The following is a 220,687-nucleotide window of genomic DNA, read 5'->3' as shown; positions in this document are numbered from 1 at the left end:
TTTTGGTATTTCTCTTAGAAAAGTTATTCTTATAGCTTGTACTTTTTTGTGTAGGTTCATTTATTCAGATTAGTAGTGAATAACGAGGATTGTAAGCATATAAACTGTTTTCCACGCAAGAATTTTGAAAATATTGGCTTTGTTACATAGATGGCGGGCCGGCAGCCGTGAACTCATATCGCTCAAGGTCGCTGGCATTTAGTGTCGCCTTAAAAACTATATTTTGGAGTATCACACAACATCCTGGTGGTGGAGAAGATATTTCAGTTTCTTAAGCTCTTCGGATCACTCCCCATAGTTAATGTGGAACTTGGTAGATGATCCCTTATAGTAAAACTAAAATGGTGGCGGCGACGTGGAACGGGTCGTTCCTGAACGGGCTCTACTTGTGGTGGTTGGATGATCTTGTTACCCTCCCGTTAGGCCTCCCGCCTGCATCATGATTTTTTTATTTCTCTTATTTGATTATTTTAAAATTAAAACTATTATATATTTTATTTAATAATATGCTCACATAATGCCTTTATTTATTTACGGTATGTGTAGATTGATGCATCTACTGTACTCAATAACTCTTGTATTTATGATTATTAATTTTCTTTTTTTTACTCGTGTAAGCAATATAGTTTTTGAAGTTTGAGTATATTTTTGCATCACTTTGCATAGGTATATTGTAATTGAAATAATTTGTAAATTATTTCAATTTCAATTACAAATTAAGATTAAAAAATCTTAATTTGTAAATTACAAAATAAGAACCTGTAATATAATAATAAAAAAAGCAATCTCAGAGTTTCATGCTCATTCTTCTCAAATGAAATGAGCTGTACGAAAAAAATGACATAACTATTTCATGTGTAATATGATTTACCTATGAAATAAAAATATTTTTTAATTATGATTTAAAAAAATATAATTAATATATAGCTTTTTCCATAGATGTAAATAATGCTTTGGCAACATAATAAGTATCAATGGCGCAATAGTTTTATCCGTTGACCTCACCTCGGAGCTCCCAGTTCGATCCTCACCCGCCACGTGTATTTTTTCCAATTCCTGTGATTCCTCTGGTGTTATAATAACGTATTGGCCGCGGTGAACACCTACCATCAAATTCAAATTTAAATAGTTTTATTCAAAATAAATTTAAAATCACTTATTGAACGTCAAAAACTACCACCCATTCAAAAGAGACTGCCTCAGACCTGAGAAGAATGGGCGCAAGAAACTCAGCGGGCTTTTTTTTTTTAATATAAAATATGGATTACAATGTAATATCGAACAATTAACATTTATAATTAAAGAGCCTGAGGGTGTTCGCTTTATTCCCAGTCCGTGGTGTCATTAAGAAAATCGTTTATGCTATAATAACCTTTCCCATACAAACGATTTTTAACAATTCTTTTAAATTTCGTAACACATTTGTTTAGTACATTTTCTGGGATCATATTGTAGAAGCACATACATCGCCCGACAAAAGACTAATTACTAACTCGACCCAACCGAGTAGTAGGCATAAATTATGTTTGTTCCCCGTGTTAACATTATGAATGTCACAGTTTCTAGAAAATTCCTCAATGTGCTTATGAACATACAGAGCATCGATCGGTATGCTCGTTTCTCGTTCAATAAAAAAAGTATTTCAGCCGTAGTAGGTTCATTCGGAACCATAATATAGTAATTTAATAATTAAATACATTCGTTTATCCGTAGATATATTGTAAGACCCACATGTTGCTGAGATTCTCGGAAAGGTTGAAGATCGAATATTTGCCATCTGTTTTATTGTGAATAGCTTAAGGAAAATGATAAGCGCGCATCCGGTGATAATTAATTGATATTTTTTTTATTAATTTGATAATGTCTCTGTCATGTTGGGTTATAACTTATATTTGTGATTTTTTAATTTATATTATCGTTTTCGAAATATTATTGATTAAGTTGAGGTAAGATTCTTATTATTGATTAAGTTGAGTAAGATCGAGTTAAGTTGAGGTAAGAAAATATTTTTAGTTTCTAAAAGAAGAATGTTTTGGTGGCAATAGTATCTAGTATTTATTTACTACTTCAACTTGTTATTTTTTTTATCTGGGATTGCTTATACAAATTAAATTTGTAACCGAAATTTATGAACGATGTAGGACTCGAACCCGTGACCTCTTGGGTTCTCTCGTTCTGCTTCTCCTCGTATGGTCATTGGTAATTTAATTAATTACTTATTTACCTTACCTTTATATCCAAGAATTATCTTAAAACAACAGGTAGACTTGAGAGGATCGGTAGACTGTTGCATTTATTTGCATTGTAATTGAATTTATTCACATTACTTTCCGTACTTCAATATATATGTTTGTGATGCAATTTACCAAAATAAATAATTTAATTAAAATAATGGTTTGTGAAATTGATGACGAAGATAATCTTTAAAATTATTACTACTTATTTCACGGTTGGCTAGTGCTAACCCTAACTGATGACTATAGGTACTAACATAAATACATTTTTTCGTAACATGAAAATTTTTTTTAAGAAACGAGAACCATTTATCTGTTGATACGTCTTTCACAACCATCTTGGGCTCTTCTGACTTCGTAAAGAAGTTTGAGGCCCGTGTATTATGCAATTTATTATTGATACATTTTGACCCAGATTAGATAAGATAGTGGAGTTTGAAAATTAAGAAACATTAAAAGATTAGTCAAATAATTAATTAGTACTTTTATACAGTTATCACTAGAGGTTGCCTCTTTTTCTATCTCGTAACTCTTGTGACGACGTTAGGGTTGTCTTCTATTCGATAATAATTTAATAATTACCAGTTGGGTATGTGCCTATCTTTGTGAAGAAATGACGTTTTAAATAGGTTTAGGCTAGATCTTAGTAGTAGATCATCATCATCATCACCAGCCGGAAGACGTCCACTGCTGGACAAAGGCCTCCCCCAAAGATTTCCACGACGGTCTTTCCTGCGTTGCCCTCATCCAATGTATTCCGATGATCTTGACGAGATCGTCACTTCGGTCCATCTTGTGGGGGGCCTACCAACACTGCGTCTTCCGGTACGTGGCCACCATTCGAGTTTACTATGTGCCCTGCCCACTGCCACTTCAGTTTTGCAATCATTTGGACTATTTCGGTAACTTTGGTTCTTCTACGGATCTCCTCATTTCTGATTCGATCTCGCAGGGAAACTCAAAGCATAGCCTTCTCCATTGCCCTCTGAGCAACCATGAGCTTTCTCATTAAACCAATAGTTAGCGATCACGTCTGCGTTAAGTAAGTCATCACTGGCAACACAAACTGGTTGAAAACCTTCGTCTTCAGACACTGTGGTATTTGGGACGAGAAGATTTTACGGTGCTACGGAGCAACTACGGAGTAGTAGCTACAATATTATATATTCTGTAAGTAGGCCAGAAAACTATTTTATTTTTACAAGTCAGCATGTGTGGGTAAGCCTAAAGCCCATTCATAGTTCTCAACACGCCTACTGTAGAGGTAGGTCTACAGAAACGGCCCTTCTACAACTTCTGGATAGAGTCGAGAAGGCGTTACAAGACAAACAGATTGCACTCTGTGCGTTTCTAGACATTGAGGGCGCCTTTGACAATACCCCGACAGACACGCTAGTGAAGGGACTAATTAACAAAAATGTAGACTCCACCACTGTCAAATGGGTAAGGTCAATGCTCTCAAATCGCAAAGCTCTAATCTCCCTCCAAGGGACATCACTGGAGCTATACACTACGCGAGGTTGCCCACAAGGTGGCGTTCTTTCGCCACTTCTATGGACACTAGCAGTAGACGAACTACTTAGTAAGCTGGCAGAACTCAGGATTGATGCACTAGGGTACGCAGACGACCTAGTTATTATCGTCAGATGTTTCTGCCAAAGCCTACTAAGCTCTATATTGCAAAAGGCGTTAAACACCATCTGTCAGTCAACGCAGGAAAGACTGTTATTGTGCCATTCACGAGGAAACGGACACTTAACAAACTGAAGTCACCCACCTTGAACGGCTCTACTTTAGAATTCTCAGCTGAGGTTAAGTATCTGGAAGTCACATTCGACCAGAAACTCACATGGAATTCTCACATCGACAAAGCCGTGACAAAGGCTGAAACAACCTTGGGTGTATGTCGACGTCTGGTAGGGAGACATTGGGGAATGCGCCCCAAGATCCTCCTATGGCTATTCACAGCAATTGTGAGACCAATAATCACATACACCTCCATTGTGTGGTGGAACAAAGCCAGCCAGAAAACAACTGCAGACAGACTAAATAGCCTGCAGAGGCTTGCCTGTATGTTGGTAAACGGGGTCATGACGTCTACTCCTGGTGTGGCCATTGAAGCAATGCTAAACCTACCGCCTCTTCCACTGTTCATACAGCAAGAGGCGAAGGCAAGCATGCTGAGGGCAATCGCCCAGGGGGGTTCATGTAACTGGATGTCGCAAACGCTTAGGACTTTAGAGGACTCAGTTCTGCGAGACCACATATTAGGCATGTTACCTGATCAGATGATTCCACAATTAATCTCTGTTAAACACTATATCGTGGAACTACCTTCCAGGGACGACTGGATGAACAACAAAGTCACGTGGAAGGACGGGAGCCTCATGTGGTTCACCGATGGGTCCAAAATGGAAAATGAAGTCGGCTGTGGGGTCTATGGAGAACGCCCCAGGTTTAAATCCAGCACAAACCTGGGAAGCTTTACCTCCATATTTCAAGCAGTACGCCATCCTGGAATGCGCTGAAACCAATATCCAAAAAGGCTACTTCAATCATAACATATACATTCACTCTGATAGTCAGGCAGCATTGTTGGCTTTAGACGCTTACTTGACGTCGTCTAAGTCAGTCAATAATTGCGTTGAATGCCTGAATTCATTAGGCATGAAAAACAGAGTGATTATCAGATGGGTCCCAGGGCATGCTGGAATCATAGGCAATGAAATGGCCGATGAGCTCACAAGAGCTGGGGCTAAAGCAGTCCGATATGGTCCGGAACCCATTTGTGGACTGCCCAAGAGCGCCATCCGACACACCCTGAGTAACCAATGTAAACAAGAAGCACTTAAACGCTGGAACAACTCTTCAGGTTTAAACCACTCTAAAGCACTGATAAGGGCAATCAACAGTAGCTATGCGAATGAAGCCCTATCATTGAACAAGAAAAATCTATGCATACTCACTAGGATGCTAACCGGGCACTGTCGCCTAAACAAGCACCTCAGTGTGGTCGGCATCAAAAGCGACAAAGCTTGCAGGTTCTGCCTTGAGGATGATGAAACACCTATTCATCTACTCTGCGACTGCGGCCCACTAATGCATAAGCGTAACACAATCTTTGGTGACTACTTCGTGCCACCAGATAGTGTTTGCAACACTCGCGTCAAGGAACTACTGCGGTTCGTAAAGGCGGCAGGGCTTGACGATGAGCTTTAGTTTGAGTGGCGAACACAATAGTCCAATTCTGGACGCGGTGTTACTAGGAATCTTTTAGGACCAGGAAATAGCCACCCTCTTCAAATAATAATAATGGGTGGGTAGGTACTCATAACGAAGCAGATTTTTAATCTCAAGCATCAGAAATTCCTTTAATTCCAATATATTCGTGTAAGAATAGTACGCCAATCTAGTATGCAGGACCTAGGTATTATACCGACTTAGTACCTATATCTGTATCTATCATGAATGATAATATCATAATAACCATAACACTTCAGAGAAGATTTTTCGTTTGCACAAACATGTTGTTGTGTGTGTAAAACAATTATCAATGTATTGTCTTACGGCCGTTTTCAATAACCTATCTATCCTTACTTTAACTTACTAGAGGTAACACAAATCTATCCTTTTACGCTTACTTACATTTCAATAACCTATCGACTTAAATCATTGGAATACAACTATGTTAGACATAATTATGGATAGATATGATCTTTTCATTAAACGGTGACAAAAATGTATCCGTAAGTTAAACTAAGGATAGATAGGTTATTGAAAACGGCCGTAAACGGCGACAGCAATGAATCCGTAACTAGATATACCTTATTGAAAACGGTCGTAAGTACACCGTTGCTGCGGGCTGAGTGAACTAATCTAAAATGATTTTTATTACTGCATCGCTAAAGTAGCTATTTCTTTAAAAGGTATTAACTAACTGAAACTTCTAAATTTTCTTTATTCTATGCCCACGTGCTCCCAGAGAGATACTGATTGATGTAAGACTATTAGTAATATTAGTGATGTTGATAGCATTTCTAATAAAACAAGTTCATAAGAAAAGAAAGTACAAATTTATTTAATGTAATTTTCAACTTATGTCTAGCGTGATTTTATCACTTAAAGCTCTGATAGCTTAACTTACAATAAATACAATACATTATGTAATAAAGGAAGGACTTAACAATGAGATTCACGCCTTTGGCACTAACATTAACATTACGCTATAACTTAGGACACACTAAGGGACTACGCGCACTTATTCAGCTCCATTCGCGTTTCGCTGAACGATTTTGGTCACACTTATACAGCTCTGCTTCTATCAGCCGCGTACGGAACTTTAAATCACGTCTGCACTCTTCAATCTTTGCGTGCATAATGATTACGTCAAATCAATGCAGGAAATACAGGTCGCAACTTGTCGACAAGGAGTCGCGAACCATCCCTGTAAAGAGCTGTTCCGCCGCATTCGACGGCGAACAGCGCTGTACGCGGCGGAACAGCGCCGAATGCTCTCTATAGCATTCGCATAATAAAAACACATTTATTCTGATTTTATGCTGGTTTGCCGCGAAAGCAGAATGGACGCGGAAAGCTGATTCGACGCGTACACGTCTCCATACAAAATTGTTGTGTTCTACGGACAAAAGCTGAAAAGAGCTGAATAAGTGCGCGTAGTCCCTAAGACTAACACAATACACCCAACCTAAATAGCATCAGATTATAAACATTTAAAACATATTGCTTAAAAAGAGAGCCATTAATTATTTATTACCTTAATATTAAAATAAATTATTCAACCTTCTAATTGACTAGGCGATTATAATTCATAATTATCTATTAAATCTACATTAACTTAATGCCTTATAATAATTCCTAAGGAACTTTAATATCACATTTTAGGAATTGCGTTTACAAAACGCCCGAACATAATACTGCTAAGGCATGTCATTCAATAATAATAATACTAAATAAATCGATACTTCATTAAAGTTATATACTTCAGTAACATGTGCCTTACACTTCACAATTAATGAAATAAAAATTGATCTAATAATTTAAAATTTATTCAAGTAGGCGTTACTTTGCCGAAATCCGTAATTATCCAAATCATTTGAGTTTTCTTTAGTGTTAATTCCGTCAATATTTGTTTTTAAACAATTCGACACGTGTTTCGCTTCTACACGAGGCATCCTCAAATATTGGCAGAATTAACACTAAAGAAAACTCAAATCATTTGGCTAAAAATTGAAGCTGATTTTATGTAGTGCAAGGATTTCAGAACTGTCTAATTTTATACAATTTACACATACACCGTGTGCTTCATTAACGTTAAGAAGCGTTTGTGATAACGTAAATAAAATAGCCTAGAATTACGTCATATTTGGTGTAATATTACCAAATTTTCGGATCATACCGGAACACTGTGATTTCTGAATTCACGTCATTCATTCATCAGATTAACAATGCGTTGAAATTTTTCTGTATTTAACATACTGACGCGTTCTAATACAATACCTAAATTGATTTCCAATTATATCTATTTATCCGACGAACAATCATTGTGAATACTGCGAGATACTAAATAATAAACGAAATAAGTACAAAAAAAAGGAAAAAAGCGACTAATAGTTTTAAATAATTCACAATGAATACGGTTAACTCTTATATACTATTAAGTACTTACATTACGATGTCACAGCACCAGTTTGGTCCCATGTTTTTAAAATTTTACTATAACTAATACTGTCAATTGCTTCAATACTTATTTATCTACAACACTTATCAGTCACGTTAATGTTTGAGTAGCGGCTATTGTCTCTCCGAAACAATAATAACTTATTCCAAACTTAAGCAATAATACTGGGATCTTCTTAAAATCACACACAATATCTATGTACCGTCTCCGCGGGATCATATTGTGCGTTCTTTCTCCTCGTCTCAATCTGTCACAGCTGATTAAACAAATGTAAATATTGTTATAATCACTGGCTTTCTTCACCATAACGTTCTCCTTTTAGGCTCACAAGAACATTTAGACCGATTCCACCTCATATTCGAATTGCGCTGCAACAAAAAAACAACATTGAAATCCTTCACATATAAAGCTTAAAAATGCAAAACGACAGGAATCTAGAATGACCATTGCTGCACATTGATCAAAATAAGAACAAGGGACAATGAATTCTCTTCTCTTTCGCTGTCATAAAACCAGCTTTAGTAATAAATTATTCTAAAATAAACATAACAAAACACATAACATATAAAGCTTGAGTAAGACAACGGATGTCAGCATAAACGGCAGATGAAATGTCGCTCCGTATTTACCAAACCGTGCAACACGTTAAGGCAAAATAAAATAAAACATCGATAAGCAAAATGTTAAGACTCAAATGCATGCGTGCCGTTCCACACCAACGTTAGTCGGACATCCATCATCTTACTAACCTTTTTGAGACAGTTTCGTCTCTCTTCCAGGTTTGGACATTGGCAGGTGCACTTACGAGGGTTGAACACTTTCGGGGATGGACAGTTCTGAGTGCAGCAACCGCATGCTTCGTGTTCCTCTACGTCGATGGTCGAGCAAGACTCCTTGTTGGTCTTCAGATTAAAAATCCGAACCTGAGCAGAAGAAAGAACAGCTTTTAGTATTAAATATATATATATAGTAGTAAAAAAGTAAAGAACTCCAGTATAAGACTGTCAATATAGAGGTATTTTATTAGATACTAGCTGACCCAGCAAACGTTGTATTGCCGATATTAAAATCGCGATAAAAAAAGTAACTGTTCAGCGTAGGTGGGTGAATTTTTTTTAATGCTGACTCATAATCAAACAAATTTAAAATAAAATGTCAAAATAATTTAAAAAAAAACAATTGGCGTGGACCACCCATAACATTTAGGGGGATGAAAAATAGATGTTATCCGATTCTCAGACCTACCCAAAATGCACTCAAAATTTCATGAGAATCGGTCAAGCCGTTTCAAAGAAGTTTAACTAAAAACACCGCGACATGAGAATTTTATATATTAGATTTTCAGATTGCTACTTTATTATAGATAGACCGACAACGTTGATTAATTAAGTTTAAAAGAGGACATTTTTTGTTTATACAATTACAGTCGGAACCACGGCTGATCGAAACTAAATTACGTCCGTGAAACGTAATTAGTCCTGTCTATTTCTAATTGTATCTAAGGTTAGTTTTGTTATGTCAGCATTATCACGAAAAACAATCGTTTACGCAAGCGGTTTACTGAGTAACTTGACAAGTGTGTCAAGGATAAATCAAGTTGGTTCTGTGATATGTTGTGTCCTCAAATGTGGTGATCGCTAACAGCCGTTCGCAATATTCAGTCTATCTGTGGTTGTGGCCTATTTGAGATAAATATCGTAACTATCGTTGACTTATCGGTCCCAATAAACTTATCGACGGTAACTCACCTTATCCGTACACGCTGTCTGTCAATGGGAGGACGTATAGCTTACCAGCGATAGAAGTTTGTATGGAAATTGCAAATCACGCGTCCCAATATAAGGCGATAAGAATAACTTTTTGGGTATATCGGGACAGCTTCTGATTATTGACAGCTAATTACTGACAGTAGGAGGTAGTAATTTATGTCTATCTGTAGATAGTATATTGGGAACGGCCGTAAATCAGAGGCTTCAGTTTAAAACACGAATAAGTATGGTTGTTATTATGATAAGCCAGTATTTTTTAATTGCATTAGAACATCTAAGTACTGTCCAAGGAAAGAAATAACTAATTAAATCGCTTTTTATGAGGATGCAAGTTACCAGCGCAGGCACACTTTATGATAAGATGGTAATATAAAGATTGATATTTTATCATTATTGCTGTCATTTTAGCTGATTACTTTCTATGGTCACGATGATTGTTGGGTTTCCCCGAGCAAGAGTATTTCAGGCTGGAATGAGTCAGTAACCAAAAGAATTTCCGAATATTATCTGCCAGGAATAAGGTCGGAATTGACGGTAGATAAAAAAGTTTTCTTAATTCACGTTCACAGAGCAACAAAACTATTAGATAGATTTCTAGATTTAATATATTCTGTAGAATGAACTTCCTAGTGCAGTGTTTCCGGGACGAGACCATATGGGTATATTCTGAAAAAGCGCGTACTCTTTCTTAAAGGCTCCAGTGATTCCTCTGGTATTGCAAGAGAATTTTAGTTTTTCAAGAACAAGGATTTATTTAGTTTAGTTAGTTAGTTAAACCATCTTTTCGTCATTCCATAGTCAAATTTCCCGACTGTGCCCGTGAAAGCGAATTCAATTACATTAATTTTAAACGCTTCAATCTTAGATAATTTATACGTCTAGATAGACTATGACAGCTATTAACGCGTCGAAAACAATAGCGGCGAGCAGTTAACCTCTATTTTCAGCAACGTGACATACGTATCGCGAGTGTAAGACGTAGCTTGTCATGTACATGACCTGTTTTCATGCCTTACCTAACAGCAAGAGAGTCTATCTAGATGTATACATTAATTAAGGCTTCATTCTTATATGGGATTAAGTAACTCACCGGTATTGGTTTAGTGGAGTTCCTGATGGCCACACACTGGGAGCCTGGCCCGTCGTAGTCACACAGTCCCACACAGCGCTTCACCCATACAGAGCTTGGCATCACCTGGGTAATCACAATAACGTCATCAGCTCACAGGACCGAATTTTCTCACGCATTAATGACCACACGCGGATGTTCGTACGTTTGAACCGTGGCGATGGTCAATTTATTCATATCATATTCTTATTTATTGTAATTTTTCGCGCTGGGGAAGTCCGCTTCATATTTTAATAAGTATTTTATAACACAAAAAAGACAATAAAAGTATATTGCTGGCATTTTTATGGATTACAAGCTACTGGTGTTGTGTTATTGTTACGATATTTTATAATTTTATCATAACTTTTCCCCATTCCATTCCAAACTTAAAAATGTTCAAAAGAAAAAGTTTTGTATTAAGTAAACATAGGCTACATCACGTGGCATTTTACTGAATAACTATTTGGCTAATGTTGCTAGAATATCGATTAGAGTATCGATAAATATAGGAAATGGGGACTTCCCTAGTTTTGTGCAACGAATTTTATACGATAAGAATATATTGTTAACCGAGCTCAATAATGATCGTTTACAATATAAATTTCTAGATAGTTGGAATAGTTTAGCTCACGACTGTTATATTTATATACTATACTAAGCTATAAGTGAACAGATGAGTTTGACATAGACTGCGGAAAATTCAATGAATGAAAAGGCAACTGAAATACGGTAGAGCTAATAATTATATTATACTAGCTGACCCGACAGACGTTGTTCTGTAGATAATAAAAAAAATACTGTTTTTTATGAATTTGTCAACAATCTTTCAAAAAATCAAGAATTATTCCGTATAACATGCTCCTGTTGTTATAATGAAATTGTTTCACAGTGGAACTGTCAAACCGTGCGTTACTCAATTCTCTCATAGAAAATATGTCCATACAAAACAAACATTGAAAATAAATAATTATGGGACCCAAATCGAAATAAAAACTATCCTATCTCTCAAGTTGGACTAAACTGCACTCCATGAACTAATCCCTATTTAAATCCGTTCATTAGTTTAGGAGCCCATCGCGGCCAAACAACGTGTCACGTAATTTATATATATTAAGATTTAAGCTTTTTTTGATAATATAAAACTAAATAGTCCTCTTTCATAATTAAATATCAACAATGAGTTGGCAATTGCTGATGATAAGGACATATTTGTGGAATGTTCCTTAGCTCTATCACGATATTTAAATTAATCATTACAAAATCTGTTATCAATTGAAGAAATGATAACATGTGAGGATGCGTGGAAAAAAATTTAAACTTAACAAAAGTGATTATTGATTAATTAATTATTCTTGCTTTACTTTCATTTTTATTGAGTGTCAAAATTATTAAAATTTGCTTTTTAGTTAGTGTTAGTTATTTACCTGTAGATAGGATCCTGGCAGTTTCAGCTCTACAAAAACTTCCTTAGGTTCTCCACACCTGGACTTCTCAATGATCTCGTTCCTCAGTCGGTCGTGGGAGCTGTTGCAGGCCACTGCAATAAGACACATAACGTTATCACTCACAATCACTTAACTATGTCACATGTTGCATCAGCATTTGCATTTCGCACTTTTCTAAACTCAAAAATATTCACCTTTCTTATAAGGCTGTTCGGTTTCTTCAGAAGCAACTAACTTTGGAAACTTTGGGTGATGCTTGTGTCCGTTCACGATCACCAAAACAAACATTAAGAACAATATTCTAGCCATAGTTGTGTTCGCGCAGTTCCAGTCAAGTCGAGACACTTTCTTCAAGTGGTTCAGTGAGACGTGTTGCTCGTCGGCCGGTCTGTGGTCTTGTGGTGGTTACGGCGCCGGTTCTCTATTATAAAGCTTGAGTCAGCGGTGCTAGGTGGGCTCGTGCCTGGCTGCGGCCTGCGGCTTACGTCACGACCACGGCGCCGCCTCTCGTCGCTGTTAGCACAGCTGATACGTTCACTACGTCACCGTTGCGAGGATCAACGTATCAGGGTCTTTCCTCGGCTGCATTCTCCATCCGGTTCCGCCCGGGATTACCAGTTGCACGGTCTACGCCGGCCGGAGACAATCGATCCGATCTCGTCATCAATCTCCGTTTTCACATCGACTATCCAAAGCCAATTTAATTACACAGTTGATATTGATGTTTGATTTTTATACTGATATGGATCAAATCGCACAACTCGGTCGGAAATTGGGGAATTCCAAAGCGTTTATTTCACCTGATGGCAAACGTCACAGATCGATGCCTTATCGCGCGGCATTATCGCAAGATTTAGTTTGACGCCATATAATATTAAAATTTTGAGTTTAGATAAACGTATTACAAGAAACATGATAACTTACGCTTTGATTGTTTATTATGATTGCTTAAATGTACAAATATTAATTATGCGATTATTCATTTAATGTAGAATGTATACGAAAAACTTAAATTACAATTAAAAAATTCACAAGCAATACACTTAAAACTTGTACTACTTAACAAGTTACGAAGTATCGACTTAACTGCACAGAAATTATCTGTGAAGTTGTGCGTCTGATTGTCAATCGTGAAACATACTGTCTGCAATGGTTATTACAAGCTTAAATTGATAACATAATATTACTTTGACCCTATGGCCTTATGCCATGACTAACGGCCCAATGTTCCCAAAATTCAGTTTATCTCTTACTTGAGATAAAAATCGTAACTATCGTTGACTTTTCTGTCCCTATAAACTTATCGACGGTAACTCACCTTATACGCTGTCTGTCAATGGGACGACGTATAGCTTACCAGCGATAGAAGTTTGTATGGAAATTGCAATTCAAGCTACCCAATATAAGGCGATAAGACGGCGAGATGACTTATCGGGTATATTGGGACAACTTCAGATTATTGACAGCTAACTACTGACAGTAGAAGGTAGTAATTTATCTCTATCTGTAGATAGTATATTGGGAACTACCGATTTACGGCCGATCATTTAGATCCAAGTGTTAAAGGTGTGTTTGATTTGCATAGGTACCATTCAACATTGGCATCTCATCAATGGAATCTCCACCGATAAATCTTGAGTAATTCTAAGTTGTACATATTTCGTAACATTATGACACTCATACGCGTGTAGCACACAATTTGTGATGTGATTCATACACTCTATGAGCTAAAAATATTTCGTTTATCTGTCAGTGATATGCTTATATATGTTTTGTGACCGGCGGGTCTTGTGTTATTCAACTTGATATGATAACTTGCGGTGCGCTGAGCACTGAATGAGACTGAGCCGTGATGTTCGATTATACAACGCTCGTTTAGATAAAGTCGATTAAGGGTGAGTCGCTTGGGGATCATAGTGTTTTTTTTATAATATTATATTCATTGTTAAAAGACTTTTATATCGTAAATACTTCCTTAATGATATCCACAGATTTGAGCGACCACCGTGAGGATATTTTTATTATAGTTTTGATTGAATTGAAATTTATTAAAAAAAATAAGAAGCAAGAAGAGTCTCTTGCGCCCGTTCTTCTCAGGTCTGTGGTATTAATTTTCGAATGGGTGGTAGTTTTTGACGTTTAATAAGTGATTTTATATTCTATTTTAAAAAAAACTATTTGAATTTGAATTTCATATCACATATTTTTTCATCGCAAAGGGTGCATGCACATGTTTAAAGTGGGAACATTGTATAATATAAAATTTAATATAATTACCTACTTGGAGAAAACTTGTACCTTATGGCTCGTGTGTCAAGGATCAGTCAATAAAACTTGGTGATTCATTTGGAGGTCAAATTTGTAGTCGCGAGATAAAACAGGAGGCTTTACTTTATCACCTTTTTTTTTATTCGTTCTCGCATCGCATTTCGCTTTCTCCCTTAGCATTATAAGAATAATGATGTAGTCGGGAATACAAATGCAATTGATCATAATTTTAACAATGTGTCAATTGGAAATTGTAAAAATTGTCCAATGCTCGACAAGAAGAGCTGTTTTAAGCACTGACCTCTACTATTTACCACTGGAATGGCGACTGTCAAAGTATTTTTATGCCTGTTAGTTATCCGCCATTTTGGCGCTGTTGGCCATGTAGCGAGAGTCTGCGGAACTAAAACTAGTGATGAATGACGCAGCCAAACAAATATCAATAGGAAAACTATTTACAAAAAAGTTGTGTACTTTATTACATTGATTCCTGAAGTATAAATAGCACGGAAATCGAACGAAATTAATTCAAAATGCAAAAATAATTCAGAGTATTGAACGTTCCTTCGCAGCCATTTGTATTATACGTCATAATTAGTTCTCTGGACGCTCGCGAGTGTCGCTTCAAAGAGGCACAAAAAATTTTGCTGTCAAACATATGGAACAGCCTGTCCAGTGGTATTTATATTTTTCAAAACGTTTAAGGTGTAATAGAATAAGGCATAGTTCATATGTTAATTTGTAACATTCAAACAAGAAAAATTAATAAGTCTTTATAAACGGATTCATATACAATTTTCAAGCCAGTTGTAACATACATACGAAAGCACTTTAACAATACACCAGCTACATACTTAGGAACAATTAATGGGCTCTTATGTCACGGACGAGAAAAAAAGAAGGACTCCGCGCCGTGATATTAACAAGTGAAGCACCTTTATGCTAGTGTGTGTGCGGTTACGGGGGATACTAGTTACACAATTTCTTCTCCCTTAAATAATCATATATGGCCACAAATACTTTTATAGTATTGTTTTTACACTTTTTCACAACGCAAGACGGCATTTTCAAAATATTTTATTGCGACGCAAACTGATGATGGCGGATCGGCTTGTATTAGTGTAAGTGTGTGCGTGGGGCTATGTATTTACACGTCTACCGGCTTGTTTTGGTGCTTCATTGTTATGTAAGGTGACACGGAGTCCTTTTTTTTACTCGTCCGTGTCCTATGTCTGTCTATCAAAAGCAAACAATGAAATAAATTATGACGAGTTGGTATTTTGAAATGACTAACTATTTACACATTGGTTAGGACTTGATGTAGGTTGATTCCAAACAAATCTGTCAGCCTTATAATAAAGGTTACGTTAACATTAACAAAATGCTTAGAGCTGATGCAACTTGAGACATGTTTAAGTAATACGTGACTGAGAGAACTAACGCCCATTATCACGAACAACTCTAAGCGCCGGTGAAAGGCGTGATGAGGGATAAGTGGAACTTTTTTTTTATAGAATAGGAGGACAAACAAGCGTACGGGTTACCTGGTGTTAAGTGATCACCGCCGCCCACATTCTCTTGCAACACCAGAGGAATCACAAGAGCGTTGCCGGCAAGGTGTACGCGTTTTTTTTGAAAATACCCATGTCGTATCGTCAAAGGAAACATCGCACAAGGAAGCTCATTCCACAGCTTTGTAGTACGTGGAAGTAAGCTTTTTGAAAACCGCACTGTGGAGGACCGCCACACATCCAGATGGTGGGGATGATATCCTAACTTATGGCGTGTCGTGCGAAGGTGGAATTCGGAGGCAGGAATCAGGTTGAACAGCTCAAATATTATTTTATCAACATTGCCGTAAATTATTTAAAAACAAATATAAAGACTAAAAAATACATTTTGCACTGTGATTTACAATATATTATTAAAATTGAGTCATGACCCACTTTGCTGATAATTCTTTTAAAATCATAAAATCAGGCTTAGATTAAGGATTTGTCTCCGCTGCGCTGCAACTAGATACTGTACTCCCTAAGAACAATAGCTTTTTTATTATGACAACTATTAGATGCTTGTGTGCGTGGCATCTTGACACTCAATTATGTAACATACGCTTCGTGTCCTTTTACATTGAAAGTATTTAATTACAAAATACTTACCTACTGTTGATATGTGATCCAAGTTACTTTCTTACTTCTTGTACTATAAATTATTATTTTTACAAAGTTTTTCCAACCTTAATTTTAGTTTCAATCATTAGCATAGTTTAACAGAACACGTGATGCGTCAACGTCACACATTGTTCGAGACTAGCTCGAGTACGCCCGAGTACGCACTTTTCTATTACGCCAGCGGTATCTAGTTAGAGCGTAGCGGAGACCAATCCTTAATCTAAGAAAACAGGTTTATTTTTGCACGAAAAAGATTTTTATGACTATTGGCGGACTGACTGTTACCAAAGAGCAATATTTATACTTACAGTTACTCAGGAAATGTATGTTAAAGCTAATTTCTTTATATTCTCCTCCCGTTCCTCCGTCACCCTCTCAAATTCGAACAGTTGCGTCAGTACGGTTTGCAGTTTCATTACCGTACCGTTTCATCATGTACATAAACATGTCGTGATATTTTCGTGCTGTCACTGCTTTGTTTTTAACGGTAACATTGTTTCGTTTTGACTTTTGTTCTTAATAATTCTGTAGTTTCTGTTGTTGGTACATCTTGATTTTTTTTAATTTTTATTATTATGACAAGAATTTTTATTTAGTTTCACCTGTCCCGTTGTCTGTCTGTAATCAAATCTTGCAAGTTAAATTTTACTCACTTCCCGTTTGCTTTTATTAAAAATAATTTTATCAAAAAAAAAATACCGCATATATAAAATAAATAAATAATTATAATTGCATAAGTTGATAAAAAATGCTAAGCAATAGCTTTACCGTGGCAGTCCCCGAGTGCCACACGTCTTTTTTTTTAAAATAATTATCACCGTAACAAAGTAACAACCGTAATAAAAAAAACATGTAACCGGATAGTAAGGAATTATAACGCGGTACTTTCCGACAGTTCGCAAATTAACTGTGTTAATTCGTACGTAGTCCATATAAATCTAAATATGAAGGTAATATAGATGTTTTGTAAAGAGCAACCTTAGAGTTTCTTGCTCCTTCTTCCGTGTGGAAATCTGCCTTCCGAATGAGCTGTATGAAGAAAATTACATATTTCAATGTTCATCGCTGCGTAAGCTTGCAACGCTCTACATATTGAGGGACGTGTGCCGCAATGGTGTGCGTAACGACGGTACTACGAATAAATTTAGGATTTCAATGTTGATCACCATTTATTTTATTTAAAACTCTCAATGTACCCTAAATTACATGTTGCAAGGGATTTCTTGCCTCGCACAGCCTCTGTACTGGCTGCACATTTCCCGAACCAATACGACTTCCTTCAAGTTTAAAGCATATCCCATAACTGACAACCCCCTGTGCAGGGCCTGCATGGTGGCAGACGAAACTGCTGCACATGTACTTCTGCATTGTCCAGGTGTAGCAACTTACCGGGCTCAACATCTTGGTACACCAAACACACTCCCAGAAGTCTTTACGAGGGAGAAGAGGTTGCTAAGGTTTCTGGAAGAATTGGGGTGGCAGGAATAACAAATATATTCCCACACACGCAAAATAGGCGCACAGTCGTCGAGTTGCGAAAATTAGCCCGATTATCCAAACACACACAAACACACACACACATACACCCTCAAATACACTACACACAACCTTACATACACGCACACACACTCCTGTAACCTTATTTTGTAATGCTTATTTTCTAAGTAGCTTATTATAGTAATTGTTAATATTTTGTTATCTTATTCTGGCTTGCTTAAATCATAAAATGTTACTTCTTTTGTTTAATACCTATATACTGTAATCTGTTTTCGCCTTATTTTTCTACTTTATAATGTAATTATCTATATATATAAAAATGAATTGCTGTTCGTTAGTCTCGCTAAAACTCGAGAACGGCTGGACCGATTTGGCTAATTTTGATCTTGAATTATTTGTGGAAACCCAGAGAAGGTTTAAAAGGTGAATAAATAGTAAAATGCTGCAAAATTATATAAAAACAACAAATTTGTTTTTCCTTTGATGTGTCCATACATAATTTCTATGAGAGACTTTATTGACGCACGGTTTGACAGTTCTGCTGTGAAACAATTTCATTAACACGGCAGGGTGCATATTTTACGAAGTAATTTTTGATGCGATGATATATTATTGACAAATTCATATAAAACATTACTTTATTTATTAGAACAACGTCTGTCGGGTCAGCTAGTATTGTATATAAAATGTGATGCTGTAGATTACATGAAAATAAATAAATACCATATCGTACCATACCAAGCATACTCCCCATCTCATAACCGGCAACTGTCAATTTCTTGACCCCTGGTGTAGCGGATGTCCATGGGCGGCTGCCTCACAACTTCCCATGACTTGAGACTCTTGCCCGTTTGCCCCCTCTTATATAAAAAAAAGTCAGCAGTAATAAGATCATATTCGGAAATATCACCTCTAAGTGGACAAAGTAAGAACACAATTCGTATGGGGATCCATTATTTTGATGCACAAAATTTGGTAAGAAATAAATACATGTTAAATATATGGGAGTACTTGATAACAAAATTTTAGATACTTTTGGTTTGATGAAGAAGTTATTAATGCCATTTAAATGATTAGGTAAAGCACTTTCGATATCAGTTAAAAGTTTTTTATGGACAAGTTGCTTAAAATTTAAAGCATAGCTTACGCAGATCATTCATTTATGTTTTCACGTTTTAAAATTATCTTGTTTATACAGGGTAGTATTTTTACCTAACCTTACCTTAACTGGTTTGAACTAGTAGTAGATAACACTACAATAACCTAGCATTCATGCCATGTTTCGTAACGGGCGATCAAAGGGTTCATTAACCAGATGAATAACAGCAAAATTGAGAAGATTCAGTGGTGCAGCTCTTTTGATTCCTCTGGTGTTACAGACATAGCAAGAAACTTGGCTCAGTTAGTAAGAGCGCTCAGACGGTACCCAAGAGGTCTCGAGTTCGAGTCCCGCATCATTCATAAATTTGGATATTAAATTTAATTTGAATAATCCTCTGGTGTTACAAAGAAATTTGGGTCACGGTGATTACATACCAACAGTTGACCGTTTATCCTTCTCTTCTGTAAAAAATGTGGGTAAATAAAAATGATTTTCACTGAACTTTCAAATCATCAATCTTATTATTATATATTGTTACTTACGTGGATGGACAAAAGTTCTCGGTATAAGTAAAAAACTAATTAATATCTTCACTGTTCCACAGCTAGTTACCTCCTACAGGAAGTAGTGAACCTAATGCAGTTGCCGCTCAGTGATGTCCCGATGCAATTAAAAGGGATCCTAAAGGCTAAATTATTTAGATTGCCTTTTGAGTCAAAATCGACTAACATTTAGAAAAAACAATAGGTTAAAGAAACACATTATTGTAGTCTAATCGAAAGTTTAATTTTCTATCAATTCCTACTACCGGAAAACTACTAAATTAACCAGAATCAACAAGAAATAAAACCTTTTAAATACTAGCTTACAACAGGTATGTTATAATTATGTTAAAACACTATTTCAGACTAAAATGTCCTCATGTTTCTGTTAAATTTCAGCATTGCGTGTTGCATTGCAATTATGACTAACACGAAAAGTTTTTGAAAAGTGTTTCAATGAATTTTCTCGGAAACGTCACGGTTGACGTCATAGTCCTGATTGTCGGAACTGGCGGAAGCTCAGAGGGACGTCACGAGTGTACATGCTTGTTGGCGTGGATTTAGCACCTTGTTGCTATTTTGTGTGGTACAATTGACGCGATTATAGCGGTCAAGGACACTTGGCTTGCCCGGTACAAGTATATCGGACATGCTTCTGTTTTGTCATAAGTATGACAATTTACAGCACTGTTTTCGTATGCTATTTTTATTATTATCTCTGTCGACGCCAGATTTCCTATCGTCGACTGGATTAAATTTAATTTTATTATTATATCGAGTCATACACCTAAACCTATCAAACAATTACTCTAATATTACTCCATTTACCTACTCTGTCAATCATACTTCATCCTTCATCTATCTGTCTAATACAACATTCATTCATTCACTCTTCTACTTCAACTACTCGCACACGACACCTCAACTACACAAGAACTATTTTATCTAATCCTGTTAAGACAGACGAAATATAAATCTTTAAGAAGATATCAATCATTTCTTTGTTCATCGCGAACAATCTCCAATAGTGAAGCCACAACCAATGGTCGTTCAGCAGATCAAGGTTTGAAGGAAGCGATGGCTGGTCCATGCGACATACTCATGAACCAGTGCATCTTGTGGTTGCTGGATGATTTTGTTATCGAGAACCCTGCATCTATTGTTAAATTTAAAGCTATATTTGCCCTAACAAACTCAAATGTTTCAAATGCTCAAATACCTTTATTTATTTACAGTACGTGTAAATTGATGCATCCACTGCACTCAATAACTTTTGACGTTATTTTTAAATTTTTCTTACGAAATGTATTTAAAATAAGCAATGCATTTTTACCACATTTTCTCATTAAAGTTCAACTCATCTGAAGTGGTGGTAAATATATAATTTCACAATATGTTTAATTTTTTGACCCAAAATGCATTTGAGTATGAGATTTTAGCTGTAATTATCTATCGACAACCTTAAACATAAATAATATTATTATCATAATCGCTTAAGCTTATGACATAGAACGAGATGAGCCCAGTGCCAACACGAAGTATGACGTAGTTTGTACAAAGGGACCGCTACGGAGTGCCGGCCGAGCTCTAACTTTCACGTGCTAATAAGCGCTTTTTATCAGTTAGTAGTAGCATTTATGCTATCTTGTTAAAACATTATAACTATGTAAGTGTCTTTAAAGGCATAAAAGGTATTTATCTTCTCAAAACTGATTCCTTTAGAATTCTTTATTTACTAGATACTACTACCGCTTCGGAAACAAATGGTGCTCTGAAAGGGAAGAAGCGGCGCAAGAAACTCTCCCAGCATTCTTTTTTTTGCTTTGGTAGAAAATTTTGTTCTTTTGGTCTAGCACCCAGTGCTAGTGACAACTGGGGTTAACTTTAAAGAAATATACATGAAACCACAGAAAAGACGCATTTTAATTTATTTTATTATAATCATATTCCTCTCTTCAAGGAGATCATTTTGCCAGTAATCACAGTTTACATGTCGTCATATTGTCCACAATATGTTAATCAAACCAATATGTCGGTTGTGTATTTTGACTCACATTTCAACTTTTAGCGTATCACCGTTACGAGCTACATACCTGACGCAATAGTGCGAAAGTCTCACGCAGTCAATATTAGATTCCGGAATAGTTAGTAAAAACAATTAATGGAACAGACACAAGCTTAACCCGGAATAGGAAATTTAAAGAAAAGACGAACACACTCCTGGAACGTGGGGGAAAGAATATTAATTTCTTAACGAAAACAGCAAGCCATAACCTGAGAGTTGAAAAAAGCATACAAGATTTTATGAAGATACATCACTCGAACAGTTAACTCAGTTGGAAGAGCACTGGCACGGAACGCCAGAGGTCGTGGGTTCGAGCCCCGCATCGTTCATAAAATTTTGTTTTCAAATTTTATTTGTGTATTAATCCTAGAAGTTAGAGTTATCACTTTAAAAACATAACAAATTGCTTAGATTTACAATAGCGACATCTCAGGTCAATTTCCTAATATGCAAATATTGGGGTTGAGCAGATTAGCAACTGTAAAGTAGATCCTGTAGATGAAGCCACAACCTGAGAGTTGAAAAAAGCATACAAGATTTTATGATGAGACGTCTCTCGAACGGTTAGCTCAGTTGGGAGAGCACTGGCACGGAACGCCAGAGGTCGTGGGTTCGAGCCCCGCATCGTTCATAAAATTTTGTTTTCAAATTTTATTTGTGTATTAATCCTAGAAGTTAGGGTTATCACTTTAAAAACATAACAAATTGCTTAGATTTACAAGAGCGACATCTCAAGTCAATTTCCTAATATACAAATATTGGGGTTGAGCAGATTAGCAACTGTAAAGTAGATCCTGTAGATGAAGCCACAACCTGAGAGTTGAAAAAAGCATACAAGATTTTATGATGAGACGTCTCTCGAACGGTTAGCTCAGTTGGGAGAGCACTGGCACGGAACGCCAGAGGTCGTGGGTTCGAGCCCCGCATCGTTCATAAACTTTGTTTTCAAATTTTATTTGTGGAAACAACTAGGTTTTTTCGGCCGTCGTACTCCATATTTTTTTAGAGGGGCCAACGTTAAAATATAGAGTAGGTAAAAACAATGCTTTTATATTTTTATGTATTTTGTACCTAAAATAAATTGCAACTCATCATTGAGTTTAGTTAATTCAGCGGAATACAGGATATATTTTTAAAACCTAGAAATATCTATGCGGTATAAGTAACGACGGATGGGTAATATATATTTAAAAAAATCAATCGTTTCGGTTGATTTCTCAATAATGAAGAAATCTCTCATTCATACAAATAAATCATTTCATTTCATTTCTGTTTCAGCTTGTATTATATATTCTTCTATTATATATTCTTTGGTATCAGATGGAATCAATATTATATTCAAATCCAAATATTTTTATTCAAAATAGGATGTGACATCACTTATTGAAAATAAAAAAAAACTACCACCTATTCTAAAATGAATGCCTCAGGCCTGAGAAGAATGGGCGCAACAAACTCAGCGGGCTTTTTTTTCATCAAAAATCCGCTCCATTCCCAATCTGTGATATCATTAAGAAAGTCATTTATGTTATAGTAACCTTTACCACACAAACAATTTTTAACAATTTTTCTGAATAACGTAATACTTTTGTTTTGCAAATTTTCTGGGATCTTCTTGTAAAAGCATATACATCGCCCCACAAAAGACTGACTAACTCGACTTTGCCGAGTAGTAGGCATTATAAGCTATTATTTGATTACGCACCTGATTTCTTTAACATCTTAACGTTGAACGTAAAGTTAAGTTCATTTATTAAAAGTGATCACCGCCGCCCACATTCTCTTGCAACACCAGGGGAAACACAGGAGCGTTGCGTTGCCGGCCTAGTTAGTGTTTAAGTGTCCCACATTGTGGTAACAATGCCTTAAAGGCTGCAGATTTATTATTCCTAGTATTAAAATACTAGGTCAAATTCTGTTAGTTGAAAAAATTTGGCAAAAACAAGTTAACAAAGCTAAAATTAATATAATTACTTCGAATAGAACAAAAATTGTACATTTCCTTAATGGCCGTGTTTAATATGTAACTAGATAGGTACCGTTAGTGTTCAGTAGGTAGACGATCTCCCATCCATTTTTACCTCTTCTCTTTTATTTTACTTGAGTATCTTTTTTTTTATGGAATAGGAGGACAAACGAGCGTACGGGTCTCCTGGTGTTAAGTGATCACCGCCGCCCACATTCTCTTGCAACACCAGAGGAATAATAAGAGCGTTGCCGGCCTTTAAGGAAGGTGTACGCGCTTTATCTTGTCAATTCTTCTCAGTAATCAGTCATTTCATGTGAGACTATTTACTATTTACTAACGGCCGTTCCCAATATTCAGTCTATCTCTTACTTGAGATAAAAAACGTAATTATCGTTGACTTTTCTGTCCTAATAAGCTTCTCGACGGTAACTCACCTTATCCGTACACGCTGTCTGTAAATAGGATGTCGTATAGCTTACCAGCGATAGAAGTTTGTATGGAAAATTCAAAACACGCGTGCCAATATAAGGCGATAAGAATGACTTATCGGGTATATTGGGACAGCTTCAGATTATTGACAGCTAATTACTGACAGTAGAAGGTAGTCATTTATCTGTAGAAAGTATATAGGGAACGGCCGTAAGAGAACCATGAAAGTACTTACTAGTAAAAGGCTCACAAAATAATTCGATTAAGACAGTAATAATAGATTTGAATTGCGCAGGCGCATATATCGGAGAAAACCTGAATATAAATACCTTATAATGTCGTGTAAGTACTGGAATACGTGTTGCATAAGAATAATCTAGTGGGATTTATGTAAGCTCTATTGTAGTGACGGAATTTGTCATAATATTTGCGATATCAAATTGAAACAGCTATTCATAATGTGAAAATAGACCGAGGTTTGTTTTGAGTTATATTTATCTAACATGAATGGAATGTCTATATTTATAGATCTGAGTGACGGCGAGCGCTTCTGTCATTGATATGTCTGTATAATACCAATATTATAAGCCAGAGGCTAGCCTAAAACCAAACTTGTGTTTAACTTTTTTTACTTGCCGCCCGTCCCTCACCTCCTCCCCTCTCGGAGGTGTCGCTTGCTGTCGTTAAGTCAACACCTCAACGTAACTATTCTGCTGCCATCTGCCAGCAACCCAGAAAGCAGACAGTGCTGCGGACAGAGAGTGGAAGCGGGCACGCCCGCAAGGAACCCGCTTGTAAAACTGTGTCGAAGGGTCTGACCGACAAGGATGGCTTCATTAAGGTGGAAGAAGAGGAGACCTCGGGATATTGGAGACACAACCAATGTGGCACAGCACCGACAGGACAGAACCAGCTCCTGCGTCCCGTAATCCCAGCGACGTATATCTACGTCTCTCGCTTTCACCACACCACCAAGGCCTCCGACATTGTTCAGTACTTGGTGGAGAAGACAAGGTTCCGGTTGGGGGTCGAAAAGTTGTTGACGCGTCACGCAGTAGACTTCAACTCTTTTGTTGTTCGCGTCCCGACAGAACATATATCGACATTTCTGGACGTGCAGCTGTGGCCGAAGGGGGTCGTGTTCCGCAAGTATCGCGGACGTCGCCGATCACCGGAAGCTACAGAACGGTTCGGTCCGAACCCGCGCCTCACATCGCCGCGAAAATGTGACGTAGATTTGAGTTATATATCATATATAGACTATAAGGTATTTATTTTATGGGCCTTGTAGCCTGAAATAAAGGAATTATTATTATTATTAACACCAAGTGACAAAAGCGTTACATAGCGTGACGGCTCAGTTTTTTTTATCGAAGAAGAGGACAAATGAGAATACGGGTAACCTGATGTTAGTGATCACAGCCTTCATTCTCTTGCAACACCAGAGGAATCACAGGAGCTTTGCTGGCCTTTAAGGAAGGTACCCATGTCGTATCGTCCCGGAAACATCGCACAAGGAAGCTCATTCCACAGATTGGTTATACGTGGAAGGAAATTCCTGTTTTTTTTTTTAGGAAATTCCTTGAAAACCGCTCTGTGGAGGAATGCAACACAACCATCTGGTGGGGATGTCATTCTAATTTGTGGCGTGTGGCGGCGGAGGTGGAATTTTGCGGCAGTAAAGTCTCATTTTATCAAAGTCACCGACATAGCCCAAATGATTGCGAAACTGAAGTGGCAGTGGCTAGGGCACATAGTTCGACGAACAGATGGCCGTTGTGGCAGTAAAGTCCTGGAGTGGCGACCACGTATCGGAAGACACAGTGTTGGTAGGCCCCCAACAAGATGGACCGATCATCGTGGAGATCTTTGGGGGAGGCCTATATCCAGCAGTGGACGTCTTCCGGCTGATGATGATGATAGTGATGATGAAGGTCTCGTTTAATAACCATAAAAAAGTGCTCAGCGCGCTGAAAAACGTCTTCACTTCAAATAGAACAAAACAGAAAATTTTCAGATGTCAAACAATCAAACGCAATGCAAAATGCCCTGTTACTGATAAGTTGGGTCCAATATTTACTGTATCTTTTATATAATTTTCACTATAACACTTAAGCATGTTTGACGGTTTCTTTTATTGCGATTCCGAACCTCTTATTGGCGGAAACTCAAGCAGTTGGTATATCCTTCTTAAGTGAACAATCCGTGTGCTTCTTTCAAAATCCAAGCAAATTCGACACCCTGACGTTAGCTGCTGGTCTACTATCTCTCTATAACAACCATTATACTTCAGCTACCGAACCCCTTGTAACTCACTGAACTGAACTAACTAATAAATAAACAAAAACTAAATATATAATTAAAATATATAATCTCCTTATATAAACAAAGTCTAGAATAAAAACATAATTTCCCTTTTATATTATTAACTAGCATCATCATATAGGGATCAACCCGCGACTTCGTCTGCGTACACACATGATTAAGCTCGTAGTACTTGTAAAAAATCTTTATTCCTTATGACAAAACTTAAGATTCATCGTTCATAAAATATTTGATTTTTAAATTTTATTTGAGCAAAAATTAAGTTTATATTTTACCTCCTGAGAAAGATGGAAAGATATAAAAATTCTAATTAGTTATTCATTTATACAAACTATTCTTTCAATTTGATTTCTCAACGACGCGGACGGGGGACCCATCATAGGAAAAACGAAATTGTTGTTTTTTATTTCATTCTCAGCATTTTCATATTTATTCACATTTTTAAACCTTCTCTAGACTTCCTCAAATAATTCAAGACCAAAATTAGCCAAATTGGTCTCGCCGTTCTCGAGTTTTAGCGAGACTAACGAACAGCAATTCTTTTTTATATATAAAAATATAATTTAATTACACGTTATTTAACTAAATTAGCGGTATAATAATATTTTCATTGTTTCTATTTTATATTTATGTTGTAAAATAGCTCGAGGAATATTTTTTTAAGGCATTTTTGTTTATTACGCCAAAGAAGAATAACTTTTTGCGTGCGTATTTAAGTAATACACGTTTACGTTTAGTTTTAGTCTATAACCAGATGAATCTAGATAGCGTCTTCGCCCTATACGAATTATAAAATCGTAGGTAAAAAGTATTTGTATAACTTGGCTTTGAAACTATTTACCGTGTGTGGGTTTTAACTTCATTAATGTGTGAACCTATTAGACGTCATACTAATGTAGATAATAATTTTTACACAAATACAGATTACACATATTATCTACGTAATTTGGGCGATGTGTTAGCTACACCTACACCAGGTCACAGAAATAATTCGGCTATTAAATGTGTGTGTCGATATATTATGAGTAGTATATGTATTTCAAGTTTATATTTATTCCTGGTATTAGTATTATAATAGTCAAAATTTCTTTAATATTCGCTTAAATTCCTGTGTACATACATTTAAAGAATGCTTTATTCAGAAACAACAAGAAACTTTTCTTTAAATTTTTATCAAATTAACAGCGCAAATAGCTCTTTTTTGGAAAAGGAGGACAAACGAGCTTAGGGCCACCTGATATTGATATTTATATATGTGGTAGGTATATTGTCAAAGCCGTGATATTATAATTTCACTAATGATAACTAACCGGTAGATTGTCAATCGACTTCGAGAGACGTAGAGAGCGTTCTGATTGGTCAATTTTTTTTCATACGAAATTTGCAAATAATAATAGTAGACATTGGAGCTTGTCTGCAGTTTTTCATCAAAAATAATTGTTGAAATAGTAATTGGATCTGGTACTAACCGGCCGCTGCCGCGGCACGCTACGCTCGGCTCGTGCGTTGTGATTAACAGTGTTTTTTTTGTTTTTGGCACCTACTATCGAGCAAGGCACGACAAGACGCTCGATGGACTCACTCTCGCGCCGGGAGACATGTCCGAAGATCTTAAGTATGCGACTCTATACTTACAGCGAAAGGCGTTGATTTATGCCAAGTTCATGGAGGATGGAGACGTTGTTGCGAAACTCAGTCCACGAAACTCCCAGCGTTCTCCTCCAGCTCCACATCTCCAGAGCATCAATTTTCTTTTTCTCGACTTGTCGCAAAGTTTACGTCTCTGCAGCATACAAAAATATGAGAAAAACAAGTTTTTAGATGAGCCGAAGTTCTTCCATATTTTCTTCAATTTGTCCATCGCAGTTCTTGCTATCATCATGCGGCGCTTTACTTCATCTACGCATCGTGTGGTAAAGGTTACCATAACACAAATGTCTTTTTTTTTTTCTTTAAAAAAGTTGTTTATTATTCAAACACAACAAATCTTATAACTATATTTACAATACTATGACTACATAAAATTAAACTATCATTACGTGGAAGCGTTGGATTTGCTGATCCGTTGACCGAAATAGCTGCCAGCGCTTGGATTTCCAGTAGCCTTATTGAGGCGCGAAGATATTTGCGACGCTTGCTGTCTTCGGCAGTCGAAGCAGCAGCCCCAGCACCATATGACGTAACTTGGACATGAGAAGGAGCCAGAGTGTCGACGCAAGTAGCGTCCCACACCAGCGTTCTTCCCCGTGCCCAAGCCACCAGCGTCATTCCATTAGGACGCTTGCCATCGCGGCGGCTAATACCATTTGGCTCTAAAACAGCTGGTATATTAAGAGCAGCAAATGCCCTGTGGATGACTTCATTAATGACGTGACGAATGATATGGCCTGCCGATTTTAGGTAGGATAACCCGTGACGCCCAAGAGCATCTACTTGAACGCCATGATGCCATGAAATGGCTTCCTTAATGATTCTTAACACAGATTGGGAAAGGATTGATCGCCTTTTTTATAAAAAAAGAAGCCCGCTGAGTTTGTTGCGCCCAGTCTGAGGTATACTTTTCGGAATGGGTGGTAGTCCTATTGTGAATAAAAATATTTGAATTTTGAATTTGTACTCTATGATCGAAATTATTTATGCTTTAGATTAACTTGCATCGATCATAAACCAGTCATCCATTTCACCATGACTCAGAACTTTCCTGAAAACTGTATAGCAACAAAACGGTGAGTCATTAATTAGAAAAGTTTCAGGCTTTCAGGAAATAAATCTGGGTCACAGTAGCTTTTGTTAGTGATATAGCATTGTTGAGGCATGACCTCATCACCATGTCATTCTTTATCAGAATTTCATTACATTACGTAATTATTACGTGCGAAGCATTTAATATATTGTGTGGAGTGTGTACATCATCATGTTGATATGTAATATATAATATATATATTTTTTTAAATATTTTATACATTATATGTATGTAGTAACAATGTATAAGTTTGTCCTTATTATTGCAGTAAATTTATGAAACCACTAAAAATAAGTTTATGCAAAATGGCTGTGTTTTATTGTAGCACAGACTCCTGGGCAAATTTTTTGATATTTGGTTGAGTTTCCGCACCAACGTTCGTCATTTGAGGCTTTATCTATTTTATTTTTGTTTATTTATTATATACAGACACTTTATCACATAATATTACATAATATTTGGTCCCTACACATGGCGTACCCTGTCCTATTGGCAACCAATTTACATTCTATGGTTAACAATATGAACCGAAAGGACAAAAAGTGCACTCTGTATGTGTGTGTGTGTGCGTGGCTGTGAGTGTGGGTGAGTATGAGTATCTGATTAATCATGTTACAAAGTATTAACATTATATGAATGCTAAGCTATCACTTTAAGAATATCTTCCATGTCTGCATAAGTGAGTGTATGCAACCATCTCTGTATTTTAAATTTGACCTGATGGACCGAGCAATTTTTAATAGAACATTTTAAATTTACCTTGTTGTATATATATGTGTGTAAGAATGGGCTAAATCTACTTGCAAATGTTGTATTTATTTGGTATGGGAATCTTGTACGAAGTGCTATCTAGTAGGTTTTTATAATTAGGAAAATTCAAGACCTCTTTATGCATGCTTGTTCTTCCATAGTTTCTTCAATTTGGTGGTGATAGCAAGAATTTTTGAATATATTTCTTAACACAGATTGGGAATGGATTGATCGCCTTTTTTATAAATAAAGAAGCCCGCTGGAAGCCCGGTCTGAGGTATACTTTTTGAAATGGGTGGTAGTCCTATTTTCAACAAAAATATTCGAATTTTGAATTTGATGATGATAGAAATTATTGTGAGTATTTTGGATAAATATATAGGCAAGATATAAGGACAGAAATAAGTACTAGGTATGTATGGCTAGACGCTACGTTCCTTAAATTATGGTGAGGGTAGTGATTAACATTATAATTACGGTTAGCAAATGTTACAAACTTATAGGAGAATGGCGAGTTTGTATGTATTTTGGGACCCACTGATAGATTAGCAATTGCAAAACATATTGCGGTATTTCTTATAAATAAAACTAATACAGGTATTATATTAGAGGTATGAAATTGCCAAATTGGAGACTTATACCTATGTAACATCATAATAATATTGTAAGCAACATCTGTTTGTAATAACTACTTTTCTTTCTTGTTATCTAACACTTATATAGTAACCCGTGGACATTGTCGTTGGTTATGCACTTAGTACTACTTATGTTATTTCTTCCTCTAATGTAATCATCTAGTGTGTAATTGTTTTGTGTCCCAAATAAAATAAAGTACTGAAAAACTGATAATCGTTTTTTTTTTACATATTTATCTAATCAAAATAATAACCATTATTATCTATACTTTGCTGCCATCTAATAGGAATTCTTGGTAAGGTTATTTATGAATTTGCTATATAAGTGTAGTGATTTAGATTTAACAAACTGTGTGAAAGCTTTTTGTACTGCCTCCTGAGAGGAAAACTTTTTATCACGTAGAAAATTGTCCAAATTAAGAAAAAAATGGTAGACCGTTGGAGCAAGGTCTGGCGAATACGGACGGTGACGAATGGTTTCTAATTGCAGTTCCAGTACAGTTAAAAAGGTTTTTCGCTGTATGAGGTCTCGCCTTATCATGGAGGAATAATGGTGAAGATCGATTCATGAGTCGGGGCTGTTTCACTGCTCGTTTTGCTATCATTGTTCGCAGTTCAGCACAGTAGACATCTGCCGTTATTGCTTGACCAGATAGAAGAAAAATATTGTGAACAACGCCATGCTCAGACCACCAAGTTCCTTGTGCGGGGTTTCCGGGACGATACGACATGGGTACCTTCAAAAAAGCGCGTACACCTTCCTTAAAGGCCCGCAACGCTCCTGTGATTCCTCTGGTGTTGCAAGAGATTGTGGGCGGCGGTGATCACTTAACAACAGGTGAACCGTACGCTCGTTTGTCCTCCTATTCCATAAAAAAAAACCAAATAGTTACCATTACATATTTATTGGTAAGCTTTGCTTTAGTACACTGATGCGGCGTTTGACCTGGGGTCAGCCATTGCATTTTTCGCTTACGGTTATCGGAAAGAATCTACTTTTCATCGCATGTCACAATTCGATCCAATAACCCTTCATAGCTGTATCGATTCAAAAAGACATCGCATCACACATCAAGAGGCACCCATTTTTCATATTTTTTATTTTGTTGATTTGACGGAAATGACTCAATATTGTTAGTAAAGTAATGTTAAACAATGCTAAATCCTGAGTAGTTTGGCTCGGATCGGCTTCCACCATCCCTTTCAATTCATTGTTATTCACCGGTCATCGACGTTGTTCTTCAAATCAAAGTTCCATCACGAAAGCGTTTAAGCCAAAATCGCACCGTGCGTTCATTAGCAGTCCCCTCTCAAAACGATACATTGATATTGCGAGCTGTTTCTCCCGGGTTGGAATTCGTATTCAAAAATTACTAAAATTTTCGAAGTATTCATCTTTCTTGTCTATGCTGGATAAAAAATACAACTGAAAGTCGATAGTCGAATGTTACACTTTTTAAAAAGAAGATCTATGTAGGAACCATGTGAAAACAGTTTCACTAAAAAATCAAAAACATTACAAACGGCAATTTCATTTTTTAACCCATTTTGCTTTAACCCCTATTAATATCCCACTAACATAAAGATGATCATGAAGTTTGATTCCACTCTATTCATTAATATACTTATTAAGCATAAACTAGGTCATACTATTTGCGGCTTGCCGTGGTGAGACCATTATTAACTCGCTCTCAATGAATTTTGTTTACATATTCCGATCTGGTTCTGTGCTCACTGTTTGTCTGTTAGTCTAAACTCGTAACTATATCAGGGCCAAACGCAAAGGTTCACGTGAATTAAACTATGTTTACTAAATTAAAAAATGTAAAAGTAATAAATGTAATTTGCAATAAAAAAAAATTTTTTGGTTCCAGTATTTATGTCAACACTAGGTACAATGATATATGAAAGAAGAATGGACGGGAAAGACTGCCTGAAAGCCTGAAATAGCGTTACTTCGGCCACCTAAATTGGGATATGAAATTAAGACTATATCGGACTAACGTTAGTCTGACTGCTAGGTGTATGTGTCTTTATCGGAGCAACGGGTTGTGCAATCGATCCTCGCTGGGAATATTGTAATTGATAAGTTCCGATGGGACATCGCACCATTTCTTCCAAATGTTCCTATTTTGAACTTAGATTGAGAAGGCCTTCAGAATAACTTACGACCTCATGATATTCAAAATACAAATATTTTTATCCAAAATACGATATTATATATAATATTAAAGAATTATATATTGTAAGTATATAATTCTGTCCCTTACTGCCAGAGGACGGCCAGAGGTTTTTCTGTCACAAACAGAGGAGGTCTCATTGTACCTATAGCCCGGTACACAAACATTTTACTAATACTAAGAGTATTAAGAGTTTTAAAAATTGCATTTGACTCCATACCTACTTTGTGTAATGCAATCACTGTGATTCGGTTCTCTTTATCACCCCACTCCAAACTTCTTTTAGTAGGTACCTACCCATTTACGGAGATTATTTGAAAGACTTGAAAATGATTTTGTCTTATTCATCTACTTCTTCTTTTTAGTAAAAGAAGAGTTTAAAGAATTTGCACGAAAATGTATTATTAATCAAAAGAAATAATTTTTCAGTATTTTTTTGGGGATTTTTTAAGCTACCCATGTCGTATCGCCCTGAAAACACTGTGCAAGAAAGCTCTTTCCATAATTTGATTGTATGTTTCAATGATGATAGTTGAAAAGCGCTCTGTAGAGAAAGACCAAACACCTAGCTGATGAGAATGATATTTTAGTTGAGTTAGGTAACAGTAATCATGCCAACAGCGCTTCGGAATACTCCTCGTGCGGTAAAAGACAAAAAAAAAGCGGTATGATAGCCTAAGCACGTGGTAGGATTTGGGACGACCGGACCATAGAACGGTCCCTAGAGCGTGGGTGCACTCCTCCCACCAATTGGTCCGCTGTGATATACCATCGAATATGGTCCGGTACCAGACCGCGTCCGATAGTTCGGCCGGACCAAATCCGATCATGTGTTTAGGCTATAAAACAAACAAGAAAGCGATGTCTGTACGCAACGGCAAGCGACCGAACCTATTCCTAATTTGGCTTTGCCTTCCAGTTTACGGGGAAATCGGCAATGGCATGATATTTCGAGGTTAAGGTGAGACGACAGGAATTGTTGTCAAACATCGATGTTAAAATCACATGTTTAAAATTCACAGATTTTACAGAGAAGATCTCCGTCAAATTTAGTATTTTATGTCAAAAGCATCTCAAAATATAACTGATTGCAGAGCCATTAATTAGCTGGCTAATTATTAGCTAGCCTTATCTCAGCGTCTAATAAACTTTGTCAGTCATTTGATCTACGCACTTTACTATAAATCGTACGCGGCGACCTCGTAGCCTGCATGAATGAAATACCACAAACAGCTCAACCATATAACGTCCTTAACACCAATCCACTGCACGCTATTTTAAGTTTTATGTCTTTTTAGAAAGCATTAAAATTTCTTATCAAATGGCGCCCTCGCCCTTCTATGGTAATAGCGTTCTTATCAAGTTGTAATAGAGTAGGATTTAGTTTGAGATAGCAGTTGTTAGAGGCGCTAATATTTATTGGCTCGAGCACGTGGTCGGGAAGTGCCATTGACACGCGTCGTTACAATACTCTTTGGCTAAGTATTATAGCACAGGAGATGGCGAACAAAAATATTACTTTACATGACATATAATAAGAGTATCTATTGAACCTAGGCCAAATCGTATCTAATGACATTCCGGTATACATTACATGTAGTTATTATAAGTATTTAAAATATTTTCAATCTAGGCTTCAAAAAATAATATAACAACAACATAATCTTAAAATGCTGCTTAAAAAAATTCGGCTGCGTTACAATATAATCTCAGATTTGTGAAGTTCAGAATAGTCTTCGTCTAAAAAATATTTTATAACCACCGGAAGTGGACTGAAATTAAAATAGGTAAGTATTGTATTCGTATTCCATTTCAACTGCTTACATTTAATATGATATGTGGTATCTTACTAATGTACAACTCATATTAATAAATTATTTATAAAAAGATGAATACGTTGATGAATTTTACATTTATTTTAATGAGCTGGACGCTTTGCGACCTTTCCAGTCTACATGGTCAGTGTCGCTCGCGACTCATATCACATTGTCAATATTTTAGTTATCTCCTAGTCTACGTAACAAGTCAATGAAATGATAAACACCTTGCTGTGATAGCGTCAGCTAGCCCCGCTCGCGATTCTGGTGAAAGTGGATGATTCACGTTAGAACAAGAGTTGTAACGTGGTTGTGACTGCCAAAATCACGATTCTTGTGGATGAAATTTTTCTATAAACCAAGCCAGCTGAACGGGCTTTTTAATATATTTCTTTTAGTGACCTACTGCTCATACGAAACAATACCAAAGTCTCTGAAAAGTAAATTGTACAACACCAGCATCCTTATGGTTGTCAAACCTGGCCTGCTAGTCTTTACTTAGTCTTTCAACGCAATAAGGAACGAAGTATGTTAAACATAAGGCTAAGGCATCGGTGGACAACGTGTGAGCATCGGTGAGCGATGTATTAGAGAAAATAAGAAAACTCAAATGGAATCGGACTGGACATATAAGAAGGTCGGACAAAGGACAAAGTGGTACTCTAGATGTGGGAAAAGACAAAGAGGACGTCAAATTAGAAGATGGGAGGACGATTTACTAACAGGATGAAGAAGGTTAGCTCGAGATAGAGACAAGAGGAAGAAATTGGTGGAGGCCTATGTCGAAAGACAACCTGACCAAAAAGTGGTTGCTTTTTTGATTAGTATAATTTAAAATACATGTTTGGTCAGTGAAAATGTATGGTCAGTGAATAAAGGTTTTTATTATTATTATTTTTATTATAATGTCAATTAGTTACAGAGGTTCTAATAGTTGGGACTGGGCATGCTCTTTCAAATCTTCTTCCGTCACATTTATCTTTATCGTATGAGAGTTTGGTGTGTTAATTACAAAGAACGTTCAAGATTTCACATTCTTTACAAAGCAAGTCAGTAGAATGTCTGAATTGCTTACACCTCGTTTCCTTAACAGATATATAATATGATACATTACTAACTAGGGCACCATTTACAGTTGCACAATCTTATACTTGTAGCTCTACCTTCCAGTCACTATATAATATTTGTATATCAGTGTAACGTAAATGAATATAACATATATATATTTATATATAGTTTTACCTACTATTCGGGTAAATTCGAGATGTATAAACTACAGCGATATGCCAAAAATATGTATAAAAAAAACATGAATTGCGTAATTGGTTTCAGGGTACCTTATAAGACATTCTTCACCCAATGTGAACACACGTTTTTGTTCGTTTAACTTTTAAATGATGGGAAAATTTAGATTTGACAGCCTCATATTTAATAATATTTATATATATATAGCATATTTTAAACTTGTACCTACTACTAACAATATAATATTACTTGAGAAATAGATGTAATTTATGTACATAGATAAATTTTTAAACTTTATTCATTGCATTCAATTTATTTTTAAATTACATTTTAAATTCTTAAGTGGCATTGATAGTGTTTGCTGTATTTCAACACTATCATATTGACAAATGGTGTTTCACAAATGGAAAACCCGTAAGATGACGCATAGCTGTATTTCATGAACCAATTACAAATTTGGCAACTTGAAACCGGTAAATTGTCTCTTAAGCAAACTGCAATGTGATATTACTGGTAGCTATTAATGTAAAATAACAGATTTGAAAAGGAGAGATTCTCAGTGAGGTTTTGAATTCATAGACCGAGTAGTAGGCACATGTGAAAGTGTTATAAAATAGTAGGCTGATCGAGAGAACGAATACCGATGGGGTATATAGCCCACACTGTTCTGGATTTCCCAACGAAGAAGAGAATGTCCCACGTGGAGTAATAAAAATGATGTGCGGGCCAATGATATTATAGTAATAAAAGAGGTAGATATGTCACTAGGGCGCCGAAAATAAATCCCCTTAATGGAGTCAATTGGTTCCTTTGGTCGTAGTCGCTCTCTCGATACGAAAACGGTACACACGCGTTTGTTGTTGACAGAATTGCTTACAATTTGGTATAGGTACAACATTAAAAGGCCGTCTTGTGTTATGGGAAGATGCACTTATTACGAAAGTAAAAAAATCATAGAATTACATACCACAGTTAAGAAATCATGAATTATACAAACATTTTATTTGATTTCATTATTTATCTAACAAAATAAATATGTCGCCATGACAACGCCGATTGCCGCCAAGCCGATCATAGATTAACGTACAGAAATGACAAAATATTGATGCTGTCTGTTGCGGGATGATCGAGGTAGAATATTTTAGGAAATGATGTAAAAAAGTCGTTGTTGCAGTGAATGTAATACGAAATGTAATAATTTTTAATAAACAAGTGCGTATATAGGTAGCTGAACTATCAAACTACTAAAACAAGTTTTAGGGTAGGTAGCGCATGTAGACAGTGAGTGGTATTTGTTTACGTAGGAGTTTTTTCAGTAACACTGTCCCTTTCAGTGTATCCCTTGCTAACTGCAGAAGAATCAATGGATGATTTTCTTCTTCTCCCATTACCTTATTGTAATAAACCCTCAACAAAAAGACATTCATAAATAATATAAGATACAAAAAATAATAATTGTAATCTTAAAACTTATTTGGGAGCCGTCGTTGGTAAAGTTGTACAAAATGGGAAAATTACTGTAAATACCTTTCCGTTTTGTTTTGGTATCTGTATGTTTTTTATCATTTTATGTATAAATAATTGATATCATCAATGTGGCTATATATTATTATAAATATTAAATTATTTTTTTTATAAAATCAATGACACGTTATTTACTTAATTTCAATGCAGTTTTACTACTTTATAGCTTATACTATATGAACTCATAAATGAATCGTAATTTAGGCATAAATCACAGTGTACGGTAAAAATCATATCTGAAGAATCAACTGTACTTTTTCCATACAAATACGAAGCAATTAGCAAATTAGAGTTATCTCTTTTTCGCTTGCGATAATTGCATTTACTATCCTTCTTTGACGTGTAATCGTAATGTAGTGTGCTATTGAAATGTTAAATTATTCATGTGTGCGTTAGTGTATCATTTTTAAACACCGAATGTTGTCTACGTAACCTATCTATACTTTTAAATATCATTGGTGCGGGCCAGTTAGCGGGTGGGAGTGAAACTTAACATAAAACAACAAAAATTACATCAACTAATGTTGTCTTTACGATCTGGATGCAAAGTATTTATTAAAAATGTGTTTTTTTAAGATAAAGAGTGACAAGACGAACAAAAGGTTCACTTGATGGTAAGTGTACCCTTCTCGAGGAAGCATTGTTATAGTTAATCCAGTGATACTCAGGATTCTTGGAAACAAAATTGGTCTCCTTGAGACATAAGATGTTGAATTTCAGTACCAGTCATTCCCAATATTCAGTCTATCGCTTACTTGAGATAAAAATCGTAACTATCGTAAACTTATCGTACTTACTGTAACTCACCTTATCCGTACACGCTGTCTGTCAATTGGACGATGTATAGCTTACCAGCGATAGAAGTTTGTATGGAAATTGCAATTCACGCGTCCCAACATAAGGAGATAAAAATGACTTATCGGGTATATTGGGACAGCTTCAGATTATTGACAGTAGAAGGTAGTAACTTATCTCTATCTGTAGATAGTATATTGGGAACGGCCGTAGTCACCAATAGCGCTTTTCAAACCGAAACAAATAGTACTTGCTTGTTGGCAGAATAATACTCGCATGTATCTATATATATCTAGCCTGCAATCTGTGAAAATTTTCTCAAACACTCTCCGAAGCTATGAGACTGAGGAAAAATTCCCTGTGGTGGCGAATTCATGGCAATACTTCATTTAAGAGTTCGGTGACAGCACTGGTTGTTCAAATCCACAATACACATTCGAATATATATCTAAATCCTTGAAATGGAAATGGGTGGGAAATGTGGCACGTCTACGAGACCAAAGGTTGACCAAAAAGGTGACTGTATGGAAACGTTTTCTAGAAGTACGTAAAAGAGGCAGAACCTATGCTAGATAGAGAACGGAAGACGAAATTATTCAGTCGGCTGGTAGTAATTGGTTTCAGCTAGCACAAACCAGAGAAAACTGACAATCCTTGGAGAAGGCCTTCACCTGTAGAGGGGTTCTTGCAAATATAAACTCAATTATAAAAGAAAAATACTTTAAGTACTAACAATTAGTTTTATAAAAGTTAATAGCTCTAGAAATTAAAATTAGTAACTTCTTATTGCAAGAAATATAAGGATTTTTATTATATTTATTTATATATCTTAATTCAAATTTAAATTGAAATATTTTATTCAAAATAGGACATAAAATCACTTATTGAAAGTCAAAAACTAGGTACTTACTGCCTATTCGGTAATGAATGCCTCAGAACTGAGAAGAACGGGTGCAAAAGCCTCAGCGGGCTTCTTTTTTTATTATTAAAATTTCGATACCATCAAATTTATAATTTAATTAATCTGACGGCGGTCACTTCATTCCCAATCTGGGGTTTCTATAAGAAAGGCATTTATGTTATTAACCTTTACCAGACAAACGACTTTTAACAATTGTTTTGAACCGTCGTAATACATTTGTTATAGAACATTTTCTGGGATCTTGTTGTAGAATATACATCGCCCCACAAAAGACTTACTAACTCGACTTTGCCGAGCAGTAGGCATTATAAGTTTATGTCTGTTCCTGGTGTTAGCATTATGGTTATGACAGTTTCTAGAAAATTCACTTACATAATTCTATATATCTAAAATACTTAAAATATCATGTTTTCATAAGGTAAGCGCGTGTAACACATTCAGAATTTTTATATTTGATATCAACACCTACATTGTTGGTATCTCACGCCAACACAATTAATGAAGATTAATGATATTATTCAGCGATTACAGAAATATTTCAGATTCTTGGCCGGTGATTGTATGATATGTTCATTACAGCTGCTTTCATTGGCCGATTATTCGATACCTTATGTCACTGTTGATTACCACGGTGTAACAAATTATTAAATTTTCGTAGAATCTCGTGATCATATCGCTGTATTTACGTCATTTAGAGAAATTTGTTGTAATATGACATCATGAATATTTTTTTATATTATTTTATTTATTTGTTAATACAGCTTTACTCAATATTTATTGGTATCGATACCGACTAGTTTCAGACCATTCGGAGGTCCTTCATCAGGCCGTCCGCGCACTACGAGCACAAGTCCGCAGTAAGAGAGGGGACGTTATCGTGAAACCACCACACTCACCCTGATGAAGGACCTTTTTTTAGACGAGCAGGACATTCAGCTGATGGTAATTGATACGCCCTGCATACAATGCAGTGCCGCTCAGGATTCTTGATAAACCAAATTTTCTGTGCGGCGCTACGATTGCGCCCATCACCTTGAGTCATAAGATGTTAAGTCTCATTTTCTCAGTAATTTCACTAGCTACGGCGCCTTTCAGACCGAAACACAGTAATGTTCACACATTACTACTTCACGGCAGAACGGCCATAATCTAGCCGGCATCCTGTGCAAAGGAGCCTCCCACTGGTAAATTAAATGGTATGTAATGTTTTACATAATCTTTAAAATCTCAGATTGCAGTTCATTTAGTAGTCCTTAATATATTTATTTTTTTAAATCTCTCAGTAAACTAATTGCAGAGCATTAGGGCCTCAAACATGCTCATTTCACGACACCACGTGCCAAAAGAATGCTGAGCGTAACTGCTGTAATAGGTAGGGCGTACCACTTACCATCAGATGAATATCTTGCTTGCCTCGACCCTTTTTTTCATAATTTCTTTTGAAGGACCCGCCCCATGCCTCTGCCACAAGCAAAATGTTCACGAAATATGACTACAATAAAAGGTAAACATTTTTCTGTATGCTCTTACTTTATGACACTTCGAACACATGTTTTATTATAATTTATTCAAATTAAAATTACATTGTAATCGAAATTTTTACTAAGCTAGTACTCGTAAGTAAACAAGGAAATTGTCATATGTTAATAATATTATTAAGTACTTGTAATTTAATTAATTAATTGCATGACGAGTTAGCCCGTAAATGGGGTATACGATGTTAAATAATATAAGTAATTAATGTGTAAATATACCTTAAGGCAATAAATTGTCTACAACGTGGGCTTCTTATTAAATAAATTGTAAAATTGTAAGCTTTCGAGTGATATAAGCTTAACTTGTTAAAAGACATTTCCAAATAAAACACTTTTATAAATAATGTGTGTCAGTAGTAAATAAAAATTTAAGATGATTCCTACTTATAAAAGTCATCGCAAATTAAATAACAAATGATATTACACGTGTTCCTCGCGAGTCACGTATCTGCCCGTCATAAGGGCACGCTGGTGCCTGGTGATAAGATAGATGGAGACATGTCTCAACTTGATCCGACAGAACGGAAACTTTCAATTACATATCATGATGTAATATTTGATGACGGTTCAATGAACTCATCGACTGTTTAACTTACTCATGATGAAAATGAACATTACGGTAATATTACAAATAATTATTATGGGATGGGATATGTAACGGTATTCCATGTTCGAAAAAAAATTTATAGTCCTAACAATTTTAATAGGGAGGATGGTTTAAGGCTAGCGCAAACATGCAATCCCGTGGTCTCACTCTGCAGTACAAACGCAACAAAAAGATACTAAAGTATGGACTTCGTTAGTAGTGTGTGGCGCCAAGTGGACAGATTGATGTACTATTAGTGTCAAGTCCGCAATCCCTCCGCGACCAAAGAGAATTGAAACACTACGGCCGCGACCACGATTCATGAAATTGGATCGAAATATCGGCATCAATTCAATAAAATATATATCGTGAGTACCTGTAATAAAAATAACAAGGTGTAAAGTAATTTAGGTATATATTTAAATAAGGCCGATTTATTTTGTGATTTTCCAGAGCGCACCTCACATGTATTCGAGTAACTTCGGTGTGCGATAAGGAACTACTAACCTATATAACGATCACGAAGACACGCGTGGACTTGACCTCAGACAGCTAGCATGCACAGCATAGGTTCTTATCAGGGACCAGAGACCGTTGCCATGGCAACTGGCCTCGTTACGTAGCCTTGCTGTCAATGACTCATTATCACTGCTCTCGAGTTGCTATTTTTAGAAGATTTCATTCATTCTTGGAAGTTTTATCAAAGTTAAGATTGTTTTTTTAACATAATTATGAATAGATTATTATTAATAATAAAGTGATAATCGAGTACTTTATTAAATAAGATATATTAATTGCTCAAATATCTGATAATGGTAATTGCAATGGAATTATTTATTTCTAGAAAATATTCAAGTCATGCTACATTTCTAAAATAAAGTATTAGGTACTGTATAGAAATTGAGTGTATGTTTTTTTTTCTTTTCTAAATAAAAGGGGCACGTGCTGGGGAGTGGTAAGGCAGCCGCCCATGGACATCCGTACCAGTAGAGGCCAAGAGATGCGTTGGTGGCCTTTAGGGTGGGAGTAGGTATAATTTATTATAATTATACTTACTACCTTTCTGTATTTATAACACTGAATATATTATAGAGCAACATAGCCTTTCTTCTGAAAAAAACCGCGCAGAAAGGCTTCAAGTGGCGGAAAAATTCTGGTACTAATTTGATGATACGATATCTATCTAAGGGTCTTGGCTTGGCACAAAGAAGTACCCTGTTTCAGAAGCGACTTGATGGCGTCATGAATCATGAAAATCATGGGATCTACTTCTAATGATTGATGATTTAGGAAAAAATATCGTATCCTACGTGATCAAGATCAGGTCTAAAGCTGGTCAGTTAAGGACAAAGTAGGGATGGATACTTAAATGAATGACAGGTACAAATGCAATACCAAAAAAATGGAATCAGAAATCGATGACATTGTAAATTGTAATTAAAAAAAGTGTGTACTTATGTATGCACGCAAGAAGTTATACTTCTTTGGCCTAAAGAAGCAAAAATAAAATAAAAGATCAATTTTGTAAAATTTTGCAAAGATGGCTTTGACTTACTTGAATGAAACTTCAATTGAACTTGAATTAAATAATGAATACAGCTGTATGGGCTTGAACCCTTTGCCTGTCCTAATAATGGACGAAGAAAAAATAAACAATTTTGTAAAAATCTTGCAAAGATGGCTTTGACAATTGATTATTAAATAATGAATTCAGCTGTGTGGGCTTGAACCCTGTGCCTGTACTAATAATGGACGATTAAACCAAAAAAAAACAAATGACGCAAACGTCAGAAAATTTTAGGAGCCAGTGAAGCGCGAGCATCTTAAAATTTCACTCTCATCATTTTTCATAACGCGCCTAAAAGAAGTACAACTTCAAAAAATCGTAACAAACGGGGACACTGTAATATTTATGACTACCAAAAGTAAAGTCCCGAGGTTGAAAGGTGTCATAATTAAACTTTATCTACAACGTTTATTAGGATTAATAAATTATATTAAATAGATTAAGATACCTAGGTATTTATGTTGATAGCCGCTACATTCCAAGGTGTCAGTAAAATACAATTAATTATCTCGTTTATTGCGGTTCCGATAGGCAACTATCAAAGATATGGACTCTTTGGAAAATTCTTGAACTAAGTGTTAGTCTAGTGAAAACGAGTGATAGATACAACGCTTGCTGAATCTAAAGGAAAAGTTTTCAAAATAATCTGACTTTTTTTGACTAAGCATACTAAGATACGTAATAAATTAAATACTAATTATAACTTACAGTAATTTGAAAACGAACTTCGAGTTACTTGAGCAATAGGGATTTCATTTAGCTTTTGTCAGAAAATAAGTAAATCTGATTTGAGAACACCTATTTTTTCACCTAACATAGTTTCTAATGACGAATTTCTAACATTAACATTATTATCATACTTTAAATATCTCATGGTAAGGTGGTTGCTACGACACACATATTCATAATGATTTCACCGTAATAAGTTATGAGATCCTAGTGGAGCTTATTTCTACGTATAAGCCCTAATTCTATATCTTTTTGTAATTGGCGCACAACCTGTTTTCTCTGCGACTTTTGGCTTCATAAAAAGAAAATAGTGTCACCGGGCCCATATCCTCCCGCCCAGATTTAAACTAATCAGCTCATAGCAGGCATTTCGTTCAGCCAACGGAGGATTTGTCAGTGTAGGGATACTCAATACTATCTCATATATAGACTTGGCCTTTAATTCTTCCCAGTTTGCAACAATGACTAGACTATCTAGAGGTATACATGACGTTGTGATATTAAAACTTAAATACTCTTTAACATTTATACATAAGCAACTAGTTTAATATACCGTCGTCTTACACCCATAGCACAAGCTGAAGTGAAAACTTTTTTATTTAAAATAATTGCAAATTTGTGTACGATAGCGCAAAAAATCAAATTGTATTTCTCCACTTACATGATAGTACTTTCTACTGCTAAATAACACAATTCATGCGAAATTATTACAATTGCTTACGATCGAGGGCTACAGTTTGAATTGGTTATAAACAATTCATTACAAATCATAAACTACTTTAAGTTACTTAGTTTTAAGTTAGTTGCCCCGTATGTTATTTTTTACGAATTGTTAGTATATGCAATTAATGTCTTTGTTTAAATATGTTTATTTACCAAATTTGTTTGAATATGTCTAATAAGCCTCTGAATCACTGCAACACTATTAGGAACACATGTCAGAAACTTCCTCGTATGTTACCAAGGTATTATTACCTTACCTGATACTAGAAAGTACCGATACGGACACATTGACGGATCTATCGCACTATGACGAGCTGTGTTGCCTTGCAAAAATACCGACTCGCAACACGTCACCCGATTCCGTGGAACTCCTCAACACCTACCTCAGCTTGAGACCTTGACTGCGACTTAAGCCAAGATGTTAATTTCCAATCGGTAGTTGGCCAAATTTTAAATAACTGTTATTTATTTTAATCGATCCAATAATCACACGATAAATGATTCAGATTTCTTGATTGTATTAGAACGAGTTAAAAATTTGGTTATTAAGATAGAACTTGATTGCAGAATAACTGTCGATGCAAAATTTGACTGATTGGCGTCTAGTCCGGGACTTTAACAATTAGAGGATTTTCTTATCGCTCACCACATTCATATTGAATAACATTCCCAACCCGTGTTACCTACCTCTTTGTCTTCAATTGACCATATTTTTAAAACATAATTTTTTTTACCCAAATTCTGCCAGTAAGTTATAAAATATGGTACCGTTATGCGGTCACAAAGTGCCTACCCAAAAATATCAACGGGTCTGCGTTTCTATTTGGGACTGTATCCGGATAAAGGCATTTTCTACTGTTAAATGATAAATTAATGCAAATCAACGGAAAAATAATAAATTAAGTATAATAAGTTTAATGCATTTTTAAATAATTATCTTATGTCACATTTAAATTAAAACAATATTTGATTATCTACATAATTGGGATCTTTTATAAGTGTTTTTCTTATCCCTAAGATGCTGTTACAATACATTCATGGCAATACTTACCTGCTTACCTATATTATAAGAATTTTACATACGTATTTATCGTAATATTAGTTCAATGGTGTTGCAAAATGACAAAGTATGACGTGAATGAAACCCGTTAGCCGCTCGTGGAACATGATCCAAAATTAATTATCTATTAAAAGATCTTGCGGTTAGTGAATGTACGAGAATAGATGATTACAATGCGAGTGAATCACTTACTCGCTCAGACCGAAGTCTACACAGACAGAGTGTAACCCCCTTATTCATAAAAGTCCGCTAACTTAAAACAGCCGCTAAGGAGTGTTATTTCTCATTCTGACTTAGGTCAATAGAAGAAGACAGAGTGAGAATTAGCAATACTTTAAGTTAGCAGACTATTATGAATAAGGGGATAATTGTTTATACAGCCAGTACTTACCTTAAACTTTAAAGAAAATACTTTAAAAGCCGCTCCCAGTAAATATAAATAGTAGTTTTTAAATACTTTTGGGTCATTACCAATGGTAATAGGCCACGAAAGCACATACTTACCTACTGGTCAAAATTATACTATGAACTTCATTCATGTGCCTACATACATATGAATTTCTAGTTCACTTTAGATGTCATAATAGTCGACCTAGAAATGTTCTCTTTGATGACGAAATGCAGTCCTATCTAATCTTCAATAAACTTTGTTCAAAAGGTGTTTAAAAAGACTTTCGAGTAACCATTAATATTTTTTTCATTTCCAGCGGACCACGGTATGCAAGCACTGTTTGTGTCTAGAGCGACGTAGGTAATATGAGTTGTAAAGCTGGCATGCGCAATCGGGTTGCTGTTCTAAATTTTGATGTCATAAAATCCATAGCGTATAAAGTGCTTAAGGTCCTCCAGAGGTCAAGAGATCTGGAACTACGCCTGAAGAATAGTAGTGGGCAGTGCGTGTCACAGCCATTAGATGAACATCGTTCTTTTCTCTATGTATCCTTATCATAAAAAGCCTACAATACAATACATAAAAATATCTTTGAGACCACAATGCACTGAGGAATGCCGGCAGAACTGAAAACTTGAACATTAACGTTGTGCATTTTCGAATATTTTAGAATTGTTAGGGAATAATTTCACACGAATCGCTTTATTTATTAGAATAAAAGTACTAGCATAAAATATTTCACGGCTGTGATTCGATTCCTCGACCTCGCGGTGTTTCGGTTACGCAATCACAATGATTCAACCACGTGCACTGGTCCAATGACCGTATGATCAATAAGTTGAAATAGCCGAACTATAATTAGTTAGAATATAAATCTTTCGTCCATAATTTCAACGACTGCCTTACGAATTTTCGTTCAGGCCATGTGTCCTGACGCGAGTTTAACATTTTATACCCATCCCAAGAAAAGTGATAGATTTGAACCATACGTGGAAAGCTTAATTTCGCTGTCTATCATATTCGAAAGTCTGAGCATTCTAGTTACTAAAAGTCAACGTTTGCACGTCCCTGCATTCCTCAATATGAACTATGTTTCTAAGGAATTATAAAAATAACTGGAACAGACGAAATTAACAGCTTGATTCATCTGTGCTTGGAAGCATGTGTTTTGAATTAACAATGCTTTTAGTGTCTCCTACTAATATTGTAAAAGCAACCTAGAATGAGAAGTTTATGTATTGTAAACAAGTAGATCAAGGATTTCAACAGAAGTTGGAAACGGTATTGGGTAAAGCTGCATGAGATAAAAGTTCAATACCCTTTTATTTCATGTTTTATGAAATAACTAGACGCTTTCTAGTTTGAGACGTATTTTGATTGGATATAAGTTACGTTTGTACACAAATTATAGCACCTTTCATTTACGAATATTTTTCCTATTTTTTAAAATCATTCCATTTTTTTACGCAATCTTAATGTACTTCTGTAAAATACTTCTGTAATATTAGGAGTTAAAATTTGAAGTTGCTGATTTGTACTGAAAAATTGAATTTCTTTTTGTTTTTAATTTAACATTTTTAATCAATCGAAAAAGTTACCATTATTATCCATAGATTGCTGCCATCTAATACCAAGGTTATTTATGCCTTTACGATAGAACTGTGGTGATAGAGATTCGACAAACTGTGTGAAAGCATTTTGCCTCCTTAGAAGAAAACTTTTTATCACGTAGAAAATTTTTCCAAATTAAAAAAAGAAAATGGTAGTCCGTTGGAGCAAGGTCAGGCGAATACGGAGGGTGACGAATGGTCCCTGTAGAGTTAAAACGGTTTCTCGTGCTGTATGAGGTTATTGAGTCTCGTGTTATCATGGAGCAATAATGGTGAAGATCGATAATTCATGAGACGGGACTGCTTTAGGAGACTGTTGCGGCGTTGGACCTGGGGTCAGCCATTGCGTTTTTTGCTTACAGTTATCGTAAAGAATCCACTTTTCATCGCATTTCACAATTCGATCCAATATTCCTTCATTTCTGTATCGATTCAACAATGCAACACAAGTTTCAACACGCGTTTCTTTTTGCAGATCAGTCAAATCATGAGGCACATTTTTACATATTTTTTTATTTTATTGATTAGAGGCAAATGAGTCAATATTGTTGGTTACGTAACGTTAAATGCTGGTAATTCCTGGATAGTTTGGCTCGGATCGGCTTCCACCATCTCTTTCTATTCATTGTTATTCACCTTTCACATTCTTCAAATCAAAGTTTCCATCACGAAAGTGTTTTAACAAACGCAATTTTGGCAATCTTACATTACCAAAGTTGTTCAATACCGAGATAAGCCTTACTAAAGAAGTTAAATACCTGGGGGTCATACTGGACAGTAAACTGCTTTGGAATAAACACATAGACCACAATCTAGAAAAAGCATGTATCATATTTTGGCAGTATAGAAGACTCGCGGGGAGAACCTGGAGTCTTGCTCCAAAGATATGTAAATGGCTTTATGCAGCAGTTATTAGACCAATTATCACCTACGGAGCAATAGCATGGTGGCCCAGGACAGAGCTAACGACCGTACAAACCCAGCTGCAGCGTTTCCAACGGCTGGCCTGCACAGCCATAACTGGTTGCATGTGCACTACGGCAACGTCTGCCCTAGAAACTATTCTAGGGCTCCCACCGCTTGACATACACATTCAACATGAGGTGACAATGTCGGTTCTCCGCCTGAAGCTGATGGGTGTATGCAAGAATGAGGACTGCCTCATAGGAAACCTCTGTGGTAGGCACCCCGTGATAGAATACCCAAAACACATATCTTTCAAAAGAATTACCGCATTCAACTGTTTGAAGTGGTACCAGACCAGTCAGGAGTAAATGAACTTAGAATTTACACAGACGGTTCCAAAATGGCAGCCGGAACTGGAGCTGGCATCTTCTCACAGGAACTGAATATACACACTTCTATACCCTTAGGCACACACAGCTCCATATTCCTGCATATTAATGCATAGCCATCAAGGAAGCTGCAGACGCGATACTAAGAAGGAAAGTACATGGATATTATATCCGTATTCTATCCGATAGTATGGCAGTACTGACTGCGCTGGGGAGCAACACCTATAACTCAGCGCTGATATACGAGTGTCACCGATCCTTAGAACGAGCTCCCTCTAACGACTGGGTAACTCTGCAATGGATCAAAGGACACAGCGATTCGTTGGGGAACGATGCAGCGGATGAACTTGAAGGGGGGGGTCGGAGACCCAACCCGCTGGCGCAGGGCCAGTCCTGCCGCTACCCTTCAGCCAAATGCGGTCATGGATACGCTCTCTCACCAACAACCTACACAGAACCCGATGGACAAATGTCTCAGGCTGTAGACAGTCGAAAGAGGCGATTCCTGCACTATCGCCCAAACTGACACGGCGACTTATTAGCCTTAACAGACACGACATCTGAATCATAGTCGGCACCCTAACGGGTCACACATCACTGAACAAGCACCTATTTACAATCGGCGTTACGGACAGTCCTAGGTGCAGGGGCTGTCTAACCGAAGAAGAAACGGTCACTCATGTAATCCTGGAATGTGCTGGGGTGGCCAACCAACGGGCAAAAATCTAAGTAAATATAAGGTCGCTCCAGGAAGTCAGATATATATATATACTATAGTATATGGTATATACTAGACTAGGAATTGATAATAATGGGAATAAAACTTTTCTGGAGTAGGTACCATCCACCCACACTATGTTCATCACGATTAAGAACCGATATGACTTAGGAATCTGCAAGCATAATAAAGGCCGATAACACATCTGATTGCTGATATCCTAAATATCAATCTTCTCATTTTCCATCAGGTAATCATCTGTGGTTTGTTCCAAAATGTTGGATATCTCCCAAAATAGTTTTAATTATTACCGAATGTTCATGAACTCTTATACCTAATTATAATTTGGATAAAAATACATGCCGCGTGGTCGTCTACGGACTACGCAGCTGACATGATTAGTCATGTGACAGTGACGTTATCGTTTTTATGTGACGTCATCACCCCGCCTTCGTTACACATTGACATACAGGTGTCGCCAAATTGTTTCGGTGCTCTCGTTCACTTATTTACACTTCATGGTGGTAACTACGTAGGTTCGAAAAAAAGGCTATGTAGGTAACCACTCCTGACAAGACAAAGGAGGTAACGTATAAATGAGGTAGGTTACCTACCTACCAGCTGAGCAAGTATTAGCTCCCGTACCAAGGGTGATGCAATACGTCAAAATAGTATAGGTAGATATTCTTTTTTATGGCCGACAAAGCCAGTAAAAAGAGGTGAGAACTAGGTATAGGTATAAGTGTAATTTCAAGAACATGGATTTCGTTACTATTATAATATATTCTTTGATATCGTTTCCAATTCGGGATGTCACAAAAAGAAATTGGGATCAATTTTAAAATCCCACGTGGCTTCCGCATTAAATTACCACTGGAGAAATATACCTAGATAGGTACCTATCGTTTTGTAGGTTATCAGAGTGACAGAGGTGAGAGAACGTAAAAGTTAGTTCAAAGTTAACAAGTAGGTAGGTACCTAACGTACCGTCACTTTTAGTCAATGAATATATTTCTTCTAGTTTTAAGGCGTATCGTGAAATGATCATCTTTGAGGGCCTAATGCTCTGCAATGATTTAGCTGGGATAAAAAATATATTATGTCAGGAACTGATTTGTAATCTTTAATCCGAAAGTATAAAAATTTGTAAAACGTAAAATAACTTAACTTGATGAACTTTAAATTTGCTACTGCTTCTTAACTACCACTGATATTTTTATCGCTTTAGCAAGAGAGAATAGCTATTTTATTTCTCTAAAACATATAACTCTGGCATATGGGACTAAATACTACATTCACTTCAAACAGCTGTCCGCGGGTCCATGTGCGGGCGACGGGAGGCAGTGTGCCGCTGACATTCATACGAATTATATTTGTTTTTGATTGGTATGCACGCCTGAATTGAGATAGCTAGCTCCGCCCAAACGCTGAAGGTCGTTTACTTGATCCTGAGCCTTAAAAATCACTATTTAAGTAATTGTTCTTTTTTATGGATAGGTAAATGTATCTACCTACTCGGTAAAGAAGTATTTGGATGTTTTTACAGAACATGAGTAGTAGGTGATAATGATTCAAAATTTAACTGTTTCCATCCACTTCGCACTGTAACACTAGTAGTAAGATAAGTTTATAATGCTATATTTATAAAATTATAAGATGAAGGCATTTCAGTGGTTTTTTAGGTGGATTAGAAAACGCCATCTATTGTTTGTCTTGGTATCTACTTAACCAATTGTACTGTCATTGTTTAAGTTATATTTGAATAAAACATAAATGTGATTATTTTATAGTAAAAAGCTGTTTCAATTTATTTATTTAAAATGTTACTACAAATAATTAAATTTACCTAAGTTCCATTGCCTAGTAATAAGTCTGTGGATCATTGAAACACTGAAATTGACATTTGTCATCTGTAGATTTGACAACTGTGTAACACGTCAAATCACTGTTTCCTCTGTTTTGTGAATTCTTCTTGTAATGTTTTAACAAATGTGTTGTCTTAAAATAATATCTAATCTAAATGGTTAATTGCCAAATAAAATAGACTTTAATATCAACTGTGCAGACAACCGTAAATTGTGTTCCTGTGTGTTTAAACTAATGTTTTACTAGTCAAACTTGAGCACAACATGGGTAAATATTTTCAGGTTTATTACACTAAATACGGAATTTTACAACCGAACGGAATGTTAATCGTGCTTATCTCATTATAGGTGGTCTATTTAGTTACTTCAGAGGTTTGTTAGGGGCCCGTGAGATGAGGATATTGATCCTTGGTTTAGACGGCGCCGGGAAGACCACAATACTATATAAACTTCAGGTCGGTGAGGTAGTGACGACGATACCAACTATTGGTTTTAATGTGGAACAAGTGACTTACAAAAATCTGAAGTTTCAAGTATGGGACTTGGGTGGACAAACCAGTATAAGGTAATTTCCGTAACAAGCCGAAAAAATTCTTATTGCTTAAATTTTTATGTGCCAAGTGTATCACTTATTTTAATTCTTTATGTTCTTCTAAGACCTTTGTTGATTGCACCTTGTTTGTTTATGTACAATTGATAGTCTTACCAAATTGCTATGGATTTATCACCTACACAAATATTCATCAAATTCAATTTTCTTTGAAGATAAGTTGTTGTATAAGTACATTGTTGTTTTTCTTTCTGTTCTTGTTTAGATTAAATCCATTATTGTTTCCAGGCCTTACTGGCGATGTTACTATGGCAACACAGATGCAATAATATATGTAGTGGACTCTGCAGACAGAGATAGAATAGGAATATCTAAAGATGAGCTCGTGCATATGTTGAGAGTGAGTATATTTATCTCTCCGTAAAAATTTATCTACTCATGATTATAGAGAATAATATATATAGAGAATAGAATTAGAGATATAGAGAAAAAGTGGCCAAGTGTGAGTCCGACTCACCCATGAAGGGTTTTGTAGCAGCAAGTAACATGATATACCTAAAAGTTCTTTTATAATAATAATATTTGAGTTGATTCAATGAAAATTAAATTGCAGCTTATGATTTATGATTTTTTAAAAATACTACTTACTAGATAGATCTCGTTCAAACCAATTTTCGGTGAAAGTTTGTTCAGTTTACAAAAAAATGATTAGAAATCTCAATATCATTTTTGAAGACAAAAGAAGAAAATAAGGAATGAGACGAGCATTACATTCAGGTGATGGTAATTGATATGCCCTGCCCATTACAATGCAGTGCCGCTCAGGATTCTTCCGCCAAAAACTCTAAGTGGTATGACAATTGTGCTTGTCACACAATACACATTACTACCTATAATCTAGCCTGCATCCTGCGTAAGAGAGCCTCCCACTGGTACAATAGTGTGACCAGATTAGTTACATTTATATACACCTATTTATGTTGAAACTTTTTTTTTATTAGACGAAGAAGGCATGCAACAAATTAAAGAAAACCTATCAGTCTTAGCTGCACAATGATTGAGCTTATTTCCTTGATACATAACTTGTTAAGTCCCAATAGCTCTGTAGATTCACTAGCTATGGTGTGCCTGCCCTGCTATTGAAACGGAAATTACCACAGGTTACCAGTGGGAGTCTCTTTTTCACCGGATGCCGGCTAGATTATGGGTACCACAACGGCACCTATTTCTGCCGTGAAGCAGTATTGTGCGAGCATAACTGTGTTTCGGTCTGAAGGGTGCCGTAGCTAGTGAAATTACTGGGCAAATGAGACTTGACATGTTATGTCTCAAAGTGACGAGCGCAGTTGTAGTGCAGCTCAGAATTTTTGGGATTTTCAATCATCTAGAGCGGCGCTGCATTGTTACGGGCAAGGCATATCAATTGTCAACAGCTAAACGTACTGCTCGTCTCATCCCTTAGTTTAAAATAAAAGAAATTCTCTAGAATTTGCTGCTATCTAATAACTTGCATTCTTATTCATTAATTTATGTTGTGTATTTTTTGTAATTGACTCTTTTTACTATAGCAATGCAACTCACACTTATAAAATTTGAAAAACAAAATTTTATGATCAATGTGGGGCATCATAAAATTTTGTTTTTCAAATTTTATTGTGTATTAATCCTAGAATTGAGGGTTATCACTTTAAAAACATTACTAATTGTTTTGATTTACAAGATCGACATCTCAAGTCAATTTCCTAATATACAAATATTGGGGTTGAGAAGGTTATCAACTGTAAAGTAGATCCTGTAGAATGTAAATGAAGCAACAACCTGAGAGTTGAACAAAGCATACAAGATTTTATGACAAAACGTCGAACGGTTAGCTCAGTTGGGAGAGCACTGGCACGGAATGCCAGAGGTAGTGGGTTGTAGCCCTGTATTGCTTATAAAATTTAGTATTTCAAATTTTTTTAGTGTATTAATCCTAGAAGTTAGTAGACTAGACTAGAAGAAGTAGACTTTAAAAACATAACAAATTGTTCACCTTTTCTTGTATATTTTCCAAAGTCACATGAATGTTACTATGCACATTGCAGGAGGAAGAGCTAGCGAACGCCATTCTCGTGGTTCTAGCCAATAAGCAGGACATGGCAGGCTGCCTGACCGTGGCTGAGGTGCACCAGGCCCTGGGTCTGGACGCACTGCGCGACCGCACATTCCAGATTTTCAAGACATCAGCAGTTCGTGGAGAGGGTCTTGACCAGGCGATGGATTGGCTTTCTAATGCACTACAAGCTAGAAAATAACGTACAGGTTTGTTTTGTGGTCTGAACATGTGTTTTATAGCAGACAAAAATTTATATCAGGTTTCTGTACCATGATACAAGATGTAACACTTTACTAATAAATACTGTATTATTTGTCATTAATGTTAGCTCCATTTGTAATACACACTATTATTATTATTACAATTATGGTTTATGAGATACATTATTATTTAAAGCCGGCAACACTCTTGTGATTTGTCTGGTGTTGCAAGAGAATGTGGGCGGCGGTGATCACTTAACACCAGGTGACCCGTACGCTCGTTTGTCCTCCTATTCCATAAGAAAAAACATCCCACTGACAGATATATGAGTCTTTGATAATAGGGCTACCATTGGCTACCCATTGGTTTATGTGATGCATAATATATTATTATATTCAGATAAGATAAGATCATTTATTCGTAGTCATGGGTATACATAGATGTTACAAATCACAATAAAAGCTCCATTCCTTGCCCGCATGCTGTGGCATACAAATAGTAATTACGAACAAGTTCAGTGAATTATGAGATTACTATTTACTAGCTGTCTATTAGGTCCTTACATATGAAAATGGTGTTTTGTATGATCGGAACATAAAGTCGTTTTTTTTATATATATAATATATTTAATTAATCAAAAGTATGTAACATTGCTATCTATACACTTTTGGTTTTTTATAGTCTTTTTTTTTTTCATTGATACCTTTGCTAAAAAAAACATTTGGAGGGGAATCAATAAAAAGTTTGAAGGTGGTTTGCACTGCCCCATAGCAGTTGAAATTTTTTCCCTTGCAAGAAGGTATCTAAATTTCGGGAAAAATGGTAATCTGTTTGTTGCAAGGTCCGGGGAATATGGTGGATGTCTTTGACATTCCAATTGAAGCTCCTATAGTTTGGTAGCCGTCTGTTATGCAGTATGGTCTAGAGTGGTCCTTAAGCAGTGGTGGCCTAGAACGATTGACTAGCCACAACTAGCTTTTCCATCATGGTAGTTGTCTGGTCAGATTTATGAAAGCTGTAGTGAACGACATCAAATTCAAATTTAAAAAACACTTTATTCATGTAGGTCACGGAAATGACACTTATGAATTTCAAAAAAAAATAAAAATATTGTTTCTTATTGAATTTACCGCTACTTTGTAAAGGGTTGAGCTAATCATAAGATAATTAATGAGTAGCAAGAAACTCATTGTCACTCTTTTAAGTCAAGATTTACATTTTAATTGTTTTTCAAATAATTTCAATTATAATATATGCAAAGTGACGCAACAAAAATACTCAAATGTCAAAAACTGAAAGGCTTACACGAGTAAGAGAAAAAAAAAGTAAATTAATAGTTATAAACACAAGAGTTATTGATTATAGTAGATGCATCAATCCACACATACCGTAAATAAATAGAGGCACTATGTGAGCATTTCATAAAATCTATACTAATATTATAAAGCTGCAGTATTTGTTTGTTTGTTTGTTTGAACGCGCTAATCTCTGGTACTACTGGTCCGATTTGAATGATTCTTTCAGTGTTGGGTAGTCCATTTATCGAGGAAGGCTATAGACTATTATTATTAAGTTTTTTTTTCACAATTAGGGATCCGTTATAAAATTGCTATTTTGTAACTCAAGGTGTAAAATCGAAAACCTATTTTTGCGTGCGCTGCAAAAACTATTGACAATAGAACAAAATGATGTATAGGCTATAATATAGGCAATATTTTATTACTTATAAAACTATCGCGTGAATTATACTTTATATGGCAAAACAACGTTTGCCGGGTCAGCTAGTAAAATATATAATAACTTTAACTTTAAAGGAAATAATAATAATAAAAAATACATCAAGCAGACATCCCAGTAACAAGACATCACAGATCCCGGTAACAAGATTATCTAGCCACCACGAGTAGCAACCGTTCACGAGCATGACGCATGGACCAGCCATCGCCTCCCTCGACCATATTTTAGGGAAGGGAACGACCCGCCCCACGTCGCCGCCACCAGCAGAGGCATTAAAGCGAGCATGACGATGCCTGTCACGAGAAATCGGCATCATCGGCACTTGTCCACCAAACGCTCACAAGTAACTCTTTTTGAGTCAATTTTCGCTTGAGGCAGGATTTGGTTGGCTCGCCAGGGTTCAGCCATTGCGATGAGCGCTTCCTATTATTGTACATGATACAATTTTCATCACATGTAACGATTCGATTTAAAATTCCTTCATTGTTTTGCCGGTTGAGTAAAGTAACAAAGCAGTCTAAGCGCGTTTGTCGGTTTGCTTCACTCAATTCATGAGATACTCACATATCAAGCTTTTTTACCTTCCCAATTTGCTTTAAGTGGATTAAAACAGTTTTATCACTAACACAGCAGCCTGCAGCTAGCTCGGACGTGGATTGTGATGGATCCGCTTCCACAATAGCCTTCAATTCTTCATTATCAACTTTGGGCTCCAGCTGTCCAAGTGGCTTGTTCTGCAGGTCGAAATTTCCAGAACGAAAACGTTGGAATAAAAAACGCGCTGTGTTTTCTTTTGCGACACCGCAGCCATACACATCATTAACCCTTCGAGTCTTTTCTGCAGCACTGATGCCACGGTGGAACTGGTACTCGTTATTTAAAGTTTTCTATTTTGCAAACTGAGTGATGCAAAGATGAAATACAAGAGTGGAAATCACAAATCCAAAACGCAAATGCATGAGTAAATAGCTGTAAAAATTTGAATTTGGAATTGTTGACCAAAGAGGAAATATTTTGAGATCAAAGTGGCCAGCCAGTACGATAAAACGCCAATTTCATATGTAAGGACCTAATATTATGTCTAATAGAGGGAATGCATCAAAAATAAGATTTTTCAATTATTTCTATATTTATTATTATCGTTATTAATTGCACTGTGATTTTAAAATGATCAAAAAATTCTGTACTGCCTAAATAATCATTATTTTGATGAGGAAAAATCACAAGACCGATAAGATGTTCAACTGAGGGATACGCTCAACCCATTATAATGCAGTTTCATAAGAAGAGACATAAGATGTTCAGTCTCATAATACCTGTAATTTCACTCGCACCGGTTTACTTTACACTGACACAATAGTTCTTAAACATTACTGCATCAAAGCAGAAAAAGGCGCGAAACGGAAAAATAATGTAATTATTATAAAAACCAATAATACTTTTGAAGTAATTGCGATGCATATACATTGGAGAGACAGAGACAGAGAACCAGATAAAGAGGGATGACAATAGATTGGTGCTCTGTGGTTTGAGCTGCTCAGCCTAACTAAATATATACCCGACAAACTAGTCGTAGCAGCATGCAGTTTCCACCAAAGATGATCTAAATACTACGTAATAAGAAGCGGAACTGCCTATTTAAAAATTAAAGTTTAGTATGAAACGTCAAAGTCATTTGACATAAGTTTAAAATAGTAGTAATTACAATAAGGCTATTGGCGACAAAGTATAATTCGGATAAGTCTGAAAACGAACAGTTGCTTAACGGCCGTTCCCATTATTCAGTCTATCTTTTACTTGAGATAAAAATCGTAACTATCGTTGACTTTTCTGTCCCAATAAACTTATCGACGTTAACTCACCTTATCCGTGCACGCTGTCTGTCAGTAGACCAGACGCATAGCTTAACAGCGATAGAAGTTTGTATGGAAATTGCAATTCATGCGTCCCAATATAAGGCGATAATAATGACTTATCGGGTATATTGGGACAGCTTCAGATTATTGACAGCTAATTACTGACAGTAGAAGGTAGTAATCTATCTCTATCTGTAGATAGTATATTGGGAACGGCCGTAAAACGTAGTGGATTGCGGCTATCTCTGTTTTGACAAGATTATAACTGTCATCTGTCAATCCATCAATGACTGCACCTTTCATACAATCGAGTGAACCGCTTTTCTCTTAGAGAGTTTCCCCAGGCTGGTTTCCACCACATCAGCTGCTTGCACACTCTCGAATTAATCTGCATCATAATACTTTTATAAATTTAAAGCATGTATAATGGGTGAACAATTATTGTTTTTGATCCTTGTTATGAAAATAATGTTTAAGTAGGTATATTGTATTGAAATATTGTATAAAATTGACTAGTTGTGCTAACTTTGGCAATTATTTGTCGCAGAAGTGTATATGCATTCTTTTTGACAAACATATTTTTTTTTTAATTGAAATTTTTTTCATTACCTTTTACAAATATTCGCGCTCAAATTTCTCTCCCCTATATTGAACAGTTGCCTATTTCTTAAATTAAGAATTATATCTGCAAATTTGTAACTTACAAAAAATATTATGGATAGGGTGTAAAATTTAGAGGATTATTGAAAAAATCGAACTGTAATACAGCATTCATTTTTTTTTCTATTTTCCCTGGCTACTCATTGTATTGTCCATACACTGGTCCAAGTTTATCATTGGGCATATCACCATTAAGAGGCTCCTTTGCACAGGATGCTGGCTAGATTATGGATACCACAACGGCGCCTATTTCTACCGTGAAGCAATAATTCCCTCCTGTTGGTCTCGTCCCTTATTTTCATTTAAAAAAAAATTTGCTCAAATCGGCGGTGGTAATTTGTATTGCCAATTTAGATACCAGATGAATCACTAACTTTGATTGTATTTGTTGCAGCGTTAAGAATTACAGTGGAATAAACGCAGGAAGAGATCGCAGCGCGCAGTGATGTTGTATGTAACGCCATTAGGATAAGTACTTAGTGTTGCCGTTCCCCACATTATTGTAAAGGCCCCTCCACACCGGTGGCGGCTTTCCTATTTGTAAATATTGTAGCTAATCCATGTACCATTTGTGTAATAGGAAATGTTGACAATTCTATTGCAGTAAAAATAGTATGTTGTATTTACAGATCATTTAATGATACCAAGGCTAATATTCATATCATTATTTCTTAAAAACTTCACCTGCTTCATTATCTTTTATTTGGCCCATGGTCTTCATTTAACATGTCATGTTGTATGATGTCAGCCCGTTGACATATCATAATCAGAGTAGTGAATTTAAATGTCATGTCTTCATTCTCAATTAATAAAATTAATATACATTATATATTTAAAAATAGCATACAAATTTAAATATTAACAATGTTAACGTTCTCGTTAATAGCCAATTTTACAGCAGATTTCAGAGACTTAGCTCTAAATATTATTAGTCTACGTTCTTATTGATACAATCATTAACATAAAATTGAGGGTAGGATGATATTTTTCTATCACAGTATTATGTTGCCCATTTCATGGTTTTTAGTCCATAAATTAAACAAGGCATCAAAATCAAAATTGTCGTTGTTCGAAATTGTCAGTAAAATAATGTTTAATTCGATCTCAGCCAACACTAAAATCTTGAATACACATCCATATACCTACCTAAAGTTATGCTCGGCGGACATCTTGGATTTCATAAAATCATCGTAAAACCTTTCTCTATTTCCCCGAGAAACTTGGAAAGGATATATATCCCCGTATTGTTAAAATCTTATAATTTTGCGCAGCGAACCTTAGAAACTGTATCCATTTCGTTGCGATGATTTTTCGCGGCGGCCATCTTGGATTTTTAAAATGATCCCTTCCCTACATCCCCGAGATCCTTGGAAACAAAATCCATACTTTTGAATCATTATTTTGCGTGGCAACCATTTTGGATTTCAAAAATGTTCCCACGTTCGTTCTCTACTCCTACAACTGCTACCTTGGAAAGGAAATACATATTGCTATAATGATCATCTTGTATTTAGAAATAATTACAATGTCAATAACAGACAATATCGTTCCTTGCAACCCCGAGAATCTTGGAAACGATATACATAATGCTTGTAGGCAAACTCACATTCGCATGCATAATTAGTAAGGGTAGGCCGGGGCGCACACCAGACTAACTCTTACACCAGTGACACGCATGTCAACGCCAAAATAATTACGCCACAAATGTCTGGTGTGCGACCTAACTTATAAAGATTTCTCATCTATCATTACATTATTGTAACGGCATAGATATTTGTATGATTTTACCAAAATATTTAAAATGAATTTACCAAAATATTTAAAATGAATCACAAACAATAAAATTGTTAAAAGTTAACATAGCATGGAGAAGATTTAGTGGTTAGTTGTTGGAAGACATGCTGTATTATAGCAGTGTCATCTTAAAATTCTGGGTGATAAGTGCAGCTTAGCATCAGGTGGGCCATCATTGTACAGGAAGATATCATCATATGGCATCCCACGTTTTAAAGCTCGATATGTAACTACCCGGTTACATCATCTCTGGACTTGACGTCGATGACGTCACATCGTTGGTTTGTTACGGTGTGCAAAACAAGCAACACTAGGATATTATTATTACGAATAAATAAATAAAAAATATTTATTTTGTCAGTATTATAGATTGATGTAAAGGTGCTGTGTTGTGATGCTGATGATTATTATTATTATAATAATGAAAAATCTATCAAAGAATCGGGTTTGAGTAAAAAAAGATTTTATTTTTCTGGAATTATAGCGAAACAGAACAACAAAAACTACAAAACTCTTAACAATAAAAGTCAAAACGTAACAATGAAAACTTCAAAAACAAAGCAGTGACTACACGAAAATGTCAGTACATGTAACGGTGATGAAACTGCAAACCGTACGGAATAAAACAGGACGAGCGTGGGGGGGTGAAAGGGGAAGGGGAGGTTTCTTCACGTTCCAGCGAGGTCCAGAGATTATATGACCGTGTAGTAACAGTAACCATTATGTATGTAGCTGTGGGGCGGCGAACTGTCGACTAGTTAATTGAAGTGTGAATGTGTTTGGGTTCCGCAGGGCGCGATGTAACCAATCGATTCCATTAATTGTTGCTTGATGATGTCACGCAGACATTTGTAGCGCTCTCTGTGACGTCATATCTTGCGATCACGATGAACGGCCGTTTTCAATTACCTAGCTTAGTTTTACTTACTAGAGGTAGACAAATCTATCCTTTTACGCTTACTTACATTTCAATAATCTATCGACAGATAGCATTGTACTATAATAATATAACTATATTGGACATAACTATGGGTAGCTAGGATCTTGTCATTAAACGGTGACAGCCATCTATCAGAGATACGGTTTTGTAAACGGCCGTTAATATTTTATGACATCGGGCTATCTTGGGGAAGTATAATATTGGAATAGATAGAGATCAAAGTAACTAACAGCCAGCAACCAAGCTGTATTAACACGTATTTTCGGTTAAATCTATTTTGATATTAAGATAAACGATTGCCATCAACTCTCTCCGAGTATTTGACGGATATCCATTTAATCAATTATATCTCTTTTCTATTTACTACTAAATATATATTTATAATGGATATATTTATTTAATTAGTTCAATTCACAATTATTGATATACGGTATTATTTATATATTTATAGATTATGAAGTAGGTATTAAAAAGTTCATGATTATGTAATACTATCTCAATTCAGAGGCCCGCGAAACTGCTAGTTTCAAACCTACCCACATTGTGTTACATCGCTCTCTGTAGTGACCGGTGGTGCGACAAGTATTTTAAGTAATTTTATTACAATAATAATATATTGTGTATTTGTAACAGTTGTTGTACAAGTATATATTGTATAGGGTGGCCAGTGCAGGCGGATTGTTTCAAATACATTATTCCATATTTGCTGTTTTATTATTACGAGACTACTACCCGGTTACAGCTGACGTCGATGACGTCACATCGTCGGTTTTTTACGGTGTGCAAAACAAGCGTCACTAGGATAACTTGTGGTACTTATTTTTTTTGAAGATACGCATGTGGTATCATCCTGGAAACCCCGCAAGGGCAACAAGGGCTTCCTTGCAAGGCCTTCGTGCAACCAAGCTCACGAAAGAGCTTTCATTCCACAGCTTGGTTTCACAAGGAAAAGTTCCTTGAAAACTGCACTGTGGAGGAACGCCACACATCCAGATGGTGGCGATGATATCCTAATTTGTGGTGAGTTGTGCGAAGGGTTAATTTTCGGGCAGAAATCAGGTCAAGCAGCTCTTTGGAACACTCTCCATAATTAATGCGGTAGAATACACACACTGAAAGACGCTTCTACGCAACGCCAAGTGATCTAGCCGTTCACAGAGCTCTGAGCCCCCGATAATTCGAGCAGCACTGCGTTGCACGCGGTCAAATGGTTCGAGCCGATACTGGGATGAGCCAGACCAGATATGACAGCAATACTCCACTATCCAGTGGCAGGACCTGCGCTTTGCAGAGCGCTAGAATTTGGGCTAGCTTGCAGTATTTTCGTGCTTTATTTATGACGCCCAGCTTCTTCGAAGCCAATTTGGCTTTGACCTCCAGATGACCGCGGTATAAGTTAACTCGAGATTTCGAGACCCAGTATTCCAATACTAGGCGAGGCTTTAAGTGAGGTGTTGTCGAAGAGCGGTGATATGACTAATGGGGCTTAGTGATAAACGCGCAAACTTGAGTCTTCTAGGGGTTAAATTGGACTAGGTAAAATTTACCCCATTCCGCGACCTTCTCAAGAGAGGACTGATTATAGTTTCTTCAGGAACTGGTCGACGATTTCCCGAGAGAGACCTGCATGGCCCGTATATATGTCATCACCGGTACTGTGGTCTGTGGTAGCTATGCAACCACAACAAAAAAAAATATTCTATTACAAATAACATTTATTACTTTTACAGTGTGTTAGTTTAATACATAAATATAAAACAATTTAAAAGATAAAAAGCTTATTCTCAGTGGTCTCCATTGACTGCAATACAGTCCTTTAAACGTTGAGGCCAGTAATCAATAGAAGCACGGACTCTTTCCATGGAAAAATTATCTGCCAATCGTACGGATTGTTTTAGTGATTCCAAATTATCATGGCAGTTAGAGCAAGCCGTACCCTCTAAACCTGACATTAAATCATAATCCAGCGGATTAAGATCGGGATCAGACGTCAGCCAGTCTTCAGCTGTGATGAAGTCCGAAACGTTCGTTTCCAACCAAGACTGCGTAGACCTAGCTTTATGACCCGGCGCCGGGGCTTGATGAAAGGACCATTACGACCTAACTTATAAAGATTTCTCATCTATCATTACATTATTGTAACGGCATAGATATTTGTATGATTTTACCAAAATATTTAAAATGAATTTACCAAAATATTTAAAATGAATCACAAACAATAAAATTGTTAAAAGTTAACATAGCATGGAGAAGATTTAGTGGTTAGTTGTTGGAAGACATGCTGTATTATAGCAGTGTCATCTTAAAATTCTGGGTGATAAGTGCAGCTTAGCATCAGGTGGGCCATCATTGTACAGGAAGATATCATCATATGGCATCCCACGTTTTAAAGCTCGATATGTAACTACCCGGTTACATCATCTCTGGACTTGACGTCGATGACGTCACATCGTTGGTTTGTTACGGTGTGCAAAACAAGCAACACTAGGATATTATTATTACGAATAAATAAATAAAAAATATTTATTTTGTCAGTATTATAGATTGATGTAAAGGTGCTGTGTTGTGATGCTGATGATTATTATTATTATAATAATGAAAAATCTATCAAAGAATCGGGTTTGAGTAAAAAAAGATTTTATTTTTCTGGAATTATAGCGAAACAGAACAACAAAAACTACAAAACTCTTAACAATAAAAGTCAAAACGTAACAATGAAAACTTCAAAAACAAAGCAGTGACTACACGAAAATGTCAGTACATGTAACGGTGATGAAACTGCAAACCGTACGGAATAAAACAGGACGAGCGTGGGGGGGTGAAAGGGGAAGGGGAGGTTTCTTCACGTTCCAGCGAGGTCCAGAGATTATATGACCGTGTAGTAACAGTAACCATTATGTATGTAGCTGTGGGGCGGCGAACTGTCGACTAGTTAATTGAAGTGTGAATGTGTTTGGGTTCCGCAGGGCGCGATGTAACCAATCGATTCCATTAATTGTTGCTTGATGATGTCACGCAGACATTTGTAGCGCTCTCTGTGACGTCATATCTTGCGATCACGATGAACGGCCGTTTTCAATTACCTAGCTTAGTTTTACTTACTAGAGGTAGACAAATCTATCCTTTTACGCTTACTTACATTTCAATAATCTATCGACAGATAGCATTGTACTATAATAATATAACTATATTGGACATAACTATGGGTAGCTAGGATCTTGTCATTAAACGGTGACAGCCATCTATCAGAGATACGGTTTTGTAAACGGCCGTTAATATTTTATGACATCGGGCTATCTTGGGGAAGTATAATATTGGAATAGATAGAGATCAAAGTAACTAACAGCCAGCAACCAAGCTGTATTAACACGTATTTTCGGTTAAATCTATTTTGATATTAAGATAAACGATTGCCATCAACTCTCTCCGAGTATTTGACGGATATCCATTTAATCAATTATATCTCTTTTCTATTTACTACTAAATATATATTTATAATGGATATATTTATTTAATTAGTTCAATTCACAATTATTGATATACGGTATTATTTATATATTTATAGATTATGAAGTAGGTATTAAAAAGTTCATGATTATGTAATACTATCTCAATTCAGAGGCCCGCGAAACTGCTAGTTTCAAACCTACCCACATTGTGTTACATCGCTCTCTGTAGTGACCGGTGGTGCGACAAGTATTTTAAGTAATTTTATTACAATAATAATATATTGTGTATTTGTAACAGTTGTTGTACAAGTATATATTGTATAGGGTGGCCAGTGCAGGCGGATTGTTTCAAATACATTATTCCATATTTGCTGTTTTATTATTACGAGACTACTACCCGGTTACAGCTGACGTCGATGTCAATCGTACGGATTGTTTTAGTGATTCCAAATTATCATGGCAGTTAGAGCAAGCCGTACCCTCTAAACCTGACATTAAATCATAATCCAGCGGATTAAGATCGGGATCAGACGTCAGCCAGTCTTCAGCTGTGATGAAGTCCGAAACGTTCGTTTCCAACCAAGACTGCGTAGACCTAGCTTTATGACCCGGCGCCGGGGCTTGATGAAAGGACCATTCTTGGTTATTGAACATGGTGTTGTTAAGGGGCTTCACTACCTTATATCTTTATACATTTGTGCCGATGATTTTTTACAAAAGTATCGCTCAGTCCTTGGTGAGGTGATACTAGCTATGGCTAATACCCCACCAAACCATCACTGAAGTCAAATAGTACCCACGTTGCACTCTGTCGACTAATTGGGAAGCTTTCTTAGAGGTTTGAGCATAAATACGGTCATTTTGTTTATTAAAATGTTGCTCAATTATAAAAAAATCTCATTCGTAAACAAAAATTTTCTGTGACCTCCCTTTGCGTACCGCTTCAGTTATTTGTTTCGATTTTACCACCCTATTGTTTTTTAAATTATAAGATAAGAAATGACTAGTACGTCTCTTATAGGCTGCAAGTTCTAAGTCATCTTTTAAAATACGCGATATGGTTCTAGGTACTATCTTCATCTCCCGAGATAAATTATTTTGCTTTTGGACAGGATTTCTTCGAATTCTTTCACTTATTGCTATGACCACCTTTTTCGTTTCGTACGAACACTACGTGGATGGAAAGATCTTTTTCTTACACAAACAGAGAAGGTCTCATTGTACCTTTTAACACTCCATTTTAGTATTGCAAAATATTCTAGAATGTATTGGCGCCAAAATAAGAAAACAATTTTTTTTATGGAAGAGGAAGACAAACGAGCGTACGGCCACATTCTCTTGCAACACCAGAGGAATCACAGGAGCGTTGCCGGCCTTTAAGGAAGGTGTACGGGCTTTTTTGAAGGTACCCATGTCGTATCGTCCCGGAAACACCGCACAAGGAAGTTCATTCCACAACTTTGTAGTACATGGAAGAAGCTCATTGAAAACCGCACTGTGATGGACCGCCACACATCCAGATGATGAGGATGATATCCTAACTTGTGGCTTGTCGTGCGAAGGTGGAATTCGGCGGCACACTTGCATAAACTCTCGGGAAGCTCAAGTGGTGGAAGCTTCGTAGAAGCGCCTTGTGCTATACATGATCAAAGACCTTAGCTATATCCAGACTAACTGACAGGCATTCGATAGTTGATGATGAAAGAATGATTTTTATTTATTTTATAAGATGTACTAACAATAACTTAACATTAACAATTGATTTGCACTTACATACTAGTTAATTCTAATTAGGTACATTCAACATTTTAGAAAAGAAAGTTTAAGTAACTTGAATCTTAACTCTAACATGAAACTATACAATGTAAATAATTATAATGTGAAATTACAAAAATACAAGTAATAATTAATTAGTAATTAACAATCTAATACAAACTATTATCTATCGTGGTCGTGGTTTTTTCATCACGCGGAATCACATGAGCATTGCTGGTCAAGTGATTTTACGCGCTTTTCGACGTATTTGTAAGGTATTCGTGCCATATCGTCCTGAAAACACAGTGTAAGTTTGTTCTATTTATTTGGTGATGAATGAAACTTCCTAAAAAACGTATGCAGCACTAAAGTGAAATTGAGCAGTAGGGGGCAGGTCGAATCACTCTTCTGAACACTCCCACTCAAAACATGGTGACGTCACTACCCAGCGCCTAGTCATCAAGCTGTTCATAGAGTAGGTACTGGATGAGTGACCAGTAGCTCTGCGTTTAATGCGCCCATATATGGTTAGAGCGATTCTAGTGTGCCACAGTCCAGAGATGAGAGCTTATGCCATATGTGGCCGGACCTATACTTATAGAGTACCACTGAGGCATAAGATGCCAACTGCCAAGTCTCATATTTTGCTCAGTAAATTCACTAGCTACGGAGTCCTTCAGACCGAAACACAGTAATGTTTACACATTACTACTTCACGGCAGAAATAAATCGCCGTTGTTGTACCCATAATCTAGCCGGCATCCTGTGGAAAGAAGCCACTGCAGCAGTCAGTGTCAGCCAAGGTGGGTTTGTAACTACACATATAATTATAGGTGAGATGTGCTTGGGTCGCACGCGCGACGTGAGGAGGCGAGAGTCGAAAGCGGGGCGCGGGTAGGACACCGATTCCAAAAATAATATGTTTTAGAAGTCGGTTGTTTTTTGTTAAATTTTTTAGTCGTTCAATCATTACAATAAGTAATTACTTCGTTGTTCCTTGTTCTTGCAATAAAGCAATTTAATAATGTCACAGCAGAACTGTCAAACCGTGCGGCATAAATTTATCTCATAGAAATCTTCATACAAAAATAAAATTAGAAAAAAAAAATTATTAAGAGTTATGAATCGAAATAAAAACTATCCTATCTCTCAATTTGAATAAAACTGCACACACTATACAAAATTTTATTAATATGGGTTCAGTAACTTAGTAGTTCATCGCGGGCAAACAACGTGACATGGAATTTTTATATACTTACTAGCTGACCCGACAGACGTTGTTCTGTAAGTAATAAAAAAAACTATTTTTATAGGAATTTGCCAATAATATTTAAAAACATCAAGAATTATTTCGTAAAAAACGCTCCCTGTTGTTATAATGAAATTGTTTCACAGTGGAACTGTCAAACCGTACGCCACTAAATTCTCTCATAGAAAATATGTCCATACAAAACAAATATTGAAAATAAAAATAATTTTGGGTCCCAAATCGAAATAAAAACCATCCTATCTTTCAAGTTGGACTAAACTGCACTCCATGAAGTAATTCCCATTTACATCCGTGCATTACTTTAGGAGTCCATGGCAGACAAACAACGTGACACGTAATTTATAATATACAGGTTGTCCCAAAGTTATGGGACATGAAGGGAAAGTAAGTAACTACTTTGGCATCATAAGAGTAGGGGTGTTTTTTTTTACATTTTAGTCGGTTCGATTCCCAAACGAGGCAAGTAATTTTTAGAAAATCTTTGAATGCAGAAGTACTAACTTTTAAAAATTACTTAAAGTCTTCTTTCAGTAAAATAGCCTATCTTCGATATTTAAGGTACTTTCCCTTCATGTCCCATAACTTTGGGACACCCTGTATATTAAGATAAATAATGATAATAAACTTTTTATATTAACTATTTAGCATGTTGTTTTTCCCTATAACTGAGGCATCACTTGGCCCGTGGATGTTATTATGTCGATGCATATTAAGATTGTGCGACTTGCTGACGGAATTTATTAAATAAATATAAGTAAGATCTTACTTTTATATTAACTGTTTACAATCTTAAAGCTCTGAACATCAGAGCACGTGTTTCAGTGATCGATATAAGCGTATGTCTGTATCTTTGCAGCTCGGACCCCGCAATTGCGTTGCCCAGTAGCTAAGGTGCATTCCACAAACACGCAAGCCAAATTAGAAGCTGACAACACCTAATAAGGTCTAGATTTCGACTCGTGAATACAAATATGTTAAGAGCCCTGCATAGCATGTCCTAACTGGGAGTAAAAAGATCATTAATTTTATATTGGTCCACAGCAATTTGGTTGTTATTGTCTGTTGTTAGGGCGTATAATGGGGTGTGTTTAGTTATGCGGGTGTATGGGGGCGGCAGGGTGTCCGACTGGTTGCGAGCGACGACCGGAGGCTGCGCGCGCGCCGGTACAGTCGCGAACAACAGTGCTCCGACCACGTGGATATAATTTAATAAATTTAGCGTAACTTTACATTATAATATTATGCTTATCATGTCGTATCCAACGAGCTCCTAGGCGAGTCTATCTTAAGATATGTAGTTGCTGGTTTCTCGGTCCCATAAAAACATAGTTATTATTCTTTTTTTTTTGATGGGTAGTGTTGCGTAAATAAGCTAATATCTAATTAGCAGTGCGTAGGCATATAATATTATTACTCAAAGTAGGCTGGGGTGTTGAAGCAATGTAATTGCTATAGAGTTTTGTGAGTATGTTTATGAAAGGATGTGGGGAGTGGTCACCTATCAGGACATGTCTATAGTACATAGTAGCATTATATAGATATATAGTATACCTACTATCAGGATTAAAGTCATTTACATTAATGCAATTAACGACGTATGTTTAGACAAGTTGGTATTTCAGAAATGTATAAATTATTTACAAACTGTTTATTTAAAACTATACGACGCTTTGTAAATCAACAATTACTGCATTGTTATTGGACTTTTATATATCTAACTTATTAATAAATAAGTATCAATCAATAAGGGCCTTTGCCTTCCGTGGGCGACTGTCCAGGGCAAGCCGCTAACATGAGCTTGTAAAGAATTTATAGAAGTGATCGCGGGCGCACACAACACACGCGCGTTGTCGAGCCGCGCCCGTGCTGTCAGCCGTGCGAAACTCATCACAGTCGCGACCGTGCCGACATTGACCGTGCCAATACTTGCCGTACATCTGTCGAGTAGGTGTTGCCAAAATTTGTTTTGCTTTTTATCGGCTATTTCGTGCCAGTCCGTGTCCTCTTGGTCTAAGTTTTCGGCAAGTATCTGCCGCGTTTCTTCGCGAGCGTGATAGTGACTTGTGACCAGCAGTGACGGTGCACCTAGGTGTTCTGCGTGTGATTGGCAAGTGGGATGTATGGCTAGGTAATTATGAGTAGCATTTACAATCTACATACAATAAGAATGTGGTGGGGGCGTGGTAAAATGAATTGTTTGTTGTTTAATTTACAATAACGTGATTTGCACATACTAGACTGGAGGTAAAGAAGGGAGCTGCCTTTCATAATACTTTCTAACTCAAACTCGTTGTATTACAAGTTTCAACGTCCTAATGTCTTATAAATCCCGCTATTTATCAGATTGTTTTAAGGAGTTAACTTAAAAATAAAAATAAGTTACTTGTTAAATAAAACAGCAAAAAACAGCAGAAAAGAATAAATATGTTTTAACTTAATAATAATTTATTTTATAATCTATGTATGTTAGTTCGCAAATCCATTTAGTGACTATTTATTTAATTTATAGTTGACAGAAGGACAAACAAACAAATTTTTTGAGATTCGTGTATTTGAAAATTATCTGGGATTTTAAACTTACTCGACCTAGCCTAGTAGTAGGCATAATAAGTTTATGTTTGTTCCTGGTGCTAACATTATTCTAGAAAATTCCCTTATATTATGTGTAGACATATATCTACCTATTTACAGAGATCTCAAACTGCAAACCGATGAAACGTATTTAAAATATAAAACCAACGTATTCTATCATCATATTTAAATGTAAAAGTGAATTGTAAATTCAAATATAAAATTGGGTACTAAATATTTATTAATTCTGAAAGTTTAATATAAAAGTTCAATATTGATCAGTCTTCCATATAACAAAAACGTAAAGTCTTAATACTCATATCTAAATACTTCTACACGTTAAAAGAATATGACGTGTAAAAAAGGATAACTTTTGCCTTTTATTTATTATTTTCAAGTTAAAAATTACATATACTTACTCCCACCTCTTTTCAGCGGTAATTTTCTCAAAAGCGTCGAGAATAAATTTTTTAAGAGCCAATGATTTAAAAGTAGAGAACAATATTACGTAAATAAATAATAATTGTGTTCGAGTTAAAGTATTTTTAAAGAGGTCGGGGAGGTTTTTAAAATCCTTATGAAGGTTTTATGATTATTTACGGCGCCAATTTCTGTCGTGAAGCAGTAATGTGTAACTATTACTGTGTTTCAGTCTAAAGCGCGCCGTAGTGAAATTACTAGGCAAATGAGACTTAGCATCTTATGTCTTAAGATGACGATCGCAGTTGTAGTGCCACTAAGAATTTTTGGGTCTTTCAAGAATCTTGAGCAGCACTACATTGTAATATGCAGGGCATATGAATTAGCATCAGCTGAATGTCCTGCTCGTCTCGTCCCTTATTATCAAAAAAATATGAATGGACATGTGCACATTCTTCACCAACAAGTTGTAATTTTTCTTGACATTAGTTCGACGCAGATGTTCAAGTTATCTCTCTCGTATAATACTAATATACTTAAAAGCAATTTTGATCAATGTCTTCATTTATTTTTATATCTTTATCTTTCATCTGCTTGTCGTAAAATACTTAAAACTTCGCTTCCAATAATAACAAATGCATCTTCTTTTAAAAGATCTTATGGCAATCAGTACCTTATCACGCACATCGAAGGTACTAGAAAAAGAAATCGATGAACAGCTTTTCAAAAAATAAGCTACTTTTACATTAAAAATCTGGTTTTAGGAAACGCGGGAGCATTACTAGTGCATTATCTACTAGATGTAGTCGATAATGACACGAATGTATACCCTGTATGATCAGTATAGGGATTCCTTAGATATTTTCGCTTCCTCAAACTTTAAGAAAATTATTCTTGAAATACATATCTTTAATAATATTACCCAAACAGGTTCTTGAGTCTGGGCTTACTAATTTTGCTACTATTTTATGTATGCAATAAAACATAAGTGAATGTGTTGTTATCTTAATTAAGTAAAATTCTGTGCATGCTGTGATTTCCTGTAAGTGACACTTAGCATTAATTTAATTCTATTGTATTTATTGTTGTATTAGTGTACTTGTTGTTTGAAATCCTAATAAATAAATAAACAATGTTGTAGAAACCAAATATTATATGAAAGAGAAGGACAAACGAGCGTATGAGTGATATAATGTGGTCACCGCACCCTAAAATCTTTTGCGACACAAAAGACGCGCCACCGATAAAGCGAATTAAACTTTTTAGGAAGTTTTATTCACTTTGTTTGAAATAACATGCAAGAGGGCTCAATCCACAGTTCGGTACTGCGTGTCAGAGAGTTCCATTACAACCTGGGATGAAAACTATTCTTCCAGATGGTGAGAATGATCTCCAACTTTGTGGCCTACCGAGCGAATGCTGATTTTGTGGAAAATTCGGCGACGAAATCAGGTTAAATAGCTCCTCGGATTACACTCCGTGATATTCATGATTCAAATTCAAATATTTTTATTCAAAATAGGATTCAAAATCACTTATTGAACGTCAAAAACTACACACCTACCCATTCAAAATAGTCTGCCTCCGACCTGAGAAAAACGGGCACAAGAAACTCAGCGGGATTTTTTTATTATAAAAATATGGATAACAATGTAATACCGTACAAAAAACATTTATAATTAAAATTCCTGAGAGTGTTCGCTTCATTCCCAGTCTGTGTTATCATTAAGAAAATCGTTTATGCTATAGTTACCTTTCTCACACAAACGTTTTTAACAATTCTTTTAAATTTCGTAACACATTTGTTTTGTATATTTTCTGGGATCATATTGTAGGTGCATATACATCGCCCAATAAAAGACTTACTAACTCGACTTAACCGAGCAGTAGGCGTAGCAAGTTTATGTTTGTTTCTCGTATTAACATTATGGTTGTCATAGTTTCAAGCAAATTCCTTAATGTGCTTATGAACATATAAAACATTATCAAGAATATATTAGAAGCAACAGTCAAAATGTCTATTTCTTTAAATTTTTCTCTTAATGATTCTTGATAAAAGCAGTAATACACACATATTGAATCAATACCAAGTAATTGATGGAGTACTAGATTCCAACAATTTAAGCAGCTGTGCGTTGCACGTGTTGGAAGTATAAACTAAATGCTAACTGTCAATTATCAATATAGTCATTGTAGTCATTGGTTTAATGTGTCAATGTCAATGCTATTTAATCTAATCGTAGAGTTTTGCTCTCTCTGTTCTGAATATCTCTATCTTCTTCTCTATCATAATAATAGTCTTTTCTTTTCTGCCCTCACACAATAAGCGCTCCTTCAGACTCATCAAGCCTGAGGTGCACCAGATCAGGGAAGAGAACAGTACTCCATGCCTGACCGGAACTGGGCATTGTAGAGTCGTTGAATGTTGGCCGGCTTGAAGTATTGCCTTGCTCTATTAATGTCTCCCAATTTAATGTATTTATCGGCGTGCTCTATTACGAACTACCTCCAGGTTTTTCGAAGCTAATTTCGGTTTGCCTTCTAGATGCTCATGGAAAATGGATTAAGGGGAATGTTGTCGAAGTGGTACGACAAATGCGGTTATTTAGTGGGAACAGTGGGCAAAATTGTTTCTTATGGGGGTTAAAATCATCAAGGTTCATTCACGACCGCGACCATATTAAGAGTGGTTTCGATAGAAGATACAAGTTTCTTCCGATAGTTGTCGGCAAGTGCAGTAGATAGATATCAGTTTTGGGGAATTCCAGTGTTAAAGGGCTTTGCATTCGATCAACATCTATCAACAAACTCCTGTATCCTACTGGTGTTACACTTGCAAAAACTCGAGAGAAGCGCCGTGTGCCATACACCATGTAATGCTTTCACCATATCCAGATTAACTGCTGAGATTTCTCCTTTGTTTTTGATAGCCATTTTTGTGTTAGATATACCAACTACTGGTAGTTGATAATTAGCATATCATCTCTGTATACCATCTTGGTCTTATAAGACTTTTCCCGTGCTTACAACTCAACCTTCGCTCTACACTCATATGTGTTGAGGTGTTGTGCAACACTGTGTGTTACTTACTGCAAGATCATATCTATGACGGCTCCACATGTACATTTCTTTAATGTAGAAGATATTGATCATGCTCTCACAAAGTTTCATGAAGGCCTATTCTGGATCTCTTTATGGTGAAAAACAAGTCACGAACAACAAACTTATGTAGAAAATTCACCAAAGATGACCTTCGCTCATTAAGTAAGTATTAATTTGTAATTTCATCATCGTCAAATACCTTTAAAGTTCAAACTCATTAATTTAACTTTAACGCCTACTGCCCATCATTATAATATAATGATCATAAGTATTGTATGTATAAATTGTTGTAAACTATCTCATTAAAAGTATTATTTGCTCGTTATCTTATAAAAAGTATGCACCAGGCACCACCATATTTGTTTGGTTCTCAAATCTTAATTTGTCAGCTCGGCCCGTGAAGTCAATATTAATTCTTCAGTGATTGTGGCATTTTTATAATCATTTTATAGTTTTATGTCGCCTTCATTTTCGACCTCAGATTAAATATTTTTTTAAAGAACGTACGAAAGTAGCGATACAAACAAGACGTTTACCCGATCGTAAGTGATACACCCCGCTAAAGAGGATGTAGATACTACGCAATAAGGGGCGGGTCTACTTAAATAAAAATTGAAATATATTTTAGTATGGAATGTGATTTGACATAAGTTTGAAATAGTAGTTATACCAGTACGGCGATTGGCAACGACGTCTAAACCGCCTAAGTTTAAAAGCGAACAGTTGCTTATAACGTAGTGGATTTCGGCTATCTCCGTTTTTTACAAGATCATCTGTCGTCTATCAATCTAGCAATGACTGCACGTTTCATACAATCGAGTGAATGCTTTTTTCTTAAAGAGTTTCGCTAGGTTGCACCCAGCGCATCACAATGCACTGCAGATCAGTATTCATGATTGAACCTAAAATTCTGAGCGGAATTGCAATTGCTTTCATCACTTTGAGACATCAGATCTTAAGTCCCATTAGCTCAATAATTTTACTTGCTACGGTGTTCTTCAAACCTATCTATGTTCAAATGATAGATACGAGTGCCTTGTGAGAAAATTGATCGCGGCTTAAATTCTAGCTTAATTATTATGCGCCCTAAAGTACATTTTGGCCTCCGATACCTCCGCCTTGCAACTTAATTCCCGTCGTCGGCAACTTGATGAGCATTAAAAAATTGGACTTCGTAGGTCCTGCAATATCTTCCATGCCATTCCATTATATGCCGGCTAGAACAGCGTACCACAGCGGTACCACAACAGCGCCTATTTCTGCCGTGAAACAGTAATTTGTAAACATTACTCTATTTCGTTCTGAAGGGCGCCGTAGCTATTGAAATTACTGGGCAAATGAGACTTAACATATACATATAACTTATGTCTCAAGGTGACGAGCGCAATTGTAGTGCTGCTCAGAATTTTGGGTTTCTAAAGAATCCTAAGCGGCACTGTATTGTAATGGGCAGGGCATATATTGATATGATGGTAATTTTACCATCAGCTGAACGTCCTGCTCGTCTCGTCCCTTATTTTCATTAAAAAAAATATCTGACTTGACAATTTCTTGCAACACAAGGCTAAGATGCCTTAGAAGGAATAGCTCTTTTGACCGCAAGATCTGCTCGTATCCTTTCAAAATTGCCAAGCTTAATTTTGTTAATAGGATTCTATAGGAAGATTAACTGGTATTTCAAATAAATTTATCAGCTCATTGATCATAAATGAAGAATCAATTTTTATAGTTTGATTCTTAATCAGCAGTAGCTTACATAACAAATACTTTTATTGTTCATGTGTAACAGTTGTATTGACACAAATTGTTTCAATCAGCGACTGAACGGAAATGTTCATTATCAATATATGTGTCCCCTCCGCTGAGTGATTTGTGGCTAGTTGGTTACTGGTCATCTGTGCATCCGTGTCGGGTCACGAATCACGATACGCACCGCTCATCTCGCCAAGGGTAGGGTTGTCAATTCAGTGACCGTTGGGCCGATTACGAATATGAGTGGATGAGAAGGAGTTTGAAATTCATTTTATGATTAAATAGTATAGACTATCAAATATACCTGGATTACTCTGTCTGCTAATGGATAAATATAAGTATAAGGGTGTTTATTTATATCAAACTATCTATAGAATTAAATAGAGAGTCATTTTTTTCCTTCGGTTATACTGCGACAACTACTAAACCGATCAGAATAATACTTATGCCACAAGATGCAGCCTATTTCGGAGAAGGTTTTAGTATATAATATTTATGGTGTTTACTTATCCGGAGCCTTAGATTATGGATTTCTTCTCCAACTAGATACCGCAGGCGTAGTCGCAAAGTGCGGCAACTAATACTACGCCCAAGTGGACGTACTCGAGCGAGTCTCGAGCAATGTGTGACGTTGACGTGCCACATGTTCTGTTAAACTTTGCTAATAATTGAAACTTAAATGCCTGCTTGAGTAGTAAAACTTTGTAAAAGTAATACCACGAGAAATAAGAAAGACACTGGGATCACGTGTCATCTGTGAGTATTTTGTATTTTATTTATTTCAATGGAAAATAACATGAAGCGCATGTAACAAAATTTGAAAGATGCGACGCACACAAGCATCTAATAGTTACCGTCATAAATAAGCTATTGATCTTAGGTAGTGCGGTATCTAGTTGGAGCACAGCGGAGACCAACTCTTAATCTTAGTTCGGGACCTATATATTTGACTTAAGAATACCCAGATATCCAAAATACAAATAATTCAATCAATGACATTTCAAAACAAAATTGTTTCCTTTAGAATTCTTTTTGATGTAATTTTTTAATATACTAGATACTACTACCGCTTCGGAAACAAATGGCGCTCTGAGAGAGAAGAAGCGGAGCAAGAAACTCTCCCAGCATTATTTTTTTGCGCTCTTTTTTAATACTTAATTTATCTTTTTGGTATTTAATTTCTGTGGCAAAACAACGTTTGCCGGGTCATAAACTAGTGTTTTATATATGACTCATGCTCAAGATGTTAAAAAATTATAGTCATAATGCAATATTGTGAATAACTAACATAACTATAAACGTATACTATTAACCTTACTCAAGAATTCTTATAATGTGATAATTATTTTGACAACCTTTTTTAGCACTACTCGGACATTTGCCAGCAAAGTTGTATGGAATAAATTGCTGATAAGTTTGGCCTCTAGCTCATTAAAAAAAAGGTCCAAAGAATTAAGTAAGCAAAAGTTGAAGACACAAACGTGGCGCAGTGTTTTTTTGATATTTACCATTCTGTTTTGTTGACTATTAAAAAAAACATAAGAATAAATGTTCAAGTCACTTGATATCTCCGGACATTCAAAAGAAAGCGAAATTAGTACTTAATTGAAAATTTATTGCCACCAACGCAAAAGAAAAATACAAACTTGCCTACGAAAAGTATGCAAAATTGAACATCAACAGAAAGTTAAAGTTTTTATCGTGAAGAGGTACCGTTGCTGTTTTAGTTAGCTTTCGAAGAAGCTCTCATCTTTGTAATCGTTATGACGGGTACTCACGATATATATTTTATTAACTTGGTGCCGATATATTCTGTGGAATAAATACATACCACGTGCTTTAATGTCGATAATGAATTTAGATAAATGAAGGTTCTCTTAACAAATCATAACTCACTGTACTAAGTTGGTTTGAATAATGCTACTCGTATAAAGCTTGTAGATGTTAATAACACAGCCTTAATAAGCAATTCCTGCACTTAACAGTGTACTTGACAATGACAATGAGCTTTGACGCTCATACTTGACTTAAGTATAACTTAGCTGAGTATCATAAGACGCGAATTTGACTTTTGCATTGGGCTGTCTTTACTTAAGCTCATCATAATTTTAGCTGTTAAATAACTATAAAAACTAAAAGATTATGCTAAGCTTACTGGCAGCTAAGTTTTAAGTACTTAAGTAAAGTCTGAGCAAAGTCTAAGTACGCTATATTGATGTCATCTTTAGTGTCGAGCTTAGCTGTCGGCCTTCAGGCTTAGCTTTGTGATGGCCTTCACTTGCGCTATGCTCCGTTCGTTAATCATCGCTACCAAGTCATGAGAGACCGCAATGAATAATTTCTAAAATCCTTCTAGATTTAGACACAATATTTTTCACTCAATTTCTAGTAGTGGAATTTCTAGCATCGCATCTCATTTGCCCTGTGCTTCCCCGGGGCGTATAAAGAATAGGGGAGTTCCAGGCCTAAGCGTGCCGTGTGAGGCGACGAAGGGCTTTTTAGAAGTGGGAGAGTCACGCTGCCGTCTTATGACATCAGCACATCAGACTCGTCCGGGTTAATTACCACACTCCCATATAATACCGGTGTGAAGAAGCGGCCTATTGCCGCTATGTTTCGCATAGATTAGTGACGAGGACCAGAGGTTGTTCTTTGTAATTTCAACCAGCCGTCCCTGACGCCGTTGCACATAAGGAATGATACCATGGCACATACGGCAAAAGAGAAAGCCGATCTTTTGTACGCTCTTTTTGCCGCCACCTCGACTCTTGACGACAACATGATTTTCCACTGTAACATATTTATTTGTCCACTTAATTTCATAAAAATATGGGAAGGTTAGCAACCCTGCTAAACGTTCCGACGGCCAAAGCCCTGCCCCGCGTAGGACACGTGCCAGCTGCGGTAATGCACAACGTGCGCGTTTATCACAAAACTGTCATCGATTTTATGAATCCTGATTTAGCTTTTAAAATTTAGATATGAAAGACACGTTTGTGCTAACCTTTGCCATTAAAGCGCCTCTTATCTTTCGGGCGCCATCTTATTTTGAAATTTATGGTGAACCAGTAGCAAAACACACCATACGGTCTAAGTCTTTACTTATACTATACGAGATACGAGCATTGATAATTAAAAGTATAGATAGGTTACCTACCTGGACAATATTCGGTATTTGTAAATGATACACATGAATAATATAACATTGCAATAGCACACTACATTACGATTACACGTCAAAGTAGGATAGTAAATGCATTTATCACAAGCGAGAAAGAGATAAATCTAATTTGCTAATTGCTTCGTATTTGAATAGAAAAAAAAATCAGAATAATTCATCAGATATGATTTTTTTATGAACACTGTGATTTATGCCTAAAATACGATTCATTCACGAGTTCATGTAGTAAATATAACTTTTACTACGTTTTACTTTACTTTTTTAGTAGTAAAACTGCATTGAATTTAGGTAAATAAGATGTTATAATTCATGATTTCTTAACTGTGGTATGTAATTATATGATTTTTTTAACTTGCGTAATTAGTGCATCTTCCCATAACACAAGACGGCATTTTAATGCTGTACCTATATCAGATTGTAAACAATTCTGTCAACAAAAAACGCGTGCGTAACGTTTCGCATCCAGAGAGCGACTACGACCAAAAAGGGCCAATTGCCTCCAAGTAAGCGATTCATTTTCGGCACGCTAGTGACATATCTACCTCTTTTCATACTATATCATTGTATACGAGGACGAAATAAAGCGTCAAAGCTAGTGTTTTATGATTAAGCTATTATTTCTTGCAAATTAAAAGCTCAATGGTAAACAGACATATCACTAGACAAGTACAATTAAAACAACATTTTTTGTCACAAATAAGTCGCTCGTACGCAGGTTTCCTCTCTCGTAACTCGTACAGATGTTTGTCAACGAGCTAGCTGCTTAGACGACAAAAAGTTGTTCTCTGTCCTACAATAGTGAAAGTGCACGGCTCGACAGATCAGTGAAATCATTACGTTTCCAGTGCTTCTATAAATCATTGTCATTGATATTCTCGACATTTTTAAATGTTTATATGAACGGACAGACTCGCAATATAGATATAAGGAACTCATACGTAATAAAGGGTATAGCAGGCACTAAGGAGTAGAATCATTTTCTTTGCGATCGTCTCCATCCTTTATCGTTTCATAAAAAGGACCAACGTTTCTCCATGGTGCTTCTTCTACAGCATCTATCACGCCTATCTGTCTATCAGCATCTATCAAGCTTGTTATAAAAATTCAACCTAAATGTGAGTTATTTATTCTGAATTCACATATATTCGCACTCATCCAACACCTCGTCAACTCACTTTTTAACTCGATTGGTGACTTATATTAAACCGATTGAAATCAGGCAAGTCAACCAATATTTGATTTATCACTTGAGGACAAAAATAAATTTGAATTTTGCCTTTATGTAACTAGTGCACCTGGGAACGGTAAGTGTGCATTTTATCCTGGTGTAGTTATCAGGTGGTTTGTTTGTTTGTTAGTGATAATTAAGTCGGAAATAGCTACCGTAGAGTGAAGTAATAATTACTTGAATTATTCACATAATCTTATTCACTCAATATCTGCCACTAATATCTAGCATTGCATCTTTTTACATATTATTATGGCAGTAAAGTAGTTCCACTGTAGAGTGTCAAGCAATTTCAGTTTAATTTAGAACTTTGAAATATTAAAACTAATCTCAACGGCTGTCTTATTTTTCACAAATTTACCAATTTAGCATTATTTTGGTCCAATCAATACGAAAACAAGCACATTTTAGATTTCTAGGGTAGATCGAGTCCAATATTTTTTAGGAAGTTTTAATATTGAGATTTGAGATACTTCAGGCAAATTATTGCTATTATTTGTCAGTGAACGTATATAAAACATGCGTTCACTTTTATTCGTACATAAAAATAAATTACAAAATTCGAAATATTATGTCTGTCTTATCTAATCTTACATCCTATTCATATTAGTTATGAGAAAGTTTATGAGATTATTTGGATGTTTGTTACACCGTTATATAATCACACGAGGAGACGGTTCTGCAAATTTTAAAAACCATATTTTATGTGTGGAATATTTATATATTATATTTAAGGTTTTACGACTGCCACCATTAAATCCCTAATGAGGCCTCTTTTGAGAAAGTCTCGGAATGGGGTAAAACAAATCTTGTCAGTTTCATCATCATCGTCATCGGCCGGAAGACGTCCACTGCTGGACAAAGGCCTCCCCCAAAGATTTACAAGACGATCGGTCCTGCGCTGCCCTCATCCAACGTATTCCGGCGAAGTTAAAGCCAAATTCATTAAGACTATAAGCCTCTATTAATGACCCATAAGAACCAGATCCAGCTACTCATGGGGTACAGAACTTTTTGAATTTTATTCTTCTGATGTTTGGTCTTGTACACCCCAGTATCAGGTTGAAATATTTCACCGCTCTTATGTCGGTATCTACTCTGTTATCGCCTGGATAGCGATATCGTTTCACTGTGCTCCTTTTCGTGCATTTATAACGTGGACTATTCCGCAGTGCTATTTGGTTAGGTACCCACCGTGAATCTCACCATACTACAAACATAAATATCATCATCACCACAGGAATTTGAAGCTATTCTTTACAGTGTTGCTTCCAAAATATTTTTTCCTCTTTTTATTTGCTACCAAACTATGTAATAATGTTCTTTCTGCTAGCGATACCTACGTTACTACCTTAAAATACCGAAAACGCTCATGTGACTCCTCCGGTATTACAACAGAACATGGAGATGATCACTTATCCCTCATTTCTCCTATGGATTGTTAAAATTTCATGTATTTTAATTTCATTACGTTAATAGTAAATACGATGGATATTCGATCCGATCTTATCAGTTATAAATAAAAAACGAAATACCACTTTTATTCTTTGACATTACTTTGTTTATAACATTTGAAATTATTTATGTGCTTATAAATCACCTCCAGATATAGGTTTCTAGACGTCATTCCAAATCGAATGAGCTATAATATAACATAGATGAATAATTTCATCTATAGTCAGAGCCCGTATCCTCAGATACTTCGGACATATCACTCGACGTGGAGAGCATGCCATCGAGAGACTTGTTGTTCAGGGAAGGGTCAACGGCAATAGGTCAAGAGGATACTCCCCTATGCGCTGGACAGGCTAGATCAAAGCCCTAACCAATACTCTCCTCAACACATGTGCCAGAGAAGCAACAGCAGGGATAACTGGCGTAGAATCGTTCGTCGTTCGACGTCACCACGACTGCTCTGTCAAGAGAAATCCGACGAAGAAGAAGAAGAAGAATAATCTATATACATATAAGAGATTTCCACGTATATTAACCATTAGAGCTAAAAAAATTTGGTAGGAATATTCTTTTCACCGAGTAGAGGTCAGCTAAGAACGGATTTTACGAAATTCCAGCCGCAAGAGTTTTTTTTTTTACTATGAACAGAACAACGTCTGTCGGGTCAGCTAGTATAATATCTCATAACTTTAAGACTATATATATATATAAACTATAGTCACAAAATACAATTGAAATTTGAAAATACATGTGAATCAATAAAATATAGTTTTGATACCGTTCAGATGTTAAAGTATGAAATATGCGGAATCGATCGCAGAAGTGCATAAATAAAAATTCGTTTTGTACGTTTTGGGATGCCGCGATATCAGGTATTCCTGCGGGGTGGGCTGCGGTGCGAGGGGGGGGGGGAGGTACGGTAAGCAGCCGGACTCGCCGGTATAATATTTTCCTGCGTTGTTTTAGTCGTGTTGCTTGGAGCACACCTGCTGACTGCCTGACATTGTTGTGACATTACAGTTTTTTGTTGACGAATACGATATTGTGAACGGAATACGTGCACTAATGATCGTTACGCAGAGTTTCTCTGTTCTTTTTTAAACTTAATTGGATGAGATAGGCTTTATTTCGTTATAGGTGACTGACTGGTGACCAGTAATAACTAGTGAACCTTACCCAACACCAATAATAATAAATAAAGATTCAGTCTCGTGCCAGATTTTAGCGACTCAACGTGTCCTGAGGATGCCTCGTGTAGAGACGAAACACGTGTTGAATTGTTTAAAGACAAATATTGGCGTAATTAACAGTAAAGAAAACTCAAATCATTTGGATAAATAAAGATTTTTTTGTGAACGTTTTATAGTCCGTAAGAATTTTATTTTTCTTGTCAAGTAAAACGTTTCTGAAATTGAAACTGGCACAGAAAACTAGCGTAGGTAAAGCAAGTTGATAGCAATATTATAAGGAATAAATAAATAAGGGTAGTGCCACTATCCGGCGCAAATACTAATTCCCATCCCTCCACTATAGTATGAAAGCGGTCTTGGAAGAGATGCTCCTGGAAGGTTTCTATTCTGCCAGACTTAGGGATCCTCCCCGAGCGTTATACCTAGGGCCGACTTTCGTAGTGCATGGAGGGCACATTATCGTTGAGGACTAAGGAAGAAACAACATCACAGCAAATTGATCCACGAAATTCAAAGAAATAAACATCTTAACTGTTGCCTCTCAATACAATACTCGTAAAGCAAATGTTTATCTCAATCTGAGCCAAAACCTCAATTATGTAACCCAAAACTGTATAACTTCTTTCTTTCGTAACTTAAATATAAGAATATTGTTGCGCCCGTTCTCCTCAGATCTGAGGCATTCCTTTTGGAATGGGTGGTTTTTGACTTTCAATAAGTGATTTTATATCCTATTTTGAATAAAAATATTTGAATTTTGTTTTTTTTTTTATGAAATAAGAGACGAGACGAGCAGGACGTTCAGCGAATGGTAATTGATACAGCCTACCCATTACAAATGCAGTGCCGCTCAGGATACTTGAAAAACTCAACAATTCTGAGCTGCACTACAATTGCGCTCGGCACCTTGAGACATAAGATGTTAAGTCTCATTTGACCAGTAATTTCACTTGCTAAGGCGCCCTTCAGACCGAAACACAGTAATGTTTACACATTACTGCTACATGGCAGAAATAGGCACCGTTGTGGTACCCATAATCTAGCCGGCTCCCTGTGCAAAGGAGCCTCCCACTGGTAAAACTGATGTAGATACATACTTACATGTTCTATAAAAACCCACATTCATTAAATAGTATTTTACTTGTTCTTACATATTATACTGTACACTATATTATACTTAATAATAAAACTTATATATAAAATTCTCATGTTGCGGTGTTTGTAGTTAAACTCCTTCGAAACGGCTTGACCGATTCTCATGAAATTTTGAGTGCATATTGGGTAGGTCTGAGAATCGGACAACATCTATTTTTCATCCCCCTAAATGTTAAGGACCACCACACGAAATTTATTTTTTTAATTTTTTTGACATTTTTTTTTAAATTTGTATCATTATGAGTAAGAATTAAAAAATACATACAACTTCAAATTTTCACCCATCTACGATCAACAGTTACTTTTGTATCGCGATTTTAATATCGGCAATACTACTACGTTTGCTGGGTCAGCTAGTATTAATTCTAATTCAACAACATATTGTTTTAGGTATATATTTATGACTTGTTTTAAGTCTAAGGTTTCGTGCCTAAAGTTTTAATAACATAAACAATTTTAATATGAAGATTTTTATCCTACGAAACGTAGCAAATGTTAAAGTCAATGATAACATTTATCAGGATTATGACGTCACGGCAGTATTTCCGATGTGATTGGCTTGTGCAAATTTCTACTCGATTGAAATTATTATAATCATAACAGATAGTCAAGCAGTCGATCGGTTACGGCATTAAGGCGACACTAAATGCCGGCGACCTTGAGCGATATGAGTTCATTTTTGCGTCGAAAATTTAACATTTTAACAGGCGCAAACAGTTTAATTGCTTACAATCCTCATTATTGATTACTAATCTTAATAAATGTACCAACACAAAAAAGTAAAAGCTATAAGAACAACTTTTATCAGAGCAGTATACTAAACAAATGCATCATGCCGAGAAAAAACTTGTTTAACTGCAAACAAAACTGGTAGTTCATAATAGCTCTGGAGTGTTAAGATTAACTAACAGCAAGCAAAAGTAACCTACAAGTAAGACTTAAGGGTATGTGTAACAGGATAAAGTAGTGTTTATAGCTCCCAATGCTACATTTTCACCACAAAACTTGTCTAAAAACCACCTTGTTTGAGTGTTTTCTGATTAATCTTCGCCTTAATACGAACTACTTAAATTTAATTACGTGCTGTTAATCACTAATTTCTGCTCATGTTATGTAATCCGTTTAGCATAATTATACTTCAGTTGCTTAGGTATATTATGTTACATGAATTGAAGAATTACTTGTAAGCTTAATGTGACCTACTGATATTGAACATCATACCGGGACGAGTACATCCAATACCATTATTTTTCCAATACCATTCTGTTACTAATGGGAGGATGCACAGGATGCCGGCGAGATTATGGGTACCACAACGGCGCCTATTTCTGCCATTAAGCAGTAAGGTGTAAACATTATTGTATTTCGGTCTGAAGGCCGTAGCTAGTGAAATTACTGGGCAAATTAGACTTAACATCATAACATGTCTCAAGGTGACAGAATAGTTAGGTTTTTCAAGAATCCTGGCTGAACGTCCTGCTCGTGTCGTCCCTTATTGTTATAAAAATAAACCTTGTATGCCTCGGAACAGAAAAAAGGAGTTTATTATGTTCTGTGTTCTACGCCACGTGACCTGCAGCCCACTTCAAATTCTCTTCAGTCATTTCGTATGCTCGTGGGCAGATCTATTACTAAAGCTTTTGCTCTCGTATTCCGTTTTTCGTTTGTGTTTCAGTCTTATATACTTCTGTGTCTACTCCACAGTTCAAACACCTTTTCATCTTTATATATGAGCCCGACGTTCAATATCGAGATTATTTTGTTACTAAAACTTAGCATGAAAACTTAATAAAGCAGAAACTCTAAGCCGTAGATAATTTATACGTATAGATAGACTGTGACAGCTGTGAACACTTCGAAAATTAATTGAGGTTGATTGTTAACCTCTATTTTGAACAATACACGCACACTCACACAAAGTGACATACAGATTGCGAGTGTTAGACGTAGATTGTCACGCACACTAAAATATACCTAGCCTGTTTTTATCAGTTGTCTTACAGCAAAAGACTCTTTCTAGACCACGGACTAGTAAAAAAATAATGACTCCGTGTCACCTTACATAACAGTGTTGCACCAAACAGGCCGATTAGCGTGTAAATACATAGCCCCACGCACAAACTTACACTAGTGCAGGCCGATAGGCGGCCATTATGAGAATTGTCATCGTCTGTGACAGGTCAGTTTGCGTCTCAATAAAATATTTTAAAATGCCGTCGTGAGTTGTGAAAAAGTGTGAAAACGATACTTTATAAGTATTTGTATGTTTTGCCCATATATGATTACTTAAAGGAGAAAAAATTGTGTAACTAGTATCCCCCGTCTTCCATCCTTCTTTTTTTACTCGTCCGTGATCTAGACGTATATCATCAAGCATCTAGCCAGCACCATTGCTTCCTTAAACGTTATTGTTTATTCAATAAGCCCGTCTCAAAACGGTACTAAGAATATTTCTAGAAAATTCTTGGACTCAGAATCCCGCTAAGCACACGCATTAGTTCGTCGAAAGTCTTAAGGATTGCGGAATGCAGTACAGTGTCGGCCTCCCCACTAATTAGCCAGTCCTCGCCGGATCACGGCAACGTTGCGATACTGGATTCAGTTGCTTCCATCTCAGCAACAACTTTTTATACAACGCATTATGTATGAGTCACCACTTTGAATATGTCCAGCTTCTTATTACCTTCTTCATAAATATTCAAAACCTTTTATCAATTATGTTTAGCGGGTTATGATGTCCGTACAGGGATCACTGCCTTATCGGAGAAGACTGGTGTTTTGTACGTCTCTGCACGCGTTCAAATTTCAAAAATAAAGGCTTTGTTAAGGGGAAGAGTAAGCAGAAAACACGCAAACATGGTGTTTTTAGACAAGTTTTGTGGGGAAAGTATAGCATTTCGAGCTATGAACACTTCTTAATCCTGTTACACATGTCCTTAAGTCTTATTTGTAGGTTGCTAATGTTTGCTGTTGGTTATAGTTAACACTGCCGAGCCTTTTTGAACTACCACTTTTCTTTGAAGTTAAACAAGTTTTTCGGCATGGCGTGACGCATTTTTTTGGTACTTCTCTCAGAAAAGTTATAGTTTACATACCCTTAAGTCTTACTTGTAGGTTACTTTTGCTTGCTGTTAGTTAATCTTAACACTCCAGAGCTATTATGAACTACCAGTTTTGTTTGCAGTTAAACAAGTTTTTTCTCGGCATGATGCATTTGTTTAGTATACTGCTCTCATAAAAGTTGTTCTTATAGCTTGTACTTTTTTGTGTAGGTTCATTTATTCAGATTAGTAGTGAATAACGAGGATTGTAAGCATATAAACTGTTTTCCACCCAAGAATTTTGAAAATATTGGCTTTGTTACATAGATGGCAGGCCGGCAGCCGTGTACTCGTATCGCTCAAGGTCGCTGGCATTTAGTGTCGCCTTAAGCATTAAATTCCACATTAATATATAATATTAATAAAAAATAGCAATGAAATCAGGTATTATTTAAACCTTCTTCTTGGAGGTACAATTATATTGTAGTGGAGGACAGTTAGATACCGAGAGATTAGTACACAAATATCATTTGAAAAACAAAATTTTATGAACGATGCGGTACCTCCCGTGATGCGGTAAATCTTGTATGCTTTGATCAACTCTCAGGTTGTGGCTTCATCTTCAGGATCTACTTTATAATTGATAACCTGCTCTTGTTTTTCAAATTTTATTTGTGTATTAATCCTAGAAGTGAGGGTTATCACTTTAAAAACATAACAAATTGTTTATGAGAGATGCCAAACTTTATCATGGCATATGCTACAAACTTAAATAACATTATCAACATATGTGTGGCGTTCCTTTAGTGTGGTTTTAGAAGAACTTTTTGCTACGTAGAACCAAACTATAACCTGAGCTTCCTTGCTTGTGTTTTCAGAACTTCATAGGTACTGAAAATTTAGAATTATTGAAGTTAAAACTTCTTAGCACTTTTCTTGGGATGGGTATAAAATGTTAAACTCGCGTCAGGACACGTGGCCTGATCGAAAACTCGTAAGACAACGTAACTAATTATAGTTCGGCTATTTCGACTTATTGATCATACGGTCATATAAATATAAATTGTAATTTTTTGTGTACGATAGCACAATAAATGAATATTGTATTTAACCACATAACCTGTACAGCCGAGTGGTTAGCGATGCCTACCTACCTACGATGTTTGTTTCCGAGACATGGATGTTTATATGTATTTATGTATGTTTATATATATTGTATTAAAGGTGTGTCAATATTACATAAATGAAGATATACATATAAATAAAGCAATTCGTGCGAAATTATTATTCTCTAACCATTCCAAAATATTCAAAAATGCTCAACGTTAATGTTCAAGTTTTCACTTCTGCCGGTAACCTGTACTTTTTACTTTTTTTTCATTAGCTTCAGATTTCACGAAGATAGTTCTATGTATTCCAAATGACTACACGCCATTGTATAATGTTTCGGTACAAATTAAATTTAACTGAATGCTAATTTTCAAATTTTATTCATCTTAATAATTATATTCAACAAAATTATTTCCGATTTTAAGTATTAATACTTTCTTGTACTACTATAATAGGTATATTCTTTGGTATTAGCCCTAACTAATGGTTAACTCAAATTAGAGCTAATCTATTTCTTGTTACTGTTACGGAAGCGATCTGATTAACATCATCAATAAGATTTATAACTGTTGTAATTGTTAGGTTAAACATTTCATTATGTAAGTTATTTACCTAAAGGATTACAACGTCTTTGCTTGCATTGTTATCGAATGAATTATATATTTTTTTAATAACGGTTGACGGGTGAACGGTGAGAGCGGTTTCTTGTGAGAATTCTTTATCTGATGATACTCTATAGAAATATAATTAATACACTTATGTAGTATGAGAAATATCAAATCACAAAATAACTATTATTCCTACACTTACATTACAGTTCGTTTTTTTTAATAATAAATAGATTTCATACTAAATTTGAGTAAATAGTTCGACTAAGTACAAATGCTTAAAATATCTTACTCATAATAATAATTATATAATAATATAGCCATTTATCCCTTACGATGAAATATAATGTCTCTATTTAAAAAATGAAATTTAATTTTTTAGTTAAAAAGCTAGATTAAATTTGAAAGACGAGAAAACCCTATAGTTTAATATTTTAAAAAAAATTATATTATATAAAAATTTTAAATATATTTTATTGGGGTGATGGAAAAATAGAAAAAACTTCTAAAAAAAGTGTACATTTGAAATATGTTAGTTTATCCTTAATCTAGGTTTTTAGTACACTTGTTATTTTTTCTTTTTTTATTAATAATTTTTTTATAAGTGTTGATATACTCGTGACTTATTATATGATTAAAATATATGAATATTATATTAAATTTAAAGCCTAAAAGATCTATCTCTGCAATATTATGAAGCGAATATCAATTTAAACATATTTTTTTTTACATCTAAGTGTAAAAAATAAAGCGAACCCGCTATTTGTTCGGCATTGTCAGTTAAATATTCAGATCCGCTGGTCCAATTCTATGTATCGTATAATGATCCTCAATTACGTTGGAATGTTTGTGTGGTAAGAATGTCCAGGGGTCACGTGAATTCGGTTACATGGCGGTGTTTGTACTTCGGTGGGCAGTGGCCGACATACCCGTCTCTTACTACGGTCTCTGATGACTAAAGGTCGGAACGCATTATTACAGCGGCGCTGCGCTGCGCGTCGCTTCACGTCGCTAGACGGTACCTATCGCACTACAACTGCAGTAAGCGGCAGCTCGCGTCATTTGCGCGAGCAACGTTACAAGATGAGTGTTGGTGACGAGGATTTTGGTCATTATTTATTTGTTGTGTGCAGAAGGAGAACCTATTAATAGAAGAGAAATAAAAAAAAGATATCAAAGCCAAATAAACTTTATTCAATTAGGCTTAAGCTAAGCGCTTTTGAATCGTCACTATACATATTTCTTTTAAATTACCGAATGTAACATGTTTCGGAAAAATTAGAGCTATTGAAAAAGAACATACAAGAAACACAATGGCCACTCTTTTCAATCAATAGAGTATTTTACAATGGCTGTAATATACAAAAAAAAATAGTTTGTAAGTGTATGCATCCAATATAAATCAATTAATTCATTTATTAAATTTAACTAATAAGTGTAGCACTGAGCTGCACTGCGCGTCGCAGCGCTGCGCGTCAAAATATTCTCTTGGAGGCAACTCTGCCGCGACGCGCAGTGTAGCGACGCTCTAGTGCGACATGCTCCATACAAAATGGTTGAAATAATATTTTGACGCTTAGAGGCGCGCAGTGCAGCGCTAATGCGGTACGGCCTTTAAGCTGATAATATTTTGTTAGTCTAAGAACCGAATAGCAAACGGTTATTAAGTTTAATGGATGATTTCCTACTACTTGGCTAAGTCGAGTTAGTAAGTCTATTGTGGGGCGATGTATATGCTTTTACAACAAGATCCCAGAAAATGTTCAAAACAAATGTACCTATTACGATATTCAAAATAATTGTTTAAAAACGTTTGTATGGTAAAGGTTACTATAACATAAAATACTTTCTTAACGATACTACAGATTGGGAATGGAGCGACCGCCCTCAGATTACTAAATAATAAGATTATTTGTACAATATTACTTTGTAAACATATATTTTTGATGAAAAAAAAGCCCGGTGAGTTTGTTGCATCCATTTTTCTTAAGTCTGAGGCATTCGTTTTGGAATGGGTAGTTATAGACTTTCAATAAGTGATGTCCCATCCTATTTTGAATAAAAATTGAAAATGAATATAAAAAAGTGTGTGTATACTTATGGTTTTAAGTTTCATTCCTCGTGCTATTTTACGTTTGTAGAAAAAACAATATTGTAATAAAGAAGGTACAAAATACAACCAATAAACAGATTATTAAGCCACATAATATAGTTAAATAACGTGTAAATATCATTAAATTTTTATTTTAAAACTTGTATATTGAAATTTATTTATTTCTCGCCCATTGGTTGACATATGAGTTACAAGAGGCTTGGTATCTGAAGTATGATACAAATAGTTGACAAACTAACATCAGGGTGTTCAATTTGCGTGACAACTGACGAGCTGCGCGTGCATCGTATACTAAGATGGAGTAACGGGCATGGATGGATATCTATACAGGTGTCCCAAAGTTATGGGGACATGAAGGGAAGTACCTTAAATATCGTAGATAGGGTATTTTATTTATTTATTATATACAGACACTTTATCACATAATATTACATTATATTTGGTCCCTATACTAGGCGTAGCCTGTCCTGTAGGCAACCAATTTACATCCTAAGGTTAACAATATGAACCGAAAGGTCAAAGAACAAAACTTAATGTTATTTTTAAAAGTTATTTTAAATGTTATTTTGAAAAGAAGACTTTATGTTATTTTTAAAAGTTAGTAATTCTGCATTCAAAGATTTTTTAGAAGTCTTCTTTCAGTAAAATACCCTATCTACGATATTTAAGGTACTTTCCCTTCATGTCCCATAACTTTGGGACATCCTGTATATCGAGTATATGAGTTTTGAAGAAGTTATAAAAAAACATTTGTAATGTATCCGTAACTATTCGATTGGAACAAATAAGTGGCTCTCTCTTGTGCTAGGTACATACTCAAATTTCAATGTCTGTGTCAACGTTGCATCGTCATGCTCGCTTAAATGCCTCTGCTTGTGGCGGCGACGTGGGGCGGGTCGTTCCCTTCCCTAAAATATGGTCGAGTGAGGCGATGGCTGGTCCATGCGTCATGCTCGTGAACGGGTGCTATTCGTGGTGGATGATCTTGTTACCGGGAGGTCTGCTTGATGTGTTTTTATTATTATTATTTCCTTTAAAGTTAAAATTATTATATATTTTATTTTATGAAATGCTCACATAATGCCTCTATTTATTTTCGGTATGTGTGGATTGATGCATCTACTATACTCAATAACTCTTGTGTTTATAACTATTAATTTACTTTTTTTTTCTCTGACTCGTGTAAGCCTTTAAGTTTTTGACATTTGAGTATTTTTGTTGCGTCACTTTGCATATTATATTGTAATTGAAATGATTTGTAAAACAATTAATATGTACATCTTGACTTAAAAGAGTGGCAATGAGTTTCTTGCTACTTCTTCTCATTAGCTCAACCCTTTAAGAAGCAGAACGAAATTCAATAAGAAACAATATTTTTATTTTTTTTTGACATTCATTAGTGTCATTTCCGTGACCTCCATGAATAAAGTGTTTTTGAATTTGAATTTGAAATCGGCAACACAAAGCTTACATATATATAATTTGTAGTCTGTCAATACTCTTACCTCGTTTATAAATCCACTATATGCATTCCAGACAAAATCACAAAATTGTTAAGTTAAGTTCTGGCGTCTGTTCGAAGGTGTGGTCTGTCAAGGGGTCAAAGACAATAGATAAGCGATGAACCCAACATCCTGCAATCAGGAAAACATAACTTACTTACATTAATAGTATTACGTAGTAACTGTATATTAATAGTATTCACATATCTTTAAATTTTAATGATAAGTTATTGAAGTAAAACCTGTTTAGGCGTGACTTGGGGGTAACTCAGAATATTTATTCTAACGGAAGTACCTAACGTTAGTACTTCCGGCAGAAAAAAATAATTGAAACAATTTTTAACCATTATAATTTAATGGTTTAAAAAATTGTTTCAAATTGCTCAGTAATATTTTCTGAAAATCTCCAAGAGTATTTGTTCATTTATGACTACTTTGTAATAAATAATAAATAAAAGTTCTCAGGCTGAAGTTTGCGACATTTTTCTTATACACTAAGTATAGCCCTAATTTTTCTTCGTCCATCGGACAGGAGCCTATAGAGCCATATTCGTTAATAAAAGGCAAAAAAGGCATTTATTTTCTTAAAATTGATTCCTGTAGAATTCTTTTTGATGTCATTTCTAATAACTACTAGATACTACTACCGCTTCGGAAACAAATAGCGCTCTGAGAGAGAAGAAGCGGCGTAAGAAACTCTCCCAGCATTCTTTTTTTGCGCTTTTTTCAATAAAAATATACAATATTCTACAGTCATTTCTATCGCTATAAAATAATCACAATCTAGTCCCAGACTGTCCGATCATTTAGATATCAACAGTGGAGTAATAGGATTTACGACAGAGCCATTTTATTATAAAACATTTAAATTTATTTATAGATAATGCCTGAACAGTGGCTGGGACTTTATTATAGAAGTGTATACATTTACCCTTAAAGCTATTATGTATCTTATGAAGCCTACTAGAATTAGTTACAAGCAATCCCTTATTTCTAGTGATATAATAATGAAAATCACTATTAAGAGCAAAAAGGTGACGATTTTTGTGAACGTATATTAAATTTTCATAAATGTACTGACAATGAACAGTCATAATACTTATTTCTTTAAATTTTTCTTTGAGAGACTGTCTATAACCAAGCTGATATATAGAACGAACAGCTCTCTTTTGCAGAGCAAACACTATATCAATGTTAGCAGCATGACCCCATAGTAATATACCGTACGTCATGATAATATTCAATAACAATATTATTTATATTGATATCTTTGTTATTAATAATTTAATTATTTTTATTCAATTATTTATTAGTAACACGGCTTTAATTAATGTAAGTATATATTTAATGGTTTAAATTAAATCTTCTTGTCTTTCAACATTTAAAGAATATTTGTTATATACTGTATGTCCTAGAATAGGTGGGACAAACAACGGCAAATGAAAATAACATATTTTTCATCTCTCCAGCACGAAAATGGCGCTATTGCTACGTGAAAACTCGTGAGGCAAAGTGATTTATATTTCGAACCCCACGTGAACATTCATCCGGGAATTACTCCGCGTTAAAAAAATTAACAATACGATCCGGTGCGTTCAGAAACTCATTTTAGCCTAGCGTATTATCTCACTGTCACAAAAATGTATATGTTAATATCGAAATTTAGATGTATAAATTTTACTATTGCCTTTTTAAAGACTTAATATTTAAAATAAATACTAGTAAACATTGTTTAATACCTATAACACTATACAAATGATTTAAGTTTTCTTTAGTATTAATTCCGCCAATATTTGTTTTTAAAACAATTCGACACGTGTTTCGCCTCTACACGAGGCATCCTCAGGACATGTTGTCTGTTGGCGAGTCGACAAAACTTAAATCATTTGTTTAATTATGGATTTCCGCAAAGTAACGCCTAACTCAATAAATTTACCTATAACACTTTTCTCACTAGTCGAGGTGAAAAGTTGTATGTTTCACACAAGAGCAAATTTTTCTGTCTCGTGCCTTTAAATCACTCACTACCTCACTAGTCTATATTAGAATCACTCGCTACTCTCGTGATTCAATTATAGACTACTTCGCCAATTCGTGATTTAAAGTCAGCACTCGCAGCAAAAAATAACATTGCTCACTTGTTGAACAAATAACTATTGTCTATGAGCTTTCAGGTGAGCAAAAAAAGTGTATATATCTATCTGTTAATTATTCCTAAAGTTAATTATAATTAAATTGTACTTCAATCACGCGGAAAGGTTTTTTTTTATGGAATAGAAGGACAAACGAGAGTACGGGTCACCTGGTGTTAAGTGATCACCGCCGCCCACATTCTCTTGCAACACCAGAGGAATCACAAGAGCGTTGCCGGCCTTTATGGAAGGTGTACGCGCTTTTTTTGAAGGTACCCATGTCATATCGTCCCGGAAACACCGCACAAGAAAGCTCATTCCACAGATCGTAGTAAGAGGAAGAAAGCTCCTTGAAAACCGCACTGTGGAGGACCGCCACACATCCAGATGGTGGGGATGATATCCTAAATTGTGGCGCGTCGTGCGAAGGTGGAATTCGGCGGCAGGAATCAGGTAAAACAGCTCTTCGGAACACGCCCCGTGATAAATGCGGTAGAAGACACACAATGAAACGACGTCTCTACGCAACGCCAAGTGATCCAGCCGTTCACAGAGCGCTAGGTCCCCGACAATTCGAGCTGCTCTGCATTAAACGCGGTCAAATGGATAAATAGATTACACGCACACACTTTTTGTTTCTTTTAATAAATAACTATATTCTAAAAACATTGTAAATATCTACATAGCGTGGAGTAAAATAGCACAACATTAATATTGTCAGCTGTGGCAACTATCCGATCATAAACTTGCAAGTAATTGTTACACAAGTAGGTAACTAATCATTACAAATTATTCGTTGGACCGGCTGTTGAAATATAAAGGCAGTTAATGTTATATATCAAGTATATTATATTACTAGTTTTATTATTATTGTTACGCCATTAATCACCGTTCATCAACATTCATTGATTATAAATTTATTGTATAGAACCGGTATTTTTTGCGTTAGTGTGTATGTAGTATCTGTACACGAATTTGTTTATCTGTGACCGTAGTGCTAAGTATACTGATCTGAAAACAGTTAAAATGTAGTTATCAATTTGCTTGCGGCGCCGTCGTGTGCCGGCTCATCTCCTTCTCTCAGATACGTGCGATGAGAGCGATGGCTGGTCCATGCGTCAACTCGTGATCAAGTGCTGCTTGTAATGTCGGGTCCACCTGTTTTATATAGTTAAACATTGGATTTTTTTAATGCGACTGCTAATTATGAGAGTAATCACGACCATCATGTTCTCAAAGTATTCTTACACAAATAATGCAACTTATGTTAAAAAATCGGTCCAGACGTTAGGAGATCACTAACATACGCAGGAGAATTATATATGGACTGTATTGAGAATCTAAAAAATCATCAAAATTGGTCCAGCTATTTAGGAGGTGGTTCAATTGTGAATCTAAACCATCCTCGAATCCACTTTAACACACACAGAAAAATTCATTCAAATCGGTGCAGACGTTTAGGAAGAGTTCACTGTCAACACACGTACAGAAGAATTATATATATAAGATATAAGTTTACAATTTATTTTTATACCTACTTTTATGAAAATTTATCGAATTAGGCGTTACTTTGCGGAAACCCATAATTATACAAATGATTTAAGTTTTCTTTAGTGTTAATTCCGCCAATATTTGTCTTTAAAACAATTCGACACGTGTTTCGCCTCATCTCAATTGATTCAGTCTCGTGCCAGCTTTTGGCGAGACAACATGTCCTGAGGCTGCCTCGTGTAGAGGCGAAACACGTGTCGAATTGTTTTAAAGACTTAAAGATTGGCGGAATTAACACTAAAGAAAATTTAAATCATTTGTATACTTTTATGAGACTTATTTAATTTTTAACACGGTTTATATGTTAGATGCAGTACCATATAATTTATTAAATAGGTAGGTATTTGATATACAGTTATTGTAAAATACTTCATTGATTTAAAAGAGTGGCAGTTGAGTTTCTTGTACCTATGTTCACGAGCTATGCTTCTTCCCAATCTATCTTTATATATATATATCTTGTGTGCGTGTGTATGTCACTGAACTCCTCCTAGACGGCTGGTCCGATTTTGATGAAATTTTTTGTGTGAGTTCAAGGAGATTCGACGATGGTTTAGATTCACAATTGAACTACCTCCTAAACGACTGGACCGATTTTGATGATTTTTTTGTGTGTTCTAGTGAATTTGACATTGTTTGTGTCGTCAGGTGGATTCGAGAATGATTTAAATTCACAATTGAACCACCTCCTAAACGGCTGGATCGATTTTGATGATTTTTTTGTGTGTTCCAGTGAATTTGAGATTGGTTTAGATTCTCAATTCCGTCCATATAATATAATTCTCCTGCTCATGTGTATGTTAGTGAACTCCTCCCAACGGCTGGACCGATTTTTCAAATTTAAAACGTGTGTACAGGACAACGCCTGTTGGGTCCACTAGTTTTACATATAAAATTCTCGTGTCACAATGTTCGTTCCCGTACTCCTCCGAAACGGCTTGACCGATTCTCATGAAATTTTGTGAGCATATTGAGTAGGTCTGAGCATCGGCCAACATCTATTTTTCATACCCCTAAATGTTAAGGGTGGTCCACACCAAATTTTCTTTTTTGATTTTTTTGACAATTTTTTTTAAATTTTTTTGATTATGAGTCAGCATTAAAAAATACATACAACTTCAAATTTTCACCCATCTACGATCAACAGTTACTTTAGTATCGCGATTTTAATATCGGCAATACAACGTTTGCTGGGTTAGCTAGTCTATATATATAAAAATGAATTGCTGTTCGTTAGTCTCGCTAAAACTCGAGAACGGCTGGAGCATTTTCATATTTATTCACCTTTTAAACCTTCTCTGGATTTTCACAAATAATTCAAGACCAAAAATAGCCAAATCGGTCCAGGAGCCCTATTACGAAAATCGAAATACGTAGTTTCGGTCCGAAACGAAAGAACGACGAACTTCGATTTAAATCCTATTACCAAAGTACTTCGGATCCGTATAGTGCGGACGTAATTCGTTTCGGAACTATAGACATAAAAAAATTGTACAAAGATGATATGAATGTACATACTTATATTACCGGTAAATCGTGCCAAAACCGATAACAAATTAGAAATTTACAAATAAGTTTTTCGGTTATGTTAACATGTATTTAAATAATGGAATTGCTTTATATTCTGTTTAAGTTATCTATTTAAAAAATAATCCTATTTTACTGCAAGAAAATATGCTTTATTAGTTAAATTAAGTGAAAGTTATATATATGCGAGTAAGTATTATTTAGAATACAATAGAATAGAAACATTTATAGTGGCTTTATTAGTATAATCTCTTCACAAAGTTTTTCAAATAAAGTATGATTATGGCGATAATTCATAACAATTTAGGGAATCAACCATCGGGAATTTGTTTATTTAATAAATATTGCCGGAGTCGACGTCGCTCTCTTGCTCTTTCGAGGTTTTCTTCGTACAAGAAGACCTCTTCGTACATTAAAAAACGTGCCATTTTATAATAAAATAAATATGTTTTATCTAAAACGAAACATATAAGTCTGTCGTTAAAAGTGACGTTGTTGTTACGACCATAACAATGTCAAACAACGAAAACGTATGTGTCGAGTGAATTTAGGAATAAGCTAAACGAAAGACAAAATGTCGAATCTCGAACTTCGTTTCGATCTTCGGATTCGAAACACTTTCGTAATAGAAAAATGTACGATCCGTCAACCGAAACTTCGTATTTCGATTTTCGCAATAGGGCTCCTGGACCGATTTGGCTATTTTTGGTCTTGAATTATTTGTGAAAATCCAGAGAAGGTTTAAAAGGTGAATAAATATGAAAATGCTCGAAATTAAATAAAAACAACAACTTTGTTTTTCCTTTAATGTGTCCCCTGTCGCGCAGTAATCAAATAGAAATAGGTTAAAATGAATAACTAATTAGAATCTTTACATCTTTCTAACTTTCTCAGGAGGTAAAAAAACAAACTTTAATTTTATAATTAATTTTTTCTCATTACTTTATATGGCAATACAACGTTTGCTGGGTCAGCTAGTATAAAATATAAGTTTGTTTTGTTTTTATATGATTTGTTTTTTTTTTAATCAGCTTGGCCGTTTAGGAGAACATTTAATTATATTTTAATACAAAATATTTTTAATCAACTTCATAAATGTAATCATATATTTCATATATTCATAGAATACATTTAATATATATATTAATAATATATTAAATGTAGGTAGAGGTTAGTATTTTTTTCTCTTAAAATTATATTCATAAAACGCTATAAACAGTTGGAAATAATTTTTAAACAATATGTAGATTTCGTTCATTAGCGATACAAAATATCTTTATATTTTATAATAGTAACAGCAGATATTCTACTTGATTTTTTCTATAGAATAATTTTGGTTACCTACCAAACTAGATATATATTTGCATGCCTTGTAAGTAGAATAAGAGAAACTAATATTAATGAAAATAAGACCGATTAAAAAACTGACCTTATGTAAAATGCAACTAAAGATTATTATTATTACTAAGCCGAATCTAAAGCTGTGATCTACAGAGCGCACTTAGAGTTTGCTCAGAATTTACGTAAGTAAAACTTAACTGAGTGTGATAAAACGCAAACTTAACTTTTGCATTCGGCTGTCTTACGGCCGTACCTTATATTCAGTCTATCTCTTTTTTGAGTTAAAAATGGTAAGTATCGTTGACTTTCCTCTCCCAATAAAGTTATCGACGGTAACTCACCATATTCGTACACGCCGTCTGTCAATGGGACGCCGCGACGTATAGCTTACCACCGATACAATTTTGTATGGAAATTGCAATTCACGCGTCCCAATATAAAGCGATAAGAATGACTTATCGGGTATATTGGGACAGCTTCAGATTATTGACAGCTAATTACTGACAGTAGAAGGTAGTAATTTATCTTTATCTGTAGACGGTATATTGGGAACGGCAATTAGCATAAGCTCGGTATAATTTCAGCTGTGAAATGACTATTAAAACGAAATCAAAGATTATAAGAGAGTAAAGTCTAGGTACGCTCTTAGACTTTGCTCAGAAAACTTAGCTGAGTGTAAGCTTAGTATTTTCATTGATTAATCTAAGTTTTACGTAAGTAAGGTCTAAGCACGCTTGTTTGTTTTTTTTTTTAAGTGAGAATGCGTGCGCTGTCACGGAGGTTGCGGCGCGGGTTACGGCGCTTCCCTTGAACGTTGCTGTCCCCGCGGGGCCGGGGGTGCTCGTGGGGGCAGTTCCGGGAGAGATCGGAAGCGAGCAGCGGGGGGAGCGGCAGTGCGCCTGCGCAGGATGGACGCCTCGACGCCCCGCGCCGCATGAGATACTGCGACCGAAGCCTAGGAGGTAAGGCTTACTAAGGCCCAATTTCACCAAAGACACTTCAAACTGTGTTCAATAACTTTTTACGTAAACGAGTTTAAATACCAGTTTGATCTCGATTAAACACACAGCGACATCGCCGATATCTTTTGAGCGTGTTGACCTTTACATGTCATAAACAATAGAATGTTTCAAATACCTGTCAAAACCGTCTTCGATAAGTAAGAGGAAAATCAAGTGTTAAATAGCATTAAAGGCATTTCTTTTCTTAAAATTAGAATTCTTTTTGATGTCAATTCTAATATACTAGACACTACTGCCGGAAACAAATGGCGTTCTGAGAGAGAAGAAGTTAAATATTTATATAACGATAACGAAAGTGACAGCTCTTACACGCGATCTTAGATCTCAATATGTTGAACTTGTAGTATGCCTTTCACAGATGAACAGTAGGACGAATAGAATGTTGAACGTCAAAAATTTGGTCAGCGTTTAAACGCGTTTAGGCTATAGTTGCCATAACTGCATTTAGTTTGTGTTGGTGAAACAAGAATTAAATCTGTAAACTCGTTTACAGTCGTAAGCTTAGTTCAAACTGTTCTAATCACATTCTACAACAATGGTGAAGTCGGGGATAAATTAACTTTGTCTTAAACTTGGCATCAGTTAACATCTTATGTCTCAAGGTGACAAGCGCAATTGTAGGGACTCTGAGAATTTTTGGAATTTTTCAAGAATCCTGAGCGGCATTGCAATGGGCACAGCGTATCAATTATCATCAGCTGAACGTCCTGTTCTGTCTCGTCCCTTACTGTCATAAAAAAAAGATTAATTATCGATTAGTCAAATATCCAGTACTCTGTGATGGGCTCGATCCGTTACCGAAGACGTAGCTTTATTTTGGTTTTCGTGTCGCAGCTATCACGGGGAATTCTCCGGGGAGCTATTTAACCTGATTCACGTCACTGAACTTGTTCATCACGCTATACGCTACATATATCATGGCAATCAAGAACATAACCCAATTATGCACAACCACGATACTCGGTTGAAGTCCGCTGTTCGAGGTTCCTAGAATCAATAAGTACTACGGGGATAGAACTCTGAAAAAACGCCTACCTTATCTATTAAACAGATTGCCTGAGGACATCCGCCTAGAAATCAGTAAAAGAAAATTTAAAACTAAACTTAAGAAATATTTATTGTCAACACTGCCTTAAAATTAGATTTTTTATTATATTTTTATCAATATTTGTTAATTACACTTGTATAAAATCAATGTTCTAATAAGCATTAATGTATTACAAAAGAATTGATCCGGCAGACAAACTGTCCGAACAGTTTTGCGGGACTATGTTAGCTTTTAAGATTTTTTCTGTAAATGATTAATAGTATAAATAAATAAATAAATAAATAATACCATCATCAACACCTGTTTTTCCAAGTTGGCATAACGTGGGCAGACCCAACATGACAGCGTTCTTGCTGTTCACTTATATCACGATTAAACATAGTCACCAGACAGTCGTACGTATTGTTAAAGACGGTCATACATACAAACCTCGGCCGTATATAAACTGGATAAGAGAAGCTCAAGACAGGGATAATTGGCTTTCTTTGGAGGAGGCCTTCACCCGTGGAGGGGCTCATACAAAATGACAAAATAAAAATTAAAAATAATTTAGAAATATAACCTTAAACACACTTACTAACATGACTCAACCAAATTTGTATTTTGTTTTAAGATATAAGGCCTTTTATTACATATTGTTAAAGAAACAAATACGAGACAGCCCTAGCGCTACTGTTCAACATCAAAAGAGATCACAATGCGGGGCACACGCCACAAAATCGAAAGCGCATAAAGAAACAAACACTTAAATTATTAGTTGGCTCGTAAATTTGCTTAAACATAAAGGCTTCCAGTATTTATTGGTCACGCGCTCAATTTAGGTCAGCTTCCTTGTTAGGGCTGCCTACGACATTTTTGAAATATCTTTGTAGATATTACAACAGTCTCAATGCAAGATAACTGTTGCCGAGAGTACGATTAATTTTTATGGTAATAAGTGATTATTGTCAGTGACAATACAAATAGTCCACTTGGATATATACTAAGTTCAACACGTGTTAATTTAATTTATTGTAATTATTTCAAATCTAATTTGGGTTAATTATGTTTGCCTACTGCAGTAAGGCTTTTAAGAGGCCCTTGGTGCATTCGTAGGATTTGGTCGATTTGTTACTTATTGCAAGTAAAATATACAAAAATTATTTGCAAAATCATATAGTAATTCAACCTTGCACACTTTGAATAACCCAAAGCTGAATTAACATTCATGTCTGTCTTGTGCGCATTTGCATAGTACTAACGAAAGGCCTGTATTCACTTTGATTAGTGCGAGTGCAAGTGATTAGTTCTTGAGGATGATAAGTCCAATTCTTGTTTAGTAGCCCTCTAAAGAAAGTAAATTCAGTTGTTAGGTGTCGATCAGCAAGTATGGACAAACATTGAGAAGCGCGCTTACAATTGCAAGACGTATCTACGTAAAGATATACTTAACGCGGTGGTATCTGAAACCGAAGATCTTTTGAAAACTGAACATGCTAGACGAAAAATATGGATATGAAAATGGATTAATAGAAAACCCATTCATGGTGCAAGCTACCAACTCTTTAAGAAACAGAACACGCTTCTAATCACGGTACTACGCAGCCAACTAATCCCTTGCACTAATCAGTGGCTGTCCATACTTGTTTTCTCCTAATCACTAATCACTAATCATAGAGAATCCAGGCCTTAATGAAAGCTAGCTGCGTACACCTGTGATGAAAAGTTAATACTCAGGTAGGTCACAAGGGTATTAGTGACGTATATAACAGATGACTGATCTTTAATTAGGCCCATATAATGACATAAGTAACATCCCATAATAGAGGTTGTATGCTCAAAATCAAAATGGTTTCAATTCTTTAGAAAATTTATTGAAGTAGGCGTTACTTTGGGGAAATCCATAATTATAAATTCCGCCAATATTTGTTTTTAAACAATTCGACACGTGTTTCGCCTATACTGAGCCTGAGACTGAGCAGTCTCCTGCCAGAGTTTAGCGAGTCAGCATCTCCTGAGGATGCCTCGTGTTACCACACAAACGTTTATTACCAATTCTTTTGAATTTCGTAATAGATTTCTTTTGAACATTTTCTGAGATCTTGTTGTAAAAGCAAAACATCGTCCCACAAAAGACTTACTAACTCAACTTAGCCGACTAGTAGGCATTATAAGTTTATGTCTGTTCCTGGTGTTAACATTATGGTTTGACAGTTTCTAGCAAATTCACTTATGTGCCTATGTACATACATAACACTATCAAGAATATATTGAGAGGCAACAGTCAAGATGTTTATTTCTTTAAATTTTGCTCACAAAGATTCATTTCAATCGGGCAAACGCTTCTCAAGTTTCAGGTGAACATACATACATTCTTTTTTATATATAAGAATCACAGCTATTTCAAATGCATCAATATCAATCAATGATTAAACAAGATTGACATGCCCTAAAGATCATTTGTCAGATCTAAGCCGTAACATATCACAGAACAAAAAAACCTGAATACCGCGAATTAACCGCGTTCTTAAATAATATATTATTTTGATATCGGTTAATCGTTACCATAACGGTAACTTAACAATTCCCATAAAAATTAAGTTTCCACTTAAACTTAACACCTTGTTTAAATCACCTGTAATCTACACAATATCCTCAATAGTACCTTAAGGTCAAGATATAGCGGAGATCAACATAGGCCGTCTGAATTATCTTCCGCATGTAACCAGAGCCGCATTTGGCAGCCCTGAGGCCCAGCGACCTCGAGGGCCGTTAGCCTGTCGCTGCGTTAATCACGCCCTGGAGACTGTTAAACCTGCTCTTCGGCTTATCTGATCAGCTACTGGAATTACTCTGAACCTATTTTACAACCATACGTTTGTGCGGTACAACAATAGTTTTATGAACAATATATCCGTTTAAAACTTTTTGTATATTGTATTGTATACTTCATTTCCTTCTAAAGGGTACCGTACATTGAGGGTTGTCAACTGCAACCATCTTATGAACCACAATAGTTTATAACATATGACAATAAATAAGAAACAAAATTGTGAAATAAAACTGTCTCCATAGTAATAAAAAAACGTTCCTTTTACAGAAGTATATAAAAAATATTTTTATAATGGTATTAAAATTTGGTTTTGGCATTTATTCTTTCCGAGGGTAGGTTGTTATATATCTGAACTCCCTCTAAGATTAGTATTGTCTGTCTTCCATAATTACTTCTAAATATTGGCAGTACAATATAAACTGGCTACTCGAGTCACAATTCCTTTTTCTTAATGTGTTAGTGTGATTTTTTTTTATTCAAATCCTTGTAAATTAGTACCTAGGCATGTAGTGTGTGTGTAAAATAATTGTCAGATTGTCATAATTTTTGTTTCTGTATAGAATTTTTCACTTGAAGTTAAGTAGGGATAGTGAAACAATAGCTTTACAAGTTTATTATGTGTTGTCTGTACTTTAACTAATTTCGACGTTTTGGATGAAATAATTTATTTGTTTGATGGAATGAAAACAAGATGCATTACATCTAGGAAATGGAATCTGCGTAACGGATTGCCGATGGCATCACTATGGGCTGCGTATCACTCGATCACGTTACCTACTTAGAATACCAAGCCGGCCCTATGCCAGTAAAATTTAAACCCTATTTACTAAGTTTGTTCACCTCAATAAGAGCTCAACTTCCATTGGTCATCAGTTTTAAGATCACACCATAAGATAAATTGATATCATATTTAGATCCACCAACACAGGATTTCAATTGTTAAAATTAAAAGTGGAAGGCTCCTTTGCACAGGATGCCGGCTAGATTATAGGTACCACAACGGTCACCTATTTCTGCCGTGAGGCAGTAATGTATAAGCATTATTGTGTTTCCGTCTGAAGGGTGCCGTAGCTAGGGAAATTACTGGGCAAATGAGTGCAATTGTAGCGCCGCTCAGAATTTTTGGGTTTTTTATGAATACTGAGGGTCACTGCATTGTAATGAGCAGGGCGTATCAAGCACCATCACTGGAACGTCCTGCTCATCTCGTCCCTTACTGTCATAAAAATAAAACACATCCCGCAAATAAGAAATAATAATTTACCAGTTTTTGATTTTTATAATTACCGACATTTTTATACTATGTATATACAAATTCTTATCAAAATCGATGAAGCCGTTCTTCAGCTTAGACACTCATATAGACATAGATAAATATTTAGAAAAATAAGATCATCTTTGACAAGGTATAATTTTTGTAATGACATGTTCTCACTGTATACTACTAATTCTAATTAAGATCGATGAAGCCATTCTTGTTTTATAGATGGACAATCGGATAGACTTAATTATTTAAGAAAAATAGTCAAATTTGTAGCAGTGTATTATAAAACTAATATTTACAACATATTTAAACATAAAAGAAAATTAAAACAGAATTTTATATTAATTTATTCAAGAGATGATAATAGATAAGATAAGATAATAATTAATATTATAAAAACTGATAAGTTACAACCCTTTTTTTAAGATCAAACTCATGCCATCTTATGGTGATGATGGGTTTATTAAAAAAAACTTAATTTCCGAATATATTTTTATCATTACCACTGATTCGAAAATATTCACTTATAAAGAAATCAGCCATCATGCAGTTAAAGCGGAATTTATACATTCCACAAAAAAAAACTTTTTACAGTAAGACGACCTTTACCTGAAAACTTAAAAGAAAAAAAATATTGGATTAAGCGTTATTTCGCGGAAATCCATAATAATTCAAATATAAGGAGTTCTGGCTCACCGAATTCTGGTACGAGAGTCCATATCTCCCGATGATGCCTCGTGTAGAGGCGAAACACGTATAGAATTGGTTAATGACAAATCTTATAACACATAAGAAAACCCATAACATTTGGATATATATACCTCTATCAGTGTTGCCATTAAATATAATTATCAATATCACGGGTATATCAGCAGTACTGGCAATACGTAATGTAATAACCGGACACAGCCCAAATTCCCGTCCCAAAGATAAATCCAGTTTAGGATTTTTTCGGTAGCACGCCCTGTCCGCAGTCGGGCTGGATGCCTTCGCAAATGACTAAATAATGTCCTCGAACCAGTTTCTGTGTTTGCCGCAAAAAACCTGTGATGATTTGTTGATGTGTCGAGATTGTTCCGTGCGGAGCGGTCGCGACTCGCGCCAACCGAGATATATATGAGTACAACATATTATTCTGTTCACTGTTTGGTGTGTCTGTTAAAATATTAACAGAATCTATATTGCTGATAACCATAAGCCTATGTTGCATCACATAGCTGTTATTGTAAAGGTTTAAGTCAAATTTAACGTTAACAGTAAAGCTGACTTTTTTTTTATTGAATAGGAGGACAAACGAGCGTACGGGTCACCTGGTGTTAAGTGATCACCACCGCCCACATTCTCTTGCAACACCAGAGGAATCACAGGAGCGTTGCCGGCCTTTAAGGAAGTTGTACGCGCTTTTTTTTGAAGGTACCCATGTCGTATCGTCCCGGAAACACCGCACAAGGAAGCTCATTCAACAGCTTCGTACTACGAGGACCGCCACACATCCAGATGGTTGGGATGATATCCTAACTTGTGGCGTGTCGTGCTAAGGTGGAATTCGGCGACAGGAATCAGGTTAAACAGCTCTTCGGAACACTCCCCGTGATAAATGCGGTAGAAGACACACAATGAAGCGACGTCTCTACCCAACGCCAAGTGATCCAGCCGTTCACAGAGCGCTAGGTCCCCGACAATTCGATCTGCTCTGCGTTGCACACGGTCAAATGGATCGAGCTGATACTGGGGTGCGCCAGACCAGAGATGACAGCAATACTCCATGTGTGGCCGGACCTTGTGACTTTAACATAGACTGCGGAATGTGTGGCACCATCGTATTAAAAAAGTCAAATATCGAGTCAACTTCACATTCAGTCACAAATATCAGTCAATCAAGTCTACTTAACATTAACAATAGCTTTAACCGGCGATGTTTGGACGGTTACGGTTAACAGTTAAAGTTATGACGTCATCTAAAAATTGTCAAATGGTGCAACAATTTTTTTGCTTAACCGGTACTTTAATATGTTTGTTATTGCCAAAGTTAATTGATACAACCCAGCCGTAATAATTAAAATACCTAAAGATGTTGCAATCCGAAACTTACGACATATCTATATATATAAAAATTAATTGCTGTTCGTTAGTCTCGCTAAAACTCGGGAACGGCTGGTCCGATTTAGCTAATTTTGGTCTTGAATTATTTGTGGAAGTCCAGACAAAGTTTAAAAGGCGAATAAAAATGAAAATTCTCGGAATTAAATAAAAACAACAAATATTTTGTTTTCCTTTGATGTGTCGCCCATCGTTCAGAAGTTGAATTAAAAGAATAGCTTTAAAAGAATAACTAATTAGAATTTTTATATCTTTCTAACTTTCTCAGGAGGTAAAAAATAAACTTAATTTTACATTATAGTAGGTAGATTAACTACAGTTGCTGTCTATCTATCACATTATTTTTATGTAGATTGATAAATCTTAAGTTTTGTTATTAATTAAATTTATGAACCATTAGAATCCATCTTATATGCCGATCGATATTTTAGGCAAAGAGTGCATTCTTCTATCTTTGTGAGTGACGATTACCGCTACGTGCGCGAGAACTTTCTTTACTTCGATTGGCCTTTGTGATAGTGACATTTCAATTCATAAAAAAAACATAATTTTATTTATTAAATATTTTTTTTTGTATAAAAATTGGACTCGCACTTGGCTGGTTTGTTGAAGTACGTATCTGATAGTGTTTAATACAATCCACGATAAAGTTAATTCTAAAGGTTGTATGTAGCTTGCACGGGAAATGCAAGTTAAATGACTCTTATTCTCTATTTATTTAGAGCTTTATTTCCTTACATCTATGTATGTATTTCCTTAAAAATGTTATTTAATACTAGCTGACCCAGCAAACGTTGTAATGCCGATATTAAAATCGCGATACAAAAGTAACTGTTGATCGTAGATGGGTGAAAATTTGAAGTTGTGTGTATTTTTAATGCTGACTCAAAATCAAACAAGTTTAAAAAAAAATGTCAAAAAAATAAAAAATAAAATTTCGTGTGGACCACCCTTAACATTTAGGGGGATGAAAAATAGATGTTGTACGATTCTCAGACCTACCCAATATGCCCTCAAAATTATATGAGAATCGGTCAAGCCGTTTCGGAGGAGTTCAATGTTTAACACCAGGACACGAGAATTTTATATATTTGATTTCATTGTTTTAAATAAACGTATTTTGTTAATTTTGTAAATAATTGTTGTTACTCATTACTTTTGATATAAGGACCACCTTTAGCGGTAAAAGCCTCCTCCATTAATTTCCATTCGTTTCTTTCACTTGCAATTCTTGTCCACAACTTTTCTCCTGTTTCTGCTATTTCTCTGATTTCGTTTCCTATTTATAGGACACCAGTTCTTTACTTCTTTCGTGTTTTGTTCTTTGTCCTTTCTATTTTAAACATACAAGATAAGACTATATCTTTTGGGTTGGTTTTCTTTCATATAAAAGTATAAAATATATATATATTAAATAGTGATCACTACCATCGTGTTCACGAAGCATCCTTACACAAACAATGGGTTCAAGCTCTAAAGGTTTACGCATCCAAAACACGATAATCTATATAAAATTCTCGTGTCATGGTGTTAAACTTTGAACTCCTCCGAAACGGCTTGACCGATTCTCATAAGATTTTGAGTGCATATTGGGTAGGTTTGAGAATCGGACAACATCTATTTTTCATCCCCCTAAATGTTAAGGGTGGTCCACACGATTTTTATATTTTGATTTTTTTGACAATTTTCTTAAATTTGTATTGCGATCACCAACCCGCCTGCAAAGGCGATTATAGAAAACCCTCCCAATTAAAACACGATAGACACATTTAGACACATGAAATAAAAGTTGCCTGAGGTGTAAACAAAACAATTCCTGTGAACTGTAATTAAACATAATCATATCTATGTTGTAACCGTTACTTTCATTTTGAAAACTGCTTGAGTAACATTTACTTTCATTGCATAAAGCGCGGGTATTGTTCAAATTAAACACAATTAGCTGAACTGTTCTCATCCCATAATGATCAGGGAAAGTCCATTATTTCTCCATTGTTGTATTTCAACGTCATGTTCTCATCTGCATCTGAGGCGGGAACAGCATCAACGTTTGTTTTAAGATTGCACTAACTATCGCCACCGCTTATGAACTACAGGTAAACTACTTTACTAACTATTTTACCAGTTTGCACAGGATGCCGGCCGGATTATGGGTACCACAACGGCGCCTTTTTCTGCCGTGAAGCAGTAATGTGTAAGCATTATTGTGTTTTGGTCTGAAGGGCGCCGTAGCTAGTGAAATTACTCGGCAAATGAGACTTAACATCTTATATCTCAAGGTGACGAGCGATATATTAGTGCCGCTCAGAACTATTGGGTTTTTCAAAAATCCTGAGCGGCATCAATCATCTCTTACCTTATTATCACATTAAATAGTACAGAATTAATATGTGACTGAGCAAGAGGTAGGTAATGTATTATTTTCGAACTGTATGTAAGCTTATGCCTTATAATCAAAACTCATTTGACATTTTCGAGGTTGATTAAGACAGTTTCGTGTTGCTACGCTCAACAAACTCATCAATAGGTACCTAGGAAAGTAAAGTCCGTGAAACGAAGCCCGTTAGTATTTAGTAAAAGGTAAATTACGAGGCTTATCTGATGGTTAGTAATTACCGCCGCCCAGTGGCGTAACAATAGGGTGGCAGGGCTGCCACGGTCCCCTGACCCAAGAGGGCCCCGGCCCACAAGGCCGGTCACAAGGCAAAAATATTTTTTTACACTGTACCTGAGTAATTAATTTTATTTGAAAAGTATATTTGTATAATTTCTGCTTAAAATCCAAAGTGAGGCAACTAAATACTATAAAACAATTTCAAGTTAATCGTTAAGCATTTCAACCTAAACAAAAAGATGTTGATATGAAAAGCTAGCGAATACATGATAAATGCATTGAGATATTGTATAAATGTACATACACTTTTATAATAAAGTCCCAGCCACTGTTCCGGCATTATCTATAAATAAATTTAAATGTTTTATAAAAAAATGGCTCTGTCGTAAAGGATTACTCCACTGCTGAATATCTAAATGATCGGACAGCCTGGGACTAGATAGTGATTATTTTATAGCAATAGAAATGACTGTACAATATTGTATATTTTTATTGAAAAGAGCGCAAAAAAAGAATGTTGGGAGAGTTTCTTGCGCCGCTTCTTCTCTCTCAGAGCGCCATTTGTTTCCGAAGCGGTAGTAGTATCTAGTAGTTATTAGAAATGACATCAAAAAGAATTCTAAAGGAATCAATTTTGAGAAAATAAATGCCTTTTTATGCCTTTTTTTATGGATAATAATAATAATAATACTTTATTTCATCTTTTTCTTCCACTCACTGCACGTAACTTAATTTACTAAATGTACAATATTTATTTTATAATATTAATTATTTACATCTTTTTATCGTTAATTGTAATAATAATTACATTGGAAAACGGTTTTGCAGTGATATTAAAATGGGTGGACCTCTGACCCCGAAACTAGTTAAAACTGTATCTTCGGGGTCAGTGATTCCTCGACAAATGACAATGACCAATGAAATAATTAATAATAAATAGAAATAAAATGTATGCGTGTGTGTGTGTGTGTGCGTTTAATACTTAGTGAGTAGGTTAGAGTAAACTTTCCGTTTCTGAATATGATAATTGTTTAAGATAGGCGGTGGTTTTCTTTTTTACCTCGAAATTGCTTAGTGTGTACATAAAAGTCTTCTCATGAATCTTATTATATAGCTTAGAGGAGAGAGCATCATATTGACGTTTCGCGAAGGCCGTTTTACATTTTATTATGGGACATATTTGGGTGCGGCGTCATCCAAGAACAGTCACGTTGAGGGATAGGGTCGCATATTTTCGTAATATACTCCGAAGAGTATATAGTTGCCGGACCGTTAAAACTTGGCATTCTGAGTAAAGTAGGTTGGTAGAAAATTGTTTAGGTTTGCAAAACATTATCTTCAGGATAGCTCTTTGAGCTCTTTCCAGACTTAACATAATTGTTCTATGGATGAATGTGAAGTCTCCAATACGCATTGGGCTAGCGTGAGGACTACATGCCCCATCAAAAGAATTTGCCACGGGCCCCAGATGGTATAGTTACGCCACTGCCGCCGCCCCTGTTATAATAATAACGAGACTTTTGCTTTTTGCAACTTGGCACGCGCTTTTTTATACATTCCTATGTCATATATACAATTTCATAGATATGGACACCCGAAGGTCTTTTTTTGCTTTTACTCGTATGACAAAAGTCACGAGATGTTCGTAGGATGCTAAGTGATTACCTACACCCAGCGCATTACAATGCAGTACCGCTCAGGTTTTTGGTTGAACCTAAATTTCCGACAGGCATCGCAACTGCGCTTGTCATTTTGAGAGACCAGATGATCTGTGTTATTGGCAGAGATATTTCACCAGCTACGGCACCCTTCAAAGTGAAACACGATAATGTTTCACGGCAAAAAAAACTTGGTACCATCCTAACTAGCATCCTGTGCAAAAAAAGCCTCCTCTAAACTAGTCTACTTATATATATTTAGATATTTACTAAATTCGCATGAGAAAGAAAAACATGTACCAAGATTACATTTAAATAAAACACTTTTGAAAGGATTAAGACGCGTGTTGTTTTGAATTGTAGCTGTGATTTTACATTAAATGTGCGTTTTAGTTACATTATTATTATTGTTTTAGCTAACAATAGAGAAGACGGGCTAAAATAATCTAACACCTCATCCAATAATCTCTAAATAATAATATTGACACACTTTTACACAAATTATCTTGCCCCAAACTAGGCATAGCCTGTACTATAGGTATAAGACAGCAATATATTTAATACATATATACTTAAATATACATAAATACATATAAATATCCATGACTCGGAAACAAATATCAAATTAAAACCCACAACTACGCATACCAAAAAAGAAGAGGACACTGTCAATAAATTTTGCCAAAAACCATCTGTCTATCACTCTATAGCAATACCACCTCTAAATGTAGTATCTTGACTCATTTCATCTTCTGTCCCCTTCAGTTTCAGTCCCGTAGTCAGCATACGTAAGTATAATAAAAATGTAACTTTTACGCAAAATTTAATGTAAAAAACAGTTAAAATTACACGCGTTTCAATCCTTTTAAAAGTTTTTAAAGTGAAACTTTTTCGTCTGTGTGCTGCATGTCGCGTGACGATCGGGCGGCGCCTATAGTTCGCAGCAGCTGACCGTGTTGTGTAAACACTATTACTCATTTAGTTGGAGACATAGTCTACTTTTATTATTTCCCATTATCATCCCAATTTTCCAAGTATAAAATTAAGATTGATAAAGCGATTTTTATACCCTTAATGGAATATTATTCCAAAATTTTTAGTCAAACGTCTATATGGTGAATAATAGTTTCACTTTTACCGTAGTTTCATAAAACGACACAATCCTTTTGTATTTAAATGTAAAGAAAATACTCAGATTAAATCGCTTACAGTGGATACAGCTCATGACGAAAATAACATACATTTTATGTTATTTTACATTATAAGTTCACGATATATGATTGCTTTATGCTTAAACGCTTCAAACATATAGATATCTGCATCGGTCGGAGCTAATGCACTCGATTTTAAAGCTGTTTCTATAATTAGAACATGTAACGGCTCCATTCACCTCGCATCGATTACTAATTGAAGACACGGCTCACGAGTGCATCTCATAATTTGCAGATGACCAGCCAGGAACATTGCATTGCTCAAATGTCGAATAAATCTGCTCAAGTATGCGTTTTGAGAATACACTTGACTTTAGAATCCAGCTTTATATAGATTGAGCTTTAAAGGATTTTCATAATCGATGTCTGTATTAGCATCCGATGATAGACTTTCTCTTGTTTCTTATTACACACCAGAAGAAACCTCACTACGTCATCTAAGTATCTAGTTTTTATTACCTTATTCGCGTTTTCATAGTCGCGGATAAAAAAATGGGACCCTTTACCTATATTCGGGGATCTAATCCATACATCAATACAAACATATTATTAATAATTAGGATTTCAATAGGTATCCAACTCAATATCCTTTTTAAAGGCGGTGCCAAATGGACAAATAAAAAAGTAAAATAGACCTTAAAAAACCTTTTGAAAGAGCTTTACAGCAAGAAAAAGTTGCAAAATTCTTAAAACTTTAGCCTGAAGATCATAATCAATCAGTATGGTCAAAGTCTTCAATAAAATTGTTTTTTTTATATATTTGTTATTTATTTTGTCCCTTAGGATCGTATCTGTGTCACTATAATCTATATATCTATATAAAAATGAATTGCTGTTCGTTAGTCTCGCTAAAACTCGAGAACGGCTGGACCGATTTGGCTAATTTTGGTCTTGAATTATTTGTGGAAGTCCAGGGAAGGTTTAAAAGGTGAATAAATATGAAAGTGTACGGAATTAAATAAAAACAACAATTTTGTTTTTCCTTTGATGTGTACCCCGTCGTCCGATATTTGTTTTCTATAGACATATTTTCTATGACAGAATTTAGTTCGGCTGTAAAACAATTTCATTACAACAACAGGGATCATATTTTACGAAATAATTATTGATGTTATGAAATATTATTGACAAATTCATAAAAAACAGTATTTTATTTATTATATACAGAACAACGTCTGTCGGGTCAACTAGTCCCGTATAAATTACCATTCCATTTTCACGGTTTCTGTATTCGCGGCATATTTACGAAACATGGTATATGTTTCGTAAATATTTTCTGGAATACATAGCTTTTACTGTATATAGGACTTTTGTTGGACACAAAATTTCAAATTAACTATATTTTATTACAAGTAGTCCGCGATTCTTTTGCATAGGCTTCTTAGCAGTGTTTCTAGTTTTGCAACAACAAATGTAAAGAAAACGCACAGGAAAAATACTAAAAAAACTAGGTTTTCCTTTGGTACATAAGTATAACGTTCAGTTCCGTGGTCACTTGGAAGAGAAGGCCAAACTGGCCTCAAAAAAGCTTGGTGTACTCAGTAAGGCGAGACAGTACTTCATTAAAAGCCACCGCCTGCAACTTTATAAGGCGCAAAATCGGCCTCACATGGAAGTACTGTTCTCACCTCTGGGCGGGTGCTCCCCAGTACCAGCTTCTTCCATTTGACCGCATACAACGAAGAGCGGCTCGAATCATCGACGATCAAGTCATCTCCGATCGGCTTGATTCTCTAGCATTGCGTAGAGATGTGGGTTCTCTCTGCATCTTCTACCGCATTTACCGACGGGAGTGCTCAGAGGAGCTGTTCGGGTTGATTCCAGCGGCCGAATTCCACCACCGGACATTACGTGCAAAGTACCATCCGCATCACGTAGACGTCTGGCATTCCACAACCGCGAGTTTTGTTCGAAATTTCTTGCCTCGCACAGCCACTTTATGGAATCAACTACCGGCAGCGGTCTTCCCGAACAAAAACGACTTAGGGACCTTCAAGAAAAAAGCATACTCCCATTTTAAGGGCCGGCAACGCATTTCTTGACACACCTGTTGGGCGGTTGCCTCACCTCTCCCCATCCCGTGAGCCTCTTGCCCGTTTGCCCCCTCTCATATAAAAAAAAAAGAAAAGAAATAGTTGAAAAATTATTTAATGTGTACGATTTAATAATATCTAAAGAATAGTATGACAATAATTATATTAATTCTGAATTATATATCTATCTATCGCGAAAAAGGGTATTAGCAGCTAAACATATATACACACACCTAAATTATCTAGAAGATAACACGATATCAATTATAAAGTTGAGTGAATCCTGGGCAAAGTATTGATGTTTAGTGTTTTCATCTTTACTACGATTGATAGATACAGATAATTTTTTTATGGAATAGGAAGACAAACGAGCGTTCGGGTCATCTGGTGTTAAGTGATCACCGCCGCCCACAATTGCCACAGTTGCCGGCCTTTAAGGAAGGTGTACGCGATTTTTTTGAAGGTCGTATCGTCCCAGAAACAAGGAAGCTCATTCCACAGCTTTGTAGTACGTGTAAGAAAGCTCCTTGAAAATCGCACTGTGGAGGACCGCCACACAGCTAAATGGTGGGGATGATATCCTAACTTGTGGCGTGTCATGCGAAGGTGGAATTCGGCGGCAGGAATCATCTTCGGAACACACCCCGTGTTAAATATTTATAGCATAATTACTGTAATAATTTTACCTAATGCAATACTTAAAATATTATTAACGAATTAAGATTTTTTTTTGTTATTTGCTAATTTAGATTTAAGTTAGCTTTACCGAAGTACATCATACATTATAATACAGCTTTTCTAATAGCACTGAAGTATCTAACAGCAATTTTCGATTTATTTAAGGGTTATTAATGGAAAGTGTGTGATGGCTTTGAGTGATCATTTAACATCAGGAGGTTTTCTTAACTGAATAATAATAATTAAGTCAATGTTACTGTATTGATTGAGGTCAAAGTACTAAATATTAACACACACTTTTTACACAAATTATCTTGCAGTTAATTAGTTAAGCATCTATAGCCTGTGTTATGGGTAACTGAGTCATCTATAGACAATGATATATTTAATACAATATACTTACTTAAACATAAATAAATACATTTAAACATCCATGACTCGGAAAAGAAACATCCATATTCATCATATAAATGCTTGCACCTACCGGGATTCGAACCCGGGACCTCTAGCTTAGTAGGTAGGATCGCTAACCACTCGGCTATACAGGTCGTATACTAAATACTCTAGCGATAGATATTGTTACAACTTTAAAAGTACTAATTTTCATTTTTTTAAATCAAATCAAAGCGTTCATTATTCTATTAGAAACTTCGATCAGTGCCCGCCGTTTTACATATTTTTTTGAGGTTAATATTAAATCATAATAATGGATTTTAAAGAAAACAGAATTGCAATGATTGTCTTATGCAAACTTGGTGTGAAACCGTCGATTAATTTCCAAACACTTCAAAAACTTTAATTTATTATTGTAATTGTATATTATAGGGTCTTTTAGGTATGGCTTTACATTGGTCAAATTAATTTTAGCAGTAATTATTGATAGTATAATATTATAAAACGAAACCACTGATATATTTGCATGTCTGTCAAGACGAAACATGTGCCTACTCTTAAGGCGACACTAAATGCCAGCGACCTTGAGCGATGTGAGTTCACGGCTGCCGGCCCGCCATCTATGCAACAAAGCCAATATTTTCAAAATTCTTGCTTGGAAATCTGTTTATATGCTTACAATTCTCGTTATTCAATAATAATCTGAATAAATGAACCTACACAAAAAAGTACAAGCTATAAGAATAACTTTTCTGAGAGAAGTACCAAAAAAATGCGTCAAAAAGCCAAAAAACTTGTTTAACTTCAAAGAAAAGTGGTAGTTCAAAAAGGCTCGGCAGTGTTAACTATAACCAACAGCAAGCATTAGCAACCTACAAATAAGACTTATGGATATGTGTAACAGGATTAAGTAGTGTTCATAGCTCGAAATGCTATACTTTCGCCACAAAACTTGTCTAAAAACACCATGTTTGCGTGTTTTCTGCTTACTCTTCGCCTTAAGTAAGAACTTTACTTGTGAATGTTTCTGGCAAATAAAGAACTTTGACTTTGACAAAGGTCTCACAGTCATCTGTACGTAAATCGTACTATCGATGGATTGCCAACACATCCTCTTTGAAAGACCATAAAAGGTGTGGGTGGTAGAGCGCTGTTAGACCTCATATTAAAATTTATATTCAAATTCAAGTATTTTTATTTAAAATTGGATATAAAGTCACTTATTGGAAGTAATAGTAGCTAGTGAAATTACTGGGCAAATGAGACTTGACATCTTATGTTTCAAGGTGACGAGCGCAGTTGTAGTGCCGCTCAGAATTTTTGGGCTTTTCAAGTATACTGAATGGCACTGCATTGTAATGGGCAGAGCGTATCAATTACCATCAATTGAACGTCCAGCTCGTCTTGTCCCTTATTTTCATAAAAAAAGAAGCTTATCAACCAACTAACAACTCGTATTTATGCAATAAATTTTCAATATTATTGTCTAGTCACGTGTAATAGCCGTAAATTTCACCCAAACTGTATCAAGATCTGTATACTGAATATGACCGTATTATGAAACCTGTTAGTTTACGCTTTTATACCTTTCCAGTAAGACTCTGGTCACCGAAACTCTGGCCTCTTATTTGAGAAACTTACAGCTACTTTTACAAACATTTGTTGTGTACATCAACAAATGTTTATTACAGCTTCCACATATCATAATACGAGCTTCGGCAATTTTAAAACATATTTTTAAATTACCGAAGCTCAGACTTATATTTATCACAAACAATAATGTAATAAAAAATAGGTTCTAACTTATGAGATTAGCTTAATTGTTTCTTTTCATGTTAGACTTACATTGACACTGTCTTTAGTAAGCACATTTTTAACTACACGAGGACTACAAGCAAAAAGGTCAAATTGGTCGTTTTGGTTAAGCTTGTTGAACTGCCGCATGCAACGAGGAAAATAAATAATAGTTAAAAAAAACTAAAAAGCACGCTTTATATAAAATTCAATTAAAAAATTGAAAATGAATTTAAATTGAAAATAGTGTAAAAAAAATATTTTAGTGTAAAAAAAGCGTGGTGTGCTTTTTAAGATATTATTAGAATAATAATTCTTCTACACCCCACGCTTTTTTTTACAATAAAATATATAATATATTTTTTTTATACTATTTTGAATCTAAATTTATTATTATATTATTATTATTATTTATTTTTCATTTATTTGTTAAATTTTCTATAAAAACGTATTTTTAAAACTATTAAGTACTTTAACATCAATTCCTGCCTTCTCGACTATAGATGAAAATTATATACTTAAATTAACAAAAATCATATTTTGCAAAATGAAAAATTGAATAATTTTATCAAATTATTGTAATGTCATCGGTCCTCGATAAATCTACAAAGTTTGAACGAAATCTAGCCGTTCAAAATGGGTCAAAATCGCACCCAAAAAAGTCGGTTACAAACATACAAACATACAAGTGAAGCTAATATAAAGCGTATAGAAAGCAATTTTTCCAGTAGTAAGTGTGACTGGACTCGATGCTAAACAACGCCGGTTTTGCTAAAACTACGAGTAGGAACATTAAGTTTAATTTTGCTAAGAAGCTCAGGACTATCAAAAGTTGTGTGGAAGACTAGCCATCTAGCCCAGATCGGAAGTCATTTATATATCATCAATATAGTAATTTTTAGGAGAAATGGCCTCCTCTAAGAGACAGCCGACATCAAGTGGTTAGAACAAGCAGTGACTATATTTTCCATGTATACAGTGCTAAGTCCATAGATTCGTGGGCAGATAGATAAGGGTATAGCCAGGGAGCGTACATTTCATGCCCGTTTCATCATAATGACACACAGGATGTTTCAAAAAACGTTGTGACAGATAGTCTATCAACGTATGATTCTAACATAATAGTTTCTGAAATATAAAAAATAAGTATTTAATGGGATGGAAACAAAATGCTTTATTGCTCTTTTCAAACTTGTTGACCCAGGGAGAAGACGAAACTGAGTGATAGTAATTAATGCCATATTACACAATGAAGCATTTTGTTTCCAACCCATTAAATACTTATTTTTATATTTCAGAAACTATTACGTTAGTTATAAATTATAACTAATTAATTTATCTCTAAATAACACGCATAATTAAATGAAGAGATAGTCATGAAAACCAAATTGTTTTTTTCCATCCTGTATGTAGCTTGGCGTCATGCGCCTGTCATCGGCATGAAATGTACGCTCCCTGGGGATAGCATTAAAGTCAAAAGTATTCATTTCGAATTACTGAGACTTAATAAATAGATAAATACATAAAAGTTTCATCAATATTATTACATTTTGTCATAAAATAAAGCTAAAATAAATTTTATTTTACCATTAACCACCACTTCGGACAAGTTTGAGCTGTAAGAAGAAGTAGCAAGAAACTTTTTGCCATTTTCTTAAATAAAACATATATATGCATATATAATCAGCATATCATAAATAAACAGCTTCATTGTCTTACAAGTTATGAATTATATTGTAAACCATATTGTATGTTACTTTAATCCGAAACTTACAACCCGTACTTCAAGGTTATATATTTGTAAACCGTTGTTAGTATTTAGTCAGCGATAAGTATATTGACATATTATATTTAAACGTAAAAAATGTGCCTCTAATAATTAAAATCTCCATAAATTCGAAAGATTCATCTTCTACATGGCAGTACATCATCAAGTACGTATAAGTGTCTACTATTTAAAATAAATTAGTAAATACATTGATTCAAAGTGGCTTTTAGAAATCGATAGAACTTTAGAAAAACAAGTGATTTAATCTCAAATAATATGCAACCGATTAGTGAGCCAATTAATGATGTAATCATCTTGTCTAGAAAGAATTGGACCTTCTACCAGATAGACGACCTAGTGCTAGCCCCGTTATCTCATAACTAATAATTGTATCCTGATCAATCTTAATTCATTTCATTTTGTTAGTATTCTTATAGTAAATAATAATCAAATAGTAATTTGTGTTGTATCTTCAGCCATAAATTTAGAAAGCGGCACTCCACTTTATGGCACCTGTTAAAACATAAGTTACGGCCACAACACTCGTTCATAACATAATCCGTGTAACACATTACAACGATAACCGAAGCGGTATCGCTAATCTGCCGCGTCCGCGCAGCGTGCTCGTACGTAAAAGTAACTGGAGTGGTGGCACTGCCGGTGGAGGGCTGAGTTCACGCCACGCCGAGACGAAGACAGTGTTGTCGACACTCTCGAGCAGTCATGCTTTGTTCAGCGCGGTGTTCGTGCTTTCTCTGTCGCGAACTACAATCTTGCCGTGCTGCCGACTCTCGGAAACCACCGCAAAAGTACAACATGTGTGACAATTTTATTCTTAAAAAAGCTGACGCGTGGGAGCCCATGAAATTCATCAGAGGGGCTGCGAGACTCTCTGTCCGTCACTGGCAGAATCGAGAACCACCAGCTTCTGCCAAAACACGCGCTCCAACACATAAATCCACCAGCTGTGAACAACTGTATCCACCTGTCGAGGAGAATGGACCGTATGGCATACGAAAGGCTCCCAGTTCAGACAGAATGAAACAAAGTGATCATAAACTATTTAAACTACTTGGCAACTCTCGTTCTAAAAAGTTAAGTGAATCAGAAACTAACAAAAAAAGTGTTTTGAACTTCAGAAAAAATGAATCTTCTAATACTAGGAATGTCCATGAAAAATATATACCACTGGCGAAAAACTCTACTTCCTTGGAGCACATCTACAGTGAACCGAAAGCCTGGAACTCACAAAGCGATGAATGTTGTAAGCCCCCTGTTTATCAAAGTAATGAGAAGAAGCAACCTGAAAATAAATGTGATAAAAAGTCTTTCAGCAATCGTCCTCCATGCTACGATGAGTTAGCGAAAAGATTATGCCAGGACAAAAATAAAAATCAACAGTCAACTAGTGGACTAGCTAATAAAATAACTCAAAACAATAATAAAGTTGTAATTTATTTTGGTGATTCGCTTATTCGGAAGCACAACGAAGAAAACCCTGTTGTTCCGGCCGAGAGTAATCCAGAAGAAGTTATCTATGCAAACGGAGAAATGGAAAACGTTGATAGATCTAAGGCTGATGTAGATAAAGGTGGAGGGACCCAGCTAGTTTCCGAAATACAGGTCCCAGAAGAAATTTATTGTGAGATAAAGACTGAAGAAGTTCAAGAAATCTCAGGAACTGTTGCAATTAACAATGCAACCTATAAAAAAGATTTAAAAGAAACAGTGAGTTCTGATGGATTTTTGATTGTAGAGTTCGAAGGAAACTTCGAAAGAGCTCGACAGTTAGTTGAGATTATGCATGGGTCTGATGAGCATCACGAGGCTACAGTGCTCGATGATGAAGAGCAGTGTGACTGGAGCTTTATTCAAGATTGGAGAAAAAGGTAAGTTACTTGATCACACAATCGTCTGTGATAATCGTGAAGAAGTTGTGGTTTCTTACTTGTAGATCAGAATTATATCTTGTGGGTTGATGATGCAAACTTCAGCATTACAATATGAAGATGAAAAATTATATATAATCTTAATAATCTAATATAGCGTCTGCTTAATTTTATTGTGGGTTAGTCTGTCCATAATGTTAACAATCTTTTTATTTCGTTAACCGTAGAAATGATTAAAATATACTTAAAAATAATTGCATTAAGACCCCAACAATAAATGACATTAGTTACCCCTTATAACGGTCATTATGTCTTTAATAAATAATAACTTATTTGCCTGTAATGTCATTTTAGGATCAGTGGTAGTTGTACTAGGTAATATGTAAACATTATCATAAGATATGACTTACGTCTTAAAATTTTATTATTAGCTTTAACGATCCTAACTTTAATAGCAATTAAATCCAGTTTGTAGGAAGATGTATTTATATAGATATAAATTTACCGTATCGTCGTGATCAGAAAAATCATTATACAGTTATATTTAATGGCAGTTGTAGATAAACTTATCGATTTATAAATTCATATTCATAAATTTAAATTCAAAATAGGATTTACAATCATTTATTGAACGTCAAAAACTACCACTCATTCGAAATTAGAAACTAGATAAACTAAGCGGGCTGTATTTCTTTTTAAATAAAATTTCGTTTCAAAAAATACTTATTTAATAGCCGTTTGTTTATATATATTTTTGTTTATTGTCTATTTATCATAATGTATATTTTTATCAATTTCAACAATTCTTTTAAATATCGTAACATAATTGTTTTATACATTTACTGGGATCATGTTGTATAAGCATACATCGCATAAGATTTAATAACTCGATTTAAAAAAGAAAACACATTTTTTTTCTGTTGTGATATAGTTGTTTGTGGTAATCTATAATTATTATATAGATCGTTTAAAAAAACCCCTAGAAATAAACATAATCTTGCTCTGATTCACACAAGGCTAACGAAAACAGACAAATCATTCATCAATGTGTCCGTTTTTATAATAAAATCCCTGAAGAAATTTGCAATCTACAATTAAAAAAGTTTAAAATATTTGTTAAACAGAAACTTTAAAAAAAAAAGCTTATTATACAATTAAAGATTATATAACAGATAAAAGTGCATGGGATTAAAGCAATGTAAATAATTTTAAGGTCTGCATACTAATTTAATTTATAAACAGTAGGTATGTATTATTCTATTATTAGTATATTTTCTTGTGACTTCAAAAAGTGATGCAGTTATCCTATTTTGAGAAATAAACTATTTGAATTTGAAAAAAATATATAACAATTAATATTTATAATTATACATGTATTAGGTATACTATACAGATACAGAATAAAGTCAAAGTCAAAAAATCTTTATTCACTGTAAAACTTTATAAGTTATTTAGTGCAAGTCAGGATGAAGTACAAAAGTTACAATAGCATTCAAATGAGTATAACAATATTCATTAACAAATTTTAGAACATAAATTCCAACTATCTTTATCATTCAAATAATCTTTCACATTATAATAGGCCTTAGATGTTAATTTATTTTGTACGACACATTAAATTTTTTTAATAGGTATTATAAATAAAAGGAAAAGTAGTTATAAATTTATTCTAGCCTGTTATTGTAATTATAAATATTTTACAGCAGAGCTCCTCAACTAGGTTATATTATAAACATTTTAAGATATGTAGTAATATAGTTTACCTTCATATAATACAGTTTACAACATCGTATTGTTTGCGTGTTTATGAGATATTATAAAGTGTACCAACGACCAAGGAAACCCATTTCTAGTTACGCATATTATGTGAAACAAATTCTGAGATAACTGTATTATGATTATCTACAACGGAGAATATAACTGGATGCAATTATTAAATTTTGGTACATCAACCGGGTACTTATAGTGGAAATGAAGTATAAGAGACTATTCGTTTTGACTTTAGCTAATTTATGGCCGTTTTCAATAACCTATCTACCCTTAGTTTAACTTACGGATACATTGCTGTCACCGTTTAATGACAAGATCTTATCTATCCATAGTTATGTCTAATACAGTTATGTCCAATGCTTTATGTCGATAGGTTATTGAAATGTAAGTAAGCGTAAAAGGATAGATATATCTACCTCTAGTAACTTAAACTAAGGATGGATAGGTTATTGAAAACGGCCGCTAGTAGAGAACACGTTTACGTAATCAAACTCAGACTTACATCTTCTAAATTTAAATTTTCTGTTAGGTATATTAATTACATTTTAAACGTCATTTGAAATTTTTTATTACCAATTAAAAGTAAATATAAAAGTAAGATCATGTAATATAGCTTTTTTCTCAAGGACACAATTGCGCTTCATATGTTATATTCAACGGAAAAATGTAAGGTAATACGAGTATACCTTAGTTGTAGTGCCGCTCAGAATTTTTGGGTCTTTCTAGAATCCTGAGCGTCACTGCATTGTAATGGGCAGGTCGTATCAATGACCATCAGCGTCGGCTCGCCTCGTCCCTTATTTTCATAAAAAAAATACCTAATGTTGGACTCGCAAACATCTCATCATCATAATATCATGCTACTCCATTCTAATACTCCTCCAATTAAATAGAACAGTGAAATATAAAAGTATAAAAGCTCAGGAAAACAATTTAATAACATGTTTTTGATATCAAACGCCAATAATGTCGGATAATGGTACTCCCAGTGAGAAAAGCAGTCCAGTCCAAAACAAAGCACAACAGTCCACAATAAAGCATTTGATTACTCATATAAAAAGATTACAAAATTACAAACAAATGACAAGGAAAGAATCCAATAATTTGGTAATTTCTAGAGCACTTAACATTTGAGGTAAAAACAATTTTGAAGCTTTTTCTTATAATCATAAGTTAACAATGAATAATAATTATAGCAAGTTGTACATTTTCGGCATTGTATGTATCTATTGCTTCATTGTGTTCTATCCCCTGATTTCCCATGGCACGTTCCACGTGGGTAGTCAGTAATGTCACCAGACTAGCCCACTTAGTCGCATTAGAATAAAGACAAAGGCGTAACAAAACTGTAAAGTGTTTTTATTACTTATAAGGTCTTATAACGTCATTATTCTTTTAATATTCAACTTTATAAGTACTGTAATAGCTATTGAAATAATTTAATAGCAATATCTTATTGTCATTGAGGTTAGATATATACATTAGGTTCAAGAGCTTACCAAATCTAAGTACCAAACTAGAACATATTTTATTTTAAACTGTTACTGCATATTTATGCAGAGAAAAAAATGTAGTAATATTAGAATGTTGATTTGATAACAATGAAGGAAACACGGTTATAGGAAGCAGACTCGTATTTGGTATTTCTTCAAGTTTTTAGGATTCTTTATAATCCCAGTGGCATGGATAGCTGCAGCGGGGCCAAGTGCTGTTTTGTGTCCGACTTCGTGATTTGACCTTCATAAAATAAACTATAATAACAACAATAAAGCGCTGCCAAGTGAAATTTTATAATTATGCCTACAGTTGTCTTTATGACATTTACTTAGTAATTCTGACTGTGGAAGGTCATTGACATAAACAATTAGAATCACAATCACACTCAAATATTGACTGAAGACTAACTCTGCGCTATCTACTATCTACGCGTCTATTAGGCAGAGTTTTCGTTCAGTTGTGTTTCGACCGCGCTTTGAGTATAACGCCACGCAATGACAAATTGTATTCAGTAAACAACTGTCCAAATGACAGCATATCCAAGTCCAGTTGATTATTGTTGTACGTCAATGCAGAGTATACACATCCAGATAATATGTGTAAAAATTTACTCTACGCTCGTAATTTTTTTTTTACCATTTTCTATCATCACTTCGGAAAAACAGAGTTTAAATGAGAATAATAAGCAAGAAATGCAACGCCAATCTATGAAGTCAGCATATTTACAGCTTAAGTATTTCACAATTTGTTTTATGTTAGGTGGAAAAAGTTAATAAAACGTAAAACAAAAGGTCAAATCAACAAGATACATAATTCGTGTCTGAGTTCCAAAATTCCTATCTTTTTTTTATGGATGAGAAGGACAAACGAGCATACGGTAACCTGATGGTAGGTGATAACCTCTTATAAGGTGATAATCACAAGCGTGTTACCGACCTTATAAAGCGTCGAATAAACATACTTATGAATTGGAAAACCAAAAACACATTGGTACGTGGAGGGTGAGGATCGAACCGAGGTGGTGAGAGACAATGGTTCAACCTATTGTTCCATTGACGACTAAATACTTACTAGATAAATTTGCACATTAACCTAACCTATTTCGTAAAATATTGTTGAATTGACCAACAGATGCTTAAATTATTCTATTTAAATATTTCTACAATCATCTCCGAATATATATTTGAATTGAAAATCTAGATTACTTAGTAGGTAATATTTAGACTACTTCGTAGATAATATTTAGATTACTTCTTAGGTAAAATTTAGATTACTTCATAGGTAATATTTAAATTAATTCATAGGTAATATTTAGATTAATTCGTAGGTAATATTTAAATTAATTCATAGGTAATATTTAGATTAATTCGTAGGTAATATTTAGATTAATTCGTAGGTAATATTTAAATTAATTCACAGGTAATATTTAGATTAATTCATAGGTAATATTTAGATTAATTCGTAGGTATAATTTAGATTACTTCATAGGTAATATTTACATGACTAGCACACTAGTCACAGCAGCAACTATGAATGTTGTTATTCGTACTCACAATATCAGTAATTTAATTTAGTAGATAGTTTTATGTAATTGTTATTTTTTAATATTTATTTAAAATTCAATGTAGTTTATAGCTTAAAATATAATAACACACACGTAAACTCTAAGAGGCATATGTGTGTGTGAAGACGCTTAAAATGAAATTACACAAATATTTAAAAAGAATTTTATGATAAAGATTATTTTCAATGACAGCTATTACAATACAGATCAGCTTATATGTGTGTACTGTTGATGAATTATTAAGAATAAATAAATAAAGTACTACGTTGGTAATATTTGGTACCGGTTACAAAATTATAATCTCGAGGTAATTAACGCGAACGCACAACTTTCACAATGTCGTTCGAATTATTATTTTTGTCTCTGCGACAACTCGAATGGTCCATTAACTTGTCAACCTATTGAACTTTCATTTGATTCTGACGAGCGAATTTAAATTTTAATGTTGCTTATTACTACATCAGATAGCTTTACTTAAGTTTAGTCTATAAAGCATGGTTAATAAAAATGGTCGAAACTTTATACTTGAATCACAGAATAATTCAATATTTAATGTCATTGTGCAGTCATTACTTGATCGAAATTTATTTATCTCATTGTTTTGTAACGAACATAACAGTAATATTCTTATGACACGATTTGAAACTGTCATGGCCACAGAATAGGTAAAAGAGATATCTTTTATTCTGATCATGGCAGGTATGACAAAACAATGTGATGTTCATTAAAAGCTTATTTGCGAAAGATGTAACAAAAAATCAATTAATTCTTGTACAATTCCAACCTTCTAATTGACATCGTTGTAAATCAATCATTTAAAATTTTATTGCATTCTTTGCTAGATATTTTTTGACTGTTTACTTTTTAAATTATCAGCAGTTGTTTTGTAGTTTTCTTTTGTGTGTTAGCAACAGTGCATAGTTGATGGTGATCACTTACCATTTCAAGGCTATAGCATTAGCGTTATATTCTTAGCTTTACTTAATTTTTAGCTGCTTTCTTTAAGGCGCCATTTTTTTAAATGACATCAGTTACAGGGGGCTGAATGACTCAAAATTTCTCAATTTTTCTCTTATATCCCGTTTTGATTTCGTATGACGATACTATGCCAAACTCTACCTTAGAGGTACCCGAGTCTGATTGTCCAGTAAAAGGCTGTTTCCACAAGAATACATGTCAAAAGCTGCGTACTGACTGAGGGAGGCTGCTCGCTCAGTCAGTCCCAGCAAATCAGGCCAGCGATCTTTCGATCGCGAGTTTCGGCGCCCTTACGTGAATATCATGATAACGCGACCGGCATAATAAAATCGTTTTCATTAATGCTGCATCTAATTATTTTATTTTTGAAGTAAAAACAATGTTATGTATTCTTACTTCGGAAGTGCATTGTTACATGTTATATAATTTGACAAATTATTTATTCGCGAGTCAATCGAAGGTAGTAGGAGATTTAACTATTCTACAAAATATGCTATTAGGTTTTCAAGGAGCTTTCTTCCGTAGTACTACAACGCTGTGGAATGAGCTTCCTTGTGCGGTGTTTCCGGGACGATACGACATGGGTACCTTCAAAAAAAGCGCGTACACCTTCCTTAAAGGCCGGCAACGCTCTTGTGATTCCTCTGGTGTTGCAAGAGTATGTGGGCGGCGGTGATCACTTAACACCAGGTGACCTGTACGCTCGTTTGTCCTCCTAGTCCATAAAAAAAATGCTATTAGGTACATAGAAGTCATTATTGTTCGCTAGATTATGGGTACCACGGCGGCGCCTATTTCTGCCGTGAAGCAGTCATGTTAGCATTCGTTGAAGCATTCCTGTGTTTCGGTCTGAAGGGCGTCGTAGCTAGTAAAATTACTGGGCAAACGAGACTTAACATCTTATGTCTCAAGGTGACGAGCGCAGTTGTAAAGCCACTCAGAATTTTTGGGGTTTTTCAAGAATCCTGCACTGCATTGTAATGGACAGGGCGTATCAATTACCATCAGCTGAACGTCTTGCTCGTCTCGTCCCTTTTATTCATAAAAAAAAATTGTATCACAATATTTCGATGGGGCAAGGAAACATCATCACCTTCACCGTCGTCAACCTGTACCATACGCTCAGGTGGTCATCTGTGCTGATCATCTACCATCAAAGTAGCCCCACTCTAAGACGTCGTTAGGAAATAAAAAATAATAGATTCATCTTGTGACCGTCCTTGATAATAGAAGATTTCACTCTACCGTGAAGAACAAACTGGTGAAAGGTATTAATGCAAAATAATATTTAAATAAATGTGCATAAGGTATAAATAAGAAACGCAGTGACTCGTCATTACAATGTGTTGCGTATCGTGTTCATGCATGGGTGAAAATAATTTTTTTCAAACTATAGTTACCATGTCCCCAAGAAATTTTGAGAGGATTGCTCACATAGTGTTAGGAAAACAACAAAACAAGGGTTCTTGTGTCAGAAAAAGCTGATAATGGAGGAGTATATCTACCTATGGAGAAAATTTCTCTCGGGTTTGATGGCTGGGAGAAAAAAAATTTGATGTTTAGTAGATACAGGTACTTCAATAAAAAGGCTGCATGAGGCACTTGGGCTAAGTAGAGAAAACTTACGGGTTCAAACCAGGACACTAACGAGGCACTGCTGGTTAAATAAACTCCTCTCAATCTTAGGTCTTAAAGATTGCTGAGCGTATAGATTCTCTAATCTAATAGTGCAGATAAAATCCCGTTACACATCCTCTCTGAATGTGGTCCTTTAATTCGGAAAGGTTGTATCTCTTTGGGAAGTAACTAATTCTAGTAGGCTTCATAAGATACATAATAGCTTTAAGGGTAAATGTATACACTTTTATAATAAAATCCCAGCCACTGTTCAGGCATTATCTTTAAATAAATTTAAATGCTTAAAAAAAAATGGCTCTGTCGTTAATCCTATTACTAGCTGAATATCTTAATGATCGGACATATATTTTTATTGAAAAGAGCACAAAAAAAAATGCTGGGAGAGTTTCTTGCGCCGCTTCTTCTATCTCAGAGCGCCATTTGTTTCCGAAGCGGTAGTAGTATCTAGTATATTAGAAATAAAATCATAAAGAATTCTAAAGGAATCAATTTTGAGAAAATAAATGCCTTTTATGCCTTTTAAGTCCAATTCTTCAAACACTTGTGATACGTCAGCTCACTTCAAAAGATACGAGTATAATAAGATTCGTGAAAAAGATCAATGTTAGCAGTGTGCTATAGTTAACAGTGGATATCACAATAGATCACATAGGTCGCAGTGAAATAGGGCTGCACTGAACTGTACTAAAGCCGCTTTACAAACGATGAAAATTACATACAGGTAAACATAAGCCCGTCAAAAGGAGAACAACCACTTTGTATGGGACATTACTACAGAAATAAAGTTCTTTGTACATTAACGAAACATATGCCATTACAAACTTTACTGTTTTATTATAGGTACTTGCGGTTTTTATATGACTTTGCTAGCTAGCGGGGTTCATGAGATATCATGATATCATATATATAAAACATGTTTTTATATATTTATATATTTTACCAGTGGGAGACTCCTTTGCACAGGATGCCGGCTTGATTATGTGTGTAAACTTTACTGTGTTTCTGTCTGAAGGGCGCTGTAGATAGTGAAGTTACTGGGCAAATGAGACTTAATATCTTACGTCTCAAGGAGACGAGCGCAATTGTAGTGCCACTCAGAATTTATGCGTTTATCAAGAATCCTGAGCGGCAATGCATTGTAATGGGTAGGGTGTATCAATTACCATCAGCTGAACGTCCTGTCATATACCATATATACCACATATATATACCATAGCAGTATTAACACTTTGTCACCTTTTCAAATAACTGTACAGTACATATAATAAGACCGAGGGTTAATACTAAATACACAATTTCAACGCTAAGTATAACTAAATATGCTCACACATTTATGACAATACCTGATACTCGTATGTACTTAGCGGTTGACAGTGCAGTGGTTAATACATTTATTCGGTCAGCTGATCTCAACAGCTCGTGAACTAAAGCCACAAGACACGCTCAGTGGAATGCGTTACAATCCGACGGTATCAGTCTGTTAAAACACGATATTACATTAATGAATGGACTCGAAAGTGTAAGTGTGAGTAAATGATTTGAAACGGCTTTAAATTTTGATTACGCTGTAAACATTACGAAATGTAAAGAACGCATAAAATCTTGCTGATGGTGATTAATTATTTCCACCTGTTTTCATATCTACATCTTTTCTTTATATATCTGATGCTAAGCTATCTTACTGGAAACAACGCACAAGGAAACTGGGTATAGTCGAGTTGAACGTTTTTTTTATGAAAATAAGGGACGAGACGAGCAGGACGTTCAATTGATGGTAATTAATACGCCATGCCTATTACAATGCAGTGCCGCTCAGAATTTTGGAAAACCCAAAAAATCTAAGCGCCACTACAGTTGCGCTCGTCACCTTTAGACGATAGATGTTATGTCTCATTTGCCCAGTAATTTCACTAGCTACGTGGAAGAAAGTTCCTTGAATATCGCACTGAAAGGAACACCAGATATAGAGATGATGGGGATGATATTCTATTTGTGGAGTGTCTTACGAAGGTGCTCAGCTCTTCGGAACACTCCCAGTGATAATAGAAGACAGACAGTGAAGCGACGTCTCTACGCAACGCCAAGTGATCTAACTATTTTCAGAGCACTACGTGCCCGACAATTATGCCCTAGTTACGTGTGAATATTGAATAATATCCCGGTCTTATTAAAGTATTATGCCTACATGGAATCGTCGCGCGTAAAATTATAGAATAGCGTTGAGTGTCGGAAGTATGTTCGATGCTAAATCAGCTGTTTCCTTGATTGTATAATTAAGTTCGCAAGAAACAGCGCCATTATGAGCTGCGTAGTTTCCTGCCGCGATAACTGTCTATACGTGTTCTTCCACTTTCGTTTTTTGTGTTTCAATCTAGATGCATTGTCTTGAGTTTACTGTTTAACGGTTCACTGCTTCGCGGCTCATAATAAGCCCTCATTTTGAGTGGGAACTCCTACAACCCGAAACCGATTGGATATATCTTTGACGCTTAAGAGCCTGAGTTTAGAATTAAAATGCCTCTGAATTAATGCATCATATTTTTGCATTTGGGCTTGTTTTAAGTAGAAATAATGTGTAGGTAAAGCTCCAATGGCTTGTACCATCCCGGGTGCGATAATTATTTATTTATTTGGAAACAAATACAGATACATCCTACACATAAAAAGGACATAGTGAGATAGAAATATATTTGATATCCTATTAGGCTGCTTTAGCAGATTCACTGTCTACATCTAATATTTTAATTAACACTTAAATTACACCTAAAAGCAAACAACCAGAAACCAAAATTCAAAAATATTTAGTAAATAAAATAACAAATAAATCCTACTAATATTATAAATGTGAAAGTTTGTATGTCTGGATGTATGTTTGAACTTCTTTAACGCAAAATCTACTGGATAGATTTTGATGAAACTTTACAATAATATAGCTTACACACCAGAATAACAAATAGGCTATAATTTATAAAGCTATAGTGTGAATTATAAAAAATATAAAAGAAGTGTGATTGTTGCTAATTAATACAACTAGCGCCATCTCTTATCAACTAGCAAGCAAAATATCAATACAATTTATATGGCAAAACAACGTTTGCCGGGGCAGCTAGTCTGATATAATTCGATTTACGTTGTTAGAATATATATACGACTAAGCCTATTAAATATTAAAAATAGGGACAAAAGGATTAATGGTAAGTTCCAACTTATTTTGTTTGTGTTAAGATTTGATTTATTTTTAATTTGTAAGTTTTATTAATAAAATACTTTCAAACGCCGAAGTATGAGATGCGCTTACACGTTCTTCTTGAGAACTAGACTAGAACTAGTTTACAAATATTAAAGAATATTTGATTGTTTGTTTGTTTGCATTGAATAAATAGATCGGCGCTTATTTCTACCGTGAAGCAGTAATGTGTAAGCATTACTGTGTTGCGGTCTGAAGGGTGCCGTAGCTAGTGAAATTACTGGGCAAATGAGACTTATGATTTTATGTCTCAAGGTGACGAGCGCAATTGTAGTGCCGCTCAGAATTTTTGGGTTTTTCAAGAATTCTGAGCAGCACTGCATTGTAATGGGTAGGGCGTATCAATTACCATCAGCTGAACGTCCTGCTCGTCTCGTCCCTTATTTTCATAAAAAAACGACCTTATCCAAAAGCAGTATATTATGATAAACGATTATTTTACAATCGAGTTAGCTTCTGTTATCTCAAAGATTTTATAAATAGGGGGTTGCTTGAATATAACATTGATAATGAGGCTATTTAAGAATTAGTAAAAAACACAAGCAAAAAAAAGTCTTGTACTAGCTGATACCCCATGGCAGAAATAGGCGCCGTTGTGGTACCCATAATCAAGCCGGCATCCTGTGCAAAGGAGCCACCCACTGTTGTACTGTACGTAGTGTTGTTTCCGAATTTCTCTATTTTATTATATAAGATAGATGTTTGTGTACGTCTAGAATATAGATGAGTGGATTATATAATCCCTTGTTTAAGCTTCTAGGTTGATTCCATCAATATACATATTTATAATCTATAATCTAGAGAGGAACACGAAGATAATAATGAAGCTACTTAGTTTGAGAACTATAGAGCGTACTCAGACTTTACTTACGTAGAACCTTACTGAGTGTCAGCTTAGTATAATCGTTGATTTCGTGTTTATAGTTATTTAACAGATGAAATTATACTGAACTTGAGCTAAGACATCCCAATGTAAAAGTCAAGTTCGCGTTTTATCACACTCAGTAAGGTTAAGGTCTAAAGTTATTTATTTACTAACTAATTTACAATTATATAACTACATAATCATCTCCCAAATAAGATAAAATAAAAAGAAGTTAGAGTTGATAAAGATTATGAGATAGCGTATAACAACATGTAAGTATGCATTCTTATAATTTATCTTCCAAATCCACCTCTACAATTCGGACTGCTCTCTACAACTTTATCACTCTTGTCCCACTGTTCCGGTGTTTTTGCTATAATAGAGAGAGCATGCACACCACTTTGTAATTCTTCTTTGAGTATATTTATAAATTTAAGTTAAAAGAATTACAAGTAATACAAAACAAACTAATTAAAATACTTTTCCATTATCCATTTCTAACACCTACAGAGGAAGTTTATAAAGAAACTAAATTTATGAATATATTACAGTTATACAAATACACAACCTGCATACTAATTAGGCAAATTATAGACATAAAAATACATTCAGAAATAACATTTATAAAAAAGAAACAAACACAAAATAGACGCAATAATGATCACTTCATACTATCGAAACCAAGGACCAATAAAGGTGCTAAAGTGCTATCTTCGGATATCAAAGATGCAGGCACTTTTAATTTATTCAAGCTTCGTTTAGCGAAATGTATTGCATATGATACTTCCTTTTTCTAGTGGACACACTTATATTTAGTTTTATACCTAGTTTTATCATAAGGACGATTCATAGATTATTATTTATAAATATTGTTCTCATGTAAGTGATATTTTGTAATGTTTTTAATGAGAATAAATGATCTTTAAACCGATATCATTGACAAGTCGGTGCCTCTTGATAATTGGTAGTCCATCAAACTTTTCCGATACTCCAACAACTTTGAAATGTGTTTCTGCATCCTTCGGAACATTGTGCATGAATGACTCATTTATCACCTCAAGATATTTGGTCTCTAAAGCTGACTGAAGCTTTGTTTGGATTGTTTTTGCGATAATACCCCTTACGGACGTCATTTTTCTTAAGACTAACAAACTGATTAGTCTATCATGCTTAAAATTTACTAGAGACATTCAAATTGTAAACTAATATAATATATACAATATATTTCGTATACGTTTTTTTACCTTACATGAATGCATTTATATCCAGTTATATTTCATAAAAATGCACTATTTATATTTGATATTTTGCTTCTTTGTTTTGTTTTCAAAATTCAGATTAGGTGAGTAAAGTCTGAGCAAAGTCTTAGTACGCTTTATAGATCTCAGACTGAGACGCTAGAATACTGTTAATCGAGGTTCGATTTTCTTGTAACGTTTTATTTTGCCACACAAAAAGGTCGCGCTGTTTCGTATGAGATGGCAATTGGAAGATTCCCTCCGATTACGCGCCAACAATCATAATTGGGTACAATAACAAGAAACAATTTCAATTTGTTTTTACAATGATAAAGAAAAGACATAATATTATGAAACCTGTTTCACCTTTCAAAACCAGTTCAGAGTCAGAAGTCATCAAAGACATCAATCATTATAAAGTTCCGTTCAATGTGTTAATAAGGCCAGCTTTTTAATTTTGTCTGGAGATGTTATCGTACGTTGCAAAGATTTTTTTTTTATGGAATATGAGGACAAACTAGCGTACGGGTTACCTGTTGTTAAGTGATCACCGCCGCCCACAATCTCTTGCAACACCAGAGGAATCACATATTAGCGTTGCCAGCCTTTAAGGAAGGTGAAGGCTTTTTTTGAAGGTACCCATGTCGTATCGTCCCGGAAACACCACATAAGGAAGTTCATTCCACAGCTTTGTAGTGCGTGGAAGAAAGCTCCTTGAAAACCGTACTGTGAAAGACCGCTACACATCCAGATGGTGGGGATGATATCCTAACTTGTGGCGTGTCGTGCGAAGGTGGAATACGGCGGCAGGAATTAGGTTAAACAGCTCTTCGGAACACTCCCCGTGATAAATGCGGTAAAAGACACAATGAAGCGACATCTCTTGGCAACGCCAAGTGATCCAGCCGTTCACAGGGCACTGGGTCCCCGACAATTCGAGCTGCTCTACATTGCACGCGGTCAAATGGATCGAGCTGATTATGGATTTAGAATAAACATTCTACTACTTCTTGCTAATGTAATGCTCCTATATCTATATAGGTAGGTAAGGGACGAGAAGAGCAGGACGTTCAGCTGATGATAATTGAGACGCCCTGCCATTATTACAAAGCGGTAATAATTCACTAATATACCTAAATATGTATAATGTATATAGGTACACGGTTTACTAGATTATTTAGAAACCATGACAACGACAACGTTAACACCAGTAAGAAACAAACTCGCCATATCTACTATTCGGCTGAGTCGAGTATGTACGTAGTATTCTTCTTCGCCGATGTTTATGCTTTTAACATGATCCCAGAAAATGTGTAACGAAATTTAAAATAATCCCTTAAAAAGTTCATATTGTAATAGGTTACTTTATCATAAATGACTATCGTAAATTAAACACAACAAGCGAATTGGTAGTTTACGCACAAATTCCGGCTTTCATTCCGATTTCTTTCCGTCAACCGTAAAAATAGTTCTACGACTTCGGACCGTGTTTTCACAGATACGGATTGGACTCTGAACGAACGTAGTGCGGAAACGCTCTCAATCTCCATTCCGGAGAAGATTATTGATGGACTGCAGTAGTCATAGTATGAATACTCGCGCACAGCGTCTGAACCGAATACGAGATTCCGTGCTGCGTTCGTGCACAGAGGCAGCGGGGCGGTCACAGTTAAAAGCACCTTTTAAAAGTCAGTCTACCAAGAGAGGGTGCACTAGCAGATAGCATTGCCAGAAGTTGACGTGGATTGAAAGTATTCATGATCAACGACGTGAATGCTCTGCTGTGGCTTCGCCTTAAATGCCGTATGCCATCGCCCCTGAATTGCTTGGAATTGGATAAGAGATCGGACTAATGCGTAAGCAATATCCGAATTCAGTCCGAAATTTCTAGACCTGTTGTTCACGGGTACGGATCGGACTCTGATCGGACGTAGTGCGAAAGCGCTTTAAGGGAGGTTGCAAATGTACATGTTATTTGTGTTGTTTAGTGTACTTGTGTCACAAAGATAATCAGGCACAACGAAGTGTCACAGTAAAACTATTACCGGTTCGTTCGGGAGAGTGATCGGGCATACTACTAGGGCTGTCAAAAGTTTTTGTTTATTGTTGCTTCGCTTTATTTCCTGTACAGATCGATCACCATTTAAATAAGGAATCCTAATCACTGCAAGTATTGTTTGGAGAAGTCATGATGTATAGAGACAATGAGTTGATTTTAATGTGATTACTTTAATTTGAGGGTTTTGCATTCAATCCTCGCTCGGCTGTGTACAGTTGGCTAAGGAGAGGAAATGTTGTGGCCTTAAGCACACACCGGTTTTGTGAGAAAAAAATGGAAGGCATAAGTAAAATTATAAGTAGTACTATTATACCACTAATAATTCGCTTTGTGTAAAAAGAGATATGGAATAAATTAGGCTTTATTATTATACATAAACGCGTCGAAGTTAACTAATCTGTGATTATATCAAGACGTGTAAGTACTCCATGGTCGTCCATAGTTTAATCAATTTCAATATATTTCAGTAATATATACTACTTGGGTTTGTAAATTTTAAGTAAGTATTTCTTGGTAACGTATAATAATACACTTAATTATTCAAATTTTCCATCGTTAATGTAATAATAACAAAGACAATCCTAATCTTTATTCATTCTTCAAACCCTTAACATTCAGTTTCTTACACACGTCCCTTTTCATGTTCGTCTTTTCGTCACCAATTCGTCCTCTCATAGATGGATTGCTAAAACCAGATCAACATTGATTGATATTGTACTTCTAGGAGCAGTAAACAGAATGAAATAAATATTCTATCTTGGATTGCCAATTAAGAATTCCATTTGATAATAAAAAGCGTAAATTATAATTCGTAAATTATTAAAGTAATACCAACTTATCTGTCAAGTGGCAAAAATAGGAACTACGGTCGCCATGTTGAAATGTCATTCGACTGTCAGTGTCTACTACTTTCGAGTGTTCTGTGTGTTTTATTGCGATAGTTCTGAATTTTGTGCACATTGAAATTAATTAGCAACACTGAAACGACGATGGCGACACCCATCAGTTCACAGATAAGTTGGTGACACGGTAAAGTTGCGTTTTCCTTTAAGAAATGAAGTTTTTCGATATTAGGGCGGGTCCTGGCTGCAGGTGGTAGCCCTGGGTACGGGTGACCCGACCGATTGGTTTCGCACATCGGGAGCGCATCGCTTCGTCACGCGATATCTCGATACGGGCTAATGTGTATCCGTTAGAATAACAACTATATATAACAATATGAAAATAGTACTCGATAACATCTGCTAATACCTCACTTACTAATCTGAAATCGACATTAGTAAGCCTCACACTCCGTGGCAACGACTGCTTTAGGTATATAGTCTGTCTCTATTATGCCAATATGATACATAGGCTGCACTAAACGTATCGGGAATGGAATATTTCCACTGTTCCTGTCATTTTAAAATATTTTTAATTGAGAACTCCTTGGTTTTAAAAATCGAATACCATTTATTTATTTAATAAAAGATTCTCGGTCCTGTCACAAGGTCTTGTCAAACTTGTTTAGTCGTTGAGAAAATGGAATTGACTTGAGAAAATTCTAGAGCGATGATTTATTATGACTTTTGAAGTGGTTTAACACAAAAACAGTGTGTTGACCGGATGATTTCTGTATTTGGTGATGAAGCCCCATCTAAAACCACAAATTATAATCTTCTGCATTTCAACGTGGACGTGTCAAGCTCAGTGATGATCCCCGTCAAGGTCGTCCAAAAACTGCAGTCACTAAAGAAAACGTTGATGCTGTGCGTAAGCTGATTGAGGAAGATCGACATGTGACATACCGCGAAATTCAGGCAACTTTAGACATTGGCATGAGTCAAATACAAATAATTTTGCATGAACAATTAGGTGTAAAAAAAGTTGTTTTTCCGATGGATACCGCATTTTCTCTGTGAAGACCAAAAAGCGGCTCGCGTTACTTGGTGCAGCAAAGATGTTGAGTCGCCAAAATCTGGCACGAGACATTATTATATTTTTACAGTCGTTAATAAAATGTTCACAAAATATCTATATCTATTTATAGTGTGTATAGATTGATGCATCTACTGTACTCAAAGTCTCTTGTATTTACCTATTAATTTACATTTACTTTTTTTGACTTACGTCGTCATTGAGTATTTGATGTTGGAGTGTTTTTGTTGCGTAGCTTTACATAATACTTATATTGTAATTGAAATGTTGTTTTAAAAGAGTGGCAACGAGTTTCGTGCCACTTCTTGTCATTAAAACTCATACCTTTCCGAAGTGACGGAAATATAAAAAGAAAAGAAAACTTTTAACATTCATGAGTGTCATTTCCTCGACCTACGTGTATAGAGTGATTTTGATTTGATTGAGAAAATATTAGGACGGGTTGCACCAATTAACTAAACGAAGTAGTTAGTAATACAATGACTTAAAGCAGCCCAAGTGAAGTACCGAGAATTCGACCTTGTATAAAATAATATATGATAGTTCCACATATTAAACAGGCGAGGAGAAACATTGGTTCACATTATATAAGCGTGGAAAATACTACAGAATCGTAGAAAATAGGTTTAATGAGGCGTGATTTGTAAAATACAAAAACAAATTAAAGTAACCAAAATTTATATTCGACGCGGGACCCGTGCTTCTCCGTTTTTGTATGTTAATAAATTTTGGTTACAAATTTAATTTGTATAATAAGTCCCAAAAGTAAAGTGTATTACTTTAAAATAACAAATTGTTTAAGTGTATTTAATTATTAACAAAAATAATATAATAAATTATTATTTTTTATTATTCAAACAAAACAAATCTTATAACTATATTTACAATACTACGACTACATAAAATTAAAACTATCATTACGTGGAAGCGTACCAAGAATACTGGCAGCATTACCGCGTTGGATAGCAAGGCTGATCCGTTGACCGAAATAGCTGCCAGCGCTTGGGTTTCCAGTAGCCTTATTGAGGCGCGAAGATAGTATTTTGAACATTCTCCGCGCCTCTGGGCCCCACGGGCCAACTGTCTCGACACCAAACGGCACAAAGATGTATGACTCACTGAGACCAACATATTTGCGACGCTTGCTGTCTTCGGCAGTCGAAGCAGCAGCCCCAGCACCAACTGACGTAACTAATTAATTAACAAATTGTTTATATTGTACGGATGATTATAGATTGTCAAATGCTTGTAGGCCTTCGAGTGGTGGACGTCCGACAGAAGAGGGATGGTGCGGTGCGGGCGTGTCCGGAGCCCGCGCGCTGCGCGTGCGAGTAGCGAGCGCCGCGCCCGCACACGCGCGCCGACTGTCGCCGCCGCCGCACGCGCATCGCGCCACCACGCCACCGGTACCGACGCACTCAGACCCACCTTCAAAACGTAAGTGTCCAGATTACCAGTGGGCGGCTGCTTTGCACAGGAAGCCGACTAGATTATGGGTACCACAACGGCGCCTATTTCTGCAGTGAAGCATTACTGTGTTTCGATCTGAAGGGCGCCGTAGCTAGTGAATTTACCGTGCAAATGAGATTCAACATCTTACGTCTCAAGGTGACTACCGCAATTTATTGTAGTGCCGCTCAAAATTTTTGGGTTTTTAAAGAATCCAGGCAGGGCGTATAAATTACCATTAGATGAACGTGTTGCTCGTCTCGTCCCTTATTTTCATAAATAAAAAAAAAAGCAACTAAGCCAACCGTCCAAAATGGATATAGGTAGAAATTTAATTTGTATACTTAATCCCAGATGTAAGGGATATCACTTAGAAAAATAAACTGTTAAGTGATTTTATATACAAAATACTAAGGAGCTTATTATAAGCATGGCTTATTATTGACGACTTGTCAATGAAAATTGGTTACTGTTACAATAGATTCGATTTCCATTTCTATCTTGCTGTTTCTCCGTTAGAGATGTAATTCTCTCTCGCACGCCTTAGTATATTGTAAGGCATAAAAGGCGTTTATTTTCTCAAAATTGATTCTTTTAGAATTCTTTTTGATGTCATTTCTAATAACTACTAGATACTACTACCGCTTCGGAAACAAATGGCGCTCTGAGAGAGAAGAAGAACGGCGCAAGAAACTCTCCCAGCATTCTTTTTTTGCGCTCTTTTCAATAAAAATGTACAATATTGTACAGTCATCTCTATCGCTATAAAATACTCACAATCTAGTCCCAGGCTGTCCGATCATTTAGATATTCAGCAATCGAGTAATAGGATTTACGACAGAGCCATTTTTTTATAAAACATTCAAATTTCTTTATAGATAATGCCTGAACAGTGGCTGGGACTTTTATTATAGAAGTGTATACATTTACCCTTAAAGCTATTATGTATCTTATGAAGCCTACTAGAATTAGTTACTTAATTTCTTATTTCTTGTGTTATAATAATGAAAATCACTATTAAGAGCAAAAAGGTGACGATTTTTTGTGAACGTTTATTAAATTTTCTTAAATGTACTGACAATGAACAGTCATAATATTTATTTCTTTAAGTTTTTCTTTGAGAGACTGTCTATAACCTAGCTGATATATAGCACGAACAGCTCTCTTTATTCTTCATGTTATCTTCTTTATTTAAGTGTATGGTTGTTAGGTATAAGTGACATATCAAATGCATAATTCATTCCATTTTCAACTTCATTTCACCACTGGAATGTTGACCCTAAAAAGCTTCATAGATGAGCCGATGAACGCGTGTTAAATTTGTGATATAATGTCCCTTCTTAATGTTATAATATGCTTGAAATTGTAGCACCTTCTTCGTGCACGCATATGCATAAAAAAGTTTGGTAAATCCAAATGTGCATGACTTAAGCGCTCATATTATACGTATTTTTTTAAAGTACTTTAACGGCTGTTTTCAATAACCCGTCTATACTTAGTTTAACTTACTAGACGTAGACAACTCTATCCTTATACGCTTACTTACATTTCAATAACATATTGACAGATAGCATTGGACTACCTATAACTATATTGGACATAACTATGGATAGATAAGATCTTGTCATTAAAGGGTAACAGCAATGAATCAAATGAATCCGTAAGTTAAACTATGGATAGATAGGTTATTGAAAACGGCCGTGAAAACATACAAGTTTTCACTAATATAATATAACTTCATTACTTTACTTTAAATTTTCTATACGTTAATAAATTTTGAAGTTAATTGTCATACCGCTAGTTACAGAAAGCATCCCTAAAGTTAATGTTTCATTATATCACATGCTATCTTTGACTGTTAAAATGTAAAAGAAAATGAAGGTATTATGTTTAAATGAAACATTAACTTTAAGGATGCTTGCTGCAACTAGCGGATAATAGATAATTTTGTATAGTATCAGCTGTCTTCTTACGTAGTATTTACTTGATATTTACATCCTCTTTGCAAGCTCTTTTTAGAAATAAAATAAGGCTGCAACGGATGTAAAAATAGCAATTAATCAAAACATTTATATTTTGATTTTTAGGCCTAGGATTTTTAATAGAACATACCTACACGCTTCTCGCTTGGCATTTAAAAGGCCTTTAAGGCCTAAAAATTGTTTTGTCGTTCATCATCAAAATAAGAAATAATCGCTTGTATTTAGATTATTATTTCTTCATGTGAAAATTACACATTACAGTGTCGCTATCAAAGAAAACGTTATATGTAGTGATGGTAGAGGTAACACAGGAATACTTTTCACATAAACTTGTAGCTCACGACACAGATGTAAGTTTCCCATATAGAAGCCTTATATGGTAAGTAGTGCCTTCAGTAAATCCTGCTCAACTAATCATGAACCATAGATATAATAAAATCTAGATAGCGTTCCCTAATTTTGAATTGACCCGTCTGATAATTATTATCATCATCAGGCGGAAGGCGTCAACTGCTGGACAAAGGCCTCCCCCAAAGATTTCCACGACCAACGGTCGTGCGCTGCCCTCGTCCAACGTATTCCGGCGATCTTGACCAGATCGTCGGTCCATCTTGTGGGGGGCCTTCCAACACTGCGACTTCTGTACGTAGTCGCCATTCGAGGACTTTACTGCCCCAACGGCCATCTGTCCGTCGAACTATGTGTCCTGCCCCCTGCCACTTCAGTTTCGCAATCGTTTGGACTATGTCGGTTACTTTGGTTCGCTCTTTGGTTGGATAATTATTATAAGTTTATGTTATTGAGTTATTGTCATGTTAAGTTCGTGAATTTCCTATTATTTTAAGGCAAGGATTGTTATTTAGCTCTTGTATACTTAATCAATGGATTTAGTTTATTTAGTGCGTAGGTACATTCTAATTTTTATATTCCTTATTAAGGCAATGATGAAAATTTCGAGAGTGTCAATGCTGCCTATTATTTATTGTATACCTTCCTAGGTATTTAAGGGTTGTTGAGGGAAGTGGAGAAAGCGTTGGTGCTACAAAAGGTTCGATCCTCGCCCGCTACGAACCTTACTAATGTGTTAGATCAGGCCAAAGTGATCACATACCATCTGGTGCTCTTAATATGTATTCTTCGTCTGTTCCATGAAAAAAAACAATACTTCGTGACATTGACGATCGTGGTAAGACAAGACTGCCTTACGCGCCTTACTGGCCAAATTTCGAATTACACAAAATAAAAGATCTTAAGACAGATATGGAACGTCCCGTATCAGTACTTTTTTGTAATTCAGTAGATAATCTGAATAGATTTTCCTTACTAATATGTTGAGATGTTAAAACTGGGTTTGTTTAAAGATAGCCAGATAGATAACATACATACATAAAATCACGCCTCTTTCCCGTAGGGGTAGGCAGAGACCACTTCTTTCCACTTGCTACGATCCTTACATACTTGTTTCGCTTCGTCCACTTTCATTATTCCTTTCATACATGCTCTCCGGTTTAGGGTACTCTTGACCTGGCCTTTTTTCAGGACGTCCCTGATTTGATCTTGAAACGTCCGCCTAGGTTAGGCCCTTCCAACACTTTCATTCACACTGGCCTTCTACACTTTCTTCGTCAATCGTTCTTCATTCATTCTCTCGACATGTCCAAACCAGCTCAGCATACCTTTCTCAATTTTTGTCACAACATCTTCTTTCAGACCACAACGTTTCCTTATCTCACTATTTCTTATCCTGTCACTCAGTTTAACTCCTATCATACTTCTCAACGCTCTCATCTCAACTGCATTTATTCTGCTTTCATGTTTCTTCTGCCATACCCAACTTTCACTTCCGTACATGAGTGTTGGAAAGAACACCCCCTCATGCACAGCCAAACCAGCCTTATTAGACACCTTCTGCCTGCTCATAAAGGAGTGCAAAGCTCCATTCACCTTGTTTCCTGCATTCACTCTTCTTTCAATATCACTCTCATTCTTTCCGATAGATAACTAGTGCTGTAAATTATATCAATGTAAGCGTACTGTGTTTGTAATTGAAATGAAAGATAAAATCATTGAACCGCAGTGCTCAGTGCAATGCTCTGTCTAGATATATGAACGCATTCTAAGTCAGGAGTGCTTGTAGCCTCAATATATAAATAATCTAACAGCTCGTTAGATAAGGCGGTCCTTTTGATCTGTGTAAAACTAATAGAGATATATACTCGTAGCTCCTGTCAGGAGGAATATGGCGGTCAGTCTTTGACGGTCTAAACATACCAATGGCTATGTAATGTTTGCTGTCGAAGAACATTGCTCACGTTACTCTGTATATCTCATGTAAATCAACACGCCATAAATCAGTAATTAATTTAATAGCGCTATAACTTAAATGTATTCTGCTAAAGCAGGGGATAAGCTTGTTGTAAGACTGGATTTATGGATAAAAAGGGCAAGGCAGCTTCACTTGATATAAGACAAGAGCGTTGTGGAATGAACACGTTCATCCTCCTTTTTCTATAAAATAAAGTGTGTGTGTCAGCTCCGACGCACGACTGGAGTTTACTCCTCTAGAACGATTGCCTTTGAACAGGTACTAAATGAAATCAAGTCCAATGAAGTCGGCTACAAACAGACCAGGCGTGCATTGGTTTTCCAGCAAGGTAGGCATGAAGATCAAACTAGTTGCAGTTGGGCTTAGTCCGACAGCACTAGGTTTTGAGGTCAAAATAATGAAGTTATTTGTGTTACGCGTTTATATATAGTTTCGATACCATTAATTGGTCAACCTAATATTTAAGTTTTTATCACTCTAGGTAGGTACAAGAACCTAATAATATGAAATTATGTAGTTAAAAATTTAGGTATTGTACAGCACAATTTTAATTTATTTAATTATTCATCGTATATTTTCTACAAAATAATTTTATATTGATATGATTTAAATTAAACTCTTCAAAAATGACATAGAGTCCGCTTTTTTATTAGCTTCAGAATATGTTAATTAGTTTTCCTATTGTAGCTCCATAACCAGCCTAGTTTTTTTTATGATTTTGTTATTAAAATTAACTATGATATAGATATTTTCATTTTTACCGCCCTCTAGCGGTAATGACACAAAATGCAACCATTTATGTAATGTAATTCCATGTATTTATGATGTTGCATAAATTTAACATCGATTTCACGATCACAAATAATATTACAATGACGTGATATCGTTTCTTAAGTCACCAGTAGAGGCAGTAGATGTCTCTAATCCAATGTGAACTCTAATTATTGTAATAATATGTATTTGAAACATTTGTTCAAAAACAACTTTAATCTCAATCCATATAATTTTCAAACATACAAACTCGAAATACAAATTATACAGTACAATCGGTCTTCTTATCAATATATTAAAAATAGGCAGATACAAATTAATATTGCTTGAAATATCTGTGATGGAGAAAATTTTGTTCGATCGCTATTACTTTACAATACCTACAAGTAACAACAACACGAAGAACACCGCAAAAACAGTGGTAAGCGAATTTATATCATTATTACCTACTAAATATTAGACCTACTTACAATAATATGTAGAAAAATATGTTAGTTTTGAATCATAATAACTTTAAAAAATTATAGATATTAAGAAAATAAAATACGTTAGATTAAAAATTGTCTGCCTATTTGGCGTGAAATGCGCTATATAGGTATATACTCTTCATATTAAATTAAACATTTAATTAGATGCATAGCTCTTATAAATTTGTATGAACTATATTGAATAATTCAATATTTAATAAATACAAAGCACACACGTTTATTTTATATACAACACATGTCATAGTGTTGTATTCATACAGAATTGTAACTTACTTGGTACGTCTACGTGCTTATCAGATTTTCCGGCACCATTATTTACACCACATTCTTCCATAATTTATAGAATTTTCACTAAACTTTATGAAAGCATAATAATAAATTAATTTCAATAATATAATTAAGCTTCAAAATACAAGACAGTGAAAGGTGCGCGAGAAATGATGCGCACCAAAAACGTTGCTATGAGATTTGATGAGTAGATTTTACTATCCATATTTTTCTCATACCGGGCGCCTTATATGTAAATCGATTCTTTAAGAGTAAACTTCAAAAATGTTATTCTATGGGAAATGTTAGAACGTGAATAGTTTTGATCCCTCTAGACCTAGAAAGCCACAATCTATTTTAAGTTTTTCTCATCAAGACGTTTCCAACGATATACCAATCTGTGGAACGAATCCACAGATTGGTTGTACTGTAAAAAAAGTTTCTTGAAAACAGCACTGTGGAAGAACTTTAGGCATCCAACTTAGATAACTAAGTTTTATATGAGTAATGTAAGGCGAGCTATATTCTTTTAAGTTGATAAGAAGTTATAGCAAGAAATTATTCTCACTAAATACTTTTCATGTATAGATAAAGCCTAAATAACTACAATAATATTTCAGCAAATCCTGAAGAAACCCAAGAGCCGGAGAGTCCAAGCACGGCACAATTGAAGGCAGTGGCTGCAGTGTCGCAGATCACTGTGGCCAGCGCCCCCGTCCGGAGTGCCCCGGTACAGAACAGCTATGCCCTGGAGAGGCGAGTGAAAACCGAGCAGACCATCGCTGAACCAGCTCCCGCTCAGGTAAACAAGGTACCAATTATATAAAAATAATGTGAACTTATGTATGCATGCAAGAAGTTATACTTAGTATTTTCTTGAGACCAGTAAAGTGTAATATTCCACTGCAAGATGCAGGCGTCTATAAACTGGACTGCGACTGTGGCCTGTCTTACATTGGGCAAACCAAACGTAATATCTCAAGCCGACTTAAAGAACACATTGCGGGTATCAAACACAGACGTCACTCTAATTCAGCTGTATCTGAACACATAACAGACGCGTCCTAACCACTACATCCGGTTCGACCAACCAAAAGTTTTGGTAAAAGAGAATAGATTTCTCCCAAGACTGGTACGTGAAGCCATCGAAATTAAAAAACACCCATATTTAAATAGAGAAGATGGTCTTAAATTATGTAACACCTGGGATCCAATAATCTCTAAATCAAAACCCATAACTACACATACCAAAAAAGAAGAGGACACTGTCAGTAAATTTTGCCAAAAACCATCTGTGTACAGCAAACACCACCTCCGAGGAAATAAATGGCGCTAAACTTCATAATGACAACTATGACAAATACTATCTTAGACTCACTTCATCTGCAGTCCCCCTGAAAACGAGATCTGGAAAGGTCTTGAAACGTCGGGTTAGCTAAAATAAAACTGTAACTTTTACGCAAACATCTAATGTGAAACTGTTACAATTACACGCGTGTTAATCCTTTAAAAGTGTCTTATTTAAGTTATACTTCTTAGGCCTAACGAAGCAAAAATCACTAAAATGATTTATTCCTCGTGCTATTCTACGTTTTTAGAAAGAACAATTTTGTAAAATTTTTGCAAAGACGGCTTTGACAATTTATTATTATTGTAATGAATACGGCTGTATGGGCTTGAACCCTTTGCCTGTCCTAATAATGGACGTAGAAACCAAAAAAAAAAATAACAAATGTCGCAAACGTCAGAAAATTTTAGGAACCAACTTCAACCTGTTACTTTTGTGTTACAGTGATGCGCACGCATCTTAAAATTTCACTCTCATCATTTTTTCATAACGCGCCTAAAGAAGTACTACTTCAACAATTACTGACGGACAATGGCGTCAAATGGCGACCACGTACTGAAAGACTCAGTGTAGATATTAGATACTTAATTTAGGGGGCCTACAGGCCCCCAAAATTAAGTTTTGCCCGACGACGCGGACGCCCCAGATATTCTTTACACTGTTAGATCTTCTACAAAATATAAAAATAATAATAATAATAAATATTTATTTGGTACAAAAGCAAAATACAATTTTGCTTATAATTACCCTCGACCTGCAAACTAGGATAGCCCGTAACATGGGGGTCAGTCTCTTCCCGGTTGCACAATGTAAAATGTCAAAGAAAACAAACATCAACATATGTTACAATGTCTAATAATGATGGTTATACAACTAATTATGACCACAGTAACTTTTATTTTATATATAAATACCTGATACCCGGACTTCGTCCGCGTACACGCATGAAGAAGCACGTAGTACTTATAAAAATATTTATTTGTTATGACAAACTTAAGACGTTCATGAAAATTTTGTTTTCAAATTTTATTTGAGCTAAAATTAAGTTTATATTTTACCTGCTGAGAAAGTTGCAAATATATAAAAATTCTAATTAGTTATTCATTTTAAACTATTCTTTCAATTTTATTTTCTGAACGACGGGGGACACATCAAAGGATAAACAAAATTGTTGCTTTTATTTAATTACGAGCATTTTCATATTTATTCACCTTTTAAACCTTCTCTGGACTTTCAAGACCAATTTTTAATTCAAGACCAAAATTAGCCAAATCCGTCCAGCCGTTCTCGAGTTTTAGCGAAACTAACGAACAGCAATTCATTTTTATATATATAGATTTAGGGTGTGTGTTTGTATATAATATATCTGAATAATACAGATTGTCGTGATCTTGTAAATATTCTACATTAGTACGTTTCGAGATGTATTGATTTTTTGTGATAACTAATAGTTAACAACACAAAAAAAGAATTCCACATGAAAAATAACGGATTTATAAGAATAAAAAGCGCCACACACACTGCCATTTAAATAGGCGATGATACTATCAAACGTTCGCCATAATTTATTGCAACCAATTAATATCCGTTAACGCAACCGCTGCTTTTGAATGCTATAAAATATTTTAATGATTGTCATAAAAAACATCCCTCGGCAGCATCATTAAATAAACATTTTATTAAATACTAATGAGCTTCATTAACTGAGTTGTAAATTCAAACAGTTTTAAAGACCTACTAGAGCCGGAACACCTTCATACCTTTCGGTAATATGCTGCCGTTCGTCCGTCCCTTAGTAGATAGAGAAGTTTGATTGCGTGTGACCTACAAGGTTCATTAATTTCGGACTATTCACAAAATTCAAATATTTGTGTTGGCTCTCATTCTGAAAGGCACTTGTGTACACTAGTGTATACCATTATTAATATTGTCTCTCACTATATCTAAGCATTTCTCATATTTATAGTTTCGTTAGATATAAGCTTATTTAAAGTTGAACTGCAATACAAAGCCACAAATTAAGCCAAGACCAAAATGGTTTTTCTAGAATGATCCGGCTCGAAGGACCAAAAGATGTCAGGGTTGTAACAATGAAGCTATAAACTAAAATATCGAAAATAAACATTATTATTAAATCTTGAATGACAAGCCCCGGCTTGTAGTGGACCAGCTTACTATTGGTACAGCTGTTATAATTAAATATCTATTATTTGACTATACAGAGGCTTGGTAGGGTTTTGATGTCCATCTAGTAAATAGAAAACTACCGTGATGCATTTGATTCAAACATTCCAATTGTTTCGTAATTATTTTCTTAGTCTTACTGTAATAAAGTGCTTGCTGAATGCTTGTAATGATATGTTAAACTTTAAATAATTAAGAACTCAAAACAGGTTGAATTTAAGTAATGATGATGCTATTTAAGAAACAACAGTTAGATTAGGTATAAAGTCAATGTTAATTATACTAACGGTAGATATCTGGGTTCAGATTAAAACGAATGTTCTATAACATTATTTCGTACATTGTTAAATGTTCAACACACGCCATCAGAACATCAACTGTACGGTATTTTTGAGTAATGGGCTGTTGTGAAATTGTTACAACTGTGCTATCCGTACATATAATAATCTGAAATAAAAGATTTTGCTAAGCTTACACTCAGCTAAGTTTTACAGTAAATCTCCTTCTCCAGACTTAGTGAGGCGTAGTATCCTCAAGAGACACAAGTGGGGTAGGTCCTGGATAATGAGGGCTTTGAGGCATCCCGCCCTCATTGCGGCGATGGCCTCACACTCCAGAAGGATGTGATTAGGGTCTTAGTAGGCCTCTTGGCAAAATCTACATAGTCCGGATTCACTGAGGCCTATTTTTATATTTGTTTTGCCACTTGTAAGTTGGTCAGTAGACTCCACCTCAATATCAATATTATCTGCTGTGACATCAAAACCTAGCAAAGTAAAGTCACTTCAATCAAAAACAGTAAAAACAAGCTTATGTCAGCGTCCAACGATTCTCTACCTCTCGAGTTCGTAAAGTTATTTCAATAGTTCCAAGTTGTAACAATGTTAAACGCGAAATGGGCGAGCGTGGTCGTTTTCAACCACCATTTAAGTAAGAAAGAAAGGAGAAATGATATAGAAATGACTCAGTACGGTGAATCAGGCTATATAAAGCATTAGATAATTTTACATCTAGATAGACTGTGAAAAGCTGTAAACACGTCGAAATAATAGCTGCAAACTTTTAGTCTCTATTTTCTACAAACGCACGCACACTTAAGCAAACTGACTGACGTATCGCGAGGGTAAGACGTAGCTGTCATTCACACTGATCTTATATCTATATATAAACGAGCAATTCTTGTCTTGTATATATAATCTGAATCTCGGCTCAAACGATTTTCATAAAATTTAGCATACAATGAATTTCGGGGGCGATAAATCGATCTAGCTAGGTTTCAATAAAAAAATGTAGTTTTATCCGTGTTTTAATGAGAAGCAGCTACAATAACATTAGAATACAAAGGTAAATTTCGCCTCTTTATACAAGACTATAATAGCTCAGATGGGACATTGGTTGATCCGGAAAATTCTTACTCCGGTTCGAATCCAGATGTCCTATTAGGTTTTTTTGTTCAAGTTTTGTACATTCTTAAAAATCTGAGCAATGCTCAGTCGTCCGGATATTTGTCATAGACTGATTATTTAAGGCCTAGCCTTATGACTTAGCTACAACGTAGATTGTAGTACAACATAAAACTACTGAAAGAATTAAACCAAAACCTCTCTAAAAGAAATTCCATTTCCATTGACAATAGTTAATTAGTCGGATCGTCGCGATTACGCAGATTACTCGAGCATTCTGCGGCGAAAGTGTAAGCTGGATAAAAACCATATCATTGTGTAGAGCTCCCACGATATCTCGATAGGAAAAGCGTAATCTCTGGGAATGAAAGCGAAAGCCTCCACAATGAGCTTCAACCAGCAGATGCTCCATCATAATAGCAATCATATTACAGGTTATTACGAAAACAAAAACATTGATGAGCGCATTCAAACATTAAGAATTGGCTTGTGAATAACATGACACATTCTCCACTCATTTTTATTTTATTAGCTTAATTGTTCACTCCGTTTCGCGGATGATTATTTTTACAAGAAGGACACTTTGAAAATTTTATGAATTGGTAACAAGTATCACTTCAGTTTATTTAGTTATTTTATATTTAACCTGATTAAAGGGATTTTATGGCTATAGTAGCGAATTTGTCGAGGAATATTATTGAATTTGTAGTTTTGTATTTAATGAATGAGTAATGCATGAATTCAATTTTTAAAAGTATAAGCTATATTAAGTTAAGCTTTTATCATCGCGGAACTTTAACATACCTAATAATAATTATTATGACGGGTATTCACGATATAATATATTTTATTAATTTGATGCCGATATTTCCATCCAATTGCATGAATCGTGGTCGCGTTGTAAATATCGGCATCAATTTAATAAAATACTAGCTGACACAGCAAACGTTGTATTGCCGATATTAAAATCGCGATACAAAACTAACTGTTGATCGTAGATGGGTGATAATTTGAAGCTGTATGTATTTTTTAATGCTGACTCATAATCAAACAAATTAAAAAAAAATGTCAAAAAAAATTGGGCGTGGACCACCCTTAACATTTAGGGGGATGAAAAATCGATGATGTCCGATTCTCAGACCTAACCAATATGCACTCAAAATTTCATGAGAATCGGTCAAGACAAACACCGCGACATGTGAATTTTATATATTAGATATGTCGTGAATACCCGTCATAATAATTACTATGTGGGCGGCGGTGATTACTTAACACCAGGTGACCCGTACGCTCGTTTGTCCTCCTATTACATAAAAAAAATTACTATCATTAAAGCTGTGCTAGGTTTTATGAGATTTGAGAACAGTGTTGGATTGAACGATGTATATATGATGTATGAAAAAAAAAACAGTCACAGATAAAATATAAATGCAGGTACAGAAGTTTCACTTTGCCTTCATCGAGGACCAATCAGACAAGACCAAAATTACCTTACTTATGCTTGCGCACGATGACCTTATTTCCTATTTAGATACCGAAGTGTAATGTTTACTTTTGTATTTTATGGTTTTATTTATGACGGGAAAGACGAGCAAGACGTTCAGCTGATGGTAATTAATAGGCCCTGCCCTTTACAATGCAGTGCCGCTCAATATTCTTGCAAGACTCAAAAATTCTTATTGCACTCGTCACCTAGAGACATAAGATGTTAAGTCTCATTTACCCAGTAATTTACTATTTACTAGCTACGGCGCCCTTTAGACCGAAACACAATAATGCTGACACATTACTGCTTCACGGCAGAAATAGGCGCCGATGTGATACCCATAATCTAGCCGGCATTCTGTTCAAAGGAGCCTCTATGGGTAAATGCGATAAGTCGCTTCTTACGATAACCTGGCGCCTGGGACTTCCCTCTTCTGTGCCCCGAGTAATCAGGGTTTCTGGTTCTCTATGTTTAAGAAGGCTTGTACTCCGATCAAATACTCAAAGAAAAGAAAATATGTACTGGAACTAAAGACTAGATTAAAACCGGCAGATTACCGTTTACCAACTAGATAAAAAAGACGTGTGGCACTCGGGGACTGCCGCGGTAAAGCTATTGCATAGCATTTTTTATCAACTTATTCAATTATAATTATTTATTTATTTTACGCATATAAGCAGAATTTTTTTGATAAAATTAATTTTAAAAAAGCAAATGGTTAGTGAGTAAAATTTAACTTGCAAGATTTGATTACAGACAGACAACGTGCTATGCAATAGCTTAAAAAATTGTTTTCGGTGTTATTTTGCGGAATTCCGTAATTATTCAAATTTTATGATTTTTCATGACAATTTGTTATTTTTTTTAAAGTGATAACCCTCACCTTTGGGATTAACTGCTATCTAATGAAAACAAAATTTTTGGACGAGTCTCGTATCGTTTATAAATTTTGTGTTCAAATTTAATTTGTGTAATTAATCCCAAGAGTGAGGCTTATCACTTTAAAATACATAACAAATTGTTTAGATTTGAAAGAGCGACATCTCAATTTAATTAAATCAACTGTAAAGTAGATTAAGCCACAACCTGAGAGTTGAACAAAGACATATCAAGGAACTTTACGTCACTCGAACTGTTGACTCTGTGGAAGACCGCTCGCACGAAACGCGAGAGGTCGCGGATTCGAGTACCGCATCGTTCATTAATATTGTTTTCAAATTAAATTTTTGTGATTTTTCATGAATTCCGCTAAGATTTGTTCCGGTTAGTTTGAACCAATTCGACACAAGTCTCACCTCTACACGAGGCATCATGGAGCCACCGGTTCGATCCTCGGTTGGATCCCGCCACGTACCAGTGTGTTTAAGTTTTCAAATTCACATCGATACCTTAGTTTACCAGTGTGAGGCTCCTTTGCACAGGAAGCCGGCTAGATTATGGGTACCACAACGGCGCCTATTTCTGCCGTGAAGCAGTAATGCGTAAAGCTTACTGTGTTTCGGTCTGAAGGGCGCCGTAGCTAGTGAAATTACTGGGCAAATGAGACTTAACAACTTATGTCTCAAGGTGACGAGCGCAATAATAGTGTTGCTCAGAATTTTTGGGTTTTTCAAGAATCCTGAGCAGCACTGCATTGTACTGGGTAGGGCGTATCAATTACTATCAGCTGATCATCCTGCTCGTCAGGTCCGTTATTTTCATTAAAAAAATATATATTATGTATTAAACAAGAAGCTTCCAAACTGCACTTTTTTTTTCAGATGAAAGCTAAGGCGCTAATAAAGATAGTATAATTCTTCTGCTTGATATGATTTCCGATCACAAAGTAATTAGAACAATGTCAACGAATGCGACTATTAATAAATTAAACGACACAGTATCAAATATACCGGCCTCATACATATATAATTCATTATTACTCATCACATCACAGTCTTAAACTGTAGTTAGCCTTGCGAGAATTTTGTTATTGAGACGGCAGTAACAGATAGATTGGAAGTTACTGATAAACTCTAGTAGGTAACCGAGTTTAACTGTAGGTAGATTATTGAGACCGGCCGTAAGATTGTAACACGCCTGCTACAGTGCAGAGTTGGGCTAATTAATACTGTAATAATTTAAACTGTCTAAGATAACTGTTACAAAAATGTAATCATAAGTTACCCGACGCCCTTCCGTTTCTTGCTTATACTACAATAGCTTAGATAAATTATACATCTAGATATCTTGCTGTTAGACAACGCACGACAACTGGCTCGGTTTCTTACTTTAGTGTGGGTGACAAACTACGTCACACACTCGCGATTCGCGCGAGTCAGCGCAACCAATAAAATGTATACAACTATATAGGGAGTTACTCACCTGGTGTCCGATTGGTTGTGGCACCGTGAAATACAGCCCTTAGTCTACGTGAGTTGCTGAAAATAGAGTTTAACAGTTAGCTGGTATTTTTTTTTTCAACGTGTTCACAGCTATCACATCCTATTTAGACGTAAAATGATCTAAGTACAATAGCTATGTATTGTTATTTACAGAATGGAGGTCGAGAGTGTAACAGCAGTTCTGATGAGAATCGTTCTTCGGGGCACGCCTCGATGTCGGACAGCGGAGGAGGGGGGGAAGCAGCCCGCGAGGAACCGAGGCGCTCCAAGCAGGTTCCGCATGCTAGGACGAAGCACCGGCCGCACAACAAGGTGAGGACGGGACATTATAAGTGCAATTTATATGTACTAATAAATGAAGAACCGGTTTTTTCGTTCGGTTACACTGCGAAAAAAAGGACCCGAAAGACAAAGTATTTTCTTTGATTAACGCGAGTGTTACACATTTAAATAAAACACTTTGAAAGGATTAAAACGCATGTAATTGTAACTGTGGTTTTTACATTAGACTTTTGCATATATAAGTTGCATTTTTATTTTTATTTTAGCTAGCCCAACGTTTCAAGACCTTTCCAGATCTCGTTTTCAGGGGGACTGAAAAATCTAATGTAAAAACACAGAATTACACGCGTTTTAATCCTTTAAAAGTGTTTTATTTAAATAGACCTGAAAGATACTCCTCAAAAAGACATTATGTTCACCATCAAAATAACAACTGCAAGCCACACTAGTAATAGTCCAAAATCCCAGGGCCACCAGACGTCACGTTCTTAGTACATACTAACACTACTTAATTGTCCACATTTCCTTCGTCAGAAAATACGTGACGTCTGGTGGCCCTGGGATGTTACTCTATAATAGTAATACCAGGGGAGCGTGTAGACTCTTAAATGAAAAATTGGGAAATTTAGATATGTATAACATGTCACTGGATTGGAATATGGTTATGGTATACTGGTTCACTGGTAGGAACATCTGTCAAGACCTTATATTTTGGGAATTTTAAGATAGGCACAAATTAAATTTGTAACCAATATTTATGAACGATGTGCTCGAAGCCGAGCTTCTCTTCCGTCCGAGTGCTCTGTGTATGTGTCTCCAACGAAGCCAACAGTTCGAATGACGCATGGATCGTAAATCTTGTTATGTCTTGTTCAAGTCTCAGGTTGTGGTATAATGATGGTATATAATTAATCCCAGAAGTGACTAATATCAGTTTAATATAACAAAGTGTTAACAAAAGGCACAAGATAATAATAAATATCCGAAGAAACTTAGCATGCTTTATTAAATTCTAGCTGCAGTCACCATGGCCAGGGGGCGGAGGGCTTGAAGACATCCGGTCTGCCATCAAGCAGTTGACTCTCAGATCACGAGACAGCAGCAGCACAGCGACAAGTGGAGCTTCGAGTGCTGGCGGGGGCAGTAACAATGGAGCTCAGGGTAATCAGGTTACCAGCAATGGTACACCGTTAGTTCTAGTAAGAGTCCATAAGATCTAGAATTAAGGCTGAGATCTATAAAGCGTACATAGACTTTGCTAAGAGTTTACTCACGTTAAACTTTGCTGAGTGTGAGAAAACGCGAACTCGACTTTTGCATTGGGTTATCTTCGCTTAAGCTCAGCATAACTTCTGCTGCAAAATAATTATAAAAACGAAATCAAAGATTATGCTAAGTTACTCAGCTGAGTTTTACGTAAGTAAAGTGAAAAGTCTAAGAACTCTGTATATATCACAGCCTAAGAAACATACACAAGGACAGGGTACCGACCCTCCTTTACAAACCATTTGGAATGTACAGACTGGATGCTATGCAGCTTATTAGACTTTTACGGAAATTTTGTCATTGCTAGAACACTAGAGATTTCAAAAGCGACTGGATGTCGGCGTGTCGTTTTCTCCTTAAAGTGACTATATTTGCAGTCCAAAGCGAACAACTGGGCAAGAAGAAAGTTTCCAACTTTTATTAAGTCCTTAATCTTGACTTCTAGCCCAGCTTGCATATGTTTGTGCATTGTGACCAGATGCTAAGTCTTGCGTAGTCAAATGTAGGTACAGTTTTAAAAACCGCATTGATAAGAGATTTCACAACACAATAAATAGTAAGACAGTTTTATAAAACAGTATGTCTGAGGTCTTCAGTTATTTTTAATAAAATGAATCGTTTAACTCCTTGATAACACACAACAGTTTTTTGGGTCTATGAGCGTACACTTTTTGATTTTTTTTGTGAAGCGTTGTGATCAGTAAAGAAGATATTTCTGTACTTCCTCCCGAGTCGGGACGAGTGCTTCCTGTCCCGACTTCTTCTTCTTCTTTAGCTATAATGTGATTCCTAAATCACATATCGTTGATATTCGGAATACCTTGCGCTTTGTGCTTGTCGTCAATTTATAGAACTAGCATGTCAGCACCATATTTCAGTTAATTTTTGATGAACGTGAAAGAGTTCTTAGAGGAATCTTCATTTCTCGCAAAATTCTTCTCTCTCGAGAAGGTCGCGGAATGGGGTAAATTGAACCTTGTCTAATTTAACCCCCAGAAGACCCAAGTTTGCGCGTTTACCACTATAAAACCTCATTTGTCTTATCACCACTCTTCGACAACACTTCCCTTAAAGCCTCTGGGTCTCGAAATCTCGAGCGATTGCCAATTCCGTGGCCATCTGGAGGGCAAAGCCAAATTGGCTTCGAAGAAACTGGGGGTCATTAATAGAGCACGGCAATACTTCAAGCCGGCCCACATTCTAGCGCTCTACAAAGCGCAGGTCCGGCAACATATGGAGTATTGCTGTCATCTCTGGTCTGGCGCATCCCAGTATCAGCTCGATCCATTTGACCGCGTGCAACGTAGAGCAGCTCGAATTGTCGGTGACCCAGTGCTCTGTGAACGGCTTTATCACTTGTAGTTGCGTAGAGACGTCACTTCATTGTTTGTCTTCTACCGCATTTATCACGGGGAGTGTTCCGAAGAGCTGTTTAACCTAATTTCTGCCGCCGAATTCCACCTTCGCATGACACGCCACAAGTTCGGATATCATCCCCACCATCTGGATGTGTGGCGGTCCTCCACAGTGCGGTTTTCAAGGAGCTTTCATCCTCGCACCACAAAGCTGTGGAATGAGCTTCCTTGTGCGGTGTTTCCGGGACGATACGACATGGGTACGACATGATACACCTTCCTTAAAGGCCGGCAACGCTCTTGTGATTCCTCTGGTGTTCCAGAAGAGTGTGGGCGGCGGTGATCACTTAACACCAGGTGACCCGTACGCTCGTTTGTCCTCCTACTCCATAAAAAAACTGTCTACTGTGGTAATAAGCTAAACGAAAGACAAAATGTCAAATGGCGTAATTCGTATCGATCTTCGGATCCGAAACACTTTAGTAATAGAATAGTGTACGCTTCGTCAACCGATACTTCTTATTTCAATTTTGGTAATAGGGCTCCTGAGATAATTACATCAAATCACAATGATCTCACTGTGCCAGATAACGGCAGTGCAGCAGATGCTCGACGACGTCGCGTTCCGCTGGTCCGGCAGCCGTCACTTGACACCAACGTGACCAGTGCCGACGAGTTCGTCTGGGTCGACTCACATAATAGGTGAGCTGTTCATTTTATATTTACAACAAGCTGTGCCTGTGACTTCGTTTCGCTGCCCTCCGCACAATGCCGTCCTGCAACTATGCTTGAATGCATTTAATGTATATTGAATGCTATGAAAACGGAAAAACAGCACCCATAACGCGGCTAGACGCTATGAGGTTTCTAAATTTAAAACTTAAAATCTTAACAGTATATGGATTAAAAGATAAGATTTATATTTATCAGTAATTGGATTTTGAGCCCAGCGAATGGCTTCTACGAGATGCGTGCACTAACATACAAACTAACAAAAAACAAGACAATAATGTCAATAATTGTTTTAACGGTCTGTTCTTTTTCATACTTATTTTCTATCTTTAAGTTTTTATAATTTTGTAAGCAAGAGTTTTAATACACAAAATCACAAGTATTGTGTCGAGGATTAGAGGATCGGCTGGAATAATCTCTTAAAGTTGTGTTGAGATATGGGTTCCTCTTAAAATCTTAATATCTCATCACAACCATTGCACATTCACTACATATTCTCTAAGGTTATGTGCGTGTTGTTTACGAGTTAATTACTGTGTCAGCTATTTAGTATGATGAAGCATAAAATATCGTGTAACGCAGGCTAGTCGAGCTCCGGTGCGTGCCGTGGAGTGCGGGCGACATCTCGCGAGCGCTGCAGACGGGTCGATGCCGTGACGTCGCCGGGCGCTTCTCCACTGACGCTCCGCCCCGCCTCGCCTACCTCTTGCAACGGTTAGTACACTCACTATCAGGATCAGTAAATTATTCGTTTTCTTTTTTTTCGAACTACCTAATTGGTCTCCTAGATCCTTTTAATCCATTAAACAATCTTACAATTGCTGCTTCCTGGGCTTTGTCTGGATAAAAAACTATTCACAGCTATACGAAATGGGCTGTAAATAAGAAGTTCCTGACTAGTGCAAGCAGAGGAGTTTTGTAAAGAATTATTTTAGTGAAGAGCTAAGTTAATCTCAGCTTACTTATGATGTATGATTTTGTGCGTACTCCGCGCCTATGTGACCTGGGATTTAAATATCACTGCGCCTTTTAATGCTATTAGTTATTAGTTTTTGCAATGTTACAGCGCATTAGTTCGAGTTGCACGTGAAGCGCAGCGTCTGTCACAGAACTTCGGGTTCTGTTCGAAGCACGAGGTGGCCGGCGCTTTCCGGGTTATTCTCAGCACACCCTTAGCTGAATCTTGCATAAAGGTAAATATTACGATGAAGAATTAAAATTCAATTTCGGATTTAAAATCATCTACTGAACGTCAAATACTACTCGTTCTACCTAGAGCCTCCAGGTTTTAACTCACGTCATCGACATTGGACAAACTCGGACTGTGCAGTGTTATTGACTTTTTCTGTGAGGAAGTTCGCAACAATAGTGCGTAGGACTGTGCTATAATAGGCCATTATAGCGGCGAATAATTATAGTAAGCGTTAATTGTGAGATAATAATACCGCATACCGGAAGACGCAGTGTTGGTAGACCCCCACAAGATGGACCGACGATCTGGTCAAGATCGCTGGAATACGTTGGATAATGGCAGCGCAGGACCGATCATCGTGGAAATCTTTGAGGGAGGCCTTTGTCCAGATGTGATGACGATGGTGTTGTGAGATAGATCTCTGTACCATCAATTTGACACTCCCTCCCCCCAGGGATGTCAGCGAGCGGCAACGATGTACGCGACGTCTGGTGGCGCGGCGCGCAGACTGGGATCAGCAACGCGTGCGCGCACCAGCCTGGTGCCTGGCCGCTTCCTGCGCTGGATGCTGGACGTTCGCGTCGCATCCTTCGTACACGAGTGAGTGCTGCTGACTATTATTTTTATAGGTTAGGTTAGTTAGCTCCAGTTTTTCTCACTCCTACATCTAAAATATTCCAGCGTGAATAGTTGGCTGTATAAATACTCTACGACCAAAAACTAGCCTCCTTGGATCTTTACAGGCTTGTCGGATGGTATCGGGGTTGCTAAATATGTTTGCCTGATGTGAATATAGGCTGTCGCATTCTAGAATAACGAGAGTGATGATTTTTTTCCGCGTTAAGTGCTCTGCGTTCGTGATACAGAATGGGATGCAAGTGTCTGTTCAGAGAGCAGCCAATAACCTGGCCACGATTTTTTACGATGAATCAGTATTTTGACTTGTTTCGGCTTTGGAAATATCTAAATATAAATAACAATCCAGGAACCTACACGATTAGCGGCCGTTTTTAATAACCTGTCTATCCTTAGTTTTACTTACTAGAGGTAGACAAATCTATCCTTTTACGCTTACTTACATTTCAATAACGTATGGACAGATAGCATTGGACTATAACTATATTGGACCTAAATATGGATACATAAGATCTTGTCATTAAACGGTGACAGCAATGTATCCGTAAGTTAAACTAAGGATAGAGAGGTTATTGAAAACGGCCGTAAATCAACAGCAATACCAAATGATGCATATAATTAAATTCGTTTCGACCAATAAAAATTTGACAAAAGTTATATCCAATAAGTAATTATTCGTATCCGATTTTTCAGATACGCTGCGATATATTTATGCGCTGGCATAGAAACTCTACTAGAAGAGATAGTTGTGATAGTTGGCGCTGCAGCAGCCAACTCCCCGATAACTCCAGCCAGCATCGACCACGCCGTCGCAAACTGCGCCCACTTGTGGGGACTCCTACAGCCCTACAGTCATCTAAACGCTGGCAGAATAGCATCCGGTAAATATCTCATCAGACCAGCTCGCTTCTCGTCCATAAGCATGATCAGCTGATCGATTTGCTCAGATACATTTAGTTGAGACCGGAACATGCAAGGCAATGGTTTTCATATGAAAGCGAAGGTTTATTGCCGCATGAATAATTAATTCACAATCATTGAATGATGATTGATTGCGAAACTGAAGTGTTAGTGGGCAAGGCACCTGGTTCGATGGACAGATGGCCGTGGGGGCAGTAAAATCCTCGAATGGCGACCACGTACCGGAAGACGCAGTGTTGGTAGGCTGATGTACAAGATGGGCTGACGATCTGGTCAAGATCGCCGGAATACGTTGGATGAGGGCAGCGCAGGTCCGATTTTCGTGGAAATCTTTGGGGGAGGCCTTTGTCCAGCAGTGGACGTCTTCCATTTGATGATGATGATGAATAACTAAATATTTTATAATTTAAATATTAAATTACGGAAATTATCGACGAACACAGCCGTGGCTAAATTCCTTTCGGCGTTCCGTCTGAACAACGGACCACATACACATTATATAAGTACAGATTATATCGTATGAAAATGCCAACTTATACATAATAATTGTTAAATTCTCCGAAACTAATCGGTACCCACGTAATAATAAATAATTTAATAATAATTGTGTTTAAGGTGCATTGTCACTGTCTCGGTGGGAGTCAATGAGCTCCTTGGGCTCAGGATCCGGTTCATCATCAGGCGCTCCAAGACCTGAACATAAGCAACTAGGCCTTAGTCATGATTCCGGCATAACCACAGGAGGCTCTGGTATGTATTTAATGCATGCAACTATTCGATGACCTAATAGTCTAGTGGTTAGTAACCCTAACCTATATGTTCAGGTTTCTCGGAATAATCAAGGCAAGTTAAAGGCAAAGCATTGAGTTATATAATATTGTGTTGATTTCCGAGTTATGGATGTTTATAAACATATTATTAGGAACAATGTTGGTACGTTGAATATTCGCGAGAATTCGATACATACTTACTGGCTTAAAGGAATTCTAACCTTGATATCTGGTAACACCTCTGTTTACAAAACTCCCTGTTTTGTAAACAGAGGTGTTACCGGATGTATACTTATCTATAAAAAAATAAATAAGCCATGATTCGAACACAAACATTCCTATTAATCATACCATTTGGTCACCATGTCCTTTATAATATTGAAAAGATGTATAGAGTTCTGTTTTGCTCAATTCTTGCTGAATATTCAGGCACTTCGGGTTCAAACACCAGTTCGGGCACATCATCGTCGGTCAGTTCTGGTGCGTCGGTGTTACTCACCACATGCGCCGGGTCTGCTGCGGAGTTGAGAGCTGTACTCCGACAACTGGGTTCGCGACACCCGCCGCTGTCTCCGCAGGCTGAGCGAGCGCTGTACTACTTCATGAGGTGCTCTCAGGTAATGGTCATCCATGTCATCAGGCAAATACAAGGGGGAACTTATTTGAGATTCTCGTTTAACTGGATCATCTTAACTCTTTTAAATAACACGTTAGCCTATGAGAGGACTACGTCAGCGATGATTAACAATATCTAACCAACTACTGAGATATTTGTACACAGACAGATGATATGTATTCAGTATGAAAGGATGGTAGCAAGGCGATTATTGTCTGACTATTGTAGATACATCTTAACCCTTAATTTCAGGCGGGCCATCTGTTCCGTTCTTGATTGATTTCTATACACATATACGTATTCTCTATATATATATAATGAAAATAGTCATTGTTTGAGAGTCTATCACGCCTAAACCACTCATCGTATCGAGATGAAACTACCACCATTCGATGCGAAATTTATCCTAGATCCTTGAATTCCAATGTTCCTTCTATTTAAAAGTGGGCGGGAACGGCCAGTTATCTTATATAAATTATTGTTGTTTGAAATACTTGTGTACGTAGTTGGAGCACAGCACGAGCGGGTCGGGTGCGGGCGCGGGCGCTGCGTGCGGCGGCACCACGGCCGGCGGCCTGTGGGGCGAGCGCGGGGCGGGAGCGCTGCCGCCGCTGGGCGAGTGGGTGAGGGTGGCGCGAGCACATGCGGCGCTGCGGCCGCCGCCCGCCGTGCCCGATGCCGACGATGTGCTGCAGGCCGCGCGCCTGCTGCTGCCGCACGCCGACTGTCCTCCGCGCCCCGTCACGTGAGTGTCCACCATCCCCCGTCACGTGTGTGTCCACTGCGCCCCATCACGTGAGTGTCCGCTTCAGCATCGACATCGACATTTACGTCCGACAACATCTTCCATCAGTGTGATTCTTTGGCGTTGCTTAGGGATGTGGATTATTTCTACATCTTTTACCGTATTGATCACGAGGAGTGGTCAGAGGAGTTGTTCGGGTTGATGCCAGCAGCCAAACTCCACCACCGAATATTATGATAAAATACTAAATTCCGCGCGTTTGCAAGAAATTTCTTATCTCGCACAGCCAAAACTATAACTCCCAACTTAACTGGTGTTGCAGATGTCCATGGGCGGTTGCCCGTTTGCATCTTTTTGTAGGATATGACTGCCGATGGCACCACAGACATAATATGATACAATACCAAGTCTCTTAGTTCGATTGGGATGTGATAACCAACACCATTTTGTCACCGTTATGAGCAGACATTGCCACTTATATAAAGAATTTTCTTCAACTCCGTCACTATTTCCATTTTATTATCCACATTTTAAAGAGAACTCCAAATAAAAAGCACTTTTTACTTTCATTTATTCTTTCACAGTTATTCTCTATATTTTAAAAGTATATTTTGGTTTATTGGATTTGAATAATCCATTGTAATTGAACACAACAGGTTAGAGGAAGCCATAGAACCAGCATGGTCTCGCTGCAGCCGCACTGGGGAGGAGTTAAGTCGCGCAGCACTGGGTCTGGCACAGCGGGCACTGCTGAGCGGACGTCCAGAGTTCCTCGGAGGAGTGCGAACGTTGCTGCCGCAGGGAGTGAACGCGACCGACGCGGCGGGGCTCACCGCGTTGATGAAGGCGGCCTTGGCGGGAGACGAACAAGTCGTAGCGGTGCGTTGCTAGCAAATAGATACCTTTTAAAATAGGACTGAGAACGTTAAATTGATGGCCTTTCGATAACAGAACTAGAGTTCGCTTGTTCTGAATTAAGTTCGCCTGTTCATGAAAGTACATAGTAAATCCGATAGGTTTTGCATATGATTCTGCATTTCTGTTTAGGTAATTGTGTTTGAGAACTGTGGTTAATTTATTGTGGTGGATTACCTTTAGCATTAGCTGGCTTACAAAAATGCCGCCATTATTAATTAATTATTTACCTATTCTCAAAATTGCCGAATCGCTGAGAGGCACGAAATGATCAAGGATTGGGACCAAAATGCAATGATTGGATACGCATTAGGACTCGTAGGAGATTCGCTGGACAAGAAAAGTTCTTGAATGGAGACCTAGTGCGAACAGTACAAGGCGTGGCATACCACCACACGGAAGACGAGAAAATATAGAACAGGCACAACTTGGCCAGCTATGGAAGAAAAGGGGGGAGGCGTACACCCAATATTCGATCACTAAAAGACCTGACGACGATGACGAATCACAAAACAATCCTATTACTCTACGAACCGACGACGTAGATTGTACCTACAAACGTAATTCCACATGCTGATATACATAGGTAGCTGTCTGCTTACAAGCGACTTCTACTAGAAAGACAAGAAAAGGATTTAAAACTGTCGAATTTATCAATCAACAAATTTACAAATGTTTTGTTTCTTATTTAAAGAACGATTTTTTATCCTTCCATATAGATGTTGCTGGAAGCTGGTGCCGACCCCAACATAGAGACCCCAGGAGCTGGGGCGCAACCTAACGCATTACTGTCCCCTCGATCCAACGGGAACTCTCCTTCTACGACCTCACCCAGGCAGTCGTCTCCTGCCAATAGTTATACACCGCCCACTGCTGGTAATGTACACTAGTCAAACTTCTCCTTCTATAATGTACATTTACGTTTTTTATTTAGGCAGTAGAATACTTCAGACCAAGTTGTTTCCTTTCGAAACAGTGGTATCATAGTCGTAATGAACTATGGCTGTGCTATGAAATCCAAATTGATGGCACAATATGCGTCTAGAACCAAAATGGTGCCACTTCTGTCTGATTTATTTATGAAGACCAAAAAATATGCCATAAACACTGTTTGTTCAGGTTGGACAGCACTGGTATATGCATGTAGCGGCGCAGGCGCAGGTTGTGTGGGGGCCGTCGAGGTGGCCAGGAGGTTGCTTGCTGCGGGTGCCAGGGTCGATGGAGCTCCAGCCAGCGGGGAGGATGTCTGCACCCTCACACCCTTACAGGTTCATTGTATGACCAAAGAATATATAATAGTACAAGTACAGAAGTCACACTCTGCAAAATCAATTAAAGAAATAAGGACTCTTGCGGCCAAACAATAAGGTGTAATTCAGATCGCATTAACCTACATTTTTATTTACCTAGAAATTGCCTCTCTTTCTATCGCATGACTCTTACGTATTCTGACGACAACAGGGTTGTCTTCTCTGCCCAAAACTGTACCTACCTAGTAAAAGGCCAACTTTTAAAAATTGCTTAGTTTTTCCTATATTATAAATAGGTATGTAATCGTAATTTTAAAATAATGTTGTTTCGTTGTCGAACCTACATTAGTTGCAGATAGTAATGTATGCGTTGAAAGACCACGATATAGTAATACCTATATAATAGGTATCATGAATGGTAATTAAATTTTAATAATAATCATTATAAATTTGATTTTTTCAAGGTCTTAAGGAAGCTTAAAATTGTAAATATGGATGACCCTTAACATGCTTTGCTTTTTTTATGTTTTTCCATTTTTAAAAGATCGGTCGGACCGGTGAAGAATGTGAACAAAACTCGCGTCACAGCTCGCTCTTGAGTCCTTACTAGATAGCCTCTCTGTAGAGGCATCCGCGCGTACCTACTTACGATTTCGATACCTACACGGAGAGTGAGACAGACCTGATATGATTAAGATAACTCAGTATTATATAAAACTGTTTTGATCCACCATTTAATATATCGACCTTCAGGTAGCGTGTGGTGTTGGAAATTTGGAGCTAGTACAACTGCTGCTGTCTCACGGCGCGGATCCCTTCCTCTCCACGCAGCTCAATGACGCCCTTTGCTACTCCGCCGCGGCGCAATACGGTTGTTACAGGTAACCATCGCTACTACTGAATATAAATAAAAAATTTAATATATTTCTTCTGTGTTCGATTATAAGACGTGGATAAGTTACTTAGTAAGTTGACTCACTCAATATTGTTAGCCTGGTGGCGATCGCTTCATCCCAAAGCGTACCTAAATAAAACCATATATATTTACACAAATATTTTTTAACAATTCTTTTGAAATACAAAACAGATGTACATTGTATGTATGTGAAGTAACAATCCTTTGAGCACAATATAGATAAATAAAGCATAGCAAATATTATCTTTAAAATGGGTTTGTATAGAATAAAGTAGGGAGGATAAAGGCAAAAAGATTGACTTCAGAAATTTATACAATTAATGGTTTAATGATGGATCGAAGTGTTGACAAAGCCGAGCTATGCCTACAAACCGCAATTACGTCAGAATTCAGATATGTACTGAAATGGGGCCAGGCAAGATAATACATAATCTTCGTTCAAGTATTGTTGTCACTGTCTGACTGACAACGGCGTACAGGAGGCATGGAAGCATAAGATGCTATCAATGACATAGTGTAAATGACTATAGTTCGAAGTAAATCCATCGAACAGCATTATATTACAAATAAAGCCTAGTAGATAAAATTAATTATTTATAACCATGTGTTGCCTTCAGTAAGGCAGGACGCGTGTAACCATTGTAACCAATTAATAGTAGAGATCCGCGTACTCACCATTAGAACCATTAAGTATAGTTATTTAACAAGTGTCGTAGATTAGTTTAGTACCAGTAACATACCATAAAAACCAATAATAACCTATATATCTATCTCTAAGTGCACCCCTTTTCAGTACGTATTTTAGAAAGACCCACGACGTCAGTGAAAATACTGATTAAAATCTGTGCCTACTGCCAACATTTGAGATGCTAATACCTTTGATTAACGCGAGTGTTACCTACACACTTAATTGAAACACCTCTTATAGGATTAAAAGGTGATTTTGCGTTACATTTACATTTTTATTATTATTTTAGTTAAACCTACTTTTCGTGACCTTTCCAGAGCACGTTTTCGTCTAATATACATAACACAGTTACAATTACACACGTTTTTAGTTATTTATGCAACTGTTGTGTAATAAGGGGTATTAAAACACTAATTCATCTCACGAGGCGAAGCCGAGTGTGATAATAGTGTCACATGAGTGTTTAATACCTAATTATCAACAGTTCCATACAAGACTTTATCTACTCCCAGAATATGAATCCTCTAAAAGATGACCTAGGTAACATTTTGTTTAGTGGATTAGTAATTATAATGAAATAAAGTAATTTTTGTTAGTTTTATTAGTTAAGGTAATATTTATTTGATTTCATTCATAGAAACCCCAGTGCGGGTGAAGGCCTCCTCCAGGTTGTGTCATTTATCCCTATCTTGTGCCAATCCGAGCCAGTTGCCTGCGGTCTCGCGTATGTCATCTGACCAGCGTTTGAGCGGACGACCTAGTTTGCGCTTTCCACTTCCTGGTCCTTTCCTTTCTGTGACCACTTTCGTCCAACGCCCATTCTCAAGTCTCGCTACATGACCGGCCCACTTCCATTTTAGTCTTCTGATATGTTGTATAGCATCTCTAACTTTGGTACGTCTCCGAATTTCTTCATTTCTGATCCTGTCTTTAAGTTTTATCCCTAAGAGACTTCTCTCCATCGCTCTTTGGCATACCGACAGTCTATTTGCGTTAGCTTCTGTTAAACACCACGTCTGGCTACCATAGGGTAGTGTAGGTAGAATGATAGAGTCCATGAGTCTCCGTTTGTGAACAATAGGTAGCTTAGATTTAAGAAGATTTTTCAGGGACCATTATCGTTTCCATGCCAGCGCCATTCGTCTATCTATTTCCTCCGAGTCATCCCTCTGAACGAAACCAGTTTGCCTAAATATATGTACTCTTCAACGTACTCTATTACTTCGCCTTCGACGCTGAGAGTAGGTTCAGTATGGTTTGTAATGATTTTTGTTTTGTCAAAATTTATTTCGAGACCGACCTTCTCGATGTGCTGATGTAGTGCTGTCAGCATGTCTTGTAGGTCTCTAGCGGTATTACTTAGAAGAACCAGGTCGTCTGCGAATCTTAAATGGGTTAGCCTTTTATTTCTGATATTGATGCCTCCCCTTTTCCAGTTTATATCGTGAATTATAATTAATTTAAAGCATGGGTGTAGATAAAATCATAATAGTTTGGTGATTGTGTATAACAGTGCCGTAGCGGTGTGCTGCACGCACGGCAGGCGCGCATGCCTGCGGGCGGCGGTGCGGGGCGCGGGGGGCGGAGGCCGCGCCGTGTTGTCGCTGGAGGAGGTACTGGCGGAGGGAGCACTGTCCACGTCACGGCCGCCGCCCTTCTCCAAGCAGCAGCAGAGGGCGCTGCAGGACGCGATGTACTGCGCCGCTGAGACCGACCATCTTGGTAAGACTTATAGACAGACGTTGTTCTGTACATAATAAAAAAAATATTGTTTTATAGGAATTTGCCAATAATATTTCAAAACATCAAGAATTATTTCGTAACATATGCTCGTTGTTGTTATAATGCAATTGTTTCACAGCAGAACTGTCAAACAGTGTGTCAATAAATTCTCTCACAGAAAATATGTCCATTCAAAACAAATATTGGAAATAAAAATAATTATGGGTGCTCGAAATATAACTATCATATATCTCAAGTTGGACCGAAGTGCACTCCATGAAGTGATTCCCCTTAAAATCCGTTCATTTGTTTAGGAGTCCATCGCGGACAAACAACGTGTCACGTAATTTATATATATATTAAGATAATAATAAACTTTATTTTAAGTACCATGACTCATTTTTGTAAGTAATATAGCAAACTTATTATCTATGTTATGTAATTATCCTAAACCTATTACTAATTAAGTTACAGATGCGTGTTATTCCTGCGCCATTCCATATGTAGTATTAATCATACATTCAAATAGGTACCAATATAATGCAGATACCGGCATTTTTATTTTATTTATTTTATTTGGAAAACTTACAATGTTGCAACACTACATTCAATTATATTTATATTGACAATAAGGGAAGCACATTAGTAATTTTTGATCTGATAAATTTGTGCATGAATTAAACAGGTCAAACTCAGGAAAGCCTTTAAGATTGTTGATGGAGTGATATGCTCTTGAGAAGAATGAGTTTTGTTTTTAATTTTTTCGCACAATTTTTAAATGTAAACATTTAAGATTTGTTGCGGAGGTTCTGGGAATATTTAAATTTATGTTCGATAGAAGATCTGGAGTGTCAATTTGAGATTGTGTTAATTTTAAATAAAAATAAAATATCTGCCATTTTGCATCTATTGTGCATGCTCGGTAATCCGACACTTAATAAGCGTTCGTTCCGAATTACAGAGCGAACATGAATAATACTGAGACACAACGTAATGTCATTTATGTAAACAATTTCGCAAATATTATTTTTACAATCAAAATACCTATCCAAAAATACCAAGTCTTTTATTGTAGATACCTATCTATGATAAGTAGAATTTATTTAACACTATGTAAGCTTTTACCTCCCATACAAATCCTATAATAATAGAGGAAAAAATTCGGGTTTAGCAGGGATATTCGATTAAGGCGCTATAGTCATAAAAACTAACATTTTTGAAAATCTACTTAAAATACTTCTACAAATACTACAAATCCAATTTTTTGACATGTTTATCTTCATTTCTTTATCTAAATTATAGCAGCAGTCGAAAACACGACTACGAAAAAAAATCTCGATTGATTAATTTTTTGAAAAATAGGTTTTTTAATTGAATTGTTTTATATTATCATAAAACTGCAAATGCAGTTGTCATTTGCGTCGTGCAGTTGCAGTGGAGGGTTGACGTATTCCACTAATCAACACTGCACTGCTACTGCACGAATCCTGCAGTAAAACTGCTACAAGTAATCAGTGCCGGATTAACCATGTAGCAATTGCTACGGGCCCCGCATATTTAAACCTTCTCTCTGTAACTTATCTCTGCTTGGGCGTTGTTTTTGAATGAAACCTAATAAGTTGTGGTTTATTGAATTAACTTTAAGTCGCAAAAACGTGAAACTTTTACACCAAGACAATCCACGTCAGACACTCGGTAACAAACTATTTCCAATATAGACCAAGGGCTCTCTGAAAGAATTTGCTACGGGCCCCGACTTTGCTTAATCCGGCACTGCAAGTAATGTTACCATATAATCCAACTTAATTTCTACCAATGAAGGAATGCTCGAAAAGAGATATGAATTAATATAATTATTGGTTACTGCAGTTTTATTAGTGGAATATCTTTTCCTGCTAAACAACTGCAAGAGGCATGCATCGTGAAATACCGATGTGTCAAAATGTGACATTTTAGACAGGCGTGGCGTTGCAGTGCTGTACAGTTACTGTACCTACTTAAATTAATTCTTATCTTAGGTATTAAACCCGTGATAACGAAGAAACTTATTGTTTAGGCACACAATGACGGTTTGTGTGTATTGTGTGTTACTGCGGCCGGTAATGTAATCGTCCCATATTTACATTTTCAGATATAACCTTGGAGTTGAGAACTCTGGGTGTGCCGTGGTCCCTGCACGCCTGGACTCTCTCTCTGGCCGCCGCCGCCGAAGCCTCGCTGGATCACGTCATAGATCAACTTCTACAAGATTTCCTACAGGTTGTTTTAGCAGGCTGGCTATTTTAAGTGATCAAAAAGTTGTAACAGATTGCGTTTTGGAAATCGGGAAAAAAGTGTATTGATCCCTTTTTCCAAGATGGCAGCCGGGGGACAATGATGGCGACCCCAAAAACTTGAGGTTAAGCTTATATTGACATAGAAAATTTATTGAATTAGGCGTTACTTTGAAAGTTCGGAAATCCATAATTATACAAATGATTTAAGTCTTCTTTAGTGTTAGTTCCGCCAATATTTGTTTCTAAAACAATTCGACACGTGTTTCGCCTCTACTTGAGGCATCCTCAGGACGTGTTGTCTCGCCAGGATTTCGATTAAATGTGTTAGAGCAATTAGAAATAATAAAACACAAAAATAACATGTTTACATTGTTGAATGAACAAACAAATTTAGTCCCATCACCTTTGTTACGCGTCTCTTCCGAGACAACACGTCCTGAGGATGCCTCGTGTAGAGGCGAAACACGTGTCGAATTGTTTTAAAAACAAATATTGGCGGAATTAACACTAAAGAAGACGTAAATCATTTGTATTCTATTGATATGTCCCATAAATAAAATTGCGTCCTCCAAAAAATGCAATATCCGGTCCTTAAATTGTAACATTTCAATGGACTGCGCATTAACATAAGAATATTATAATTAAAAAAAATTGCGAAACACTTAATTCTGACGGCCAGCGTTCGAGACTCAATGACAGGTATGAAACAACTGGGACAGATGCTCTTCTAGATTAGCCATTGAGAAATAACTCAAAATAACAGTAAATTTATTAATGCTAAAAAAATGTGCAAACATAATAAAACAAAACGTTAGTCACCAAAAAAGTTAAAAATAATTGTAAAAATGATTATAGAAAATTATTTAAAATATGTAAAGTATTGCCAGTAAGCTTAAAACATAAAGCACTTATTAGCCATTAACAATCATGGCAATCAAGAACATAACCCAATTATGCACAACCACGATACTTGGTTGATGTCCGCTGGTAAGTTTGAGGTTCCTAGAATCAATAACTACTACGGGGATAGAACTCTGAAAAAACGCCTACCTTATCTATTAGACAGCTTGCCTGAGGACATCCGACTAGAAACCAGTAAAAGAAAATTTAAAACGAAACATAAGAAATATTTACTGTCAACACTGCCTTAAAATTAAAATTAGATTTTTTAATTATATTTTTATCAATATTTGTTAATTACACTTGTATAAAATCAATGTTCTAATAAGCATTAATGTATTACAAGAGACTTGATTCTGCAGACAAACTGTCCAAACAGTTAGCTTTTAAGATTCTTTCTGTAAATGATTAATAGTATAAATAAATAAATAATAATAATAAAAACATAACTAATTTAACTTGACCGCTTGTCAAGTTTATAAGTCATTTCAACCATTTACAACTATAGTAATTATCGATTTTAAAATAAATAATAATTGTTATATAAATATGGTTGCATTCCTTCATTATAATGCTTGTTTCATAAAGTTACAGATAATTAATTTTAATATTAATTTTAACAGGTTTGTCCGTCAGACGACAGCCATTACAGCAAACAGTTTATATACGAGTGTCTCCCCCTGCTTTTCAATATCCTGAGATACAGCAAGGTAATTGTAATTATAATATTATTAAAGATAGACTTTGTCCACTTCAAAAATATTTTTCCTAACTTCAAGTAAGTACCCCACGTACATAGTCTATAAGCCAAAAGTAACTAAAAGAATGCTCCCTCTTTCTATAATAAAATGAAGATGAAATGATATAGTCTGTATGTAAGAACATACATGATTCAATCTTCTGTTCGGGTGAAAATGTGCAAAACAGTCCATAATAAATTTTAGTCAGTGCAATATTACATTTTTTCAAATTGTATTAGTGAATAATATGAAAATATTTTTCTAACATTCTCCGCGGTAAACAACGTTGTGTTGCAGAAGGAAGGCACCGTGTTGCTACTAGCGGACATCCTGTGCGCGTGCTACGGCTGGGAGGCGGTGCCCCCCGTGCGCACTCCGCCCCCCGCGGCGCCCGCACCCGCGCGTGTAGACCTCTCGTATGTCAACAACCCCTCGCTTGCGGATGTCACCTTCAGGTAAGCTCTAAAGAGGATGTAAATACTACGTAATAAAAGGCGGGCAGCTGCCTAAGTAAAACTTGAAATTTGTTAAGTAAAACTTCTTATTTTCCAATGAGATTTGACAAAAGTTTGAAATTGTAAAAAATTCAATATCGCGACGAGGTATAATCCGACTAAGTTTTAAAGCGAACAGTTGTTTAAAACGTAGTGGCTTTCGGGTATCTCCGTTTTTTACAATATTATAGCCATCATTTTTCTTAGAGAGTTTCGCTAGGCTGGTTGGTGACCACCAGCTTCTGTTATGTTAGTCATGAGTTTGATTCCTATTCCTTCTGAAGGTTTTTATTATTTTTAAACATCTGACAACAAATGAGAAATAAATCAAAATTCAAATGGGATGGCTTAAAAATTTCTGTTTTTATGATTTCCTTCATATATTATTCCTATTATATTTATTTAATAGTAACTAGAACCTCGAAAAAGATTAAGATAAGTATTTTTTACCATTTCCAAAGTGGTCTAGTGGCCCTTCCAAGGCTTAGATCAGAGGGTATAGGACTTTTAGTATGTCTGTCTCCTAACTAGTCCCACAAAGTTCCAAAGTCAAACTTTCCGTTTTCGACCATTCCGTCCACATTTGTGAGCTTATATAGTAAATCACGACACATATATAACCTCTTAGGTTATTTTAAATCATCTTTTGTACAAACGTTACTAGAACAAAACTGGGAACTACCCACTTTCAAGAGTGTCCCACCTCCTTTCGATTTGACTTTAAATTTTAAAAATGTGTCTTAATGTAGTATCTGAGCTCACAACATATATGTGGACGGAAAAGTCAAAAGCGGTATGTTTGACTTTGGAACTTTATTGGACTAGTTAGGAGACAGACATACTAAAAGTCCTGACTTTTCTGATCTAGATCAAAGCCCTAGGAAGGGGAGCCAAAACTCCGACCACAATTATTCGATATGACGATATCTAAACTATCGAGATTACCGACATGCTGAGAACAAAAATTGATACATCACTAATATTTAGTACAGGAAGTTGTAAAACCCTTGGTGTGAGGACGATCAAAAAGTACTCGTAGTCAAAATTGTATTACAAACTGGTGTGACCACGATTCGGGAATTTTCTTTATGATAATCATTTAAGTACGTAATGTCCAAGCAGAAAAATTGGCAGATCAAATTAAAATAACTTTTTTCATGTAATACCATTTTTCATCATCAGAGTTGAAGGCAGACTGTTCTACGGCCACAAGATAGTGCTAGTGACGGAGTCGCCCCGTCTGCGAGCGATGCTAGCCCCACCCCGCGCCTCGCACGAGGCACTTCCAGCCACCAACACCGCGTCTACACCTGCGCCGCCACTCGTGCAGATCAACGACATTAGATATCATATCTTTGAGGTATATACCTGGTGCAATTTAAGTTAATATACTTATCAGCGAACGATTGTCTGAATTGAAGCCTGTGCTTCACCGGGGCATGATATGAATAGGGAACTCGCAGGCCCAAGGCCAAGAGTGTCATATGAAGTGGCTAAGGGCATTTACGAGTTAGAAGCATAGTGTATGTTGTACCACAACAGCCCCTTTTCCTGCCATGAAGCAGTAATTACACATTATTGTGTTTCGGCCTCAAGGGCGGCGAAACTAGTGAAATACCTGGGCAAATGAGACTTAATATCTTATGTCTCAAGGTGACGAGCGCAATTATAGTGCCGCTCAGAAATTTTGGGTTTTTCAAGAGCCCTGAGCGGCACTGCAATTCGCAATTACAAAATCGGCAGGGCGTATCAATTACCATCAGCTGAGCGTCCTGCTCGCCTCATCCCTTATTGTCATAAAAAAATGCTCGTAAAAACAAAAAGAAATGCTACTTATAATTATTGGATTGTAGAAGCCCTTTTGGCCCCCATTGGAATATCTATATAGGATAAATTGTTCTCAGGAATATATCTGCTCTAGATGTAGTACTGGCAGGGTGCTTTTCGAAGTAATTGGCTGAAAATTATAAAATAGGAAGACTCGACCAGTTTACAATGATAACTTAATTACAGCAAGTAATGAAGTACCTATACTCGGGTGACTGCTCCACGCTGGACATCCCTGAAGCGGATGTGCTGGAGGTACTGGCAGCCGCATCGTTCTTCCAACTGCTGCCACTGCAGAGGCATTGCGAAGCGCGCGCCGCTAAGTCCGTGGACCTACACAACCTCGTCTCCGTCTATATTCATGCTAAGGTTACTTACTTTTCATCAAACTTTACCCGTAACGCGCGTCCTGTTACAATGCTCTTACGCTCAGAATCCAGCACTGACCACGCGTGCTTTTTTACTTTTACAGTATTAGTGGTTAATGTTATTCGGATTATGTTAAGTTGGTACCTTATTTATTTCTCCTGTTGATTATTTTCTAAGTCTAACAAAAAGTTTTGCCGCCATTTTGGAAAATAATTGCATTTGCATTGTCCTGAATTAAAAATGGAGTTTACATAATTAGGTATTTTTGATATAGGCTGCCGCTTTACAGCTGGGTGGATCAGTCTGCACGTTCTAGCCCTAAATAAAAAAGAGATCGAACTTGAACATGTATATTGTGAACCAGCACTGGACGACTGCTAGATAGTTTTTGTAATCGTTGTGTGCAACCACGTGTTCTTTTGACTTGGCAGACGCCATAGCTAGTGCAATTTCAAGGGCTACTGAGAATGTGATTAGCCCAATTATGCTAAGCAGAATTTTAGGTTTTCAAGAATACTGAGCTATTAAATGAAGGTTTTGCTCGTCTTGTCATTTCTTCAACAACAATAAGTAAGGCCTTTGTAATAGATTTTTTTATTGATGGGGGCCATTTTGAATTTCGTCATTTTGATTTTTTATTATTGGTACACTCTGTCATCATGTCAGCTGCCTGGCTGTTGCGGTTTATGAGATACAGCCTGCTGACGGGCTCAATAAAAGCGCAGATATCATTTTTAAAATATATTATTTTACATTTATTATTTTGACTACCTCGTGTAAGGCAGTTGTCGTTGTTAGTTGTAGAGAAGAAAATGAAGCTGTAAATCTTGATTCAAGAGAGTTGCATTGAATTTCTTGCAAATTTATATTAAAACTTAACCTTTGCCCAAGTTGTGTAAACGATAAAAAAACGTGTGACATTCATAAGTTTCATTTCCTTGAACTAAATGAAGAAATTTATTTTGATTTAATAATAGCATTCCCATTGGTATCACTTCGCATACAACCTAACGTAAACTTAAAGAAAACTCACAACGTAGTAAAATATTTTTACAGGTGTATGGCGCTACGCAACTCCTTGAGTACTGCCAAGGATTTCTGCTGCAGAACATGGTGGCGCTGCTAACTTATGATGACTCTGTCAAAAGGCTTCTGTTTGGCAAGCGGCTGCCTGGCCACAACGTACTCGGGGCTTTGCTGGGAACGCTACAGAAGAGAATTGAGTCCAGAAAGAACCAAGCAAAGAACAGATAGCGACTATGTTATTAATAAACGCGAAGTAAAGTTATTCCAAATTTCAAACTTTTTGTCTTTAAAATATCCAAAAAAGGCAATCTGTTGTTGCTTTCTTTTTCAAATGTGCAATGCAAATATTTTACCGTGGGTAACATTTTGTCTTTATCTCACCTTTGTACATGACACAGAGAAGTAATTTTGAACTTGGAGTAACTTTTCATTGCCTTTAATAATAAGACAGTTAATGTTTAGTTTTGTATTGATAGCTTTTTTATTTTATAAATATTTATAGAAAGGTTTTTCTATTGTTGTGACGTTGTATTTTTATAACCATTCGGTAGGTACTAAAGGGTCCGTATCGATTAGAGACCTACAATGTCTGTCACTTCTTCTTAGTGGTTAGTTAGATCTAGAACGAGTTAAAACATGTCTGAGGACCGCCATGAATCTATGATAAATCGGCTAATATTTGCGTGCAAGTAGATGGGAAACTTGACTTATGTTTACTCTGTCCTCGTAAAAATTAATTGCGTTAAATTGAATAAGAAATCGATAAAAACACTAGTTATACAAAAAAATAACTTATCAAACTGCCTTAAACAATATGAAGTTCAATTTAGGTTATGTGTCAGATTTTTTTTTCATGTTTTTTTTGTCAAGTCTTTGAAACTAGTGGATGGATTCAATACCTATATATTACAGAATTCGATAGAGTGACTAACAAACAAATTCATTATGAGATTTTAATTTATAGGATTAGGTTATAAATTAAATATCCAAAAATGACTTAATTATGGATAGTGTAAATAAAATGAATTAAGTAAGTACCTAAGTATATAAATATTCATAAGAATTATTTTATATTATTTTATTGTTGTCTTTAAAACAATTTTAAATTTTAATTGTTTATATATACATTTTATCATAAACAGTGATACTTCTAATCTTTTTATGTATGCTTTTATGGATATTCAGTGGTAGGTTTATCTATTGCTACCATCGTTTTCGTCATAGAGATGTAAATAAGAAAGAAATTCCTATTTAGATTCTTTGGCTATATGCTGCATTTCTATCATAATTATTAATAATATATTTGTATTCGGGCAGAGGACTATGATTTACAATTATGCGAAATTGCTGACCAGGGGATGAAAATAAGCAAGACTTGCAAGACAGATTATTACCTATGCATACTTACTGTGCATTTAATTATAGCCCTAGCCTCTATGAGAAGACATATTACAATGTGGTTGTGCAGTGCAAGGTACTGTTGAGTAGGTACTTAAAAAAATATTATTCTTAATCAATTTATCGTTTTTTATTTATTTATGTGTTTAAATGGACACAGTAGGAAATAAAAAGTTGCCTATTTAACTTTTTAAAATCACTTGCTTACCGGCATTTGCATACCTCTCCCCTCCACACCTCATCTCGCCGCTCCTATTCCTTCCACAACTCTCCTCTCCACAGCTCTTCCCCCACAACTCTCCTCATCGAAACTCTCCTCTGCACTCAAAAAATCTCTTGTCTGCACCTCTCCCCTTCACACCTCTCCTCTCCGTTATTCTCCCCTCTACATCTCTCATCTCTGTACCTCTCCACTCAAAACGTCTCACCTCTACACCTCTCCACTCAAACATCTCTCCACATCTCGTCCTCCCACTTCGTGCCCGTCCTTACCTAGCCTTCCCCTGCGCCCCTCTTCTGCCCACGTACGCACCTAGCCTTCCCTCCTCCGCACCACGCCTCTCCGCCTGACACTTTGAAACTCTTTTCTTGCGTTAAGGCGACACTAAATGCCAGCGACCTTGAGCGATATGAGTTCACGGCTGCCGGCCCGCCATCTATGTAACAAAGCCAATATTTTCAAAATACTTGGGTGGAAAACAGTTTATATGCTTACAATCCTCGTTTTTCAATACTAATCTGAATAAATGAACCTACACAAAAAAGTACAAGCTATAAGAATAACTTTAACTGAGAGAAATACCAGAAAAATGCGTCACGCCTTGCCAAAAAACTTGTTTAACTTCAAAGAAAAGTGGTAGTTCAAAAAGGATCGGACGTGTTAACTATAACCAACAGCAAACATTAGAAATAAGACTTAAGGATATGTGTAACAGGATTAAGTAGTGTTCATAGCTCGAAATGCTATACTTTCACCACAAACACCATGTTTGCGTGTTTTCTGCTTACTCTTCGCCTTAAATTAATTAATTTCTGAAAGCTTCTTTTAGCTGTATATTACTGCTGTAAATATTATGGTAAGACGAAAGTAAACATTATCTAATCAAAAATAATGATAATGTGTGAATAGGTATGTGTAATAATAATTGTCTGTTTCATTTGTTTGGGAAACAAAAAGTACAGCCTTAAGTAATATAATTAACCTTTTGTATCTAAGAATGTATTATTGACTAAATATTGAGAATTGAAATATTATATAAAACTATTAATCTTTGTAACTATTGTTAATAAAGTTTTTTTTAAACTAAGAAATTTTATTATTATCTACCTATAGTCTGTCAAATTTATTTTGGTTGATAATTTTGACAGTTCACTGTGTGGATACGGTGGTGTGAAATTTTTTATGAATATATCCGATTATTATCCTTAAAGAACTTGAAATCTGAATTTTAATTTGGAATTTGGACCAATTTCTTATCTATTGAATTATTAATAAGTTATACGATGGTAAAAGCCCTCCATAACGATTTCACCTCGTACATATTTTTATTTGGTCAATCAAGACATTTTGTAGAATATGTGCAATCAAAATATTCTGGTGAAAGGGCTTTTAGAGTGAAATAAAATAAAGAATCGAAACTTAAAGTGATTTATTATTAAAATTATAGTGCACCACCTAAATCAAGTTTATTATTATGATCATCACTCACAAATACTGTCAAGTGTCAGTGAATATCTTGCTTCCGGTCTTCTAACATCCATATTGTTGCGTTCTTCAACTTTTCTCCAGTCACCCGTAGTAATTTTCCCAGGCTTTTTGCAATCAAGGCAGCTTATTCTTAGCCGTAAATAGAGATGTGTTGTGTTTGGCTGCATGGTCTGATGACATATAATAAAAATTAAGTAGATACCTAATAATAATGTTATAAACTGTAAGTAATAATATGTCCTCAATAGGTACTGTTTTTTATTTCTATAGCAGACAACAAAAAGCTGACAGAATCGTTATTAAGACTTTGAATTATAATATTCATGATATGATGAAAATAAGAATTTGCCAGTAAAGAGCTAATTCCAATACCTTTCCTACGTGATTTTATTCATTTTATTTCAAAACATATTTTTTATAGTCTGTGCTATTCAACTCGACTCTTGACGAAAACAGAAAAACAGCCCCGACCATACCGCGGTGTCAGAGCTCTATGCCTAAAGTACAGTTCAAAGCGAAAACTGTTCGGCAAGCTCTGTTTTCGATGATAGGAGTTATCGGATGGCATTTCCTATTCGTGCTTGGAACGTGTGCCCCTGAGTTGATGATGGTGGTAACAAATTTATTTCAGCACTCATATTCAAAAGGCGTAGTCCCTGAAACATTGAAGTCAGCCTTGTCCATCCGATCCAAAAAAAGGAGACTGATCGGATCCGGAAAATTACAGCTATTACCTCCCTGCTCTCCAATATCCGCCAGTTCTTGGTATACCTGGTATCCAGTTCATCAACGATATTACGGCTTTCCCCATGGTCGGTCGGGAGGCTATCTTCCGGTATATCTAATACAGTCTTCTACCGCATTTATCATCGGGAGTGTTCCGAAGAGCTGTTTCACCTGATTCCTGCAGTCAAATTTCATCTTTGTACAACACGCCACAAATTAGTATATTATCCCCACCATCTGGTATAGCGTTCTTGTGCTGTGTTTGACGGACATGGGTACCTTCCTCTGGTGATGCAAGAGAATGGGGGCCTCGGTGATCACTTAACACCAGGTGACCTTGACGCTCGTTTGTCCTCCTTTTCCATGTAAAAAGCGAGAAAATTATTGGAGAAAATTCGTACCTTAATTCAGAAAAATACTTTTCTGGTGTGCAATATTTTGTCGAAAACAGCTATCATTCTAACAATTTGTCATAAATTGAGATAATTTAAACTGTATTTATCTAAACTAAATTGCTACATTTTTTTATTCTTCTTGGCTAAACCACCATAGCAGTGTCGGGAATAATTAGTAATAATCTCTGGTAGATTCTCACGAAGCAAGTCATAGGAAACAACTCTTGATCAAAACTGTGCTGGATACAGCCGTACCGTTTACCGTAGTCAACGATAAAAAATTCATTATTTCGTCCACATGGACAATAAATTTTGTCCAATAAAATATAAACATAATACATATTACGCCTTAAAATTGTATCCAAATCAATGTATTAACTACCGTTATTAGTATAGTATAATCCAACGTAGCAGTCCTAAGCCGTTAAGAAATTATAGTAAGAAGTGTCCAAAGATAACATTCAAAAGATTTTAATATTATGTTTAGTAGACTATGATTGACTAGGAGCAAATGATTGACAATACCAGTTCAGAAGCTTTGACATTTGGCAAGACAATAGGCATTACAATTACAATTTTCATCAGTCGTTTAAGTACTGATTACTGACAACTGACAGCTGACATAACGCATGTTTTCAGATTTTACTTTTTAGACTTTAGTATTGCGAATGTACCACCTACTTAGCTCGTGGAATTTAGTAATTGCGATTTTGCAAATCAAGTATACAGCAATAAGTATCCGTCGTTATAAGGTTCAGTGATTTTGTGATAAATGTCGTGACAGTGAATTAAAATGCAGTTTTATAAGGAGAGGATTCTAAATGCTGCACAGTTAAAAAGACTCAGTGAACACAAATATTCGTGTACCAGTGCTAGTATTCTAGATGCTTGGCTACAGCCGTGGTGGTGCTGGCTAGTCTCAAAAACACCACTATGGCTCGCGCCGAATCTCATTACAATTTTAGGTCTAATAATTAATATAGTAACCACATTAATTTTGGTCTGGTAAGTACCTGTCATGCTATAGAAAATGCGTAAAATTGTGTCATAACCAATAGTGGAAGTTGAGGCGAGCGGAACGACTTTCATTTTTTACTTCATATAACATTTACTCAACTTTCTATAGACCTAGATTTTTGAGATAGTATGCGCAATCCAAGCAGCAGTGTAAATGATACAGTATTTTCATATATATCATCATAGCATAGAATGTGAAGTATTTAGTTTAGTATCACTCAACTTTATTGAAATAAATAGAAATCATATGTTTAGGAATATGGTCCCATAAACTTCCAATGTGCAAAAACTAATGTTCTTAAAACAGTCTTTGATACTAGAACATAGTCATATACATGTATAGAGGTATTTATACAATAGGTAATATAATAGTAAAGTATTTATTTTGTAAGTAATTAACTAAACTAAGAAATTAATAAGACTAATAAATACCTATTAAAAATTCTAATGTTCAGGTAAGCTAAACCTGTTCCTAACCTCTAGTTTGTTTAAAAAAAGTGCTGTCATTTGTTGGATATTGGACATACATATTAATAGAACTTATACAACATTATAACATTTATGTTAATTTGACAATAGCTAATCGAAATAACAATGCTCATAGATGACCTTGATTTCTTACTTATTTTTCTGTATCCACTTTGTTGGAAAATTATTTAGCTAACTCAATTGTGTTTTTGTACATCTGTTACTAAAACATCTTATATTCTGTAACAATTTATTCACAGGTTCCTCCTTCATCCTCCAATCCTTTAGGAATAGTTCATATTTAAAGCCAAAATTATATGTATATGTAGAGCCCATATATAAAGCCACCATTAACCATTATTAGGTTGACTGTTCCTTTAATAATCTGTAGGTACAGAGTTTTTCTAGAGATATATCACAAATCTAGAAGATTTAGTATACCTAGTTATTTTAATTTTAATAGGTAAATATAGCCTTGATAAATTGCACATATTTCTCAAAATTAGTGTACTTTAGCAGCTGTGTAGTGAGCTGCCCAATGGTAATGGTCAGCCCTAGAGGGATACTTAGGGCATCCTATATATATATATATATTAATTCTCACTATATTATATTGACTCATCACAACATCTCTGTAACCATAGGTCATAGAGACTTGAAATTTGCCAAGTAGAGGTGAGCCAAGAACAGATTTTACAAAATTCCATTTGCAAGAGTTTTTTTTTTATAATAGAACAACATCTGTCGGGTCTGCTAGTATATTATAATAATAATGACACAAATTATCTTGCCCCAAGCTAGGCATAGGTACAAGGCACTTATATATTTAATAAAATATATCCATGACTCGGAAACAAACAATATATACTACATTGCACAGTTTCTTGTTTAGTCTTGTTTTTGACATATCTAACAATAACTAAGAAGACATTGATCAAAAACTTATACACACACATCGATTACTTAATGCTTTTATACATTAAGTATGTCTTTTTTTATTATTTTTCAATTTACTTAATGACAAATGTTAATAGTCAAACAAATATATTATGTCTTATAATCTTTTACAACCTGATGATCAAGATCCTCTGACAGTTGCAGATAACAGCTAGTATGTTATCATGTAATTTTGTTGGTGAGATTACTACCAACTATAACATTAAAATCGGTAAATACTTATCTCCTCACCAATGAATGACAAAATCCAATAAATATGAAACATTGATGTAGGTGACGCCTAACTAGCTAGATAGAACTAGCAATGCCTACTGTCATTGCTAGTTAGGCTACAAATCTTAGATCATTTATACATCTAGATAGACTATGACAGCAGTTCATGTCTATTTTGAGTGATGCATGCACACTAACACAAAATGTCATACAAATCGTGAGTGTAAGATGTAGCTAGTCACACACAGTAAAGTATTAAACCTGGCCTGTTTTCATTGGTTGTCTAACAGCAAGAGACTATCTAGACGCATAAATCATCTAAGCTACAAATATATATAATAATGATTATATTATATTATGAGGTCTATGGCACCTGGGAGCATACCTCAAATGAATGTAGTTCCTGAAAAATGTTTCAAGCCACAAACATCACATTTTAAGGAACTTGTGTTTTAAGTTTAATTAATATTAGTGTATTCCACACATGTAGGTTGCGCTACTAAGTCATGATGTCATTTAAAGAGTGACAGTAGGGCTGCCATTTTTTGTCAGTTGCAACACCTACTGTTTGATATTTTAAAAATAAATACAAAAAAAACAAAACAATAGTTGCCTCTGTTAATTTTTTTTTGTTGACTAGCTGACCCGACAGACGTTGTACTGTATATAATAAATAAAATAATGTTTTTATATGAATTTGTCAATAATATATCATAACATCAAAAATTACTTCGTAAAATATGCACCCTGCTGTCGTAATGAAATTGTTTCACAGCAGAACTGTCAAACCGTGTGTCAATAAATTCTCTCATAGAAATTATGTACGGACACATCAAAGGAAAAACAAATTTGTTGTTTTTATTTAATTTAGCAGCATTTTCCTATTTATTCACCTTTTAAACCTTCTCTGGACTTCCAAATAATTCAAGACCTAAATTTGCCAAATCGGTCCAGCCGTTCTCGAGTTTTAGCGAGACTAATGAACAGCAATTCATTTTTATATATATAGATAACAATTTTTATATAAATTTTAATAAGAATTTATAATAAATATTGGTAGGGTAACACAATTGTAAGGTTGTGGTAGGTTCTATGGGATCTTGCTACAGTTGGTACTATCATGCGAGATCCTGATCAGTTGTTAATATGAATCACATGACCGGTTTTTATGTGTTCTTAACTCAATTTCGACATGATTGTGGTTTGGAACGTTTCGTTTGGAGCGTACGGGTCACCTGGTGTTAAGTGATCACCACCGCCCACATTCTCTTGCAACACCAGAGGAATCACAAGAGCGTTGCCGGCCTTTAAGGAAGGTGTACGCACTTCTTTTGAAGGTACCCATGTCGTATCGTCCCGGGAACACGGCACAAGGAAGCTCTTTCCAGAGCTTTGTAGTACGTGGAAGAAAGCTCCTTGAAAACCGCACTGTGGAGGACCGCAACACATCCAGATGGTGGGGATGATATCCTAATTTGTGGCGTGTCGTGCGAAGGTGGAATTTGGCGGCAGGAATCAGTTTTTCTGGGAATACGTTCAAATGTGAGTGACGGCGCAGGTACAGTCCTGACGCGAGGCAGGAGCCCCCGCGCTGGGCGTGCGCCTTGTGCGCCCTGGGCGTGTTCGTCTACCAGAGCCTGGATGCCATCGATGGCAAACAGGCGCGACGCACGGGCTCGCAGTCGCCGTTGGGCGAACTGTTTGACCACGGCTGCGACTCCATCTCCACCGTGTTTATCGCGCTGGGCGCCTGTATAGCGGTGCGTCTGGGAGACTACCCCACATGGATGTTCTTTCAGGTAAATATTTGCTCTTAATAGTGATTTTCATTATTATAACACTAGAAATAAGGGATTGCTTGTAACTAATTCTAGTAGGCTTCATAAGATACATAATAGCTTTAAGGGTAAATGTATACATGTACTGGTCTATATATATTAGAAATTTGTATGTTCATTAAAAAACATGGAGAACTTTTTAAACCAGCAAAAGAACTATTCCATATTAGGATTAAAAGATCCAACTCGCCTTCTGATGCCATACTGTATAACAGCGCTTCATCAAAATAACGCAAATGTTATGTGTATTAGGGTATTTAACCACCTTTCAAAGAATATTAGAGAGATGCCTAAAATATTAATGCATAAAAAATTTAAATTATGGCTAATAGATAAATATTTTTATAGTTTAAAAGAATTCTTTAGCCAAAAATAATAGTATTCAAATGTAATTTTTGAGAGGTACCTACAAACTAATGTTTATTTTATATTATATCATTGAATTAAAGCTATGTAATGTGTATTAAGAACGTATAAGTATAAATTAAATATGATATTCCAACATTGACAATCAAATATTTGTATGCCGATATATTGGCGAATTGTGCTGTACACTAATTAATTGTTAACAACTATGTTACCACGATTCATACAAAGAAATCATTTCATTTCATACACTTCTAAAATAAAGTCCCAGCCACTGTTCAGGCGTTATCTATAAAGAAATTTAAATGTTTTATTAAAAAATGTCTCTGTCGTAGATCCTATTAGTCCACAGCTGAATATCTAAATGATCGGACAGCCTGGGACTAGATTGTAATTATTTTATAGCGATAGAAATGACTACAATATTGTATATTTTTATTGAAAAGAGCGCAAAAAAAGAATGTTAGGAGTGTTTCTTGCTCCGCTTCTTCTCTCTCAGAGCGCCATTTGTTTCCGAAGCAGTAGTAGTATCTAGTAGTTATTAGAAATGACACCAAAAAGAATTCTAAAGGAATCAATTTTGAGAAAATAAATGCCTTTTATGCTTTTTAAATTACCTTCTTAGCTGACTGCCTCGACGAGTCCGATCACATCACTACGTTCGTCACCATAAAAGGCATTTATTTTCTCAAAATTGTATCCTTTACAATTATTTTAGATGCCACTTTTAAAACTACCATCGCTTCGAAAACAAATGGCGCTGTGAGAGAGAAGAAGCGGCGCTTTCTATTTGCGCTCTTTTTAATAAAATATACAATAATAGTTATTACTTTAAAATAATCATAATCCAGTCCCAGGCTGTCCGATCAATTAGATATTCAGATGGGAGTAGTAGGATTTACGACAGAGCCATTTTTTAATAAAACATTTATATTTATTTATAGGTAATGCCTGAACAGTGACTGAGAGTTTATTATAAAAGTGTACCTATACATTTACCCTTAAAGCTATTATCGTATGCATGTACCGCCATCTCTCAGTGCAACCCTATGTAACGGTAGAAACACTGCACTAAATGCGACTACTTTAATTTTAATTTCTATCATTTTACTTTGAGAATTATTATAAAGATATATTATATAAGCCTATACGTCCACTCGTCATGGTCCTTGAAGCTGTGACGATAATACATTTTCCTGTTTACAAGTGATTTGAGTTTTCTTTAGTGTTAATTCCGCCAATATTTGTCTTTAAACAATTCGACACGTGTTTCGCCTCTACACGAGGCATCCTCAGGACGTGTTGTCACGCCAAAATCTGGTTTAAATTACTTTATTTAAAAAAAAATACATAATTTTTATCTGTTTTTACCGTAAAAACTGCTGAATAGCCCTACAGATTTTTTTTTCATGATTATAATGTGTTAATGTATCCTTGGATATCTAGCACATTTAAAGCTATTGTTTCACCAGTTCTTAATCTCTATTATTTAAATAATCAAATTATAATATAATTTTCATAACCTAATTCGCATGCTGTAGACATCAATCTGATAGACAGCTCCATAGAAACTCTTGGTAGTTTCACTCACAAGTCACAAATAACTTATACACATCAACGTTATTACGCGGCTAATTCAAACATATTTAAATGAAGTGTCAAGCACTTTTCTTACATGAATATTAAGAAGAGGTCGGGATATCATTTAGGTAACATATTATTGTCGTGCCAGACGCTTATATTTTTATTGTATTATAGCGTCCTAATGAGCGAAGTAGCGGGCAGCAGCTAGTAACTATTATCCCCATTATTCATAATAGTCTGCTAACTTAAAGCATTGCTAATTCTCACTCTGTCTTCTTCGATTGACCTAAGTCAGAATAAGAGAAAACACTCATTAGCGGCTGTTTAAAGTTAGCCGACCATTATGAATAAGGGGGTAAAAGATCAACGTATTCTTTGAGAAATATAGGTGACCCACGACATGCTGATTGTTGAAACAAAAACAGTCATTACAATGACCAACAATCCCGTTATATGCTAATATTAAATTAATACAAAAAAAAACTAAATCATTTATGCGTTTAGATAGCCTTTTTTTTATTTTTTTTTATGAAAATAAGGGACGAGACGAGCAGGACGTTCTGCTGACGGTGATTGTTACGCCCTAACCATTACAATGCAATGCCGCTCTGGATTCAAACCCAAAAATTCTGAGCGGCACTGCAATTGCGCTCGTCACCTTGACACATAAGATGTTAAGTCTCATTTACCCAGTAATTTCACTAGCTACGGCGCCCCTCAGACCGAAACACAGTAACGTTTACTTTATTACTGCTTCACGGAAAAAGTAGGCTCCGTTGTAGTACCGATAATCTAGCCGGCTTCCTGTGCAAAGGAGTCAAAAAAAAATTATGAAGTTGACAGTTAACCTCTATTTTGAGCAATGCACGCACACTAACACTATACAAATAGCGAGTGTAAGAAGTAGTTTGTCACGCACACTAAAGTTATAAACCTGGCCTGTTTTCATCGATTGCCTAGCAGCAAGAGGCTCTATGAAGACTTATAAATTATCTAAGGCTGTATCATAATTATATTAATTTCGACATGAACTGTTCACAATTAACAAGTGCAGGCCTTTCGCAAATCCTGTTGATTTTGCGAAACCGACGTTGATCAATATTGATAATATACTTACCGCTTTCAACATTCCATGTCATAATATCTAGTAATAAACCGTTTACGGCATTATTTACATGATCAATTATGTTAAAATATAAATAGGGAAATTTTTATACTCACTGTAAACAATTACCTACTCAGTCTGCCCATAAATACTGTTACAATTAAAAATAAACAAACTATACATATATGATACAGTTCTACAACAGTTATTTTTATCCTTAATAACCTTCATATATATATAAAAATGAATTGCTGTTCCTTAGTCTCGCTAAAACTCGAGAACGGCTGTACCGATTTGGCTAATTTGGGGCTATTTGTGGAAGTACAGGGAAGATTTAAAATGTGAATAAATAGGAAAATCCTCGGATATAAATAAAAACAACAAATTTATTTTTCCTTTGATGCGTAACCCGTCGAATTTATTGACGGTTAATGTGAAACAATTTTATTACAACAACAGGGTGCATTTTTACGAAGCAATTCTTGATTTTATGATATATTATTGACAAACTCATAAAAAAACTTTATTTTATTTATTATATACAGAACAACGTCTGTCGGGTCAGCTAGTAATTAATAAAAAAGCGCGTACACCTTCTTTCAGGCCGGCAACGCTCCTGTGATTCCTCTGGTGTTGCAAGAGAATGTGGGCGGCGGTTCACTTAAGACCAGGTGACCCGTACGCTCATTTGTCCTCCTTTTCCATAAAAAAAAAAATATTTTTCATCAAATTCAAATACCATTTCAAAGCTTATGTAGATAAGATTAGTGGGCCAACTTAAATTACCAAAGTCTGTAAATATTAGAGGCGCGGAGAATGTTCAAAATACTATCTTTGCGCCTCAATAAGGCTACTGGAAACCCAAGCGCTGGCAGCTATTTCGGTCAACGGATAAGCCTAACTATCCAACGCGGAAATGCTGCCAGTATTCTTGGTATGCTTTCACGTAATGATAGTTTTAATATTATGTAGTCATAGTATTGTAAATCTAATATATAAAATCTTGTGTCATGGTGTTAAACTTTGAACTCCTCCAAAACGGCTTGTCCGATTCTCATGAAATTTTGAGTGCATATTGGGTAGGTATGAGAATCGGACAACATTTATTTTTCATCCCCCTAAATGTTAAGGAATAAAAGTTACACGATTTTATTTTTTAATTATTTTGACATTTTTTAAATTTGATTATGAGTCAGCATTAAAAAATACACACAACTTCAAATTTTCACCCATCTACGATCAACAGTTACTTTTGTATCGCGATTTTAATATCGGCAATACAACGTTTGCTGGGTCAGCTAGTATAGCTATAATAAATAATGAATATACTAGGGTGCCGCTTCGCTGCGGCGTATATTAAGTGAAGCGAGGTAAACTAAGTCTGTGTACAAGAACTGATGCTTATAGATCATGAACATTCGAAAATGGTCAAAGGATAGCAGTGTTACAATTAAAACTTCCACCTGGGTCTTCCGCGTAGGCCCTCACGGGCCTCGGGGTAACTGTTCGGGGCGATGGCCCCTTTCAGTAGTTTAAACGCCGCCTGCAACTACAGGCGGGGCACTGGGTGGGACCGGTTGGTCCGTGGTGTTATATGTCCGGTGGTATCCTGCTGCAGTGCGATCGAGCCCGCGTAGTGTCGCGAGCGATCTGCGGACTGCGGCAGGGTGGTAGGTCCGTGGTTGGCTTGCGGCCGCCGGTAGTGTACCGGTGAACGCCCATTAGCCAGCGGCGAGGAAGCAGTCGTGTCCTAGGAGACTAGGTCACGTGGTAGTCCTCTTATGTACGGAGGTCGCCGTGGGTATGGCGCGATGCCACGCAAATGCTGGGATCGCGCTCCATCGGCGCGCGCGGACACAGAGGTGCTCAGGCGACGAACGAAGTCGTCCAGGCTCTCCATGCAATTATAACTTATTGTGACTTGATAATCGGCAAAATTTTAATATTTTTATTATTATAATTTATAAAATATAAATAGCGCGTGCTAATTTAGAATAATTTGTAAATCATGTTTGTTTTCAATTATAATAATTCAATGAAGTCGAAATTCAATTTTCTGTCTCGACAATAACCTAGATCTTTCTATGATTTCATTTTTTTTAATCGGTCCAGAAATGGCCGAGAAACAATTTAACACAGAAATCAATTGGAGTCACCCCGTATGAGCGCCGCTCGTGTCGCTTCACTCAATAAAAAAAATTTGGTATAAATTATCGAATAACGAGTCGATGGATGTTGGCTAATGTGGCGACCGTAGCGGAACGCGACGCGACAAATATTACTCATATCAGTGGCGTGATGGAGGAGTTTATCGACCCGTGAATATAACAAAGTATATTCTACTGTTATATAAATGCATATTATATAATTAGCTGACTAATAAATAATTAAAGTTGCATATTGAATTAATGCTTAGCCTCAACTGAGAAAGCGACATATTTTGGCAAAACAAAGTCGTTCACCGCCGTTAACATACCGGTAACTTTTTTTTAAATGATAATTAGGGACAAGACGAGCAGGACGTTCAGCTGATGGTAATTGATACGCCCTGCCCATTACAATGCAGTGCCGCTCAGGATTCTTGAAAAACCCCAAAAACAACGTCCGTCAACCTTGAGACATAGCTACGGCGCCCTTCAGACCGAAACACAGAAATGCTTACACGTTACTGCTTCACGGCAGAAATAGGCGCCGTTGGTAATAGGAGCATCTTACTGGTAAAAGCTTTAATAGCGTACTCCCTACTGAAAGGCAAAAACAAATTATGAATATGTCTTATTATTTGAATACTTATCTCGGTAACCTCTGGACTTGACTGAAGCGTGAAGCCGGGCGGGGGCCCGTTCCCCTCACCTGCTCCCGCTCGTCCTGTTGCGTCAGTACGGTTTGCAGTTTCATTACCGTATTAGGTACATGTCGTGATATTTTCGTGCTATCACTGCTTTATATTTGAAATTTTTATTGTTACGTTTCGACATTTGTTGTTTGTTATTCAGTTTCTGTTGTTCTATGTCGCTATTATAATTGTTCTACGAGAAAAATTAAATCTTTTTTTACTTAACCCAGATTCATTCATTGATTTTTCACCATAATAATAATGATAATAAGCATCACAACACCTTCGAACATCAATCTATAATACTGACAAACAAATCCTTTTTTTTTCATTTATTCGTAATAACAACAGTGGGCCTAAAAGAGCCTCTTTTGCACAGGATAACGGCTAGATTATTGGTACCACAACGGCGCCGTGAAACAGTAATATGTAAGCATTATTGGGTTTCGGTCTGAAGGGCGCCGTAGCTAGTGAAATTACTGGGCAAATGAGACTTAACATTTTATGTCTCAAAATTTTCAAGAATCCTGAGCGGCACTACATTGTAATGGGCAGGGAGTTTCAATTAACATCAAATGAACGTACTGCTCGACTCGTCCCTTATTTTAATAATAATAAACCCGAGTTATGCTTGTTTTGCACACCGTAACAAACCGACGATGTGACGTCATCGACGTGAAGGGTGAAAAGTGATTGCGAATTTAGTACGTAATCTATAAAATCTGTGAAGTGAGTGTATAAACACCGGTTTATAGTATATCTTGGGTAGTTCTCGGAGAATGTGGCACTTGGCAGGGAGACGGGTTGGAGCTGGCGCGGCGCCAGCAGCTATTGTCCAAATGTGGAGTCGACCGTCTCGAGACTAACGTTATGTAATTATTTCTGAACCAGTTCAAGGTCGGCTACTTCAAGGGCACACTGATATATACTATACTGTATCATGGACGAGTCAAACAAGAAGGACTCCGTGTCACCTTACATAACAGTGAGGCACCAAAACAAGCCGGTGAACGTGTAAATACATAGCCCGAAGCATACACTTACACTAATACAAGCCGATCGGCCGCCATTATGAGAATTTCCATCTTCTGTGACAGATCAATTTGCGTCGCAATAAAATATTATAAAAATGCCGTCGTGCGTTGTGAAAAAGTGTAAAAACAATACCATAAAAGTATTTGTGGATATATGATTATTTAGGGAGAAAAAATTGTGCAACTGATATACCCCGTAACCGCACACACACTAGCATAACGGTGCTTCACTTGCTAATATCACGGTCTTTCTTTTTTTTTTGACTAGTCCGTGTTTTGAATTGAATGAATGAATTTGAATGATTCTCTTTGTCGCATTAAAGTAAGCTGTTTTAAATTATTTATAAGGACTCGTATAGACCAACTATTTTTGCATTGGCAACAATCGTCGTGAATCATATTCTGTGTCATCTAACAAGCACCTAGGTTCAATAATTGTGATTTCCGCCGCCCATTCGCAAATCGATATAATATAATAATAATATTGACACACTTTTTCACACAAATTATCTTGCCCCAAATTAAGCATATATAGCCTGTGTTATGGGTTGCAAGACAACGATATATTTAATACAATATACTTACTTAAACATACATAAATACATATAAACACACATAAATATATATAAACATCCATGACTCGGAAACAAACATCCATATTCATCATATAAATGCTTGCACCTACCGGGATTCACACCCGGGACCTCTAGCTTAGTAGGTAGGATCGCTAACCACTCGGCTATACAGGTCGTCTATGTTTCTATATGTATGTTTATTATTTACCTTAGACCTTCTATGACAGCACGCTTTTTTAAACTATTATTTTCGTATACAGCTTCGGTTGAAGCGTTTGTATCACTGAGTCAAAACAAAATATTTATTTAAAGTTAATTGGTTTTCATTATGCTTCTACACATAAGTTTCGCAGTATTTCATTGTACCAGTGTATGTCCCAAGTATTGTGAAGACTGTTTACTTTCTGTGAAATACACAGAATAGCCGTCGTAGTGTCAGGTGCTGTAGACAGATATAGTCAACAACACTAACAATTTGTATCAATAAATGGGCAAAGTCAGTTTGTTGCCGATTCTGTTTATATATTCAAGATGGACCGACGATCTGGTTAAGATCGCTCGTTCGATGAGGGCAGCGCAGGATCGTCGTAGAAATCTTTGGGGGAAGACTTTGTCCAGTAGTGGACGTCTTCCGGCTGGTGATCAAATCAAATAAAAATCACTTTATTCATGTAGGTCACGGAACACGGTCACATTTTTAATACTTCTAAAGCTATTTTAAAGCACTCCTAATATTTCAATAATTATACGGTTAAAGCAATAGTTTTTCGTGTATAAATGTAATATATATAAATATAAATGTAATAAGTAACAAATAAAATAATTTCTTTCTTTCTTTACCTGGACGAACGAACCTTGCTCGGATTTTTAAGAAGGTACAAAACTTGAACAAAAAAAAAGTTATAGGACATCTGGATTCGAACCAAGGTCTGCTGCTTTCCGGATCACCCAATGTCCCATCTGAGCTATTAGTATTTTGTATATAGTGGCGAAATTTACCTTAATATTCTAATGTTATTGTAACAGTTTCTGATTAAAACATGGATAAAACTACATTTAAAATTGAAACTTTTCTAGATCGATTTCTAACCCTCGAAACTACCTGTATACTATATTTCATTAAAACCGTTTGAGCCGTTTCCGAGATTCATCAAGAATTGCTCGTTTAAAGACATAAGATGTAGGTAAGTGACGCCTTATTCAAACGAAAATATCATCACATAACATCTCGGATACATAACCCGCGGGCTATTTGCGGTCCCATTTTAAAACATTAAATAAAAACCTTAAATTCAACTATCATATTTTGGTACTGGGAACTTTCTCAAAAACTGTCAAAACAAATAGTGGTTTGGTTTTCGATTCAAAAGAATGGACAATTTTATCATTTGATAAATACTTGAACAATGCCTACTCGAGTTTGATAATTCGCTAGTAGTAAGGTTATCTGTGGAGTCATCCGACGTGCTGATAACAGTCCTCACCTGATCATTGTGGCGTGGTGCGTGCTGCGTCGTTGATACGAGCTATCGCTTGCCTCGCAGAAGTTAACAAAACGTTATCAAGTCTGATTTACTACTTACGTATTCATTCATAAGCGCGAAATTATATTTATCTACACCCACGCTCAGTTTTATATTTAAACAGCTCCTTTCCGTTTAAATATAAAACTGAGAGATAGAGTGAGAAACATAATAATACGGAAAAAAGCCAAGGTAAAGGATGCTCTACACTTCGCTCAAAGTCTCAAATAGAGATGGACTGGCCATGTTGGGAGATACGGTGATATCAAGAGACAATTTACACCACAAAATGGAAAGGACCGCAAGGCGTGAGAAGTAGAGGTCGCCAGGGCGCCCGGTGGCAAGACGAGATTATATCCAACATAGGGAGAGACTGGGTGACCATTTCTCAAGATAGAGAAAAATGGAATTCTTTGGAGGAGGCTTTTACCCTGAGGGGGTCCACATTAGAAGGAGATTAAATTGTATTAGTAGTAGATTTATTAAAGTTAATTAGTAATATAATTATAAAATATCAAACTAAGTAATTTTATGTAACTATTGTGGAATTTAATAAAGCTATTTTATAATTATTTATTATACACCGCGTTAAATCCTCTATTACAGATTCTAAAACAGCTTATTGCCAACATTAAAACACCCAACGTCCTAATAACGATTACATCTTCCAAACGAGTGTTGTAATGTTGTACTGAATTTAATTACAACACTCGTTTGGATGATGTAATGGTTACTAGGGCTGGCTTTTTTAATGTTAGCAGTAAGCTAACTGTTTCAGAATCTTTATCAATCTCTAGGGTGTGGATAAAGTCTTGTATGCAACTGTTGATACTTAGGTATTAAAATACTCATGTGATAATAGTATCACACTCGGCTTCGCATTATGTCATAAACCCACATTCGTGTTTTAAATCCCTTATTACTCAACAGTTGCATAAATAACTATTCTTAGGTGGTTCATGTCTAAGTTAAAATTTAAGGGCACGTGGTTCGAATGGTCTCTTATATTGTACTTGCATATTTTCGCATGATATGAATATATAACAAATTAGATATCTATATTGCCACCATAGTCTTACAATATACTAGCGTATCCACAAACAAGGCGTCTGAAGGAGAAGAACATCTCTTACGAAGATACATCAAGATAGAAATGGACAGTGCATCTATTGATTTTGATTGACAAGCCGTAAACAGAAAGCCACGCTTGGCATTAATTAGCTCCATAGTATTTTGAATATATAACTACTAGCTTACGCAAACACTGAATAATCAAAATTGATAACGCTTTTATCGGGCAGTGTTTTTACCAGTGAGAGGCTCCTTTGCACAGGAAGCTGGCTAGATTATGGGTACCACAATGGCGCTTATTTCTGCCGTGAAGCAGTACTGTGTAAACATTACTGTGTTTCGGCCTGAAGGGCGCCGTAGCTAGTGAAATTACTGAGCAAATGAGACTTCACATCTTATGTCTCAAGGTGACGAGCGCAATTGTTGTGCCGCTCAGAATTTTAGGGATTTTCAAGAATCCTGAGCGGCACTGCATTGTAATGGGTAGGGCGTATCAATTACCATCAGCTGAATGTCATGCTCGTCTCGTCCCTTATTTTCATAAAAAAAAGTATCATTCGGAGGCAAAAACTTGGTGATATGAGCCGCGCTGGTCACCATGCTTAAGGCCCGGTATCCACCAAAGCGGAGATGAGAGGAGAGAAGATAAACCACGAAGCTGCTAGGTCTACACCAAAGCGGAGAGGAGATGAGAGCTGTGCTTATAACAACGCTTTCGGGTATCGAGGCGCGGGGAGAATGCAGCGGGGAAAGGGGGTGGCGCCGCCCGGCCGCCCGCCTTCACGCATCTCCGCTCCGCATCGATCGATGCGGCACAAAATTCTATAGATAAATAAGATATCTCGAAAAAAATAGGAAATAACGATATCTGATTGGTTATCAAAATTCATCCCCTCTCCTCTCCGCTTGCTCTATTTCCACCGTAGCTAAGCGGAGAGGAGATGTGGAAATAACGAAATCTGATTGGTTACCAAAATACATCGCCTCTCCTCTCCGCTTTGGTGGATACCGGAACTTATAGTCTATTGATAATTTAGAAAAAAAATAACATGGATTAATATTGTGTAAGTCATGTAAAGAATTTGTAAGTACTACAATTATTTGGTTTTAATAAATCCTACGTTTCTTGTTGTTCTTCTTAGGCCAGGACAAGCTCTCCTGAATGATTGATGACTTCTGCCTGACCTTCAATAAGTGGCTTAAATATCCAATTTAAAATAGAAATCTTTATAATGTTCCAGTGTTTCTGTGCGATGACGCTGTTCTACTGCGCGCACTGGCAGGCGTACGTGACGGGCACGCTCAAGATGGGCCGCGTGGACGTGACGGAGGCGCAGTACACCATCATCGCCATCCATATCATCTCCGCCGCGCTCGGCCCCTCCGTCTGGGCCACCGAGGTAATGTGTGCGCCGGCACGTCCGCATTATGTTATTAAACATCCAACGACGTTTCCCAAACAACATTCGATGTTTTTCACAATCGATATTTCATTTGTTTCATTGTTCCAACACATAATACAACATTAAGCCCCGATTTCATTTATAACACTACAAACTGAGTTCAATAAAACTCAGTTTTACGTAAACGACATCGCTCCTGTGATTCCTCTGGTGTTGCAAGAGAATGTAGGCGGCGGTGATCACTTAACACCAGAAGACCCCAACGCTCGTTTGTCCTCCTATTCCATAAAAAAGAAAGTTCTAATGCCAGTCTTGATCTTGATTAAACACACAGCGACTTCACCGATATCTTTTGAGTGTGTTGACATTAACATTTCATAAACAATAGAATGTATTAAATGTGTGTCAAAACTGTCATCGATAAGAATGAGCAAAATCAAAAATGTTTCTATTACGATAACGACAGTGGCAGCTCTTGAACGCGATCCAATATGTTGGACGTCCAAAATTCAGCGGTTTGCGTTTATACGCGTCTAGGCTATAACTACGTTTGGTTTGTGTTGGTGAAATAAGAATTGAATCTGTAAACTCGTTAAGTATAATTAAAGTACTCGTAAGCTCGGTTCAAAGTGTTCTAATCTAGTTCAATAGTGAAATCGGGGTTAAGTTGTTCACATTTGTCCTAATGTATGTTTATCCCCTTCGTTTGTTGTTATCAGAAGTGGGATGAAATAAGACAGAACTGCATAAGCAGTTGCAGATGCCGAAAAATATTTTACTGCACACTTACATAGATCGAATATTTGATCTTTGATCATAATGTTATTGGTAGGACGTTCCTGTTTCCAACGTATTATTGCACATAATTCACTAAAATGTATCTTGTGGATATTGTGTCAAGGAATAATAAAATACTGAACCTTAACTGTGAAGACTGTTGAAAGTATAATTTCTCGCTTTATTTTGTTCTAAATGAAGAAAATTCCTCCATGTGTGTAAAATACTCTATTCCTTTGATTTCTTGGTTCTATCTCTGTCATGTCAAGTCGAAATTCGTTTGTATGTCATAAATTGTTACACTATAGGACATGTAAAAAACTATATTATGTACAACAGTGCCAAAGTTACAATGTATATTATTATTTCTCGTCACGTTTAAGTATATGTCAAGGTTCAAAATCATAATTATTTATTAATTTAATGCTATAAGACCACCTTAGCAGTTATAATTTATAATTATAGTGTCATATCAACATAGTATTATTATGTACATATTGATTTATTTATAATTGGGTATGTGGCACTTACGCCTTTTTTAAGTATCATTGTCATTAATATTAGTTTTTAAGTCAATAAAAGAATGGCGATTTTAATAAGGTAGGTACTAATCCACAGTCATTAAATATAAAAGTAAAGAAAGTTACTTTTTCAAGAAGGATGGAATGTAACTTTTAATGTTTGCGTTATTAATATGAATATTCGTTTATGTTATAATTATTTTATTTTAGTCATCTACCCAATTTTATATAAATTATCAATTGTTATTTTAACGTATCTACTTAGTTGTTTTATTACATTTAGTTATATTTTATTTAAAAATGCCCACATGAGACTTAATATATTATATAGATAGAGTACCTTAGACCTAGAGTAGTATACTATATAAATTATTTAAGTTTATTGTTTATAAATACAAGCTAAATTAATACACATTACATTATTTGTGTGGTAAATCAATAGTTATGATTGGATTATATCAGAAGTTCTTAAATTTGTTGTAAATGTGTGATTATATTATAATTTTATCTACACCCATGCTTTAAATCCTCTATTAAAGATTCTAAAACATTAAGCTTATTGCCACCATTAAAACACCCAATGTCCTAATAAACATTACATCATCCAAACGAGTGTTGTAATGTTGTACTGAATTTAATTACAACACTCTTTTGGATGATGTAATGGTAACTAGGACTGGCTTTTTTCATTTTAGCTGTAAGCTGTTTCAGAATCTTTAAGAGTGGATTCATATTATGGGTGTAGATAAAGTCTTGTGTGCAACTGTTGATAATTAGGTATTAAAACACTAATGTGATACTATTAAAACACTCTGCAATACCCCTTATTACACAACAGTTGCATAAATAACTATTACATATTGGAGTGTGTATGTTGATTTGGGTAGATCTGTGTGCTTCAGTGTTGTAGTAGTTATTGTTGATAAGTGAGTGTGCTAATGACACTCATTGATCAACGATGAGTGCGGAACAGGAATTAATAGACTGCACCCACCTGTACCCGATGTGAACATAATATAGAGTCATAGATCTAGTATTACAAAAAAATATTTGCGGCTGTTGCACTACATCGAACAGCCGCATTTTGAACCTACTTGAACGGTGCATTAAAAGAATAGGGGTGTCCCAGGCCCAAAGGTGGCGTAAGAGGCAACTAAGGGCATTTACCAGTGGGAGGCTTCTTTGCACAGAATACCGGCTAGATTGTAGGTACCACAACGGTGCCTTTTTTCTGCCGTGAATCAGTAATGTGTAAGTATTAATTGTGTTTCCGTCTGAAGGGTGCCGTAGTTAGTGAAATTACTGGGCGAATGAGACTTGACGTCATGTCTGAAGGTGACGAGCACGATGAGGTTTTTCAAGAATCTTTAACGGCACTGCATTGTAATGGGCAGGACGTATTAATTACCATCACCTGAACGTCCTGCTTGTCTCGTCCCCTGTTGGCATAAAAAAAACGGCGCGGTTCCGCTTATGACTATGTGTGCCTGGACTGTAGGTGGGGTCCTTCGAGATGCGGTACTCTCTAGGTCTAGCTGCCGTGATGGCCGCCGTACTCACGCTCGGATCTCTCGGCGCGGCCATTATCGCCGGTGGAGTGGGCAAGAATGGTTCTACTGTCGCTGTGAGAATCAACAACTTTAAGCCGTGGCAGTTATATTTAAAAACTTTATACAGTGTCCGATGTTAGAAACTATAAAAAAAGTATCTCTTATGATCATTGTTTTGGCATATAATTATGAATAGCCAATCGTATGCTATTTTTATGCTTTGAGTTATTACTTAGCCGCAAGGTTAGATCTTTGAAGATTATTTTCTACGTTGGACATTGGATAGATGTCAGTTTAACGTATATCTGTCACGTCATCGTTATACTGTAGCAGAGATAGTTGCGATTTAAACCTCACGCTGGTGAGGGTAGATTTAAATTTGTTTATGGTTTGTTAACTTTGCTTTCGGCATTGTCGCTAGAGTAAACAATCTTCAATTACAGTTACATCGTTTGAATAAAAGGAACCGAGTAAACTTATAAGTAAATTTTTCAAATACTGTTATCTGCTTTGGCGTAACTCTGAAGATTATTTACTCATTGGACGTTAGTTAACTCGTTTATGTAAACCCTTTTTTTTGTATTAGAATTGATTTACCAGTAGTATTATGTTAACGCTATCCAGACATAAAGTCACTTATCATGTGGGTTTTTTTAATGGCATGGTTTTTCATGTGAGTGCCCGGCTCCTGCCCTCTGTTTGGAGAGCAGGGCTCAAGCACTTTTGTTTATTCTTTAACCTAGAGGCCGGGGATCATCTGGGTCTTCACTCATTGTTCTGGTTGCACAACTCTCGTCATATTCATATCATTCAGTTTGTACTAATCAATTTAACGCGCTAGGGACTCCGAATAGAATACTCTACGTAAGCTAATATAAATTGTATTGTTCAGTACTTGGGCTAACGTCGGGGCTAGAAAAGAACGAGTATACAAATTGTAATAAAGAAAATTGATCGCAGATCGTGGGAGTACCCCGGTGTCTCCAAATATTCTCGCTGGCGGTCGCCGGTCAGATGTATTTTATCCTCAATTTCCTGACGACATTTCGCGATAAGGGATGCGGGAAAAATGGATCGACTGTCGCCGTAAGACATGATGACACGTGCTGAAGTGTCACCAAAGTCTATAGCCGAGATGCAATTAGAAAGTGATATGCGTGCGTATCTTTGAGATTAGCATTAAACTGGCCAATTCAGAAAATTTGAAAAAAAAAACGCTCTTATATTGATTATTTAATTCTGAAGTTTACCAAGACCTTAAACTGTAAACGGTAATATTGAACAACAGTCATAATATGTATAAGAAGCCCATACTAAGTAAACAATTATATATAAAAAATTCTTTGGCACAATTTTACAAGACTAATATTAACAACAAGTTAAAACAATGATAGCTGCGAAAGTATAAACTGCAGCAAATTAAGTAAAGATCAAAATAATGTATGGTTTGCTGAAAACTGCTATTGACAGCAATTGCATCTCGGTGTGGGCTCTCGGATGGTTGCCGTTACAAGTGTGAGGTTGTCTGTTTGTTCTGTGTTCTCGAACATTCAATTGATTATGTTGCGGTAGGCTCGGAACGCGATGGTAAGCATTTTACAATGTGATGAAAGTTTTTTTGAATACAATTTAATTTTTTTTCGTATAAAAGCTCGAGTTGTTCGCGTAACAGAGATTCTCTTATAATATTATTTTAAAGGGATTTCCGTTTTTTAATGTTGAATGAACGGCTTACATCGCATTGCTGTCTGGGACAAACGCTTGTCTGTCCCACCGAACTTTTAACCGTGTGTCTAACAATGAGTGAAGAACAGCTGATCTATTGCGTAATTTTATTGCAATCAGCCAAGCACAAACTCTTGGAACATACCAAATCCCTGGTAGAACATCACCAATGTCGATTGCAATTACTTACGTAATACCTACTAAGAGTGGCCCGGTCTGAATAGTAGTAATAACGGCATGTTGTTTTTGTTTTATTTTTGCCGAACGCCGCCGCCGACACGGACTTAACCCGCATGCCACGTACAGATACCGGCCATTCACCGAAGTGTTAACGTCTTGTCGAATTACGGCGTGGTGCTGATCAACTCGTTCGTCGTTTTCGGATACTTTAAAGTTATATTCGGGGGTGGAGTGGGGAAAAACGGCTCGACGGTCGCAGTAAGAATTTACATATAAGCATTGTGTCACTATTGCAATGTGGTTAAGCTAACGGTGGGCACGCGGTTTATGCATGCACGGGCGAGATTGGGTACAGGGGCTGAGGGGAGGAAGGGCGCGTTCCCAATTTGTCGTGACGACAAATAATCGTGTAGTTTTAAGTGTCGTGGCTTATATGTTTAAATGGAGGTGTTCACATATAGAACGACACGATTTACTGTCGTCTACAACATTTTTTGCAGTGACAACAGATTGTCATGACAGTGGGAACGGCTAGCACGACAGTCGTAAAACGATAATAAATCATTACGACTAAATCGTGACCGCAAATCTATCGTAGCCACGATAAAAATATCGTCTCGTCGTTTACACGTGTTAAAAACGTCAAAGCGACTGCTGTGAAACGATAAAATGTCGTCGTTATCCAATGGGAACAGCTACATAAGATAGCAGTTAAACGATGAAAAAATTTGACGACAAACAATTGTATAAATGGGAACAGCTACAGACGACAGTCGTCCAACGATAAATTAATAGTTACGACATAGTGGGAACGCGTCCTAAGGTGCTCGACATGTCCTGCGTTATCTCGAAACAGATTACAAAATGTAACCCAAGTTTTGTATGCTTGTTGACGTGAGTATCTGTCAAAGAACGACTGCTACATTATTCAATTGGTGATGTCACTATACACATGAACGCTTTGAGACCGAACCATTCATTATCACCGATCAAGTAGTAATGGATAGTCTCAAGGCAGATTAATTACTTGCTTGTTCAACTCTAACACATTCGATAGATTAGTTACCCATAAAAATTCAAGTAGCATTATGATCTTTTGTTTGATTCATTGATTTGTGTTACTTTTTCATGCTAAAGCTGCTGAATAGGTGTAGTAAACGATTTAAATATTTTAACAGGACACTCTCGTCAGTTTTTTATGTATGTGTTAAGTTACCGAAGAAGCGCAATTCGAAATTAAAAGCAAACGAATCATGGGCTAATCTATAGAAAGATATATATATCTAGAAGTTAATCTGCTTTGTGGGTTGTACGTAGGTCACACTAAAAGTTATGCCTAACCTAAAAAAAACAACATGTTATAACCAAAATATTATGTTTTATCGCTTTTCAAAATACTCTCCTTTATACTTTTAACATTTATCATGGGATCGAACCATTTTTTAAGACAGGCGGACCACAGATTGAAGGCAAGTTTTCTACGTGCTGATTGAACGCTATCACTGCCTCTTCGGACCTGGTAAAAGTGAAACCTCTCTTGCATACGTAGAGCTATGATGTGTCATAAAAAACAATTGACAGATGATTTCCCGCCTTTTTTTTATTACCGAGAAGGTTGCAACGTTTCAAAAAATATAACATTCGAAATTCAAAAAGTTCCGATTAGCTAGAAGTGCAAACCTTTTAGTGTGGCCCATGTATATAGGCAACACCCGTAATCTTTTAACAGCACGCTACTGTTCTGACTGACACTGGCATCGGCATGTAATAATAAGTTAGACATTGTGATGAATCGTTGGATAGTTGTCAAGCTGGAGCCCGTAGGTCATTGATTTATTCTCTCAGATGAAGCTAGAAAGCTAATGACAGTGCAACGCTGAAATAACAATTAATACATTTACTAATTGCCAACTCCACTTGACGCGTTTTTGTGATACTTCTTTGGACGCTCGAAGAGAGCGCATTTTCGTTGAATAGGCTTCAACCATAGTGTGAACCTCAAGCAATTTATAAGATGCAGGTTTACAACTCTACAAAATAGCATCTGTAGGAAATATTTAGTGGACGTGTATGAGTGACGAGTGACCGTATGAATGCGAACTTCAAATTCAACTTGAGTTACATTTTGGAAGTCGGGCTACAATCTATTCTCCACTTTTAACATGTTTTTCTAATATCTGATTAAGGTGAATGTTACCAACCATTGCGAAAAATTTGGAAAATATATTTTTACATTTTCAGTGTGATAAATTATTGTCAATATTTATCTAAAAACCCATTGCTTCGAGTATTCGTTTGAAAGCAAAAGGTTTACCTATTATTGTCGAGAGCTATCAGGTAATGTCTTATCTCTATTTTGAATCGGTACGGCATTGCAATCAATTATTTAAAATTTCATATTTTCATCTGCAATGCGTGCCCCATTTACCTTAAGCACGTATTAAATTAACACCCCGTTAGGTGTTAGTAACCTAAAACTGTGCGATGTCAAGATGTAATTGTTATAAGTGAAGAAAGAAATAATGTTCTACCCTCAATTATTTTATTTTTTAGCCCTTTATTGCCATTTGTTTCCGAAGCGGTAGTAGTGTCTAGTATATTAGTAATGACATCAATAAGAATTCAAAAGGAATAAATTTTGAGAAAATATATGCATTTTACGTATTGTGTCTGTATCTCAGTGTTAGTATTTTTCATATGAGCCACAACTAACATACATACATACATAGTAAACTCTCGTTCCGAATAATTGAGCATGTTTGTCAATTATTCACGAATGTAGTAATTGTCCGCTGGGTGCGATCTACCCGCGTCTCCCCCCGCGCTACTTAATTGAGTATTGCGCGTTCAAAACCTGTTCGGAGCTTAAAGAAACCGGTATTCTTCACTTACAACAATATAATTGAACGCACAGTTGAGAGGACAACTATGGAAGGCACACAAACGTTGTCTTTAAAGGATGTTTACTTATTAATTTATCTTCTTTTGCGACGAATGAACATATTTTTTTTTTTTTTATATGACATTTAATGTGTCTTAGTACGTTCGTTACTTAAACACATTTGAATTTTTTCGATACATGACTTCTGAAATGGTCTGGTTTCTTCACAGATATTTAATTATTTCAGTTCCTTGAGTTACATCCCTCAAGTATTGTTTGTGAATACGCCCTAATATTGCGCTTTTGTTGTCAGTTAAGCTTTGCATGAGAACTTGACTTTATATCAGCTTTAGCTTTTATGTTGCTTTTAATAACAATGATTGTATTGTTTGTGTGTTTATACAGTAACTCTCCTTTGAAAATAATTATGTACTCACGGACGAGTAAAAAAAGAAGGACTCCGCGCCGTGATATTAATAAGTGAATCACCTTTATGCTAGTGTGTGTGCGGTTTCGGGGGATACTAGTTACACATTTTTTTCTCCCTTACATAATTATTTTTACACTTTTTCACAACGCATGACGGCATTTTTAAAATATTTTATTGCGACGCAAACTGATCTGTTACAGACGATGGCAAAATCTCATAATGGCGACCGATCGGCTTGTATGCACGCATACACTTACCATAGTGTAAGTGTGTGCGTGGGGCTATGTATTTACACGTTTTCCGGCTTGTTAGTGCTCCACTTTTATGTAAGGTGACACTGAGTCCTTCTTTTTTTACTCGTCCGTTTATGTACTTTGATTTGAAAATAACTGACAACTTTTTTTCATAATTTTACTTGGCTTGATAACTTTATATGATCAGTTAGTGTGGAATGATTACATATTATGATATGAAATTCTCTGGACATACTTAATTTTCCACCAAAGTATATTATTGAAAAAGATGGTGAAGTAACAATATTGAAATCAAAATGATTTTAATGACCAAATGTCCAAAGCTAAAGATAAAAGGTTGTCATAGTCAAAATGCCCTTGAAATAACATTGCCGAATAATATTATAACTACCGTCAGTTTTCAAATTTTTGATAACCTTCATCATTCCAACTTGAATCGTTATAACACTGGAGATTTTTGTTTCCCGCCAAAGTGTGTCGCTTTCCTCTAATACACTAATTAATGGTTTAAATGTTAATTTAATTACCCTCACAATTATTTGGTATTATCAAATAGTTGAGTGTGTGTGTGTGGTCGTGAGAGCCCAAGTTACAGCGCCGGTCTCCCGCCCCCAGGGCACGAGCATTTTGTCGCCGGTGATCCCCTTCTCGTTCGTGGTGGTGCCCGCCTTCATCATCTTCCAGAAGAGCGAGTCCCACGTGTACGAGAACCACCCGGCGCTCTACATCCTCGCGTTTGGGATGGTCGCCGCCAAAGTAACCAATCGTCTAGTGGTATGTTAATATAATATATTATTTTGATATTATAAAAAAATGGCAGTTGTAGAGACTGCGAATAGAAGTGAAAACTTACAACCTTTAATATTAAAATTAGAATTTCAATTTATTTTTAATAATATTTGCAAAAACACTTTTTCAACAATGCATAATAATATACACATTGAACTATTCACTAAATCCATTCAATTTCACTTTTAAAATATACACAGAAAAGTTGCACAATACGTCAGCTGTATAGCTACAGATATGCTGCTATAAGCATATCGTTGACGTGAACTCACGAGATTTCACCCATCCAAAAAGTGTCTAATTATATATATTAATATTTCGGCAATTTTAGCACGTCGGTGACGCGAACCCATAAGATTTTCCCCTGCCAAAGAGTGCCCAACGCGACTAAAGAAGATTTCACTTTACATAAATTATCTTGCCCCAAACTAGGCGTAGCCTGTACAAGAAAACAATATATTTAATTAGATATAGGCTAGGCTGGGCTATATAATATTGACACACAACACAAAATTATATGGGCTGTCGATTTCTTATTTAATTACATAGTTGGACTTGATAGTCTAGCCTATCAGATGAGAGCCCCGTCATAATTCCGAGAATTAAGACGTTCTCATTACAAATGTTTCCTTCGTTGATTAAAACATTATTATTTTTTAAATTAATTAGTTAGTTTTGGAAATGGAAAATTATTCTAACAAACTCTGTTCATTTTCATAGTACTGTATATTTTAAATTTTTTGTATGTTTTTATTAAATAAAAAGATATTTATATTATAGATTTCATCAAAAATGACAAATGCAGCAGTTGAGCACATTAGTTCTGTCCTTTCAGGTGGCTCACATGACCAAGAGTGAGATGGAGCTGTATGACTGGTCCATGCTGGGCCCCGCCATGCTGTTTCTCAACCAGTACTTCAATAATGCCATCCCCGAGTACTACGTGCTCTGGCTGTGCACTGTGAGTACCAATATACGTAACTACAATGATAATAACGTAACATATACATGGGCAGAGGATATTGAAAGCAAGTTGAAAAGCAAGAAGGCCTGGCAATTAGTCTGGATTTAGCGAAGGCCTTCGATAGTGTATGGAACAAGGCGTTTCTCCCAAAACTTCCATCATTTGGGCTTTTTGCTTGGTTTGGATAGTTTCTGCAAGTCGACCACCAGCTTCCTCACTGGGCGCAGCATATAGGCCATAGTCGACGACTATCGCTCTCGAACCCGAAGCCCGTGAACCCTGGAGTTCCCCAAGGCTCTGTGCTGTCTCCTACACTGTTTCTTCTGCATATCAATGATATGTTGGAGGAATCCAACATGACGGATGTTGCCTTCCTCCACAGTGCGGTTTTAAAGGAACCTTACCACGTACAACCAAGCTGGAACGAGCTGCCTTGTGCGGTGTTTTCAAGACGATCAGACATGGGTCCCTTGAAGAAAAGTGCGTACATCTCTCTAAAAGGCTGGTAACGCTCCTGAAATTCCTCTGCTTCTCTACTTGCAATACAGTAATTACAAGAACACTTAAAAGCCGAAACCAATCTTTTGAAAAACAGTTACTATTCTATGAATGAATACTTTAAAAGAAAAAAATATTTGAATGTCTGCCCCTCTGTTGTTCATTGCTATGCCTTACGAGGTGCATGTGATAATTATTTAGTACTACAATTTTGTTTAGTAACTAAGTCGCATGTAACGCTATTTAAATAAATGTGGGCGGCGGTGATCACTTAACATCAAGTGTCCCGTACCTATATGCTCGTTTGTCCTCCTATTCCATAAAAAAGCACTGTGATTGGCTTCGTTGACCTTGCCTCCGTGTTTTCAGATATGGGTATGCGTGGACCTCATGCGGTACTGCGGACAGATCTGCTTGGAGATATGCGCGCACCTCAATATCCAACTGTTCCGCATCACTCCGTGCGAGCCCAGCGAGAAGATCGCGCACAGAAACGGTACGAACCGACGCGTCCCCCCCAAGGCGTTGCGTCGTGCCAACACCTAGACTACAGCTAAGTGATTTACCTCGCGGCACACAATAAGCACAAGTACATAATAGAATTGACGTTAAATTTAATTTTACGTCATTTAAGCCTTAACATAAGTTTTAAGGCCGATATCTACAGAGCGTACATCGACTTTTCTCAGACTTTAGTTACATGAAACTTAGCTGACTGCATTTTCTTTTGTTTTTATAGTCATTTGACAGCTGAAATTATGTCGTTCTGAGACGGCCCAATGCAATTTTATAATTAAACTAGCTGACCCGACAGACGTTGTTCTGTATATAATAAATAAAATAATGTTTTTATATGAATTTGTCAATAATATATCATAACATCAATAATTACTTAAAATATGCACCCTGCTGTCGTAATGAAATTGTTTCACAGCAGAACTGTCAAACCGTGTGTCAATAAATTCTCTTATAGAAATTATGTATGGACACATCAAAGGAAAAACAAATTCGTTGTTTTTATTTAATTTAGCACCTTTTAAACCTTCCCTGGACTTGCACAAATAATTCAAGACCAAAATTAGCCAAATCGGTCCAGCCGTTCTCGAGTTTTAGCGAGACTAACGAACAGTGATTCGTTTTTATATATATAGATTAATTTAATCAAAATTAAAAAAATAGCGTTTTATCACACTCAGCTAAGTTTTGCGTAAGTAAAGTCTGAGCAAAGTCTAAGTACGCTGTATAGATCTCAGCCTAAATTCCCTTAACCATTTCAAAAAAAAAAATATAAAATTAGTTAATTAGTACTTGGTTTGGAACATTTTATTTCATTACTTGTGTTTATTATGTCTCGCGGTGTATTGTGACGTCACGAGTTGGTCGCCATCTTGCTTCACTTGTGTCTATTCCGCCACAAATCAAACCTTTATATTATAATAGCAACGTGTTCTCAGTATTTGCACTTATTTCTATATGATATTAATATTCGGTAGTGTATGTTATATTTTGTCTTGATCAATATAATATATAATATATTGGAATTAAAATACTTTTTATGCATTAAATCGCGGTTTTAGCTGACTAATACATTAATGACTGTGGGTGGACTTGAAATGTTGTGATGGAAATATACTCCGCAATTTGTACCTACATAAGTAATGTTGTTTTTTTCAATAGTTCTATCGATATAGCTTATACGGAATCTTTTCTCTTTAATAATCATTTTATTATTTGTTTTAACGGCTTGATAACTCGACTCGTGGCGTCCTCTCACGCTTACGAAACAATGCAGTCTGTCACACAAAACATTTGAACGAATGCACTAAGACGTAAAATTTTGTCATCGTTATAAAATGTTGTCGAAGTACTTTTGATACACAGCTGTAGTGCTAAGGACGATAAACTATTGACTGTGTAACATAAATAAGTTTATACATTTGTTTTATTGGTTGACCATGAGCCTAACAACTTACTTTATATACATACAAAACTTTATTTTAGGCTGCTTCAACATCATAATTCGAAATATTAAATCTGAGAGCAGTATTAGCAAACTGTTGAGTAATGTTTCATGCATTTCCAAAGTGTACCCTTATATACTGTAATAGTTATTTATGCAACTGTTGTGTAATAAGGGGTATTAAAACACGAATGTGGATTTATTAATACCTAATTATCAACAGTTGCATACAAGACTTTATCTACACCCAGAATGTGAATCCTCTAAAAGATTCTGAAACAGTTAGCTTACTGCTAATACTAAAACACCAGTCCTAGTAGTAACCTAATATCATTCATTACTGATTATATACAAATAAACTAAGTATTGAAACAATTATTTATTTTAGTAGTAATTTACATTTTGTATAGTGCAATAATTATAATTCTCTCGAATATAATGTTCTTTTGCAGCGTTTAAAATGAATCGCTCATTTTTTAAACAAAACAATAAAAATATCGAAGAAAAAAGGCGGGCGGGCGACGTTGTGTGGAACGCGCGTAAACGTAAATGTTCTTTTTTTTTAAATTCATACCACGCATCGAGCAATAAGAATGTGGCTGTATGTTGAAACTCTTTGCGCATGAAGGGATCGAAAAAAAAACATAGGAGTGTTGTTATGAAATTCAGTACAACATTACAACACTCGTTTGGATGATGTAATGGTTATTAGAACATTGGGTGTTTTAATGTTGGCAATAAGCTAACTGTTTCAGAATCTTTAATAGAGGATTTAAAGCGTGGGTGTAGATAAAACTGTATTAATAATATATATAAGTTAAATTTCATGGATTGTTTTATATGCGCTTTAGGGCTTCGGGTCGGCCAGTTTGACTAATGTAACACAAATTGATTATGACTTTACCTGCTAGAGTTGCTTGCCATAATATATATACTTTATGTATCTATATACTATCTATATACCTAAACTAACATTATTGCCTTAATGCTAATGTAAAGTATCCATATGTGAAATACTCTAATAAGTAGAATAATTTCAATTAATTTTATATTCGCTGCTGTTGTCTCCCGCAGGCAAATGATTTCTTGTCTTCTCTGAAGTGTTCCTTCCACCATTGCCGATGTAATACATAGACAGCCATCTTAGCAAGAACATGTAACTGTAATCTATATTTTTAAATTTAAAAAAAAACCGCTGAGTTTCTTGCGCTCGTTCTTCTCAGGTCTGAGGCAGTCTCTTTTGAACGGGTGGTAGTTTTTGACGTTCAATAAGTGATTTAAATTCTTATTTTGAATTTGAATAACAATTTGTATACTTGGGATTTAATTAATACGACAGTGCTTTGGCGTCATTCACAATACAAGTCACTACAAGACTACCAAAAAATCGCAATTTAAAAAAAAAGTGTTCAAACAAAGCGCTTTAAAAAGAATATTTTTTTATATTGCAATTATGCTACAAACAGGAATTGCAGATTGTCGAATAATAAAAGTTACCAGGCATTTCAATTATTTTGTGGACAGAATTGGCCATATGAAGCCATGTGAGCGCAAAGCTCATTAATTATTGATGGCCAGCGAAGTATCTTCAGAGGAGTCTGGAAAGACCTCCACGTATTATTGTTATTTATTAAAAAAAAAACATTATGAAACAAATCTTATCTGCATAGAATATTTAATCTAGATCGTTTATACATTATAATAATTCTACTGGTATCTAATGAACTGACAGTTTGCTTCATCAAATAAATTATGTAGCTCTAATTAAAGTATTGGACAGATTTCATTGACTCGAAATTAACGTTTGCATGTTAGATATACTATGCTTTTTGCTAAAGATACTATGTTATATTATATTTACTTGTTATTGTAGTTAACACAGACATTATCCGATGCAGACTAAGACTGAAATCTAAAGAGAGTACCTACTTACGGCCGTTCCCAATATTCAGTCTATCTCTTACTTGATATAAAATCGTAACTATCTTTGACTTTTTTGTCTCAATAAACTTATCGACGGTAACTCACCTTATCCGTGCACGCTGTCTGTCAATGGGACGACGTATAGCTTACCAGCGATATAAAGTTTGTATGGAAATTGCAATTCACGCGTCCCAATATAAAGCGATAAGAATGACGTATCGGGTATATTGGGACAGCTTCAGATTATTGACAGCCAATTACGGACAGTAGAAGGTAGTAATTTATCTCTATCTGTAGATAGTATATTGGGGACGGCCATTAGACTTTACTTACGAAAAACTAAGCTGAGTGTGATAAAACGCAACTTTACTTTTGCATTGGCCTCAGCTTAATTTCAATTATAAAATGAGTATAAAAACGAAATTAAAGATTATACTCAGCTTATACTCAGCTATGTTTTACGTAAGTATTGTCTGACTAAAGTTGAAGTCTCTATAAGCAAATCCCAGCGATGACAATATTTTCTAAACTGTTGTGTAATGTTGTTGTAGAGACAGTGGCGTGCATTAAAGTAGAAACTTGACTGAACTACTTAAGCTAATTTGAAATAGCACAAAGGAGTCCCAAAACGTTGTTTTAATGGGTGTATTATATAAGCTAAGTTGAAGCTAAAATATGATTTGTAAATGTGTTTTTGTGTAAGTTCACTTTGTTGTTTGTACTCAGTACACACGCCGCCGTTTGCGTGGCCCGACCCGAGCTAGATGGAGTCATAATGTATATAGATGTAATGTAACATGGTGTGGATTTTTATGTCAAATATAAGGAGATAGAAATTGTAAACATTGTTTTATTGTTTCACTAGTCGAAGGGTATCGGGGATTGTCGGTGTAAGCTATGGACGACGAGGTCAGTGTACTGTTGTTTGTAGTGCATACGATCGATAAATACTTAACGCTTCATACAAATCGCTGGTGTTATGTTCTTGCCATAGACTAATGAAAAACCTAGACGGATACAAGGTGATGCAAGGAGGCCAACCGTTAGACAGTCCGCGGCTAGCAATTAAGAAATTCTGATTCGCAATAAATAATGACGTTCTATACCTACATATAGACAAATAACACTATAAAACCACGGACTAGTAAAAAAATAAGGACTCCGTGTCACCTTACATAACAGTGTTGCACCAAAACAAGCCGATTAACGTGTAAATACATAGCTCCACACACACATACACTACTACAGGCCGATAGGCGGCTATTATGAGAATTGTCATCGTCTGTGACAGATCAGTTTGCGTCTCAATAAAATATTTTAAAAATGCCGTCGTGAGTTGTGAAAAAGTTTAAAAACGATACTATGTAAGTATTTGTGGCCATATATGATTATTAAAGGGAGATAAATTGTATAACTAGTACCTATCCCCCGTAACCGCACACACACTATCACGGCGTGGAGTCCTTCTTTTTCTACTCGTCCGTGTTTAAAACAAAGCTTAATAAATATGAAACATGTCACAGATTATACAATAATAAGCTTCGACTGCTACGTCTATACATTTTTTTTACTCCAGTTGTTTAAAATATTGCAATATAAAATATTTATTCAGTTCAAGCTACGTTGTTGAATGAAAACATATTAATGTTGAATTTAGAACCCGATTCTGACAGTGACAGTTGACACGAATAATGTGAAAACTGATTTTTAAACTTGTACCATCGCGGAACTTTAACATTGTAATTATTATGACGGATACTCACGATCTATATTTTTATATTTGATGCCGATATTTCGATCCAATTGCATGAATCGTGGTCACGGCGGAACTGCGGGGGCGGCGAGAAACACTTGACACATTGACACTTGACACTAATAGTACATCAATCTGTCCACTTGGCGCCTAGTTCGTTTTGGTCTTTGATTCCCTAAATATATAAAATATATATCGTGAGTACCCGTCATAATAATTACAATGTGCTTACATTATATTTAAGCACACTTTTGCCGTTCTGCTACCAGACTGCGAATGATATGTTCTTATGTGTGTATAGACCGTCATTGGCAATAAAAGAGAAATTTGCATCTAAATTACACGTGAATTTCTTTTGACAAAGTTGGATTGTTTGACAACTGTGGCAAATGTTCTGTCATGTTCATTTTCATTAGTCTAAGGGTATGTTCCGATATGCACTGCACAGTGCTATCATTGTAGAAAAATTCGTTCCGTTATGGACTGCCAGTATACTGCCGCAGTACCCTAGGGAAATATATGACGTCATAAATCGCCGCCATATTCTAATGTGAGCACTGGCGTTTTCGAGGTAAGGTACTCGCAGTACTTTGAACACGTGATCAGTCGAAACCACTCGAGTGCCTAACGTTTTATAAACAATGCCTACAGTTTAAACCCAAATATTTTTAATTTGACAGTACTCCAACAACAGTTTTTTTATGAACTAGAAAACTTTAATACACTCAATTATCTATTAATACGGCTTTACTCACGTTTTTGTCGGTGTCGGTACCGACTAGTTTCGGACCATTCGGAAGTCCTTCATCAGGGTGAGTGTGGTGGGTTAGCGATAACGTCCCACCTTTTACTGCGGCCTTGAGCTCGAAATGCGCAGCTGGACAGGGCGGGGGGATTAATAGATAATTGAGTAATGACTCACGAAAGTTTTAATAATTTAATTCAATACACTAATTTGAATGTCGCGTTAAAAAAATCGGCTGACAGTATACGGGATTGCGTTCCGTTTTAAGCAGTAACCAGTATAACTAACTATAAAGGAACGGCTTCACAGTATACTAAATTGACGTCACACTGTACAGTCGTCGCAGTGCATATCGGAACATACCCTAAGATTCGTTCAATAACTGCTTCAGTCAACTCTTTTCTATTATTATTAAAGTATTGAGTTGTAATGTCTTACGATAACTTAAGTATTTATTTTTTCAATGCAAATTTTATTCGGTTTGGGTGATGTATCTAAGTATTTATTGATTGGTAGCTTAACAATAACACATTTCATTGATATTGTTTTTCACAAATGAAATCGTAGTCATTGAGTACTAAAATTAACTCTTATCATAGAAAAATAGTATGTAGAGTATCTAGTTGAGTTTTTTGTTTTATTAGTTCATCATCGCCTTATAAGTTTTTCATTACATATCAACATCATATACTAAACGTTGAAAATTTAATATGTTTGTGTGTTAACTACTTTCAAATTAAGAATGGAATTCACTATTCTCTAGCATGGACGAGTAAAAAAAAGGAATCCGTGTCACCTGACATAACAGTGAAGCACCAAAACAAGCCGGTAAATGAGTAAATACATAGCCCCACGCACACACTTACACTAATACAAGCCGATGGGCCGCCATTATGAGATTTTCCATCGACTGTGACAGATCAGTTTGCGTCGCAATAAAACATTTAAAAATACCGTCGTGCGTTGTGAAAAAGTGTAAAACCGATTCTATAAAAGTATTTGTGGCCATATATGACTATTTAAGGGAGAAAATATTGTGTTACTGATATCCCCCGTATCCGCACACACACTAGCATAACGGTGCTTGCTAATAACACGGCGCGGAGTCCTTCTTTTTTTACTCGTCCGTGTTCTCTAGTAGATGTTTATTTGTTAGTTAATACACGTGGAACGTTTCCACTGCCCGAAAACAATATAGTATAAAAAATTGAATTAAAATTTGAATGAGAAAATAAATTAAAATAATCAGTTTGTCAGAAACATATTTAGTTATATGATAGCTGCATGTTTTCGTATTTTAATATAACACAAAAACAATATAAGTTCAATATTTGTAAGTTAAGACTTAACAACTTTTGTCTCAAACTGACGAGCGCAATTGTTATGCCGCTCAGGATTTTTGGGTTTTTCTAGAGTCCTGAGCGGCACTGCATTGTAATGGGCAGGGCGTATAAATTGTCATCAGATGAACGTCCTGCTCGACTCGTCTCTTACTGTCATATAAAAGTATTTGTGTAAATACAGTATTGTATTTCTATAGGCAGTGGAAAGTCATTCTTATATGTAGCAGCTAGACTCGTAGATTAGTATTTGTCAGTGTAAGTCATCAATGTACTTATTGGCATCACTTTAGTTTTAATTGAGTTTATATATATCATTTGAAAAATACTATGCCTATATCTTTTTTATTATGTGGAAATTCTTAAAGCGAATTTTAAAAACTTACAGTTATCCGTAAGTGAGCTTATTATTAGCTAATTTATCTGCTATTACAATCCTGTTTTATTTTATAGAATTTTAGAGTTTATTGGTTTTGAAATAAAAGATAACTAACTGTTCATTTCGAAAACTCACCTCTTGCGTAAAGCTCGTATTCTGCTTCAATAAGTTTATTACCAACGCACAACGTATTTGTAATACAGGCTATTGGTAATAAACTTAAACCTAATAAAGCTTAAAGGTGTTAATGTATGTATATATTTAATTCTGCAATATTTTTTTTTTCAGTGACGTCAAGCGATGAACAGTCGGAGAACGATGATGAGGCGCCATTGATGAACAACTACAGTGTCAGCTAGTTCACCTTTCCCTACTGTACTTTCATGGCTATTCATCGGTCGCGCAGCAAAGAAAATATCGGTCATTGACTTATCCCTGTTGCTTGTGTTATATTTCGGGCACGTTTTGAATTTATACTTCTTTTGGCGCTTTAAGGAAAAATTACTAGAGTAAATTTTACGATGCGCGCGAACACAGTCACGAAAATTCGACACTCTGACGTTAGCTGGTCAACTAGACCATTTGTGTCATACTTCAGCTATCAAGCCTCTTGTAACTCGTATGTTTACTGAACCACAACCAATGGACGTGAATTAAATAAATTTCAATATATTGTTTAAATTTATATTCAAGTTTAATACCTTCTTTATTACAATATTGTTTTTTCTACAAACGTAAAATAGCACGAGAAATATTGTTTTATTATGCCAAATAAGAATAAGTTCTTGCGTGCGTACATAAGTACACACACTTTTTTACTTCATATTATTATTATTAGCAGTAGTTCAATGACCGAAATTATGCCGGCTTCTTGACCAGAGTAATACTAAGGAACATTATTTTTACACATTATATAATAGGTCCGTTATAGTTGTGACGCGCCGAACTCTGAGTGAGACTCAAATTGTAAGCTAATAAAATAATATATTATATAAAAACGAAGAATAGCTGCAACTCGGGGGGGCCTACTCCTAAAATCGATATTCGATATATCGTGGCATTATTCGTGTCGAATCCTACTCTTAGTGACATCGTATTCAATGTCGAAACGATGATTGAACGAACGAAACATTTTTTGATATTATCGGTCCTAACCCTACTCTTAGTTGAAGATGCCAGAGACGAATATTCGAATTTGACAAATAATCAAACGTCACTTTTACGATAATCTCAACGACACCTTCTAGGCTGTCGTTGCTATTATCGTTTCAAGTTGTATAGATATATTTGCCATACAATATACATACCTTAATAAAAATTGTTAAATTAATTATATGTGATTTACTATTCAACAGGATTTTTTACTACCAAGTAATTTAAGTCATTTTGTTGATCGTTTATGCGTAGAAAGTAATGCAAATGGCCGCCTGAGAGATAGTCGACGAGAAGGGTTGAGTTACTTTTTTTCACATTTTACTATCCGCAAGTTTTGTATTATTTATTCAATTTTAAGTGGTCATATTATATTCATTACATAATTTTTGAATATTTACATTTTGTGTAAATGATGTAAATTGGTGGGGCAGAGTCTGGCATGGTCCTTAGCGCCTAAACTATGTTTTGACTTTTGACACTTAACAGCGTCTTAGCAGTTAGCACAGATAATATTTAGTTTTTGAAGGTTTGCACATAATTTATTCACTCTAACATCGTAAAAAAATCAAAATATTAGTCTATGGTTACGATATTGTTACGATAACCGATATGGAATATGAACATTTGTTAGAGTACGATATATACAGTGGTGCGATATATTCGGCGTATTATTGTATCGTTCCGAATATATCGTTGTCGATTTTGCGAGTAGACCTCCTTTTATGTAAATGATAATCTACGATTGTTGTTTCGCTTGCAGGACAGTACACTTAGTATCAAATTTCCATTAACTATTCATTCTGTATAACATCGTGTAAGTTTTGTTTTAAGTTACCATTTTGTATTAATCGATTTAAGTATTTATGTTGCATTTTATATTATATGATCGAAACTCATTTTATATTTATGTATTTTCAATAGTTCAATATGTCATCTTAAATCTTCAGCGGTTTCATTGTCAGGGTCTTAATGGAGAGTGAAAGTCAAATAAACTTTATTCAATTAAGCTTTTTAATCGTCACTATAAATATTTCTGAGTTTACCATAAGTTCGGAAAAAGATGAGCTCGTGAGAAGAACATACAAGAAACTAAACGGACACTCTTTTCAATCAAATAGAGTATTTTTGCACTGAACGTAATATACTAAACAAATTAGTTTTTATGGTGCTGCATCCAATATATGAATCGCGTTTAAATAATAACAACTATTTCATAAAAACTAATAAAGAGTTAACTGTATAAATATAAATTATCGTATATTGGAAGCATCAGCCTTTAGAGCTTGAATTCATTGTTTGTGTAAGGATGCTTCGTGAACATGATGGTCGTGATTACTGTCACAATTAGTAATCGCATCTAACAAATAGGTACAATGATTTATTAAGGTCGACTTGGCACCACAAGCAGCACCCGTTCACGAGTTGACGCACGGACCATCATTCCTTTCGCTCATATTTGAGGGAAGGAAACCACCCGGCACAATAAGCCACCGCAAGCAATTTATTAATAAATTGAAAAATAGATTGTGTAGGTTTCGAGTTCATGGAAAACAAAGAAACAAAATATACATTCATAATCATTAAACACAACTGTACTCTACATCTGCGCATCTATTTGTACTCAGTCCTCAACTCCGTGCCGGGGCCTTACCAATAATTGGCACATAGGTATACTTTCGTACTTACTGATTTATTTTTACTACGAAACTTGAATGTTTTGCAAAATTCGGTATTTTTAAACCACTTCGAATAGATGATCATGCGGCACCTGCCAATTGGCACTAGCGATAATGGTCTAAGAGCCCGTCAACCCCAGACCTACGTTATTTTATTAAAGCTGAAAGTTTGTCAGCGCATGCTCACAACACAGGTAAGAACGATGGACCATTATGGTGTTTGGGTTACAGTGGCTTTGGCAGGTAAACGATACTAAAGGTGTATAAAATACCGATCTAAATACATCAAATAATAAAGTGCGATTTTTTCGGTATTATCTTCAGAATATTATTAAAAATCACGTTATTCATTGCCAGACACATAATATCGTGGCAACCCCTTGCCTTAATCTTATTACATATACCGTTAACTTTTATTTGTAGGTTGCTAAATGCAAATAAACGCATATCACTCTAGGTCGCTGACATTTATGTCGCCTTATGGCATTTATTGTAAATTATTCAGGCGTCAATTCAGAATATATTTATGAATGAAACCGTTTTAATTTCACGAGTTTAAAATTCACATCAATTGTTTTTATACTTTACGGTAAATACCGTTGTCATTTTACCAGGGCAAGTCAACCATGGATGTTGGAATGGTACTTGTTAAACATGTGTATGACTCTTGGGAGGACTTCCATGATACAACAGCTATTTTCTGCGATCGTTCACCGACCGGCTTTCGATTGCGTTAAATTTAGTATTCATTGAGTTAAGCTTAAGTAATTTAATGTAGATATTATTATGTAACTTGTATTTCGACATATTTACATGAATTATGGTCTCTCCAGAACTAGGACGCTGACTCTTAGCAAGTGATGATATAGATTGCCCTTTCGAAGTCTGATTTCTGTTTGCACTTTTCGTGACCATATCAAGGCAGTGTCTAAAAGGGCCTACCAGGTACATAAAATGACATCAAAAAGAATTCTAAAAGAATCAATTTTCAGAAAATAATTGCCCTTTTTATTGTTAGTACCTACCTAGCCATTGCATAAAAAATTATGAATAATAAATTCTTAGTGAATTATGATCGGTAGGTACGTCTAAACAGCTGATGCATGGCAACATTTTGTGAGGTGTTGGTGTGGTTGCAGATTGTTAATAAATGATTGTACAAAAATGTTTTTTCTTTCAATTGTTTTGTCATTCGATATTCTTCCATAGAGGAAATTTCACCACGAATAAAATAGACCCCGAGGAAGTCTAGCCACTAAGGTAAATAATTATGAATTTTATGTGATGTTAGAAGCCGTGTCGCAACGAATTTTTCAGGAATGAAGGTAGCATACCAACATTGACCCATTTGCATCGCTAAAATAAGAAAACCAGGAAATATGGGTTCCCCATGATTTAACTGGCCTAAGGATAAAGCTGGCGATGGAGGATGGATAGAACAGAAGAGATTTCGGAAAGTGGATTTTATATCTCTACGATAATTGCAATAAAATATCGCAGTGGCTCACTCCAAGTAAAACACCGCAATAATGCCCTAAAGTGAAGCTTACTTGTATAAAATTAATGACAAAACTTGCAGTGAGAGAACCCCCACTCGTCAACCATTATTGCTCCACGGTAATGCAATACCTCAAATGGATCGAAAAACCGTTCTAACTATACCTACATATCTCTTTCTAGATGTAGCTCTCGTTAAGAAACTCTGACATCCTCAGTATCAAAACCCAAAATTTTTTGACATGGTAAAATATTCTTGAAAAGCATAACCAAATTCCTTCATAAAGTTAGGTCCTCAGAGTCTTACCGCAAAAATTTACAAAAATCTTTATTTTTATGAAAATAAGGGACGAGACGAGCAGGAAGTTCAGCTGATGGTTATTGATACGCCCTACCCATTACAATGCAGTGCCGCTCAGGCTTTTTGAAAAACCGAAAAATTCTGAGCGGCACTACAATAATTGCGCTCGTCACCTTGAGACATAAGATGTTAAGTCTCATTTGGCCAGTTATTTCACTAGCTGCGGCGCCCTTCAGACCGAAATACAGTGACGTTTACACATTACTGCTTCACGGAAGATATAGGCGCCGTTGTGGTACCCATAATCTAGCCGGCTTCCTGTGCAAAGGAGCCTCCCACTGATATTCTTTCCGTGAGATGGCTTTAGTATACTGTCATCGGGATCTCTGCTTGTGTTATTAAATTAAAGCTACACTTTACTATAAATCTTGATTTTTTTTATGATACCTAATGATCTGATCATTGTATAATATAGGTCTAGTAGTAAGCCAAGACACAGAAAGATAGGTAGTAAGTATCATCACTTATATAAAACCTATGTAGCGATGGGTTAATTATAGATAAATGAATCAAGTGATTTCTATCTATACTGACTTCCAAAAGGCTTTTGATAGAGTAAATCATAGAATATTGGCCTGTAAATTGGAGACTATGAGTCTGCATGGTTGCCTCTTACCTTGGATAAAATCTTATATATCCAATCGTAGTCAATTAGTAGCTCTGAAGGGATTCTACTCACGACGAGTCTCTTTCATTTCTGGCGTCCATCAGGGATCCCATCTCGGTTCATTGATGTTTTTTATATATATTAATGACCTGATCCCTAGGCTAAGAAATTTTTCCCTACTTTATGCGGATGACCTTAAAGTTTTCAGTCGAATTAAAACTGTTAGTGACTGTATTGATCTACAATTGGATTTTGATGATGATTGAGCTTGAGTATAAAAAATGCTCCATTATATCTTTCACTCGTATTAAAAACCCAATTTTGTTTGACTATAAAATTGATAATATACCACTTGAGCGAAAGTTTGTTTTACGGGATCTAGGTGTTGCTTTTGACTCGAAACTTACTTTTAAATATCACTATGAAGCAGTAGCCAAGAAATGTAATAAGCTATCTGGCTTCATATGAAGAGCTACTAAACAATTCAAGTCACCAAATAGTTTACTGTTACTCTATAAGTCGCTAATCTTGAGCCAACTCGAGTACGCCTCATTGTCTGGTCATCTCAATATAATACATATACTGATATGATTGAGTCTATTCAAAGACGTCTTCTTCGCGTATTGACGATTAAGTAGGTTTGGTCTAAAAAGGGAGCTGACTACATGTGAGGAAAGGCTATCTCACTTCAAGTTACTGAGCCTCGAGAGTCGCCGCAAAATGCATGGCCTAACGACTTTATACAAAATACTCGATGGCACAATTTCTACTACCCCCTTGTCGGATATTCATCTAAGAGTTCTCAATCGGTTTTCAAGACATGAACAGCCTTTTACCATTCCGTTCTGTAATAATAACGTGTCCTTCCATAACCCTATCTATAGAATTTGTCGTCAATACAAAGTCCTACTACTCGAAATCAGTGAAGTACCTGACATCCACAGTTCATCTGTTTGTAAATGGAAATCTAGTTTATATAAATTCCTTAACTAGTTTAAATTATTTGAAAAACTTCTTAATATTATTACCTTGATTATTCACGTCTATTTGTCCAAATATATATTTTCTCTGTCTTTTTCTTTTATAATATTACATTACCTAAAGCTAGTTTTAAAATCGCTATT

The 220,687-nt window shown here is 36.0% G+C and overlaps 4 protein-coding genes across 9 annotated transcripts; 3 read left to right on the top strand and 1 right to left on the bottom strand.

Annotated features, from left to right (window-relative positions):
• Positions 1-6,288: 6,288 nt before the first annotated feature.
• On the bottom strand, positions 6,289-12,644 carry LOC126975847 (uncharacterized). The gene is made up of 5 exons (XM_050823892.1): positions 12,452-12,644; positions 12,237-12,349; positions 10,792-10,896; positions 8,682-8,855; positions 6,289-8,300 (listed from the first exon to the last, which is right to left on the bottom strand). The coding sequence occupies exons 1-5, from the start codon at positions 12,564-12,566 to the stop codon at positions 8,232-8,234; spliced, it is 576 nt and encodes a 191-aa protein (XP_050679849.1). The 5' UTR covers positions 12,567-12,644; the 3' UTR covers positions 6,289-8,231.
• Positions 12,645-51,384: 38,740 nt separating this feature from the next.
• Positions 51,385-64,967, top strand: LOC126975846 (ADP-ribosylation factor-like protein 1). 2 transcript variants are annotated; one of them, XR_007731803.1, is made up of 6 exons: positions 51,385-51,583; positions 51,664-51,880; positions 52,154-52,265; positions 53,950-54,166; positions 58,809-60,659; positions 63,775-64,967. XR_007731803.1 is itself a non-coding variant. In XM_050823890.1 (5 exons), exons 1-4 carry the CDS (start codon positions 51,580-51,582, stop codon positions 54,157-54,159), a joined length of 543 nt encoding a protein of 180 aa, XP_050679847.1. In that variant the 5' UTR covers positions 51,385-51,579; the 3' UTR covers positions 54,160-54,166; positions 58,809-61,853. The 2 variants fall into 2 exon arrangements, 1 of the variants encoding a protein (XP_050679847.1); XM_050823890.1 differs by lacking the exon at positions 63,775-64,967 and having other exon boundaries at positions 58,809-61,853.
• Positions 64,968-69,449: 4,482 nt separating this feature from the next.
• LOC126975822 (ankyrin repeat and BTB/POZ domain-containing protein 2) lies at positions 69,450-178,090 on the top strand. Of its 3 annotated transcripts, XM_050823847.1 has the most exons (25): positions 69,450-69,750; positions 99,357-99,563; positions 138,911-139,095; positions 145,562-145,752; positions 153,897-154,055; positions 155,042-155,186; positions 157,234-157,348; positions 157,961-158,092; positions 158,445-158,571; positions 159,025-159,170; positions 159,900-160,087; positions 160,743-160,877; positions 161,327-161,514; positions 162,020-162,258; positions 162,915-163,137; positions 163,893-164,049; positions 164,293-164,441; positions 165,177-165,304; positions 167,541-167,749; positions 169,881-170,008; positions 171,549-171,635; positions 171,963-172,120; positions 173,342-173,519; positions 174,173-174,355; positions 175,412-178,090. In XM_050823847.1, the coding sequence occupies exons 1-25, from the start codon at positions 69,743-69,745 to the stop codon at positions 175,607-175,609; spliced, it is 3,963 nt and encodes a 1,320-aa protein (XP_050679804.1). In that variant the 5' UTR covers positions 69,450-69,742; the 3' UTR covers positions 175,610-178,090. The 3 variants fall into 3 exon arrangements, with proteins under 3 accessions (XP_050679804.1, XP_050679803.1, XP_050679802.1); XM_050823846.1 differs by lacking the exons at positions 69,450-69,750; positions 99,357-99,563 and adding an exon at positions 119,720-120,885 and having other exon boundaries at positions 145,562-145,743; XM_050823845.1 differs by lacking the exons at positions 69,450-69,750; positions 99,357-99,563 and adding an exon at positions 119,720-120,885.
• Positions 178,091-180,253: 2,163 nt separating this feature from the next.
• On the top strand, positions 180,254-218,263 carry LOC126975838 (cholinephosphotransferase 1). Of its 3 annotated transcripts, none has more exons than XM_050823878.1 (8): positions 180,254-180,613; positions 183,822-184,062; positions 195,437-195,595; positions 200,478-200,609; positions 204,532-204,690; positions 205,541-205,666; positions 206,537-206,663; positions 214,556-218,263. In XM_050823878.1, the coding sequence occupies exons 1-8, from the start codon at positions 180,402-180,404 to the stop codon at positions 214,624-214,626; spliced, it is 1,227 nt and encodes a 408-aa protein (XP_050679835.1). In that variant the 5' UTR covers positions 180,254-180,401; the 3' UTR covers positions 214,627-218,263. The 3 variants fall into 3 exon arrangements, with proteins under 3 accessions (XP_050679835.1, XP_050679837.1, XP_050679838.1); XM_050823880.1 differs by lacking the exon at positions 200,478-200,609 and adding an exon at positions 198,395-198,520; XM_050823881.1 differs by lacking the exon at positions 200,478-200,609.
• The last annotated feature ends 2,424 nt before the right edge of the window (positions 218,264-220,687 follow it).

Source organism: Leptidea sinapis, chromosome 38, assembly GCF_905404315.1.
Source record: "Leptidea sinapis chromosome 38, ilLepSina1.1, whole genome shotgun sequence".
NCBI lineage: Eukaryota > Metazoa > Arthropoda > Insecta > Lepidoptera > Pieridae > Leptidea > Leptidea sinapis.
Note: the sequence above shows the minus strand (reverse complement) of the source record. Positions and strands in the feature narration are given on the sequence as shown.

Bases quoted from the DNA above. Each gene is read 5' to 3' on its own strand.
- LOC126975847 (XM_050823892.1), bottom strand. From the start codon at position 12,566: ATGGCTAGAATATTGTTCTTAATGTTTGTTTTGGTGATCGTGAACGGA. The intron at 12,350-12,451 runs GTGAATATTTTT...GTCTTATTGCAG, and splicing joins CGAACAGCCTTATAAGAAAG to TGGCCTGCAACAGCTCCCAC. The intron at 8,856-10,791 runs GTGAGTTACTTA...TCTTCTGCTCAG, and splicing joins ACTCCACTAAACCAATACCG to GTTCGGATTTTTAATCTGAA.
- LOC126975846 (XM_050823890.1), top strand. The intron at 51,881-52,153 runs GTAATTTCCGTA...TATTGTTTCCAG, and splicing joins GGTGGACAAACCAGTATAAG to GCCTTACTGGCGATGTTACT. The intron at 52,266-53,949 runs GTGAGTATATTT...TGCACATTGCAG, and splicing joins AGCTCGTGCATATGTTGAGA to GAGGAAGAGCTAGCGAACGC.
- LOC126975822 (XM_050823845.1), top strand. From the start codon at position 119,720: ATGCTTTGTTCAGCGCGGTGTTCGTGCTTTCTCTGTCGCGAACTACAA. The intron at 158,093-158,444 runs GTTAGTACACTC...GCAATGTTACAG, and splicing joins CTCGCCTACCTCTTGCAACG to CGCATTAGTTCGAGTTGCAC. The intron at 164,050-164,292 runs GTAATGTACACT...CTGTTTGTTCAG, and splicing joins TTATACACCGCCCACTGCTG to GTTGGACAGCACTGGTATAT.
- LOC126975838 (XM_050823878.1), top strand. From the start codon at position 180,402: ATGCAGTTTTATAAGGAGAGGATTCTAAATGCTGCACAGTTAAAAAGA. The intron at 180,614-183,821 runs GTAAGTACCTGT...GTGACGGCGCAG, and splicing joins ACCACATTAATTTTGGTCTG to GTACAGTCCTGACGCGAGGC. The intron at 184,063-195,436 runs GTAAATATTTGC...ATAATGTTCCAG, and splicing joins CCACATGGATGTTCTTTCAG to TGTTTCTGTGCGATGACGCT.